The sequence below is a fragment of the Heterocephalus glaber genome, unplaced genomic scaffold, assembly GCF_053883595.1.
Source record: "Heterocephalus glaber isolate CG9 unplaced genomic scaffold, H.glaber_assembly_v1.0 deba00001472, whole genome shotgun sequence".
Classification (NCBI taxonomy): Eukaryota; Metazoa; Chordata; class Mammalia; order Rodentia; family Bathyergidae; genus Heterocephalus; species Heterocephalus glaber.
In genome coordinates this window covers 75187142-75392379 of record NW_028258315.1, presented here as the reverse complement: position 1 = coordinate 75392379, position 205238 = coordinate 75187142, and the positions used below count along the sequence as shown (strand labels likewise).

Sequence of the window (205238 nt, the reverse complement as noted above, 5' to 3'; positions counted from 1 at the left end):
TTCCTCTTGCATGAAGTAGCTTCTAGATATTAATTATGAACTAAACTTTATGAAATAAGGTTCAAATTATCATACTGACTTTACACACCCTCAGTTATCTAACTTCAATCTATACTACTCTTCACTTCTTCTATGTCTCAATCAAGCATACTGAATCCAGTCATTATCCTCTTGGGTTCTTTTTTCCTGTATTTTCTGGGGACTGGCATGGCTTTATCTCTGTATGCCCTGCCCCCCCATTTTAAGCCCTGTACTGTTCATGAAGTCTTCTTAGTCTGATGGCCACATTCATCTTTGCTATTCTGAAACAATACGTATACCAGGTAGCACAGGGGTCCCCAACTCCAATCCATGGCCTGTTAGGTCACACAGCAGGATGTGAAGCAGGCAAGCTAGCAAAGCTTCTTCAGTACTTACAGCTAATCCTCATTGCTCATAATACACCTCCTATCAGATCAACAGCAGCATTTGATTCTCATAGGAGCATAAACCCTACTGTGAACTGTGCACAAGAAAGATCCAAGTTGAGCAGTCCTTGGGAGAATCTAATCCAAAAACCCCTACCCTCTATCTGTGGACAAATGACCTTTCAGGAAACTGGTGCATGGTATCAAAAAGATTGGGGACTGCTGACTTAGTATATCTGCTACCATTCACCTAATCCTTATTAGTATTTAACATTTCACAGGATAATGCACAGGACCTAAAGTTAAGAGATTTAATTTCTAGTTTCTGCCTAGCTTAGAGACTGTGAAGCCTCTTACTTCAGTGGCTCAGATGAGGGAATTTGATAAATTTAGGTCACAAATAAGTTTCAATTACTGTGGTTAGTGATTGACAGGATCTGTCTGAAGCAGCATGTTGCAAAGATATAGAAGGAAGTCTTCAGGATCAGTGGGAAAGAGTGTAGCAACAGCTACGTGACCAAAGCAGGACTAGCATCTCAGCACTACACCTGGAACTATTTTAGTAATATGCACCATGTTTTGTATTATTTATGAGGTCTTAATGTTACTCTTGCCTTTAAGTCTCTGAGTAACCTAAGGCCCTTAGCACCATGTCCTGCAAGCAGTAACTGCTTCATTAAGATAGTTAAATGAATAAATAACTACTTAAACTAAACTTAAATTTTGAAAGTAGACATTTAAATTATATCAAAATGATAGACATATATAGATTTCTTTTTCTAAAGCATATTTCTTTCAAGAATTGACTTTTACCTCACAACTTCTAAAATGAGTTCTCTGGAATGAATTTTATATATCCAATGTCATGATAAAAAGCTTTTCAATGAGGTTTATGGCTGTATGTTTCATGAATTCTATATGCATAGATGCTTGAGACATCTCTTCTCTTTTCATTTTTGCGAGTATCATTTATTTTTAACTTTTTAAGTAACAGTTTTCTTGAGATACAATTACGTACCATAAATTTACCCTATAAGAGTGTAGAAGTTAGTGGTTTTTAATATATTCATAGTTGCAAATCTATCACCACTGCGTGATTCCAGAAAGTTTTTGTCACCCTAAAAATAGACCACATATCTATTAGCAGTTTTTCTTCATTTTCCCCTACCCCTAAGCTCTGGTAGCTACTAAAATATTTTGTCTATATGGATGGATTTCCTACTGTGGACATTTTACGTAAATAGAACCATATAGTATGTGGTATTTGGTATCTAAGTTCTTTTACTTGACATAATGTTTTCAAGGTTCATTTCTCTGTAGCATGTATCAACATGTTCTTTTTAAGTGAATAATAGTCCATTGAATAGATATAACCTTAATTTTGTTTATTCATTTATCAGAACAATCCTCACATAAACACGTACAGGTTTCTGTACAGACGTTTGTTTTCAACTGTCTTGAATATACACATGGCAGGGTTTTGTTTTGTTTTGGTATGTCAATTGTACTTAACTTTTTGAAGAACTCCCCAAAGAGATATTGCTGGATATATAAGTATAAAAGAAATCACCCAATGTTTTAATTACATTGTTCCCAAATGGTAGGTTCTACCTTATCTCTCTACTTTTAAAATCAGGCAACACTGATAATTGGTCATTAGCAGGGACACTGAGGAGGAATTGAGCTTGAGTTGTGAGTAGAATAAACCAGTAGAGACAGAGAAAGCCTCATTATAACTAAGCCTGTTCCCCACAAAAGTTGGATAATGATGCCACTTCCAGAAATAAGTGGGAGCAAGAAAAATCAGGAAAGATAGGAGTTATCTATGAGACAGGCATCAAGAAAATACGTCCTGAGTCTCATACACACAACACAGGCAGTTATCAATCTTTGGGCAATTTGTCAGGAATTCTTCCTCCATCTCTTGTTCTTCCTCATTTTATCGGAGCTTGTGCTTTTCTTCTCTACTTCACAAATAATTTCTTTTCACTAAGAATCTGGGAGAAATTTTCCTAATGAAGATCAAACATTTGGAGAAGTTTGGACTGAAGCAGACTCTGGAATTTACCTGAATCTGTGTCCTTGTCTGTAATAACACCAATGCCAATGGATTCTTTTCAGGAAATTTGAGACAATTCGTTGTCTAAGATGGTACCTAGCACACGAAAGATTTTAAATGAACATTGACGCTATTTTCTTTTCTCTTCAATGTAATGCAAATTTGAGTAATCCAAAAAATACTAGTCTTATCATTGGATAATAGAGATTTAGGGTTTAGTTAGGGGTTATTTTCCTTTGCCTGCTTTATTTTTTGTTCTTTACTAGCTCTGTAAATGTGGATGATTCAATCTAAGTCTCAGTTTCAGGGTTCTGAAAGTGGAAATAATCATCCCTCTTTTCTCTTACAGCTGCTTACCTCTCAAGGCTCTTAAAAGTATACGAAGGAAGCATTTTATAAATGTGTGAGTATTCTATGAATGTGTTTAACAAATTCTCGTTTTCTTCATTTCCTTGACAGGTTACATGAATGATTCATATCCACAATGAAACAAAAGACTAATAGGAAGAAAGATATACCTAGGTTCCTAATATCTGGAGTGCACTGACTGCTAGCCTCATTCACACCATGACACACAGGTTCTGCAATATTTGAAAGCAAAAATCTCATCTTTCCCCCATTTCTGAGACTAAATACTGAGGTAGATATGGCAGTGCAGTGAAGTGAAGTGAAGACAGAGTCTTCCACTATGGGGCAGTAGCAAGTCCCAAGCTTTCATAGATATATTGGGATCATGGCGGGGCTGGCAAAGGTATGTGCTCAGAATCTTATGTATTTTTATCACTCATTTTCTATTGTGACAAAAGCTCACAGCACCAAATCATATTCCTAGCTCTGTAGTGAATGCTTTGTTTTGTGTGAACATGTGCACTCTAAATAGGAAAGTCAAATACTTATGACATCTATTGCAGATTGTCTGATTTAGTACAAAGTCTGGCTTATTTTCCTGGCTGTAGAGTCTGTCAAACTAAAAATTACATGTTAGAGTCACGTGAAGTTAGAAATCCATAGTTTACCATACAAATATAATGCTACATGTCTCGGGAAGGGGAACAAATGTAAGCAGTAACTTGTGAGAATATCCAATTTTTGTCAAGCAAGTGTCTAGCTACTCTGGACCATAGAGAACATTTTGAGATCTAGGCTGTGGTATCATCTGTTTAGTGGCAGGTAGAATCATCAGTGATGTTTGGAGTAGAGAGCCCTAAGGGATGGCATATTTCACCTGGCTGCCTTGTTCATCACTGACTAACAGCTAAGCCTGAATCCCTGTAAATGACTTAATCTCATATCACTTTTCAATTAATACCTGGAGATTCTATTGTCAGTGACTAAGAGCCCTGACCCAGAGTGTCCAAGTTATCCTTATGAGAATGGAAATGAACCATAAAATTCAAATTAAACATTGGAGAAGATAAAGTGTTATTTTTAAAAGTTCCATGTAATAATATTTCTATTATGAGGTTGTGAATTAACTAGAATTCTCATTCCCATGGCTATATTTAATTATTTCTAATTGTACATTTATAGTGTAGTCATAAATTGGTTTTTTTGCAGAAGCTATTTTTTCTCTTCAATATTTCCAACCTTTTCTTCTAGATCTATTTTTCACAAATTAATAACAGCAGTTGCTTGCCAAAAGTTAATAAGGATATTTTAATTAGTGTTAGGAAAGCCTCTTAATTTGCAAACACTGATATCTTAAAATTATGATTTGCAAAATTTACAGTATTAAGTATGTTTTGCCCTTTTTGGTGATGTTCTGCTGTGAGAATTCTGATTTTTTTCATGTCCAAGACCTTGAAGCACTACATAGAAATCATAGCTTGTATTCTGGAAGAAATTTAAGAAGCAGAGACACATGCACTTTTGTAGACAAGAGAGCCAGGCAAAGATCACCTAGTAATTGGCTGCTGCCTCACTCTTTTTAAAAATTCTCACATTGATATTTAGTCCCAAAAGCTGGACACTTACCTTGTTTTCTATGAGTTGAAGATGTTTCATTTTTGTTCGAATTTTCCAGTCAGTATTTCTTCTTTATATTTTAATCATTTTTCTAGGGAACTGTTTTCTGTTAAAGAAAATCAAAGATAATATCTTTGTATACCCAGAGGAATTTTTGTTCTCTTCCCCTAGTTAACTCATCTGTGGTGGGAACCTCTGTATGTTCACACACACTGTTTCCCCATTATGGTTGGCAGATGGGGTCCAAGATGACCACATCTTCATTCCCAGAATCCTTGAATATGTGATATAAGATAGAGAAAAGAAATCTACAGATGTGACTAACTAAGAGCCCTGAGATGGGAAGAAGATTCTAGATTAGTTGGGTTGGCTGAATGTAATCATAAGGATCTCAATAAGAAGAAAGCAAGAAAGTGAAATTAGGAGAAGGAGATGTGATGACAGAGCAAGAGAGGAGAGGGGAGGAGAGGAGAGGAGAGGAGAGAGACATTGAATATGTAACACTGCTAGCTTTGAATGTGGAGCACCCATGAGTCAACAAATACAGGTTGCCTCTTGAAATTGGAGAAGACTAGGAAATGTATTCTCTGGTCGAACCCCAAGAAGGAATGCAGCCCTGCAACCATCTTGATTTTAAGACTTCTGACCTGCAGGACTGAAAAGTTTTGCTGTTTTAATCTACTAAATTTGTATCAGTTTGTTATAATAGCAACTGTATATTAATAGAATCCCCCCAAATATGTAGTTGGACTACATTTTTCAACTTCCTTCTTAGCTAGATGTGGCCATGTGACTTAATTCTCCCCAAAGGAATGCAACAGAAATAAAATGCAACACTCCAGGATGAGTCAATAAAATCTTTTTTAATGATCCTATATGAATTTCTCCATTTTCTAGAGATATAAATCTGATGCTGCAGAGGACACTAAGACTCTTTAAGAGGGTAGACCCAGAATATGGAAGGATCCTTTTCCTCCAAATCTCCACATAGAAAGTAATCCACCAAAGAATCCCACTGAACTGATACAAAAGCAAAAAATAAAGTTTTAGTGTGTTAAGCTGCTGAGATTTTAGGTGTTTGTTATATAATAGTGATCCTACTTTGTCTAATGTATTATTCAATTACATAATAATAAAATGGCAAAAAAAGGCTAGATAGGATTTGTGCCCTTATAAAATTTATAGTGTTCTTAGACACCTTTCTTCTTACTTGATGAAAATGTCCTGAGAATTTTTATTAAGAATAACTGATGTCAAAGCCTATCACTTCTGTGGTGGGAATGCTATGTAAAGTATGGAATGTTAGTAAGTAGGTTAATAATAGATTAGTGACTCACCTGTAGAAGTAAAATTAAGTACATCTATTAATCAGACTATGCTAACTTTACAACAAATAACCTCAGAATATCAGTGTTTTGACACAATAAAATGCTTTAGTTTTTTCCCTTCTCCTGAGAACTCCTAAATGTAGTGAGGCTCTTTGGATAGCTCCCATGTAATGGCTAAATTAAGGAAACACCTACTTCTATCATGTAGCTCTAAGGTTTCTTGGATATCATCCGGTGAAGTGAAGAACGTGAGAGGAAGGTATACAGGTAAGCTTCGCCAGCTAGTGCCAAAGGTGGCACACACATTTCTGTTCACATGCCACTAGTCAGAGAAACTATCATGGCCCCCTCTGGATAAAGAAAGCTGGGAAAGCTAGTTCATTGGTGGACATCTATGTCCCATCAGTTACTATGGAAGGGAAGCATACACTGTGGATGGTCAGAGTCATCTCTGCCAGTGATCAGTAGGCAAGTACTTCATAAGAATTTTATTACTGAATCTCAGAGAAACTCCTTGACATAATTATCATTATTTTTTTGTAATTTACAGTTAAGGGAAACAAGTTTTAGAACAATTACTAAAAATGCCATGCAGATGATACTTTAATAGACAAAGATGGGTTTCAAGAAAGTTTTCACATTTATACTCTGAGAATTCCTATATTATAGCAGAGCGAAACCTATAATTGCAAGAACTAGATAAACAATGAAGCACAAAAGAGGTTAGCAGCTAACTACTTATTGCACAGATGGGTGTTCACCTTTAAAAAGGGACATTTAAGGATTCTTAGGCAATAGGAATGACTGAACAAGACTGTCCAAGCATTTTGTCTACAAGAGTGGGAAATGCTACTTCCTTTACCTCACTATCACCAGTCTCTTCCTAACTGGATTGCTCAATGTTGAGAAACTTCTGCTTGTAATTTGATCTCTCCCAGGCTTGTATGTTATCTATATTATTCAAAGAAATTTAAAACATGAAGAAGTTCTAATTTTAAAAAAAATTAGAAAACTACCCAGGTGTGAACACTTCCTTGACATATCGCTTCCACTCCCATCTGCTCACAGGAGGATTACAAGGTCACATAGTTTCCTACAGGATTTTCCCTTTGCTATTTCCCTGGTAGAGAAGCCAAAAGATTCCAAATGTTGCTTTTGGTGGTTAACACTGAATAATTAGCTGGATTCTTATCTTTTTTGTCAAAAGAAACTGGATGCAGTTCTGCATAGATAAAATATTTTGATATAAATTCTATTCTTAGGAAAGATTATGATGATGTTGTTGTTGTTGTTGATGAGGATGATGATGATGATGATGATGATGATGGAAGTTAGAGGAGAATAACTCCTGATTTCATGGAGCACAGCTACAAGAGTACTCAGCTGAGAGTCCAAGTAGAAGGAGCAATGGCAAGTCCAGTTCTGTGGTTAAATTTAGGAGCTGGTTATCTGATGAGCTCTCCATTGCTTACTGTTCAGCTGCAGAGTAGACTGCATTAGTCACTTTCACATTGCTGGAACAAAATACTCAAACATCCTCAACATAAAGGAGGAGAGGCTTATTTTGTCTCACAATTTCAGTGGGTTGAGTTCGTGGTTGCCTTGCTCAAAGGCAGAAACTGCATGACAGGAAAACTCACCACACCATGGCCAGGAGGCAGAGAGAAAGGAGGAGCTGGGGTTGAAAGCACTCCCTTTCAATTTATGCCCCCATTGACCTGCCCCTTCTGACCAAGGCTGCAGCTCCAAAAATGAGATTTTTTAGGTACCATAACATTCTGTCCCTAATCCTCTAAAAGGCTGGTGTCCATCTCATTATACAAAATGCACCTAGCTCATCTCTAAAAGTCACTGAAGTCTGTTTTTCTTTTTTGGTACCAAAGGTCAAACTTGGGACCTTGCACTTGCGATGCAGGCAGTGGCACTGCTGAGCCAAATCCCCAGCCCCAAAGTCACAGAAGTCTTAACAGTTCCAGCATTGCTGAAAAGTCCAAGTCCCAAGTCTATTCTGAGACAAGGCGAACTCTTAGTTGTGAGCCCCTGTGAAAGTGAAAAATGTAATATTTCTAACATACAATGGTTTGGAGTAATTTTCATCCTAAAAGGAAAGAATGGGGGAATAGAGAGAAATTGGAACAAAGCAAAACCAAAACTCAACAGTGTAAACATTAAATCCTTTAGCTGCCTGTCCAGCACCCAGTACCTGCTGTGATATGGCATGAGCTCCAAAGGGTGTGGGTAGTCCCGGGCCCCCATGCCCTCCATGACATTTTTAGTCACAGCCTACATGGACACTCACTTGGGCTGGCTCCACTCAGTACCCACAGCTTTTCTCAGCAGATGACTTGTTTTTGGCATTTTTGATTTCTTGGGGTCACCAATGAACTTTCAGCTCCACTCCCACAGTTTAACCTACTACCCTCTCATGAGATCCTGACAGGGACTGTAACCCTGTCACACACTTTTTCCTGGCCTCCTAGAATTTTCCTGAAAACTGAGGGGAAGCCTCCATGAAACCATAACTCTTACAGCTTGCATGCCTGAAAAACCAGCATCACGTGGGTAAGGCCAAGGTCACCTTGAGCAGTAGGCATGCTCCCATGGACGCAGTAACCTCTGAGTTCCTAGATGGTTGAACTCAGTGATATATTTCCCTGAGCCTCCTTGAATTAGCAAATGTCCCAAAGACTCTCTTCTTACATGAAAGATTTATAGTTTTGCACCTTTCAGCTTACAGTGGGTGGAGTCTTGCTGATTTCTGAGATGAACTCAAGGTATCCTTCCCTGTAAAAATTACATGGCTTCATTTTAATGTTATTTTTTTTAGGGACCATGCTCTCTCATGCCTCAACTTTTGAGGCACTTCATTTTGAAAAAACTGCAAACTTTTAAAATCATTCAGCACTGCCATTTGCTTCTGATTTTCAACATAGATCCAACTGAAAGCAGCCAGCAGAATTCATGCCACAGCCTGAACATTGAGCTTCCTTGAATTTCTTCCACCAGAATAATTGGTTTGCTGCCCTTTATCTCAATCTTCAATAAAGTTTTAGAACATGGGAAAAGTGGATATAATTTTTTTTGCCAGAGTATACATACAAACATGGCTTCTAGTCTAACTGGCAATTTGGAGTTCTTATTCCCAACTAAAACCTTCTGAGACTGGTCTTTACTGTCCACATTCCTATTAGCAGTCTTATCTTCTTTGCTTTAACCTGTAACACACATCAAGCACTGCTCACAACATTCTAGGGCTTCTCTTGCCTGCATCTCCACCTCCAAACTTTTTGAAACTCTTGCTGAAAGCCAGGTCCAAAGGCTTATGAACCACATGATCATGTAGTCACAGCAACAACCCCATTCCTGGTACCAGTTTTCTGTATTAGTTACTTTCTTGTTCTTGGGACAAAATACCCAACACATGCAATTTAAAAGAGGGATGTTTTATTGTGGAACTCAGTTTAAGTGGTTTCAGTCCATAGTCAGCTGGATCCAAGGCAAAATCCAAGGCAAAAACAGCATGAGAGAACAGTGTGGCAAAGGAAAGCTGCTCACTGAATGGTAACACAAAAGTAGAAAAAGCCTGGAGGAGTCATACTCTTCCAAGTCATGCCTCCAGTGATTTTCCCCTTTTAATGAGGTGCAATCTCTGAACATGAAACTTTCAAGGGATATTTTGGATCTAAACAACACCACAGAGGGAGGTGGTACACTTTCCAGAATAAGCCTCTTGTGGAAGCATTCAATAATCCTTAAAAACATAAATTATTTTAACTTGTATCTAATTGAGCCGGTGCTCTTTGTATTTGATTAGGTCCCTCGCTCCACTGTTAGGCAAGGCCAGAGCTATAAGGAGAAATATTTTTAGTCTGGATATTATACATAAAGTGGCTCCTGGTACACCATGGGAACAGTATTTCTTACAATCTATTCTTTATCATCTCTCTATACTGATGACACTGTCTAGTCAGTATAGTCAGGGGAAAATGGTGAGTTCAAAAGCTAATAAAAAGGGAAAAGGGCAGCACTCTTTAAAGTGAAGGGAGAGAACTATTCTATTTAGAAAAGTACATTAATGTGCCCAATGCAACAAAAACAAATGTTCTTAATGTGATCAAATAAAAGTATGTACACTGTGGAAAAAGAAAGTTGTTTGGAAGTACAATAAATTTTACTTTGTTAAGAGTATTTGAAACACTGCCAGAAAGATACTTTTAGAGGGTTAAAAAATAAATTAGATCTGGGGAAGAGAGTAATTTGGAGGGCAAGTCCAATCGAAGAGGGGTAGGAAGACTGGGATTCCCATCAAGTTCACATATAAGAAATGAAAAAGGTACTAATGTTCTCAAAAGCAACAAGGGTTATTGAGCAGAGGATGAAGGAATTGGCTCATCTGATTATATTTAAGACTATACCTGCTCTTTTCCTCCTCATATGACAAAGGTCTTATAATTTATCTCTAGGAAAATTAGAAAGTTATTTTCTTATTTCCTCTGTCATAGATGCATGAAATTTGCTCCCTCATTTCCTGTAGCTTTCACTCTTTGACATGTTCTTGGTGATCCCACACTAGTAAATTCCTATAAAGGTTTTTGTTAAGGGGACTTTTTTTGCCCAGGAGAATCCTTGACTATCTCTAGACAGTTGGTGTCCCTCTGCAGAGCCCCGATGACCACTCAGCAGCTGACTCAGCTTAAACCCATCTTCATTGGCCCCTACACTCCAGCACTACATTCCTGAATGGGAGTGTGAGAAGGCCATGAAGCCTGAGTCACAGGTCCTTAAAGGAAGAGCATCTCTTTGGAGTAAAGGTATCCCCTGGCCCTTGCTTACATCAATCACAAGATGTCTGAGAGGATGTACAGATAATTCTGGGAGCCTAAGGATCACTTCTAGGGCACAGAAGTGACTTTGGGGGCAAATGTCTTCTGCTTCATGTCTCAGAGAAAAGTATGCTAAGCCTCAGAAGGACCCCATAGATGAGCAGAACCCTAAAGCCTAAGCATCATTGGCAATGTCAATAACTTCGGTACCTTATATGAACCTCATTCTCCTTATTTGGAAAATAGAAATGATAATAATACTACAGAAAGGCTCAGCGAATCAGCTGGAACAGAGGTTAGGTAGAACTCTTGAAGACATCGGTGTAGGGAAAGATTTTATAAACAAAACCTCAGTTGCCTGTGAACTAGCACAATCAACAAGTGGGATCTCTTCTTATTAAAAAGCTTCTGCACAGCAAGAGAAACCACCAACAGTGTGAAGAGACAACCCACAATATGGGAAAAAAATCTTCAACTGCTGTCCCACAGACAAAGGTCTACTATCTTAAATCTATAAAGAACTTAAAAAGATCAGACCTCCAAAATTTAAAGACCCAATCCAAAAATGGGCATCTGAAATGAACAGACACTTCTCAGACAAAGAAGTAGAAATAGCAAATAAACATGAAAAAACGTTCAACATCACTGGTCATTCAAGAGATGCAAATAAAAACAACACTGAGATTCCACCTCACTCCAGAAAGAATGGCTGCTATCATGAAATCAACCAACAACAAATGCTGGCGGGGCTGTGGGGAGAGAGGAACCCTGTTCCACTGCTGGTGGGAGTGTAGACTGGTGCAACCACTGTGGAAATCAGTATGGAGATACCTCAAAGAACTAGGACTGGAAGTCCCATTTGACCCCACTATTCCACTGCTGGGTATCTTCCCCAAAGAATTAAAAGAATCATCCCACAGTGATATATGTGTACTCATGTTCATAGCAGCATAATTTGCAATAGCTAAAACTTGGAAACAGCCCAAATGCCCATCAACTGGAGACGGATAAAGAAAATGTGGGGTTTTTTTTTTTTATAAAATGGAGTACTACTCAGCCATAAAAAATGAGAAATTTGGGCAGGGGATTTAGCTCAGTGGTTTCTCCGCCTGCTTTGCAAGCACAAGGACCCAAGTTCGATCCCTGGTACCAAAAAAAAAAAAAAGAGAGAGAGAGAAATTTGGCACATTTATAGCTAAATGGATACACATTAAGGCAATACTCTTAAGTGAAATAAATAGGACACACATGTGTAAATATCAAATATTTTCTCTAGTGTGAGAAACTGGAAGTGTAAATAAGGACTAAAAGGTATAATAGATAATGAGAAATAGGAAGAAGAGGGGCAAAAGAGAAAGGTAAGTGGGAGGGGTAGGGGAAAGGAAAGAAGGGAATGGAATTAATATGAGAAAATGAAAAAATGGAAACAAAGTCTGTGTAAATAGGGAGGGATGGAGGGGTTGAAGGGTGGAGGGGAAGGGGGAAAAATAAGAACCAAGAGAGATTACGTAAAGGTGCAAATTTCCAATGATGAATGTCATTATATTTTATACCTAAAATGTACCAATAAAATAAAATTTTTAAAAAAAGAAAGGCTCAGAATTGGTGAAGGAATTAAGTGTATGTACAGCACCAGGTAGGACAGGCATCTGAGGTTCATACTGGCTTTTGGTGCTTGGACAACACATCTACATCTATTTCAAGTCTATTGCTATCATCTAGACTCTGTCTTGAGACATGTATACTGAACAGTATATATAGGTCCCCATGTAAGCCCCATAGACATTCAAAAACATGTCAAATTAAAACACCTAGTCATGTCTTCAGAATTTTCCTCTTGTCATTTCTGCTTTGTTGAACAATACATATTCCCCAAATTCCCCATGACAGATACATAATCATTTTGGACCAGTGCTATCCATGACAAATATGATATGAACCACAGATATGAGCCACATGGAAAATTTAAAAATCTCTAGTAGTCTTATTAAAAAGTAAAAAACAAGTGAAATTAATTTTATAACCTATTTTATTTAATCTAATTTATATAAAATATTATAATTTCAGACTGATCAAAATTCAAAATTACTAAGATATTTTGCATTCTTTTCTCATACTGAGTTCCAAAATTAGGTGTATATTTTGTACTTACTTCACACCTCAAATTGATGATTCATTTTCATAGAGACTTTCTACTTGTCCTTACATTTTCATGCCCTCTACTTCCATTTATCATAGATGAGGCTTTTGTCACTGGAACTAGTGCCTCAGCCTTCTAAATAAAATAGCATCAGTTAAATTTCCTTCTATTCTATTACTTTGGATAACAGGATACTCTTATGTTTCTATTGTACTTTCTTAATAGGACCATTAAAATATTCATTAAACTATTCTGTGTTGGCTGAATTACCTCTCTATTTCCAACACTTAACTCAATAGTATAGGCATTCAAAGTAAAAATAATACTTGATTTTCATCCCTTTTGTAGCTCTTGGCCTAGGGCCTGACATATCAAAGCTAATCAGGAATACTTTAGAGCCCATGAGTAAAACCAAATCAGAAACAGCAACCCTGATTTAAATTTAATTTAAATTTTAAACCCTGTTTAATTTGTGTTTCATCAATAAAAACTAGTGTTCATATTTTAAAAGGTGAAATAAGTCATTTCCTCCCACTGTTTAACAAAAAGGATTCTTCCCAGCCCCATTTGAGGTTACTGAAGAACTGTGGGAGAGCTTTTAAAATGTTTTCAATAACCTTGCTCCACAAAATCGGTAACTCAAAAGAAGACAAATAAGTATTTACATAAGAAAATATGACAATGGTGTATTTATGTGGGAGTATTCAGGGTTCCCAAGGATTCCAGCCAAAAAAAATACTGGCTTGTGTTCTTCTCTCAGTTTTGTTATTTTAATGAAAAGTTTCACTTTCAATCAGTTCGGTAGCATGTTGCATGAACATCAGAGTGAGCAGATGCGCTCCTCTTTTAGCCATCTGACTTATACAAGGTGTGATTCATTGAAAAAAATCATAGTGGGTGTTCTTCCCTTTACAAAGAAATTTGCCTACCGTGTCTCTCCATTTAGGACTCACTGAATGCTTAGTATAACTAGTTTTATTAAAAAATACATGTGAGAACTTTTCAGAAACAGTAAATTATTTTGATATTTAAAAAACACTTTTCAAAAATACTTTGCCAATTAGTACCTCATTTGATTTTTACACAATGCTTTGAAGTTGGTGAGGGAGTAAGAGTTTTCTAAATTAGGACAATAACAGTAATTATAACAGTAATTAGTAATGATGGTGGTGATGATGCCTAATGTTTACTGACCATTAATCATATGGCAAATACCGTTTTAATGCTTTTTACATCATTAACTCTTTAACCCTCCCAATAAATGAGATATGTTACAAGTTGATTTTTTTGTTGCTTTTTCATTTTTCTTTTATGGTAAGATTTGCTTTATTTTTAAAATTTTTTTATTTTATTCGTTCAGTTTACAGTCATCTTAGGGAGTGGTTACATATAGCTCATTTCCTTTTTTCAGTAGTCCCCTTCCCTCCCCATTCCTCCCTCCTCTTCCATTTTCCCTATCCCATCTTTTTATTCTTGTTGATACTATTAATCTTAGTTCATGTGCTGGCATATAATGTTTACATTAATTGAGGTTATTAGGTTTGTGTATGTGGCATATCTTTATTCTACTTATTTCCCCTTCCCCTCCTCACCCCTCATGCTTTTTCCCTTGGATCATTTCCCTATTGCAAGAGATCCATCTCCTACTCCCCTTCTATTCATCTTTTACTATTCTCTTTGTTTTTGCTTTGCAAAAACATATGATATTTAAGCTTGGGTGTCTCTTTATTTCACTCAACATTATATTTTCCAGGTACATCCATTTTCCTATAAGTGTCTCAAATCTGTATTTCTTTATAGCAGGGTAGTATTCTATTATATAGAGATGCCACCTTTTCTTTATTCCATCATCTATTGATGGGTATATAGGCTGTTTCAAGGACTTAGCTATTACGAGTTGTGCTGCTATAAACATTGCTATGCATGTATTGGTGTAGTATGATGTTTTAAGCTCTTTGGGGATGATACCTAGCAGGGAGATTGCTGGGTCATGTGGAATTTCTAATTTTAGTTCTTTGAGAACTCTCCATACTGATTTCCCTAGTGGTTGCACTAGGTTTCATTCCCACTAACATTGATCGAGGGTTCCTTTTCCACCACAGCCACACCAGTAGTTGTTATTTGATTTCTTAATGATTGCCATTCTTTCTGGAGTAAGATGGAAACTTAGCATTGTTTTAATTTGCATTTTTCTAATGACCAGAGATGTTGAGCAGTTTTTCTTATATTTGTTGATCATTTGTATTTCTTCCTCTCTGAAGTGTCTGTTCTTTTCTCTTGCCCATTTGACTGGGTCTTTAAATTTAGGTAGTTTAATTTTTCCAAGTTCTTTGTATATTCTAGATATTAGACCTCTATCTGAGGAATAGATGCCAAAAACTTTTCCCAGTCTATGGGTTGCCTCTTCACTCTTTTGATTGATTCTTTTTCTATATACAAGCCTTCTAGTTTAATATAATTGCATTTATTGATTCTTGCTGTGTAACTGAGGTTTTGTTTAGTAAATCCTTTCCTACACCTATGTCTTCAAGTGTTTTACCTATTTCATCTTTCAGTAGGTTTAACATTTATTTTTTGATGTTTAGATCACTGATCCATTTTTATTTTAATTTAGTATACGGTGAGAGATAAGGCTCCAGTTTCAATCTTCTGCACACAGATAACCAGTTTTCCTGACAACACATGTTGAATAGGCTGTTTTTCCTCAAACATATACTATTGGCCCTTATGTCAAAGATCAAATAGGTGGATGTGTCTGGGAAAGTTTCTGTATCCTCAATTCTCTTCCATGGATGCACATATCTTGTTTTGTTCCAATACCATGCCATTTTTATCATTATTGCTTTATAGTAGAGCTTAAAGTCAGCTTGTTTCCTGCTTTGCTCTTATTGCCTAAAATTTCTTTCATTATTTAGGGTCTCTTCTGGTTCCATATGGATTTGAGGATTGTTTTTTCCAGATCTGGGAAACATCCTTATGGTATTTTGATTGGCATTACATACAATCTGTATAACAGTTTTGAGAGTATGGGCATTTTGATAATATTGATTCTGCCTATCCAGGAGCAGGGGGCAATCTTTCCATTTTCTGATATCTTTTTCAATCTCCTTTTTCAAAGTACTGTAGTTTTCTTTGTAGAGGTCTTTCACTTCCTTGGTTAGGATAATTCCTAGGTATTTTATTTTTCTTGAAGCTACTGTGAATGATATTCTCATAATTTCCTTCTCATCCTATTCATGGTTGATGTACACAAATGCTAATGAATTTTGTGTGTGTATCCTGCTACATTGCTGAATTTTATAATTAATTCTAAGATTTTGTCAGTGGGTTTCTTTGGTTCTTTTATGTAGAGTATCATAATCTGCAAATAATAATAATTTAAGGTTTTCATTTCCTATATTTTTTCTTGCCTAAATGCTCAGTTTAGTGTTTCAAGTACTATGTTGAATAGAACAACTGATAGTGGACATTCTTGTCTTGTTCTTCATTTTAGGGGAAATGCTTTTAGTTTTCCCCCATTTAGTATGATCCTGGCTACTGGTTTGTCATATATAGCTTTTATCATATTCAAGTATTGTCCTTCAATACCTGTTTTCTGGAGGGAAATTTTCTCATGAAGGTATGTTGGATGTTGTTGAAAGCTTTTTCTGTATCTATTCATAATAAAAATACGGTTTTTGACCTTGCTTCTGTTTATGTGATGTATTACATTGATTGACTTACGTATGTTAAACCACCCTTGCATCACTGGGATGAAACCTACCTGATCATGATATATGATTTTTTTATAATGTATTACATTCTATTTGCTAATATATTGTTGAGGATTTTTGCATCTGTGCTCAGTAAGAAAACTGGCCTATAGTTTTATTTTTTAGTTGGATCTGTATTTGGTTTTGGTATCAGGGTGATACTGGCTTCCATAAATGAGTATGGGAATGCTCTATTCCTTTCAATTTCTTTGAAGATCTTGAAAAATGTTGGTGATATAATATCCTTAAAAGTTTTGTAGAATTCATCAGTGAATCCATCAGGGCCTGGGATTTTTTTCTTTTTAGTTGGTAGATTCTTTACTACTGAGTAAATTTCATTGCCTGATATTGGATTTTTAAGGATATTTATGGCTTATTGGGTTAGTTTTAGTAGTTTGTACATGTCTAGGAATCTGTTCATTTCTTCAACATTTGCTAATTTGTTGGAATATAATTTTTCAAAGTAGTTATTGCTTTCTGGATTTCCAGTGTCTGTTGTGATTTCACCTTTTTCATTTCTAATAGCATTGATGTGAGTCTTTTCTCTTGGTAAGTCTGGCTACTGGCTTATCTATTTTATTTATTCTTTCAAAGAACAAACTCTTCAATTCATTGATTTTTTTTCATTGGTTTTTTTTTTTTTTTTTTTTTACTATTTTTTGAGTCTCAATTTCATTGATTTCCCCTGATCTTTATAATTTCCCTCTTTAATTTTGGTTTGGGACTTTTTTGTTGTTTCTCAAGTATCATAAGATTTCTCATAAAGTGTCTATTTGAGCTTGCTGTTTTTCGAAATGTGAGCATTGATTGTGATGAATTTTCCTTTCCAAACTACTTTCATAGTGTTCTAGAGGTTTTGATAAGTTGTACTATCATTGTCATTAACTTCCAGAAATTTTTATTTTATTCTTTGATTTCTTCTGTGACCCTTTGGTTGTTTAAGAGTACATTGTTGTTGGACATGGTCCCAAGGTTGCCAGTCACATGGAAAACAACAGATCAGCCCACTGCAGACAGGCAGGTCTGCGAGCATGGTCCCGAGGTTGTCAGTCAAGCTGAAAACACTGAATCAGCCCGTGCCCTGGCAGCAATACACTGGAACGCCACCCCACCCCTGGTCCTTTGGCCTCTTCTCTGTATAGTCACCTGGTTCCACACTACAAAGACTCAGAGGACACCGGACCACCAGACCACTGTACTGGAGCTAATCAAGTTCTCAGCATTTAAAGAATTACTGCTCAGAAGTAGGGGCTTCTGAGCTGCCATCCCACTGCTCCTGGCCCAGAGGAAGGGGCTTTTGGCCCACAATCCCTACTACCACTCCCGGCCCCTGTCCCACCCCTCCCAGCTCAGAGGAGGTGAGCCACGCAGAAGACAAGAGCACCCCCTGCCCCCCCCAGATGAAATGAGAAAACACATAAATAAGTCTCAAAACCACACTTCCACATCACCTACAGCAACTCCAAAGGGAAATGAGATGGAACACTTTGATACTCAACCACCTGGACCCACTGAACTGGCAACAAAAGGGGATCTGGAAAAAATGAAATTAGAAATAATTTCTCAGATAACAGGAGAAATTGTGCCCCTAGTGCAAGACATGAATAATAAATCTAGACAGGAGAACAGGAACATGATGGAATCCCAACATAGGAAACAAATGGAATCCATAAAACAGATGCAAACAGATTTCCAGGACATGAAAAACTTCATTGAAAGTCTGCACAGCAGAATGAGCCAATGTGAGGACAGAATTTCAGATATAGAAGATAAGATTGCAATTAGTGACCAGGAAAAGAAAAATTGTTTCAAAATTATAAGGGAACATGAGAAATCAATCCAGCAGCTGCTAGATGATGTAAAGAAGAATAACATAAGACTGACTGGAGTCAATAAAGAAAGAGGAGAGAGTGCAGATGACATAAAAACTCTTCACAGAAGTGATGGCAGAAAACTTCCCAAAAAGGGGGAAAGAGCTTGACATACAGATAAGTGAGGCATATAGGACTCCAAATAGCCTTGATCAAAAAAAATCTACACATAGGCATATAATTGTTAAGATTCCAGAAACTCAACAGAAGAACAAAGTTCTACAAGCAGTCAGAGAAAAGAAACAAATCACATACAAAGGAAAGCCCATCAGAATCACAGCAGACTTCTCAACACAAACCAACAAGGCAAGAAGAGCTTGGAATGACACATTCCAAGCCCTAAAAGAAAACAGCCTCCAACCCACATTGATGTATCCTGGAAAACTATCTTTCAAAATGGATGGAAAAATAAGATACTTTCATGACCAAGAGCACCTTAGGAACTTCATGGATACCAAACCAGCACTCCAAAGAATGTTACACAATATCCTAGGAACAGACATTGAGGATCACAACCACAGGAAGCAAAGCAGTCTGAACCCATCTGGCATGACAAGAAATTAAATGGAAAGGGGGAGAACCCAACAAAAAGAAAAAGTCATGGCAATGATAAGTCAATACATATCTGTTATAACCATCAATATTAATGGTCTCAATTCACCAATCAAAAGAAACAGACTGGCAGAATGGATCAAGAAGCAAAATCCAACAATATGCTGCATACAAGAAACACACTTCATTCAAAAGGAAACTCATAGACTGAAAGATAAAGGGTGGAAAACAATACCACATGCGACAGGAACCCCCAAAAAAGCAGGAGTAGCTATTCTCTTCGCAGATCAAGTAGATTTCAAACCAACACTGATTAAGAGAGACAAAGAAGGACACTACATCCTTGTAAAGGGAAGAATCCAAGAGGAAGAGATGACAATCATAAATATCTATGCACCAAACACTAGTGGGCCCAACTATGTAAAACAAATACTAATGGACATGAAAAGTCATATATGCCTTAATACAATTGTAGTGGGGGACCTCAACACCCCACTGTCACAAATAGATAGGTCAACTAGACAAAAAATAAGTAACGAAATAGAACTCAAACTCTTGAACTTAACAGATGTTTACAGAGTCTCCCACCCCACAAAATCAGAATACACATTCTTCTCAGCTGCACATGGGTCATTCTCCAAAATAGACCACATACTCACATATAGAACATGTTGAAGTAAGTGCAAAGGAATTGAAGTTATCCCCTGTATATTATCAGACCACAGTGCGATGAAATTGGAGATTCACAGCAAAAGAAACTCAAAAAATTTCATAAACACGTGCAAATTGAACAACACATTTCTGAAGAACCAATGGGTCACAGAGGAAATTAAAGAAGAAATCAGACAGTACCTTCCATTAAATGACAATACAACATATTGGAATCGATGGGACACAATGAAAGCAGTCTTATGAGGGAAATTCATAGCAGTGAATACTCATATTAGGAAAACAGAATGAGCCCAATTAAACAACCTGATGCCAAAACTCAAGCTTCTAGAAAAAGAAGAGCAAGACAAACTCAAAGTTCATACAAGGGAAGAAATTATAAAGATCAGAGGAGAAATCAATGCAATGGAGACTTAACAGAACAATACAAAAAAATCAATGAAGACAAGAGCTGGTTCTTAGAAAGAATCGACAAAATTGAAAATCCTTAGCCACCCTTGTCAGAAAAAGGAAAGAAAAGGCCCAAATCCATGCAATTAGGAATGAAAAGGGTGAAATCACAACAGATCCAGCAGAAATCCAGAGGATCATCAATACCTATTTCCAGAACCTATATGCCAATAAGATGGACAACACAGAAGAAATGGACAGATTCCTAGATATATATGAATTACCAAAGTTGAAGGAAGAAGACCTAAAAATTATGAACAACCCAATATCATTCAATGAAATTGAAAATGTAATTAAAATCTTATCAACTTACAAAAGCCCGGGCCCTGATGGCTTCACTGCTGAATTCTACAAGACATTTAGAGAGGAACTGCTGCCACTACTGTTTAAACTCTTTAATGAAATTGAAAGGGAAGCAATACTTCCAAATTCATTCCTGGAAGCAAGCATCACCTTGATCTCCAAAGCAGAGAAAGACCCAACCAAAAAGGAAAACTATAGGCCAATCTCATTAATGAACATAGATGCAAAAATCCTTAATAAGATACTGGAAAACAGAATGCAGAAGATCATCAAGAAGATCATACACCCTGATAAAGTGGGATTCATCCCAGGGATGCAGGGAGAGTTCAATATATGAAAAACACTCAATGTAATACACTATATCAATAGAGCCAAGGACAAAAACCATATGATTATCTCCATAGATCAAGAAAAAGCAGTTGACAAAATTCAACATGCATTTATGATAAAAACCCTACAAAAAATTGGAATAGATGGTCTCTACTTCAAACTGATAGAAGCCATCTATGAAAAACCAACAGCCAATATCATACTAAATGGTCAAAAACTGAAATCCTTCACACTAAAATCAGGAACAAGACAAGGATGTCCACTTTCACCACTCATGTTCAATATATTCTTGGAAACATTAGCCATGGCAATTAGACAAGAGAAAGAAATAAAAGGACTAAAAATAGAAAATGAGGAAGTCAAATTGTCATTATTTGCAGATACCATGATATTTTATATGGAAGACCCCAAGAACTCCACCAAACGTCTTCTAGACTTAATAACCAAATTCAGTCAAGTAGCTGGTTACAAGGTCAACACAGAAAATCAATAGCTTTCCTCTACATCAATGACAGACTCACTGAGAGAGAAATAGGGCAAATAATTCCTTTCACAATAGCATCCAAAAAACTGAAATACCTAGGAATCATCCTAACAAAAGAAATCAAAGACCTCTTCTCTGAAAACTATGGCACTCTGAAAAGAGAGATTGAAGATGATATCAGAAAATGGACAGACATCCCCTGCTCCTGGGTAGGAAGGATTAATATAGTGAAAATGGCCATACTTCCAAAACTGCTATATAGATTTAATGCAATTCCAACTGAGATCCCAGCAGCATACTTCATGGAACTTGAGAAAACAATCCAAAAATTCATTTGGAACAAGAAGAGACCCAGCATAGCAAAAGCAATTCTAGGTAACAGAGACATGGCAGGGGGTATCATAATCCCCAACCTGCAACTTTACTACAAAGCTACTATGATAAAAACAGCATGACACTGGCAAAGAAATAGACCTGAGAACCAGTGGAACAGATTAGAAGATGCAGAAACAACGCCAGACACACTCAGCCATCTCATCTTCGACAAAGGAGCCAAACACCCTCACTAGAGGAAAGATAGCCTCTTTAATAAATAGTGCTGGAAAAATTGGGTTTCAACTTGCCAAAGATTCAAACTAGACCTATATCTCTCACCACGCACTAAACTAAAATCAAAATGGATTAAAGATCTAAATATTAAAATGGAAACTCTGAACCAGTTGGAACAGAAGTCAGGTAGAACCCTTGAAAACATCGGTGTAGGAAAAGATTTTATGAACAAAACCTCAGTTGCCCGTGAACTACCACAAACAATCAACAAGTGGGATCTCTTCTTATTTGAAAGCTTCTGCACAGCAAGAGAGACCACCAGCAGTGTGAAGAGACAACCCACAATGTGGGAAAAAATCTTCACCTGCTCTTCCTCACACAAAGGTCTACTATCTCCAATCTATAAAGAACTTAAAAAGATCTGACCTCCAAAATTTAAAGGCCCAATCCAAAAATGGGCATCTGAAATGAACATACATTTCTCAGACAAAGAAGTAGAAACAGCAAATAAATACATGAAAAAATGTTCAACCTCACTGGTCATTTGAGAGATGCAAATGAAAACAATGCTGAGATTCCACTTCACTCCAGAAAGAATGGCTGCTATCATGAAATCAACCAACAACAAATGCTGGCGGGGCTGTGGGGAAAGAGGAACCCTGCTCCAGTGCTGGTGGGAGTGTAGACTGGTGCAACCACTGTGGAAGTCAGTATGGAGATACCTCAAAGAACTAGGACTGGAAGTCCCATTTGACCCCGCTATTCCACTGCTGGGGATCTTCCCCAAAGAATTAAAAGAATCATACCACAGTGATATATGTGTGCCCATGTTCATAGCAGCGCAGTTTGTAATAGCTAAAACTTGGAAACAGCCCAAATGCCCATCAACTGGAGACTTGATCGAGAAAATGCTGTTTTTTTTATAAAATGGAGTACTACTCAGCCATAAAAAATGAGAAATTAGAGACATTTATAGCTAAGTGGATGCACATTGAGGCCATACTCTTAAGTGAAGTAAATAGGACACACATGTATAAATACTGAATAATTTCTCTGGTGTGAGAAACTGAAAGTGTAAATAAGGACTAAATGTATAACAGGTAATGTGAAATAGGAAGAAAAGGGGGAAAGGGGAAGGAAGTGGGAGGGCTAGGGGAAAGGATATAAGGGAATGGGATTAATATGAGAAAATGGAAAAATAGGAACCAAATCTTTATAAATAGGGAGGAATGGAGGATTTGAAGGGAAGGCTGGGCAAGGGTGAAAAATAAGAACCAAGAGAGATTATGTAAAGATACACATTTCCAATGATGAATGTCATTATATTGTGTACCTAAAAAGTACCAATGATTAGAATGAATAATCGATAATGCAAAATAGGAAGAAAAGGTCCAAAGGAGTAGGAGTAGTGGGAGGGACAGGGGAAAGGAAAGAAGGGAAAGGAAAAATGCTGAGAATGGAAAAAATGGAAATAAAATCTTTGTATATAGGGAAGGGCGGAGGGGGTGTAGGGAGGGCTAGAAATGGGGAAAAAATAAGAACCAAGATGCATTATGTAAAGTTACAATTCCCAATGAGAAATGTAATTGTGTTGTATACCTACAATGTACCAATAAAAGGATTTAATAAAAAAAGAAATGTAATTGTGGTGTATACCTCAAATATACCAATAAAAGAATTTTTAAAAAATGAATACATTGTAAATTTTCCAGGAGCATTTACCTTTTCCAAAATTTCTTCTGTCATTGATTTCTATTTTTATTGTACAGTGGTCTAATGGTATGCATGGTGTAATTTCTATTCTTTTATATTAATTTAAGCATACTTTTTGGACTAGCATGTAATCTTTTGGAAAAAATGCCATGTGCTACTGAAAAGAATGTATACTCTATTTTACTGGGGTGAAATTGTCTATAATCATTAAGTCCATGTGTTCAAAGTAGTGGGTCCGTTTTGAAATTTCTTTATCTGTTGTTTGTTTAGTTGATCTATCTCTGTTCACTAGTGGGGTATTAAAATTCCCTACTATGGTTGTGTTAGTATTTATTGATTTTTTAATTTCAGCAGCTTTTTTTCTTTTATGAAAATAGGTGCTCCAGTGTTCAGTACATATATGTTTATCAGAGTTACCTTTTCCTATTGAATTTTTCCCTTAACCTTCTTTGTCTGTTCTAATCAGTTTTGCTTTGAAGTTTACCATGTCTGATATCAGAATTGTTACCCCTACTTTTGGGAGGATCCTGGTACAAGAAATATTTTTTCCATCCTTTTTTAGTATCTGGATATCTTTTTGGATTAGATGACTTTCTTGAATGAAACTAATTGTCGAATTCTGTTTTTTGATCCAGTCTAACAGCCTGTGTCTTTGAATTGGAGAGTTGAGGCCATTAACATTAAGAGATATTACTGAGATGTATTGGTTATTTGTTATCATTGTCCACTTTATCTGTTGGTATGTCCTTTGCTTTTCTTTTCCTGATCTTTTCATTGCTATTTGTCAATAGACCCAACTAATTTCTTTTGTGTTTTTACCTGGTCTGGTTTATTAATTCTGTCAAGAATATTCTTATTTTCTCTAGAGCTGACTTTGCACTCATATATCTTCTGAGCTTGTCTTTTTCATGGAAATACCTTATTTCTTCATCCATTTTAAAAGATAGCTTTGCTGGGTAAATTAATCTGTGTTGACATTTATTTGCTCTTAGGGATTGAAATACTTCACTCCAAGGACTTCTGGCCTTTAGGTTTGTGTTGAGAAGTCTCCTGTGGTTCTAATTGGTTTACCTTTATCTGTGATTTTTTGTTTTTCTCTGGCTGTTTTTAAAATAATGTTTGTTTGTTTGTTTGCTGGGTTTCTGATAATTTAATAAAGATATGCCTTAATTTGAACTTCTTTCATCACAAATTTTGATGTTCTACAAGCTTTGCTTACTTGTATTTCAATTCTTTTCTTCCATTTAGGAAATTGTCTTACCTGATTTCTGTAAATGTTAGTGAATGCCTCTACACTATCTTCTAGTTTTTCTCTAACTCTGATTGGCCTTAGATTGGTCTTCTTGTCATCTACTAGAGACTGGATAGTCTTTTTTGTTCTATAGATATCTATTAAGTCCATTTTTTTAAAAGCTTGTTTCGCTTCTAGTATTTCATTGTTGATTTTTTGTCTAGATAATCTATCTATTTGTGACAGTAGAATATTGAGGTCCCCCCACTGCAATTGTATTAGTGTTTATTATGTCCCTTAATACTTGTTTTGTATAGTTGAAGATATTTGTATTTGGTGCATATATATTTAGGATTGTCATCTCTTCCTCTTGGATTGTTTCCTTTACAAGGACGTAGTGACTTTCTTTGTCTCTCTTAATTAGTTTTGGTTTGAAATTTACTTTGTCTGCAAATAAGATAGCTACCCCTGCTTTTTTCTGGGTTCCTGTCACATGGAGAACTGTTTTCCATCCTTTTACTTACAGTTTATGAGTTTCTTTTTGAACTAGGTGCATTTCTTGTACACAACATATTATTGGATTTTGATTCTTAATCCATTCTGCCAGTCTGTTTCTTTTGATTTGGTGAATTGAGGCCATTAACAATGATGGTTATAACTGATATGTATTGACTTATCATTGTCATGTTATTTTCCTGTATTTGGCTCTTTCTTATTTTCCCCCCTCTCCTTTTAATTTCTTGCCTTGCCTGATGGATTTGCTCTGTTGAGGTTCATGGAATATTGGCCTTCATTGTCTTTTTCTAGGATATTGTTTAGAATTGTTTGGAGCCCTGTTTTGGTATTCGTGAAGTTTCTCAGGTGTTCTTTGTCATGGAAGTATCTTATTTCCCCAACAATTTTGAAAGATAGTTTTGCAGGATACATCAATCTGGGTTGGAGGTTGTTTTCTTTTACTGCTTGAAATAGCTCACCCCAGGTTCTCCTTGATTTGAAGGTTTGTGTTGAAAAGTCTGCTGTGGTTCTGATAGGCTTTTCTTTGCATCTGATTTGTTTCTTTTCTCTAACTCCTTGCAGTATTTTGTTCTTCTGTTGGGTTTCCAGGATCTTGACTATCATATGTCTAGGTGTAGATTTTTTTTTAAATCAGGGCTAGTTGGAGTCCTATATGCTTCACTTATCTGTATGTTAAATTCTTTTCCTCTGTTTGGGAAGTTTTCTGTCATTAGTTCTGTGAACAGTTATTTTATCATTTGTACCTTCTCTTGCTTTTTCATAGTCTCCTATCAGTCTTATGTTATTCTTCTTTGCTTCTTATGTTATTCATCTAGGAACTGCTGCATCACTTTTCCACGGTCCCTTACTATTTTTAAGAGATCTCTCTTTTCATGGTCACTAACCACAAACATGTCTTCTATATCTGATATTCTGTCTTCACGTTGCTAATACTTTCAATAGAGTTTTTAATCTCTTGCATAACTGTTTGAATCAATTTCATAGATTCCATTTCTTTCCTATGTTGTGCATTCATGGTTTCCATTTCTTTCCTATGCTGGGCATTCATGCCTTCCATCATGGTAATGAGCTCATCTATTTTTCTATCTGTTTCTGTTCTGGAGTCTCAAATCATGTCTTTCATTCTGCTCACCATCTCTGTAGTTGTCTGGGAAATTATTTCTGTTTTAAATTTTTCTACAGCCTTGTTCATCTGTTTTGTTACTTCCTGTTCAAGGTGTCCAGGTGGTTGATTATCAGTTTTTTCCACGTCATTTCCCCCTGAATTTGCCTTTGGTGAGCTGGAAGTCTGCATTTGTACCTTTCTTGTCTTCTCATTTCTATTTTTGTTGTTGGTGCTGTTTTTGGTTTAATTCCTGGTTTGATATTTCAATATTACTTATTGTAAGTATTTTTTTTGCTTGTATTTAGAAAATTTATGGAATGATTGCTTCTCAGAGGTGTCTTCCAGATTGAGCCGGTCTTTAGGTTTTGAATCTCTAATGACTCTTAGGCAATCTTGTTTTTAGTACACCATGAAGGACAACTGATCAGATCAATCACAACACCTTAACCCAAGTGATACAATCAGCAACAATAATAGCATCAAGCACAGCTAAGAGAATGACAATTTGTGATAGTTATTAATCTATTACCTTTAATGGTGTGAATTAAATCAAAATCAAGGACCAGCCCAAAATATGTTTACAATGAATAAACTTAATATAGCAACTTTACTCTTCAGGATGAGGACTTAGAAGGACTTGAGGAGGGAGAAATAGATAGGAAGAAGGATGGGGAAAGGTTAGAAATGAGCCCAAAGGACACAGGAAGATCAGGCAAACTCTGGGAAACTGTTGAAGACAAGACAAAAAGTCAGAACAAAAGAAGAAAGACAAGAACAGAAGAAAGTAACAGCAATAGGGAAGATAGAAACTGTATTTAATTTCCCATAAAACAAATGACAATTGAGAGAAGGAAAAAGAGAGAAGAAAAGAAAAAGAAAGAAAAAAGAAATACAAATTAGGACAAGTACAGGGGAAATAAAGGAAGAGAGCTGAAGAACAAGGTGGGAGAGAAAGACATAGAGAGAGACAGAGAGAGAGAGAGAGGGAGAGAGAGAGAGAGGAAAAAGAAAGAAAAAGAAGGAAAAAAGAAAAAAACAATTTGAAAAGAATAAAAAATTAAAATTAAAAATAAGAGAAAAAAATGAAAAAAAAAGTTTTCAAAAAGGATATCCTTGAGAGGAGGTGAACTTTCCATAACACCATACCACCACCCACAGCACCAAAGGGGTGCACCATGCAGGTACCAGCAGCACACATCCCTCCCCATGCACCCCCACTAAAATGAGAAGACATGTAAACAAGTCTCAAAAACAGACTTCCAGATCACCTAAGGCAACCTCAAAGGGAAACGAGATGGAACAACCTGATACTCAACCACCTGGACTTCCTGAACGGGCAACAAAAGAGCATCTGGAAAAAATGAAATCAGAAATAATTATTGAGATAATGGCAGCAATTTGCCCATAGTGCAAGATATGATTAATAAATCTAGAAAGGACACAGATTAAAACAGAGGAGCTAAGGAACATAATGGAATCCCAACACAGGAAACAAATGAAATCCATAAAACAGATGCAAACAGATTTCCAGGAGATTAAAAACTCCATTGAAAGTCTACAGAGCAGAATGAGACAATGTGAGGACAGAATTTCAGGTATAGAAGATAAGATTGCAGTTAGTAACCAGGGAAAGAAAAATTTCTCTAAAATAGTAAGGGACCACAAGAAATCAATCCAGCAGCTGCTAGACAATGCAAAGAAGAATAAAGTAAGACTGATCAGAGGCAATAAAGAAACAGGAGAAAGTGCAGATGACATAAAAAACTTTTCACAGAAGTGATGGCAGAAAACTTCCCAAGCAGGGGAAAAGAACTTGACATACAGATAAGTGAGGCATGTAGGACTCCAACTAGCCATGATCAAAAAAAATCTACACATAGGCATATAAGAGTTAAGATTCCAGAAACCAAACAGAAGAACAAAGTTCTACAAGCAATTACAGAAAAGAAACAAATTACATATAAAGGAAAGCCCACCAGAATCACAGCAGACTTCTCAATGCAAACCCTCAAGGCAAGAAGAGCTTGGAGTGACCATATTTCAAAACGTAAAGGAAAGTAGCCTCCAACCCAGATTGATGTATCCTGCAAAACTATGTTTCAAAATTGATGGAGAAATAAGATATTATCATGACAAGAGCACCTTAGGAGCTTCATGAATACCAAACCAGCACTCCAAAAAATTTAGACAATGTCTTAGGAAAAGACAACAAGGATCACTAACCCATGAAGCCCAGCAGAATGAATCCATCGGGCATGACAAGAAATTAAATACAAAGGGGGTGAAGCCAACAAAAAGAAAATGTCATGACAATGATAAGTCAATACATAACAGTTATAACCATCAATGTTAATGGTCTCAATTCACCAATCAAAAGAAACAGACTGGCAGAATGGGTCTGAAGCAAGATCCAACAATATGCTACGTACAACAAACACACTTATTTCAAAAAGAAATTCATAGACTGAAAGTTAGAGGGGGGAAAAACAATACTCTGTGCAACAGGAACCTGAAAAAAAGGAGGATTAGCTATCCTCTTTGCAGATAAAGTGGATTTCAAACCAACACTGATTAAGAGAGACAAAGAGGGACACTATATCCTTGTAATGGAAACAGCCCAAGTTGAAGAGATGACAATCATAAACATATGTGCACCAAACACTAGTGCCCCCAACTATATGAAAAAAAACACTAATGGACATGAAGAATCATACAGGCACTACTACAAGAGTAGTGGGGGACCTCAATACCCCACTGTCACAAATAGATAGATCAACTAGACAAAAAATAAACAACGAAATGCTAGAACTCATACTCTTGAACAAATGAACTTAATAGAAATTTACAGAGTATTCCACCACACAAAATCAGAATACACATTCTGTTCAGCTGCACATGGATCATTCTCCAAAATAGAACATGTACTTACTCTTAGGACATGTTTAATTAAGTTTGAAAGCATTGAAGTTATGCCCTGTATATTATCAGACCATAGTACAATGATATTGGAGACCAATAGCAAAAGAAACGGTAAGAATTCAATAATCACATGGAAATTGAACAATACACTCCTGAATAACCAATGGGTCACAGAGGAAATTAAAGAAGAAATAAGACAGTTCCTACAACTAAATGACAATGCCAACACAACATATTGGAGTCTATGGGATACAATGAAAGCAGTCTTATGAGGGAAATTCATAGCAGTGAATACTCATATTAGCAAAACAGAGCAAGCCCAATTAAACAACCTGTTGCTGAACCTCAAGCTTCTAGAAAAAGAAGAGTAGGACAAAATCAAAGCTCATACAAGGGAGGAAATTATAAAGATCAGAGCAGAAATCAATGCAATGGAGACTAAGAGAGCAATGTAAAATATCAATGAAACCAAGAGTTGGTTCTTCAAAAAAAATAAACAAAATGGACAAACCCTTAGCCAACTTTGTTAGAAAAAGAAAGAAAAGGCCCAAATCCATGCAATTAAGAATGAAAAGGGTGAAATTACAAGAGACCCAGCAGAAATCCAGAGGATCATCAATACCTACGTCCAAAACCTATACGCCAATAAGATGGAAAACACAGAAGAAAGGGACAGATTCCTAGATATATATGAATTACCAAAGTTGAATGAAGAAGACCTAAAAATTCTAAACAACCCAATATCAACCAATGAAATTGAAAATGTAATTAAAAACTCACCTACTAAGAAAAATCCAGGTTCTGATGACTTCACTGCTTAACTCTACAAGACATTTAGAGAGGAACTACTGCCACTACTATTTAAACTCTTCAATGAAATTGAAAGGGAAGCAATCCTCCTGAATTCATTCCAGAGGGCAAGCATCACTTTGATCCCCAAAGCAGAGAAAGACCCAACTGAAAAGGAGAACTATAGGACAATCTCACTAATGAACATAGATGCAAAAATCCTTAATAAGACACTGGCAAATAGAATGCAGAAGATCATTAAGAAGATCACACAACCTGACCAAGGAAGATTTATCCCAGGGATGTAGGGATGGTTCAACATATGCAAATCAATAAATGTAATACACAATAACAATAGAGGCAAGGACAAACACCGTATGATCATCTCAATAGATGCAGAAAAAGCATTTGACAAAATCCAACATGCATTTACGAGAAAAACCATACTCAAAATTGCAATAGAGTCTCTACCTCAATTTGATGACAGCCATCTATGAAAAACCAACAGCCAATATCATACTAAATGGTCAAAACCTGAAATCCTTCACACTAAAATCAGGAACAAGACAAGGATGTCTACTATCACCATGCTTGTTCAATACAGTTTTGGAAACATTAGCCACAGCAATTAGACAAGAGAAAGTAAGAAAAGGAATAAAGATAGGAAATGAAGAAGTCAAATTGTCATTATTTACAGATGACATGATACTCTATATAGAAGGCCCAAAGAACTCCACCAAAAGTCTTCTAGACTTAATAACCAAACTCAGTAAAGTAGCTGGATACAAGGTCAACACACAAAAATCAATAGCTTTCCTCTACATGAACAACAGACTCACTGAAAGAGAAATAGGACAAATAATTCCTTTCACAATAGCATCCAAAAAACTGAAATACCTAGGAATCACCCTAATGAAAGAAATCAAAGACCTCTTCTCTGAAAACTATAGCACAAAGAAAAGAGAGGTTGAAGACAAAATCAGAAAATGGAAAGATATCTTTTGCTCCTGGTTAGGCAGAACCAACATAGTGAAAATGGTCATACTTCCCAAGCTGCTATATAGATTCGATTCAATACCAATTGAAATCCTAGCAGTGTACTTCACGGACCTTGAGAAAAAATCCAAAAATTCTTTTGGAATAAGAAGAGACCTAGAATAGCAAAAGCAATTCTAGGCAACAGAGATATGGAAGGGGGTATCACAACCCCCAACTTGAAATTGTGCTACAAAGTTACTGTGATAAAAACAGCATGGTACTCGCAAAGAACCACACCTGAGGACTAATGGAATTGATTAGAAGATGAAGAAACAAGTCCAGACACACTCAGCCACCTCATCATCAATAATGTAGCCAAACACCTACACTGGAGGAAAGATAGCCTCTTTAATAAATGGTGCTGGAAAAATTGGGCTTCAACTTGCCAAAGAATAACACTAGACCTATATCTCTCACCTTGCACTACACTAAAATCAAAATGGATTAAAGATCTAAATATTAAAATAGAAATGCTGAACTGGCTGGAACAGAGGTTAGGTAGAACTCTTGAAGACATTGGTGTAGGAAAAGACTTTATGAACAAAACCTCAGTTGCCCACGAACTAGCACAATCAATCAACAAGTGGGATATTTTCTTATTAAAAAGCTTCTTCACAGCAAGAGAAACCATCTACAGTGTTAAGAGACAACCCACAATGTGGGAAAAAATTTTCACCTGCTGTTCTTCAGACAGAGGTCTACTATCTAGATTCTATAAAGAACTTATAAAAACAGACCTCCCAAATTTAGACCCAATCCAAAAATGGGCATCTGAAATGAACAGATATTTCTCTGGCAAAGAAGTAGTAATAGCAAATAAACATATGAAAAAATGTTCAACATCACTGGTCATTCGAAAGATGCAGATGAAAATAACACTGAGATTCCACTTCACCCTGGAAATAATGGCTGCTCTCAAGAAATCAACCAATAATAAATGCTGGTGGGGCTGTGGGGAGAGAGGGACCCTACTCCACTGCTGGTGGGAGTGTAGACTGGTGCAACCACTGTGGAAATCAGTATGGAGATACCTCAAAGACCTAGAACTGGAAGTCCCATTTGAGCCAGGCATTCCTCTGCTGCGTGTCTTCCCCCAAGAATTAAAAGAATTATCCCAGAGTGATATATGTGCACTCATCTTCATAGCAACACAATTTGTAATAGCTAAGACTTGGAAGCATGCCAATTGCCCATCAACCAGAGACTGGATAAATAAAATGTGGGGTTTTTTTATAAAATGGAGTACTACTCAGCCATATAATTGAGAAACTAGAGACATTTATAGCTAAATGGATGCACATTGAGGTGATACTCTTAAGTGAAATAAATAGCACACACGTGTAAATATCGAATAGTTTCTCTAGTGTGAGAAACTGAATGCATAAAGAAGGACTAAAAGGTATAATAGATAATGTGAAATAGGAAGAAAAGGGGCAAAGGGGAAAGGGAAGTGGGAGAGGTAGGGGAAAGGAAAGAAGGGAATGGAATTAATATGAAAAATGGAAACAAAATCTCTGTAAATAGGGAGGGATGGAGGAGTTGAAGAGAGGGCAAGAAAATGGGGAAAAATAAGAACAAAGAAAGATTATGTAATGGTGCAAATTTCCAATGATCAATGTCATTATATTGCATATTAAAATGTGTCAATAAAATTAATTTGTAAAAAGGCCATATATAGCTAGTAAGAAAAATGATTTGGTTGAACCAAGTAGAAATCAGACAGTGCACCAATATATATGTATATTCATGATTACAGGTATGAAAGATACACTGCTGATTTTCCTCATTTTTATGAAGTAGACAAATGGCAAAAAACTGAAGCATACAGGACATGATTTATATTCTATGATGTGATTGAAGACCTTACACAAGTTAGAAAACCCAAGTGTTACAGGCTACATGAGTTCAGAAAATTAACAAATATTGATTTCAAACCATTAGGCAAATCTATATCACCATTATATGCTGGAAGCCACAATATCGATTATGCTCAAATCATGTTGTAAGCAGTTCAGACTGTAAAGACTTAAATCCCTTAGTTGGCTTTCTTTAAGAAGCGAGTCTGACTGAAGCTACAGGACTCACAGAAGTATCTCAAGAGCACTGTGGTAGTGCACTGGTTAACATGACCTCTCCACTAATGGCCACAGCCGAGACCAGAGTAATGGCCTATGAAGCTGTGAGGCTAATATGAAATAACACATGTAGGTGAGGTCGGAGTAATTCACATCCAAATTCCATTCCCACAATTGGTGCCTTCATAAATAGAAGGACAATATTCTAATTACAACCATATATTTTGTCTATCTTGTTTCTAATTTGGAAATGTTTTGACTCTTCTCTTTAAAGCCTTACCTACGTTAGTTTCCATAGAAACTGCATGAACCACACATGTGCACACATAGCTCACCTTTACCCCAATTGATGAACAATAAAAATTAGTGATTGAGGGCCAGGAGTGTAGCTCAGTGGCACCACACATGCCTGGCAAATGCAAGGTCCTGAGTTTGATCTCAAGTAGCAGAAAAAGAAAAAAAAAAAGGAGTCTCCTTCAGGGTATGTCTCTACCATCACAGTAGACAATGTGGGCAGCAGGGTGCTTATCTAAGTCAATTAGATATGCAGGCCAGTAGCAGTCCACTTAGATTTGGGCTGATTTCTAGCTGCAAGACCCAAGTTGAGCTCCCTGACCTTGTGCTAGATTGAACTCTGCAAGGTTCTACTGCAGGTTCCAGCTGTCCTTCCCCTAAAAATAGTCTAGTTTCTGATGATGGGAGGTGGTGATCCCTCCAACTTACCAACTATGGTGGTCTGTTGTGCTTTTATTGCAGATATTTTCTTCACTTTTCCAGTGGGCTTCAATTTTCATCAAAGAGGCCCTCTTTCTGTTGTTCACTTCTCTGCTATCTTCTAGAGATCAGCACAATGGCCTTTATGATCCCCTGTGCCTCTGCAGTGTGGATCCAGGTACCAGCACAGCTGAGAGGCCAGAGGTTGTCGTGGGGTGTGTGCTAATGGCAGCCTGCACAGCTCAGCTCCTCAAGGCTCAGTTCCTTGGAGGCCCAGGGTGGGGGGCAGTGCTAATGGTGCCCCTCCTGTAATATGTTTTTTATTATAATACTTTTTAAAAATTTAAATATTCACTGTATTTTTCAATTACACCTTGAATATATGATATATATATATATGATTCATATATGAACCCTTCAAATTGAATATTATTATATAAAAATTTAAAATTGAGAAAAAACTTAGAATAATAAGCAACTTGCTTGGGGCTACCCAGGGTTATTCAAACTCAATCCTGACTAACTTGAATCCAAAGCTTGCAAATGCCTGCTGTACTTCAGTGATTTTTGGTCCTACTGGGTAAAACACGCTAGCAAAAATGTTGACAACATGAACTCATTTCTTATTCCTCATCTCCACTGCTTATGTATGCTAAAATTATCCAGAATGTACTATGTTTTTTAATTTCCTGTATGTATGTTTGATGTTTCCATAACATTCTATTAAGAAGTTCAAAATTGAATCTATTTCATCAAGTTTTTCTTAGTTTGTTGAAATCTCTGCATTTTATTGGACTGCTGGTATAATAACAAAATTTCACCCCAACATTAGGTGACCACATATTTATATTTAAATTAGAATCTGAGATTATAAATAGGAAGAAAACTCCTGCCTTGCTCTTCCAAATAAAATACATAGATTCCATCCATGTAAACATGAACTTTTGCCAAAAGCTTTCTAACCTTCACATCTAAGGACAGAAATATATTGTATTTTTTAACTGAAAAGATAAATTCTGTTTCCTTTTAATCTCCTGGTCCCTACTTTGCCCCATTCTTTACAGATTCTTGGTTACCTTGGCTTTAGCAGGGAATCTCTTTTAGCTTAAAATGATTGACCTAAGGATACACTCACAGTCTATTATAGAGTCAAGGAACTCTGTTGAGAAAGAAATTACAAAGAGCATGTTTCCTATTCCCTAAGCATCTATAATTGCCTCAAAGAGATAAAAACATATATAAAATTATTATAGAAGTTTAATATTTTAAAATGAATTATAAAGTGTATACTGTATGCCAAGGGAAAATAATTTGGCTATAAAATGTTCCTACTAGGGAAAATGTATGTGAGAGAAATAGAAAAAGTGGGGAAATGGTTGGAAGTCTTGTTGCAGGGATCCTCTGACCTATATTAAGAAAAGAAAAAAAGCAAGGGAGAAGAGGTGTAAATGGTGACTAATCCTGTGTCTTTCTTTCGCTTCTGCTCAACATCTCAATAGAGTAAATGAGAGAGAATTATGTTTCAATTTGAGGACCCTGAGTAATGGTTTCAGTGTCCAAAGAGTAAGATAATTACAAAATATTACATCTCATGCTGGAAGCGCATTTCTAATCACAGGAAAGAATTTCTTTTTTTCCACCTCTTCATTCAGCTGCTGAAAACTCTCTTGGACTGAAGTTGTTAGCCACACTCCACTTGAGTGCCAATTTCCAGTGTTTTAAAATTATTCTTTCCATGAATACTAATGTTCTCATAAGAAATCCAGAGCCCAGCAAAACCCTGACAAGAAAAATGTGCCAAACATTCAGGATCTTATTCATCATGAGGCCATGATAAATCCAAGAAGATGCTATGTGGAAAGTTGTTAAGAACACCGTTCCATCTTACCATCTTGAGTTCTCCAGAGGGATGGAAATGCAAGGCCTGATGGGAATGAGTTCACATCATCTTTACAGAAAGAAAAAATAAACTCTCAGGCTGTAGATGAGGTTGCCCTGTGCTTTGTATATCCACCCTTTGATGAAACCATGTGTGTAAAATTAGCAGTGATGTCACTTTGCCCCCGATTGTCACAGAGAAAGCAGAGGGGAAATTGCCTCATGGAACTGATTATTTCCCAAAAAAGGACTCTGCTGTATCGCTAATGTCAATGGGACATGCATACTCCATGTCCAGTCTCAGTGCTGCGACACAGCAGTCCTGTGACTTTTCCTTTCTCTTGGCCTCAGCTTTATTTTTATCAAATAAGTAAAAAAATTTAAGATCCCCAGTGAGATAGCCTCTACCTCTATTTGAATAAAATTACATTAAATTAACATTCCCTTTCTAGTCAATTTTTAAGTGGCACATTTGGCTAGTGGTTACCATATTGATAGATTAGAAACTATTCTCATCATCACAAAAGTTCAATTGAATGATACTGGTAGAGATGATATATCTGATCTTTTCCTGAATCTATGCCCACGCACCATCTGTGTTAGCCAGAATTATAAAGCATGGAGTCTTGGCCCTAGAACAGTAGCCCTTGCTGCTAATGTGATAATGAGTGTGGCATTTGTAATGGAGTGGGGAGATGTTGGCTGGGATCAATGATCACCTACCAAGCAGATGCAACAAGGAACACAATAGAAAACACCAATAAAGAAGAGAAAACTGAAATGAGCTGGCTGGACTGATGGGACTCCTGGTTTTTCATTCCCCAAACTGCCTGTTCATCAAACTTCTGATAGGTGAAGAAATAGTAGATCTAGTTCTCAGGTACTAAGATTTTTTTGCTGTTTATTTACCCATAATCTTCTGACTTGGGATAATTTACATTTTAGAAGATGATGACTGCTGAATGACAAAGATAACATGCCTGCAGAGAAGTTAGTTTTATGGATTTATCTTCTTAGAGATTCCGTGAGGAACACACAACTCACTTAGCATCTTCCTTTGCCTGAAAACATGGTACTCACAAAACCAAATCAAGATTGTTTGTATAACTCCACTTCTTTCGTTAGACACAGCTGATGTTTTCTTTCTGGGTTTTAAATTCTTCAGTCAAAAAAGTCTGAGAAAAGGAGTATTGTTGAAGGATAATGGGATGCAAGCCAAATGGAAATAAATTTTTCACATGGTTTGTTCTGATCCATTGCAACTAATCCCACAGATGTCTAATTTAATCATGGCCTCAGGGCCTGGAAGGCTGGGCTTATGGAAAATCTACTCCAGTACTCTTTCAGCCTAAAGCTTACATTCTGTACTCAGTCTACATCAGTTCTTCCTATAATAGACTAAGACTGGTGACAAAGATTTACCTAGGACTACATAAGCAATTGACATGTTTCCTGATGCTTCAGATATATTTTGTATACAATAAACTAATGAGGTAGATAGTATTATTGTTCCTATTTTGCAGTATGAACCTTAGGTACAAAGAGTTTAAATGATTTGTATAAGATCACACAACTGAAAAATGATAAAAGTGGATTCTTCACTCAAGAATTTTAGCGTTAGAATTTTCATGCTTCACCGTAATTCCATATAGCCTTAGCAAATGCAACAGATTTTTTTCCCCAGAAAATAAGGAAATGAAAGACAGAATACATGTAAAACCTGCAGTCTTACTGCTGACATATATTAGAAAAGAAGAGAGAGGGTCGGGGATTTAGCTCAGTGATTTCGCCACCTGCTGCGCAAGCGCAAGGACCCAAATTTGATCCCCGGTACCAAAAAAAAAAAAAAAAAAAAAAAAGAAGAAGAGAGAAAGAACATAGTTACTTTGACAGGAGCAGATGAGGTTCACTGGCCCTGTTAGAACCTCAATAGTAAAGCAAATCAAAACCCAAAACATATTCTTATAAAAGGCTCTTGGCTAATACAGAATTAACTAACTGGACTTTTTTCTTTCTTTACTCTGAAATTGCAGCATACATTGAGATACTCAGAATGAAGAATATTATTAAAATGATGGATTTTTAAAAGATATAGGAGGGGGCCGGGGATTTAGCTCAGTGGTTCCGCCGCCTGCCTTGCAAGCGCAAGGTCCTGAGTTTGATCTCCAGTACCAAAAAAAAAAAAAAAAAAAAGATATAGGAGGGCCGGGGATTTAGCTCAGAGGCACTGCACCTGCCTTGCAAGAACAAGGTCCTGAGTTCGATCCCCGGTACCAAAATAAATAAACAAACAAAAAAAGATATAGAAAAGCAAGAGGTTGTGAATATGAATTTGTGGCATATGAGGGGAGCTCATTTTTGAACAGGCTTGAACTCATGCTGTTTGTATTCCTTTAAGAGAGTTTACTTTACCAAGAAGTGTAGTAACGGAAAAAATCACTTCTTCCTGTATTTGATGTCTGTAATTGAGAAAGCCATCATCTGAGGGTTAGAAAATTACTAAGAGAGTAGTCAGTATTAGACTGCTCCAAGACACTGATATCAGAGAAAAAGCCAAGAGGTTAATGTACAGCCACAGACCAAGTACAATTTGTCAACAAAATAACTCTCTTCTGAGAGAAGTTAGTGCTTTTGTTATGACATTGAAGGATGTAAGTAGCAACTTAAAAACTATCTAAGGGCTGTGTAGAGCCTCTCTCACACTCACTTTGCATTGACTGCTATTTTATCTTCAGTAGTAAACATTCCTAAATGTGTTTTGAGAACCAGAGGCCTGCTCCACAAAGGTCAAATTTTACTGCCATGGTTAGTCCCCTCCTCTCCAGTGTCCCTGTTTCCGCAAGACAGACAGACAGACACACACACACACACACACACACACACACCTCTCAGTCATAAGCTGAGTTTCAGTACCACGGTCGTAAGCATGAATTATCCCACTCCCCGGTCTATCATTCCTGCTCCTTTCCCTTTATAACCCCATTGGTATCATCCGTTTCTTAAGTGATGAGTTTCTCATCATTTTATGGAATACACATTTTGGATTCAGTGATTCCTCAGCTTATATCTAGTTTTGGCCATTTCCTGGCTGTGTTGATGTAAAAGTAAAGAGTTTTCTTATCCCCTGTGCCTTATTTTCCTGATTTGTAAAATAAAACTGGTAGTTCTGCTTCAAGGGGTTCAGGTGCACTTACAATGTGCGGCATATATTAAATGTTTAAATAATCAGTATTTCTTCCTTTCTGAGTGCCAGAGGGTAGACAATGCTAGATATTAATAACTTTATTAAATGCATGTATGACTGAAAGAGTAATTTGGTAAGGATAGGTTTTCAGTGCCTAGCAATGATTCTGAATTTAACACTGTAAAATATCCTAATTAAGTGGATTCTAGTCTACTTAGTTTTTCTAAATGCTTTCTCCATTTTTATGCAAAAGTGTGATCAAAAATATGATGAATGTTTAATTTTTTTAAATATTAAATGTCACACTGACATTAATCCCTTCAAAATACTGCTTCTCCATTCGAACACATTAATTCCACACTTTTTTGTCATTTTCTGAAGTAGTTGTGAAAGTCCTCTTTTATGAGTGTCTTTAGTTGCTCTGTCATGGCTGTCTTGAGGTTCTGAATCAATTGAAAATGGTTTTTTTGTTTTGTTTTGTTTTGTTTTGGATATTTTTTGGTAGCAGGGATTGAACTCAGGGCATCACACTTGCCAAGGAGGCGCTGTGCCGCTGAGCTACATTCCCAGTCCTCAATTGAAAATGTTTACCTTTCATAGTCAAAATCATTTTGACTCTGTGGAGAACCAGAACCTATGAATAAAGTAGATGAAGGTACTCTAATGATTTTCAAGTCTGCCTTTCGGCTGGATGCCATGCAGCAGCAGCATTCACCAAACATTAAATGACACATCTGACTCTAAAGATAGATGAACTCAAACAAAGCTATGAGCTTAACAGCTAGGAGGATAACAAAAATAATTCAGAATGGAACAAGGTAGTTAAATCTAATCAAATGTTAGTTCTTTGAATAGACAGAAGCCTAAGATGCTAATAGGACTCACGTAGAGTGACCACAAAAACACCTGAAAATAAAGTTTAACCACAGTCCTGCACAATATCTCTAGTTCTGATGTAAACTTTACCAGTTAAAAAGATAACCTCAAAATCCTTTAGATAACATAGCTGACTTGTTCATGATTAAGGACCTTTTATCTTTGATAATTTGGAAATAAGTGCCTCTCAAATGATAGAATCACAGGTGTGTACTACCACTCTTGGTGACAGTAATTCTTTTTTTTTTCTTAATAGTTATCTTTATTATGAAAGTGTTTCCAAAGTAAAATGATCCTCATAATAATGATTGCTTCCAGAGATCAAGAATGAATAATTATATTTTCATATAAAATCTGCAAAACAATAACAATACATGACTTTGGCCCAATTAGTTCAGGAATTGAAGTCAATTTGTTATTATTTGCAGATGACATGATACTCCATAGAAAACCTCAAAAACTCCACCAAAAGTCTTCTAGACTTAATAACCAAATTCAGTAAAGTAGCTGGATACAAGGTCAACACACAAAAATCAATAGCTTTCCTATACATGAACAACAGACTCACTGGGAGAGAAATAGAGCAAACAATTCCTTTCACAGTAGCATTCACAAAACTGAAATACCTAGGAATCAAACTAGCAAAAGAAATCAAAGACCTCTTCTCTGAAAACTATAGCACTCAGAAAAGAGAGATTGAAGACAAAATCAGAAAATGGAAAAACAACTCCTGCTCCTGGGTAGGAAGGATCAACATAGTGAAAATGGCCATACTTCCCAAACTGCTATATAGATTCAATGCAATCCCAATTGAAATACTAACATCATACTTCATGGACCTTGAAAAAACAGTCCAAAAATTCATTTGGAAAAAGAAGAGACCCAGAATAGCAAAAGCAATTCTAGGTAACAGACATGGCAGTGAGTATTACAACCCCCAACTTGAAACTATACTACAAAGCTACTGTGATAAAAGCAGCATGGTACTGGCAAAGAGACACACCTGAGGACCAGTGGAACAGATTAAAAGATGCAGAAACAACTCCAGACACACTCAGACATCTCATCTTCAACAAAGGAGCCAAACACCCTCACTGGAGGAAAGATAGCCTCTTTAATAAATGGTGCTGGAAAAATTGGGCTTCAACTTGCCAAAGAATAAAACTAGACCTATATCTCTCATCATGCACTAAACTAAAGTCAAAATGGATTAAAGATCTAAATATTAAAACATAAACACTAAACCAGCTGGAAGAGAGTTTAGGTAGGATTCTTGAAGATGCTGGTGTAGGAAAAGATTTTATGAACAAAACCTGAGTTGCCCATGAACTAGTGCAAACAATCAACAAGTGGGATCTCTTGTTATTAAAAAGCTTCTGCACAGCAAGCGAGACCACCAGCAGTGTGAAGAGACAACCCACAATGTGGGAAAAAATTTTCACCAGCTGTCCCTCAGACAAAGGTCTACTATCTAGAATCTTTAAAGAACTTAGAAAAATCAGACCTCCCACATTTAAAGACCCAATCCAAAAATGGGCATCTGAAATGAACAGACACTTCTCACACAAAGAAGTAGAAATAGCAAATAAACATATGAAAAAATGTTCAACATCACTGGTCATTTGAGAGTTGCAAATGAAAACAATGCTGAGATTCTACTTCACCCTACAAAGAATGGCTGCTATCAAGAAATTAACGAATAACAAATGCTGGTGAGGCTATGGGGAAAGAGGAACCCTACTCCACTACTGGTGGGAGTGTAGACTGGTGCAACAACTGTGGAAATCAGTATGGAGATACCTCAAAGAACTAGGCCTGGAAGTCCCATTTGACCCTGCTATTCCCCTGCTGAGTATCTTCCCCAAAGAATTAAAAGAATCATACCACAGTGATATATGTGCACCCGTGTTCATAGCAGCACAATTTGTAATAGCTAAGACTTGGAAGCAGCCCAAGTACCCATCAACTGGAGACTGGATAAAGAAAATGTGGGGTTTTTCTTAATAAAATGGAGTACTACTCAGCCATAAAAATTGATAAAGTAGATATATTTATAGCTAAATGGATGCGCATTGAGGCGATACTCTTAGGTGATATAAATAGCACACACATGTGTAAATACTGAATAGTTTCTCTAGTGTGAGAAACTGAAAGTGTAAATAAGGACTAAAAGCTATACTAGATAATGTGAAACAGGAAGAAAAAGGGCAAAGGGGAAGGAAGTGGGGGGGGTAGGGGAAAGGAAAGAAGGGAATGGAATTACTATGAGAAAATGAAAAAAAGGAAACAAAGTCTTTGTAAATAGGGAGGGATGGAGGGGTTGAAGGGAGGGCAGGGGAAGGGCAAAAAATTAAGAACCAAGAGAGATTATGTAAAGGTACAAATTTCCAATGATGAATGTCATTATATTGTACACCTAAAATGTACCAATAAAATAAAAATTTTTTTAAAAGTTTTTTATTCTCCAATACAATTTTCTCCATGAAAAACAGCGCCACACAGCTACCTCTGAGTATTTATTACAGGAGTTCTAACAGGAGAGTGGACAGGGGTCCTCAGTATGCACTGAGAGCCCCCTAGGGGTGGGAAGGTGCTATCCACACAATGGCAAACCACAGCATCTTTCTTTGGCCAGTCTCTATGAAGAACTAAGATGCAGCAGGTGAACCAGTGGTAATTACTATGTGGCAGTTTGAGAATGGCACAGTTTCATTTCTCCAAGATAAGCAAAACTGATTTTAGGGACAATAATATCTTTAAGAAAAAATCTTGCTGCATTTTCAAAAATAGTTTGTGTTTAATGAGCTGTTCACGATTATTCCTTCCATGAACTATGTGCTAGATACAAGTGCCATAACTTGAGTTCTTGGCCCCTTCTTTTTCCACACGAGTTACCTATAGCACATGAAAAAGTACTATGAGATCATTTTACATGAGGCTGATCTTGGTGACTGTAATTCTTAAAAAGGAAATTTAATATAGCAAATTTATGAACTGAGTTTAAAATATCTTTAAAAAAGTATAAAATTTATAGCTTTAAATTGAACATAACATTAACTGAAGTCACTTTAAAACTGAGAGATTAATATTTTGCTAATTTTATAAGTACAATAAAGATTATGAGTAGAATTTTCAGATAATAAAACTAGATCATTGGATTTTAATAAATTGAATATTAATATTTACAGTTAAACAACATCTGAAAAATTTTTCCACAAACTGTCTTCAGAAGGAACCACAAACCCTGCCTTAATAGTTCATATAGCTTATTTTTTTCATTTTCTTTATTCTGTATCTCCTACAAAAGGTTTAAGAAATAGGATGGCAGAGATGCTAGAAGGATCAAGCTATGCAGCCCTAATCCTGTACGGAAATACTTAAGAAGAATGACTCCAGGTTCCTAGAGTTTTTGTTAGAAACTGTCTGTAATGAGCAAAAAATTAAGCTAAACTTCTACCACAGAAGTATGCAATGTTCAACCTCATGGCAGGGGGCATACGGAAGAGGAAAGAAACAAAAATATTAAAAAGGAGAAGAAAAGAAAAAATAAGAAGGTCAAAACAGCAACAGAAAAGTGAAATAAAACAAAAACTACTGACTCTGAAGCTGAGCCTGAAGTGAGTTCAGCAGACAGAAATCAAAGCATGACTAGAAATTGTCCTTCCAGCAGAACCGGGGAGACAATGGTCCCAATGGCTGAAGGTCAAGACACGGCTTGTATATTACAATGGTTAGCAATGCCGTAGTGTGTGTTTCAAAATAACTTCACAAGGGCCAAAGGATTTAGCTCAGTGGCACTGCACCTGCCTCGCAAGCACTAGGTCCTGAGATTGATTCCTGGCACCAAAAAAACCAAAAAACTTCAAGAGAAGATTCTGAATGGCTCTTTAAAATGATAAATTTTGGAGATGATTGAGATGCCAATACTATGAATTTATCATTACACATTATTATACATATATCCCAATATGTGCAATTATGTGTCAATTAAAAACAAAGAAAACTAGAGTGAAAATAAACAGAAAAGTGGCATGCATTTAAGCATTTAACTTACATAAAATACTTTAGAATATATTTTGTGACTTTATGCATATACCTTACTCTGTTCACGGTGAGTAAAAATGACCATCTGTAATCAATCACAACTTCCAAAATGTGATGCCATAAAAGATAATTCCAAGTAATTTACACTACTATATTGTATTAGTATGTGTACTGAATCTTCAGTTTGAGTATTTGGAATGGGGTACATATTTTTATTAAAGGCTACATAGCTCTTCATTAGTAAATGTTTAAAAAAGAACATCAGTGCAAATGCAGCCTGCTGAGGAGGGCAGCATGCAGGATGAGGGGAGCGGTTAGAGAGTAGCTGAACTACATGGGGATCAAACTTCTGCAAACCCTATGGAGCACTAATAGTTTTCAGTGGACATTCTTACTTAAGTGGTATGCTATCGTCTACAAATTTTGTGGAAAGAAACCAAACTGTGTATTGGAGGGAAAATGTGAAAATATGTCAAAAATCAGAGAACACAATATCAATTCCAGATCTAAATGGATCATTTCAAGCTACTTACACTGAAATAAAATTGCTCTTCAGAGGAAAGATAAACTTTAAAAAATAAGCAAGAGTAAGTCAGATCACATACTGTACCAAAGGGTTATATTCCACAAAAGCTGATGTTAGAAGTGGTGGTGATCCTCGAGTCCTTGGAAAGACCAAGTTTGGATAGCTAGAGCTGGCCTTTCCCTTTCAAAAAGCACCAGTCAATACTATGTAGTAATGAGAAAAAAACAATTAACATTCCAAAAGCATGAATGAATGTTGAACTAAAGGAACTAGATTCAGGAATATATTCTATGGTTCCATTTGTAAGAGGTTCAAAAATAGGCAAAACTAATCTATGCTGTTAGAAATGATAAGAATACATCAAGAGTCAGTGGTGAGTGGCTAAAATATAGTATGAAGGAAATTTTGTGGCAATGGATATATTCTATATCACTACTTTAGTGATGGCTATGTGTATAAATTTTTCAAAATTCCTTGAGTTTGAGAGTTATGCAATTTCACTATAAATTGTATTTCAATAAAGTACAAACATACACATGCAATGAGGTATTATTACATACTTACCAGTGACTATACTAAAAATAATGGAAATCACCAGGCAAGAGTGTCAAGTAACCATTTCTGTCAGACATAGCTATTGAAAATATGAATTTACAGGGCCATGGCTTTAGCTCAGTGGTGCCATTGCCTGTCTCATACACACAAGGTCCTGAGTCCCATCCCCAGTCACCCTCCACGCCCCCCAAAATGAATTTGTGAAGTAATATTGGGAAAAAATGTTGGGAGTTTCTACTAAAACTAAATATACACCTATGCTATACCTAAGCAAATCCTCTTCTAGATATATGTGCTCAACAAAAAATATTCATCAAATTACACCAAATATATGCACATAATTTTAACATATTTTTACAATAACTCCCAACTGGAAACTACCTAAATGTCAATTGAAAGTAGAATGGAAAAAGAAATGTTAATGGCAATACAATGGAAATCTATGCATCAGTAAGAGTAACTGATAATTTTATGCAACATGAACAAATCCCACTAACGTAAAGTGGAGCAATTGGAGGTACACACATACAGAAGAGCACATACTGGATGGGATCATAACCATAAGTAAGAAAATGGGCAAAATTAATGTATGATATTAAACAGTAAGATAATTTTCACCCTAGGACAGATTGTGATGAGAAGGAAGCAGCAGATGTTCTGGGATGCTGGTCATACTCTCTCTTTTGAACTGAGTTTTGGTGACATAAATCTACTTAGTTGCTGAAAATTCGTAGAGATGGACAATTATTATAGGTATACATTCTTGTAAGAAGGATACACATAAATATTTGATTTTTTTCTTTTAAATTCTTTTATTGGTACATTTTAGGTATGGAATATGTTTAGATTTATCATACAGTGCTTGTACCTGTACATGATGTATCTTGTTTCTTATTTTTTCCCCATTACCTTTGTGTCCTTCACCCTCTCCACCCTTCTGTATTTACATGAACTTTGTTTCCATTTTTTTCTTTTCTCATAATTTTTCCTTTCCCTTTTTTCCTTTCCCCTTCCAGCCCACTTCCCCTATGCTTTGAAACTTTTCTTCCTATTTCAAATTATCAATTATTTGTCTTAATTATTTTAATCCTTACTTACACTTTCTTTTTCTCACTCTAGACAAACTATTTTGTATTTACACATGTATGTCCTATTTATTTCACTTAAGAGTATGGCCTCAGTGTGCATCCACTTAGCTCTAAATGTCTCTAGTTTCTCATTCTTTATGGCTGAGTAGCATTCCATTTTATTAAAAAAAACCACATCTTCTTTATCGAGTTTCCAATTGATGCACATTTGGGCTGTTTCCAAGCTTTAGCTATTATGAGCTATGCCACTATAAACATGGGTGCACATATATTGCTGTGGTATGATTCTTTTAATTCTTTTTGGGAAGATACCCAGAAGGAGAATAGCTGGGTCAAATGGTACCTCTAGTCCTAGTTCTTTGAGGTATCTCCTTACTGATTTCCAGTGGTTGCACCAGTCTGCACTCCCCCCAACAATGGAGAAGGGTTCCTTTCTCCCCACACCCCTACCAGCATTCGTTATTGGTTGATTCATTATTATTCTTGATAGCAGCCATTCTTTCTGGGGTGAGGTGGAATCTCAGTGCTGTTTACATTTGCATCTCTCAAATGACCAGTGATGTTGAACATTTTTTAATATGCTTATTTGTTGCTTTTACTTCTTTGTCTGAGAAAGGTCTGTTCATTTCAGATGCCCATTTTTGCATTGGGTCTTTGAATTTGGGGAGATCTGATTTTTTTCAGTTCTTTATATATACTAGATAGTAGTCCTTTGTCTAAGATACAGCTGCTAAAAATATTTTTCCACATTGTAGATTGTCTCTTAGCTCTGTTGGTGGTTTCTCTTGCAGTGCAGAAGCTTTTTAGTAAGATGAGATCCCAGTTGTTGATTCTTTGTGCTAGTTCCTGTGCTACTGAGGCTTTTTTCATAAAGTCTTTTCCTATGCCAATGTCTTCAAGAGTTCTACCTAATTTATCTTCCAGCAAGTTTAGTGTTTCTACATTTGATCTTAGCCAAAAGGCAGAGAAGTGATAAGTTTAATGTTTCTGCTTTAATATTTAGAACTTTAATCGATTTCAGTCTTAGTTTAGTGAATGGTGATAGATATGGGTCTAGTTTTAATCTTTGGCAGGTTGAAATCCAGTTTTACTAACGTCATTTATTAAATAGGCTATCTTTCCTCCAATGAGGGTGGTTGGCTCCTTTCTCAAAGATGAAGAGGCTGAATATGTCTGGAATGGTTTCTGCATCTTCTAATCTATTCCACTGATCTTTGGATCTGTTTCTTTTCCAGTACCATGCTGTTTTTACCAGAGTAACTTTGTAGTATAGTTTCAAGTTGGGGATTGTGATACCCCAAGCCATATCTCTGTTGCTTAGAATTGCTTTTGCTATTTTAGGTCTCTTCTTGTTCCAAATGAATTTTTTGATTGTTTTCTCTAGTTCTGTGAAGTATATTGTTGAAATTTCAACTGGCATTGCATTAAATCTATATAGTAGTTTTGGAAGTATGGCCATTTTCACTATATTGGTTCTTCCTATCCAGGAACAAGGGATGTCTATCCATTTTCTTATATCCTCCTCAATCTCCTTTTTCAGAGTACTTCATTTTTCAGTGTAGAGGTCTTTTGCTTCTTTTGTTAGATTGATTCCTAGATATTTCATTTTTTGGATGCTATTGTAAAAGAAATTGTTTCCCTAATTTCTCTCTTAGTGAGTCTGTTATTTGTGTATAAGATGGCTATTGTATTTTGAGTATTGACATTGTATCCAGCTACTCTACTGAATCTGTCAGTTAAGCCTAGAAGTCTTTTGTCAGAGTATTTTGGGTCTTCTATGTAAAGTATCATATCATCAGCAAATAATGACAGATTCACTTCTTCCTTTCCCATCTTTATTCCTTTTATTTCTTTCTCTTTTCTAATTGCCATGGTTAATGTTTCCAGAACTATATTGAACAGGAGTGGTGATAGTGGGCATCCTTGTCGTGTTCCTGATTTTAGCATGAAAGTTTTCAGTTTTTGACCATTTAGTATGATGTTGGCTGTTGGTTTTCCATAGATAGCCTTAATCAGGTTGAGAAAAAGACCATCTATTCTAATTTTCTAAAGGGTTGTTATCATGAATGGGTGTTGGATTTTGTCAAATGATTTTTCTGCATCTATTGAGATGATCATATGGTTTTTGTCCTTGGCTCTGTTAATATAGGGTATTACATTTATTGATTTACATATGTTGAACCATCCTTGCATCCCTGGGATACATCTGACTTGGTCAGGGTGTATGATCTTCTTGATGACCCTCTGTATTCTGTTTGCCAGTATCTTGTTGAGGATTTTTACATCTATGTTCATTAGGGAGACTGGTCTGTAGTTCTATTTTTGGGTTGGGTCTTTCCCTAGTTTTGGAATCAAAGTAATACTTGCTTTCAGGAATGAATTTGGAAGCCTTGCTTCCCTTTCAATTTCCTTGATGAGTTTAAAGAGTAATGGTGATAGTTCTTTTTTAAGTGTCTTGTAGAATTCAGCAGTGAATCCATCAGGACCTGGGCTTTTCTTTGTTGGTAAATTTTTTATTACATTTTCAATTTCACTCATTGTAATTGGGGTGTTTAGAATTTCTATATCGTCTTCATTTAATTTTGGGAATTTGTATGTATCTAGGAATCTGTCCATTTCTTCTGTGTTTTCCATTTTATTAGAGTACAGGTTTTCAAAGTAGGTATTGATGATCCTCTGAATTTCTGCTGGATCTGTTTTGCCTTCCCCTTTTTCATACTTAATTGCATGGATTTGAGCCTTTTCTTTCCTTTTTTTGATAAGGTTGGCTAAAGGTTTATCAATTTTATTTATTCTTTCAAAAAACCAACTCTTTGAGTCATTTTTTTTGTATTGTTTTCTTAGTATCCATTGCATTTATTTCTGCTCTGATCTTTAAACTTTCCTGTCTTGTATGAGCTTTGGGTTTGTTATGCTGTTCTTTTTCTAGGAGCTTGAGGTTCTGCATTAGGTTATTTAACTGAGTCCTCTCTGTTTTCCTAATATGGGCATTCACTGCTATGAATTTCCCATGTAGAACTGCTTTCATTGTGTCCTACAGATTCCTTCTGTTGTACTGGCATTATCATTTGCTTGTACAAACTGTCTAATTTCTTCTTTAATTTCTTCTGTCACCCATTGGTTGTTCAGGATGGTGTTATTCAATTTTCATGTGTTTGTGGGGACTTTGTAGTTTCTTATGTTATTGATCTCCAATTTTATTTCTCTATGGTCTGATAATGTACAGGGGGTAACTTAAATTCTTTGACGTCTACTTAGACATGTCCTATGAGCTAGCGTGTGGTCTACTTTGGAGAATGACTCACCTGCAGCTGAAAAGAATGTGTATTCTGATTTTGTGGAGTAGAACACTCTGTAAACATCTATTAAGTCCATTTGGTCAACACCTTGGTTCAGTTCTAGAATTCCGTTGTTTATTTTTTTTCTAGATGATCTGTCTACTTGTGATAGTGGGGTATTGAGGTCCCCCACTACAATTGTATTAGTGCTTATTTGGTTTTTCTTGTTCAATATTTGTTTTGCATAGTTGGGGGCATTCATATTTGGTGCATATATATTTATGTTTGTCATCTCTTCTTCTTGGACTGTTCCCTCCACAAGGAATGACCATTTTTGTCTCTCTTAATTGGTTTTGGTTTGAAATCTAATTTGTTTGTATACAAGATTGCTACCCCTGCTTTTTCTGGGTTCCTGTCACATGGAGAACTGTTTTTCATCCTTTTACTTTCAGTCTATGAATTTCTTCTAGAGTTAGGTGTGTTTCTTGTATACAGCTTATTGTTGGATTTTGCTTCTTAATCCATTCTGCCAGTTGATTTCTTTTGATTTGTGGATTGAGGCCATTAACATTGATGGTTATAATTGATAGATATTGAGTCATCCTTGTCATGATGTTTTACTGTTGTTGGCTCTTTTATTTCTTATTTTTCCCCTTTCCCTTTAGTGTCTTACCTTGCATGGTGGCTTCCCTCTGTTGGGCCTCATGGAGTTGTGACCTTCATTGTCTTTTTCTAGGATATTATTTAAAATTGTTTGGAGTGCTGGTTTGGTGTTCATGAAATTTCTCAGGTGTTTCTTTGTTGTGGAAGTATCTTATTTCCCCATCGACTTTGAAAGATAATGTTGCAGGATACAATAGTCTAGGTTGGAAGTTCTTTTCTTTTAGGGCTTGCAATACTTCAGGCTCTCCTTGCCTTGAGGGTTTGTGTTGAGAAGTCTGCCATGATTCTGATGGGCTTTCCTTTGTAGGTGATTTGTTTCTTTTCTCTAACTGCCTGTAGAATTTTGTTCTTCTATTGGGTTTCTGGGATCTTGACTATTATACATCTAGGTGTAGAATTTTTTTGTTCATGGGTAGTTGGAGTTCTATATGTTTCACTTATCTGTATGTCCATGTCTCTACCTCTGTCTGGGAAGTTTTCTACTTTTATTTCTATGAACAGTTTTTTTTATGTCAATTGTACTTTCTCCTGTTTTTTCATGGACTCCTATCAGTCTTGTTATTCTTCTTTGCATCATCTAGCAGTTGCTGGATTGATTTCTTGTGGTCCTTTACTATTTTTAAGAAATCTCTGTTTTCATGGTCATTAACCACAATCTTGTCTTCTATATCTGGTATTCTATCTTCACATTCTGTTAATCTGCTGTGCATACTTTCAATCTAGTTTTTAATCTCATGGATATCTATTTGAATCTGCTTCATGGATTCCATTTCTTTCTTATGCTGGGTGATCATGGTTTCCATGTCTTTCTTATGCTGGGCATTCATGGCTTCCAGCATGTTTCTGAACTCATCTATTTTTTTTTAATCTATTTCTGTTCTAGAGCCTCTAATCATGTCTTTCACTCTGCTCACCATCTCTGTATTTATCTTTGAGATTATTTTTGCTTTGAATTTTTCTAGAGCCTCATTCATCTGTTTTGTTACTTCCTGTGCTACCAGTTCAGGTTGTCCAGGTGGTTGATTATCAGAATTTTCCACCTCGTTTCCCCCAGAATTTGTCTTTTGTTGGGTGGAAGTCTGAGTTTGTGCCTTGCTTAAATGTCTCTTATTTTTGTTTCTGGTATTGTCCTTGGTTTAATTCCTGGGTTGATACTTCAAAGTTGCTTATTGTAAGTGTCTTTGTTGATGTCTTTAGAACACTTATGGAATGATTGCTTCTCAGAGATGTCTTCCAGATATAGGTGGTCTTTATGTTTTGAGGCTCTAATGGCTCTGAGGCAATCTCATTTTCATTATACCAGGAAGAACAACTGATTAGATCAATCACAACACTTTAGCCCAAGTGATACAATCAGCAACACAATAGCATCAAGTACATCTTAGAAAATGACAATTTGTGGTAGTTATTAATCTATCACCTTTAACTGTGTGAATTAAATCAAAATCAAAGACCAATACAACATATGCTCATAGTGAATAAACTCTTCAATATAGCAACTTTACCCTTTGGCATGGGGAGTTAGAAGGAGTTGGAGAGGGAGGTATAGATTGGCAGAAAGATAAGGGAAGGTTAGCAGTTAGGCCAGAGGACACAGGTGAGAAAAAGAAAAAGAGAAGAAAATAAATATAAAGAAGAAATATGAATTATAGCCAGAACAGGAACACAAAGGGAGATGAAGAACCATGTGTGACAGCAAGGGAGTGAGTGAGAGAGAGAAAGAAAAGAGAAAAGAAGGAAAAAAGAGAAAAATAAAAATTTGAAGCATAGAAAAAGAAAAAAATTTTTAAAAAGCAAAATAATACTAATAATAATTTTGAAAATAACAAATAAAAGACAAAAATGAAGGGCCTCCTTCAGGGTATGTCTCTGCTGTCACAATGGGCAACATGGGTATCAGTGTGCAGATATATGTCAATGAGTCTCAGCCAGCCAGTCACAGACCTGTGAAATTCAGGCAGATTTCTGGATGCAAGTCCCAAGTTTACATCCCTAGCCCCCTGCAGGGTTGAACTCTGTAAGACTCTACTGCAGGTTCCAGATGCCCTTCCCCTGGATATAGTCCAGGTTCTGATGGGAGGTGATGATGCCTCCAATGTACCAAGTATGGTGGCCTGGTGTGCCTTTATTGCAGAGATTCTCTTCACTTTTCCAGTGGGCTTCAGTTTTCATCAAGGAGCCTGAGAGAGGCTCTCTATCTGTTGTTCACTTCTGCAGCTCAGGACAATGGCCTTTATGGCCCCCTGTGCCTTGGCAGTGTGGGACCAGGTAGGGGCACAGCCAGGAGCCCAGAGGCAGGGAAGGGGGTAGTAGGGGTGGGGATTGCAGGCATCTGTGCAGCTAAGCTGCTTGCCAGTGGGCATTTCAAGGGGTCCTCACCATCTCCCCTCCAACAATTTTATAGCTTTTATTTAGATGTTCCTGCAAAGCCTCATGCACTGAGGTAGGGCTTTTTGGAGGTGGCTGGATCTAGGGTGTGTGAATATGGATTATGGGTGTGTAACAACTGGATTAGCTGATTTATTAGATTAAAGCAGAGTGCTAGATATAGCTGAATAGATTTACTGAAGTCTGTAGCCCCACCTTGGGTGTGGATGGTACCAATAAATAAACTTGTATCCTGAATGGAATAAAAGAGAAAGCAAAAGGAAGGCTGCTGTTTCCTGGTTCCTGCATGCCATGCCATGGACTGTTTCTCTTCCATTATATCCCTTCGCCATGCCACCCTGCTTTTTAGCCAGCTGACTAAAGACTGAAACCTCTACAAACTGTGAGCTGAAATAAACCTTTCCTCCTTTAACTTGTGGATGTCAGGTATTTTGTCCCAGCAATGAGAAAATTAACTAAGACAAACAACAAGAACAAGAGTCTCATAAGACCTGTGTCATATATTGTTAGTTCTTCAGGAAATTTTCTGAATACTTTTGCAGATTCTGGCTTTTCTGATATCACCTGCCTGAAGGAATAAATCATATAGAGATGCTAGACCCAAGTACAGGCAGAAGATGAGGGTGAACTTGGAAAAAAAATTGCCATACTCTCTATCCATCTGGAAGATGTTAGCCTCAGAGAGATTGGGGAGAGTAAGGTGCCTGAAGACTAATGACCCAGCAGGATTATTTTAAGTTGAAAGGAAGAGCTATTTCTTGGGCAACCCCTAATGATGACTTGTGCTAGGTGGAACCGTTTGTTTATTAGTCACTAGGTTTAGTACAAGGCATGTGCTTTCCTTGTAATCCATTCCAGTTTGCTATGTTGTCTTCTGTGTGGACAAAAAGAGTCAAATAGAACAGTAAATGGAAAACTTTTTCACTAATAGGGAGGTAATTGCTGCTAGTTAGCTTAACAGCTAACATGAATTCAGTGATTGTCATGTGGTGGGAGGGAGAATAGAGCATGTGGGAGTTAGATGAAGGGATAGTTCATATTAGTGTTCAATAGGCGTCAAAATCACTAGAGAGCTGAGGAAGAAATTAACTTATTCTGGAAGAAAAGTTACTATGCTCAAGTACAGAGCACTATGTTTTGGCTTCTATGCAAATATAATACATTTCTTGTTTTTTTGCTTTAATTCTTTTATTGGTACATTTTAGGTATATAATACATTTACATTTATCATTGGGTGCTTGTACCTGTACTTGATGTATCTTGGTTATTTTTTTCCCCACATTACCTGTGAGCCCTTCACCCCCTCTACCCTTCCATATTTACTTAGACTTTATTTCCATTTTTTTCTTTTCTCATAATTTTTCCTTTCCCTTCTTTCCTTTCCCCTTCCTCTCCCACCACCCCTACCCCTTTGGACCTTTTCTTCCTATTTCAAATTGTCAATTATTCATTTTAATTGTTTTAATCCTTATTTACACTTTCAGTTTCTCACACTAAAGAAACTATATAACACATTTCTTAATAGATGGCTCAAATAATGCCAAATTAACATTGATTTGTAGAAAAGCCACATGAACTGAAATGTACACATACTGGATGAAGTTTTAGTCTTCACTAAAGCAGATCAAGGATGTTTAATCATATATTTATTGTTCTTCATTGTCATTCTTGCTTTATTTCATTTATAACAGTGAAGCTTAAAGCATTTCAGGGTAGCAGTGTCTTATATGAGTTTTTCTTACATTCTTCCTTTTAACTCTTGTAAATTTTCACAGAAATAAGAAACATATAATAAATAAACTAGCACTATTATGAATTGGAATGTGATAAGATATGAAAAAAACCCTGTAAATGAAGGTAAAGGGGATCAAGAATGTTGAGTGGAAAGGCAGGTTAATTTTAAGCCTACTTAAAATCTAGGTGTCTTCCTTTAGAAGGTGGTATTCAACAAAGACCTAAAGGAGGTAAAAGTTTCTGTGTTGCCCATATCTAGAACTCCTGGACTCCAGCAATCCTCTTTCCTCAACCTCTCAAGTAAGAGAGATTACAAACATGTATCACTGGGTTAGGCTTGCACCTACATTTTTACCCTGTTCCAAGCCCTTCCTAGTAACATTTTGTATGAATGTGGCCAGAGGCCTAGATCTAGGGAAATTAAGTATTTCTACAAATCGTATGTGTTCTTTCTTGAGACAAATAGAACATGATGCAAACCCTGCCACATAGCAGGATATGGTGCCAGTGGAACCCAAAGAAGAAAGGTACCAAACCAGAGACTAAGGAAAACCTTGGGCCCCAGGCTTGAAAGAAAAACAAGGAAAGTATTGATGTCTGTAGATAGGGAAACAACTGTCACTTTCTTGAATAGGAGCATGAAGGAATTCACCAAGCCTGAGGATCTCAGTGGGGTGAAATTTACCCTATCTACCCATTCTTCTCTCAGGAACCCTCGTGCCTGCCCTTTCATCTTAATGTGAATGGACCAACATCTCTCCTGTGCTTTGCATTACAAGAAGCCATAGTTTTGGGCTATTCTATGTGGGCCTTTTCCTTTGTCATGTCAGAAGAAGCTCCAAAGACAGAGGAAGGCCGTGGTTATGGAGGTAGTAGCTTCTGAATTTTGGTGTTGAATTGAGTAGGCTAAAGGCATTCCAACTGAAATTAAAGTTGGAAACTTTTGAGATAAAATAAATCCAACAACATTATTTAAATGAAGTGTTCATTAGCATTTGTGGTGTATGATAGGTGATAAATAATTATAATGGAGGAAATATAGTAAGGATACTGCTACCTTGTCAATAGGGGAAAGACATTTAAGCAAACCTCTAAAATGCTTTAATTGGGTGATAAGAGATATTTGTAGCTATCACACTCATTTTGGTAAGGCCAAGGCATCTGCTAAACAGAATAAACTTAATTTGTTGGCTTTCAGCCATAAGGCAGATGAGCACTGCCCATGTTTACTCTATTTATTTGTTCAGCACATTCTTTGGACCATGGAATTGGTTCACAATGCAAGGATAAATTTCAGTCCAGTGCTCTGGAAATATAGCAGATTGTAGATGAGAGGATTTAATAAGATCTGTATATTATAGGGTGAAGCTTGCATATCAATGATAGTGCCATTTTCTGAGCCAGGAGTAGAGCTTATGTCCAAGGCAGCTCTATTGATGACAGCATTAAAGTTATCAGAATGAGACAACTCCAGCTCTTTTACAGCCTCTATAGCACCTCAAGGCCTTGATTCCTCTATGGCTAGCACTGTTCCTACATTGCAGACTTGTGGAATGGCTTTACTACTAGTACATTGCAAGTGTAAGCTTTATGATCAGTTTCTGTAGCATTAACACCAGACAGAGTGGTTAAGTTACTAAGGGTTTTAGAGAAGATACAATCATCAAGGCTCTGAAAAGGTTACTTTAGGATGAATAAAAATCTGTTCTAATCACTTCTCCATTCAAACAACCACAGTCTTGTCTTCCAGTCTCATTTCTCTCCATCTCACATTAGGTAGTGGCTTCCTTTCTCTGCCATCCAGCTAAACTGGATGTAAACAAAAATAATTTCATTATACTTTTCTCAGATACCATCTATAATAGCAGGAGTGATTTTTTTCAAGAAATTTCTCATTGAAATATAAATCCAAGTTTACTTCAATTCTTTTTGAGAAGTGTTTAGTAAGTATTTTTAATGCTTATAGAACTTTGTTGGCCTTATTGGGAAACAAAGTATGGAAAATACATAAAATGCTTTTTGCTAAAGAAAAATTCAAGTTGAAACTCTCTTGTCATAAAATGATAAGAGTTGTCAGACAACTCTTTTATACCCAAAAGATGGGTATAAATTGGTCAATATTTTGAAGTTAGACCAGAAAATTTGATTGTGTCATTTCATTTAATGGTGAACAGGCATCAGGGGCTTGATTCCCACTCATCTAAAATTCTGGTTCTACTTCCATTATGGTATGTACAATATTATAGGATAGTCTCTCTGTGCTGGGCAGTGAGAATAGAAAATCTAGTAATCATTTCTCCTAACCCTGACAAATGATGCTCTGCCTGGTCCAGAGGAGAGGATTATTAAATGCAAATTTATTAAGTAAAAAGATAAGTAAATAATTCAGTGCCCAAAAGAGAACTAACAAAATTCCTTGATTAATTTGGGCAAAAGTCTCTATTCTTTGATTGCTCTGCCAAAGATATCTTGCAAAGAAATCTACATCTTAATCTGCAGTCTGTGAATTTGTTAGCTTACATGGCAACAAAGACTGTGCCAGTGTAATAAATTGAAAATGTTGAAATGGAAGATTATTCTGGATTATCTGGATGGTACCAGTGCAATCACATTGCAAGAGGGAGACAGGAATCAGAGTGAGTGGTAAGAAAATTGAAAATGGAAACAAGAGGTAGCAGGATATAAGAAAGGGATCAAGAACAAAAGAATGCATGTAGCCCACCAAAGCTAAAAGAATAAGGAGACAGACTTTCCTCTCAGAATCTACAGAAAGAACCAAATCAGCCAATACTCTGATTGTACCCCTGTAAACCTCATATTGAACTCCTAATTTCCAGAATTACAAGATAATATATTTGTGTTGCTCAAAGGCACTAACTCTATAGTAATTTGTTGCAGAAGCAATAAAAACTGAAATACAGATTTTGGTTACTAGACTGAGGAATGATTAGAAGTTTAAAGAATTTTAAGACCAATACTGGAGACTGGTTGCTTAAAAAACATAAATTAATTTTCTCAGTTTTGGAGACTGGAGATCCAACCTCAAGTTCCGCCAGGGCTAGTGTCTGCCTCCTCCGTGTGCTCACCTTCCTTCTGTTCACGTGCATGCAGAGAGAGTGCTCTAGTGTCCCTAATCCTATTGGATCAGAGCCCCACCCTTACTACCTCATTTAACTGTACTTTCATAAAGGCAATATTTCCAAATAAATTTACATAGGGAGTTAGGCCTTCAAATGTGAATTGGGGAGGGGGGGTCACTTCATTCAGTCCATATTAGGTTCTAAGGATTAGTCTCTTTTAAAATAGGAAGCTTTTGTTTAATATAATGGAGTTTTGTTTGTTAATTTTATAGTGCTTTTTGTTTTGTTTTGTTTTTTCCAAAGACTTTCTTCCATAAAACATGAAATGAGAGGAAAGAAATGAAAAAAGAATGCTTCAAACTTGGAGGTACACCTGGAATATATCAAGAAAAGTTATTTATGTTTTGAAGTAGTTCTCCTAATGCAAAGTAGAAAACAATTAACTTCACAAATAATAATGGTTATGAAACTGCAATTCAATTATGAAGATATGGTTAATGCCAAGCATTTATAACACTTTGAAGTACTTCATGAAACAATGTTTTAAAACACTGTTTCAAAATATACAAGCAAATTAAGGCAACCACCAATTACATTAAATGACAAATTTCATTTGAGAAATATGGAGAAACTACATGGCTATAATGAAAAATAATGATTTAATCAGATGTTGTATTGAAAAGTTCAGAAAAATAATTCTATGGGAAGAATATTTTGGAAGAAAAATTAATCTGAAGACACATACAGACTGTTCCATACTCCTAAAATAGATCTCAATTTGAAGTGAAAAATAGCCTCATTTTCCAGAATTGTATCTAAGATATTCAGGGCACACACTGCAAGGCTGAAAATATGAAAAGGGGTCTTGGTATCTGACCTTTCATATTTTCTCCAAGAAATGGTTTTTTCTGCAGTTGGCCAACAAATATAAAGTCCACTTGTATACCTAGGATGTAACCAATGACATGAAGTAAAGTTAGCCATATATTGTGAATGTAGTATGACTCTCAGCCTATATTTTTATGTGTTTTATATATGTGTGTACAATAATAAATCAGAACCTTTTCCAAGAAAATTGCCTCTCAGTCTTGAAAGAAACAGAGTTTTAACTAATTCTTCCTGTTATTTTGTGGCACAATACTTGTGAGATATGTTCCTTTTCTCCTTTACTTTTATTTAATCCTTAGAATCTGTCTCTATTCCTAAGTAGTACTCCTGAGGTTTGTATTTTATTATAAATTCAATTTGTAGAACAGTACCATCTTGATCTCAAATATTGTTTTTCTTAAAATAAAGATGGGATATAGTTATAAAAAGAGAAATTCTACTTTTAGATTGTTTAAAATCCATTTTTGGATTTTATGGAAAATCATTTAAATCAATTTTTTTTCCATGAAATTTGAATAGGCTTATTAGAATTCTTTTGCAAAGATTATTAATTTTTAATAAATAACACTATCTGTCCTGTATTGTAATGGTCTTTAACCATTTGTAGGGCCCAAATATATTATAATCCACACAGAAAATATGAGCAAATTAGTAATTCATCACGCAGAGCAGATGCTCTGGGTAACGAACCCAAATTTCTTAGTCCTACCCATTCAGCCAGTGCGCATCTTTCAGAATTCCAGATGCATCCCTGTTTCACTTGAAGATTTTCCTCAGCTCCTGGGGCTCACTTTGCTATTTAAAGGGCAAGTTGAAAGTGAAGAGAATTAATGATATCCCAGAGTAGCCCTCTACCAATGAAAGATCTGAGTTTTTGTGTTAATACCCCAACTCCCTTACACTTCATGAGTACCTCAGGTTCCTCCCAGGAACAACTCTGAAGTGTGTTCTTCACTGGCTCCCATGATCCCCAAAGGATCAGGCTCCTGTTGTTCACAGTGGTAATTTGATTGATAGTAAATCCTTTATTGGTTATCTTCCTTCTGTTTCACTTCCTCACTCCTCTTCCAGTGTTCTAAAGGATCACTTCCTAAATTATTCTTTAGTAGAATAAAAATTTAAATTTAGAACAAAATTATTTTAGTAGGGTAGAATATCTCAGGATTTTCCTTCAGGAAAACCCAAACACATAAAACCATTGCTCATTTACTCAACAATTGTTCAGACACTTCATTTTCATAAATTAAGCAATCATCACTTCTCAACTCTAGTTATAAGCCAAAATCTGCAAAAGGTCTATAACAGAATAAACTTAATACAAATTTAGCCTACAATACATAGGTAATTTTCATTATTGTACCTTAAATGCTTCCATCTCTAGTTCTTTATTGGGGTACCCATTAATCTAGAGAAGTATAGCTTCCTGCCTAGGTAATCATATGTCTTGGTACTGACATTTAAAGGAACAGAAAGGACAATTGCTGAGGGTCTCATGATATAAAGAAATTATTCTGTTTTCATTCCAGTGCTTCACCTTTAACATTATCTATGATTTGTGTCCCCAGAACCTTGAGATTCTCTGCTTCTATTCTTCCTAACAATAAATATCTGCTTTTAACTAGGGTTAGGAAGATATTCACCTTGAAAATAACAAATACTTTATGTATTTCCCTCATATTCCTCTTCACAGGTCCACGTCTTCATTCATATTATATTGGTTCCCCAAATTCCAGAACTTTCCAGCAAAAAGCAAGGAATACTAGCTTCTCTATTGTATTTATCCTCTGTGCTCCCAGGTTCCACTTCCTTTCAAAACATTTTTTTATTAATTATATTGGTACATTTAAGGTAAATAATATAATGACATTCATCATTGGAAATTTGTACCTTTATATAATCCATCTTGGTTCTTATTTTTTCATCATTCCCCTGCCCTCCCTTCAACTCCTCCATCCCTGTCTATCTACAAAGATTTTGTTTCCATTTTTTCCTTTTTGCATATTAATTCCATTCCCTTCTTTCCTTTCCCCTACCCCTCCCACTTCCTTCCCCTTTTCCCCTTTTCTTCCTATTTCACATTATCTATTATAATTTTAGTCCTTATTTATACTTTCAGTTTCTCACACTAGAGAAACTATTCAGTATTTACACGTGTCTTATTTATTTCACTTAAGAGTATCACCTCAATGTGCATCCATTTAGCTATAAATGTCTCTAGTTTCTCATTCTTTATGGCTGAGTAATACTCCGTTTTATTTTTAAATACCACATTTTTTTTATCCAGTCTCCAGATGATGGGCAATTAGGTTGTTTCCAAGTTTAAGCTATCACGAATTGTGCTGCTATGAACATGGGTACACATATATCACTATGATATGATTCTTTTAATTTTGAGGGGAAGACACCCAGCAGGGGAATGGCTGAGTCAAATGGGACTTCCAGTCCTGGTTCTTTGAGGTATCTCCATACTGATTTCCGCAGCGGTTGCACCAGTCTACACCCCCACCAGCAGTGGAGTAGAGTTCCTCTCTCCCCACAGCCCCATCAGCATTTGTTACTGGTTGATTTCATGATGGCAGCCATTCTTTCTGGGGTGAAGTGGAATCTCAGTGTTGTTTTCATCTGCATCTCTTGAATGACCAGTGATGTTGAACATTTTTTCATATGTTTATTTGCTATTTCTACTTCTTTGTGTGAGAAGTGTCTGTTCATTTCAGATGCCCATTTTTGGATTGGGTCTTTAAATGTGGGAGGTCTGATTTTTTTAAGTTCATTATAGATTCTAGATAGTAGACCTTGGTCTGAGGGACAGCTAGTGAAAATTTTTTCCCACATTGTGGGTTGTCTCTTCACACTGCTGGTGGTTTCTCTTGCTGTGCAGAAGCTTTTTAATAAGAAGAAATCCCACTTCTTGATTGCGCTAGTTCATGGGCAACTGAGGTTGTTCATAAAACCTTTTCCTACACCAATGTCTTCAAGAGTTCTACCTAACCTCTGTTCTAGCCAGTTCAACATTTCTATTTTAATATTTAGATCTTTAATCCATTTTGATTTTAGTTTAGTGTGTGGTGAGAGATATAGGTCTAGTTTAAATCTTTGGCAGGTTGAAACCCAGTTTTTCCAGCACCATTTATTAAAGAGCCTATCTTTCCTCCAGTGAGGGTGTTTGGCTCCTTTGTTGAAGATGAGGTGGCTGAGTGTGTCTGGAGTTGTTTCTGCATCTTCTAATCTGTTCCACTGGTCCTCAGGTGTGTTTCTTTGCCAGTACCATGCTGTTTTTAATCACAGTAGCTTTGTAGTATAATTTCATGTTGGGGATTGTGATGCCCCCTGCCACATCTCTGTTGCAGAGAATCGCTTTTGCTATTCCAGGTCTCTTCTTGTGCCAAATGACTATTTGGATTGTTTTCTCAAGTCCGTGAAGTATACTGCTGGGATTTCAATTGGAATTGCATTGAATCTATACAGCAATTTTGGAAGTATGGCCATTATCACTATGTTGATCCTTTCTACTGAGGAGCCGGGGATGTCTTTTCATTTTATGATTTCATCTTCAATCTCTCTTTTCAGAGTGCTATAGTTTTCAGAGAATAGGTGTTTGATTTCTTTTGTTAGGTTGATTCCCAGGTATTTCAGTTGTTTGGATGCTATTTCAGTTTTTTGGATGCTATTTCAGTATTTAAGGTGCTATTGTGAAATGAATTGTTCATCCTGTTTCTCTCTCAGTGAGTCTGTTGTTTGTGTAGAGGAAAGCTATTGATTTTTGTGTGTTGACCTTGTAACCAGCTATTTGACTGAATTTGGTTACTAAGTCTAGAAGACTTTTGGTGGAGTTCTTGAGGTCTTCTATGTAGAGTACCATGTCATCTCCAAATAATGACAATTTGACTTCTTCATTTCCTATCTTTATTCCTTTTATTTCTTTCTCTTGTCTAATTGCTTTGGCTAATGTTTCCAGAACTATATTGAACAAGAGTGGTGATAGTGGACATCCTTGTCTTGTTCCTGATTTTAGTGTGAAGGATTTCAGTTTTTGACCATTTAGTATGATATTGGCTGTTGGTTTTTCATAGATGGCTTCTATCAGTTTGAGGTAGAGACCATCTATTCCAATTTTTTGTAGGGTTTTTATCATAAATGCATGTTGGATTTTGTCAAGTGCTTTTTCTGCATCTATGGAGATAATCATATGGTTTTTGTCCTTGGCTCTATTGATATAGTGTATTACATTGATTGATTTCTGAATGTTGAACCATCCCTGCATCCCTGGGATGAATCCCACTTGATCAGGGTGTGTGATCTTCTTGATGATCTTCTGAATTCTGTTTGCCATTATCTTATTAAGGATTTTTGCATCTATGTTCATTAGTGAGATTGGCCTAGAGTTCTCTTTTTGGTTGGGTCTTTCTGTGCTTTGGAGACCAAGCTGATGCTTGCTTCCAGGAATGAATTTGGGAGTATTGTTTCCCTTTCAATTTCACTGAAGATTTTAAACAGTAGTGGCAGCAGTTCCTCTCTAAATGTCTTGTAGAATTCAGCAGTGAAGCCATCAGGGCCTGGGTTTTTCTTAGTTGTTAAGTTTTTAATTACATTTTCAATTTCATTGGTTGATATTGGGTTGTTCAGTATTTTTAGGTCTTCTTCCTTCAACTTTGGTAATTCATATGTATCTAAGAATCTGTCCATTTCTTCTGTGTTGTCCATCTTATTGGCGTATAGATTCTGGAAGTAGGTATTGATGATCCTCTGGATTTCTGCTGGATCTGTTGTAATTTCACCCTTTTCTTACCTAATTGCATGGATTTGGGCCTTTTCTTTCCTTTTTCTGACAAGGTTGGCTAAGGGTTTGTCAATTTTGTTGATTTGTATAACCAAATCTTGGCTTCATTGATTTTTTGTATTATTCTCTTAGTCTCCATTGCATTGATTTCTCCTCTGATCTTTATAATTTCCTCCCTTGTATGAGTTCCGGGGTTGACCTGCTCTTCTTTTTCTAGAAACTTGAGGTTCGGCATCAGGTTTTTTAATTGGGCTCGTTCTGTTTTCCTAAAATGCACATTCACTGCTATGAATTTCCCTCATAAGACTGCTTTCATTGTGTCGCATTCATTGTCATTTAATGGAAGGAACTGTCTAATTTCTTCTTTAATTTCCTCTGTGACCCATTGGTCATCCAGAAGTGTGTTGTTCAATTTCCACGTGTTTATGAAATTTTTTGAGTTTCTTTTGCTATGGATCTCCAATTTCATTGCACTATGGTCTGATAATATACAGGGGACAACTTCAATTCCTTTGCACTTACTTAAACATGTTCTATGCGTGAATATGTGGTCTATTTTGGAGAATGACCCATGTGCAGCTGAGAAGAATGTGTATTCTGATTTTGTGGGGTGGAAGACTCTGTAAACATCTGTTAAGTTCATTTGTTCAAGAGTTCGATTGAGTTCTAGTATTTCATTACTTATTTTCTGTCTAGTTGATCTATCTACTTGTGACAGTGGGGTGTTGAGGTCCCCCATTACAATTGTATTAGTGCATATATGACTTTTCATGTCCGTTAGTATTTGTTTTTATATAGTTGGGCCCACTAGTGTTTGGTGCATAGATATTTATGATTGTCATCTCTTCCTCTTGGATTTTTCCCTTTACAAGGATGTAGTGTCCTTCTTCATCTCTCTTAATCAGTGTTGGTTTGAAATATACTTGATCTGCAAAGAGGATAGCTGCTCCTACTTTTTTTTGTGTTCCCATTGCAAGGAGTATTGTTTTCCACCCTTTAACTTTCAGTCTATGAGTTTCATTTTCAATTAAGTGTGTTTCTTGTATGCAGCATATTGTTGGATTTCACTTCTTGACCGATTCTGCCAGTCTATTTCTTTTGATTAGTGAATTGAGACCATTAACATTGATGGTTATAACTGAAACGTATTGACTTATCATTGCCATGACTTTTTCTTTTTGTTGGTTTCTCCACCTTTACATTTAATTTCTTGTCGTGCCAGATGGGTTCAGTCTGCTTTGCTTCTTGGGGTTGTGATCCTCAATGTCTGTTCCTAGGTTATTGTGTAAAATTCTTTGGAGTGCTGGTTTGGTATTCACAAAGTTCCTAAGGTGCTCTTGGTCATGAACGTATCTTATTTCTCCATCAGTTTTGAAAGATAGTTTTTCAGGGTGCATCAATGTGGGTTGGAGGCTGTTTTCTTTTAGGGCTTGGAATATGTCACTCCAAACTCTTCTTGCCTTGATGGTTTGTGTTGAGAAGTCTGCTGTGATTCTGATGGGCTTTCCTTTGTATGTGATTTGTTTCTTTTCTCTGACTGGTTGGAGAACTTTGTTCTTCTGTTGTGTTTTGGGAATCTTAACAATGATATGCCTATGTGTATATTTTTTTTGATCAAGGCTCTTTGGAGTCCTATATGCCTCACTTATCTGTATATCAAGCTCTTTTCCCCTGCTTGGGAAGTTTTCTGCCATTATTTCTGTGAAGAGTTTTTTTATGTCATCTGCACTCTCTCCTGTTTCTTCATTGACTCCAATCAGTCTTATGTTATTCTTCTTGCATCATCTAGCAGCTGCTGGATTGATTTCTCATGTTCCCTTATAATTTTGAAGCAACTTTTCTTTTCCTGTTCATTAATTGCAATCTTATCTTCTATATCTGAAATTCTGTCCTCACATTGGCTCATTCTTCTGTGTAGACTTTTGATGGACTTTTTCATCTCCTGGTAGTCCGTTTGCATCTGTTTTATGGATTCTATTTGTTTCCTATGTTGCGATTCCATCATGTTCCTGAGCTCCTCTCTTGATTTATTAATCATGTCTTGCACTAGGAGCACAATTTCTCCTGTTATCTGAGAAATTATTTCTGATTTCATTTTTTCCAGATCCCCTTTTGTTGTCAGTTCAGTGGGTCCAAGTCGTTCAGTGTCAGAGTGTTCCATCTCATTCCCCTTTGGGGTTGCTGTAGGTGATCTGGAAGTCTGTTTTTGAGACTTATTTACATGTTTTCTCTTTTTGACTTGTGGGGGGGGGCGTGCTGTTGGCACCTGCATGGCTTACCTCCTCTGAGCTGGGAGAGATGGGCCAGGGTCCAGGAGCAGTGGTAGGGATGGTTACCCAAAAGTGCTTTCCTCTGGGCTGGGAGCAGTGGGAGGGATGGTGGCTGGGAAACCCCTTCCTCTGGACCAGAGACAGCAGGACAGTGGCTCAGAAGCCCCTACCTCTGAGCCAGGAGTGGCGTTACTCAGTACCGTGGTCTGGTGGTCCAGTGTCCTCTGTGTCTTTTTAGTGTGGAACTAGGTGGCTGTACAGAGGAGCGGTGAGGGAGGGGGCTGTCCATCAGATTGTTGCCGGGGCATGGGCTATTTCGGTGTGTTCCGCATGACTCCTTTCTATTCATACTTACCTGTAAAAATCAAAAGTCTTTATGATTTAAATTAAAACTGCCAATAAAATGTGACTTCATTCTATACCAAACAAATTATATTTGATTCCCATTTGGTATTTCATAAGAATAAAGGGATAAAAGTATTGAGGAAAGCATAATAGATCTACAAAAAATGTAAATATTAGTAGATAACTCATATTGAAATTTTAGTTCCATTTTTTAACTGTATCCCAGGTTACTAAATATAGTAAGATTTAATTCTTTAATCACATTAAACTCTGGCTGAAAATAAGATAACTATTCATAAACTCTGGGGCTTTTACTGATGTTTAGAATTCGTGGCATTTGTGGCACAGGCACATCATGGCTGCATTATTAGTAGCTAAATGGTGCCACATGTTCTCTCCTGGGGGAAAGAGGGTCAATCTCAGTGTGTCTAATTTCCTTTTGATTTCTATTTTTTTTAGGGTTGGAAGAAACCATAGAATATGATGGAGCTAATCACACAAAGTAATATTTGTATATATAAAGGCTCTAAATAGCACATTCTTCATGTTTTCTCAGAAATATAGTTAAAGTTTCCAAGGAAATATTAGGACTTGCATATATTAGCTTCTCTCTTCAACTACCAATGTTTGAGCTGCAATACCACAGAAGCAAAAAGTAAAATTCTGTTATGCATCTTGTATTAAGGATCTTAGAATAAAAACAAAATCCAATTATTTAACTGCACTATCCAATTACAGAGTAAGGTACCATTTAACATCAGTGAGAAAGAACAAGCAAGAAACAAAAAAAATACCTCTTACATCATGAATGAATATTCAAGCTCAGAATTTAAACAGAAATCTTGTTTAGGAAAAGTGCAAAGAATAAAAGTTGCTATTGAGTGCAATTTAGTAATGATGGAAAATAAACTTTAAATGATTTTAACTTTATGTAAATAAGGACTAAAAGGTATAACAGATAATGTGAAATAGGAAGAAAAGGGGAAGGGGAAGTGGGAGGGGTAGGGGAAAAGAAAGAGGGGAATATAATTAATATGGGAAAATGGAAAAATTGAAATAAAGTCTTTGTAAACAGGGAGGGATGGAGGGGTTGAAGGGAGGGCAGGGGAAGGGTGAAAAATAAGAACTGAGAGATTATGTAAGGTGCAAATTTCCAATGATGAATGTCATTATATTGTATACCTAAAATATACCAATGATTAGAATGAATAATCAATAATGCAAAATAGGAAGAAAAGGTCCAAAGGGGTAGGGGTAGTGGGAGAGGCAGGGGAAAGGAAAGAAGGGAAAGGAAAAATTATGAAAACTGGAAAAAATGGAAACAAAGTCTTTGTAAATAGAGAAGAGTGGAGGGGGTGAAGGGAGGGCTAGGAATGGGGAAAAAATAAGAACCAAGATGCATCATATAAAGGTACAAGTTCCCAAGGAGAAATGTAAATGTATTGTATAACTAAAATGTACCAATAAAAGAATTTTTAAAAAATGATTATAACTTTAAATGATAGTTTTATTGAGTAAAGTTTGATATAAGTGATTTATACCCTAAATTCTTTCATGAAACCTTTAAAAATAATTAAGGTTGCCAACTGTAATAAAGACCAGCTGCTACTTAAACAAGCCAATGGAAAGAACAAACATCACTGTGACTGGTTAGGAGACATGTTGTCTCTAATAAATCCACATGGCACTATCCAGTGTTATGTAGCAGATCAGTGTATATCATGTACTTAAGAAAGAGTTTTTCTATGAAAGACCACAAAGTTTATCTAGTAGTTAAAATATATCCTTGCCTCAGTCAGAGACTAAATAGCAGATAAAACCTATTGCATGGAATAAATTTAGCCAATGTAATAAATACTAGGTGTCAAATTCTGTACATTTCAGTTGTTAAAGTTAATCATTCTTATGAGTGAAATAGAGTCTTAAGTGAAAATTGCTATTTTCCATGAATAAATTGAAATAGTTTTAAATTATATGGGTTTTGTTTGTATTTTGAATTCAAAGCAAGACATTCAACCTTATTAGAACTTCCCTTTGTTTATTATTAGTGCTTGTTAATTAACAGTGCATAAAGCAATCCCATTTTATGGATTTGTGTACTACACTCTTAAGGAAAATCTATTCTCCACTACTGGATAGTTAAAACTTGCACTGCCTTCCTACCACAATTATGATAAAATCCCTATTCCCTACCAAAGCAAAGAGGATCCTCCATTGGGTATTCTAGTTATCTCTCAGTCTGTTTTGTACTTCATTCACTACAGTCCTGTCTCAGTGGCTGTGATAGTCAGAATTCTGACATGTGCGCCAAGATTCCTGTGCACTGGTGTGCATGTCTCCTGTATGATCACCCCTTGATTGTGAATAACACTTGTAAATACATGGGATAGTCGATCTTTACAAGGTTATGATGAAGCCTTGACAGAAGATTATTTGAAAGTCACTCCATAATAACATTACATAAAACTCTGTAAATATATATACACACACATATACATGATATAAACATGTTTATTTTAATCAACTAGGCATTATTTAGGCAAATATATATATATATATATATATATATATATGCATGAGAGTGGCACCTCAGTTTATGAACTTAATTTGTTTTATAATTTCAGGAGAAGACAGCTGCATTTGTATTTGTGTGGGGAAAATATAATATATATAGACATATATAAGTATATATAGAGATACATAGGTATATATACATATATTAGTAGCTTTCTTTAATTTCATTACTCTGGTTTCTCTGAGGTTCCTTCTAAAATCATTTTTCTACTAATTAAAATATTCTTAAAACTTCAGTGTAAGTATACAATTTATAAATTCACTTTTTGCTTCAAAATATCTTAATTTTGTTCTTGAAATGATATTTTATTGAATAGAGAATATTAAATGTGTACACTGAAGTATAGTTTTGATGATATCTTTCCATATTTTTATCATCATTTTGCTTCCAACCTTTCTGAAAATTCACATGACTCCTGTATCATCTTAAATGAAAGTTGTTTTACCTCTTATCTCCTTTTACAAGCCCAGGATGAGCCCAGGATGAAGCATCTGTGATTCACTTCTTTGAACAGTATTTATATTCCTATTCTAGGCTTAGTAATTTTTCATAATCTTATTGAGTCTTGATGCTTTTTAAAGGTATTTCTTCCTTTACTCCAAGGATATTTGGCTCGAGCCAAGAATTGAACTAAATCACTTAATCTCCTATTACCAGAAGTTTCAAATTTAATAGGTACTTCACACTGTGTACTCCTGTGCATATTTGGGACTGTGAATGATAAATATACTATGGTTTAAGACAAGCCATAATGAATTTTAAAAAATTAAAATGTGGAAGTATAATTCTGCATAAAAACAAGGAAAATAAGATATGTTCAGTAGAGCTACAGCAAGCACAGAGTTTCTGTTTTGGTGACTGAGGAAAGAGTATAGATTTTACCAAAAAATTATAATAATTAAGTAGTTCTGTTAAAAATTTAAAGATAACTGGCTGGGAATTTAGCTCAGTGGTGCTGCCACTTGCCTTGCGAGGTCCTGAGTTTGATCCTTGGTACAAAAAAAGAAAAATTAAAGATAACCAACAGAAGTTTAAAATTGCAAACTATTTTCCAAATAAACAATGGAATAAAAGGGGAAGAATTTGGAAAATAAAAAAGTCAATGTAACTAGGAGATAGGAAAGAAGTAAAAGAGAAACAAACAGAACAGATGGTAACAAAAATTATGTGGCTGTAAATAGTTCATTATGTTAAAAATAAAGAATTATGGGGAAAGTATTGGGTTCTTTTTTTCAGGAAAGAGCTAAAATTCTTATCTAATCACCACTACTCTTGTAGTGGTCAGTGGATCTCTCCTGTTTCTTCCACAAAGCTATTTAGATTAACCATTTCTTCTGGAGACAAAACACAAGCAGGAATTCTCACAGTGAACAGAAAAAAAACATTCATCCTATACATTCATTGAATAAGTGCCCCGTACTGTTCCAGACAGTGGGATGTAAATCTCTCTTTATGAAGCTTGCATTTTAGTAGGATAAGGATAGTGGAATGGGTGGACAGAGACAGTCTAACAAAAATAAAGAAATAAACCAAAAAAGTTCACATAGTGATATGTGGTTAAGAGAGAAACAAGAGAATTAAAGAGAAGCAGCGACTTCTGTATAAAAGTCTTTCTGAGTTGTAAACTCTTGCACTGGTAGATGACCGACAGTAAGGAGTCAGCCATAGGAGGCTCTAAGGAAACCATTCTAGACAGTGGAGGCAAAGGGCCTGAGGTCAGAGCATGGCTGAAAAAATACTCCTGGAGGAGAAAGGACATAGAGGCCAGTGTGTTCACAGAAGAAGTCTGTCGGACGTGATGAGGTCAAAGGTGTGTAGAAACGCTATCATATCCCTGATATGACACATTTTATTCTAAATGAGAAGGGATCTGTCTGAAGCTTTTACAAAGTTTTGTTGTCCCTCAGCTGATACTTTTTTAAAAAGATCATCATGACTGCATATGTGAAGAATAGATCACAGTGATGTCATTTTAATTTGGCTTATATTTTGTGACATGCAGCAGATTAAAAATAACCTAAGTAGATAAGAGCAGGCAAAAATAACTGGAATTATTCAATCATTACACTGTCAAACTAACTGGGGAGAGGAGATCACACACACTCAAAACCAGCTGAAATCTGGGACCCCTTATATCTGGTTGTAGGGAAAGGGAAAACTTTGATATCTAGTGATACTCCATAGAATTGAAAAAGCCAGGAACTTTGAAGAAAGTCATTAAAACTCATATTACCAAACTACATGGTCAAGATCAGTTCATTTGACAAAAGTAACAGTAATGAATCTCAAAGAGGACATTAATGCATTCTATTCTCCATTCATCTTATTTTCACATTCATATCTCTTGACTTTAATAATTTATTTTACTACTTCATGATCTGTCCTTGAGGAATGGAGAATGCTCCAATGGCCATTTGTCGTACTCCAGCACTTACCTGTCAAAGGGTGATCTAACTCTTATAAGTGAAAAGTCTCAAGAGAGTAAAGTATTATTTGTAATTATGGCATTGTGTTAGTGATATGAGAAATATAACTCCCAACCTGCTAGATTTCAGATGTGTTGAGTTCGTGTTGCCTGAAATCAAAGAATGAATTCTAACGGAGAAAGGAGCCTAACAGTAGGAAAGGTTTATTGAGTGATAGCTCCTGAGAGACAGGAGAGGTGCCAAAAGTGGGTTGCCACTGAGGTCATTTCTCCAAGAAAGTTTTATAGGGCAAAATCATGAGGCAAGTGCAAAATCACAACATGGGTACAACACGGGTCAAACTATAATTAACTAATAAGATTACAAGTATAGCCATTTAGCTAATATTTTTCCTTAAATTATTTTATTGGTACATTTTAGGAATACAATATGTTTATATTTATTATTGGGTGATTGTACCTGTACATGATATATCTTGGTTCTTATTTTTTCCCCATTACCTGTGCGTAAAAAAAAAAAAAATACCTACCCGTTACCCCTCACTTAGCTAATATTTATCCAATTGGGAAGTGGAGCAGCACATAGCAAGGTTATATGGCAAGCATCATTAACTTTGACTTACCTATGACTTCTAAAACAAGAATATTTGGGGGAAGGGATGGGTCCAAGTGTTCTAGGCATCCACCTGGGTGTCTGATGCATATCTGGACTCAATAGACTGGGTGGTACTAATTACAGTTCTGCTTATCCCTTAGGGAAATATGTAAGTCTGGCCATTGTGACTTTATCTTGAGGCCTTTCGTTCTTTAGATCCACCTCCAGCCACAATTCTGATATTTTTCAGTAACTTTCTTGAGAGCCCAGTCCCTCTCTGGTTATATATTAATTTTTATCTAACTTAGCTCCTATAATATTAGCATCCTATATAACTTACATTAACACAATTGTATGGTAGTTACTATTTCGACCATTTTCCAGGTAAGAAATTTGAGACTTAAAATATCTGATAAATCTTGTGGCTCACAGACTCCATGAATGGCAGAGTAGAGATCTTAGTGCAAAAGACTATAGCTCCAAAAATCCAGAGCTTCACTATAAAGTAGACCAGAAAGAGTTCATCATGGTATAAGAGAACTTGAGGTAGATTGGACAGCGTTCTGCCTGCCTTCCAATAGACCTTGTGAGATCTGGAGAATGCACCAGTTTCCCATCATTAATCACTTTCTTATCATAGTAGTTTTATCAGGTAGCTTCTAAAAGTGGCTAACCAAATAAATGTTCCCTAGTTTTGGGTTGCTCCCCTCTCCTTCTGGATTTGGATTCAAGGTTCTTCCTGTTTCAAATAAAGAATTGGACAAAATGAGCAAAAAGCAGTGGCAAAAGTTATTTGAAAAAGGAAAAGTGCAGGATGAGAGAAAAACTGGCTCTGCCGAGAGAGCTTGGGCAAAGTAAAAGAGGAAAAAAGCAAGCTAAAAGTACACTCTGGAAGAGTCGTGGTGGGATATCGTAAGGACAGCCAGGATAGCAAGCTCTTCTTGGCATCTGTGTCCTTTTATTCTGTCCAAATCTCAAGGAAACCCATGAGAACTTCTACATACCAATCCTCAGATCCCATGCCTCAGGGTGATGTCAGGTCTAGGCCATCCTATTGAAAACTTACTCCAGTTCTGCAAGAGAATCCACATGCAGGGCTTTGGAAACTGTTCTGCACATGTATTCCAGTATCTTGAAATTAACAGGTCCCAGTTCAAACCTGTTTCCCCAGCCAGCTTTGCCACACCCGTATCTCCTATTTCAGCTATAGTATTATCATATATTTTTTCCTGGGGGTAGTCTTTTCATTTTTTGAATTTTTTCAATTAGGGTAAATTCTAGAAGTAGAATGATTCATTTGAATGGTTTAGATATTTTTATTATCTATTACATTTTCAAAAGAGTCCCATGTTTTTACCATCACCAGTAGTATCTTATTCTGATGTTTTTTCCAGTTATTATTTTTTATTGGTACAAGTTTGCACTACATAATGATTACAATCCCTGTGGGGAGTTGGTACATGTGCATAACACAACTCAAACCCTTTCTCATCCACTATCCCACCCTCCTATCTCTTGATCTCCTTTCCCATTTAAAAAAAATCTATTCTACTTTCTGTTATCTGTCTTTTATTTGCTTTTTATTTATATTTTGAGTTTCTCATATAAGAGAAACCATGCGATATTAAGCTTATGTGTCTGATTTATTTCACTTAACATTATGGTCTCAGGGTGTATCCATTTTTCTACAAATGACTCAAGTTTATCCTTTTTGGAAGATTTTTAAAAATCTGAGTCATAATTAACTGAACTCTCTGATGATTCGGAAAATTAAGACTAGTGTGGCATTATAATAGCTTTAGGAAATTAGGATTAGTATAGCATTACAATAGCTTTAAATTTGTCTTTTATAAAATAACCTTTAAAAAGGGCACTGTCTGTAAAAATCCTCCCAATTCGTATTACAAGTCAGTGATGCAAATTGTTTTCTTTTGTCTGGCAATTTAATACTCCCCTGAACTAGCTTCCTTGATTTCAGAAGCTGGCCTTGAAGAGTCATGCTCACTGACACAGACGTTGCACAATAAGAAATTCATTTTCTGCTTGATTTTGTAAGTGAAGTTATACTCTGACACCACTTTTTTCTGCTGCTACTGAAAGATATTAATGAAACAAAGCTCCAGAAATTCATTTGTAAGGTTACCTTCCATTAGACTCTTTGGTCTGAAAATTCCCTAGGATCTATGTGATAAGAAAGGGTGGGGAGAAGAAAAGTCTGAGACTAGGAAATCACATAAATTACAGAAGCCAACATTTTCACAGAGGTCTTAGAGTTACGAAAGAAAATTTTCCTCAAATGAGAACTATATGTTTGTATTTCACCATTAGATTGCAAGCTTCAGTTTGCCACTTTAAATGAGATGTTTTTGTTTACCAACAAATCAGAAGTTATTAGAGAGTCACCTATGCTTCAGAAGGTTATCTCAATAACAAAATTCATTTTTCAGGGTGTGTTTCCAGAAGCAGGATGTTTAATATTGAGGTGAAATTCCTTGGAGGATTTCCTTGTGGGCTAACTTCCTCTCCCCACTCTGAAGGAACCAAATCATCCCAAGGGGCAGCAAGGTCTAAGAAGATTTCAACACTAGCCCCTCTAGATGGCTCTAACTTGATGACAAATATCTCACTGGCATCTTCTTTGTATCTTTGTACTTTCATCTTGATTTATGGATTCTATTGACCTGACCAGAGTCAGCCAGCTTTCTGTTTGCTCTGCACTCAAAGTTACACCCTTGTGTCTTATGACAACGTACAAGCTAAAGAACCCATACCTACCTCCTTGTGTCACTATGTAAGCACAATATGGTAAACAGTTTGGTATCCTGGCTAACCTTGATAGCTCTTCCCTAGCTTTGAGAACATCCCTTGTCACTGCAGTTATTACCTTCTATAATAATTGATCCACAGATCCTCCCTTTCTGGATTGCATGTGTGCTAAGAGTCTGAGATCCATTTATTTATTTTATTTTTCTCCAGAATTTAACCAAGTGACTAACACATAATAGAACCAATATGCTTGATGAATAATTTTTTAAGAAAGAAAGAATAGATGATAAAAAGGTAGATAGATGAATAGATAGACAAACAGATACATAGATTGATAGAATTTGACTCTGCAAAGAGAAGAAGGGCTTCCTGTGGGCTCTGGCATAAACCCTCACCATACTTTTGTCCTTAGTAAATAAATTGATGTTGGAATCTGCATTATTAAAACTGGTATCCACTGGTCAGGATCAGTGTAATGGAGAAACCAGAAACCCTGAGGACTTTAGCAACTCCTCATATGCTAAGATATTTTTCTTTAAGTTAAAAATATCACATTTTTTTGTCCAAATTGTAAAGATGAGAATAGGCTACGTAAGCAGCATCCCTCAGCACAAAATTTGAAGGAGAGTTTGATGAAGTTCTTAAGTTTGTCCTACTTTTCTGAAACACCTCCTAACATGGGGATATACAGGCAACAATCATCAGATTCTTCCCTCTTCCTCCTATATAAACTAGTTCTGTGCTACAATGAAAAAGTCAGAAGAGTACTGATGAATTATTGCAAGATATCATAGGATATCCCAAATGCCCTGTCTCAATGCACACTGCCTAGAGATCATTACTATTAATAATGTCATGCCCCGGGCTAAATGAGCCTGGCATACATTACCACCCTTAATGCTCGTGACAGCCCAGTGAGATACAGAGCCAGTCACATTTTATGCAAATAGAATCATGTAAATTTTAATTATGCAAATATGAAGTTAATATAAAATATTAATGCATTCTTTATTTACAAATATAGTAAATATAGTAAATGTCTCCTAATTTAAGATATTATGAAGAATTGCCTAATTTAAAAGCTAAGCCTGAGAATTTTCAATGGTATCTATGCTTTGCTCACTTGTGGATGTGCTACTTCTGCTGAAAAAAATAATTGTTACAATAAAAATTGTTACTCATTAAACACTAATTAAGCACAATACTTTGTAGTACAAAACCACTTATTTTTCACAAAAAAAGACTGTTCAATGAAGTAGGAGTATTAGTCCTCCCAATAACCAGTAAATATTCAACTCAGGCAGCCTGGCTGCAGGGTTAATCAAGGGCTAGCCTCACTCTGAAGGACTAATTTTGAATTGTATATATTTAATTAAGTAAACTTTTAGTAACTTTCTCCTCATTTAAGATATGCTTCCCTTGTAGGTACTATATTCTCCCCTTCAAAACCAAAGTTTAAAGTGGTAAATAACTTATTCAAGGCCTCAAACCCAAGGGAAACCGAACTCATCTGACAGAGACATTATCTATTTGTTAACAAATGCTCCTGGAGGAGTAGTTATGGACCCTTAGTCCTGTTGTACTTTCGGTAGTCCTCATTTATTTGCATAATCTAGGTAAGCTTTGTCCTCATAACTCTTTATCTGTAATCCCTATACCTTTTTTTTCCCTGCCATAACCATTCAAATATGAATCTTCCATGAGAAAAATACACTTGACCTAAATAAATGCCTGGTTAGCCTACCTTATTCCTCCAATTAATGTCCCACAAATGAACACTGTGGGCACTTTCTCTAAATAGCAACACTCCCACCAATGTCTCTTCTCTGCCTGTAACACCTTCATGCCAAACAGCAATCAGGATCAATAACAGTTTGACTTAGGCCAAGTATCAGGAGAGTTGGGGTGAGGGAGTTCCTAATACTCCCACCACACATTCTTCTTATCAAATTCAGATAGATTTATACGGTGCATGTCCGATCCAATGGGGGAATACATTCTTTCCAAGTTGGCACTGGAATCAACAAAAACTATACTGTAACTTACAGAAGCTAAAGATTGAGGACATGTCCTTTTATAGAACTCCACAGCAGATAAAACAAAGTTTTTTTTGTTGAAACATAAAACAAAGCCTTTTTTGTTGTGTGGTGCAAGAAAACAATGGATTTTTTTTTTGCATAGAAGATGTTTGAAGTTTTATGCTTCTTATGCTGAAATACACTCAACATTAATTAGCCCAGATTTGTACATGTGTGTGTGCGTGTGCACTTGCTTTTGTGCATGTGCAGAGTATATAGGCAGCATAGACTAGTAGGAAAGAAAAAGTATTTTCAGGTAAGATGACCACAGCCTATTAACCATAAATCCTTTATGCAACAAAATAAATGTCATTGCTTACAAGAATCAAAGGTCTTGAAAACAAAAAAGGGGGCTGGGGATTTAGCCTAGTGGTTCCACTGCCTTCCCGGAAAGCACAAGGATCTGAGTTCGATCCCCAGTTCCCAAAAAACAAAAGAAAGAAAACAAAACAAAAAAGGCCCTAGCAGTCCATAAGTGTGTGTGTCTTCACTATCAGCAGAGTGAGTGTGGGCAATGAGTGTTCAGCAGTTTGCTTGCTCCTAGGCCAGCTGAAATGTTGCTCTAACACAATTAGTGACCTCCTTTCCTTGACAGAATACATCATGCACCCCAAAAAGTCCCCATTTCTCCTGATTTCTGCTTCCAAGAAACTGCTTTTTTCCTTCCTAGGCATTTAAATAAAGACAACAATAGAGTAGGAAAAGGGACTTATGACCCCCTTGTCCAGAGGAGTCCACCATGAAGCATAGAGAGTGAGGTCAAGTCAAGTCAGACAGCAATTGTGGTGAGGAGTTGTTGTGGGGAGAAGTGATACCCTCTCCCTGTCCTTCTCAAGCAGCCTGAGTCTGCAGGGAAGCTAGGTCTTTGAGGAAATGTGAAGGAAATGATCTATTTGTAAAAGTTCATGGATGAATCATTTTAGCTTAGGGGACAGGAGAGTAGTTGAAATTGTCTAATGTCAGAAAGAAGATGAATTTAAGAAATTCAGAGGCAATAGGCCATCTTTGCAGGCTGAGGAACAAGGCCACGAGGAGGGTCTTAGGGTGGACAGCCCATACTGGATGGAACCCCAGCCACTGAAACTCTCTGACCCTATAGGATGGGACTCTGGTTGGCCTGTTTTGGGTCATGTGGGGAAGGTAAGGTCAGGTCTCTTGATTATAGTATCAAGATAAATAGACGGCAAGAAGGCAACAAATAACAAATAAGTACCTTGGTACATTTAAAAAATGTACTTTCAAAGTATTTTAAAAGCTATTATTCTGATTCTAGCAAACAAACTCAAACTCAAAAACAGGTAGATATTGGTAGTTCCACTTTTAACATGAAAAAACTAAGGGTCAAGGAGGCTACAAGAAATCCCTAAAGCCTTGTAGGTTGGGGTTTAGGTGAGGGTCTCTGCATCTTAAGGCAAGTGTTTAGAATTATGTTTGAGACAATTCTCCCCCCACTTCACTGTATCATACTGATGACTGGTGGTCAAGTTGGAGAAATAAAAATGGATTCAGGTCACACCTAGAACAACTAGTAAGAGTTTTGGAGGAAAGATGCATGCATTGGATTTTTTTTTTATGTTTTATTTTTATTTTTTTAAGTGCCCTAGATAATTCTAATGTGCCAACAAAGTTGAGCATCAGCACTCTAAAAATGTATCATTTGAACGTCAGAGACAAAAAGTAGTTCTTGAAACTTGTAATGAAATGTTAAAGATATGGTCATACAAGTATTGTCTTTTCTGTTTAAATGCATTCCTGTTCCAATATGAACTTGGATTTATAACTGCCAACACTGCAAAAAGACAACAGTTTGAGAAGTTGAGGTTGCTAGGGGCAATCCAATTTGCCAAAGAAACTAGCTGAGCTGTGGAGCAGCATGAAGTGAGCAACCCATGTCCAGAATGTCCTCCATAGAAAGGCATGCTCTCTTTGTTTCCTTAAGTGGAAATTGGAATGTTATTCCCTTACCTCTGGAAAAAGAGTGCTTTGCTCTTTGTGGGGACATGCAGTTATATAACTGAGACTTTTCCCTTGGCTTCCTCTACCACAAAGAACAACATAGTCCCTATAGAGAGATAGGAACTAGAAACAAGAGGTCATCTCTTCAGTATTCCCTCAGGTCCCTTAACCCTTGGAGCACTCCAATTCTTTTTTGCTTAAAAAACGAGTTTGCGTCACAGGAAATTTCCTCAGAGAACTGAGCTAGTCTCAGATTCAGATAACAAATCTGCCCTCAGGTGTAATGGAGGATGCCATTATCAGATGCTGAAGTAAGTGAATGAGAGAAGAGCCAGTGATTTCTCTCTTACATGTAAAAGAATGAAGGTGAAGAATAAGGGTGAATAATTCATTTTTTGCTACTTAGTTTTTTATTTCGTTGCAGTCTTAATCTTAATGTATGTCACATATTAAACTGTATGGTCCCTCCAGTGTTATTATTTGTTCTTTATTACTGAACAATTAATAACAAAATTTTAAAGAGAAAGGTTTAGAAAATCTGTGATTTTGATCTGAATCTTATCATCTAACACATTTTCAGCTCATGCACCTGAAGTTCCAGATAACACAAATATTATGTAAGAGAGACTTAAAACCTTCTTAACTGATAATCTTGTGAATCTAAACCAAGTAAAGGCAAATGGCAATTTAATAGACTACTATCCCAGGAATAAGTCTGTACCAGTGTCTCATATGAATAAGTATCACAATTCAAGGGACCCAAATGTAATGGTCTCATAACTTAAGAGGCACCTTTTTGTCATTTATTTTTATTTTTGGATATGTATTGGTCAAGGATGTTTCTCTAGCTGTCTGTACAGATGCACAGTAACACATTGCTTTATGGCCATGTCCAAATCTAAGTAAAAATTTTTCCAGTTAAACAATAGGTTTCTTTTGCTTGACCACCTATCAGTCATTATTACCACTGTCAATTTAGCAGCATCTCCTCCCAGCCTCAGTCCTAACACCTCACCAAATATGGCCCTGTACTCCATCACCCTCAGTGCTCACCTTTCCACAGAAGGGATCACATTGCACCGAAATCTCCAATTTAGGCTGCCAAGTTCTTTATTGCTGAGATCAATTTTATTCATACATTTGCTCAAAATATATGCCTACTGTGTGTTAGGTACTGGCCCTGGTCCTGAAGATACAATGAAAACTCAAACCCCTATCACTATGCAATTTAAATTGTTGGTAAGACAGTGGAGGATGTGAAATGTTTGTGATCTGTGGTAGTAGGAGGTGAGATACAAATGAAATTTTAGATGGGCTTTCTGGGGAAGACCTTACTGGGAAGGTAACATGTGAGGGATCCCTGAAGGCGGTGAGTGAAAGAGGCAAAGGCCCTGAGGCGTTGCATGACTGGGATGCTCAAGATGGCCGGCAGCTTTGGAGAGAGCAAGAGTAAAACATGTTCACTGTGGGGCTGTGCCTAGCACGTAGAAGATGGCAATCAACTACTTGTTAAATGATTAAGTACAGAAAACATGTACAAAGGAATGTTTAAAAGAATAATAAAACTAACAATAGATTTGGAAGGACATTGTATGATCCATAAACTGTTATTGCCACTTTTTAAATCTAGTATGCTTTCTGGTTAAAAAAATAAAAGTGCTCAGTTACTCCCTCCACAAAATAAAGATATAATTGCAAACTTGTTAACGTGTCTGGGAAACTTGGGAAGTTTTGGGATCTGAATTATCTGAAAGTGATGGGCTGTACTCAATTATAATCAAGTTAAAGTCATCAAATTTAACTTCATTCAAAGTTACCTTGTATTATCTTAACCATTTTAACTTTCTCTAACTCTCATTTCCCATGCACACAATGGCTTTTGGGTTAGCACTGATTACTCTGGATTCTCACTGTTAAGCTTTCTCAAAATTCCAAAGGAGCTTTGCCATGGTTTATTCTTCTTGTTTCTGCAACCTCTTGGCAAAGCAATAAGTTAGAGAATAAGTTCCTTTCCACATCATGATGGAACCAAGAAATGAGGAAAATGTTCTGTCTCGGTGTGTTAGCAGATCTGGTAATTGGAACTACAGGAGAAAATCATATTTCTTCATCTTGCCAATAAAGAATTATTCCAATACATATGAAGATACAAAGCAGTGCTTGCCCTCAGAAGGAATTAAAGCACATAATCTCTCTCTCTTTCAGAAGGAATTAAATCACATAATCTCTCTCTCTCTCTCTGCCCCCCCCATTGTAATACCATCTGCTATGATACGATACAGGCAAGAAGAACTTTATAAAAGGAGAGCTAAATTGAAAGCATAAATAAAGATCAAAAGGCCTAATAGATACTGTGAAATAGGAAGAAAAGGTCCAAAGAGGAAGGGAAGGTGGGAGGGATAGGGGAAAGAAAAGAAGGGAAAAAAATAAAGAAAAAAAAATGGAAATAAAGTCTCTGTAAATAGGGAGGGATGGAGGGGATGAAGGGAGGGCAGGGGAATGGGGAAAAAATGAGAACCAAGACAGATTATGTAAAGGTACAAATTTCCAATGATGACTTTTATTATATTGTATACCTAAAATGTACCAATAAAATTAATTTTTTTTAAAAAAGCAGACCTGATGCTGGCCCCAGAACTATAACTAAAAAAATATTCTTTTCTTTACATAAAGTCCACATCCTTGAGTGTTTCCTAATAGTAACAAAAAGGCTAATGTGACAGGGGTGCTATACTTCAAAACAACTAAAAATGAAAAGAACAAAATGGAGGTTCTTTACCTGCTTATTGCTGTTATGCTCAACTGAATTATACTCTGGGAGAAACAATCTGATAAGTTGGCATATTTGAATCCTAGTTTATAGCTTTACTTGCTAAACAGTTCTGAGTGAGTCATTTTATTCTTTCTGAAGCTCAGTTTCTTCATAAAAAACTGGAAGACAATTTGCATTGCGTATACCCCAAGATTGGAATCAGACTTTTAAAAATAACTTGGACAAGAGTATTAAAAGAATAATGAAGGATTATATAAAACAAAAACACTGTATAGATTCAAATAGAACTTTAGTACAGAAAATAAAACAAATTGGTAAAAACAGGCAAATATTTCCCTTAAAATTGCCTTTAATATTTTTTTAAAAAATAAGAGGTGATCATTATTTTCAACTGACAGCAGTTCTGGGTAACAGATGCTGTGAGCTCTATTTTCAAAATATATTTCCATCTGTCCATTGTTCTCTTTTTTCAGTGCTGCCCAAGCCAGAACCACAGAGCTTAGCAGTAGCTTCAGAACTACTGCTTCTAACTTTTATTCTCTCCTTTGATCCTTTTCCCACAGAACAACTAAATCAATCTTCTAAGTTATAACTTAAGTCATGACCATCTTATTAAAATTCTCAAATGGATTATGATCACACTTAAAACCTCAAATCTCTATTATGAATTAAAACCCCTTCTCTGGCCCCTGGATTTCATTCCCTACTTAGCCCTTCCCCTCTCTTTATTTAGCCGGACGCTGATTTCCTATTCCTAGATCTCAAGATTGTACCTGCCTTAGACTGACTGACTGTATTGCTCTTTCCTCTTCCTGGAAGTCTCACCTTTTATCTATATTTAAGTGGCTCCTTCCTATAATTTTGGTCTCAGCTCAAAATTAATCTCCTCAGGACTTCATTGTTGTCTCATCTATGGTGTTGCCCCCACTCTGTTCGTCCATCATGTGGAAACCCTGAAACATTGCCCTCTACCTCTTAGTTACTCCATTGCTCTATATTTCCTCTTCACCACTTACAAAGCTACCCCAAGCATCACTCAGCACGTTTATGTACTGACTATTCCAAGTGTTGCTGGAGCAGGTGTCATTTAAAGCAGTTGATTCTTGTAGTGAATAAATTTGTCATTTTTATATTTCATGTTACATTACGTTACAAAAATTTATTTTGTTAAATTCTTTTATTGGTACATTGTAGGTATACAACACAATTACATTTCTCATTGGGAATTGTACCTTTACATAATGCATCTTGGTTCTTATTTTTTCCCCATTCCTGGCCCTCCCTTCACCCCCTCCACCCTTCCCTATTTACAAAGACTTTATTTCCATTTTTTCCATTTCTCAGCATTTTTCCTTTCCCTTCTTTCCTTTCCCCTGCCCCTTCCACTACTCCTATCCCTTTGGACCTTTCTTCCTATTTTGCATTATCAATTATTCACTCTAATCATTGGTACATTTCAGGTATACAATATAATGACATTCATCATTGGAAATTTGCAACTTTACATAATCTCTCTTGGTTCTTATTTTTCACCCTTGCCCAGCCCTCCCTTCAACCCCTCCATTCCTCCCTATTTAAAAGATTTTGTTCCTATTTTTGATTTTCTCATATTAATCCCATTCCCTTCCATCCTTTCGCCTATCCCTCTCACTTCCTTCCTCTTTGCCCCTTTTGTTCCCATTTCACATTACCTATTATATATTTTAGTCCTGATTTACACTTTCAGTTTCTCACACCAGAGAAACTATTTGGTATTTATACATGTGTGTCCTATTTATTTCACTTAAGAGCATCAATGTGCATCCACTTAGCTATAAATGTCTCCAATTTCTCATTTTTTATGGCTGAGTAGTACTCCATTTTATTAAAAAAAACACATTTTCTTTATCCAGTCTCCAGTTGACGGGCATTTGGGCTGTTTCCAAGTTTTAGCTATCACAAACTGTGCTGCTATGAACATGGGCACACATATATCACTGTGGTATGATTCTTTTAATTCTTTGGGGAAGATCTCCAGCAGTGGAATAGTGGGGTCAAATGGGACTTCCAGTTCTAGTAATTTGAGGTATCTCCATACTGATTTCCACAGTTGTTGCACCAGTCTACACTCCCACCAGCACTGGAGCAGGGTTTTTCTTTCACCACAGCCCCGCCAGCATTTGTTATTGGTTGATTTCATGATAGCAGCCATTCTTTCTGGAGTGAGGTGGAATCTCAGCATTGTTTTCATTTGCATCTCTCGAATGACCAGTGATGTTGAACATTTTTTCATGTATTTATTTGCTCTTTCTACTTCCTTGTCTGAGAAATGTCTGTTCATTTCAGATGTCCATTTTTGGATTGGGTCTTTAAATTTGGGAGGTCTGATCTTTTTAAATTCTTTATAGATAAAAGATAGTAGACCTTTGTCTGAGGAAAAGCAGGTGAAGATTTTTTCCCACATTGTGGGTTGTCTCTTCACACTGCTGGTGGTTTCTCTTGCTGTGCAGAAGCTTTTTTAATAAGAAGAGATCCCACTTGTTGATTGTTTATGCTAGTTCCCAGGCAATTGAGGTTTTGTTCATAAAATGTTTTCCTACACTGATGTCTTGAAGGGTTCTACCTAACCTCTGTTCCAACTGGTTCAGAGTTTCTATTTTAAAATTTAGATCTTTAATCCATTTTGATTTTAGTTTAGTGCGTGGTGAGAGATACAGGTCTAGTTTTAATCTTTGGCAAGTTGAAACCCAATTTTTCCAGCGCCATTTATTAAAGAGGCTATCTTTCCTCCAGTGAGGGTTTTTGGCTCCTTTATCAGAGATGAGATGGCTGAGTGTGTCTGGCGTTGTTTCTGCATCTTCTAATCTGTTCCACTGGTCCTCAAGTCTGTTTCTTTGCCAATACTATGCTGTTTTTATCACAGTAGCTTTATAGTATAGTTGCAGGTTGGGGATTGTGATACCCCCTGCCATGTCTCTGTTACCTAGAATTGCTTCTGCTATTCTGGGTCTCTTCTAGCTCCAAATGAATTTTTGGATTTTTTTCTCGAGGTCTATGAAGTATGCTGCTGGGATCTCAGTTGGAATTGCATTAAATCTATATAGCAGTTTTGGAAGTATGGCCATTTTCACTATATTAATCCTTCCTACCCAGGAGCAGGGGATGTCTGTCCATTTTCTCATATCATCTTCAATCTCTCTTTTCAGAGTGCCATAGTTTTCAGAGAAGAGGTCTTTGATTTCTTTCGTTGGGTTGATTCCTAGGTATTTCAGTTTTTTGGATGCTATTGTGAAAGGAATTATTTGCCCTATTTCTCTCTCAGTGAGTCTGTCATTGGTGTAGAAGAAAGCTATTAATTTTTGTGTGTTGACCTTGTAACCAGCTACTTGACTGAATTTGGTTATTAAGTCTAGAAGGCTTTTGGTGGAGTTCTTGGGGTCTTCTATATAGAATATCATGTCATCTGCAAATAATGACAATTTGACTTCTTCATTACCTATCTTTATCCTTTTATTTCTTTCTCTTGTCTAATTACTGTGGCTAATGTTTCCAGAACTATATTGAACAAGAGTGGTGATAGTGGACATCCTTGTCTTGTTCCTGATTTTAGTGTGAAGGATTTCAGTTTTTGACCATTTAGTATGATATTGGTTGTTGGTTTTTCATAGATGGCTTCTATCAGTTTGAGGTAGAGACCATCTATTCCAATTTTTTGTAGGGTTTTTATCATAAATGCATGTTGGATTTTGTCAAATGCTTTTCCTGTGTCTATCGAGATAATCATATGGTTTTTGTCCTTGGCTCTATTGATATAGTGTATTACATTAATTGATTTTCGTATGTTGAACCTTCCCTGCATCCCTGGGATGAACCCCACTTGATCAGGGTGTATGATCTTCTTGATGATCTTCTGCATTCTGTTTGCCAGTATCTTATTAAGGATTTTTGCATCTATGTTCATTAGTGAGATTGGCCTATAGTTCTCCTTTTGGGTTGGATCTTTCTCTGCTTTGGGGATCAAGCTGATGCTTGCTTCCAGAAATGAATTTGGGAGTATTGCTTCCCTTTAAATTTCATTGAAGAGTTTAAACAGTAGTGGCAGCAGTTCCCCTTTAAATGTCTTGTAGAATTCAGCAGTGAAGCCAACAGGGCCTGGGCTTTTCTTAGTTGTTAAATTTTTAATTACATTTTCAATATCATTGGTTGATATTGGGTTGTTTGGAATTTTTAGGTCATCTTCGTTCATCTTTTGTAATTCATATGTATCTAGGAACCTGTCCATTTCTCCTGTGTTTTCCATCTTATTGGCATATCGGTTCTGGAAGTAGGTATTGATGATCCTCTGGATTTCTGCTGGGTCTCTTGTAATTTCACCCTTTTCATTCTTAATTGCATGGATTTAGGCCTTTTCTTTCCTTTTTCTGATAAGGTTGGCTAAGGGTTTATCAATTTTGTTGATTCTTTTGAAGAACCAACTCTTGGCTTCATTGATTTTTTTGTATCATTCTCTTAGTCTGCATTGCATTGATGTCTCCTCTGATCTTTATAATTTCCTCCCTTGTATGAGCTTTGGGGTGGTCCTACTCTTCTTTTTCTAGAAGCTTGAGGTGCAGCATCAGGTTGTTTAATTGGGCTCGTTCTGTTTTAATAATATGCATATTCACTGCTATGAATTTCCCTCATAAGACTGCTTTCATTGTGTCCCATAGATTCTGATATTTTGCATTGTCATTTAATTGAAGGAACTGTCTGATTTCTTCTTTAATTTCCTCTGTGACCCATTGGTTATTCAGAAGTGTGTTGTTCAATTTCCATGTGTTTATGAAATTTTTTGAGTTTCTTTTGCTATGGATCTCCAATTTCATTGCACTATGGTCTGATAATATACAGGGGATAACTTCAATTCCTTTGCACTTACTTAAACACGTTGTAGGAGTGAGTATGTGGTCTATTTTGGAGAATGACCCATGTGCAGCTGAGAAGAATGTGTATTCTGATTTTGTGGGGTGGAAGACTCTGTAAACATCTGTTAAGCTCATTTGTTCAAGATTTCGATTGAGTTCTAGTATTTCATTACTTATTTTTAGTCTAGTTAATCTATCTATTTGTGACAGTGGGGTGTTGAGGTCTCCCACTACAATTGTATTAGTACATATATGACTTTTCATGTCCGTTAGTATTTGTTTTATATAGTTGGGTGGACTAGTGTTTGGTGCATAGGTAATTATGATTGTCATCCCTTTCTCTTGGATTCGTCCCTTTACAAGGATGTAGTGTCCTTCTTCGTCTCTCTTAATGAGTGTTGGTTTGAAATCTGCTTGATCTGCCAAGAGGATAGCTACTCCTGCCTTTTTTCGGGTTCCTATTGCATGTGGTATTGTTTTCCACCTTTTAACTTTCAGTCTATGAGTTTCCTTTTGAATGAAGTGTGTTTCTTGTATGCAGCATATTGTTGGATTTTGCTTCTTGACCCATTCTGCCAATTGGTGAATTGAGACCATTCACATTGATGGTTATAACTGAAATGTATTGACTTGTCATTGCCATGACTTTTTCTTTTTGTTGGATTCTCCCCCTTTACATTTAATTTCTTGTCATGCCAGATGGTTTCAGTGTGCTTTGTTTCCTGGGGTTGTGATCCTCAATGTCTGTTCCTAGGATATTGTGTAAAATTCTTTGGAGTGCTGGTTTGGTATTCACGAAGTTCCTAAGGTGCTCTTGGTCATGAAAGTATCTTATTTCTCCATCCATTTTGAAAGAATGTTTTCAAGGATACATCAGTGTGGGTTGGAGGCTGTTTTCTTTTAGGGCTTGGGATATGTCACTCCAAGCTCTTCTTGCCTTGATGGTTTGTGTTGAGAAGTCTGCTGTGATTCTGATGGGCTTTCCTTTGTATGTGATTTGTTTCTTTTCTCTGACTGGTTGGAGAACTTTGTTCTTCTGTTGTGTTTCTGGAATCTTAACAATTATATGCCTATGTGTATATTTTTTTTGATCAAAGCTATTTGGAGTCCTATATGCCTCACTTACCTGTATGTCAAGCTCTTTTCCCCTGCTTGAGAAGTTTTCTGCCATTATTTCTGTGAAGAGATTTTTTATGTCATCTCCACTCTCTCCTGTTTCTTCATTGAGCCCAATCAGTCTTATGTTATTCTTTTTTGCATCATCTAGCAGCTGCTGGATTGATTTCTCATGTTCCTTATAATTTTGCAGCAGTTTTTCTTTTCCTGGTCACTAATTGCAATCTTATCTTCTATATCTGAAATTCTGTCCTCACATTGGCTCATTCTGCTGTGCAGACTTTCAATGAAGTTTTTCATGTCCTGGAAATCTGTTTGCATCTGTTTTATGGATTTCATTTGTTTCCTATGTTGGGATTCCATCATGTTCCTATTCTCCTGTCTAGATTTATTATTCATGTCTTGCACTAGGGGCACAATTTCTCCTGTTATCTGAGAAATTATTTCTGATTTCGTTTTTTCCAGATCCCCTTTTGTTGCCAGTTCAGTAGGTGCAGGTGGTTGAGTATCAGAGTGTTCCATCTCATTTCCCTTTGGGCTTGCTGTAGGTGATGTGGAAGTGTGGTTTTGAGACTTATTTATGTGTTTTCTCATATTGACTTGGGGGGGCGGGGAGGTCCTGTTGGTGCCGGCGAGGATCACCTCCTCTGAGTTGGGAGAGGTGGGACAGGGGCCAGGAGCAGCAGTAGGGATTGTGGCCCAGAAGCTCCTTTCTCTGAGCTGGGAGTGGTGGGACAGAAGGCATCCTAAAAGCCCTTTCCTCTGGGCTGGGAGCACCAAGAGGGATGGTGGCTAGGAAGCCCCTTCTTCTGGACCAGGAGCAGTGGGAAGGTGGCTCAGAAGCCCCTACCTCTGTGCCAGGAGTGGCAGGACCCAGTACTGTGGTCTGGTGGTCCAGTTTCCTCTGAGTCTTTGTAGTGTGGAACCAGGTGGCTGTACAGAGGAGTGTGTGGGGGGGTGTCCAGTGGATTGCTGCCGGGGCCCGGGCTGATTCAGCAGGTTCCACGGGACTTGCAACCTCAGTAGGGTGTCCGCAGACCTGCCTGTCTGCAGCGGGCTGATTCAGCGTGTTCCGCATGACTTCTGTTATAAAAATTAATGAAAAATATGCAATTTTTTGTCATCCTGAATTTAAATAATTGGACTGGTAAGTGATTAATACCTGTTATAGTTTAGTTCTAAAATGTTCCTCGAGTTTTATATATTCAGAGATGGGTTTTTTGGAAGGTGATTGGATCAGGGGGCCACTACACTCATCAGGGGATTAATATATTGATGAGTTCATATCTGAACATATATAGAGTTGGGCCTGTTTAGGAGTGGTTCAGTAGAGATGTCATCTAGAAGAATGAATTCTTGTCCCTGACTCCTCCTTTCTGTCTGCTTCATGGCTGCCAAAAGTTGAGTAGACCTTTTCACCATGATGGTACTGATTTGAAGCCAGCCAAACATGGATTGGCCCTCTGAAACTGTGAGCCAAAAATAACAACTCCTTTAAATTGCAAGTGTCAGATATTTTGTCCCAATGACAGGAAAGTGGCCTAAAATTGGTGAAATTATTTTGTTTTCACGTTAATGCCTGTGTCCCTCTGTTGACTGTGATCTCCACGAAAACAGTGGCCTGTTACCCTATTTCATCTTCAAATTCTCTGCTATGAATTTTTTATGGGAAACATAGTGAGGGATTAGTTAATATTTTCTTAATGAACGTGTTACAGAAATTGAAAGTTTTCAGAATGGTTATAAATGTCAAAACGATGAGATTTTGGATCTTTTCAATGAAATGATGATTTAATATAAACATATTTCCTGGTTTCCTTGAAAGGGAAAATAAGGACACTGTGCTGAGGATGATCAGGCTTTGCTTTGCACATGTGTGGCAGACAAGTTAGAAGAGAGCTAGAAACTTGTATCCAGCTCTGTGCAAGACTGAAATGTCTACCCTGACTTGTCATCAGTAATAATAATGAAGCCTGACAACAAAATGGGAGCCTATGTCTTTATTACAACTTCCATTTCAGAGAAAATACATATCCATCTACCACCTCTAGTTTAGCACAGTGAGGATTCCAACCAATTACCGGAATAAAAAAAAAAAAAAAAAACCACATCTTTTATTTCTTAACAACTCCATCAGGGGGCCTTTATAGTAACATCCATGTGGCAGCACTTGAAAAAGAATTAGGACTTGTTTTCAGTTATTTGGTGAATTATATATTATTTTTTAAAAAAAACAAGAGAAGAAAGGAAAAGGATAATACTTTAAAAGTAGTTTCAGACTTTGGGAGCCTGGGTTTCAGAGACTGAATCACCATTCTGTACCTGTCTATTGAATTATATAAAACTGCAAGAAACAAAGACCTGAAATAAAAACATCCATCAGTCTATAATTGGTTAGACCCAGGATCAATGTTTACTAATCAAATATATATGAAGGCTGTAGCAATCCATAGTGCTTTATACTACTGATAATTTCAGTTATATGGGCCTTAATTCAGGATCTAGTATTTCACAGTAAACAACAATGGAATTCATTCACTGTAGTAGAGTTACCATTGACTGCTATAGTATAGAAATTCATTTGTGTCACTGGCAACATGAGCTTTTCTACTTTAAGATCTTGAAAAATAAATCTGAAAGAAAAAAACCTAGATAATGTGGAAGGTCAGAAAAGACCTATCATCTCTGTTTCTTTTTCTTTGTTTTGTTTTTATTTTTTGCAGATGCCAGACCTGAAAGGATTTCAGTCATTCAAGTTTGAATTAATAACCTTATAGAAATAATGTAAGTTGCCATGCTTAAGGATAGTGCTTATTACATTTTTATTTCCAAAGAATTCACAGCTATTACCAATATTAAATTCAAAAAACATCAATGATTATGGTGGGTAAGATACTCTAAGAATTATAAATAAGATGCTTATATTTAAGATGAGAAAATTCACATTTTATGAGTACACTAAAAAACTAATATAAAAATTCAAGGTAGAGGCTTTGAGATACCAATAAAATTTGATAAATTATAAACTATAGAAACAAGAACCAAAAAGGACCTAATTGCCAGCTAGAAAAGAGATGAAAAGTGGAAACTGATATAAAAAAATATTTTCTATTTTTAATACAGATTTTAAATTTGCTGCAGAGATAATAAATGGAGAACCAATATTTCAGGAAACCAAATCAAAAAGCTGGGGACAAGAGAAGAATAAAAGATGTTAATTGAGAAAATGATAAAGTAAGGGTCAGAAAATAAAAATTCAATCCATATTGTTCCTGGAGAAAGACAAGACCACATGGAGCAAATAGGAGAGGAAAAGTAATAGAAGAAAAGTTACTTGAACTGTGTAAACTCTTGAAAAAAAATAGCCCTTTTTTTTTGGCTTTTTGGCTTTTTGGCTTTTTGGCTTTTTGAGACAAGGTTTTGCTATTGTTCAGGCTGGCCTCAAACTCACTATTAAGCCCAGGATGGCCTTGAACACACTGAGATCTTTTGCCTCAGACTCCTGAGTGCTAAAATTACAGTCATGCACCATGATGCTTGGGAAAATAGCCTATTTAACATCTATATTAATTAAAATGTGACCATATCCCAACACTTCATATTAAACTGATAATTTTAGTGAAGCAAAAAGTTTATTCATGAATCTACAGAAGGAAAATGCTTTCAAGAAGTCAATACATTATTCTTAAACTTTTCCTCTTTAGTGTTAGAAGACATTGAAGATTTTTTTTACTCTGAAGCTTTAAAGACAAAAGTTATGTGCCCTCAATTTTTTGTTCAAGCAAGATTCATCCAACAAAGAAATGTAGGAATTTCTCAGAAAATTAATTGCCCGTGTGTCTTCCCTAAATGTTCAATTATGGACCAGGAAAAAAACAGCAAGCAATAATGATGCCTAAGAATTAAAAAGCCATAAAACAAAGGTTTAATGATAAGTGTGGCAAGCAATTAAAACGTTAAGTCTAAATATCTGTTGAAATATTATTAAAAATGGAATGCAAACTAATTTCAATAAAAATAACTCTAGACATAAAATCCTATATCATAATAATTCAGAAAATAAGTAATTCCTACTCATTAAATATTATATTAGAGGAAGTTAAAAACTATTTTTTACTTTATAAAAACAGTTTTACTTGGATAAAAAGTGGCATTAGAGTAAACTGGATATGTTTAAAGTACAAATATCGGTAAAGTTCCATATCTGAATATACCTTTAACACTATCTCCACAATCAAATTAATGAGCCGTCACCCCAAACAGTGTCGCCTTGGACCTTCATAATTTCAGCTGGTTTCAATGCCATGGACTTTATTTCTGTATCTAATTTACATGTTGATAGACACTTGGGATATTTACCAAATTATAAGTAAAACGTGGAGACGCTGAGCTTTACAGTTGATGTCTAACTTCATGAGAAACTTCTAAACTGTTGTCTAAGTTGGTTGCATGATTTAACTCTCCCATCAGCAATGTGTGAGAATTTTAGTTCCTCTGCACCCTGACAACCCTGGATGAAATAGTCCATTTTAATTTTAGTCACTGTAATAGTTGGAGAGTGAAATGTCATTGTAGTTTTCATTTTCACTTCTCTAATGACTAATGACATTTAGCATTCTTTAATGTGAAATTTTGTTGTGCATATATCATTTTGCTGAAATATTTATTGAAATATTTTTGTCTTTTAAATTTTTTGTGGTCTTATTATTGAGCTTAGGGAGTTCTTATATATTCTGAATAAAAGTACACATATGTACATATGCTTTACAAAGGTCTTCTGATTTATCCTCCATTTTAAAAAATTTTATTCTCAACACACATTTGTCACTTTTTTTTTGGTACCGGGGATCAAGCTCGGGAACTTGCGCTTGCGAGGCAGGCAGTGGAACCACTGAGCTAAATCCCTGGCCCACATTTGTCAATTTTTTTTTTTTTTTTTTTTTTTTTTTTTTGGTACCGGGGATTGAACATGAGTCCTTGAGCTTGCGCAGCAGGCGGTGAAACCATTGAGCTAAATCCCCGGCAAATTTCTTTCTTTTTTTTTTGTACCAGGGATTGATCTTGGGACCTGGGCTTGCAAGGCAGGCGGCAGAACCACTGAGCCAAACCCCTGGCCCCACATTTGTCACTTTTGATAAAGTTTAACATGATTTATTATGTGTCTTATACTTTTACTGTCACTTTGTCTTTGCCAAAGCAAAGAAATATTTCTTCCTATATTTTCTTCTAATTTTTTATACTTTTAAGCTATGTACTTAGGTTTATAATCCATTTAGATTTAATCTTTGCTTATGCTGCAAAGTATCAAGTTTCCTCCCTCTATCCCTCCATTTTTCCTTCCCTTCCTTCCTTTTGCATTAGGAATATAATTATTCCATTATAATGTTGAAATGACTATCATTTCCCTACTGACTTTTCTTTAAACATTTGTTGCAAAATCAATTCTCCATGTATATATAGGTCCATTTCTATTCTCTAAAACCTGGGGTATTTTAAATCTCTTTGTCTACTGTATACCAATAATGTATTATCTTGGTTGACATAGCTTTATAATAGATTTGGAAGTTAGTCCAACTTTGTTTTACCTATTCTATGTACTTTGCATTTATATCAATTTTACATAAACATGAATGTGAATTTTAGAGTCAGGTAGTCAACATCTACCAAAAAACCCTGATGAGATTATATTGAATCTGTAGGAGGGGATTCACACATTAATAATTTTGTTTTCTAACCCATGCACACAGTATATTTTTCCATTATCCAGTTTTCGTTCAATTACTTTGTTACATTTTATACTTTTTAGTATGTGGTTCTTAAATACCTTTTTTTCAGATTTATCCCTCACAATTTCATGTTTCTTGATGCTATTTTACTGGTATTATTTCAAAAGTTGAATAACTGATTATCTTTTGCTACTCCATAATTGAATTTTATGTATTTATCTTTTTCCTGTAAAATTATTAAAGCTAGTTTTTAGTGCCTTTTTGTATAAATCCCATGATATTTTCTAAATAAGATGATCATGTTGTCTACAAATAAACTTTCCTTACTTCCTGATCCAAATGTCTTTCACTTCATTTCCTTATGTGATTGCATTGCCTAGAAATTTCAGTACAATGTTTCCTGAAAGCAGTGAAAGTGAACACCATTGACTTGCTCCCGTTTTTTGGGGAAAGCTTTTAGTTTTTAATTAGTGAGCATTATGACAACAGTAGGATTTCTATAGATACCCCTTCTCAATTTGAGGAGGTTTCTTTCTATACTTAGTTTGTGGAGAACTTTTATCAAGGGTAGATATTAGATTTTATCTAGGGCTTTGAAATGACATTGAGATGACCATATGGTCTTTCCTTTTAAATTTGTTAATCTTGTGAAATATGTTGATTTATTTTAATGCTAAATGGACTCAGAATTCTTGAGATAAACTCCACAAATATGGTAAACTGTTCTTTCACAACAGAGAAAAGGAGAATAAAAATAACATAATATTTTCAACAAATTGTTCTAGAATAATTAGACATTCACATGCAAAAAAATGAATATGGACACAAAAAGGTAACTCACAATGGATCATAGAACTAAATATAAGACAAAATTATAAAACTCCTATATAACATAGGAGGACATGTAGGTAACTTTAAATGTGGTGATGATTTTTAGCTGCAACATCAAAGTATGATGCATGAATGAAATAATTGATAGGTTGGACTTCATTAAAATTCAAAATTTCTGTTCTTGTGATTTCATTTCTCAGCTCCTGGCTTTTCTGCTATCATTATCAGATGTTTTAGTTCTTTATATATTATTAACCTGATATTATACTGTGGTAAATTTTATTTAATGTCAACTATCTTTTAAAGATATTTAAAAAGTAAGATATTAATGCTATATATTTACCTTCATATTACTATTTCCTTTCTGTCTATCCTTATTTCTACATAGTATCATTTTCCTTCTGTCTGACATACTTCTTACATGTTTTTGATAATACAGGTTGGGTGGTTATACATTTTCAGGTTTTACACATTTTAATTTCAGCATATGTGCTGCCGAAGTGACTACGAGGTTTTAAACATTTTAGAAGTCATTATTTTGCCTTTGCTTTAAAAAAAAATTTGGGTGTATAGATTCGAGGTGCAATTTTCTGTGTGGTTTTGTTATTGTTGTTTTAGCACTTTAAAGATGTTGCACCCCTTCTACACTCACTATTTCCAACAAGAAATCAGTTTCACCCTTGTCTTTGGACTTTTGTACATGTGTCTTTTTTCCCTCATGTTTTTATGATTGTCTCATTAGCAAAAATTTTATTTAACTTGATTTCCTACACATTGGTATCATTTTCTTCCTTTTTCTTATGCTTTGGATTCATTGAAGTGTGGAGCTATAATTTTCATGAATTTTGAAAAAAATTGACCATTATTTCTTCAAGTATTATTTATATGTTGATTGATTGATTGATTAGTAGATTGTATGGTGCTGGAGATTGAACCCAGTGCCTTCACATTGAGCTACATCTCCAGTGCCCCCCTTCCTCGATTTAAGTCAGGGTCTCACTAAGTCACTAAGTTGCTCAAGTTGGGCTTGGCCTTGTGATCCTCTTGTCTCAGCCTCTCAAAGTGCTGGGATTACAGGTATATGCCACAATACCCAGCTTCAAATATAATTTTGCATTTTATACTTCTTTCTCTTCTCTTCTTAAGGAATCTGTATATCTATTAGGCCACTTTAAATAGTCACAGTTTGCTGCTGCCAGATTCTCTTTTAAACTCTTGTGCTCTGTTATGTTTTATTTTTGACATTTCCACAGATACGTTTTCAGAACTAATCTATCATTAATCTCAGTCAGTTTATTTTTCACCTTAGACATTTTAATTATTATGTCTACAAGTTCAATTTGGAACTTTTAAATATCTTCTATGTCTCAACTTTTTTTTAGTATATGTTAATTAGTTATAGTGACTATTTTGATGTCCTTGTCTACTAATTCTACTATCTGGCTGATTCTGATTCAAATGACTTTTTTTTCTAGTTATAAATCATGTTATCCTGCTTCTTTGATATCTACTAATTTTTAATTGAATGCCAAATAACTTCAAGTGGATATGACCTTATTTTATACTGAATATTTTTATGTGTTCACACATTTTCTTAAAGTTTATTCTGGGAAAAAGTTGAATTACTTGGAAACAGTTTAAAGATTTCAAGTTTTGGTCTTAAGATTGGTAACATGTGATGAATCATTGCATTATTTCCAGGCCAAATTTTTCCCACTGTGAAGGCAGGGTTCTTCTAGGTACTCTACCCAATACTCTTAATGAATTATGAGATTGTCCAGTATGGCTGGTGGAAATCAATGAGCCCCTGACTTAATGAATGAATTCCATTCTGGGAGAGCGTTCATATGTCGGATTCATTGGTAAGGCCAACAAAATGAGTCTTATAGACCTTTGACACAAATATGCAATGTATACTGCTTTGGGCTTCCCAGCAGTCTCTTCCACATCATCACTGCTTTTCCTCTTGCTTCTGGGCATCATAGGCTCTGATTAAGTCCTGTATAATGTACATTATCATGCTGTACAGTAACCACGCGACAGCATAACTGTGACAGTGTTCAGCAGACACATGACCTACTTCCGCAATTTGTTTGCATGACAGATGTTCATAGTGAGAGGTCTGTTCCTGTCTGTGAAAAGTACACAACTCTAGTGTTTGTAAGTGGGGAACTTATGGTAGGCATTGTCTCTGGTTCTGGGTGAGCATCATATTTAATGATACTAAATGACTAGGGCTAATATTTTAGTGAGGAATTTATCTAAGATTTTTCCAGGGCTAATATTTTCCTGGTAAAGAAACAAGACTTTTTCTAAATACTCATCCCAATTCTCCAATGAGTTATGAAATTTTCCAGTGTGGCTGGTAGAAACAGGCACTGTTCCTAGCCCTGTGGGACCATCTAGTAGTTTCTTCCATTTTTTAAGGTGGTAAATTCCCTACCCTCTAGAAAGTTTCTCATATGCACACACTGACCATTATCTAAGGAAAACTTAAGGTTTCCTCTGCAGAACTCCAGAGCTTTCTGTGTATCTCTCTACTGTTTACTTCCCTGTCCTATGAACTCTTCCTGCCTTGTTTCCTCAAAATCCCACCTCTGTCCACTTCAAAGTCCATTAGCCTCTGCCTGGGCTCACTGTCCTTGTCCTACAGCCTTCATACTTACAAGGCATGAAAGCCACCTAATCACAGGGCTGATACTCCTTGTTTTCTATCTTTCCTTTCAGGGATCACCATCCTATGTTACCTATTGCCTCTCATTTTAAAAACTGTTCTTTTATGTATTTTGCTCAGTTCATATTATTGTTACAATATTGTTAATTTTTAATATCAGCTGGAAAAACAAACCCTAGAAGTCTCGTATTTGTGATGGCAATAATTGAATACACATAGGTTCAGCAATATCTTTTGAAAATTTAAGTAAAAACATTTGTGTGTTAGTTACTTTTTTTTTCATTGCTGTGTTTATTTGACTTGCAGTTTGTAGAGGTTTCAGCCCATAATCATTTGGCTCCAAGGCAAGGTGATGGGGTGGCTACTGCTCATGGCGGAAGAAGACAGCAAAAGCAACAAGACCCCTGAACAGCATCTTTCTGCCTCTTTTATCCCATCCAGACTGCTGGAATTAGTGCAGTGCCAAACCAATCATTCACATGCAGTGATTTAGTAATCACATGCCTTTAATCCCAGCATTACACATTCAAGATTCAGCCACCTCTAAAAAGAGAGCCCCACCCACCTCATCCACATCAGGCTTTGGGGGAGACATCTAAACACAAGCCATGAGAACTTGTAAAAATAAAAATACTAGAAAAAATATTTGAGGACAGAAGTGAAATCTTTATAGGATAAACGAAATAAAAACAAATGTAAAAATATGATAGAAAACCAAATATATTAGGGCAAATGTAAATAGGTTAAATATCCTGCTAAAAGAAAAAATTTCTTGACTATATGCTATGTATGACAGGCAAAGCTGAAAATAAGGTGACTTTGAAAAGTAATATTAAAAGATAGGTGCCGATATATCCAGCAAAAATTTAAACCTCACTAATGGGACACTATGGATTACAACCATTAGACAAAATAATGCATAATCAAGAATTGTACATCTAAGTTTGTGTATGATACAGATCCAGTTAGCAATATGCATTCTTTACATTGAACTAAACCTCCAAGCTCACTGAGATAGGAGGTGGGGTGGGGTGGTGTCAGCGGCAACACTCTTGAAATTCTTAATGTGTGACATTGTCCAATGTCAAAAATAAAATTATTTTTAAAACAAAAAAGGAAACAAGTGAATAATGGATCTTAGATTTGGAAAAGACTCTAAGAATTGAAAATAATCAAAAAAGGTATAATGCCAGGAATTCTATAAGAAGACTTTCTGGAAAACAGTTGGGCCAACTGCATGATTAACCAGCCTATAACATTTGAGCTTATTATTTAACTTCTAGGAATCTCTCCTTAGGCAATGATTACAGATTTACATTTAACAATAATGGCAATAGCTAACAATCTAAAATAGAGTAAAATGTATAGCAGCAAGAGGGAAATATTTATATAAAATTAATATACCAATAACATGTTATGTAATACAGATACTTATTCAAATTATAAACTTGGAAATGTGAGTTTACATTAACAAAGGAAAATGCTTATAAAATTTTAAAAATAAAAAGTAGAATATAAAACTTTCTATAAAATTTTTAGGTTTCAGATAAATAGATGAAATAGAGTGGGAGGGAAAGAATGAAAAAAAAATATAAAGATATTCACCAACATATTGTTTGCCAGAAAAGATCATTTGGAAAGTAGTGCTCTTCTTTCTTTATAACTTTCTGAAATTTCTAAATTTTAAATTTCATAATAAGAATTAAGCACTTATCACTTTTATAGTCAGGTTTTTCCTGTTTGTACTATTCCCTGTGTATTTTCTTTTATCATTTAGCTCTTTTCATTCTTTGAATAATCACTAATACCCTTAAAACCTTGCCTCGTGGTTCTCTACATGTAAGCTTTTGTAAGTTATGATAAATTAAAGTGAAAAACAATTGTAAAAGAAAATATATACATACACAAGAAAAAGCACAAATATCAAAAGACATGGTTTTAAGACCTTAAAATCTCTGAGTTCTATCCAATTTGCCCTAGACCAATAAAAGGAGAGGCAAAAAAAAAAAATCATCATGTCCAGAGAAATACCATTTGAATGTAATTACCTTAAGTGCTTAGTATTTCAAAGCTTTCTAAAATTTTGTATGTAAGGCAAGGATCTTACACCCCCGCTCTCTGGTTTCAGACCTTCCATCCAATGTCAGATAAAAATATGGCCTGTTTGTTTGTTTGCAAAGGCATTAATTAAAATAAAAATGTCTCTTCTGGCTATAATCAACAAAGTGGGTGGAAACAAATCACTCAGAGGCACTCATGTCATTTGTGCATTGCTATAGCATGAGCAATCTGGCATGACCAGAAAGACAAAATTGTCACCCTTCTATGCCACCTTTTTAAGTGTAACCACTGCCAAAACCCCACTTTCACCACTGCCGATTAGAAGGAACCTCACTAACAAGAAGTAGCTTGTGTCAGGCTAAAAGAGCCTAATGAGAGGGAATTGTCTGGAAATTCCCTTCCATTTCAATCCAGTCTTTGACAATACTGGGCCAAGTATGAAGCGTAAACAGAAAATTATACCCTTATATGTCCATAGTCCCTTTGTTAGCAGGAAATGTGAAAGAATCCAGACCATAATAAAGTTCGGTCTTGAGACTGAGCTGCAAACGGAATGCAGAAAATCATACAATTTTTGTCAGAATATATGTTAGACTTCAAGTTCCCTCACTCCCAATTAAAGTAGTATTTTCATGGTACTAGTTCCAAACCAGACCATCATCAACAACAACAAAGGCAGACTTGAAGATATATTAACTCCATGTTAAGGCTTCATGTTAGGGCTCTTAGAACTAGTGTTAAACTAATCACCATTGTGTTAAGAGAGAATGTGATCAATATTATTATTCTAAAAATATGTAACAATTTTCAGGCCTTTTTTTGAATTTTAAAACTTTAATAAGCAATAGCATTGTAAATACATAGTTAACATGCTGGCTTCTTGTGCTTATTCATTAGGAGATACCACCTTCTGGTCGCAACAGTTGCACCCACCAAGTCTGAAAACGATCGGCAATCTTTACATAAGTCTTCAAGCAGCCACCAGGTAAATTCCCATGAGAAATCCTTACTATGTGTAATGTAGTTTGTAAAGTAAAGACAAACACTTTTTATAGTGTTTTTAAAATTAAAGAATAACATAATGCATAAAGGTACAGATAAGTGTATTGCTGGAAGAATCTCCAAAATTCCAGCACTCAAGTTAAGAAAAAACTTTACTCCAAGAAGTACCTTCATGTCTGCCTCTGGTCTGTGACTGTTAATCCTGTGTTGGCTTGGCTAGTCTACAGAGCCTAGAATTCAATCAAATGCTAATTTAAGTGTCACTGGGATGGTGTTTTATAAGTGTGGGTGAAATCTGTAATCAGTTGAGTTTAAGTAAAGATTATTTTCCATGCAGTGGATTGGGTTCATCTGATCAGTTAAAAATCTTAAAAGTAAAACCAAGCTTTCCCTGAGGAAGAAGAATTCAGTCTTCAGTCTGAATTTCTCCTGGTTTAGGACTTCCACTGTGAGACAATTCTTTCAAATAATTTGTGTGTGTGTGTGTGTGTGTGTGTGTGTGTGTTTCTGTTTCTTGGAGAACCCTGACTGATAGTCACTCATTGCTTTCCTGAGAATAAACTATTTCTTGACTTCTAAAAGCACAGATTCATTTTTTTAAAATATTTAAAGGCACAATTAAAAGCACACTTGTTAAACTTCAGAAGCGATGATTATAAATATCACTAATTTATTATATTATTATGGTACGCTGCTCTGCATCTTCTTAGTCTTTATTTAAATTTCATAATTCATGCCTGATTCTTCTCCTCCTAATTTTGCAGATCAAAATGTGGACAATTAAAGAGGTTAAGAAAGTTTTTCAAGGCTCTTATAGTAAGGCATTGGCTATGTTGCCTCTTTCTCTACATTAAACAGTTATATCTTATTTCTGTGAAAAATAAAAAATGGTTCTCATAACCAACAAAGTAACCAACAAAGTAACATCACATTGAACTACATTTTATTTAAGACTGCAATATCTAAATTTATGTAAAATGAACAGGTTGTTTCTACTATCTAGTAACATTTAAAGAATAAACAAAAATTTTCTAATGCATGCTACATTTCACAATAAAATAAATGAAGAAAAAGAAACAAGAAAAGGGAAGAAAAAAACCAGCTCTGGGCTGAGGATTTAGCTCAGTGGTGCTGCTGTCACCCCCACAAGTGCAAGGCCCCAAGTTTGATCCCCAGTACCAGAAAAAAAAGGCAGCTCTGCCAGTCTTGGTATCAAGTTCTGGAAATTTCAAGGTAATAAATTACAAATAAGTGACACAAATTTTCATACAAGAATAAAATAGGAGAACTGAAAGTAATTTGAATATTATTTTATCCAATCCTCTGTTTATGCTTCATTATTGAATATATTATCCATTATAATAAGAAGAGAAAGAAACATTCTTATTATATTTCAGGAACTACACTAGGAGCTTGTCAGATGTTATTCTGATTCAATGATCATATTAGTCCTGACATCTTCCATAATATCCAGATGAGGATACAAGGCATGGAGATTTAAATTTCACCTATCTACTAAGGCTTCCAATGCCTGCTATTCTCATTGACCCTTTCTAAGTATTTTTCCCCCTGACATGGTTACAACTACTAGTTCTCTCAGCATGAGTGCCTGCTGTCCCAGAATCTAAGTCTAAAATTTACCCTGGCTAACCAGCATACAATTCATATTATTTTCTGAAGCAATCATGGCAGTGAGAGGAATGGGATATGCTGATTGGCTGAAGGTACTCACCTGGATAAGAAAACATACATTGTAGAAATTATAGCTGGTCAGCCAGGGCCTTTGAATAAACTAGATACCTTGAAAAATAGAAGATGGGTTAGAAATTGGATCCTGATGTCTCTGAAGCAGCGTTCCTTTTTAGTGTTGGAAGGGAAAGTTTCAGCAGTCTGGATCCAACAGCAGTTTATCTTCTACAACAAAATCCTGCCTTTAGGAGTACTTTATGTGGAAGGAAATGTTCATCTTATAAAATTATTCAATCCATTATAATCTGTGGAACATGAGTAGGTGTAACATATGTTTCCCTTAGGAAACTTTCACTTGTGATGTTCCAACTCTGCACCTCCTTTAAAATTCTTTTCATCTCATTTGGTCTCATCTTTTCACCTTGTTTCATCACAACTCTACAAATCTTGAATTATCAGTTCCACCACCTTCAAACCAGCTTTTAAATTGAAGCACGAGGGAATGAGGAACCAGGCTTGGAATAAATACATAGAGCAGATCATTTTGAACAGTCAGGACTGAAACTTTCATGGAGTCTTGATAGGGTGAGTGACAGGTGTAGCACTGCCATGGTTACTGACCTGAAGAGAGTACCATGAAAAGACAGAGGTCCTCACAGATGTATGTGTCATTCGGTGACATAGCTGCTTAACTTGAATCTGGTGCATTGTTTGAGGTCAGCCTTCATTCTTGTGGTTCAAAATGTTATAATACATTTAGTAAACAAATTTTATTCTTAACTAACCAGGATGTCATTCAAGTTTTAAGATTTTAGAGAAGGAGGAACAGAATACTATTTTGAAGCTATAATTGACTTTAGGAAGTATCTGGTCAGAGATTATTCTGCTATGAATCTGAACCTCCGTGCTTATCTCAGGTCGTCTGAATTGAATCTTGGTGACTAGGAACACCGCCTTTCTTGTATCCTAACCTATATTCTCCCACTCTTTCTCCAAAGACAGCTTTGCTTCTTATGTCACCAATTACATCAGATACATATATCTTCTTTGTTACCTGATTTGCAAAGGCAATGGGCTAAATACCATTCTACACTCCCCATTCCTGTCTCTAAAGCACAAGTGACACACATATTTTTTTTCCTCCTTGATTCTTCAGTGGATCCCAGAATTATAACCCCTAAAATTTCATCTGCATTCTTTAAAGACAGTATAACCTTATCTCAATATAACCTAATAATGCATTTTTAAAAATAAAGTCATGTACAGAACATTTCTAGCTACATCAGTCTATAAATATATGGATGTAAGAGGTTTTTTTCTAACTGTTTTAAAACAACACCCTTACCATAACCCAGAAAAATATCCAGGTAGAATGTTCCAAACAAAAATTCCCAGAGAAATAATCCATTTCAACATTATTTCTTTATATTGCTTTTTTAATGGTGTCTATTATAAAATTTTTGACCCAGGAAGTATTGAAAATATCTTTGTCATTTACATCAACCATCTTACAGGTATTTTATTTCCCCTCTTTTGAATTCTGCATATGAAGGCTCCCAATGGTGAGAGATAAATAGTTATTTTATGTCTGTATCACTCATAAATCTCCAACATGACTCCTCTGAGAAACATATTTGCCTAATAGTCATTTGAGACTATCCAGTTTTCATAATAATAGGAATGATATCATTTCCAAGTTTGAAGCATTTGTGTCCTACTAAGGCAAACTGTAAATTAGGTCCTCTGGAACTTTACTAAATGATTAGCCTCAGAAATGTAACACACATACACACACACACACACACACACACACATGCATTTGAGTATTGTTTGCACTGATGACAATCATGTAACTTAAATGATAAGAGGTTTTTTTGCTTTGGCTAGCTCAAAGAAAACAATTGTTTTACAATAAGTCCTAAATGTATTAAATTAGTTTGAGTACCTCTTCTATGCTCCATTAATTACTAGAATAAGGGGGAAAGTCATAGTTTAAAATTATTATATGATAGCTAGATATGAGTGAAAGGACAATAAAGGTAGTGTACATGGACCAAGAAAGGAGAGTTAGACTTTTCACTATACCAGTTTCTCTGTGTGACCTTGGCCAGCCATGCCACTTCTGAGATTTCTATTAAGAAGCCTGTTCTATGGCAATAACAGGGACTTCATGAGTCCAAGGCTGTTATGCAGATGCGTTTCAAAATAGCCCATTACCTTATCTATCATACAGTGAATAAATATTTATTGAGCACCCTTTCGGGGCCTTAATGTTGTGAAGTATTCAAAATTATCACATTTACCGATGAGGAAACTGAGGCCAAGATGTTCCATCACATCGACATTGCCAGAAGAGGAAGAAATCAAAGATTGTGATTATGTTAAGTGAATGTTTTCTCTGTTCTGTGATACAAATATGCCCACATATGTCACATTCCATCATGAAAACTTAGATGTGCACTGAATGTACACAGAGAGGTATCAGCAGACAGGCAGATACCCATTACCTGATACCAAAGCCCTGCTTCATTTTCCTATTTTTTTCTTTCTTTAGCAACATTACATACAGTAGCTTGAAAAATCTTATACCAACCTATTCAGTGTAAATTTAGACCCTAACTTGCAAGGTTATAAATAAATGTCATAAAATGTCTAGAAGGCCACAGGCAAATTCTAGTCAAAATTTGTCAGCAAAGGGCTCCCTGGACACTTATAAATTGCTAAAAATTCCTTCCAGGGATAAATCCAGCACTAGCATAAAGGTGAATGTCCTGAGAAATCCCTGGAGCCACAGTGGTGCCCCTGTTATGATGGGTACTAAGCTGATTTATCTGTGTGGGAAACTAGAAAAAGCAATGAAATCAGACTTTTTTGGTGTCTTGAAACAGATGTGAGTTTACCTTATTAGCAGTAACATCTATCTTGGGAAGCCAAGGCTGCTGACTGACTTTGCAATGTGACACTAAGACAAGAAAATGTGAGTTGTTTCAATTGTATATAAAATACAAAGTTACTGAGCCTGTGAGTCATTTGAGTTGCATATGAAGTATTAGAAGTTACTGAGTCTGAGAAAGTTATGCCTTCCTGTGTATGTTAGGGGAGTTAGGCAGACTGAATTAAATCTAATGTGTCATCTTTCATACCAAGGAAATTTTTCTACGACCCAGGCCAAATTGAGGACTGGGCAATCTTAAAACAGCACTGTGATAATGTAATGTAGCTCTAGGTCAGGCATGAAGACTACAAATGTCTCTTGCCTTAAGTGAGGATCAGCCCGATAACTGACCCACAGAGACGATGTCAAAGGATAAGGAGTAGATTAATAAGGATTTCTTTTTCTTTTTCTTTTTTTGGGGGGGGGGCGGGGAACAGGGATTGAACTCAGGACCTTGAGCTTGCGAGGCAGGCGGTGGCACCACTGAGCTAAATCCTCTTGGAGAGAGAGAGAGAGAGAGAGAGAGAGAGAGAGAGAGAGAGAGACAGAGGTCTGAATCTCACATCCACACACCAGTAAAGAAAGGAGCTCATGGCCTTATAAAGGGAATAAACTCTAGAAAAGGCAGCATACTCTCTATCATCCTTTTGTAAAATCTCACCCTTTGTTTTGCTACTGTTTCTTTTGTCCTAACCTTGGTTTTACCTATTCCAACTTCAAATTGCTGTTTTGTGATGAATTTGCTATTCATTTTTTCATGTTGAGAGGATTACATCATCCCTGGAGACAAAAATTAGCCAAGAAGGTGAGCTGGCAGGGCAAGAAGAGTTCTACAGCAATAGGAAGTGGGGTACCTACTCTATCAAAGCAGAGAAACAACAGGGAGATAGGATCACTCAGCAGGAGAGGCCCTACCCAAATCAAGAGGGTTAGTGACTGGGGGGGCCCAGCCAGGGAGTGTTCTGAGAACCCACCAGAGTGTCAATGACAACAGTCAATTTAAAACATGATGCAGGGACATGGAACTAAAGGCTAACCTTGAATATTGGCAGTCAGGTGAAAACATTTGTCTTAGTTACTTTGATCATTGCTGAGACAAAAATAACCAACATTCACAAGTTAAGGGAGGAAAGGTTTATTTAGCGCACAAGTTCGAAAGGTTTCAGCCCATAATTGGCTGGCCTCAAGGTATGCTGGCCTGGCAGAAAGGTATCTCAAGGAGAAACAGTTCATGGTGGGCAGAAGCAACAAGAGACAACCATAGCTCTTTCTAGCCCTTATATCTTATCCACGATACTTAAGGCAGGGAGGTAGCATTGACTCCTTCAATCTTAGTGCCCTTGAGCCTAGCATTGCATCATGAATCAATCCCAGTGTCATAGACTCTAGATCCAGCCACCTCTGAAAAAGCCCCACCTATGCCCACATGAGGCTTTCGGGTGACATCTACACATAAGTGATACTTCCTTTACCTCTTTTCCCTCACTCTTCATCTTACTTTTCTCCTGGCAGAGTTTGAATCAGTAGCCAATGCAAAAGAAGGTAAAGCTAGAGAGAAAAAAATACTGTATGCTACACCTCTGCCTCCATCCTCCATCTGAGAGAAGGAAAAGATCTAACACTCAGTCAAATTATATGCTTTGGTTATTGTTTAGAACAGATTGTTTTCAATTGCTAGCATGAAATTATCATTGTGGTATAATGTGATCATGAAACCCTGTCACAGAAGAATGACTAGAAAATTCCAGGGGTCTTTTTCCTAAGCCTTGATTATTTTCATCCATAAGTAGAAGAACCATTCCCATTAGACATATTTTAGAGGGTGAATAGAAAACAAAAATAAATTCACTTTCTGATTACTTATCAAGAATCTATATTGTTCAGTACAACTGGCTACCCTGGCTTCTGTGCCTGAATTATCTAGGCATTATCTATTGAAACATTTTTTCTTCCAGTTTTACACTAACATTGGTTTGGATTATTGATACAATATGGATCCATTTGAAAACAAGCTTTGATTGATTCTATTCAGTTTAACAGAGTGTAAATTTGGCCCTTTGTGACTACTCTGTTTTCCGTAGCTGATAAATGTTACGGGAGTTTCCTCAAAATGGCCCTTCTCATGCATCTTGGCCTGCAAATAAGCCACCTCCCACCAGCTCCCTTCCCTCCTGCCACCACAATTGCATGCACATGCTTCCTGGCACAGAGTTTTCATGTACCCACATGGCTCCACTTCAACCCCAGAAGAGCTCCCAGTTTTGTAGGCATAATTATTTATGTACTTTCCCACTCATTCTCTAGGAGATTGGTAACCACAAAATCTGTACAGACTATGTCAAAATTAAAACAAAACTTCAACTCGTTTTTGCTCATTTCAATCATCTGTTGTTTATTTGAGACTGTATTTTTCAAATGGAAAGTCCTTATCCTCTATAAAGAATTAAAACCATCTACTCCTCCACCCCATTAGAATTTGTATACTTTGACCTCAAGAAGAGGAAGTTGTATTAGGAAGGAGATACAGGCAAAGTGTAGCAGCAAGGTCACAAAATGGAGCCATCATAAAAATGAATAGAGCCCTTTATTTTCTTTTGGTTTGTGTGTGTGGGAGAAGTAAAGGGATACATTCTAAATAGAACATGATGTAACCATCATTCTCTTTTCCCAGGACTATTTGATTTCTGTGCTTTCTCCACTTTCCTACAAGGCTTATAAAGTAAAGTGCTTGGTGAGACTCTCCCACTGGCAGGTGGCACTCTCACCTGCCTCTTGCCCACATAGGTTACAAGAATGAAAGTAAAATTCTAGAACACAGGAAACAGTGAACCTCCAGTATATGCCCAAACAAAATATATGTCTCAGAGTTGTGCTTCTCAAAGTCAAGCTGAAGTCAGCAAGTTATGATTTAGATGACTTGAGACTGAAGAAATAGAGTAAGAGATTTCCTAGAATAGCCTATTTGCATATGTTCTCTCCTTGTTAGGCACTTGTTAGGCACAGGATCAGGAGTTTAGCTCTGTTCTTATACAGAACTGTGTTCATATACTGAGTGTAGTTTGTCTATATTGTCAGAGTCCTGGCCAATCTATTAAATGGTTACATATAATTCATACACAGTGACTGTAGGAGGTTATTTTTTAGGAGAAAGTATAGTCATCTGAGTGAATTTCAGGGCAGAAAGCAGAGCTAATATATACCTATAGCTACTATGTTATACTGATCTAAAGTATAATCACATTTAATCTGTACAGCTCTGATCATGACCTTGTCTCACTAATGTTTTAATTCATGATGAACTAGATGTAAAAATTTACAAGCTAGTTATTATCACTCTCATTAATCAGATGATATGAAAATTCAGAAAGAGTAAGAACTTGTATAAGGCTGAATTTAAAAATCTTCACAAACTAAGGACAGTTTTCCTTGTGTTACTTGAGAATTTCAGTCTACATGTATAATTTTACTCAACAATTTGCCCAGAGCATTGGTCAAAGTATAGAGTGAACAGCCAATTAGCAGATTAAAAGTTTCTTTATGTAAATGTGGTTTTTTAATAAAATGGAGTACTACTCAGCCATAAAAAATGAAAAATTAGAGACATTTATAGCTAAATGGATGCACATTGAGGCGATACTCTTAAGTGAAATAAACAGGACACATGTGTAAATACTGAATAGTTTCTGTAGTGTGAGAAACTGAAAGTGTAAATAAGGACTAAAAGGTATAATAGATAATGTGAAATAGGAAGAAAAGGGGCAAAGGGGAAGGGAAAGTGGGAGGGGTTCCGGGAAGGAAAGAAGGGAATGGAATTAATAAGAGAAAATGGAAAAATGGAAACAAAGTCTTTGTAAATAGGGAGGGATGGAGGGGTTGAAGGGAGGGCAGGGGAATGGGAAAAAATAAGAACCAAGAGAGATTATGTACAGGTGCAAATTTCCAATTATGAATGTCATTATGTTTTATACCTAAAATGTACCAATAAAATAATATTTTTTAAAAAGTTTCTTTATGTAATCTGTTATTGTAGTGCTATATACCCAAGTAATTCCTTGAATGCAGAAGACAAAATAACTATGTAATTATTCTTAGTAATAGACAATAACTCTACTAATAAATTGTCTGGATTATTCTGATAAGTCATAAAGATCTTCCCTACATATACAATTGTCATGGATTTCCAAGGATATATAGTCTTCACCATAAAAAACTTAAATTTTTTTCTCAGGCTTGAGCCTTGAGGTAGTTCAAAGCTTGTGAATTATATCTTTGAAAAAAACCCTAAATATTCTAGAATTAGAAGCTATTATACAACAAGATGATAAAAATTTTTAAATTTAATTTTCTTTACAATGTATTATTTTATTTTCTTTCTGATTTTTAAAATTTTTTCTTCATGAATATTTTTCATGTTTATCTTAAGGTTTAAGTATATCTATTTTTGTAATATTTCATATTAAGGTGTATTTACCTTTAGGGTTCAAAAGAGTGATAATCATGTCAACAGACCTCAAGTACATGTATAATGAGATACAGAAGAGAAGAACTGCATGCAACTTCATGACCTCCATCATTTTTATAAATTAATTGTAGTGATTGGTCACAGATTAGATGGAAATAATTCCACACCGGCAATGAATTCAGTGACATTGCCTTCAGTCAGGGGAGAAACAAGAATGTATGGGCTACCCTAAAACATAAGGCAGTGAGTTTGACGAATTTGCAGATATTTAGGTACATACTGCTCAAGCTGTGCACTGTCCAATTTTTTATCTCACTTTTATCTCTCTGCAAGTTAAGAATATTTTATTATGTGTGTTTTTTACTTTACAATATGTATGGATCTTTCATATGTAATTACTGAGTTTGATCCTTAGACTAGTGAAATGTGACTGTACTATTATTCCTATTTTCTAAGTAAAAGTACTGAGACTCAAACAGTTTAAATAATTTTCCCCAGATTACATAGTTGGTAAGCTCTGAAGCTAAGAGTCACCTCTCAGTCCTGCTGGTCTGAAGGCTTCTCCAAGAGAGCAATATCTAAGCATGACTCTTATACCAGAGACGCTACCTTTATTACACTTCGGGGGCAACATCAATAAATCCACAAAGCTAACACAGATTTATTAAAGTTCTACTGAACACACAATGCAGCCAATTTCTAAGGAACCAGACATAAAGTAGGTGGAAAAATATGTCACATGCCCTGAAAACACTCTTCAATAAAGATGAGCTCTATCAATAAGTCTCCTCACGTGTCCACTAACCTCAGAAACCCAGGAGAGTTGGTCATTAGACAGTCAGTGAGTAGTTGTATATTCCAGGACTCAGCTATCTAGGTATAGAAAACCTAGTTAAACCTATTTAATCCTAAAATGCATTACTGAAAAATAGCTACACTGTTCTATTTCAAATATAGCTTTTATGTCTAAATCTCTGCTATTGTGTTATAATTAATTTACATTAACCTGTTTCATATTTAAGGGCTATGAAGGGATTTCTGTTGACTGAAAGGAGACAGGCATATTGCAAATTGATGGATACAGAATGGGTGACCTGAAAAGTAAGCCAGTGCGCTCTAGGACAACTTAAGAATATAAGAGTCAAAGAGGTAATCATTGGTTATTCCCATCAAAGGTGTTTATCAAGAGTCAAATGCCAAAAAGTTTGTATAAACATCTTCAAACCCCATTTCCTTAGCTCTCCACAAATAATGAGAAATCTTTTGCATTAATAATTACTTACAGTTTCCAGTAGCTAAGCTATAATGTATTTGTTTACTGAACAGTACTTAAATTGTACCCATCATGTTATAGGGAAAAGGTAAAAACAGGATAGCCCTGAGCAGCTGCTTAGAAAGAAGTAAAAATAGTACCTCCACAAACACAAAATTGAAACTGCTTACTCATTTAAGCAAAGCTCAATTGCCCTAGGTATTTGTAATATATCAAAAAATGAATGTTTTTATATCATAAGTATTGCGAATTTTATTCACATTTCCCTTTACGCAATGTGATGCCAGTATGTCGATGCTTCTTAAATCTTACTGTAACCCACCAAATTTCAATCTCACCTTCTCTAACTAACAAAGAGAAGGAAGTCTCTGAGGACTTACAGAGATGACCTCGGTCTTTTCCTTCTTCAAACCTTTGCTGCAAACATAGCTGTTAGCGGAAATATGGATTCAGCAAACACAAGATTACTTCCATTATTCTTAACAACTGAGGTAGTGTAAAACCATAAAGAAATTTCCTCTTGGGAGTGCCCAGAGAAAATAAAAGCTAGCCTGAAGAACAAAGGTTGTATTAGATTACATTCGGCTATCCACTGAAAGTCTGTACCAGCCAGAGTTCAATCAGAGAAAACAATTCCAAATATTTTAAATAGAGAAAATAGGATTACCAGACTGGTTACACAAGTGATAGAACAGTTGGGTGAAAGCTGGAGATGATGAAACCCTTAGAGGTAGGGAGATTAGGAAGCCGTTTCCACCCCTAGGAAAGAGGCAGAGAGTGTTACAAACAGTGCTCAAGGTGGATCATTTAAGGGAAACAGGAACCACGTGGAGCTTGTCCTACCATGGAAGGTGGAGCTATGGAAGAGGTAAAGCTTGTGGCACAGAGAAAAGTAAAGAAATACCCTGGCTTTTCCCCTCACCCCATCCTCCAATCTCCAGGAAACACACCCTGGGGGCTCAATATTGGACATGCAAGGAATGCAGCTCAGGCTAAACAGACCCAGAGAAGCAAAAGCTTATCATGCCGCACACCTTTCTGCCAGAACTGAGCTGCACAAAGTTTAGATTTCAGTGTTGGTGCAGTGAGGTACAGTGCCATCAGTGAGGCCAGGCTAACCTCTCTCTAGGAGGAGAAGCAGGTAGAGGCCTGCAGTGGAAATTAACTGGTTTATAAGCCCACATTTAACACCCACAACAGCCTCTGGCTAACAGGGTTCCCAGAAATCTCTGAGTGAGATTATACAGGAAAAAGGAATAGGGTGTGCAAAATGTCTCTCAATCTTCAAGGATACAGTCAGTGAAATTTCAGTTATCACCACAAATAGGAACCAGCATTATTCAAAGATGATGATACCTAAAAGAATTCAGATTATTTTTGCTTTCAAGTTAACTAAACCTATATACATCAAAAGTGATTATCATGTCTATATTGTGAGAAATTTCTGCAATGAATATTCATTATTTCTATTGCTTTCTAAGTTGTTTTTTTTAACACCAGGTACCACAATCCATTCTGTTTAAAATACTTGATGTTTCTGTTTTCCTGGGTGGCTAGCATCTGACCACCCTATTTAAGGAAGTTTAGCAAGGACTCATCACCCAGAGCACTACAGATTTAACTGGACTCCTTGTCAAAATCAGGCATCCAACCTTGACTTGATCTCCCCTGAAAAGATTTCACCAAAAGAAAAGCTCTAATCAAGGCAAGGTAATGTTCCCCTCTGCTTGCCTGAACTTCACACCGGTTTCTTCCTGATTGTAGACATCTGATATCCCTTTTCTTAGAGCAATTTACTTTACAAAACCTGTGATTGCAAATTCTTTCCTGCTTCCTTTGAAACAAATCTCTTTAGAATACTAGACAAAACTCAGGAAGTATTTTTCTCAAAAACCTTGAAACCACCTTTGAAATGTAATCCTCATATCCAAGGAGGTCACTTCTCTTTCTTCCAGTCTCTACGGGAGAGGAGGACCCTAACTCCAGTGGGCCCCTTGTGCCAAGCTGAAAAAAATACTTCCTTCCATGAAGATATTGAAAGTTTACTTTTCCTTTGGGAAAGCTAGTTAGTGAACACAAGTAGTTAACATTTCTCCCACCCCAGACCTTAAAAACGCTGCAGTGAGAAATCTTTGTAAACTCACCTTGATGACAGAACCCTTCTTTCTATGTTAGAAATTACAGATAAGCTAAAGTTAATGATGTATACTCTTGTTATGTGCCTCACTTCCCTATTGGATCAATATTAGCTAAGTGACTATACTTGTAATCCTAGTGGTTGATTGTAGCTTGACCTACCTTGTACCCACATTGTGATTTTGCTGTATAAAATATTGTTGGAGAGAGAGCCTCCATGGCAACCACTTCAGTACCACTCCTGAAATCTCTCAGGAGATTTCTCTAAATAAACTTTTCCTACTCTTAACCTCTTTTGTCCCTGAAATTTGTTTTTCAACATTTGGGTGATGCCAACTTTGCATACCTGACATCTAACAGGTTGGGACTTATTTTCCCCATCACACTAGGAAGGATGCTCATGGTAGTCTTCTGCTACCAGCCCTTTCAGCAATCACCTCACTGCAGAAAGTGTCTTGCCCAAGACCCCTGTCCATTCTATGTGTTGCAACCTCACATATTGACTGTCAGGTGCAAGGGTACAAAGGAGCTCTTAGTTCAGCTCAGGATTTATTGCTTTAGACTCTTTCAGCTCCAGCACTCCCAGAGAATTTGATCACTGTTGCTGGGACAGGGTCATAGTTCAACTTCTCCCTCTTTCCCATTTTGCTTCCTTCCTCCTCTTCCCTGGGTGTTGCTACTTCATAGTAAACATCCTACTCACTAAAAGATCTCAGAATCAGCTTCCCAGGAAGTGGAACCTGCAATGGAGTTGTTATGAGAATAGAATCAAATGTATGTGAATGTCCTGCAGAATCTCAGAAGTGGTAACCAACTGAAAGCTGAAAATGATGACATGTTGATTAGTGTTGGGTGCTTTAAAAATATTATTTAATTCTCATCAAAATTACCAAATGGATATTTTCATTCTTCATTGTTTTGTGGTGAGAAGACTATATTCAGAGAAGTCAAACTTTCATTTTGTGTTTTTCTCATCAAGGTTACCCATCTAACTAAGTAGTTTGCCTGAGATAGCACCTGAGGATTAGGCAATCTTGGTTCATCCTGCTGTTTCATGATCTACAGCAACCTCATATTAACTGATTCAGCTTTTTGGTTGAGGGCCACCCATAGTTATAACTATAAGACATAAGAGTATTCAGAAAGGAATATAAAAGGCCCTTCAGGTGAAAAGAGTGCATTTAAGAACAATAGTTAAAAGTTCAGCTGCCTCCTCCCCAGCACTTCTACAATGTGCTCCCTCCTGAGAACAGAGAAAGATTGTCAGGTCTATTAACCTCAGCTGGTGTGAATAAGGACCCAGATGTTCTCCACTAAAATAAAATCCTCCCCACCAGATGGTCAGGTTTAGCAAGTTGGTTTTGAGACTAAACTTCCAAACAGCTCATCTATATCACAACAGAGTCAGACAGAACAAAAGAGATTTCAACCAGTCTATTTTATGGGACTTAGGTATTGGTCCCGAGAATGGCCAGCAGATATGTAGCACTTACCACCAATGCCAGTATCCATCAGAGGATATGTTTATTGTCTGATCAAAGGAGGCCTGATTTGGTAACTGTTGAACTTGGGATAATCCTACAGGAAGAAATTATCATTCCTTTGAACAACATGTATTGAGTAACTATCTATGCCAGGAACTGACTGCATGGCCAGAGATACTAAGGAAAATAGGGGCTGTACTGGGCATTAAGAAGGCCACGGAACAGGGAGGATAAATAGCCAAGGAAGTGGGCAATTTCAGTTCACGTGATTCAAAAGGCAATAGGGAGGAGCAATGCATGCAAGAAGAAAACATAGAGGTCATATCCTAATCATCTTTGCTTGGTCAAGCCCACTTCTATTTTTTTTGGATTAAATTCTTCTATTGGTACATTGTAGGTATACAACACAATTACATTTCTCATTGGGAATTGTACCTTTGTATAATGCACCTTGGTTCTTATTGTTTCCCCATTCCTAGCCCTCCCTTCACCCCCTCCACCCTTCCCTATTTACAAAGACTTTATTTCCATTTTTTCCATTTCTCAGCATTTTTCCTTTCCCTTCTTTCCTTTCCCCTGCCCCTCCCACTACCCCTACCCCTTTGGATCTTTTCTTCCTATTTTACATTATTGATTATTCATTCTAATAATTGGTACATTTTAGGTATACAATATAATGACATTCAGCATTGGAAATTTGCACCTTTACATAGTCTCTCTTGGTTCTTATTTTTCACCCTTGCCCAGCCCTCCCTTCAACCCCTCCATTCCTCCCCATTTACAAAGATTTTGTTCCTATTTTTCCATTTTCTCATATTAATCCCATTCCCTTATATCCTTTCCCGTAGCCCTCCCACTTCCTTCCCCTTGGCCCCTTTTCTTCCTATTTCACATTACTTATTATACATTTAGTCCTTATTTACACTTTCAGTTTCTCACACCAGAGAAACTATTCAGTATTTACACATGTGTGTCCTATTTATTTCACTTAAGAGTATTGCCTCAATGTGCATCCACTTAGCTATAAATGTCTCTAATTTCTGATTTTTGATGGCTGAGTAGTACTCCATTTTATAAAAAAATCACATTTTCTTTATCCAGTCTCCAGTTGATGGGCATTTGGGCTGTTTCCAAGTTTTAGCTATCACAAACTGTGCTGCTATGAACATGGGTGCACATATATCACTGTGGTATGATTCTTTTAATTCTTTAGGGAAGATCCCCAGCAGTGGAATAACGGGGTCAAATGAGGCTTCCAGTCCTAGTTCTTTGAGGTATCTCCATACTGATTTCCACAGTGCTTGCACCAGTCTACACTCCCACCAGCACTGGAGCAGGTTTCCTCTTTCCCCACAGCCCTGCCTGCATTTGTTATTGGTTGATTTCATGATAGCACCCATACTTTCTGGAGTGAAGTAGAATCACAGTATTGTGTTCATTTGCATCTCTCAAATGACCAGTGAGGTTGAACATTTTTTCATGTATTTATTTGCTCTTTCTACTTCTTTGTCTGAGAAATGTCTGTTCATTTCAGATGCCCATTTTCAGATTGGGTCTTTAAATTTGGGAGGTCTGATCTTTTTAAATTCTTTATAGATAAAAGATAGTAGACCTTTGTGTGAGGAAGAGCAGGTGAAGATTTTTTCCCACATTGTGGGTTGTCTCTTCACACTGCTGGTGGTTTCTATTGCTGTGCAGAAGCCTTTTAATAAGAAGAGATCCCACTTGTTGATTGTTTGTGCTAGTTCCCAGGCAATTGAGGTTTTGTTCATAAAATGTTTTCCTACACTGATGTCTTCAAGGGTTCTACCTAACCTCTGTTCCAACTGGCTCAGAGTTTCTATTTTAATATTTAGATCTTTAATCCATTTTGATTTTAGTTTAGTGCATAGTGAGAGATATAGGTCTAGTTTTAATCTTTGGCAAGTTGAAGCCCAATTTTTCCAGCACCGTTTATTAAAGAGGCTATCTTTCCTCCAGTGAGGGTGTTTGGCTCCTTTGTCGAAGATGAGATGGCTGAGTGTGTCTGGCGTTGTTTCTGCATCTTCTAATCTGTTCCACTGGTCCTCAAGTCTGTTTCTTTGCCAATACTATGCTGTGTTTATGACAGTAGCTTTATAGTATAGTTGCAGGTTGGGGATTGTGATACCCCCTGCCATGTCTCTGATACCTAGAATTGCTTTTGCTATTCTGGGTCTCTTCTTGTTCCAAATGAATTTTTGGATTGTTTTCTCAAGGTCCATGAAGTATGCTGCTGGGATCTCAATTGGAATTGCATTAAATCTATATAGCAGTTTTGGAAGTATGGCCATTTTCACTATATTAATCCTTCCTACCCAGGAGCAGGGGATGTCTATCCATTTTCTGATATCATCTTCATTCTCTCTTTTCAGAGTGCCATAGTTTTCAGAGAAGAGGTCTTTGATTTCTTTCGTTAGGGTGATTCCTAGGTATTTCAGTTTTTTGGATGCTATTGTGAAAGGAATTATTTGCCCTATTTCTCTCTCAGTGAGTCTGTCATTCATGTAGAGGAAAGCTATTGATTTTTGTGTGTTGACCTTGTATCCAGCCACTTGACTGAATTTGGTTATTAAGTCTAGAAGACTTTTGGTGGAGTTCTTGGGGTCTTCTATAAAGAGTATCATGTTATCTGCAAATAATGACAATTTGATTTCTTCATTTCTTATCTTTATTCCCTTTATTATTTTCTCTTTTCTAATTGCTGTGGTTAATGTTCCCAAAACTATGTTGTACAGGAGTGGTGAAAGTGGACATCCTTGTCTTGTTCCTGATTTTAGTGTGAAGGATTTCAGGTTTTGACCATTTAGTATGATATTGGCTGTTGGTTTTTCATAGATGGCTTTGATCAGATTGAGGTAGAGGCCGTCTATTCCAATTTTTTGTAGGGTTTTTATCATAAATGCATGTTGGATTTTGTCAAATGCTTTTTCTGCATCTATGGAGATGTTCATATGGTTTTTGTCTTTGGCTCTATTGATATAGTGTATTACATTCATTGATTTGTGTATGTTGAACCATCCCTGCATCCCTGGGATACATCCCACTTGGTCAGGGTGTATGATCTTCTTGATGATCTTCTGCATTCTATTTGCCAGTGTCTTATTAAGGATTTTTGCATCTATGTTCATTAGTGAGATTGGCCTTTAGTTCTCTTTCTCGGTTGGGTCTTTCTCTGCTTTGGGGATTAAGGTGATGTTTGCTTCCAGGAATGAATTTGGGAATATTGCTTCCCTTTCAATTTCACTGAAGGTTTTAAACAGTAGTGACAGTAGTTCCTCTCTAAATGTCTTGTAGAATTCAGGAATGAAGACATCAGGACCCGGGCTTTTCTTAGATATTAAGTTTTTAATTACATTTTCGAATTTCATTGATTGATATTGGGTTGTTCAGAATTTCTAGTTCTTCTTCCTTCCTCTTTTGTAATTCATACATATATAGGAATCTGTCCATTTCTCCTGTGTTTTCAATCTTATCGTTGTATAGTTTCTGGAAGTAGGTATTAATGATCCCCTGGATTTCTGCTGGGTCCATTGTAATTTCATCTTTTTCATTCCTAATTGCATGGATTTGGGCCTTTTCTTACCTTTCTTTAATAAAGTTGGCTAGGGTTTGTCAATTTTGTTTATTCTTTCAAAGAACCAACTCTTGGCTTCATTGATTTTTTGTACTGTTCTCTTAGTCTCCATTGCATTGATTTCTGCCCTGATCTTTATAATTTCCTCCCTTGTATGAGCTTTGGGTTTGTCCTGCTCTTCTTTTTCTAGAAGCTTGAGGTTCATCATCAGGTCACTATTTTGGCTCCCTATGTTTTCCTAATAGGAGTACTCACTGCTATGAATTTCCCTTGTAAGACTGCTTTCATTGTGTCCCAGAGATTCCATTATGTTGTAATGTCACTGTCACTTAATTGAAGGAAATATCTGATTTCTTTAATTTCCTCTGTGACCCATTGGTTAGTCAGAAGTATATTGTTTAATTTCCATATGTTTATGAAATTTTTGTTTTTTCTATTGCTATTGATCTCCAATTTCATTGCACTATGGTCCAATAATATAATGTGGTCCAATAATATTCCTTTGCACTTACTTAAATATGTTCTATGAGCAATTATGTGATCTATTTTGGAGAACGACCCATGTGCATCTGAAAAGAATGTGCATTCTGATTCTATGGGGTGGAATACCCTGTAAATATCTGTTAAGTTCATTTGCTCAAGAGTTTGATTGAGTTTTTGTATTTTGTTACTTATTTTGTCTAGTTGATCTATTTGTGACAGTGTGATACTGAGGTTCCCCCCTGCTATTGTATTGCTGCTTATATTATTTTTCATGTCTGTTAGTATTGTTTTATATAATTGATTGCATTAGTGTTTCATGCATATATATTTATGATTGTTATCTCTTCTTCTTGGATTGTTCCCTTTACAAGTAGTGTCCTTCTTTGTCTCTCTTAATCAGTGTCAGTTTGAAATCCACTTGATCTGCAAAGAGGATAGCTACTTCTCTTTTCTTCAGGCTCCTGTCACATGGAGTATTGTTTTCTACCCTTTAACTTTCAGTCTATGAATTTCTTTTTGAATTAAGTGTGTTTCTTGTATAGCAATATATTGTTGGATCTTGCTTCTTGACCCATTCTTCCAGTCTATTTCTTTTGATTGGTGAATTGCAACTATGAACATTGATGGTTATAACTGATACATATTGACTTATCACTGTCATGACATTTTCTTTTTGTTGGATTCTCCCCATTTGGTTTAATTTCTTGTTGTGCCAGATGGATTCATTCTGCTGGGCTTCCTGGGGTTGTGATCCTCATTATCTTTTCCTAGGATATTGTCTAAAATTTTTGGAGTGCTGGTTTGGTATTCATGAAGTTCCTAAGGTGCTCTTTGTCATGAAAGTATCTTATTTCACCATCAATTTTGAAAGATAATTTTGCAGGGTACATCAGTCTGTGTTGGGGGCTCTTTTCCTTTAGGGCTAGGAATATGTCACTCCAAGCTTGAGCATTTGCATTGAGAAGTCTGCTGTGATTCTGATGGGCTTTCCTTTGTATGTGATTTATTTCTTTTCTTTAACTGCTTGTAGAATTTTGTTCTTCTGTTGGGTTTCTTGAATCTTAACTATTATATGCTTCTATGTAGATATTTTTTGATCAAGGCTAGTTGGAGTCCTATATGCCTCACTTATCTGTATCCCAAGTTCTTTTCCCCTGCTTGGGAAGTTTTCTGCCATTACTTCTGTGAACAGTTTTTTCTGTCATGTGCACTCTCTCCTGTTTCTTCATTGACTTTGATCAGTCTTACGTTATTCTTCTTTGCATCATCTAGCAGGTGCTAGATTGATTTCTCATACTTCCATACAATTTTAAAGAAGTTTTTTTTTTCCTGATCACTAATAGCAATCCTATCTTTTATATCTGAAATTCTGTCCTCACATTGGCTCATTCTGCTGTGTAATCTTTCAGGGGAGTTAATCTCCTGGAAATCTGTTTGCATCTGTTGTATGGATTCCATTTGTTTCCTACGTTGGGATTCCATCATGTTCCTCAGCTCCTCTATTTTTTTAATCTGTATCCTTTCTAGATTTATTAATCATCTCTTGCACCATGAGCACAATCTTTGCTGTTATCTGAGAAATTATTTCTGATTTCATTTTTTTCCAGGTCCTCTTTTGTTGCCAGTTCAGGGAGTCCAGGTGGTTGAGTATCAGATTGTTCCATCTCATTTCCCTTTGGGGTTGCTGTAGGTGATCTGGAAGTCTGGTTTTGAAGTTTATTTACATGTCTTCCCATTTTGATGGGGGTGGGGGTGCTGCTGGCACCCATGCGGCTCACCTCCTCCATGCTGGGAGCACTGCTACAGTGGCCCAGAAGCCTCCTCCTCTGTGCTGGGAGTGGTGCTATGGCAGCTGGGATTCTAATTGGTCATTTTAAATCCACACAGTCACCTCTCGTAGGTGGCCACTAAGCAACTGAGCAATTCCTGTGCTCTGATTATCTATACTTACCTCTGGATGGAAGTCATGCAGCCACCCATGCAGGACCCCTCCTGGAAACCCAGAAGCTATTCCTTTTATTTCCAATATAACTTTCCTAGCCTCATACTTTGGTTTATGACTTCATTCCTTGATGTTATAAGACCACGAACTCAGCCCATCTGAGATCTAAGAGGTAGAGAGTCATTTCCCCCATCACACTAATCACACTACCATATATTACTTTATGAAGCATGACAGTACTATGAAACAATGAACCATGACAACACCATATAACATCCACTCTTTCAATGGAACATCTATTGAGTTTCTTGCAAGCACTGTTCTAGGTTCTGTGGTAATGGTCATTAACTATAAAAGCTTAGAGTTGGATCCTTACTAAGGTTTACCCTAGTACCTGTGATAAGCCACAAGCCCTAAATATTAGAACAGATCCAATTCTTACTTAGGGTGGAGCCTTTGAGTCAACTTGGAAGCTTAAAAAATGTTTTAAAATGTCATGGCAACACCTTACCAATTAAATTTGAAAGTCTAGGAGAGTAACAGTCATTCCAGCATATAGGCACATTGAAAAACCACTGGACTAGAGTTTAGCTGCATCAAAATCATATGGAGAGCTTCTTAAGTCATAGATTTCTAGGCTCCAACCTCAGTTTCTAATTTAATAGGTCTAGAGTGGTGCCTAAAATTCTGTATTTCTAATAAATCCACAGGTGTGTGAATGCTACTGGTTCTGGGACTGGTTTTTCAGAGTCAGTGTACTGGAGTATGCAACTTACATGCATTTATTATCAGAAAAGATACCTTCCCAGGGCTGGGGATTTACCTCAGTGGTTCTGCTGCCTGCCTCACAAGCGCAAGGACCTGAGTTTGATCCCTGGTACAAAAAAAAAAGAACCAAAAATACCTTCCCAATAAGCCTATACATTAATATACTTGTCTAAGTTAATGACAAAGTCTCCATTCCAAGTGCATTTTCTTCCATAAAGGGCATGAGGACAAGGACTTACAATAGGCTGTTGATTGTTTCTGTAAGCCTTCTGTGCTCAGACGGTTTCCAAACAGGGGAAAGCCATGATGAGGTGGAGGAGAGAGGGCTCTGCTTGCCTTGGCCACACAGCACAGAGGTTAAGAAGAGAAGTCCAGGAGCCACCTAAGCCATCAGAAATGTACCTCCGCCACCTACTCACTTTGTGATATCCAGTAATGAATGTGTTATTTTGTGCTCTCAGTTTCTTCTTCAACTATAAAAGTTGAAAAAAATGGTAAAGTGCTTATAACAGTCCTTATTCGCACTGACTATTAGTACTCTCCTGAAATCAACCCAATGCTCTTTCTGAGTAGTTTGTAAAAACACTGCAAACTACAAACACTGTCCTTCCATGGCTCAGCTGCACACCAGATCTTCTGGAAAGTATACCAGTTTGACAGGAAGTACTATGAAGAAACAGAAATGAAACCATGCTGAGTACCCAGCTACAAATGCTAATAAGCTTTCTATATGTTCAAAATGCGTTATGGAGATAAATAGATGCAATGTCTACTCTCAAGGAACTTAATATCTGATAGAGTAGAGAAGATATGTTTGCAAATGACTGTATTTTAAAGCAGACATTATGAGGAAAAATTTTAAAAACTGAAAACCATGTTCTGTGAATCAGAGAAAAGGAAGTGGATATTTGGTTGTAGAAATAATAGCTCATGGCTTTGGATTCAAAGAGGAAAGGACAGTTGACTAGGGTCATGGAGAATGAATAAAAACCCAACAAACAGCATTGTAATAGGAAGGGCATTCCACAGAGAATGGGTAGATGTGCAAGAGAATTAAGGTAAAACTCTCACAGTAAATTTAGCTCAGGAAAACCAATAGCATATGCATAAATAGCTAGAATCTCATACTGTTTATCCCTTGCAAGCTGCAGAGACACCCCTCACTGGTTTTTATTCTGGCAGATGAAGAAGTCTCCTTAATAAGAACATATTGATGGTGTAAATTTCTATATGAAAAATGAAAGATCAAAGAAATAAGCCAAAAAGCATATCTGAAAAGCTAAATTCTCAATTAAGTTACCCTGAAAGTCAGAATTGAGATGTTTTAATTTTTTACATATGGGTTCTGGCATTTTTCCACAAAGAAATAATAACTGATTTTCACCTCTTCTAATTGTAAATTTAGCATATTGATAGCAAGCACTTCAAATTGAATCAACTCATAAGACTGTAATTATTGGCCATTTAGAAATTCTCACATGGTGAAGATAAAAGTGATTACTGTCCCATACAATAATTTTCCTACTGCCACACAACCCAGTGGATTGTCCAGAGCTGGTAGACAAATAGCCATGTGGGAATGAAGGAAGATGGGATGGGACAGAGTATCATGAAACTACTGGACTACCTGGAATATGAACCAGAGAGTTTTGTAGATCCTCAGAACAGGCCATTTGTGGAGGAAGCAGAATATGGAAGTGGTTGGAGGAAGGACTGGAAAACAGTCAAGAAGGGCAAGTAATTATTTGTTCAGTTTTAAACAAAAGCCAAGGTCTTCCATATAATGTGATTTCTGAGATGCAAGAGGTGTTCCCAGCCTCAAAATTCTTTTTCAGCAGTCATTCTTTGGAACTCTACCCTTTGGTGGCTTGGTAAATAGTCACATTCATTGTTTTATTATTCATTAACTCTTCAACATTAATTCATTTAGGAACACTTAATTCAATAAACATTGAGTATTGATTAATTTACTCAATCAATAAATGGTTATTAAGTATATATCATGTACCAGACATTTTGATGAAGACAAGGGCACTGAAGAGGACACTCATGACCCTACCCCTCACCAGGCTGGTACAGCAAAACACACTAATCCAACTTCGGTGTCCATGACTGGGGGTGAGAAAGAATGAAGCTTTTGCATGCTGAGTGGACAACTTCCTCTGTCTCCTTTAGCTTCTCTTATAGAATATTTTCCTATTTTTACTTATGTGACATAGAGTAATTTTTGACCTCTTATAATTACTTGTATGTTAGACTTAACTATTTGACTAGAATATAAATTTCTTGACGTTAGCATAGAATAGTCATACAAGTACTAGATCTGGAGAAAAAACTCCAGGTCATTTAATATGGCTACCCCATTTTGAGAATAAGGAAAATTGAGGCTTATGCCAGTCAGCAACTTGCTCAAGATTGTAGTTTAGCTCCTAACACAACTTTGCTAGATCTGTTTCCTAAGTGTATTTTTTTTTTTTTTGCTTGAACTCCTCTGTAGGCCAGAAAACACGTTCACTCTGAATGCAGCCATAACTTTGTGCTGGAATGATATTCTATTTAGCTTTTGTATGGTGATTTTAGTATGTGTTCACAAATTGGTTAACATGCCTCCCCTGAAAAGGTGGAAAAAAATACTGATTGAATGTGGGCTGGACTTAGGGAGTCATTTCTATAGGAACAAAATATAGTGGGATTGGCAGTACTTGGCTTATAAAACTAAATAATAGAATATACAGCGTAAGTGGCTTTTTTCTTCCCTCAGCCCCTCCTCTCCCCTCTCCTCTGCTCCCCTCTCAAAAGTGCATTTTAAAAATTTTAACAGATTTTTTGAAAGTATAATTTTCATACAATAAAATTTACTCATTTGAAGTGGGTAGTTTGATAGATTTGGGCAACTGTCTACATTCATATAATCATCACCACAATCTCAACTTTGACCATTTCCATTATCTCCCCCAAATTATCTTTTGCTTTCTCTTTGCAATCAACAGCTACCCCTAATCTTGGGCTTAGGCAATTACTAATCTGTTTCATCTTGCCTTATGTGTTTTTCACATAGTTCAGTGTAATAAATTATGCCCAAAACTTAGAAGCTTCATAGAAGAAACATATTGTCTCACCCAGAATTGGAGAATGGCTCTACTGGGGAGCTTGTCCTGGGGCCTCTGTGAAGACTCAAGTGGGGCTAAAAATTTGCTTCTAAGAAGACGTACATCACTGGTGGCAGAAGGCCTCAGTTCCTCACCACATGGTTCTCCACATAGCTGCCTGGATGTTCTCATGACAAGGTCACTGACTTTCTCCAGAGAAAATAGTGTAAGCCAGTGAGCAACCAGAAATATGTGGTACCTTTTATGACCAAGTCGTCCAAATAGCATACTTCCACTTCCACTGTGCTCTGTTCGCAAAAGTGAGTCATTAAGTTAACCCACGTTTAAGGTAGAGGGAATTAAACTCTATCTCTTAAAAGGAGTAGTATCAAAGAATGTGGACCTTTTAACTCCACTGCAGGAAGTTTTATATTTTTAAGAATTTCATAGACATACAATCATACAAAATGTTTTCTTTTTGGTGTGGCTTTTTTTTACTTAGCATAATGTTTTTGAAATCCATCCATGTTGTTAAAAGTCAGTTTTTTGTACCTTTTTTATTGGATAGTATAAAATCGCACAAGTATACCACATTTTATTTGTTTACTAAACTGTGCTTATATCTTCAGGAACTTTTTAGGAGACGTATTTTGAGGAGTTTTTTTCTGCAAAATTTATTGAACTGCATGTTCTCAAATCTTAGCCATGATCTTTTCAAGAGACTATGTTATATAAACAACAAAAAAAAACTTATAAAACCTAAGCCTACTTCAAGGGCAATTACCTCAGTTTTCATTGTTTGGAATGTGCCATATAAGTGATATTTAGATCATCAGATTGCAATCAACTTTACCTAACCAGAAATGTAGAGGTTCTCATACAGAGTTTATGCCAACTAGCAGTCAATCATAATAATATTTAATATTGAACTTTATTCTAAACAGCATGTTGAAATAAAAGAGATTTTGAGGTAAACATTTTTTCATAGTATAGAGAATTGAGAGTTACTCAGATCACATAAGAAATTTTCAGGTCTATCACTGAATGTCTGAAATTCTGCTGAATGAATGGACTTTCTTTACAAACCAAATCTCTTCTTAGAATTGAATATTAACTTCATATCCCTAAGGACCATAAAGCATAAATTTTTTCAGGATGGAGTTTGGAAGGTTGCTTATTATATGCAGGAAATAGGTTTATTTTCCCCTTGTTTCTGCCAGGGGAATAAAACAGATATTCAAAGGCCTTCACAGAGTTTCATCTCCTGTGCCCAGGCTTTACCTTCTGAGGGTCTTTGTCAGTCAAAGGTAGCAACTAAATGCTATCACAAGATCAGTGCAAGCAGCAGAAGAAACAAGACAAGGACACAGTCCAAGTCTCAAGAGAAAGGCCTTTAGCTGGGTCTCAGTGGTTTTTGAATTTTCTCTCAGAATTTAAGCATAGGTCAGAATTTCAGGAGCTTTTGAATAAATGGTTATCTGAGTGGTACTATTCATGAAGCATATCGCAAAGGTCAGTAATTTATTCACTCTGAGTGTAATGTGTAAAACTTAGGAAAGTTATTTTTGTGCATTTATCAGCTTTTGCCCTCCAGACCATGGAAGTCAGATTCCAGGATGGGAAGAAGGGCTGTATCTGGAGGCCTGGTTACTCTAATGACATAGGTCATAGAATCACAATCATCTGGACTTATGGCTTGTATCTAGATGTCCACCAAAAGCCTCATTTGCTCCTAAATGGGGAGTTTTGAAGGTGCCTGGATGAAGGTTAAGTGGGTGGTTCTGGTATTAAAGGTACCTTACCCTGATGTGAGCTGTACCTCTCAAAGGATGAATAGCCTGGATGGAATATAAGGGGACAGAAAGAAGGCCAACTGTTACTGCCACATCTGCTGCTATCATTGCTTGCTGCTTGCTGCCTTCTGCCTTCACTCTACCATGCCATGGACTGTCTCCTCTGTGATGTGTGATGCCCCTCTGCCATGCCACCCTACTTTGGAGCCAGCTGACTATGGACTGAAATTTTACCAACTGTGAGCTAAATAAACCTTTCCTCCTTTAACTTTGGATGTCAGGTATTTTGTCTTAGCAATAAGAAAAGTAGCTAAGACACTTGCTGATATCTCACAAGTTAAACAGGTCCACCCATCCCAAATTCACTCATGAATTCCCTGTGCTATGAGGATAATTGCCATATGAAGTCACTTTTATTTATAGGAGAATCTTTTACATTTCATTGGCAGTGGGATGGGGCAAAAAGATATGTGAGTCTATTTTCCAAAATTGCTTTGGTTTATTTTTAGTCATTGTTCATATTATTTTTAAGTGCCAACTAATATTAAGGTATGCCTCTTTGCTCAAAGGGGAGAATGGGATAAAAAAAGATTGAGATCCATGGGTTTAATAATAACAGAAAAGCAAGAGAAGAAAGATGGACAAGGGTAAGAGTTAACTAGAAATGTTGGGAAATAATCAAATAGGCAAAATTTGTTTTATCTCAGATGCAACTTCAGTGGTTATCTTTCCTTCATAAGAAATACAAACATCCTTCTACCACCCAACTACACCCCGCCACACACACATACTTACCCCTACACACAAATGCACAAGCATGCAGACCAGCATGCATTTGTCCTTTTGTTGCCTCTTTTAAAATCTTCTTGGGGTAAGAGTTTCCTATAAATTTCCCACAGGGAAATTGATTGAACAATTATTTATTAAGTGGGTATTATATGTCAGACATAGTCATAAACCCTGGGGTTTCAGCATAGACACATACAAAAAACAAGGCCCTTGACATTTTCGTAGACCTGTATCAACGTTTGGCCTATGTGTATCTCCCCTGGCTATCACTGCCAACCTATGAGTTTGCATGTACTATTTGGCCCTCGCTTTCTAATCTACTCACTGGCCAAGTCTGATTCACACATACAGAGCAAGAATCAACACTGCTATCAAGCAATTTCTTGTGACATGTGCTGCAGTACCAGTTGACATGCAACTAATCTTACTCTCAGGAGCCAGTTACAAAATTCTTCCTAACAGAATTGGGACTCTCTAAGTGTTCTCTCTTTACTTTTATTTTTTTTTCACTCTCTCAAGTTTCCAGAACAGGTGAACATCCAGTAGTCAAGGAGCATTTTCTTTACTTAATATCATCAAAGGAAGTTCAATCTAAGCTATTAGGAAAGTAGTACCAATTAGAGAATTTCTACTGGAGATGGTTGGAAGCACAAAAATCCAAAGGGATGGCAAAGTTTAGGGAAACCCAAGATTTAGATACCAAAAGATGTGGTCTAATTATAGACTCAGGGAGCTAAATCAAGAATCAAAGTAATAAAAAAAAATAATCAAAGAACCAGAAAGGAGGAATAGGTTTCAGTGTGAGCAAACTGCAACAAATTAGGTAGAGAAGAGAAGTATCTTGACACAAAAAGTCCATATATGACAAACCCACAACTACTATCATAGTAAATGAGAAAAAAGAAAGATTTTCCTCTTATATCTGAAACAAGACAAGGATGCCCACTTTCATCACTGCTATTTAACAAAACACTGGACGTCCTAACCTGAGCAATTAGGCAAGATAAAGAAATAACAGGGCATTCAAATTGGAAAGGAGGAAATCAAATTATCCCTATTTGCAGAGATAGAAAATCCAAAAGTCTCTCCCAGAAAATGATTAGAATAAATAAATAAATTTAGTAAAGCTGTAGGAAGCTCCAAGCTGCAACCAGCCAGGTGAGACAAGCAGCGTGAAGCTCCGCGGCCATCCTGGGACCCGCTCACGCAACGGTGAGGCCTGCTTAGCTGCGCGGGCACCTCCAAGGCTCAGTCCTCCCCACCCCTCGCCAAGGCCTCTCGCCTTCTGGCTTTTCTGCTACCTGGTCCCACACTACAGAGGCACAGGGCATTATAAAGACACTGGTCCTGACCTCCACAAGATAGAGCAGAAGTTAGTAACAGAAAGAGGGCTTCTCAGGCTCCTTGATGAAAACTGAAGCTCAGCGGGAAAGTAAAGAGAATCTCTACAATAAAGGCACATCAGACCACTGTACTTGGTCTGCTGCTGGCTTGCTGAGATTCATTGACTCGTATATGCCCATGGATTCCTACATTGCCTACTGTGACAGCAGAGACATACCCTGAAGGAGGCCCATAATTTTTATTGCTATTTGCAAAAAAGAAAAAAAAGGTTTTTTTCTCTTATTTTTAATTCTTAATTTTCACTTTTTTCTACTCTTCAAATTTTTACTTTTCTTTCTTTTCTTACATCTTTCTGTCTCTCTCACTTGTTCTCTCGCTGTCCCACATTGCTCCTCATCTCCCCATTTGTTCCTTTCTGCACTGAATTTGGATTTCTCCCTTATTGTTCTTTTTTTCTCTTTTTCCTTCTCTTGATTATCATTAGGTTTAAAGGAAAGTAAATTCAGTATCTAGGCTCCCTGTTGTTAGGTGATTCTATTCACATCTTTGTTCTTTCATTCTGCCTTTTCCTCTTGCCTTTAACAACTTCTTAGAGTTTGTGTGATCTTTCTGTGTCTTCTGGCCTTACCACTAATCTTACCTGTTCTTTCTACCTGTCCTTCCTTCCCCAACTCCTTTTAACTCCCCACCCTGAAGGGGAAAGATGCTATATTGAAGAGTTTATTCATTATAAACTTATGTTGGGTTGGTCCTCGGTTTTAAATCACATAGTTAGATGTGATAGATTAATAATTACCACAAATTGTCATTTTCTAAGCTGTGCTTGATGCTATGGTGTTGCTGACTATGTCATTTGGGCTAACATGTTGTGATTGATCTAATTAGTTTTCCTTCCTGGTATAAGGAAAATAAAATAGCCTCAGAGTCATTAGAGTCTCAAAACTCAAACACTAGCTATATTTGGAAGACACCTCTGAAAAGCAATCATTCCACAAGGATTTTAAACACAAGCAACAAAGACACCTACATTAAGCAATTTTGAAATATCAACCCAGGAATTAAACCAAGAACAGTACCAAAAACAAAAATGAGAACACACTTAAGCAAGGCACAAACACAGGCTTCCACACCACAAAAAGGAAATTCTGCGGGAAATGAGGTGGAAAAGTCTGATAAGCAATGACTTGGACACCCTGAACTGATAGCACACAAAGTAACAAAACAGATGCATGAGGCTCTAGAAAAATTCAAAACAGAAATAATCTCCCAGATAAATACAGACAAGGTGAGCAGAGTGAAAGACATGATTAGAGGCTCTAGAGCAGAAACAGAAAATAGATGAGATCAGAAACATGTTGGAAGCCATGAATGCCCAGCATAAGAAAGAAATGGAATCCATGAAACAGATTCAAACAAATATTCAGGAGACTAAAAACTCCATTGAAAGCATGCAGAGCAGACTAACAGAATCTGAAGACAGAATATCAGATATAGAAGACAGGATTGCAGTTAAGGACCATGAAAACAGAGATTTCTTAAAGATAGTAAGGCACCATGAAAAATCAATCCAACAGCTGCTAGATGATGCAAAGAAGAATAACGTAAGACTCATAGGAGTCCACAAAAAACAGGAGAAAGTACAATTGACATAAGAAAAACTGTTCACAGAAGTAAAAGTAGAAAACTTCCCAGACAGAGATAGAGAATTGAACATACAGATAAGTGAGGCATATAGAACTCCAACCAGCCATGGCCAAAAAAAATCTACACCTAGACATATAATAATCAAGATCCCAGAAACCCAACAGAAAAACAAAATCCTACAGGCAGTTAGAGAAAAGAAACAAGTCACCTAAAAAGGAAAGCCCATCAGAATCATGGCAGATTTCTCAACACAATCCTTCAAATCAAGGAGAGCCTGGAGTGAAGTATTTCAAGCCCTCAAAGAAAATAACTTCCAACCTAGACTGTTGTATCCTGCAAAATTATCTTTCAAAATCAATGGGGAAATTAGATACTTCCACAACAAAGAAACACCTGAGAAATCTCATGAACACCAAACCAGCACTCCAAACAATTTTAAACAATATCCTAGAAAAAGACAATGAAGGTCACAACTCCATGAGGCCCAACAGAGGGAAGCCACCATGCAAGGTAAGACACTAAAGGGAAAGGGGGAAAATAAGGAATAAAAGCGCCAAAAACAGTAAAACAGCATGACAAGGATGAGTCAATATTTATCAATTATAACTATCAATGTTAATAGCCTCAATTCACCAATCAAAAGAAATAGACTGGCAGAATGGATTAAGAAGCAAAATCCAACAATATGCTGCATACAAGAAACACACCTAACTCAAAAGGAAATCCATAGACTGAAAGTAAAAGGATGGAAAACAGTTCTCCAAGCCACAGGAACCCAGAAAAAAGCAGGGGTAGCAATCTTACTTGCAGATAAAGTAGATTTTAAACCAAAACTAATTAAGAGAGACAAAGATGGTCACTACGTACTTGTGAAGGGAACAATCCAAGAGGAAGAGTCAACAATCCTAAATATATGTGCACCAAATATGAATGCTCCCAACTATACAAAACAACTATTAATGGACATGAAAAACCAAATAAGCACTAATACAATTATAGTGGGGGACCTCAGCACCCCTCTATCAAAAACAGACAGATCAACTAGAAAAAAATTAACAATGAAATTCTAGAACTGAACCAAGCTATTGAACAAATGGACTTAATAGATGTTTACAAAGTGTTCCACTCCACAAAATCAGAATACACATTCTTTTCAGCTGCACACAAGTCATTCTCCAAAATAGATCCCATGCTAGCTCATAGGACATATCTAAGGAAATGTAAAAGAACTGAAGTTACCCCCTGTATATTATCAGACCATAGTGCAATACAATTAGAGATCAATAACATAAGAAACCACAAAACTCCCACAAACACATGGAAATTGAATAACACCCTCCTGATCAACCAATGGGTGACAGAGGAAACTAAAGAAGAAATTAGTTTCTACAAGTAAATGATAAAGCCAGTACAACATACAGGAATCTGTGGGACACAATGAAAGCAGTTCTACACGGGAAATTCATAGCAGTGAATGCCCATATTAGGACAACAAAGAGAACTCAGTTAAATAACCTAATGCAGAACCTCAAGCTCCTAGATAAAGAAGAGCATAACTAATCCAAAGCTTGTACAAGAAAGGAAATTATAAATATCTGAGCAGAAATCAATGCAATGGAGACTAAGAGAATGATACAAAAAAAATCAATGAATCAAAGAGTTGGTTTTTTGAAAGAATAAATAAAATTGATAAATCTTTAGCCAACCTTATCAAAAAAAGGAAAGAAAAGGCTCAAATCCATGCAATTAAGTATGAAAAAGGGGAAGGCAAAACAGATCCAGCAGAAATTCAGAGGATCATCAATACCTACTTTGAAAACCTGTACTCTAATAAAATGGAAAACACAGACGAAATGGACAGATTCCTAGATACATACAAATTCCCAAAATTAAATGAAGATGATATAGAAATTCTAAACACCCCAATAACAATGAGTGAAATTGAAAATGTAATAAAATATGTACCAGCAAAGAAAAGCCCAGGTCCTGATGGCTTCACTGCTGAATTCTACAAGACATTTAAAGGAAAACTATCGCCATTATTCTTTAAACTCATCAAGGAAATTGAAAGGGAAGCAAGGCTCCCAAATTCATTCCTGGAAGCAAGTGTTACTTTGATTCCAAAAACAGGGAAAGATCCAACCCAAAAATAGAACTACAGGCCAATTTCCCTAATGAACATAGATGTAAAAATCCTCCACAAGATACTGGCAAACAGAATACAGAGGGTCATCAAGAAAATCATATACCCTGACCAAGTCAGATTTGTCCCAGGGATGCAAGGATGGTTCAACATTCATAAATCAATAAATGCAATACACTATATTAACAGAGTCAAGGACAAAAACCACATGATCATCTCAATAGGTGCAGAAAAAGCATTTGACAAAATCCAACACCCATTCGTGACAAAAACGCTGCAGAAAATTGGAACAGAAAGTCTTCATCTCAACCTGATTAAGGCTGTCTATGGAAAACCAACAGCCAAAATCATACTAAATGGTCAAAAACTGAAAACTTTCATGCTAAAATCAGGAACAAGACAAGGATGCCCAATATCACCACTCCTGTTCAATATTGTTCTGGAAACATTAGCCATAGCAATTAGAAAAGAGAAAGAAATAAAAGGGATAAAGATAGGAAAAGAAGAAGTGAAACTGTCATTATCTGCTAATGATACGATACTTTACATAGAAGATCCAAAAAACTCAGTCAAAAGTCTTCTAGGCCTAATTGACAAATTCAGTAGAGTAACTGGATACAAGGTCAACACTCAAAAAGCAATAGCCTTCTTATAGGCAAATAGCAGACCCATTGAGAGAGAAATTCGGGAAATAATTTCTTTTACAATAGCATCTAAAAAAAATGAAGTATCTAGGAATCAACCTAGAAGGCCCCCACAAACTAGTAGCACACTTACAGATGAGAGTTGATAAAATGCCTTTGAACAAGCCAAATGGTTTAAATAATAGATGACCTAGATGCCTGTTGTGTTTTGAGGATCAGAAGAGGGAACTGGGAGAGACATGAACATTAGGAACCACCAAAAATGTTGCTAATAGACATCTGCTTTGTCACAACTTGGCTGGGGAGAGTAATATCTGCCTTACTTAAAGACATTGAGCATCCCACTCATTCTTACATCTGTTACTGCATACCTGGTGATTGCAGTCTCCATATAGACAAAGAAAATGTGATTAAATGGATACATATTAAAATTAACACTCCTCCTCAATCACATCACAGAGCAACAGAGTAAGACAAGAAAGAAGCAAATGCCTGTTGGCCTGTAAAAGGAGGGGTGCACAAGTCCATCAAGAAAATTTTTCTCTCCAAACCACTGATAAGAGTCCTAGATAGTGTCCTCTAAAGCATGAACACAGCACAGGAAGTTATTCTGTTATTTATTCCAAAAGAAGTCAGGATCCTCAGATATTCCAAGATTAAAGTTATACTTGAGCAACTTGAATCCAGTACCTACACAATGCTTCATTGATTATTACCTTACAATGGTACTATCCTTTATGGTTTAACACATACATTCATGCATACGTACCTGTTTTGAATTCTCCCAATCTATGAACAGAGATTCACATTTTATCTCTATTTGCCATCTAGGAAAACTGAATCTCAGACAGGTTAAATGATTCATCACAGCTCAATAGCTATTTGCAGATTTAAGCCTAATCTTTTAATCCCAAAGTATATTATTTTGTCTATCTTTTAATATAAAATTTTAGGTTATGATATATATTTAATATTGTGTATAACCATAGTTGTTTAGAGAAAATTGTTCTTAACAGAGACATTTCTGTGTTAGTGATGACTTTTAGTCAAATTTGAGTTGGAGCAGCACATGATCCACTCATTTCACAGGGCTCCAAGATGCCCCAGGAAGGCTTGCCCCTCCAGTTATGCAATATGATTTCCCTACTTTGGCCAATGAAACATGGATGGAAGTGACAAGTGTCAATTCTGACCTTTAATTGCTATCACATACATGAGGAAGAAGTTCTGGATAGTGCAGTCTCCATTCACCCAGCTCCCTGAAGTGAGGTGATGTAAAGCAAAGCCCCACTAGCTCACAAAGTTAGTATGGACAAGTATGAATTAAACCCTTTGTTGTTTGTTTTAGGCAATTGAGTGAGGGTTTGTTATGACTGTATAATCTGACCTGTACTGAGTAATACAATTAAATTCCAAATGCTTTATTTTCTTCACAATCTTTAAAGATAGATATTGTAGTCAACATTGAGGAAGTCAGGACTTTCCTCCCATTTGCTTCTGTATTCTACATATATCCATGGTTAAATGACAGACTCAGTTAAAATAAGATAATCTTCCCCACACGAAGAACATAAACATTTGTTCAGAGATAGCTCTGTAAGTTAGCCCTTTTTTAACCCTTGAAGAATTGCCCCATGTTTATCCTGTCTGCCCATCTCCACTCTTTGTCAAGCACAGATTACTTTATGCTGTAGGCGTTCAAATAGTCTTTTACAGTTCTTTTATATTAGCCAAATAAAATAATTTTAGTCAGAATATTGAGAGATATATTTTAGTACAGTAGCCTTCTTATAAGACAACTGGTCTTATCAATTTTCCTTACCTTCCCTTTTCTGTCCATTTTTCTTTACCCATAATCTCATATCTATCATTTTAGTATATAAACTTAAAACTGATTTTCCATCTCTCTTATGTGAAATGTTACCTCATTTTATAAGACATCTTTTATTGTCTGTGTACAGTATCTGAGTAATAATATTTGTAAACACAAACCCTCCTCTGTAAACCAAAAGCATTTGAAGATAATTTTTGCATTCAAATGACTTTGTATACCAGAGGCACTCCCTTTATATTTGTTGTTGCTGTTGTTGTGGAAATTCTGGTAATGAGATTTATCTATCATCAACTGTCCCATGATTCACCCTCATAGGAAACCAAGATAATATGAAGAAATATACAGTGCTTCAGTAGTTCAGATTGACTAGCACCTTCATTCCCACTCGATGACTAAAATAATACCAACAAATTGCCAACAGTTGTAGCATCTGTGAAATAACCTTTGATCACATTCCAAGCTGGTAAAAACAAATTAAAGCTACAACCTTTTATGAACTTAGATACTGATAATTGTCAATTATCAGTATCTTTTGTGAACTTAGATACTGATAATTGTAATTCCCCCAAAAGTTGACTTTTTTTACTTTCAACCCAATGAATGTACCTCCCTCTAATGCCATAGTTACTGTTACCTATTTTTGCAGGTTTGGGTCTGTTTTATTGAAAATCACAAGAGTCCTGATTTCACTCAGCAGAGACCTTGTGGTCCTGGAGAAAATAAACATCTGAAGCACAGCTAATTTCCCCAGAGTCCGTTGAAGCTCTAGGAAACCCCAGGGGATTAGAAAGCCTGCCAACTACTTCAGACAGTAATAAAACAATATAATGAAAACCAAAGAAACAGTCTTTAAATGATTTGCTTTAAAATATGTTGTGGTTATTTCAGCTAACACATATGCTTCTGTTGAAATAAGGAAACATTATCTTCTACACAGAAAGCAAATAGGCTCCTACTCAGCTAGAGGAAATGAAAATTAGTAAAATATTTCTGTGACATTCATCCAATTCATATAAATAAACCTGAAAATAATTATGTTATACTTTTAGAAATATTTCATAACAAATTATTAAAAGGAGCTCACAAATATTTCACTGTAAATTAATTTTGAAAATTTATTAATTATACATCCATGTCTTTTTTTTTTTTTTTTTTTTTGCAGTACTGGAGATTGAACCCAGCACCTTTACACTGAGTCCTTCTATTTTTTTTTTGGTACTGGGGATCGAACTCAGGACCTTGCACTTGTGAGGAAGGTGACAGCACCACTGAGCTAAATCCCTGGCCCCCTATTTTTAATTTTGAGATAGAGTCTCACTAAGTAGCCCAGGTGGGACTCAAACATGCAGTCCTCCTGCCCCACCCTCTCAGAGTCCTGGCATTACAGGTGTGGTGGCATTTATTCTTTTACACATAATATTCATTGTACATCAAATATATTCCATGTACTACTCTAGGTGACTTTTACCAAATTTATATTTAGAAGACAAAAATAGAGCGGTAATTAAAATATCAATTGTTCACAGTACAATTAATGTCCTTTCAATTATTTTCTTGTATATATTTAAGCTATATAACATACTTTGATATGTATAACCATAGAGAAATTATTACCTCAATCAAATAATTTAACATATCTATCACCTTACAGTTACCTTCTTATTGTGTGAAAAATCATTTTCTGAGCAAATTTCCTGTATACAATATAAGATCATTAGCTCTTTGAACTTATTATCCTACATAGCTGTATATTCAAGCCCTTTGGTCAATATCTCCCCATTCCTCTTCCAACCTCCACTTTGTCCCTAGTAACCACCATTCTACTCTGTTTATTTTTTAGTTTTTCTAAATCATATGTTAAAACATTAAAAATTTACATATCAATGAAGTACCACAGTATGTTTCAATAAATGTCTAGATTGTATAATTTTAAAATCAGGCTAAGGCTTTATCATTTCTTTATGGTAAAAGCATTCAGAATTCTTTTTTCAAGTTTTTTGAAATATATGTGTGTCATTGTTATCTACAGTCATCCTAGCAGAACTCATGCTCCTCCCTAACTGCAATGGTATACATAGATGAACATTTATCCATAACTTCCTCATCCTACTCTCCTTGGACTCTGGCAACCACCATTCTATTCCCTTCTATGAGATCAACTTTTTTAGATTACATATATAACTGAGATCGTGTGGTAGTTGTCTTTCTGTGTGTCATTAGCTTATTTCATTTAACATAATGATCTCCACTGCCATCCATGTTGTAACAAATGACAAGATCTCCTTTAGACTGAATATTTCAATAATATATATAATAATAAATTCATTCTTCCCTGTTAGGTGGTTTCTGTATCTTTGCTACAAGAATGATATTACAGTGAATATGGGTGTACAGATATCTCTTTGACATACTGGTATCATTTCCTTTGGAAAGATTACAGGGTCATACAGTAGTTTTATTTTTTTCAAGGAATTTCTACATTGTTCTTTTATAATGGTTGCTCTCAATTAAATTCTTATCAACAATACACAAGTATTCTATTTTCTCTTTACCTTAACCAACACTTAGAATCTCTTTTTATAAAAAATTAACCATGACCCTAACAAATAGTTCACTGGTTTTGGTTTTGATACACAATTTCCTGGTTGTTGGCGATACTGGGCATCTTTCTGTACTCTCATTGGCCATTTTTATATCTTCTTTAGAAAAATATGCATTAAGTCTTTTGCCTATGTTTGAATTGCTATGTATTTTTTTCTTTTATTGTTGTTGTTTTACTATTGAATTGCATTTAAAAGTTCGTTTGATATTTTGGATGCTAGCCCCTTATCAGTTGTATGGCTTACAAATATTCTCTCACATATAATATGTTGTTTTTCATATTTTTAATTGATATACTCCCATTTGATTATTTTGGCTCTTTTTCCCTGTCCACTTGGTATTAAAAAAATCAGAGCCAAGTTCAATATCAAGTATTTTTCCTCTGTTTTCTTCTAGAAACTTTGTGATTTTAGGGCTTATGTTTAGGTCTTTAATTCATTTTGATTAGATTTTTGTATGTAATGGAAAAAAGTTGTATTTTATCTTATTTTTTAAATTTTGTATGTAGATATCCAGTTTTCCCAAATTGATTTATTTAATGTTCTATCTATCCCTATTGTATATTCTTTTTTTTGTTGAGACAAGGTCCACTATGTAATTAAAGCTGATCTTGAAATTACTATGTAGCCCAGGCTGGCCTCGAACTCACAACAATCCTCCTGCCTCAGCCTCCCAAGTACTGGGATTACAGGTGTACACCACCACACCTGGCTCCTATTGTTTATTCTTGAAACCTTCATTAAAAGTTAGTTGACCACACGCGTGCATGACATTTTTCTTGGCGTATCTGTTTTGTTTCATTGGTTTATGTGCCTGTTTTTATACCAATACCATACTATATTGAATACTGTAACTTTATAATACAGTTTGAAATCAAGAAGTTTGATGCCTCCAGCTTTGTTCTTCTTGCCTACAATTGCTTTAGCTGTTTAAGATCTTCTGGGTTTCCATAGAAATTTTAGGAATTTTTTTTGTATTTTTATAAAATAAAATCTTTGGAATTTTGATACAGATTGCAATGATTCGGTAAATTGCTTTGAGTAATTTGGACAGTTTATCAATATTGATTCTTCTACTCTATGATCGTAGGCTATCATCCCATTTAATGAGGCTTTCTATAATTTCTTTCATCAAATTTTTTAGTTTTCATATAAAGATCTTTCAACTCATTGGTTAAACTTATTATTTGATATTGATTTTTATGTTGTTGTAAATGAGATTGTTTCCTTCATTTTTTAAAAAGATACTTAGTGTATAGAAACACAATTAATTCTTGTAAGTTCATTTTTTATCCTGCAACTTTACTGAATTCAGTCATTAATTCTAATAGATTTTTGGTGGATTGTTTTAAGATATACTGTACATAAGATCATATTATCTGCCAACACAGACTTTAATTTCTTCCTTTTTTATGTGAATACCTTTTAAATTCCTCCACCCTAAGTCCTCTGGTTAGGGCTTCCACTGTTAGATTGGGAAGAACTGGCAAGAGTGGGCTTCTTTGTCTTTTTACTGATGTGAGAGATAAGTTTTCAACATTTTATTATTCAATATGATGTTAGTCACGGGCTTGTGATATATGGTCTTTATGACACTGAGGTGCACTCTTTATGTACTTAATCTATTAAAAATATTTATGACAAAAGATTGTTGAATTTTACCAATTGTTTTTCTGGATCTATTAAGATCATTATATGTGTTTTGTTCTTCACTCTGTTAACATGATATATCATGTGTTTTGGTTTCCATATGTTGATCCAACTTTGCAGCCAGGGATAAATTCCCCTTGACCATGTTATTTAATTTGATTTGCTGGTATTTTGCTGAAGATTTTTGCATCTATGTTTATAAGGGTTAGTTGTCCATGATTTACTTTTCTTGTAGTGGCTTGAATAGGTCCAGGTAATACTAGACCTATAAAATGAGTTTAAAGACATACTCTCCTTGAGACAGGCAGGTCTGCGGACACCGTACCAAGGTCACAAGTCGTGCGGAACATGCCAAATCAGCCCGTGCCCTGGTAGCAACCTACTGGACACCCGCCCCCACCCCGCTTCTTTGGCCTCTTCTCTGTACAGCCACCTGGTTCCACACTACAAAGATTCAGAGGACACCGGACCACGAGACCACTATACTGGGTAAGTTGGAGTCATCTTCACCTCCCATCAGGACCAGGACTATCTTCAGGGGAAGGGCAGCTGGAACCTGCAATACAACTCTGCAGAGTTCAACCCCACAGGAGGACAGGGAGCTCAACTTGGGACTTGCAGCCAGAAATCTGCCTGAATCTCATGGGTCTGTGACTAGCTTGCTGAGACTCATTGATTTATATCTGCACACTGCTACCCACATTGTCTATTGCGACAGCAGAGACATACCCTGAAAGAGGCCCTTCATCTTCGTTATTTTTTATTCCCAAAACTAGTATTATTAGTTTGTTTTTTTCTCTTTTCTTTTCTTTTGCTCCTCTTATCTTTAATTTTTTTCCTACTCTTTGCAAATATTTGTTATTCTCTCCTTTTTACTTTTCTTTTCTTCTTTCTTTTCTCTTTCCTTTCTCTCTCTCTTACACTCATGCTCTTGCTCTCCCACATTGTTCATCTTCCCTTTTTGTCCCTGTTTTGATCCTCATTCAGAGTTCTTCTTTATTTTCCTATTATTCTCTTTTTCCTTCTCGCCTGTGTCCTCTGGCCACACTGCTAACCTTCCCCTATCCTTCTTCCCATCTGTCCCTCCCTCCCCAACCCCTTCTAACTCCCCAACCCAAAGGGAAAAGTCGTTATACTGAAGAGTTTATTCACTATATGTTGGGTTGGTCCTCAATCTTGATTTAATTCACACAGCTAAAGGTGATAGATTAATAACTACCACAAAATGTCATTTTGAATATGTACTTGATGCAATGGTGTTGCTGATTGTTTCACTTGGGCTAAGGTGTTGGTATTGATCTAGTCAATGAACCTTCCTAGAATAAGGAAAATGAGATACCCTTAGAGTCATTGGAGACTCGAAACTTAAAGACCAGCTATATCTGGAAGACACCACTGAGAAGCAATCATTCCATAAGAGTTCTAATTACAAGCAACAAAGATACCTACAATAATCAATTTCAAACTATCAACCCAGGAGTTAAACCAAGGACAGTACCAAAAACAAAAAGGAGAAGACATTTAAGCAAGGCACAAACTCAGACTTCCACCCCAACAAGGGTAAATCCTGGGGGAAATGAGATGGAAAAGTCCCATAACCAACCACCTAGATACCCTGAACTGATAGCACAGAAAGTAACAAAACAGATGAATGAAGCTCTAGAAAAATTTAAAGCAGAAATAATCTCCCAGATAGCTACAGAGATGGTGAGCAGAGTGAAAGACATGATTAGAGGATCTAGAACAGAAAGAGGCAAAAATAATAGATGAGCTCAGAAACATGCTGGAAGCCATGAATACCCAGCATAAGAAAGAAATGGAATCCATGAAACAGATTCAAACAGATATTCAAGAGATCAAAAATTCCACTGAAAGTATCCACAGAAGATTAAGGGAATCTGAAGATAGAATATCAGATATAGAAGACAGGATCACGGTTAAAGACCATGAAAATAGAGATTTCTTAAAAATAGTAAGGGACCATGAGAAATCAATCCAACAACTGCTAGACAATGCAAAGAAGAATAACATAAGATTGATAGGAGTCCATGAAAAAACAGGAGAAAGCACAATTGACATAAAAAAAACTGTTCACAGAAGTAATAGTGCAAAACTTCACAGACAGGTAGAGAATTGGACATACAGATAAGTGAGGCATACAGAACTGCAACTAGTCATGATCAAAAAAAAATCTACACCTAGACATATAATAGTTAAGATCCCAGGAACCCAACAGAAAAACAAAATGCTACAGGCAATTAGAGAAAAGAAACAAATCACCTACAAAGGAAAGCCCATCAGAATCACAGCACACTTCTCAACACAAACCCTCAAAACAAGAAGAGCCTGGAGTGAAGTATTTCAAGCCCTCAAAGAAAATAACTTCCAACCTAGACTGTTGTATCCTGCAAAATTACCTTTCAAAATCAATGGGGAAATTAGATACTTCCACAACAAAGAACACCTGAGAAATTTCATGAACACCAAATCAGCACTACAAGCAATTCTAAACAATATCCTAGAAAAAAGCAATGAAGGTCACAACTCCATGAGGCCCAACAGAGGGAAGCCACCATGCAAGGTATGACACTAAAGGAAAAAGGGGAAAAAATAAGAAATAAAAGAGCCAACAAAAGTAAAACAGCATGACAAGGATAAATCAATATCTATCAGTTATAAACCTCAATGTTAATGGCCTCAATTCACCAATCAAAAGAAACAGACTGGTAGAATGGATTAAAAAGGAAAATATAACAATATGCTGTATACAAGTAACACACCTAACTCAAAAAGAAACACATAGGCTGAAAGTAAAAGGATGGAAAACAGTTCTCCATGCCACAGGAACCCAGAAGAAAGCAGGGGTAGCAATCTTATTTGCAGACAAAGTAGACTTCAAACCAAAACTAATTAAGAGAGACAAAGATGGTCACTACATCCTTGTGAAGGGAACAATCCAAGAGGAAGAGATAACAATCTTAAATATATATGCACCAAATACAAATGCCCCCAACTATACAATACAACTATTAATGGACATGAAAAACCAAATAAACACTAACACAATTGTAGTGAGGGACCTTAATACCCCACTATTACAAATAGACAGATCATCTAGACAAAAAGTTAACAAGGAAATTCTACAATTGAACCTAGTTATTGAAAAAATGGACTTAATAGATGTTTACAGAGTGTTCCACTCCACAAAATCAGAATACACATTCTTTTCAGCTGCACACAGGTCATTCTCCAGAATAGACCACATGCTAGCTCATAGGACATGTCTAAGTAAATGTAAAAGAATTGAAGTTACCCCCTGTATATTATCAGACTAGTGCAATAAAATTGGAGGTCAATAACATAAGAAGCCCCCAAACCCCAAGAAATACATGGAAACTGAATAATGCCCCCTTGAACAACCAATGGGTCACAGAAGTAATTAAAGAAGAAATTAAAGAGTTTCTACAAGTAAATGAAAATGCCAGTACAACATATAGGAATCTGTGGGACACAATGAAAGCAGTTCTACATGGGAAATTCATAGCACTGAATGCCCAAATTAGGAAAACAGAGAGAACTCAGTTAAATAACCTAATGCAGAACCTCAAGCTCCTAGAAAAAGAAGAGCATAATGAATCCAAAGCTCATACAGGAGAGGAAATTATAATGATCAAGGCAGAAATCAATGCAATGGAGGCTAAGAGAACAATACAAAACATCAATGAATCAAAGAGTTGGTTTTTTGAAAGAATAAATAAAATCGATAAACCTTTAGCCAACCTTATCAAAAAAAGGAAAGAAAAGGCACAAATACATGCAATTAAGAATGAAAAAGGTGAAGTCACAACAGATCCAACAAAAATCAAGAGGATCATCAATACCTACTTCAAGAACCTGTACTCCAATAAAATGGAAAACACAGAAGAAATGGGAAGATTCCAAGATATATACAAATTGCCAAAGTTAAATGAAGATATAGAAATTCTAAATACCCCAATTACAATGAGTGAAATTGAAAATGTAATAAAATATGTACCAACAAAGAAAAGCCCAGGTCTGGATGGCTTCACTGCTGAATTTTACAAGACATTTAAAGAAGAACTAATGCCATACTCTTTAAACTCATCAAGGAAATTGAAAGGTAAGCAGTACTTCAAAATTCATTCCTGGAAACAAGTGTCACTTTGATTCCAAAAACAGGGAAAGACCCAACCCAAAAATAGAACTACAGGCCAATTTCCCTAATGAACATAGATGCAAAATTCCTCAACAAGATACTGGCAAACAGAATACAGGTGATCATCAAAAAGATCATACACCCTGACCAAGTCGGATTTATCCCAGGGATGCAAGGATGGTTCAACATTCATAAATCAATGAATGTAATACACCTTATTAACAGAGTCAAGGACAAAAACTATATGATCATCTCAATAGATGCAGAAAAAGCATTTGACAAAATCCAACACCCGTTCATGATAAAAACGCTAGAGAAAATTGGAATAGAAGGTCTTATTCTCAACCTGATTAAGGCTATCTATGAAAAACGAATAGCCAACGTCATACTAAATTATCAAAAACTGAAAACTTTCATGCTAAAATCAGGAACAAGACAAGGATGCCCAATATCACCACTCCTGTTCAATATAGTTCTGGAAACATTAGCCACAGCAAATAGAAAAGAGAAAGGAATAAAAGGAATAAAGATACGAAAAGAAGAAGTTAAACTGTCATTATTTGCTGATGATATGATACTTTACATAGAAGACTCAAAAAACTCCACCAGAAGACTTTTAGACTTAATTGACAGATTCAGTAGAGTAGCTGGATACAAGGTCAACACTCAAAAAACAATAGCCTTCTTGTACACAAATAACAGACTCACTGAGAGAGAAATTAGGGAAACAATTCCTTTTACAATAGCATCCAAAAAAATGAAATATTTACGAATTAATCTAACAAAGGAAGCAAAAGATCTCTACACTGAAAACTATAGCACTCTGAAAAAAGAAATCAAAGAGGATACAAGAAAATGGAAAGACATCCCTTGCTCTTGGGTAGGAAGAACCAATATAGTGAAAATGGCCATACTTCCAAAACTACTATATAGATTCAATGCAATGCAATTGAAATTCCAACAATATATTTCACAGAACTAGAGAAAACAATCCAAAAATTCATTTGGAACCAGAAGAGGCCTAGAATAGCTAAAGCAATTCTAAGCAACAGAGACATGGGTGGGGGTATCACAATCCCCAACTTGAAACTATACTACAAAGCTACTGTGATAAAATCAGCATGGTGCTGGCAAAGGAACAGAACTGAGGATCAGTGGAATAGATTAGAAGATGCAGAAACAACTCCAGACATGCCCAGCCACCTCATCTTTGACAAAGGAGCCAACCACCATCATTGGAGGAAAGATAGCTTATTTAATAAATGGTGTTGGAAAAACTGGATTTCAACCTGCCAAAAATTAAAATTAGACCCATACCTATCACCATGCACTAAACTAAGATCAAAGTGGGTTAAAGATATAAATATTATGACAGAAACACTAAACTTACTGGAAGATAAGTTAGGTAGAACTCTTGAAGAGATTGGCATAGGAAAAGACTTCATGAACAAAACCTCAGTAGCATGGGAACTAGCAGAAAAAATCAACAACTGGGATCTCATCTTATTAAAAAGCTTCTGTACTGCACAAGAAACCACCAACAGAGCTAACAGACAACCTACAATATGGGAAAAAATTTTAGCAGCTGTACCTCAGACAAAGGACTACTATCTAGAATATATAAAGAATTGAAAAAAATCAGACCCCCTCAAATTCAAAGACCCAATTCAAAAATGGGCATCTGAAATGAACAGACATTTCTCAGACAAAGAAGTAAAAGCAGCAAACAAATATATGAAAAATGTTCAACATCACTGGTCATTCAAGAGATGTAGATGAAAACAACACTGAGATTCCACCTCCCCCCCAGAAAGAAAGGCTGCTATCAAGAAATCAACCAACAACAAATGCTGGCAGGGTTGTGGGGAGAAAGGAACCCTTCTCCATTGTTGGTGGGAGTGCAGACTGGTGCAATCACTGTGGAAGTCAGTATGGAGATACCTCAAAGAACTAGGACTAGAGGTCCCATTTGACCCAGCTATTCCCCTGCTGGGTATCTTCCCAAAAGAGTTAAAAGAATCATACCATAGTGATATATGTGCATCCATGTTAATAGGGGCACAGTTTGTAATAGCTAAAGCTTGGAAACAGCCCAAGTGCCTATCAACTGGAAACTGGTAAAGAAAATGTGGTTTTTTTAATAAAATGGAGTACTACTCAGACATAAAGAATGAAAAACTAGAGTCATGTCTAGCTAAATGGATGCATATTGAGGCCATACTCTTAAGTGAAATAAATAGGACACACATGTGCAAATACCGAATAGTTTCTCTAGTGTGAGAAACTGATAGTGTAAACAGGGTTAAAATTATTAAAATGAATAATTGATAATTTGAAATAGGAAAAAATTTCCAAAGATGAAGGAGTGAAGGGAGGGGAAGGGGAAAGGAAAAGAGGGAAAGGAAAAACTATGAGAAAAGAAAAAAAATGGAAATTAAATTTATGTAAATAGGGAAGGGCAGAAGGGGTGAAGGATGCACAGGTAATGGGGAAAAAAATAAGAACCAAGATACATCATGTACAGGTTCAAACACCCAATGATAAATGTAAATGAATTGTATACCTAAAATGTACCAATAAAAGAACAAAAAATAAATTAATTAATTAATTAATTAATTAAATAAAATATAAAGAACTCAAAAAAAATCAGACCCCTCCAAATTTAAAGACCCAATCCAAAAATGGGCATATGAAATGAATAGACACTTCTCAGATGAAGAAGTACTAAGAGCAAATAAATATATGTTTAACATCACTGGTCATTCGAGAGATGCAGATGAAAACCACACTGAGATTCCATCTCACTCCAGAAAGAATGGCTGCTATCAGGAAATCAACCAATAACAAATGCTTGAGTGGTTGTGGGGGAAGAGGTATCCTTTTCCACTAATGGTGGGAGTGTAGACTGGTGCAACCACTGTGGAAATCAGTGTGGAGATTTCTCAAAAAACTAAAACTAGAAGTTTCATTTGATCCAGCTTTCCCCTTCTTGGTATCTTCCCCAAAGAATTAAAAGCATCAAAAAAAAAAAAAAAAGAATTAAAGGCATCATGCCACAGCTATATATGTACATCCATGTTTATAGCAGCACAGTTTGTAACAGCTAAATCTTGGAAACAGCCCAAATGCCCATCAACCGAAGAATGGATTAAGAAGATTTTTTTTTACACAATGGAGTACTACTCTGCCATAAAGGATAAGCTTGGGACATTTCTAGCTAAATGGATGCACCTTGAGACCATACTCTTAAGTGAAACCATACTCTTAAGTGTTTAAATACTGCATTCTCTGGTATGAGAAATCAAAAGTGGAAATAAGGACCAAAATGTATAATAAACATTGGGAAATGGGACAAAAATGTTCAAATGAGAAGAGAAACAGGGAAGGGGAGGAGGACAAGGAAAAAAAAGAGAATAAAAGGAAAAAATGGAAACAATGCTTTTGTAAGTAAGGAGGGGAAGAGAGGTCAAAAGGAAAGGGGAATGGGAAAAAAAAGAAGCAAGAAATACAGGCACAAATTCCCTCTGATGAATGTTATCATTATGTATATCTAAAATGTATCAGTAAAGGTTTTGCTTAAAAAAAAAAGACATACTCTCCTCTTCAGTATTTTGAAATAATCTGAAAGGATTAATAAAGTTCTTTAAACTTTGGTGGAATTCAACAGTTTGGTGGAATTTGGAAGTTGGTGAAATCAGCAGTGAAGCCATCAAGTCTTGGGCTTTTCTTTGATGGGAAACTTTTAATTACTGATTCAACTCCTTTACTCATTATTGTTTGAATAAAATATTCATTTCTTCATGATTTAATCTTGGCCAATTGTATGTTTCTTGATATTTATCCATTTCCTTTAGGTTATTCAATTTATTGGCATACAATTGTGCACAATAGTCTTATCATTTGTTTTCTGTTTTATCAGTTGTGATGTCCCCTCTCCTTGATTTTATTTTTTCTTTTTATTAGTCTAATGAAGTTTGTCAATTTTGTTGTTTTTTTAGAAAAGCCAACCTTTGGTTTTCTTTAGTATTATCTATAGTTTTTCTCTTCTCTGTTTTAAGTATTTCTGCTCTAATCTTTGTTATTTCCTGCCTTTATCTAACAGTGGGCTTAGATTTTTCTTTTAATTCTCTGAAATATAATGTCAGGTTGCTTCTTTGAGTTCTTTTTTGATGTAGGTACTATTAACTTTTCTCAGAACTAACTTTGCTGCATCCCATAAGTTTTAGCATGCTTTGTTGACATTTTCATTTATCTTGAGATATTTTTAAATTTTTCTTTTCATTTTTTCTTTCAACCATTTGTTGTTCCAGAACATATTGTTTAATTTTCATACAGTTTTGAATATTTTAACATGAGTCTTATCTATATTTTATATTGCTAATGAAATAAAATGTTAGTCATACTGTTAAAAAAGGGAAAATTGATCAGAGTATGAACAATATGTGTATATCACTTTTAAGAGCAATCTGAAAAAATCAAACTCAAAGAAATAAAGTGTAATGGTGGTTCCCAGGACCTGGGAATGGAAAAATGGGGAGCCATTGATTAAAAGGTACAAGCTTACAGTTATAAGACAGGTTCTGGAGGCCTAAGTTACCACAACAGTCAGTAATAGCAAGTTATAACACTTATAATTTGCTAAGAGAGTAGGTAGGTCTAAAGTGTTCTCATCAACAAAAGTATGTGAGATATTGATATATTAATGGTGAACAGTTTACCATATATATGTAAATATATATATATTTACATATATATGGTATTATGTTGTTAACCTTAAATAAATAAATATATATATATATATATATATATATATATATGTCATATATATATATGTCAATTGTACCTCAGTAAAGCTAGAAAAATTCAAACATATTAAGACTAAAATGAGGCCGGGAATTTAGCTTAGTGGTTCTGCTGCCTGTCTTGCAAGTGCAAAAACCCAAGTTCAATCCCCAGTACCAAAAAAAAAAGACTACAATGAATATTTGAAGTATTTTTTTCTCTGGAGGCAGAAATATATTTTAATTATTCTCTTTTCATTTATTTTTCCTATAATAAAAATCTGTAATGTCTAAACCACTCATTTGATTATGAAATTAATTGTAATTAAAAATAGGTATTTTCCTACTACAGGAAAAGATTACTTATGAATACACTCTCCTTAAAATTCCTATGATGGCAATGCTGAGTTTGTAGGAAAGATAGGGCAGTGCTATTACCTGTGTTGCCTTGCAGCACAACTGCTTTTTTTTGATGAGGAGAGAGGACTAGAGAATATTGTTCAGCTCGAGGGATGGATGAGCACGGTACAGTACCACCTGCTTAGATCTCCAGTGGGTTGACTTCAATGACCATATACTGAGGAAAAGGTCATGCTCAGGTATACCTAGATGCAGGGAAGCTTGCAAACATTGCTTCTGACCCAATGTTAATTTCTAGTAGTAAAAACTAAGGGCCTCCAGTCAGAGGGAGTTTATAAGTTTAGGTCATAAATGGAGAGGTTTTTGTTTTGTTTTGTTTTTGTGGTTCCTGGGATTGAACCTACCACCTCTGTACCAAGCTACATGAGCTTCCTTCACAGTGGAACATGGTTAGAATACTTGTACCAGAATCACACAAACCACACATTGGTTTCCTGATCTGTGGACTAAGAGATCTTACCAGGAAGCACTAAGCTTCTCTGTACCAAAATCAGTAACCAAGAGCAATACTGCACATGGGAAATCTCAATAGTGTCACTGTGGAAAATCTAGAAGTTCCAGGAATGTTAGTCCTTATAGCAACCCCACTTAATTCATCTGTTTGATCTGTGCCAATAACTACAGTTAATTCCAGCAGGAATAAGTCATGTTAGTAATATATTATTTGTTATTAAAATATAGCAATATTTACATTTTTTTAAATTATTAAGGTAAAAGACATTGCCATTAATCTCCCTCAAACACTGCCCCTCATTTGAACACTCTTATTCTATAATTTTTTCCACTTTCTGAAGCAGTTCTGGATGTCCTCTTTCATGGGTGTCTTTATGATGTATGATCAAAAATATGGTGAGTGCTGCTCTTGGGTGCCATTCAATTAAAAGTTTGGGTCATAAAAATATTAATGTGTCCTCATCCACCTTATTCTCCCATCTGGTACCAGGCAACTTCTGGCTCTTCCCCAAAGTCAAAACGACCATGAAAGGTAAATGTTTTTAATTGATACAAGACAATACAACTAAAGCCAGTCATGAAAGTGAGTGTCCATAACACTAAACCTAACCCTAACCTTAATGTTTTTCAGGGCTTATTACAACTAAAGACACTCATGAAAGAGTACTTCCAAAACTGCTTTGAAAGTAGCAAGAATGATGGGATAAGGAATGGGGAAAAAATAAGAACCAAGAGAGATTATGTAAAGGTGCAAATTTCCAATGATGAATGTCATTATAGTATACACCTAAAATGTACCAATAAAATTAATTTTTTTAAAAAAAGAATGAATGATGGCATAAATTTGTTAGAAGCAAGGAGTATTTTGTGGGGGATTAATGGCAATGTGTCTTTTATTGTAATAAATGTATTTACTTATTTATTTATTTTATTAGTACATATTTGTAGTCTATAGTATTTACATTTGTGTGTGGAGTTGGAAAATGTGCATAACACATCTTACTTTCTTTTTTTATTCTATCCTTCCCATTTCTCCCTGTCTTCATTTCTTGAGCCCCTTACCATTTAAGAAAGATTTATTTCCCTACTTCTTATTATTGATCTTTTATTTTTCTCTTTATTTACAATTTTGGCTTCCCGTATAAGAGAAACGTGATATTTAAGTTTGTGTGTCTGATTTATTTTACCTAATATTATGGTCTTGAGGTATATCTGATTTCCTACAAATGAATCGTTTATCTTTCTTTATGGCAGAGTAGTACTCTATTGTGTGTAAATACAACATTTTCTTTAACCATCCTTCTGTTGATGGACATAAAGGCCACTTCCAACATTTAGCTGTTATGAATTGTGCTGCTGTAAATATGAATATGCATGTATCACTGTGATATGACAAGTTTAAGTCTTCTAAGAAAAAAAAGAGCAATATCTGGGTCAACTGGAATTTCTAGTTTTAGTTCTTTGAGGAATCTCCATATAATTTCCATAGTGGTTGTATTAGTTTATGTTTTCGTCAACAATGTAGAACTGTTCCCCACATCCTCTCCAGCATTTGTTATTATTTGATTTCTTGACAGTGGCCATTTTTTTTTATGTAAGAGAGAATTTCAGAGTTGTTTCAATTTGCATTTCTCTAATGGCCAGTGATACCAATCATTTTTTCATGTATATTTTGGCCATTCATACTTCATTTTTTGTGAAGTGTTTATTCATTTCACTTGCCTATTATTTGGTTAGGTCTTTTATTTTGGGAGTTCTAAATTTTTAGTTCTTTATATACTCTAGATATTAGTCCTCTGAGGAACAGCTTCAAAATCTTTTCCCATTTTGTGGGTTTTCTTTTCACTCTTTTAGTTGTTTCTTTTTCTGTGCAGCAGCTTTTTAATTTGATATGATCCCATTTGTTGATTTGCAGTACTATTTCCTGTACAACTGGGATTCTGTTGAGAAAGTCCTTGCCTTCACCTATGACTTCAAGAATTTTACCTATTTTATCTTCTAGCGGGTTAAGTGTTACTGTTTTAACACTTAGATCTTTGCTACATTTCAATTTTAGTTTGGTACATAGTGACAGATATGGTTTAGCTTCAATCTTCTGCATGTGGGTATCCAGTTTTCCCAACACCATTTATAAAAGAGGCTGTTTTTTCCTCCAGTGTATGTTTTTGGCCCCTTCATGAAAGATCAAATAGTTGAGTGTGATTGGGGTTGTTTCTGTGTTCTCCATTCTGTTCCACTGATTTCCATGTCTGCTTTTGTATCACAGACTGTGAAACATAACTTCAAGTCTGGGATTTTGACGTTCCTTGCTTTGCTCTCATTAGCCAAGTTTGCTTCATTCTTAGTACCCAGGTTTCTGAGTCTCTTCTGGTTCAATATGAATTTTAGGGTTTTCTCCAGTTATGTGAAGGCTGTTGTTAGTATTTTAATTTGGATTGCATTAAATCTGTATATCAATTTTGGAAGTATAATCATTTTGACTATATTGGTTCTGCCTATCCAGGAACAGGGAATATCTTCACATTTTCTGATGTCCTCTTTGATCTCTTTTTTTCAGCATACCTCAGTTTTCACTGTAGAGGTCTTCCACTTCTTTAGTTAGGTTAATTCCTAAGAATTTAATTTTTCTTGGTGCTATTGTGAATGATCTGGTTGTTTTTCCTGAATTCTTTCTTAGTGGGTTCATTATTAGTGTACAGGAAAGGTACTGATTTTTGTGTACTGATTTTATATTCTGTAACATTACTGAATTTGATTATTAATTCTAAGAATCTTTTGGTAGACTTTTTTGGGTCTTCTATGTAAAGGATCATGTCATCCCCAAATAATGATAATTTGACTTATTCCTTTCCTATACATATCCTTTCTATTTCTTTTACCTGCCTGATTGCTCTTGCTAATGTTTTGAGTTCTATGTTGAATGGGAGTGGTAATAGTGGAGACCTTGTCTTGTTCCATATTTTAGAGGGAAGGCTTTCAGTTTTTCTCCCTTTAATATCATTTTGGCAGCAGGTTTGTCATAAATGGTTTTTCTGATTGAAATAAGGTTCCCCATACCTATTTTTTTCAGTGTTTTAATCGCAAAAGGATGTTGGATTTTGTCAACAAGTTTTTCTGCATCCACTGAAATGATCATGTGATTTTATTTTTCCTTGCTTCAATGTGATGCATTGCACTTATGATTTGCATACATTGAACCATCCATACTTCCCTGGGATGAAGCCTACTTTGTTGTGATGTATTCATTGTTGATGATTCATTGCATTCTGTTTGCCAGTAGCTGGTTGTATCTGCAAGCATTAGAGATTGGCCTATAGTTCTCTCCTTTAGTTGAATCCTTACCTGGTTTTGAAATCAGGCCAATTCTATCTTCCAGGGAGCTTTGACCATATTTCTTCCCTTTCAGTTTCATTGAAGAGCTTGAGGAGTATTGATGTTAGAACTTTCCTGAAGTTTTTGTAGAATTCAGCAGTGGATCCATCTGGACCAGGGCTTTTCTTAGTTGGTAGGGTTTTTTTTTTTTTAATTACTGTTTCAATTTTATTTCCTGCTATTGTATTATTTGGGAATTTTAAATCTTTTTAGTTCAATTTTGGTCATTAATATGTATCTAGGGATCTATCCATTTGTTTTGTATTCTCTAATTTATTGGCATACAGGTTTGTGAAGATATTGTTAATAATCTTTTTTATTTTCTAAGTGTCTATTGTGATTTCATCTTTTTCATTACTAGTGCCATTGATTTGGGTCTTTTCTCTCCTTTCTTGGTTAGATTGGCTAGCAATTTTTCTATTTTGTTTATTCTTTTAAAGAATCAACTTCAATTCATTGATTCTTTGTATTGTTTTTTGGTCTCAATTTTGTTGATTTCTGCTCTAATCTTTGTAATTTTCTTCTTTGTATCAGCTTTCAGTTTTATTGTTCTTCTTTTTCTAGGATAATACATTTTTTAAAAATTTTGTAACACCATATTTTCCAATCACATTAGGTGTATTTTTGATATGTAATGAGAATGGTGCTTCTTTCTCTAGGGATTTCCTTCTTAAATGCAAACTCCAAAACCTAACCATGAGACAAACATCACACAAACTCTAAGTTAGGGATTCTAAAAATAAATACCTGACCAGCACTCCTCAAACAAGCAAGGTCATTAAAAAATAATAAAAGAATGAACAAATAAAAGGAAAAGAAATCTAGGAAACTGTTGTAGCAAAGAGGAATCTAAGGAGATACAGTCTAATGATTTACTGTATTGTGATATCCTTGGTGAGATGCTGGAACAGAAAAAGGGCTACAAGTAAAAACTAAGGAATCAAAACAAATTGCAAACTTTAGTTGTAGTAACACATGAATATCAGTTCATTTATTGTAACAGATTGCCATAGTAATACAAGATGCTACTGATAGAGGAAGTTGTGGGGGGGGGTAAATGGGAACACACTACACTATTTGTGAAATTTTCCTATAAATTTAAAAGTATTCTAAAACAAAATACTTTTTTGTTTAAAAAACATAATTTTTGAAAGTGATTCATCATAGCTTAATTAAGTATTAACTCCAATTACCACTGCTGTTCCAAGTATAGTCACCTACTGGAGCAAATTAGCAGTATTCCTGGCATCTGAGAATTCAATTTTTTATATGCTAATAAACAGTTGCTTTCAAGTTTACCTAAAGGAAGATGACTTATGTGTATGTTAAAGCGATGAATATGAAGGCAGGTGGACTCCATCTCATTTTCTTCAATATGGGAGCCATGTATCTATTTATAAGTAAAAAACAGATGATATTATATTAAATTATATTTAAAAATAAACACTTAAATTAAACAGTAAAATCATGCTCTGAAAGTTCAATAGTATGACATGAAATTGTGTGTTTTTTAAATTACATTTCTCCAAATCTCTTAAGGTTGAGATTTCCAAATATTTAATTTTCACTGACAAGACATATGTACCTTACTGGAACTCAGAAATGTACTGAGTAGAGAGGTGACATGGGTAGGCACAGTATTTGCTTTACTGACATGTGTCTAATGAGCTCTCTGAAAGGGCAGCAACTACTTTCCTCCCACAATTCAGCTACAACAGTGGGTAGATACACCAGTGTGGCAACCATTTCCTGATTGCCAGGTCACAGGGAGAGCTGCATGATGCTCACATAGCTCTCATGGTTCATCCAGTGTGTGGCACAGATGGGTCAGCCCCCTGCTGCTGCCCAGCTCTATGCTCTTTGCTGGGAGTCAATCCTAATATTTTAGAACAACAGTAATTTTGTATACACCAAACTTCCTGTATTAAATCACTTCTTTTGTAAAATGCCTAGAGAAGTTTTGGAAAGAAATTTCTGTTATTTTCAACTGTACAATGATTAATGTCAGGGGCTGGAGACCCAGCTATTCCACTGCTGGGGATCTTCCCCAAACAATTAAAAGAATTATACCACAGTGATATATGTGCACCCATGTTCACAGCAGCACAATTTGTAATAGCTAAAACTTGGAAACAGCCCAAATGCCCATCAACTGGAGTCTGGATAAAGAAAATGTGGGTTTTTAAAAAATAGAGTACTGGCATAGCCTACCAAGGTCCCAAGCCATGCAGAAGACATCAAAGCACCAGCTGCAGACAGGCAGGTCTGCACACACACTACCGAGGTCCCAAATGGTGCAGAACATGCCGAATCAGCCCACTGCAGACAGGCAGCCACCTGATTCCACACTACAAAGACACAGAGGACACCAGACCACCAGACCACAGTACTGAGTCCCACTGCTCCCAGCCCAGAGGTAGGGGCTTCTGAGCCACCATCCCACTGCTCCTGGTCCAGAGGAGGGACTTCCTGGTCACCATCCCTCCCACTGCTCCCTGTCCACAGGAAAGGGCTTTTGAGTCAACACCCCTACTGCGGCTCCCGGCCCCTGTCCCACCTCTCCCAGCTCAGAGGAGGTAATCCATGCAGGCGCTAACAGCCCCCCACCCCAGGCAAAATGAGAAAACACGGGAATAAGTATCAAAACCAGACTTCCAGATCATCTACAGCAACCACAAAGGGAAATGAGATGGAACACTCTGATACTCAACCACCTGGACCCACTGAACTGGCAACAAAAGAGGATCTGGAAAAAATGAAATCAGAAATAATTTCTCAGATAACAGGAGAAATTGTGCCCCTAGTGCAAGACATGATTAATAAATCTAGAGAGGAGTTGAGGAACATGATGGAATCCCAACATAGGAAACAAATAGAATCCATAAAACAGATGCAAATAGATTTCCAGGACATGAAAAAGTCTACACAGCAGAATGAGCCAATGTGAGAACAGAATTTCAGATATAGAAGATAAGATGGCAATTAGTGACCAGGAAAAGAAAAATTGCTTCAAAATTATAAGGGAACATGAGAAATCAATCCAGCACCTGCTAGATGATGCAAAGAAGAATAACATAAGACTGATTGGAGTCAATGAAGAAACAGGAGAGAGTGGAGAGGACATAAAAAATCTCTTCACAGAAATAATGGCAGAAAACTTCCCAAGCAGGGGGAAAGAACTTGATATACAGATAAGTGAGGCATGTAGGACTCCAAATAGCCTTGATCAAAAAAAAAAAAATCTACACATAGGCATATAATAGTTAAGATTCCAGAAACTCAACAGAAAAACAAAATTCTACAAGCAGTTAGAGAAAAGAAGTAAATCACATAGAAAGGAAAGCCGATCAGAATCACAGCAGACTTCTCAACACAAACCATCAAGGCAAGAAGAGTTTGGAGTGACATATTCCAAGCCCTAAAAGAAAACAGCCTCCAACCCAGATTGATGTACCCTGAAAAACTATCTTTCAAAATTAATAGAGAAATAAGATACTTTCATGACAAAGAGCACCTTAGGAACTTCGTGAATAGCAAACCAGCACTCCAAAGAATTTTACACAATAGCCTAGGAAAAGACATTAAGGATCACAACCCCAAGAAGCAAAGCAGACTGAACCCATCTGGCATGACAAGAAATTAAACGTAAAGGTGGAGAAACCAACAAAAAGAAAAAGTCATGGCAATGATAAGTCAATACGTTTCAGTTATAACCATCAACGTTAATGGTCTCAATTCACCAATCAAAAGAGACAGACTGGCAGAATGGGTCAAGAAGTGAAATCCAATAATATGCTGCATACAAGAAACACACTTAATTCAAAATGAAACTCATAGACTGAAAGTTAAGGGTGGAAAACAATACTGCATGCAACGGGAACACAAAAAAAAGTAGAAGCAGCTATCCTCTTTGCAGATCAAGTAGATTTCAAACCAACACTGATTAAGAGAGATGAAGAAGGACACTACATCCTTGTAAAGGGAAGAATCCAAGAGGAAGAGATGACAATCATAAATATCTATGCACCAAACACTAGTGCACCCAACCATATAAAACAAATACTAACGGACATGAAAAGTCATATATGCACTAATACAATTGGAGTGGGGGACCTCAACACCCCACTGTCACAAGTAGATAGATCAACTAGACAGAAAATAAGTAGTGAAATACTAGAACTCAATCGAACTCTTCAACAAATGAACTTAACAGATGTTTACAGAGTCTTCCACCCCACAAAATCAGAATACACATTCTTCTCAGCTGTACATGGGTCATTCTCTAAAATAGACCACATATTCACGCATAGAACATGTTTAAGTAAATGCAAAGGAATTGAAGTTATCCCTTGTATATTATCAGACCATAGTGCGATGAAATTGGAGATCCATAACAAAAGAAACTCAAAAAAATTCATAAAGACGTGGAAATTGAACAACACACTTCTGTATAACCAATGGGTCACAGAGGAAATTAAAGAAGAAATCAGATAGTTCCTTCAATTAAATGACAATGACAATAACAATACAACATATCGGAATCTATGAGACACAATGAAAGCAGTCTTATGAGGGAAATTCATAGCAGTGAATACTCATATTAGGAAAACAGAACAAGCCCAATTAAACAACCTGATGCAGCACCTCAAGCTTCTGGAAAAAGAAGATCAGGACAACCCTAGAGCTCATACAAGGGAGGAAATTATAAAGATCAGAGGAGAAATCAATGCAATGGAGACTAAGAGAACAATACAAAAAATCAATGAAGCCAAGATTTGGTTCTTCAAAAGAATCAGCAAAATTGACAAACTCTTAGCCAACCTTGTCAGAAAAAGGAAAGAAAAGGCCCAAATCCATGCAATTAGGAATGAAAAGGGTGAAATTACAATGGACCCAGCAGAAATCCAGAGGATCATCAATACCTACTTCCAGAACCTATATGCCAATAAGATGGACAACACAGAAGAAATGGACAGATTCCTAGATACATATGAATTACCAAAGTTGAACGAAGAAGACCTAAAAATTCTGAACAACCCAATATCAACCAATGAAATTGAAAATGTAATTAAAAACTTATCAACTAAGAAAAGCCCGGGCCCTGATGGCTTCACTGCTTAATTCTACATGACATTTAAAGAGGAACTGCTGCCACTACTGTTTAAAATCTTCAGTGAAATTGAAAGGGAAGCAATACTTCCAAATTCATTCCTGGAAGCAAGCATCACCTTGATCTCCAAAGCAGAGAAAGACCCAACCAAAAAGGAAAACTATAGGCAAATCTCACTAATGAACATAGATGCAAAAATCCTTAATAAGATACTGGCAAACAGAATGCAGAAGATCATCAAGAAGATCATACACCCTGATCAAGTGGGATTCATCCCAGGGATGCAGGGATGGTTCAATATATGAAAATCAATCAATATAATACACTATATCAATAGAGCCAAGGACAAAACCATATGATTATCTCCATAGATGCAGAAAAAGCATTTGACAAAATCCAACATGCATTTATGATAAAAACCCTACAAAAAATTGGAATAGATGGTCTCTACCTCAAACTCATAGAAGCCATCTATGAAAAACCAACAGCCAATATCATACTAAATGGTCAAAACCTGAAATCCTTCACACTAAAATCAGGAACAAGACAAGGATGTCCACTATCACCACTCTTGTTCATTATAGCTCTGGAAACATTAGCCACGGCAATTAGACAAAAGAAAGAAATAAAAGGAATAAAGATAGGTAATGAAGAAGTCAAATTGTCATTATTTGCAGATAACATGATACTCTATATAGAAGACCCCAAGAACTCCACCAAACGTCTTCTAGACTTAATAACCAAATTCAGTAGAGTAGCTGGTTACAAGGTCAACACACAAAAATCAATAGCTTTCCTCTACATGAAAGACAGACTCACTGAGAGAGAAATAGGGCAAATAATTCCTTTCACAATAGCATCCAAAAAACTGAAATACCTAGGAATCAACCTAACGAAAGAAATCAAAGACCTCTTCTCTGAAAACTATGGCACTCTGAAAAGAGAGATTGAAGATGATATCAGAAAATGGATAGACATCCCCTGATCCTGGGTAGGAAGGATTAATATAGTGAAAATGGCCATACTTCCAAAACTGCTATATAGATTTGATTTAATGCAATTCCAATTGAGATCCCAGCAGCATACTTCATGGACCTTGAGAAAACAATCCAAAAATTCATTTAGAACAAGAAGAGACCCAGAGTATCAAAAGCAATTCTAGGTAACAGAGACATGGCAGGGGGTATCACAATCCTCAACCTGCAACTGTACTACAAAGCTACTGTGATAAAAACAGCATGGTACTGGCAAAAAAACAGACCTGAGGACCAGTGGAACAGATTAGAAGATGCAGAAACAACGTCAGACACACTTAGCCATCTCATCTTTGACAAAGGAGCCAAACACCCTCACTGGAGGAAAGATAGCCTCTTTAATAAATGGTGCTGGAAAAATTGGGCTTCAACTTGCCAAAGATTAAAACTAAACCTATATCTCTCACCATGTACTAAACTAAAATCAAAATGGATTAAAGATCTAAATATCAAAATAGAAACTCCTAACCAGTTGGAACAGAGGTTAGGTAGACCCCTTGAAGACATCAGTGTAGGAAAACATTTTATGAACAAAACCTCAGTTGCCTGGGAACTAGCACAAACAATCAACAAGTGGGATCTCTTCTTATTGAAAAGCTTCTGCACAGCAAGAGAAACCACCAGCAGTGTGAAGAGACAACCCACAATGTGGGAAAAAATCTTCACCTGCTCTTCCTCACACAAAGGTCTACTATCTCAAATCTATAAAGAACTTAAAAAGATCAGACCTCCAAAATTTAAAGACCCAATCCAAAAATGGGCATCTGAAATGAACAGACATTTCTCAGACAAAGAAGTAGAAATAGCAAATAAATACATGAAAAAATGTTCAACCTCACTGGTCATTCGAGAGATGCAAACGAAAACAACACTGAGATTCCACTTTACTCCAGAAAGAATGGCTGCTATCATGAAATCAACTAATAACAAATGCTGGCGAGGCTGTGGGAAAAGAGGAACCCTGCTCTACTGCTGGTGGGAGTTTCGACTGGTACAAGCATTGTGGAAATCAGTATGGAGATACCTCAAAGAACTAGGACTGGAAGTCCCATTTGACCCCACTATTCCACTGCTGGGGATTTTCCCCAAAGAATTAAAAGAATCATACCACGGTGATATATGTGCACCCATGTTCATAGCAGCACAGTTTGTAATAGCTAAAACTTGGAAACAGCCCAAATGCCCATCAACTGGAGACTGGATCAAGAAAATGTGGTTTGTTTATAAAATGGAGTACTACTCAGCCATCAAAAATCGGAAATTAGAGACATTTATAGCTAAGTGGATGCACATTGAGGTGATACTCTTAAGTGAAATAAGTAGGACACACATGTATAAATACTGAATAGTTTCTCTGGTGTGAGAAACTGAAAGTTTAAATAAGGACTAAATGTATAATAGGTAATGTGAAATAGGAAGAAAAGGGGGAAAGGGGAAGGAAGTGGGAGGGGTAGGGAAAGGATAGAAGGGAATGGGATTAATATGAGAAAATGGAAAAATAGGAAACAAATCTTTGTAAATAGGGAGGACTGGAGGGGTTGAAGGGAGGGCTGGGCAAGGGTGAAAACTAAGAACCAAGAGAGACTATGTAAAGTTGCAAATTTCCAATGATGAATGTCATTATATTGTATACCTAAAATGTACCAATGATTAGAATGAATAATCGATAATGTAAAATAGGAAGAAAAAGTCCAAAGGGGTAGGGGTAGTGGGAGGGACAGGGTAAAGGAAAGAAGGGAAAGGAAAAATGCTGAGAAATGGAAAAAAATGGAAATAAAGTCTTTGTAAATAGGGAAGGGTGGAGGGTGTGAAGGGAGGGCTAGGAATCGAGAAAAAATAAGAACCAAGATGCATTATATAAAGGCACAATTCCCAATGAGAAATGTAGTTGTGTTGTATACATACAATGTACCAATAAAAGAATTTAATTTAGAAAAAAAGGAGTACTACTCAGCCATAAAAAGCTAGAAATTAGAGACATTTATTGCTAAATGGATGCACATTGAGGCGATATTCTTAAGTGAAATAAATAGAACACACGTGTAAATACCAAAGTTTCTCTGGTGTGAGAAACTGAAAGTGTAAATAAGGACCAAAAAGTATAATAGGTAATGTGAAATAGGAAGAAAAGGGGCAAAGGGGAAGGGGAAAGGAGAGGGGTAGGGAAAGGAAAGAAGGGAATGGAATTAATATGAGAAAATGAAAAACTGGAAACAAAGTCTTTGTAAATAGGGAGGGATGGAGTGGTTGAAGGGAGGGAAGGGGAAGGCAGAAAAAAATAACAACCAAGAGAGTATGTAAAGGTGCAAATTTCCAATGATGAATGTCATTATATTGTATACCTAAAATGTACCAATAAAAGGATATAGAGTTTAAAAAATTTAAAAATAAATTAAAAGATATATCAGGGCTGGAGAGGAGATGCAAGTAAGTAGGATCTCGTGGCTGCATATTAAATTCTTAAGAACAATACTTTTTACAAACTAATATAATCTATATATAATTTTTTAAAATAGAATGTATTCTTGATAAATCTTTTGCTTCTCTTTCATAGATATAATATTGAATTATTTTTCTACTGTTAGGATACAGAAACTGGTGTTTATTGGCATGTGACAGTAGGTTTCAGTTTGGAGGCATGTAGGGGCATGGAGTCGACTTTGGACAACTCACAGTGGAATCCTGGGGTGCCCTGACGCTAGAGGGCACAGGCAGTGGAAGAGGAGAAGATAAACTTGACTAGACAGCAGCTCCCAGACTACACTGCACACAGCACCAGCACAGCAACCTTCCCTGTGATATTGTGTTATCTTGTAACCAGTAGGCTCTTTCCATCGCACAAGTGAATGTAGTATTCCATTCTATGGAGCAGAATTCATAAACTGATGTCCTGCAGGCTGGAACTATACCCCCCAAATCATTTAGTTTGGCCAAAATCATGTGTTCAGAAACTTTGGCCCACATTAAAAAATGAGAGTATATTTTTAATATGAATTTCTAGTTTTGTGTGAAAAATGAGATCTGATAACATTGGGATACCGCGCCATATGGAAATGAGCAGCTGAGACCAAACCCAAGGGGTTGGCTCCAATGACCCCAATAGTCAATCACATGTCTGATGCTCACTGTGACTGTCTTTTCACTTACCTAATGCCTGCTGGATTGTGGGGAGAGAGTGTTTCTTTCACACCTGTACCTCTCTCATCCAGCCTTACATACGATGTGCCCTTTTAAAGTGTTGTTTACTGAGTAAGTGAATGAATAAATGTAGAGTCAAGCCACTGACCATTAATTATATTAAGATAACATTTATCAAATTCCCAGCCTGTTTTAGGCACTGAGCTCAGAGTTTTTCAAGTATCCTGTCATTCATGTAGCAAACACAATGGCAATGGCACAAAGTAGTCAAGGAAAGCAAATGGAAGAAAATTGTAATCATAGGATTCCTTTACAAATGGTGTGAGGGCTGGGGATTTAGCTTAATGGCTCCGCCGCCTGCCTCACAAGCAGAAGGACCCAAGTTGGATCCCTGGTACCAAAAATAAATAAATAAATAAATAAATAAATAAATAAACAAACAAACAAACAAATGATGTGAGATTTCAGCTGGTGTTTGAAGGTAAGAACTTGTACAGATTAGATGGTCTTGAAATGATACTACTCCAGAGACAAGAATATGAGCCTTCTACAGGGCATGGCTGAAGAACAGACCCATTGCTACACCACAGAGCCCAAGGGAGATCAGGCTAAAAGGAATGTATGACTAAATGTTGAAACAAGTTACAGGCCTGGCTCAGAAGTCTGTAACTGATCTAACACTCTGGCTACTATTGAAGCAGATATAGTAACAGTGGGAAAGAAAGATTGAGCCAGTAACAGTTTGTATAAAGTATCTCAATGGAAATTTTTGTACCTTGTAAATAGTTTACATATTATATTCATATGTCAAAATTCATCAAGTTGTATAATTTAAATATGTGCAGTTTATAGTATCTCAATTACATTTCAATAAATATGAACAGAAAGCAAGTAGGAATATATATATATATATATATATATATATATATATATATAGCTATATATGAGAGGATATTTATTATAGGAATTGGCTGATTATGGACATGGGAAAAGGCCTGGGACCACTCTTTGTAAGGTAGTAATCCAAGAAAGCCAGTAGCATAATTGAGTTCAAGTCTAAATTTCTGAGAATCAAGGTGGTGGTGGTATAAGATTTGATCTGATCCAACATCAAAGAACCAGAAGTGCTTATGTCTATGGGCAGAAAATGAGTGTCTCAGCTCACATAGAGCCAGCAATTTCAGACATCCACTGCATTTTTACTGTATTTGGGTCCTAGGGGGATTGGGTGGTACTATCCACATGGGGGACAGCCTTACTCATTTTACTAAATCAAATGCTCTTACCTACTTGAAATACTCTCACCAGCACACTCAGAAATATGTGCTATCAGATTTCTGGACATATTTTAGCCCAGTCAAGTTGACATATAAAACTGTTTATCACGGGCAGCAGTGTTAAGAGAGCAAAACTGAGCTAACATCTGTTAAAACTCTACTAAGGGCAAGGCACCATGCTACCTGGTTTATGGAAACAATACTTCTGCAAGTGAGATGTGAGCACAAAAACTGAACCGCATCCTCTACAATGAGTATATAATTATTAAGAGACAAGGGTTTGATTTGAACACAGGTCTATCAAGTGAGTCTAGTTATCTATACATAGTGAATATTAACATGGAATCTAGACCTGGCTTCATTTAAATAATGAGAAGTAGCAGGGCAAATTGGAGGAAGTATATGTACAGAATATAAAATCCAATTTAAAGACAGAAAACTCTGCTCCAAAATTGTTTCACATTTGTATAGGTTTATCATATCAGAAAAATAAAGTTCTTAAACTGACTGGAAATTTAGAGAAAAATTGAAAGGGAGAGAGATAAAGAAGAAAAAAGAGGGAGAAAGGAAAGGGGGAAGAATGGGAAAGAGGAAGGGAGGGAGAGAAGGAAGAAGGAAGAAGGGAGAGAAATAAAAAGGCTGTCTGTAGGTTTTTTTATACCCCATTCAGATAATATGGAAACTGTTCAATGTTTTCACCTATCAATGTGTCGTGAATACCACTAGTTTCACCTATGAGAGCTCACTTACAACATACATATGCTAATAAATCAGCCAATTATTTCCCCAGTGAATACCCATTTCTCAGAGTCATGCGTTAGTTGATAATATCTTGGGTGACAACTGGAGGTAAAGATAGCTGAACTCCAGAATGTGCATTTCCTTCTACAAATGGAATCATCCCCCTTAGAGCAGAATTTTTCTTTGTGGAACTTGCAGTATTAAAAAATGTAACTGAAATGTATGCATAACATCTCACTTCCCATCTTGAAGTATTTTTAAATAAGAAAAAGTGTTCAGAACCAATTTTGGTTTATTTAAATTAAAGGGTCTCATAATAAAATGTGAAATGCAGTGAATAACCCCAGTATCAATAACACTAGTATCAATATATTATCTTTGGGGAATAAAAATTAATTTAACCAGAAAGTCACTTTCTGTAGTTACGATAAGTCAAAACTTTGCTGCCATTTTTGAATTTGAAAAAAGTTTGTTCATTCATTCTGTCATTTGTAAGCAAGTGATTCAGATTGTTAATACTTCATCACAGTTGATATGTCTACAGTTTATTGCCTTATTCAGTCTTGCACCAGGGCATTTTTGTTGATTCTTAATTTGGCACTATCCTCCTAGAATTTTTATCTATTAAACTACAAATTTGTTGGAGCAAATGAGAAATGTGTAATGGTGCTGAAAAATAGTTCTTAATTTGGTCATACTTAGGCTATCATTAATCAAGTATTATGTGCATCAGAAATTTTCATCTATTTCTCAATTATCAGTGTGTATTTCTTCCTATGATAGAGAAAACAATTATTACTATAATTTAACATCAAGGAAAATTAGGCATAGATATATTAAGTAATACTGTTTTCTTCACTGAAAATAGAGGAATAAACATTACAGTCTAATCTGCAATGTCACATCAATTTTATTATGTAGTAAAATCTTCTTCCCCCTTTCCTACATTTAAGGTTCTATATCCTACACTGCACAATTAAGATCTAGGAAGTACAATGGCACCTCAGTTCATGAACCCATTTATTTGCAATCAATTTGGCCTCACAAACAGAAGATTTTGGCAGAATTTTCTTTTTGTTTGCTAACTCTGCATTGGATGACAAACACAAGTGCTATCTTTCCTGTAAGAATGGCCATCTTTCCTGCAAGAACACAAACATGCCCATGTTTTCCACAATCCTGGAGTGAATTAAGTTCATGAACCAATTACCACTATACATCAGATAAGGTTAAAATAATTAATCTCAAAGATCTTCCCACCTAGTCCATGGAGCTATAGAATTTATTTTCCACATGTGCAATAAAAGTGAGGAATGCATGAGTTGTTTCTTATTATATTATTCATTCAAAAAACTCTTTTGTCATTCATGAACACAGCAAATGAAAATGTAAAAAAAAATTTAATTACTATTTCATTCTCTCTTGAGACACTATTTTACAGCCCAAGACCATCAGAAGATTTCAAATAACTTGCATATGCAATTTTAAATTAGCATATTTTCACACACAAAACAGATATGGTCATGCCACTCTCATTATTGGAAATAAAATACGAAGAGTGAGGATGAATGGGGCAAGAGCTGAGAAAAGAGTTGAACGATGGTCTAATTCTGAAAGTGCTAAATAATTGATTGTGATATGTCTTTATTACAGGCAAGTGTCAAAAATAAGTTCCAAAAATATAAGAATACTGCTCAGAATTGAATTAGTTTTCCAAAGAAAGAAGAACCCTATTTTGTCAGTGTACAGTAATTTTATCTTCTCATAAAACTTTTAATGGAGTAAAAATATGTGTAAAATTGCTAATGTTCAACTTTTGCCTGAGAGCTAAATAGATAATTCACACTTTATGCACTTGTTCCTATGTAGAATGTCCCAGGCAACTTGTCAATGTGCTGTAAATTTATCTTCCTCTATACTTTACCACAATAAAAATCATGTATATTCTGGCTACTGCTTTCTATTTGACTTAAAACTGCATAAATATTGCCCAAAGTATACAAACATTCCATCGCAGAAGATTATCAGTCACTCTAAGTTTGTAAGGTCAAAAATATTACATTTCATGTATTCAAGGTACATAATGATTCAGGGATGCAGAGTGAGAGTTAAGAAAATTTGAACAGGAGATAAATGCTCTAGAGATTTGAGGAAGCCTGGACAATTGCAGGAGGAACCTTGGGCCTGATCACCACCCTTTCTTTTAACAAGGAGAAAAGGATTGTTTAACAACTCAAGGAAGCAGTAGGATTTAGACAAATCCTTACCTAAACCATCCTTGATTTCCCTCATAACTTGCAGCCAGACACCATCTCCATAGTCTTGGATTTGAAAAATCACCAATGATTGAAAATAAAATGCTTTTCTGTGCTATCTACTCTTCTCTTGCAATATCACCTTAAGACCTTGATTTATGAGCCTGACAACTTTAATTCTCTGTATAATACAGCATTGTCTGTCTCTAAAAAATAATAAGCCCTGTGGAATAAATTATTCAGGATTTAATTCCTACATATCAAGAATTTCATGACCCAAAGAGCATCCACTTTACCTTCAGAATAATAGCATAGCTCGATACATGTGCATGCGTGCACACACATACCATATGAAACATAGCACACTTTTAGTTTTATGTTTGTGTATAATAGACTTTATGTACCATTACATTTTGTTGATTTTTGGAATCAATGAACCAGATGTGCACAATAGTAGGAGAACAATTTTTTAAAACTATGTTAATTATTTAAACTGTTGAAATTTTGCAACAGCAATATTATTATAAATAATGTTAAGCTAATGTCAAATATTTATATTGAAATTATCTTTTGAACAACAGACCAACTAAAATTTGTTGTATTGGAAATTATTTTTATTTATTGAATTAATCAAGGATATAATCAAATTAAAAACATGTCCATGTCTCAGATGAATGTTTTCTTTATTCTTTTTTTTTTTTAAACAGAATCTCACTTTGTATTTCAGTCTGATCTTGAACTCACTATGTAGTGCAGGCTGGCCTTAAACTTGAAGCAATCCTCCTGCCTTGCCCTCCTGAGTGCTAGGATTACAGGTATGGTCACATTGTCTGGCAGTATATTCTAAACACTGAAATTATTCAGTCTTTGTAAATAGAATAAAACACCATTTCCTTGTATTTTCATCTATCTACATTGGAAATATATATTTATCAAATTGTATACCCTTTTATTCTTAGTGATGTAGAATAGTATCCTAAACCAGTGTGGTTCACTTTTGATCTACTATGAATCAGTGCATTGGGATTCACTCTAAGCTATAATTCCTCTGACATTTGAAAATGTTTTTTAAAGGGACTGAAAAGAGCAAATGCCTACAATATGAACATTAACACTAACTCTAGTATCAGTTCATACCAGTACTGACTCTGTGCCTAATACCAATACTTCATGCATGTAAATTAGCCAGGTGTTCTGACTAACTTGAAGAAGCTCCCTCCTGTGGGGAATCACATATTCCATCTTTTTTTATATGAAGAAACTAAAATGAAGAAATTTTCATGAGCAGTGGACCAAAAGTTGACTTTAAGCCTATATCTGTCTAAATATAAAAGATATACACTTTCTATTCTATCTCAGACAAAAACAGAGCAACTTATTTTTCACTCTAGATAATATTGGAAATATTTTATTACTAGATAATATAAGAAATATTATTTTTTATTAACATATTTACTTAAACTTAGGTCTTTTTAGTACTCTGTGTCAAGGATTCCTAGTTTAAAATATTTCTTTTCTTTTTTTTTTTTTTTTTTGGTATTGAGGATTGAACTTGGGATCTTGCGCTTTCAAGGCAGCCAGTGGAACAACTGAGCTAAATCCCTGGCACCCTATTTTAAAATATTTCTAATTTAAAATCTTTTTGTGTTTGCTTTGGCAGCACATATACTAAAAGTCTTTTTAAAATCTTTCTTTATAGCTCATAAAATTTTACTGATTTATATTCCTAGTTTTTGGTTTTTTTACACTCAAGATTCTTCTCTCCTCCGCCTTGCTATCTGCTAGTATTTGTTAGTTAATTCCTTTTCTGGATACTTTCTAAGATTGAGTGTCCCTTCTTCCCCACTTTTAGTCTGGTCCCTGTTTCAGGCCTACCAAGAGTCGTAGTGTATTTGGCTCAGGAAAGAACAGGACAACCAAGCCTCCTTCATCTTACTGTCCTGTACTTTGGGGTTTTATTAGCCCATTCAGGCAATCTCCCTACTGTCAGGGTCAAAAATTCATAAGCACTTAATAATATAAATCCAAAGTTTAAAGTTGAAACCAATTTGGATTTCCTATGTGGTCTCCAGGACAATAAGCAGTCCCTTGGTTACTAGGAGGCCAACATGAGCCAAAAATCTCAGAAATGAACCCACCTTTCAAGTCCTACTTACTGAAAGTTCCACTTTCTTCTATCACAAATGTTTTATATAAATAGATGATTCACATCATCTGTCAATCAGGAAATAAAAACAGTAATGAGATAATACTGCACATCTGTTGAAATGGCTGAAACTCAGAAAGCCAATATCAAATTCTGAAAGATGTGGAAAAACAGGAATTCTCATCCATTCCTGAGGAAAATTTAAAATGGTATAACCAGTTTGGAAAACAGTATGACTTACAAAATTAAATATTATCTTACCCCTCAATCCAGTAATTGTGCTCCTTGGTATTTACCCATATGAGATGAAAACTTAAGTCTACACAAGAGCTGCACACAGATGTTCATAACAGCTTTACTAATAATTTTGCAAACTTGCCAACAACCAAGATATCTTTCTTATGTGCAAGGGGGGATTGCACAGGCTGATGATGCAGGTAGTAAAAGAATTTACCAAAACCAGAGTAAAGATAAAGACAAGAGTTAATTTAGATCAGAGTACACTCTAAAGAGGTAAAGCAAGGGAGATAAAGGGAGGTCTGCTCACAGGTGGAATGGCAGTGTTGATTTTTAAAGTAAAAAGCATAGGCTGGAAAGAAGGAACTTGTGGAACTGAAGGACACAGGGAGAACTGCTAGGGAGGACAGGACCATGTGTTCTTTGTCCCCTCTGGGCAAGGGATACCTGTCATCTTATTGATAAGGTGTGGGCCAGGGGCACAAGGCAATGTAACAGTCATGCTTGTCACAGGAAGGAACACTAATGGCTGTCTTGCTGCAAGTTTAGAAACAACTCATCTCAATGCAGAATATGTAACTGACATGTATGACTCTGATGTGGGACTAGATAGAAGCCAGAGTGGCCTCTCCCACGTTACTTAGCACTCCAACCCTTCCATAGGTCAACGTCTAAACAGGAATATATCGGCACAATGGAATTCATTCAACACCAAAAAGAAATAAACTATCAAGCCATAAGTACACATGGAGGTGACTTAAATGAAAGAAGCCAATCTGCAAGGCTACATATTGTGTGCTCTCAACTGTATTACATTCTAGAAAAGCAGAGCCATGAGGCAGTAAAAAGAGGGGTGGCTGCCTAGAATTAGAGGAGAAAAGGGGACAAGTAGGTAGGACACAGGAATTTTAGGACAGTGAAACACCTTAGGATGATAATGTAACAGTGGATAAATGTCATTATACATTTGTCCAAATCCATATAACACCAAGATGACTTTAGGGTAAATTATGGATTTGAGGTGATAATGATGTGTTGATGGAAGTTCATCAATACATCGGTTTAGTGCAGGATATGGATAATGGAAGAGGTTATGCATGTTTGGGTACACGGGATATGTAGGAGCTCTGTATTTTCTGTTTAATTTTGCTGTGAACCTAAAACTTCTCTTTAAAATAAAGTCTATCTTTAAAAACTAAAATCGTCCAGCTTTTTACTCCTGGAGCCATTTCCTCTGAGTATTCTCACCAGTGACAACTGACCCCGAGAATTTCTTCAGCAGAAAATCTATGTGACAGGAATATCATTCATGGACAAACGTTATTTTTCCCTTCGACACATTCCAGCATAAGCTCATCCCGGAGGAAAGCTATTTTCTCCATCAGCAGCAACTTACCTGCCTTTTGATTTGAGGGGTCTCCATCTTTGTGCTTTTTAGGACTTCCAGTTTCTTTTCTTTTCTACTCTAGGGGCCAAATAATATCACAAAAACCTCTGTTAGCCTTGAATGTTTGGTCTTTGGATACTTGGGGAAGGGTAGTAAAGTGGATTAAATCCTTTTTATTCTGAAATCTTGTGATGGGAGTTAAGAATCAACAATAATTCTGGCCCTGCTTTACATATTAAAAGTATATTTAATGCTAGCCTTTGTATAAAAAAATATTGAATTTTATTACTCTGATTTAGCAGTAGCAACACTGGAAGAAGTAGTACACACAATTTTCAATCATTTTCTTTCCACTACAAAAAATATTTTATCAAAAAATTCAATGTTTGCTTAGAAAACATGAGAATCTCAGTCTATAAATCTACAGTGAGAATATATTAAGAACTATAAAGCAAAACTAATAAAACTTAAATATAAGAGGTTCAAGGCCAAGCAAAATCCATTTCTTGTTTGATATTAATATCTACCACATGCTAGTTTTAATAGAAATCAGATTTCATTTACTAGAATTTGCTTTTTCAATAAAAACATGATTATCAGCTGTGACTGGGAGTAGTGGAACTAAAAGAAAGTCAAGAACCTAATTTAGACAGAGAAGAAAAGAAAACAGAAGGTACAAGAAAACGTAAATTTATAATGTAGTTCACAGTAAGTGGCTAAATGTAAAATGTCTCTTGGGTATTTTTTGGTATTAAATAATACAAACTAAGGTGTATGTGTATGTGTCAGTCTTTCACTCAATCGGTCATTCCACAAGTGCTTGATACAAAATGTTTTGCTGGTTTGGGTGGAGCATAAAATGTTTAGAACCCAGTCCATGGTTTCTTAAATGATTCATCCAGTGGCTATTTTTCTACAAGGCAAAGATATATTTTTTTCTATAAGGCAAGTATATATGTGTAACACTATAGTACATGAATGGTAAGGTAACCTGAAGTACTACTACCCATAGTGGATCTGCACACCATGCCAGTCTAGGCAGTGTTTGCTTCCTGTCCGTGGTAAGAAAAGCAAAGTAGAAACTCTGACATACTCTGGCATTGCTTCAACATTTCATATGATCAGTGGTCTTAAATGTTGAATATAATGGCAAAAATTAGGAGTTAATGTTCTATAAACTTTTTATTTCATCTTTTAATACTTTACTTGTAACCTACAGATGTATCAGTTTGCAATGGATTGTGGAGAAAATAGTAGCTCTTCACTGACAATTTTTTAAAACACTGTGAAAAAATAATATTAAAAGTTCAGAAGCTAGGGAGAGTAGCTCTACTCCAGGCTGAAAATGAAGGCCTAAGGAAGAAATTGACATTTTGAAGGGCTCTGGCAGATAAAGTTTTTAAGAGGTGACTATTGATACAGGGTATATTTTAGGAAATAAAGACAGTTTGAATTTGAAGTATGTTTGAAAATCCAAGTAAATGAATTTGGCAGCGAAAGAAGAATTTCAGAGACATCTAAAAAAGTAGGTAAGGATCTGAGGCTAGAATAAATAACACATTCATAAAGGAATCTTCATTTATCCTTTACCAAAAGCTGAAATAATAAGTCAGTTATCTGGGTAGTAGTGTACTGTAAGTACAGTGAGGTATCTAGGTAGAGTACTATAAGATGTCTCTTTCAGCGGTATTCCAAGTGGATTTGTAAGTGCCACTCCTAGAAACCAGCGGGTCAATCAGATAACTATTATAAATGCAAGAAACTATATAAAGTTTGGTTTGGGCTTATAGTGGGAACATGGCAACAGTAGACGAATACAAGGCTACCAGGAAGACTCACACTGCTAGTTTTATTCAGCATCACACACTTTATTGAGCCATAGGAGAGACTCACTGCTGCTGTTTCGTTGAGCTAGAAGGGAGGGATAGAATTTTAATAAAGAACAGAGCTTGAGAAAAATAAGAAGAGTGAAAGGTGATTCTCAAGTGCCTGTGTGGCTATAGAAGGGCTATCAGAAACCAAACAACTTCTGATCTGAAAGGAAGACATGGTGGACTCCATTGTAGATGTGATCCAGTTTATACCTGTTTGAAATGTGGCTGTAATCGAAGGATCAAGATGGAAATACTAACAGTCAATAGTGGAGATTCCACTGTTGAGGATATATTTCTAATGAAAATATTGGTGCAAAAAGAATCACGTTGAAAAGGACGAACTCCAGCTGCAGGAATAAGAGAAAGGACTCAGTAGTGAGGAGTCTGGTAGGAGGAATGGAAGTAACAGAGAACCCTGGAGTCTGGGAAGGACACTGTTTCATGAGCTGCTGTCAATGGTTTCAACAATGTGCTTTTGCGATCATGAAGCCCCTGTGGTAGAGCTAGTTAGAAGATCAATGTCAGGTTTTGACATGAGAGATGTCTTGCAAATGGAGACACACAACAGCACCTCACTCACTTCCACCCCAAGGGCTGAAAGTCAGTAAACCCAAATATGCACAGAAGGGACTTTTCTCTGCTATCAGTGCTTAACATAAGAGCAGGAACTACCACCAGGAGATGGGGAGGCTGAGACACAAACTCACCGGTGCTTGGTGATGTGGACACTCAAATTCAGCACCACAAGCTGTCTCTTATTCTCATTCTTTCTTTCTTCAGAATTCTCTCTTTATTCACATGACTGAACCCAAAGGTTGCAAATTAAACTGATGGCTCGGATGTTAAATGTAGCCAGCAGATGGCCAGAAGGATAATGATGTGTTTTTGGATTAGTTGCTAAAAAGAGAGCGATTAAATATGAAAAGCTGAGATTTCAGATTTCCTCCTCAATCATTTTAACCTGCAAAGCCCTAGGAGTTATCAAACCTTGAAACTGTGGTGTTACACCAGGCTGCTTCCTAAGGAGGGTTGCTCCTACTTATGCACGCTCATTTGGTTCTGGGAATACCAAAGCAAAGCCCCTATCCAGCAGTCTTCTTGATGGCAGAGGCTTCATCTGATTGACATTCATCACACACAAATCCCTGCTTTCCCCAAGCCCCATAGATTTGAGTGCCCCCTCCCCACCCCTTTGTCAGAGCATGACAAAGACAGCAGGAAGCAACCACCTGTGCTTTTACAGGAAGCAAGAGCCAGAGGAAGCTGGGTCTCCTTGCATCAAACTGCTTCATTAAATAATTCATTTAGCAATTTCTGCCAAGACTTTGTTGTTGGTTAATTACTTGCTTGCTTTCTTCTTTCTTTTCAACTTTCTTTTAATCGAAAATCTAAGACAGGCTGTCACAGCCTGGTAAGTCAGATCGCTTGGAGACAACTTCTGACCCTCTTATTAGGTGTCCAGTTCCTGAAAAATGTGATGTTTGGAAAAGAAGCAGGCAAAACAATTGCAAAAAAGGGAGGCAGATCTACCCATAATGTCTAATAAAAAACCAGTACTTGGAAACACAACTCAGCTATTTAACAAGCAAGGCAATAAACTGCAGTCACACAAATGTACTAGGAGCCTAAGAATAATTTCTGGGGAATGAGGGTTGGGCCGTTTGGTGGAGTCAGTAATAGGAAAGACAAATAGCAGGGTGTACAAACAATCCAGTAAATCATTGTGTCTGAAAGGAATGTGAGACCAAATAGGGAGTTTAACATTTGTGTTGTAAGAACAAGGAACAAGGACCAATTCTAACAATTTAAATCAGGAGAATAGAATTCCATGGTGTGATGGTGGAAAGAATGCCTTGAATTGGGCCAGGGATTTAGCTCAGTGGTTTCACCGCCTGCTGCGCAAGTGCAAGGACCCGAGTTCGATCTCAGGTACCAAAAAAAAAAAAAAGAATGCCTTGAATTATACTCCAGGCACTTGGGTTTTGAGCTGGCTTCTCAAGGTGTCCAGTCAGAGGGGTCGCCCATAATTGGCCAAAACAGATACGCTTTGGATTCCATGACTCTATACAGTGTGTTCTGTGCTGAGTTCCACAAAAGATTGTGTTCAACATAAGCAATTTATTTCAAAAATGCAAAAATAAAAACATTTGGAAATGCAAACTGAATATAAATCAATCTGGAATTGGGTGACCTGGTTCTGGATTCCAATTAGCTTTTTGTTTTGGGGGGTTTTTCTGTAAGTCATAAAAACTGTACATTTATCACACAAGTGACTGCTGTTCTCTAGGACTCAATTTCTTCTACTACAAAGTGGAAAAGCAAAAGATGTGAGGGAGGTATCTTTCCTAGAGGTCACGAAAGGTATCTGCTTGGCTAAGCAGAAGTTCTAAGCTCTTCTAGTATTTAAAGTTTATAACATTTTAGCTCTCAAATCAAAATTTCTGCCATGGACATAGACCCAGGTGGACTGATTCACTGAAAGGTCATCATCTGGTCTGAGAACTGCCCTCAGAGAATGGAAGCAGTAGTGGGAGCAGCCTAGCTCCACTCCTGTGGAAGTGAAGATCCGAAGGGACCTTACACTTGTCAGCAATGTTCAGCCAAGTATCTGGTGGTATCTATGGACCAGTATTAGTCCTAGGCATCCAGGTCAGAACTGTGATGGCCAACTCATAAAATTTAACATGCATGACCTTCAAATTCAATCCATGGTACACGGAGTGCAGAGTTAAAATATGAAATAGAGCAGAATGGCTTATTGGAAAGCATCAATCTCCCAGGCCTTCCTACAGTCTCACCTATTTCTTACTTACTATATTTTACTATCTTTCTGCTGATTGTCACCACAGTGTTCAAAAGTACATTTTCTACTGCTTTCTCCTGAGCAGTAACAAAAGATACAGATTATTGGAAATCCCATTTTGAAAAGTTTTGGTAGTTTTAACATAAGTATTCCATGAGTTTATTTCTGGAAAATTTGTTTTTTCTCACTTTTTAATGTTAAACAAGACATTTTAATACATATGCTATTCCATTGACTCTTGATGCTATTTCTTGAGTCCCTAGTATGACTGGTATTCTTAAATAAAAGCAAAATTGGAAGCCACAGTTCACATATACCCCGAAGCCCATCTGCCCATCAACACATAAAAACATACTCCACCCTGATGATCTTGAAATGCTATCTCTAATCATAAACAAAACTCAAAACATATGCTTTACCTTCTTGTCAACAGGATTCATAGAAATTAAACCAGTCAGCGATAAACAAATCATCCTAAAAAGCTTTTCTTGCCCTAAAAAAAAGTTCATATAAAACAGCAAATTATAATAAAGGTCAAAATATCTCCTCATGCTCACTTTATAAACTGTGCTGTAACTTCTACATGTGGGGCTTCTTACTATTGACTTGAGATCTAGCTGCTGTCATCTCTTTTGTATGAAAAATAAACTCTTCTATTTTAATTAATTTGGTCTTTTTTATTTTTTTAATACTTTAATCATCCCTCTACTGCCCAGCATTTTCCTTCCAATTTCCATTGGCTAACTTATATATCAGCTTTATATTTTCAAATGACATAAATAATCTATGCTGCCACTATAATTAAAATTTCTAAGGACTTCACAAAAGTTGATTCCTAGTATTAAAACTAATAATCTGTTCATGTTACTTTGTCTCAGTTGAGTTCATTAATGAGCTAAAGCTATAATTCCTTTTCTCTAAATCAGAAGTTATGACACTTATCTAGCCTTCAGGTGGATGTATTTTCTGTGAAAACCTAATACATTCCTATTACTCCTTCTCATTGATTTACAGAAAACTGTGACATATCTTCTATGATCTTCTATTACTTTTCTGCATTTTTCTTCTGGAATGTCTGTCTTAAATTTCCTCCTTTGGAAAAGAAACACACCCTCCATGCCAGAGCAGACTATCTTCCACATTTGTGCCCATTGCATTGGTTATTTGGGATCTATTCCAGTCTTCTTCTTTAAGTTACTTACGTGTATGTTTCCTGTTATTTAGAGGCATGTTATTTAGCTGCATCTTGGAATATCCACTAAGAGGACTTCTGACTTAGCTCCATGGTTTCTTTTTCTTGTGTCTTTCCATTTGGAGAGATTTTCACCCTATGTTTGTTGAAGTTCATCTTTGTGAAACTGTCTTGGAAATGGTTCAAGGATGTAAACTTTCTGAGACTGCCATATCTGAAAATGTCTTTAATATTCTCACATTTAATTGACAGAACAATTGGAAAAGACTTTGAGATTCAGAACTATTTTGCCTATTACTTTGAAGGCATAATTCTATTATCTTCTATGTATAAAGTCTGAAGTGTGTGTAAGTCCTCCCTTACTGTAGCTCTGTAGGTAATAACTTCCTCTTTTTTAAGATTTCTATAATTTTAGTAACCTCCCTTTCTCAGTGAGACTTTTCACTTCCAAGAGTGATGATTTTCTTTATCTCAGGAACTTTTAAGCTATGATTTCTTGAATAATTTTTCCCTCCTTTCAAAAACCTTTCAGGAAATTCTACTAAATGAGAAATTGAACCTTTTTGACTGAACTCTATAGCAGCAATGTCCAATAGACATATAGACCACAAATGTGAATGTGAACTCATATGTAGCTTTGAGTTTTGTAGTGACTACATTAAAATGTAAAATGAAATGAATAAAAATAATTTTAATGCTGTATTTTACTTGATATATTTGTTTAAAGCCATATAACATTTAACATTTAATTGATATAAAATATTATTTAAGATTTTCACATTATTTTACACTAAGTCTTCAAAATCTGATGTATATTTAAGAATTGCAGTGCATCTTACTTCTAACTAGTCACATTTCAAGTCCTCATTGAAGGACTCACATGTGGCTAATGGCTACAATATCTGACCATGTAGACTTATAGTATGAATATTTTCTTTCATGCTTTTTTATCTCTTTTCTCTGCATTATAGCAGAGCACCTAAATTTTATCTTCCAACCCTTCTATTGATTTATATTTGCAGTCACTTGGAATTTTTCCAAACTCTTCTGTTCTCTTGCTTTTTTCAATGAAAACATGATAGCATCTAGGTGCTGCTTAATAAATCTGTTATCTTCCCATATTTAGAAATTTTGTTGTTTGCCTTGTTTTACATTTCTTCTGTTTGAAGGAATATGACCACTGCATCCTAGGCTGATCAGAGACCACTTTAACCCCAGCCCCTGCCCCAGCACAGCTACACCCAGAGACTCCTGTCATTATTCAGCCTGCTATTGATAACCATGTTTACCTCCTTACCCCAAGCCTCATCCTTGGACAACTATTACTCAGGCCTTGTTCTTGGCAGCAGCTTCTCACTGAAATGACCCTACAAAAGACCTCATAGCCTGTACGAGAGTTAATGCTATGGTCAAAGTGCCAGGAGGGTCTCTCTCAAGTTTGTTCTGAAATAAACCTGTCCTGTTGAGCTCATACTTTTGTTTCCTTTCCTCCTTTTTCCTAACACTCTTCCAATTCTCTTTTTTGGAGGGGGTTGTTTTTGGAGTCAGCTTTTGCATTTCTTTGCTTTGGCCTTCATATGTCCGATGACCTTTGTGAGTTCATATTTAAAAGTAAAGGGTTTTGTTGATTAATCTAGGCACGAGAAGTGTTTCTTCTACTTGGCAAATACAAGTGGGACAAGAGCTGACTATTAGGCAAGGGAACAAGCAGGAACTGTGTAGATGTAGCTCTAGCACCACCATTGGCAACCCATCCTCTCCATAGGATTTTTGTATGTTTAAGCATGGGTCCTGTGGGTTTTGGCTGGTGCAAAATGCTCAGTTACCTAGTTCACAGGGTGCTACATGGTGGAAAGTGTGTTCTGGGAAAGGGGAAGTACTAATTCACAGATTTTCCGTATTTGAACTTTCTATTAATTTCTATAATTTCACTTCACACTCCTGCCAGAATCTCTTTCTGCATGACTGGATTCAGCTCTATTTTAGTTATCAAGAAGCTCTCTGTCTCTGAGAAATTTATTAGAAACTGTCATTTACTACTAACTCAAACAGGTATGTCTTCTCACAAACTGTTTTTTTAACCACTATGAGTTATCTTGGTTTGGGAATGGGGGGTTATGAGTTAGGGATTGTAATAAAAGAACTTATTAGGAGAGTAGTTTCTGCAGAAAGAGAGTAAAGGTAGCAAGTTTAGGGTAGCCGAAGCAACTAAGTAGGATGTGGTATAAGCTGAAGCCCAGCTGAAGCCTGACACCCTGGGAGACTGGAGCAGGAATTGCCCATGCAATTGTGAACCTTGAATAGATTCACCATGGCTGCAGGAACAGGACATCTCTGGTTAAACTGATTTGGGAAGGACATCAGCAGCTTTTGCTGCACAGGAGTACTTCATTTTTAAAAATATTTTTCTGGGGCCAGGGATTTAGCTCAGTGGTTCTGCTGCTTGCCTCACAAGTGCAAGGACCCAAGTTTGATCCCTGGTATCAAAAAAAAAAAATACTTTTCTGTTACTTTACTGTAGGAAAATGGATATATATGGTCATATATATCCATGAATACTTTCTTCCTAGTGTTTGGAGAACTTTGTTTTTACCAAGAAAAAAATATATTATTGGATAGCATGCACAATACTGTTATTCAGAGAAAATATCTAAATTTCAAAATATCTATTTTTCTGAGAGAAAGTGATAGTAGTACTGCATTTATTGACTATGTACAGTAGTGTTCATCTTTTTCCAATACCTGATATCATTTAACCCCTTAGCATTCTCTTTGTTTATTAACAGATGAGTAAATTCAGACTCAATTACTGTCTTGCTGAAGATTTTGTAGAATATAGTGGTAGATTTTTATTCTATTTGGCATCACCCATCAGCCTCTTAAAATGAGCAACTATTCCTGGATTTAGTAGCAGTTATGTGAGCTGAAATACTGACGAAGAGAAGCTGTTTCTCTGTCCAACAAATTGCACTCCTTCACCGGCCCATCTCATTTTAAAAGGAAAATAAAAGGAATCTTTATCCCAGGTCATGTGTTAAACACAATCTGTTACTAAATTCCCAAAATAACCTGTGGAGTTACCCATTTTTATGAAATAAAATTTCAAATTCTGGAAGATTAAGTGTGTTCTAGAGGAAAACAAGTACTGAATACTGGAGCTAGAAATTAAATCTGTCTTTGCGATCATCAGATCATGCTGTTTACTAATTACCAGGTAGGCACTAACTCAAGAGTTTGAAAGCCCCTTTGCTGTTCATTGAAACTAATCAGGCACAAACACAGCAGCAAATTAAATCAGTTCATTAAGTTTTGTAATTGATAGAGTAATGGCCAATCACAACAGTGCTGAACTCTAAGCAGTTTAATAATTCATGCTTATCATGAAAGTAAGCTATTGTCTATTAAGAAAACAGAAACAAATGCAACCACTGTCATCCATTTTCCAAGAGACTGAAAATGGGAAAACCAATACAATTGTCATTTATTTTCTGTACCCAATTGCCTACCAGCAAACACAGTTGAACTGCCTACCCCCAGGATGTTTTCTTCACTGCCATGTAGACCAATCCATTAGACTTTCACATTAATTTCTCATCAAAAGTGAGATGATATCACCATTGGTAAGTGTTGAGAAAGTGTTTCTAATATAGTCTTTTGGGGGACATAGTTATGCTAAGATTTTTTGTCATAATTATCTGAGTACAAGTTTACCCAAATGTTTTTATCTTTACCTTACTCCCAGAAAAATTCAATGTAAAATATGAGCACACAAAAGCCTTTGCATCTTTTCCAGAATTTAGATCTGAAAGATTAATACTTTTTTTTAAAAGCTCATGAAGATTTCACCCTTCTTACATTCTTTATTATTACTATGTTTGCTATGAATCATGTCTCCAAATGATTTTTAATTTCCAGAGAAAGGTAAGAAACTCCTAAAATAACATAATAGTTATTGTGTCTTAGTAGACCAGGTCATTTGTTCCAGGGAATGAAATTATTTCCCTCAGCACATTTCAGGGATGGCATTAGGAGAAGAGCAAGAACTGGATGAAAGATGTTATGCTAAGTGGAATTTGATCAATTGAAAGATTATTATTTGCTCTACCTAGGAAAGTTCAGAGTTGATGAGGACTCCACATTTCAGTATCAGAAGAAAATAGTAACTTCACTAAGAGATGTTAGGAGGTTTCCAGAAGTAAGTTTAGTCACTTTTTTCATGAGTTGTAGGAATAAATATTGTTGTTAATCAGTTAAGAGTTCTTTTGCTCCATTCAGGTAGAACTCATGAATCCATAAAGTGCAGCTGTCTCCTGATGCCACCAGACAACACCAGGTAATGTTGGATGTGATCAGTTGACATAGCCAGCTGCTGGCTTCTGCCACTCCTTGCTGCCGCCTTCCTTCTGGCTTGTGCTGAACTCTTTCAGGTGGAGGTCTCTTCCACTGCTAGCCATAGTGATTTGATGCCAGTTTGTTCCAGATACTGTTGAGAGACTCTGCCATATGCTGGTCTCTGCTCTGCCAGACGCCATAGGGCAACCCTGCTGATCTTTGTTGGCTCCTGGTCTCTGGATCTCTTCAAGGCTAACAGCCCTCGTATTTATTACTCTTACTTTTGAAATGAGTACACTCTATTTACACAAGATAAAAAACCTGAGTAGATTTACAGAACCTTCCAGGCCCACACTACTGGAGAAAAATATCATGAACAGATTTGCAGGACCATGGGAGCAAGGCTTTATTTGAACAGAGCCTGTGCATCATATCCCTCTTAGTATACCAGAGGGATCCTTCCTAGAGTAACCCCAGTGAGGGGAGTGCTGCTTTCATATCACCTTCAGGCTATGATTGCTCCAATTGTAGACCTCTACTTGTTTCAAATTTGGGCCTGCTCAGGCCTGTAATTTGTCCAAGTGGGTGTGGGGCTCCAGAACAGCCACAGCTATCATGGCAGCAATCTGATGAGAGGACAGGACTTTGTGAGCTGTTTGATTGACACCTGTCACATTTCTGTGGACAATGGCAGGGCTGATCTTCTCAAGGACTGACTGTGTTCATTACAGCCTACTGGGGCTCAGGGAAATTGGCGATGTTAATAATGGGCCCAGATCCCTCTCTCCTTTTTTCTCCTCTTCTCCAAAAAGGCAGCAGGGTGGCAGGAGGACATGGAAGCATGAGGCAAGTTGTCCCAGTCCATTCTGAGGGTCAAGCAATGGGGAGCAAGGGGGAGGGGCATACCGCCATTCACTAAACTACAGCCCCTCTTGCTGGGACAGGAAAAAGGGAAGAGCCAGGTGCTCTGTCCGTCTCAATGTGAGAAACATTATTAAGTTTACTGAGTGAGATGTAAACTGTCCACCAGAAGCAAACTGTCATTAGAACAATAGTATAATCACAAAGTACTATTTTCATTAAGCACTCTCCCACATCCTGCAAGGACTTTCTCTACAGTTATGTTCAATACCTGTATTAAAAGTAAGGTCTCTCTGATAATCAGAAAACTAATAACTGAACCCATCATATTTCCCTGACTCTGTGAAAATAATACTGGGACTGCATGGACATAATTCCCCAGCCCTACACTACGAAATACTAGGAACAAGTATGAATAACTTAGTTGCTTGCTTCAGGAAATACCTGCATGTAGAGATAAAGTCTATCAGCCAACAAAACAACAAACTCATCAATACTACCACATTACTCACCATTATGAACTTCATGACCCTCATCTCACTGTAACTATCGATCTCAAACTACTGTGTGATAAACCCTCTTCAGCCCTAACCAGTTCTTGTCTCACAGGGTCCACCTGAAACTCACTCCCTTGAATCCTAAAACTCTATAAATACCTTGACATAACTTCTTACAATACTGTACTTCCAAGGCCTTATGATCCCTTAATGCAGTAAATCTGATAAATGTAGTTTTGCTGACCAATAAGTTTTTCTGGTGATGAATAGTCAACAGTAGCTTCAACCCTACATTGTGCCTTGTACCATGTTTGGTGCTTTGTAAACAGTGTTGCTAATCTTTGCAACAAATCTGTTAGGTAATGCTTTTGTTACCAGTGTACAGAGAGAAAACTGAAATCTCAGGAAAGTGGGTAAACTGTCTCAACCACACAAATAGGAAGTGGTAGATCTAGATGTTTAACCTGAGTTTGCCTATTTCCAAAAGAACTTTGACCCAGCAGGTAGCTCACATGTCATTTGAAAATGTAGCATAGAAAGTTACAGCCCTATCTCTTCCATACACTTAAGTCAACTCCAAGGGTACTAATGATTAAAATGCAGAAAATAATTATTATTCACTTTCCATTAGATTTCACTTTTCTAGTCATTATTATTTTACAATTTTAATGGTAATTTTAGATAATTATACCATGCATTCTCATCCAGTTTTCGGTCTTACATAATTCAGTACTTTTCAATTTCTCCAAAAAAGAAACTAGAACTCTTTAAATTTGCTTTGTCTTATTATGAATTATTATTATTTAATAAATTTTAATTTTATAGAAATCAAGTTACCTTAGAAAAAATATTACTGTGACACATATCCAATATTTATTTTTGCTGACTCATATATTTAACCTTCTCAGTAACCTTTTTTTCTGCAATTTTGAGCTTCTATCTGGAATAATTTTTCTTCTACTTAAAAAAATCTTTTAATGTTTTCCTCATTGTCAGTCTTCTGGTAACATATTCTACAATTTTTGTGTTTGAAAATTACTTCATTTTCTCTTATATTTGAAGGAAAGTTCACTTGATATATAACATAAAGTCAGCACCTATATTCTTTTATCAATTTATACATCCTTTTGTTGTCTTATCATTATTTCTGTAGAGAAGCCAGAAGAAATAAGAAGTTAGTCTTACTCTTCCTATTTTGAAAAAAAAAATCTGTCATTGTCTTCCTGCTATTTTAAACAATTTTTTCTTTGTCTTTAGTTTTCATAAGTTTTATCAAAATGTAAAATAATGTACCTTCAGTGGCTTACATTTTATTTTATTTGGGGTTCATTGTTCATCTTGAATCTGTGGCCTGATATTTCCCTTTGGCTAGAGAAAATTTTGACTAGACCTCATTATTGTAGTTTGTGAATTTTCTCACCTTTCTTTTTGGTATTCCAACTTCATGCCCTTGAGTCTGTCATGCAATCTTTTATACTCTCCATCCTTTTGCTTCTTTGTTATTTCACTTATTTTCTTCCAACTTATCTTTCAGTTAAATAATTTTTGTTCAGTGTCTATCTTATATTAAAACCATCATTTGATTTTGTAATTTCTGTTATTACATTTTTTATTTCTATAATTTCCTTTTATTGTATTTACAGTTTCCAATATTCTGCTGAGAAGTATTTTTTATTATGTGCACCTGCTGATCATAATTATTTTAAAGTTCACATGTGTTAATGTTAACATCTGAATCACTTGAAGTTGAGTTTCTATTTCCTTTATTTCTTCTTGGATTTCTCTCTCAAGTTTTCTCTCCTTTTATATATGGTTATTTTTTACTGAGTTCTGAACTCTATTACAAATGTCAAGAGAGAATGGAGTCTATGAATATTATGTTCCTCCAGAATGAATTTCTTTTTTGCTTTGGCAGCTAAGGGGGGAAAAATCAATCTATTGGTTTCATTACTGAATATGAGCTAGTCTGGGTGAAGTTCCTTCTTATTCTAAGTGTTTACCCTGTAGGAATTCCAAATAAATTCTTGGATGTTAAGGATTTTCTGTATCCTTGGAAGGCCTTGAAATTCTAATTTTCATACTTTCATTTCTGAGAGACTATCTTAGTTACTTTTCTCATTGCTGAGTGAGACAAAATATCCAACATTCAAAATAAAAAAAGAAAAGATTTAACTGGCTCACAGTTTGTGGAGGTTTTAGTTCATAGCTGTCTAGCTCCGAAGCAGCGTGGCATGCCAGAGGGGCATCACAGAGGAGAAGCTGTTCATGGCAGGCAGAAAGCAGCAAGGCAGCAAACAGCAAGTGACAGCACCAAACAGCGACCCTCTTTCTGTCCTTTATGTATTATCCAGGCTACTCGCCATTAGGATGGTTAGCACCAACACCCAGGGTGGGGCAGCCTTAATCCTAGCATCCTGCCATGAATCAATCCCACACCCTATACTTGATTTCAGCAGCACACACCCTAGATCCAGCCACCTCCCAAAACCCCCACCTGTGAGTGCATGAGGCTTTGAGGGTACATCTAAATAGAAGCTATAACAGAGATGGTCAAAAATTTTGTTCAGTTTAACTTTTTGGTACCCATATTCACTATGGGCAATCATCTTGAAAGCTGAGAAATACTAAGGTTATCTGCTGAGTTTCAAAATTTTATATGTTCTCAGCCTAAGGAATATTCCAACACAAACTTCAGCATTTCTGTAATGAGAACTTACTTTTTATCCCTTCTTTAAAAAGACCAAAAAAAATTAATTTATTGCTTTATTTTTCTCTATGTGAAGTTAAGACCATGTGATAGTTAATTGACTGTGTCAACAAGAGTAAGAAGTGCTTAACTACATTGGATCAGCAGAGATCTGGGTGTGGCTTGTAGCCTAGATGGTATAAAAGGAAAGGCAGGCTGCTGCGTGCTGCCTTCTGCCTGGAACACCATGAACTGTTCCTCCTTGTGGTATCCCACTGCCATGCCACCCTGCCTTGGAGCCAGACAATTGGGCACTGAAACCTCTACAAAATGGGAGCTGAAATAAACCTTTCTTCCATTAACTTTTGGATGTCAGGTATTTTGTCTCAGCAATGAGAAAAGTAAGACACACTAAGTTTTGAATAAGTAAAAGCTTCTTAAATATGAAAAAAAATTTTAAGGAAACAAAAACAAATCCAAATATCTGTAGAAAACCATACATATTTCCCAGGTAAAATGGGAATTTATCAGCAACTTTCCTTCATTTTCTAATAATAATATATATTCAAGCATAATTGGGACTGGATTTCTGCAGTCTATACACTTCTTCAAAGCAGACCATTCACTTACCTATCATTTTTCTTTCTCTATTTCCTCTCAAATTGTTGTAAGCAACCACCTGAGAGACTAGCTTATGTAAGAATTAACTGCATAATAATATAGGAGTGCTGGAGAATGTTTGCTATTATTTTTCAGAACATACAGCAAGTGATATAGCTTGAGATTGTGTAAATGGCAACAATTTCAAGTTATTGATTTAAATGGATTAAATTAATTAGGGTAAAATGCTGAGAGTAGGTCTGAGTCCAGACCAACATCTGAAATTTGATTTTTAAGATATCCTACATTTTTGTGCATTATTCTCTGACTACTATCCCTTCTATTGTCTGAAATTTAATCTCTCAAGGGGTCACCCTTAGCAAGTTATCTGTCTGATTCTCTATATTACATTAGCTAATCATGTTCCCTCAGCCTACGTATTGTCATTTTTAAAAATTGAATTCATAAATGCTACAAATGTACAAGCTTGAAAACAATATTTGAAAACTGATGAAATTTTCACTGACACATTCTGAGCACTAGTCTTGGGAAACAACATCCTGCTTTAGCACTTTGCAAAGCATATACATGATGCTCTACATTGGCTCATCTCTTAGCTGGTCATGTTCATTTTATTTGATTGACCAAATTCATTGATGTATTGTGTCTAGATCTGCTCTTCTTTTTCACAGATGACTGGCTGGTGAACTGTTAAACTTCACTGTAAGGAAAATCAAGGGAAGTAGAATGACTGCCATACATTAAGGCAGAGGGTTTTTTTGTTTGTTTGTTTCCTTAATTTAATTTCATTTTAACCTCACAATGGCTGTGAAGATAGGCGTTAGGCTTTCAATTTAGGACACTGAGATTTACAGCAATTGAGTAACTAAGCCAAAAGTAAATCAGAAAATCATGGAACTGGTGTTCATAGCTTGACTGGCTCCAAAGACAATATTAAGACTTTCTGATTCACAAAATACCATTGGCCTATTGAATTTTTCTCTTTGAATATAGCAAAGTTAAGTATTCTGCTCACATTTATTTTGTTGTTCTCTTATCAAAAATTAGAAGAGAGGTTTTGAAAAGAATTTTGATGGTCCACAATATCATTGGTTAAATAAACATACTTTGGGGTAGAAGTATCAATAATGACAATAAGGACACCAAACAGCTATCCAGCTGAGATGCACAGTGGAAAATACAGAAGTTGTATTTCATGTTTGTTTACATTTTAGAGTTTAGTTTTTATAATGTGTTTCTCCCTCTAAAATTAAATGCCTCTGCTTATGTTCTGACTATATAAATTATGTAGGCTCATTATATAAAGAAAAATTAAGCAATATAAAAGCAGATAAAGAAGAAAATCATCTAAAATCTCATCAGCCTGGCATAAGCATCATTATTTTTTGAGAAACAGTTTCAAGTAATATATAACTATATTTATTTTTGAAAATTAGATTATGTATATATGCTAGCTTTGTGATATGCAGTTTTTCATTATTGTAATCAATTATATTTGAGTAATACCATTACTTTGTCTTTTACTGATGGATATTCATTTTAATTTATTATAATTACAAGTAATACTGCAATGATTATCTTGTGCAGTCCTCCCCTTTACCTACAAGAATTACTTCCTAGAAATGAGATTGAGAGATGGCTCTAAAGATATTTACATTTAAATTTATATACTTATTGTCACATTAACCTTTGTAATGATCTCTGTAAATGTATATGTAACCCAAATTGTTTGAGTTACAGAAGAATGGTTCTTCCTCTCCCATGATATTTTCTTTCAGTTTGAAGGAACTCAATTAGCATGACATAGTTGGCCTCTCTCTTCTCTATTATATTCTATCTGGGGGAAATGAAATAATTTACCTGACTGATAAATTTGAGAGAAAATTCCATTGTACATGCTCACATTTGCTGTACCCTTTTTCATCTTGGAAGTCCTCATACTCGTGGAAAAGCATACATTTTCCCTTGGTCTTTCATGATGTAATTCACATGTAGGGATAAGTCCTGGTCAAGTGCCACATATGTCTAGGGGAGCAATTTGCAAAGTTTAAATCTGCCTAGTTCTGAGGTTTGCTATCAGGAATAACATTCATTTTTCCATGTTATGCTGTATTCTCTAACTTAAACTTTTTTAGAAGCAAAAATTACTTATATCAATTTACTTTTATTTTTTAATTTATTCAGATCCTGCATGGACAAGATAGTTGTTATTTATTGTACCTCCTTATAAACTTTAGCATAATAAAATCTAATTTCAGACATTCATATCTAACCAAGTTATTATGGACACTTATTTCTTGCTAATTTTATAGCTGACCACTAATATTTCATTACGTTCAGATGCTATTCTTTAACTACTAGTGTGACCTCCCATCTTTTCAAATACTAGTTGAGGGCCAGGTATTTAGCTCAGTGGTGCCACCACCTGCCTCACAAGTGCAAGGTCCTGAGTTTGATTCCCGGTACCAAAAGAAAATAAATCAATTATCTAAATACTAGTTGAGTAGTTTAAGCTATTCATGTTATTTTTTCATATCTAGGGACATGTGTAGTTTTTGTTATTGAAGTACAACAATCTTTTATAATTAAAACTACAAATGCTGTCAGATACTACTATTGCAGTCAAGATTTCAAGATTTACTTGAGCAATGAATAGCCAGTTTAGTCAACTCTTTCTACGCTTTCCGTACATTTCAACTATGATGGCAGATGCTGGAAATGGTATCTCATTCACTACTTTGGATTGATGCCATGAAACTCTATGCTATTTTTGTCTTCCCTGATATAAGAGATTGGACTATGATCCTAAAGACATTATTGACAGCACACTCACCACAATTGCCAATTATTACAAGGAGAAAAAAGGCTGGTCTTTACATTTATCCAATCCACATAGCAAAAGTATGTATGAGAGAGAAATGAATTGCAGGTGACTGGTTTTAATATTTTATTTATTCATACTATCAAAATAAATGGGATGTTTTCTTTTATAAACTCTGACATAGTGTATGTGCCATCAAAACTTCAAAATACAAAAAAAACCCTTCAAAATGCAGTATCATAACAGAACTACAGAACTAGATCAGACTATAATGAGAACTGGAAATTTCGATATTCTTCCCTCAGCAATCAGTATAACTCAGAGACAGAAAATCTAAGAAAATAACAGAGAAATTGAACATTAGAAACCAAATTCACCTAATTAATATTGATGTAACATTTCACCCCCAAAATGCAATACCTGTATTCTTTTCAGTGCACATGAAGCAACAACCAAGATAGAAAAATTTTTCTCCTGAATACAAACTCTAACAAATGTAAAAGACCTTAAACCAGACAAAGATATCTGCTAAACTTTAACATAATTAAAGTAGGAATCAATATTGAGAAAACTCCCAAATATTTTAGAAATTAAAGAATTCTAAATTAAGACAGGGCTTAAATCATTATTTACACAGAAATTAGAAAACATGTTAATTGAAAGAAAATGCAGGCATAACATATAAAATTTATGAAATATAGCTCAAAAAAGACCTTACACCAAAACTTATTAAATTTTAGATTGAATATCACACCAACAATTTAAACTTCTACCTTAGCAAACAACAGAATTATAGCAAATTAATATCCGAAGAAAATATGAAAAAGGAAATAATATAGATAAGAATAGTAGTTAATCAAATTAAAAACAAAAAATATACTAAATCAATAAAAACTAAAGCTGGTTCTTTGGAAAGATAAATTTTATATTCCTCTAACCAGATTTACCAATAAAAGAAGAAAGAAGATAAAGGCAACATCACTACTAAACCTACAGAGATTAAAAAGATAGTAACATGGGCAGGGGATTTAGCTCAGTGTTTCCGCTGCCTGACTCGCAAGCTCAAGGACCCGAGTTCGATCCCCAGTACAAAAAAAAAAAGATAGTAACAGAATATTAAAAACACTTATGCCATTTAATTTGAAACAAAGATAAAATCAATAGCTGGAATAGTCCAAATATATTAAAGGAATTGAGTTCATAATTGAAACCACTCATGTTAGCTTTCTTTCACTATGAAAATAAATTTAAAGGAGAAAAGATTTATTTTGGCTCACAGTTTTAGAGATTTCTGTCCATGGTCAGCTGGCTCCACTGCTTTTAAGGCTGTGGCAAGGGAGAAATATCATAGCTGAAGGGCATAGCAGAGTAAAACTGCTCACTTGACCATAGATGGGGATATGATACACCCTTAAGGACATTTAAGCACACATCCACAGTGGTCACTTCCCAAAACTTGACCCCACCTCCTAAAATTTCTATCATCTCACAATATCCAATTAAGTTATGAACATTTCCATGGATTAATTCCTTGATGAGATCATCCAGTCATGACCATACCTTCAAAGCATGAGTCTTTTGGAGGATGTTTTAGATCCAAACCATAATACCATTCCACAAAGAATTAAACAAGTGTACATTTTGTTTTCTAAAAAGGAAAATAAAATTTCACTTGAATCATATAATCCACACTGTCTGTCACTTTCCAGGACTGACATATTAGATCTATTTTGAGAGTGCTTTCTCCTCTATAGCACTGGGTAAAGCATTAGTGCTGAGCCCTTAGAGGTGTCTCCACAGATCTCTCTCCAGATCAACAAGTACATTTTCCAGGTGGCTGCATGTGTTTAAAACAAATGTTTGTTCCAAAAGAAAAATGCAGTACTGAACAGCTGCTTCCAGACAGTAAAATAGTCGTAGCTTTTTGGTGCATATCTACCTCTAGTGTGCTCACACATATATTATCTCACATGCCAGCAGACCACAAACTTTGGCTTGCAGTAACACTTTGTAGAGCAAATTTGTATGGGAAATAAGAGATCTCTATTAGCTCATCCTCTCTATAGTGTTTGCTTCCAAATTATGTAACAAGAAGCAGTACCAAAACCATTAAGAGGAGAGCCTCACTTGTTGACACAGGGAGCTGAAAGAGAATAGGAAACACAGAGAGTCTGCCTACTCTGCACATTCCACATCTACACATTCAACCAACCATGGATCCAAAATACCCAGGGAAAAAATTGTGTCTGTACTTAACATGTACAGATTTTTTTTAGCTTGTCATTAAAGCCTAAGCAGTACTACTCCTTTTTAGATAACATTTGCAATGTATTAGGTATTTAAAGTAATTGAGAGATGACTTAAAGTATATGGGAGGATGTATGTAGGTTATATGCAAATGCCACACTATTTTAAATAAGAGACTTGAGTATTTATGATTTTGGTATCTGCATGAAGTCCTATAAAAAATCCCTCACAAATACTAAAGGATCACAATAATATCTGTTGGATGCCTGCTAAGTATGATGCAGCTAACTGTGAGGCTCATTTTTTATGACTAAGAGGCTTTTATCCTGAGGACAATATATTTGGATGGAATTCAGATGAATGTGTATTCAAATCAAAGCATAGAAAGTACAAAATTTTATTCATTAACGTTTTCTTGGGCTCATTTGAGGGGGTTCCTAGAAATCTTCCATCCCTTCTCACTAGAACACTTTGCCATTGATTCCTTGATACATTCAAGGCAATATTTCAACCTTCACACTTTGATCACATGCCTCAGTAGTCTGTTTCTCTCCAATTGTGTCATGTGTGAGAGTCATTCAGAACTCACTCATCATTTACAGCAATGGTTGAAGTGTGGTCCCTGGATCAGAAGCATCAGCATCACCTGAGAACTCATTAGACCTGAAAGTTCCTGGACCCCAAGAGTTATTATTCAGATCTGTTGAATCAGAAACACAGAGTGGACAAAAGTGGGGGCCTTAGTAATCTGTATTTTTTAAAAGCCCTACTGGTGAGTCTGATGTATCTCCAAGTTTAAGAAGCCCTAGAGTACAAATTAGCATGTTGGAGTGTTAAATTAGCATAGTTTTAAATCATTTGATGTTGGTATTTCTCCCAAATCACCTGGCGAGCTCAGGATTGCTCTGTGTTAGCAGAAGAGTTTCCTGCTAAGACAAAGACTCTTGTATATCTTCGTTAAGGGTGCAATAATAAATTACCATAGGTTGGGTAATTTAACAACAAATACTTATTTCCCACAATCCTGGAGACTGGAAGTTTGAGATCAGGAGTACTCGAGCCAGTGTGGTGTGAGATCCCTTTTAGGTTGCAGACTGTCAACTTCTAGGTATACTCTGATATTTCAGAAAGAGGGCCAGAGAGCTCTCTAGGCCTATTTTATAAAAGCAGTAATCACATTCATAAAGGCTCCGGTTTCCAAAGGCCCCAAATTCTAATACTACCACACCGGACATTAAGATAGCAACATATGAACTGAGGGTGGGGGACACAAGCATTCAGTGCTTAATATTGTGCAAGGAATTTATTAAGGAATTGATCCTGGGAAAAGCTGAAAGGGGCAAAGAGCAAGGGAAACAGGACAGGGAAGAAAAGAAGTCAAGCAAAGGGCATGTCTTCAACCTCATCCTGAAGGGAGCGTGGGAATATAAAACAGTCCTTACCTAGTAAGCTCTGGTACCAACATGAGGCAAAGGAGCAGGACCTTCCTACTCTCATGCCAATTAGCCAGTGTCTGAAGGCTGCATCTAGTGAAATAAATGCTCCACCATTTTGGCTCTGTGCCAATATAGGCAAAGCAGCTGCAGGGCCCGAGAGCAGGATTTAGGGACACCCACAAGGGCAGGAAGCACAAACACACTAATTCCTAACATTAGGCTAAATGTTATGCCAAATATCCTCCGGAAAGTTTCCCTGCTATCTTTTAGCTTCTGAACCAAGAAAAGGACTCACTGGGGAGGAAAAAACATGAGAGGAAGGAGGCAATGAGAGTATAAATTTTGATGGGGCACAGAAATTGAGATTCTGCACACAATCCAGGGGGTATCACTCTCATGACCTGAGGGTTTTTTTTAATCTCAAAGCCACACAAATAATAGTGTTATTAACAATAATTATGACCATAAAAATAAATTTTATATTTAGGAACTTATATAACCCTCTCAACAGTCCTGTAAGGTAAGTATTGTTACTGTCCACATTTCATAGGTAAGGAGTTTGAGACCCAGAGAAGCCCAGTGACTCAATGAAGGTCACATAGCAAGTAAAAGGGCAATCTGGGATTGGGACCTGGGCAAGTCTGGATCTAGGATGCGTGCAAAAACCATGTCATTACATTTCCCAATTCTGCAATCACATAAACACCTATAGTCTAGCTGTAAATTGTGTAACTAACATGTGGAAAATATGAATAGAATTTAGAGGAGAAGTAGTAAATAGATTAGTTTAATCTGATCAAATGCTGGGGCAACGTCAAGTGGAGACATAAGACAGTTTAGGTGATATGGAAAGTGAATTCAGGAGACATAGGCTAAGACAAATGAGATGGAGAAGCCCAAGGGTGCATGTGTGAAACATTGCACTTTCAGGAAGCTGTGAATAAGAATCTCAGACAGGAGCCTAACAGTACATTGAAAATTCAGCCAACCAAGAGCCTAACATCAAAAATTATTTGAAATAGTTACCCTAAATATTTCAGTGTAGAATACTTATTTCATTACCTGGTAGCATTTTTTGACACAGGGAAGATGCAGAATTAAATAAAGAAACTATTTAAGAGAATACAAGGCACTATATTAATATTTCATTTTAAATTTATGCTTATTTGGTGTGTTTGAGAATTTATAAAGAACAGAATTTAGTATATTGAACAAATCTTAGACTTGTAATTTTAATTCAAAAATTAATGTGCAATTGAGTTGTTGGTTCATAGTTTTGATTCTTTTACATACCTTTAACAAATAAAAAAGAAATACGTTAACAAATAATTAACACCGCTACTATTCTTCTCTTTAATCTCTGCATCATTTTTTCTATCCTTTAGAGAAAATATTGTTAATATTCTGTTCATAGACTTATGACTTTATTTCCCCCCATTAAGCTTACTGATACATTTTAGGTATAAAAAACAGTTACATACATCATTGAGATCTTGTACCATTACATGAGTATCTTGGTTCTTATTTTTTTCCCCTTCCCCTGCCCTCCCTTCACCTCCTCCACCCTTCCCTATTTGCAAAGACTTTCTTTCCATTTTTTTCCTTTTCTCATATTTTTTCTTTCCCCTTCTTTTCTTTCCCCTACCCCTTCCACTTCCCCTGCTCCTTTAGACCTTTTCTTCCTATTACACAATATCAGTTATATATTTTTAAAATTACAATATCAAGATCTAGGAGACATTACCACAGATTTTACAGAATTTAAAAGGATATAGAAAGCATATTACAAAAATCTGTTTTGAAATAAATTTGACAACTTCTAAGAAGTAGCTTGGAAGATAAATTAACGAAACTGACTCTGGAGGAAATATAAAATTTGAATAGCACCTATTAAAGAAAGTATATTCCTAGCTTGAAAAACCTACCTATATGATAACAACAGGCTCGTATACATTTTAACTGATAAATTATATCAAACATTTAGAGCAGAAAAAAAAGGAACAATTTTCCCCTCATTTTAGGAAATCAACATTGTGCTAATCCTAAAACTGGATGAAGATAATAAAAGAAAAAAGTATGAACATAGATAGAAATTTGTTTAACAAAACCAACTATTAGAAGTCAGACCTGGCAGTATGTAGAAAGTAGTTTTATTATAGGGATGGCAGTGTTGGTTCAGCATTGGAAGATCCACCCCCAAAAGTCATCATTTTAACAGAGGAAAGGAAAAAGCCATACGATCCTGACACTAGTTGGAGCAAAAGCATCCGACTAAATTCTACAGCTGTTCATAGTAAAAGCTATTAGGAGACAGAACCTTCTCAACAGATTAAAGACATGTACACCATACTTCCAGCAAAAACACCTTATATGAATGGAGAAGATACAATGCTTTCTCCCTAAGGTGGGGAACAAGGGCAGACATGCCTGCGCTTCATCTGTCCATTAAACTTTGAAACATAGGCCTAAATCAAAATAGTCTGACAATAAAATGACACAACTGGGATAGGATTGGCAAGGTAGAAGCAAAATCTTTATATGTAGATGAACTGATCATCTACAGAGAAAATACTAAGAAATTTCTAGGAGCCCTTAGAACTCGTATTTGAATTTAGCAGGATTAGAAAACACAAGGTATATATAAAAATTCAGGTCTATGTATACTTGCTATAAATGAAGAATTGTATATTGAAATTTAAAAGTTATGTAGGAGTACAAAGGACCTAGAAAAGAAAAAAGAAAAAAGAACAGTGTTGGAAGACATTTAGTACCTAATTTTAAGACTCCTTCTAAAGCTACAGTAATCAAGGCAGTGTTGGTGTAAGGAAAGACATATAGATCATTTGACTAAAACAGAGAATTTAGAAATAGAACCACACATATATGGTCCACTGAGTTTTGAAAGATTATTTAACATTAACATCTTATAGAACATAAACTCAATTCAAGAGCAGAGGAAAAGATAGTGTTTTCAGCAAATGGCACTAGAACACCTGGTATCTGTATATAAAAAATTAACCTCAATCCTTTATTTCCATACAGAAAAATAACTTATAAGGATACATGAACCTAAATATGAAAGACTAAAACTATAAAACTTTAAGAAGAAATTATAAGGGAAAATGTTTATGAATTTAGGGTAGGCAAGAACTTCCTAGGATACAAAAAACATGATGTATAAAAGAAAAAAATTGATAAATGAGATTCCATCAAAATTTAGAACTTTAAATGACATCGTTAAAATGAAAAGTAGCCCTTAAACAGACCATATATACAATGCATATAACCTATGACCAGAATATATAAAGAACTCTTACAGCTCATTAATAGACAACCCAATTAAAAAGTAGACCCAAGAAGATGATAGCCAGTACAGCACAAGGAAAGGTGTGCACCACTAGAATCAGAAAAATACTAATCAGTACAATAACAAGATTGAATTATACACTAATTAGGGAGATGAAGTTAAAAGTTTTAAAAGCCTTGTCATGACTTTTTCTTTTTGTTGGAATGTCCCCCTTTGTGTTTAACTTGTCACGCCCAATGGATTCATTCTGCTGGGCTTCCTGGGGTTGTAATCCTCATTGTCTTTTCCTAGGAGATTGTCTAAAAATTTTTTGGAGTGCTGGTTTGGTATTCATGAAGTTCCTAAGGTACTCTTTATCATGAAAGTATCTTATTTCTCCATCAATTTTTTTTGGGGGGGGTACCGGGGATCTAACTCAGGACCTTCCGCTTGCAAGCCAGGTGGCGGAACCACTGAGCTAAATCCCCAGCCATTTCTCCATCATTTTTGAAAGATAGTTTTGCAGGCTACATCAATCTGGGTTGGAGGCTGTTTTCCTTTAGGGCTTGAAATACATCACTCCAAGCTCTTCTTGCCTTGAGGGTTTGTATTGAGAAGTCTGCTGTGATTCTGATGGGCTTTCCTATGTATGTGATTTGTTTCTTTTCTCTAACTGCTTGTAGAACTTTGTTCTTCTGTTGTTTTTCTGGAATCCTAACTATTATATGCCTATGTGTAGATTTTTTTTATATATAAAGGCTAGTTGGACTCCTATATGCCTCACTTATCTGTATGACAAGTTCTTTTCCCCCGCGTGGGAAGTTTTCTGTCATCACTTCTGTGAACAGTTTTTTTATGTCATCTACACTCTCTCCTGTTTCTTTGTTGACTCCAATCAGTCTTGTTATTCCTTGCATCATCTAGCAGCTGCTAGATTGATTTCTCATGTTCCCTTACAATTTTGAAGCAATTTTTCTTTTCCTCCTCACTAATTGCAATCTTATCTTCTATATCTGAAATTCTGTTATGACTTTAAATTGAAATCTTACTAAGAATTTCTAAACAATATTAAGATACTAAGTAATGCTTCAAATTCACCATACATATAAATTTAAGCTATTGAATTCACAATAATAATTTAAATAGTTAATTGAGGTACTTAAAGTGAAATAGAATATATTCGATTTATAGATGTGATTTTAAACAATTAAATGAGTTTTACTAACAAAACTTATAAATAAGACCAAATCATAATTACAGTAAATAATGTTACATTTACTATATTATTATACTATATTATTATACTATATTATACTATACTATATATACTATATATATATATTATATTATTATACTAATGTTGCATTTACTATATTATTTCTTCTACTTACACACTCAGGAAATTATTTCCCAGCCCTACTAATAATTGGGTTGGGATATTATAATTGAGTTCTTGCCTATACAGATGTGTCATTTTGTTCTAAGGTGGGTAAGAGTAGGAATGAGTAGAAATGAAGTACCCTGAGATGGTAAAATTGCAAGGAAAAAGCAGTTGAGATCCTTGAGTTGCCTCTGGAGGAGATATGTCCAGGAAAACCATCCAACTTGTGTCAAACTTTGACCAAAATGTGAAATGCATCTTTGCTGCAATTAAACACCTGAAATTTGGTGTCTTATTTGTTACTGTGGCATAGATGAAGCTATGCTGACTAAAGTAGTAATCAAAGGCCCTTTTTAAATGAATTACTTAAATTTACTACATTTACTAATAAAAATAAGACTTTAAAATGGGCCTTAAAGAGTTAAAGAATAACTAGGTATTTAAATGTGTGAATTCAATAAATTTAGCACTAATTTTTCACTTCACATTTTACTATGAGAATTTTAAGTTTGCAAAAATATTGAAAAATATTACAATGAATACAGTATGCCCTTCATTTTAAGACTGACCATGCTGGTTTTATCAAAAATGTATTATTTCCATCTTTCTATGAACAGTTTATCTTATGGAAAAATTTCAAAGTAAAGTCACAGACATCAGTACATCTCTTCAAAAATATTCAGCATATATGTGATTTATTATAGTACAATAGTTAGCACATTTTTTTCTTTTGAGATAAATTTTATATGCAATGACATGCATTCATTTTGAGTGACTAAAGCACATTTCTGCAACCCTAAATCCTACAAAGATTCAAAACATCTCCATCATCACAAAAAGTTCCTTCAGGTCTTTTTTCAGGCTACCCTCAAACCCACCTCAATAGACAATGATTATTTTGAATTTTTCCATCATGGCTTCCTGTTGCTTTCCCAGAGTTTTATGTAATTTTAATCATATGGTATGTACTAATTTCTGTAAGATTTCTTTCAACAAAACATTTTTGAGAATCATCCATGTTGTTGCATGTATCGGTAGCTTATTTCTTATTATTTCTAAGTAATAATCCATTGTACTTTGTATAATTTGTTTATGTATTTTTATTGATAGATTCCTAGATAGTTTTCAAGTTTGGATTATTATAAATAAAGCTGGAATGAATATTATCATACAATTCTTCTAGGAAATATATTTTCATTATTCTTAGGAAAATACGTAGGGATGGAATTGCTAGGTCACAGGGAGATGGCATGCTTAGTTCTTTTATAAACTTCCAGATCTTTTCCAAAAGGAATTGTACCAAAAGGTATAAGAGTACTATTTACTTATAAATTTTTATCAATCATTTAAATTGTAGCCAGACTAGTGGATGTATAATAGAATCTAATTATGATTTTGAATTTGATTTTCTTCATGACTAATGATACTATTTTCCTTTGTAAATTGTCTGTTCAAATATTTTTTGCCCATTTTTCTATCCAGTGGTTTTTCTTTTTGTTATCAAGCTGTAGGAGTTTCTTATGTATCCAAAAACATATTTCTTTGTCATACATGTATTTTCTAAGTATTCCCTCACAAACTGTGGCTTACTTACTTATGGAGTTTCTTGCAGCACACAACAGATTAACACCTGCTTGGATTGACTCAAGGTGCAGAAGACTGCTGACTCAAAGAAGTCTGAACATCTTGAAGAGGGAATGTTATGCCAGCTCAGGTAGAGGCAAATCTTGCTGGTGAAACAAGGAGGGATATCCTGGGAACAATTTGATAAAATTAACAATTCAGCATAATTGTAGACATGCATTTCTTATGTACAATAAGTACCTGTATTTAGCAGAACACAATGCCTTTGTTTCTCAATAAAAGTTTAAGGAGTTTAAGTCAGTTTGGGACTCCATTATGATGGAGTCCTGACACCTCCACAATGATACCGTCTGCCTCTCATGTCTTCGTTGGTCTATCAGGGTTGGCTGGCTCAAACCTGGTACTTACTCATTTTCTTTAAAATGTTACTTGATGAGAACATTTTAACTTTGAGGAAATCTAATACAGTAGTCCCCAACTTAGGAATGAGTTCCATTCTGGGAGAATCTTCATAGTTTGGATTTGTTAGTAAGTCTGAGAAAGTGAGTCTTATACACATTTGACTAAAATATAAAGCATGAAAAAAACCCAAACACACACACATACTGTAAATAAACCAGTTTTACTTTTATAGTTCTTGTCCTTGCCAAGGAACTGTGCCAGTGGTTGAATGATTCATATTATTAGAAAAAGTGATGTCTACCATTTTTTCACCTTGGCCCAATCTTTCAATTACTTTCACTTTTGCTTCCGTGGTTATTGCTTTGCACTTCCTAGCAATCCCGTCCACAACAACACTGATTTTCCTCTTGATTGTGGACATCTTGGGCTCTTATTTAGAACTGTATTACTGTACACTATCACACTGTACAGTAAGCACACAGCAGCACAGCTGTGACAATGTCTGGCAGACATGTGAGCTACTTCCATGATTTGTTCATATCAACAAATGTTTGTAATACAAGGTCCATTTGTATTTGTGAAAGTTCTCAACTGGAATGTTCACAAGCCAGATACTTACTGTATGCTAATTTTTGTTTTATGGTTGTCACTTTCTGCATCCTAAGAAAACTTCGTCTATCCCAAATTATGTAATCTACAATTTTCTTCTAAAATATTTGAAATACTTTTATGTTTAGGTATGTGACCCCCATTTCTAATTAATTTTGTGTTTAATATGATATAGTGGTTGAGGTCAATTTTTTTCCATTTAAAAATCCACATATTTCAGTATTATTTCCTTTTTCCAGTCAATTTCTTGACAGCTTTGTAAATTTCAAATGACTGTGAACATTAGTTTTAAAACTAAAGATTTTTATGCATGAAAAATGCCCTGGAGGAGACTAAGATATACACTCCAGAAGTGATAAAAGAAGAAAGAAAATTATTTTGTGAAATTCAGTATAGAGGGACCTGGACCCTATTTCCTGGGGGTTAGCACACAGTCAGGCAGCAATGCTGTAGAGAAGAAGTAACAACAGGCTCTGACCAGGACACATAATGTTGGAGCACGTCAGGTACCTGTGCTTAAGCAAGGCACAGAAGCCTAGGACAAGACTCAGGCAGTCCAGCACAGCACAGTAGTAAGTGGTTTCTTTCCATATGGTGGAAATGAAGGAAACTAAGACTACCCCTCACAGAATGGTAATGAAGAACACCCCAGTGAATGCAAGTAAGAACTGATGGTGTCAGTGATCAAAGGTAATATTGCCCCCCTACACACACACCCTTAGTTCTTGTCACTAGGTAAGTCTGGGAACTTAAGCAAATCCAGAGAAAATCCAACTTGACCAAAACGTGAATTTCCATCATAGCAATGGACAATATACAGGTTTAAAATAGGAACAAACTTGGGTTGGATTTGCTGTACACCAGTATTTCTAGGGTATGACTTATACTCAAAGATCATTCATTATTCAGGTACTATTTTATGAATATCAGTGTTTGTGGAGAGAGGCACACAAAAAAAATAAAGTTATCAGGAATCTGAAGTAAGTTGGAGGGAATACCACCAAGTGCAGAAAATACAAAAGACATTTTGTCTTTTTGACAACTCTATCAACAGAAATGGGATGTTCGTATAAACCTGAAGACTCAGAATAAAAAGAGATCACAGATCTCATCCCAGTTCAGAATTGTTAAGAAGAACCTAAGACTATATGCTATTCTGTAATTTATCTTTTCTTCTCTAGGTCACCTGTACCATAGAATAACTAAATAGCTGATAAGAAAAAGTTCTTCATAAATGAATTCCGACTAATTAATGTAGAAGAAATGATCACTAGAATATGCCCAACTTACATGGATATAATGGTTTAGATGACCATTAAAGATTGGTAAAACAATTAAGTATTAAAATTATGGGCTAGTTTATAAGACTCAACCAAGTTGATATATAGTATTGACACCCAGTAATTGTTGTTAAGATCAGTATCCCAAGAGAAACAACCAAGAGATATGTGCCTCCTGAAGAGTTGCAATAGGAAGTACTTCCTATGACATATTCTTTCCTATAAACACAAGAAAATGCATTTAGCCTGAATCAGGGCAAGCCTCTGGATCTAGGTATGATTTTTAGAAAGCAGAGATAGAAGACTATGGAGTATGTCAAATGAAATTACAGATGGATGTGACTGTTAGTCATGAATGGATTAAGAAGTGCTGAACAGCTTAGTGAAGTACATTCTGGGTGTCTGTGGATGATTGACATGTAGGCCACCAAACAAAGAGAGGAAGAACCATGCAAGTTTTGAGACTTCCCACAATAGGTTTGTTCCTGGATGGAATAAAAAGGGAAAGAAGAAGGAAATAATGCTGGTTTGGAAGAGTTCAGTCTTTCTAACTGGATGCTCCCGGTCTCCAGGTCTCCAGTTTGTTTAGCCTTCCAAGGCAGGTGTACATCAGTGGCTCTTCAGCGAGGCTTCAGGCTTTCAACTGTGCACTAGTGCTGGCCTTGTCTGTGGCTTCCATCTTCCTGAACCGAGCAGCTACTGGATCCCCCCACTACCTAGGATGCAGATGGCTGTGTGGACTCACCACTGATCCTGTAAGCCAACTTAATAAATTCCCATGCATTACTATCCATATAAGTTCTGTAGATCCTGTTTCTCTAGAGAAGCCTGAGTAATACAGATAGGAAATTTCCATATTCTAGAATATAGGAAATTCTACAAGAAAAAAAAGATCAAGTTTCCTTAATAAATAAGAGGAGAGAAATGAAAGAAGTATCCAACAGGTTAAAAAATTAGTAACTAAAAAATAGACATACCTAACAGAATTTGTAGACCTTGCTTTCTGAGAGAAAGGGAATAAAGAGAGCAGAAAATTATGAAACAATCAAAATGTTTGAATATTGACTAGTAATATGATATTTAGGAATCACTGATAAATTTTTAGGTGTTCAAAGGTGTTGTGGTAACTAAGTAAAAGTCTTGTAAGTGATACGCAATGAAATGTCTATGAGTAAAATTTTATAATGTCTCAGAATTTCTTCAAAATAATCCAATGGTAGAGAGTGAGAAGATATAGAAGTAGGATCTGGCATATTTGGTAACTGTTGAAGATGAGTAATGGGTAAATACAGATTCATCATCCTAGTCCATCTGTATAGGTTCATGTGTCAAAATAAAAAATCTAAAGTGACTTTAAAGGTAGTCAATAGGAATAAATATAAAATTAGGATAGCTTTACTTCTGAGTATTTGTTTAGGAAAAATACTGCCTTTGTGATCATGATAAAGAGAATAAATGTAGAGAATTTATGTTAAATATTAAAAGAACATTGACAATAAAAATATTCACTAAAGTCTTTTTCAGCAATGTTTTGTTTTTTTGACTTGGGCCAAAAGTGACATTTTTTTTTTTACATCAAGGGAGTAGGATGCCCAACAAAAGAAAATACCCATTATGATATCAAAGCTGCATCTTGACAAGGATGTGTGTGCAATGTCTGTACTTGTGCCTTTAAGAGCTAACCCTCAATTCGTATCTGGATCTATAAGAGAGATTTCCAGTGGTTAATTGGAAAACACTTTCCACTGTGAACACTACTCCATTTCTCATTTTTATACCTCAAATCTGAACTGCTTCAAAATAAATTGTGATCATTCACTGTCCTTTTAGTAAGAGAAAAACTTGGGTTTTAAAATCTTGAGCATTAAACCAGCTTAACTACCAAGAAAGGGAATACACAGACAGGATTATGAATAGATGCTCCTAGTTGGTAGACTAATAGTTACAACAGTTTTCTTCAGAGAATTTCATCTACAATTAGAGACCAGCTAGTTGTCCTTGTCTGATGAGGTCTTTTCCAACTAAAATGTTAACTCTCTTCTGGCATTTAGGAAGTGAAAACTGCAGACATTCAATCCAATTCAATTCCACATAGATTTCAACTCAACACATCTCAGAAGGGCTAAGGCTTTAATGAAATGTGCTTTCTTTTCCTTTCTTATTTTGCTATCCTACATAAATGGGTTTAATTCTATTGGGAGCAGTATTTTCTACCTGTGCTCTTTCACAACAAGGTTCATCCAACCAGCAGTAGGTCCTAAAAATTATAGAATTTTATGTTTTAAAATATTAAAATCATTCAATCTAGCATTCCCACAAGTGTGCTCCATAAGAGGTTTTTTTGTCTTTGGAAGACAGAAAAGAGTTGAGCTGGGCTTGGTGGCGCACACCTGTGATCTCAGGAGTTGGGAAGCTGAGACAGGAGGTTGGCCATGAGTTCGAGGCCACCCTGGGCTAGATAGTAAGTTCAGTGAACTGCAAAGGGAGACCCTGCCCCAAAAATCAAAAAACAAAGAGTGGAAAATCATGTAATCAAATTAATTTAGGAATTTTAACTAAACTAAAGACACAGCAAGTCTTATTTTTTGCAGGGCTTCTTAAGCATTTAACATGCCCAGTAAATTGCTAAAGCAGGCATAGATCGTGCATGTTCTTAATTTTACCTATTTACCTCTTCCTTTTAAAGAATAAAATAGTTTGTAAAGAGCAAAATTTTCTGGTTTTTTCGCTTTTTTGTTTTTTGGTACCAGGGATTGAACTTGAGACCTTGCACTTGTGAGGCAGATGGCAGCATCACTGAGCTAAATCCCTGGCCCAAGCACTGATTTTAATTTAACCTTTGATTTTAGATATGAAGAGACCAGGGAGACTTGATGATGAATTTGGGTAGAGCAAATTTATGTTAGAAGTAAAGCCATTCTCCATTTTTTGACCCTCTCTCTTATCAGAACATTGCCCATTACTTGGTCCTCATGTCATAAAAATTACTGATCCTATGAAATATTACCTCTTTTTTGTGTGTGGTGATGGTGATGGTAGTACTGGAGATTAAACCCAGGGCCTTTGCACTAAGCTACATTCCTGCCCTTATTATTTTTTTATCTGAGAAAAGGTCCGACCATTCACTAAGTTGTCTAGCCTGTGCTTAAACTCATGATTTCCCTACCTCAGCCTCCCAGGGTGAAAATATTAACTCTTATGTTCCTCCATTGTTCATTAGATTTTAGCTTCACCTTAACTTCAAGTTTTAGAGGATCGTCAATTTTATCTCTTCTTAGAGGTAAAGGAAGGCAGAGAGGTTAAAGTCATCAGTATAGGTGTCTGTTTATTTGGGTAGAAGCCAAAGTCAGGACAAGATTGAGTGTATCATGAGTCATTACTCATAGTATATAAGACCTAACCACTTAACAAAATGGCAATTTGCTTCCTTACACCTCTCTCAAATGTGAGATTATTTTCCTCAAGTGTGTTCTCTCAATGCCAGCAAATCAAAATCATTTTCTGGTTCCAACTCCTCTGTTAGCTGTGTGACAATGCAGTGGACACTGTGCAACATCCCTGAGCCTGAGTTTCCTATTTGCTTATGTGGATTGGATCCATAGAGTTGCTATGAGGTTTAAATGAGATTTTGTATCTCAAATTAAGAGAAAATCTGGCACATACTAAAATCTGGCACTGTGTGTGCTGCACTTCAGTACAAAATTATCCCCCAAACCAGAAAAAGCCTAGCTCCATTTTGTTCTTCTCAGGGGCAAAATGAGAGAGCATTCCCGTCGAGTTATACACAGCATGCAGCATGATGAGCACCAGCTTGTAGAATTATCTCAGAAATGTGATAGTCATGGAAGTCAACTCTCTGTAGAGAATCAAAATGACTATCTCATAGATATTTAGATATATTTGAAGCCCATGTTTAGTTTTTGGCAGAACCTTCATTTTGTCATTTTACAGCTCTCTAATAACAAGCTTCTAGCCATGCATTGGGGCAATTTTTCAACAAAGAGCTTTTTTACTTAGGTCAGCTATTGAATAAAACAATGTAGAAATTACCTGAGGGTTGGAGCAGAATAATTCTGTCAAGTATGGGTTGGCTATGTGTCTAAATAGGAATAAAATTCACGTCTCTCTTTGTTCCTGTATTCATTTCTCATATGCATGGCTGAAAATTCCACCACAAGAAAAGATAGAATTATTTTCTCAGAAGTGTACCTGGAATAAATATTGACCTGGAAATCATCTAGAGGATCACCAGATAGAGTAATTTTTCAAACTTGGACCAGAATCAGAAACACATGAAGATAGCACTGCACTCTATAATTATGTGTAGTTAAAATTATAGTTAAAAATAAATAATATAAAAGAAGTACCTGAATATCTGTTAAAATGCAGAATACCAGGGCTAATCTCCAGTGATTCTGATATACTAAATAGGGGATATAATCACTCCAGTAATGATTCTGAGCCAAGCATAGATGCTGATGTCTCCAGGCCCCTTAAAAGTCTTAAAGAAATTGAAACTTTATAAGGTAAGTCAGTGGCAAAATCTGACCTTAAATCCAGCCTTACTTACACTCAGGCCAGTGCTCTTCCCATCACTTTAGCCTGGACCGAGGGAATGTTAATATAAACAAAAAGTTTACAAACTTTCCTTTCAGTAAATCTAGTTGATCATAAAGGTCAGGATAAGTTGAAACTATCTGAGATCTTGAAACAAAGATCTGAGTGGAAGGAACACATTCAAGTTAGTCCTGTCACTCCAAATAATGGTACTTGGCTTGCTAAGCATTGCTTCTGTGAACACTTAAGCATGTTCATCAAGGGAAATGCTAGTCTTCTAATCCATGAGGATTTGCTTACCTGGAAAGTCTGTTCAGAGTTATAATGCTGTGAAGCAAGTGTTAAATATACTCTGCTAAATTAAGAAGTATTATTAATGAAGACAGATGACCTACATGCATTTCAATTTCTGCTCCTGCCAGACCTTTCAGCATAGCCCTAATGCCTCTGGCACCAAATAAATGACAAATACAATAATTTCCTTTCCTATAATATTAAATAGAAAATTTCTCTGTTTTCTTTGTTCTTTGACTATCAAGAAGCTTGTAAGCAAATATGAAGCACAATCAAGCAACCATGATAACCACAGGGCTCAAATGACTTGTGCTCTTTTCTATTTCCTTGATTTTTTATTATTTTTTTGCTTGATTACATCATCAAATATTCTGTCTCTATTTTTGCTTCTGCTTCTCTAAATTCCCTGTATAGAAGAGAAAAATATAAATACAAATAACATCTGTTAGATGAAACTGGATCTAGATGAGTCCCTAAGGGTCCCAACCTTCCCAAATCTCCTTATGAGAAGGCAGGTCTAGTTCTTGGATTTCAGATGGTTTCACCCACTATCCAAAGAGGTGTTCTGTGAGATCCAGATCCCAAAATAGCCAACACTCTAGGCTTATAAGATCACTTGGAGTGAAAGGCTCTTCCAAATGAGATCACTTTGACCAATCAGAATCTCATTTCCACAGATTAATTTGAGGATTCATCAGAAAATAAAACAGTAAATATAAAATTAAAACAGTTTACCCAGAAAAACATTCAGTGGCCTCAGAATACATGTGATCTGAGGTTATAAACAAGAGTATTAGACATTAGAAGCAGAGAAAAGCAAAAAGATTCAGGGGTAGAAACTAAGGAAGCAGTAGGCAGGCTGTACAAGAGGGTGAGTAGGTGTGCTTTGCACAGCGTATGGAGCTGAGGAGGAAATGGAGTTGTAAATTCAGTGTGCACTCCTCCCTCCAGAGTACCCACCAGAACAGGAGAACTCACCCAAATTAACTGTGCTTCTGCTCTTTTATACTTCTTCATTCTTCATCTACAATTCTCATCTTCCAGATATTTGAATAGTGAGTTATCATGAGTGGTTCTTTCATATTTTTCATGTCCCAGCTAAAATTTCTTTGCAGAAAGGACTCCACAACCACCATAGATAAAGCACTTGCCAACCATGAATTTCCCTCATGTGCCTTATAATACAAATCATTTACTTGCTTACTTGTTGATTTTCCTTCTCTTTCCACTAGGATGAGATCCACAATTGTTACAACCAAAGGCCTCTCATTTTTCACTGTTTCTTCCAGAACATTGCTTGGCACAGTACATTTTTCTGAATAAAAAACAGTAACAATGGATAGAAACAGAAAATTCACAAGGGAAGAAAACAACTAAAAAAATTCTGAAAGCATTTTTCTTCTGAGTAATGAAAGATGCAATTTAGAACAATGAGATGTTTTATATAAATCTAAACAAATATGTTCCATACTTAATCATCCTAGCAAAAGTACAGTATTTTTTTGTAGACAGGTACAAATCTTCTAAGCAGCAATTTGGTAGTGTGTATCAACAATAATAAAAACATTCGTGTTCTTTGAAAGAGTCATATTACATTTGAAAATTTATTCCAAGGAAATGATATAAATAAATACATGGAAATGTTCTATGCATAAAGATTTTTTATTGAGGGTATATTTGCATAGTAAATATTGGGAGCAAACAAATAAATTATATTCACTTCTACAAAGATATTAAAAACAAGGGTTATGGAGGCAAAGTAGCAGCATGCAAAAATAACCATGTTACAAAATTCAATTCCAAAAGTACCAAAAGCTATGCATGCTATTGTTGCAGATATGAAAAATATATTAAAAGTAAAACACACAAATACAGTAACAAAGAAAATGAGAACATCAAAATTTATTTTAAATTTAATTTTCCAAATTTTTATATTACTGCTATAATAAAAATAAATATCTGTCCTGCCGGTATGAAAGATTGCTTTAAAAATAATTTATTCTTTGAAGATTCAACCTCTGACATATGTCAGAAACTGCTAAATTTTGTGCATTAATGAGCCCATGGTTGTCTTTAAAACATATCATATTAGACAGAGGGATAGACCTAATTGCAATGCTAGTAAGATGTGGTAAGTACTCTAAAGGTGGTACAAAAAACAAAACTATCTGTATAAAAATAAATAATATTGAGAGGTGTGTTTGTCTGTCACCTGCCACAAAGTTTCAAAAGACCAATGCAGATGTTTCTGTTCTGGTGCCTCTTGTCTAAGCAGTGACATCAAGTGCTTTCTTTTTTTTTATGATTCTGCCACCTTCTAAATTCTCCTGAAGGGGAAAAAGAAGGTGGGCAAGGTACACCAGACACTCAGCCAGCTCTCCTCAATGATACATTGTATACATTCACACTCCAATGAGTGATTAGCTCCCAACCCTAAAAGCAAGGGGCTGAAAACTGTAACGCCATACTAAGCAGCACTTTCCTGGCACAACAACCCTACACAGTGGAAGGGTAGGGAGGCCATGTACACGTCAGGCACTAGCCATTTCTGGCACAGGGTAAACTATGAGGGTAAACTGAAGTTCAGAACTCTGGGTTCACATTTCTATAGTCAAATAAAAAATGCAGGCTTCCATAGGAGAGATTTTATTTTAAAAGATTATTGCAAGACTCTGACCAAGAAATCTGAGAATGTTTCAAAGTCAAGCAGAAAGAAGTTTTCCTTTTAAATAGAGGATACATCGTGTTAGTAAGAATCTCTGTGGGAATGTGGGATGCTTGCTACAAGGGTGAGGAAGCCAAGGTCTGATGGTAGGATAGAGCGTGTTTT

The 205238-nt window shown here is 36.0% G+C and overlaps 1 long non-coding RNA gene across 1 annotated transcript; it reads right to left on the bottom strand.

Annotated features, from left to right (window-relative positions):
• Positions 1-2473: 2473 nt before the first annotated feature.
• Positions 2474-204358, bottom strand: LOC147826413 (uncharacterized). The gene is made up of 5 exons (XR_015439260.1): positions 203387-204358; positions 201608-201716; positions 195277-195435; positions 4441-4537; positions 2474-2562 (listed from the first exon to the last, which is right to left on the bottom strand). It is a non-coding gene; the product is annotated as an uncharacterized LOC147826413 (long non-coding RNA).
• Positions 204359-205238: the final 880 nt, after the last annotated feature.